Source organism: Heteronotia binoei, chromosome 14 (genome assembly GCF_032191835.1).
Source record: "Heteronotia binoei isolate CCM8104 ecotype False Entrance Well chromosome 14, APGP_CSIRO_Hbin_v1, whole genome shotgun sequence".
NCBI classification, from domain to species: domain Eukaryota; kingdom Metazoa; phylum Chordata; class Lepidosauria; order Squamata; family Gekkonidae; genus Heteronotia; species Heteronotia binoei.
This window is the reverse complement of record NC_083236.1, coordinates 30,078,805-30,356,561: the sequence shown is the minus strand read 5'-3', so window position 1 is coordinate 30,356,561 and position 277,757 is coordinate 30,078,805. Positions and strand designations below refer to the sequence as shown.

The 277,757-nt window shown below is 45.2% G+C and overlaps 6 protein-coding genes across 12 annotated transcripts; 4 read left to right on the top strand and 2 right to left on the bottom strand.

Annotated features, from left to right (window-relative positions):
• Positions 1-11,385: 11,385 nt before the first annotated feature.
• Positions 11,386-64,655, bottom strand: LOC132582555 (cytochrome P450 2J6-like). Of its 4 annotated transcripts, XM_060254176.1 has the most exons (10): positions 64,444-64,655; positions 62,525-62,687; positions 57,219-57,371; positions 56,818-56,978; positions 55,223-55,396; positions 54,134-54,272; positions 43,525-43,712; positions 41,475-41,542; positions 36,071-36,144; positions 11,386-11,792 (listed from the first exon to the last, which is right to left on the bottom strand). In XM_060254176.1, the coding sequence occupies exons 1-10, from the start codon at positions 64,600-64,602 to the stop codon at positions 11,605-11,607; spliced, it is 1,467 nt and encodes a 488-aa protein (XP_060110159.1). In that variant the 5' UTR covers positions 64,603-64,655; the 3' UTR covers positions 11,386-11,604. The 4 variants fall into 4 exon arrangements, with proteins under 4 accessions (XP_060110159.1, XP_060110160.1, XP_060110158.1 ...); XM_060254177.1 differs by lacking the exons at positions 36,071-36,144; positions 41,475-41,542 and adding an exon at positions 13,291-13,432; XM_060254175.1 differs by lacking the exons at positions 36,071-36,144; positions 41,475-41,542; positions 43,525-43,712 and adding exons at positions 13,291-13,432; positions 16,296-16,483.
• A 15,003-nt stretch (positions 64,656-79,658) lies between these two features.
• On the top strand, positions 79,659-93,873 carry MLKL (mixed lineage kinase domain like pseudokinase). Its single transcript, XM_060254033.1, is given in 11 exon segments — positions 79,659-80,164; positions 81,226-81,321; positions 82,353-82,527; positions 88,235-88,323; positions 88,947-89,082; positions 89,251-89,335; positions 91,017-91,168; positions 91,766-91,815; positions 92,774-92,911; positions 93,515-93,576; positions 93,631-93,873. Coding segments are annotated over 10 exon segments (1,467 nt in total). The 5' UTR covers positions 79,659-79,671; the 3' UTR covers positions 93,568-93,576; positions 93,631-93,873.
• A 2,163-nt stretch (positions 93,874-96,036) lies between these two features.
• RFWD3 (ring finger and WD repeat domain 3) lies at positions 96,037-111,847 on the top strand. Its single transcript, XM_060254222.1, has 12 exons — positions 96,037-96,357; positions 97,996-98,222; positions 99,961-100,052; positions 101,089-101,289; positions 103,369-103,460; positions 104,558-104,672; positions 105,903-106,131; positions 106,485-106,635; positions 106,835-107,011; positions 107,684-107,898; positions 109,760-109,977; positions 110,544-111,847. The coding sequence occupies exons 1-12, from the start codon at positions 96,092-96,094 to the stop codon at positions 110,685-110,687; spliced, it is 2,127 nt and encodes a 708-aa protein (XP_060110205.1). The 5' UTR covers positions 96,037-96,091; the 3' UTR covers positions 110,688-111,847.
• Positions 111,848-122,907: 11,060 nt separating this feature from the next.
• GLG1 (golgi glycoprotein 1) lies at positions 122,908-214,333 on the top strand. Of its 2 annotated transcripts, none has more exons than XM_060254537.1 (26): positions 122,908-123,325; positions 157,182-157,214; positions 159,250-159,336; positions 164,518-164,733; positions 165,659-165,862; positions 166,324-166,395; positions 167,148-167,331; positions 172,664-172,878; positions 175,406-175,527; positions 175,912-176,013; positions 176,381-176,534; positions 177,257-177,394; positions 184,132-184,218; positions 185,216-185,278; positions 185,520-185,633; positions 186,213-186,301; positions 186,450-186,567; positions 187,465-187,557; positions 188,684-188,821; positions 190,618-190,741; positions 196,705-196,847; positions 199,030-199,131; positions 200,407-200,514; positions 201,129-201,249; positions 202,110-202,216; positions 210,063-214,333. In XM_060254537.1, the coding sequence occupies exons 1-26, from the start codon at positions 122,954-122,956 to the stop codon at positions 210,228-210,230; spliced, it is 3,474 nt and encodes a 1,157-aa protein (XP_060110520.1). In that variant the 5' UTR covers positions 122,908-122,953; the 3' UTR covers positions 210,231-214,333. The 2 variants fall into 2 exon arrangements, with proteins under 2 accessions (XP_060110520.1, XP_060110521.1); XM_060254538.1 differs by having other exon boundaries at positions 185,216-185,282; positions 185,524-185,633.
• Positions 214,334-219,004: 4,671 nt separating this feature from the next.
• On the top strand, positions 219,005-255,726 carry PDPR (pyruvate dehydrogenase phosphatase regulatory subunit). 2 transcript variants are annotated; one of them, XM_060253622.1, is made up of 18 exons: positions 219,005-219,052; positions 221,606-221,894; positions 228,242-228,375; positions 229,560-229,641; positions 229,733-229,896; positions 230,996-231,117; positions 232,192-232,309; positions 232,916-233,065; positions 234,212-234,404; positions 236,168-236,292; positions 236,644-236,799; positions 240,215-240,348; positions 241,888-242,036; positions 243,271-243,383; positions 245,828-245,922; positions 247,278-247,367; positions 250,867-251,049; positions 252,024-255,726. In XM_060253622.1, exons 2-18 carry the CDS (start codon positions 221,668-221,670, stop codon positions 252,426-252,428), a joined length of 2,640 nt encoding a protein of 879 aa, XP_060109605.1. In that variant the 5' UTR covers positions 219,005-219,052; positions 221,606-221,667; the 3' UTR covers positions 252,429-255,726. The 2 variants fall into 2 exon arrangements, with proteins under 2 accessions (XP_060109605.1, XP_060109604.1); XM_060253621.1 differs by lacking the exon at positions 219,005-219,052 and adding an exon at positions 219,193-219,252.
• Positions 255,727-257,894: 2,168 nt separating this feature from the next.
• Positions 257,895-270,371, bottom strand: LOC132582367 (fibulin-7-like). Of its 2 annotated transcripts, XM_060253910.1 has the most exons (8): positions 270,270-270,371; positions 268,264-268,420; positions 266,042-266,212; positions 265,614-265,739; positions 262,657-262,779; positions 261,317-261,454; positions 259,830-259,968; positions 257,895-258,810 (listed from the first exon to the last, which is right to left on the bottom strand). In XM_060253910.1, exons 1-8 carry the CDS (start codon positions 270,333-270,335, stop codon positions 258,450-258,452), a joined length of 1,281 nt encoding a protein of 426 aa, XP_060109893.1. In that variant the 5' UTR covers positions 270,336-270,371; the 3' UTR covers positions 257,895-258,449. The 2 variants fall into 2 exon arrangements, with proteins under 2 accessions (XP_060109893.1, XP_060109894.1); XM_060253911.1 differs by lacking the exon at positions 265,614-265,739 and having other exon boundaries at positions 258,418-258,810; positions 270,270-270,341.
• Between the last annotated feature and the right edge of the window lie 7,386 nt (positions 270,372-277,757).

Sequence of the window (277,757 nt, the reverse complement as noted above, 5' to 3'; positions counted from 1 at the left end):
AGGAGATTCTGGAGGGCTTTTTGTCTTCCTTTAGGCATAGACTAAAGGTCATAGGGGGAAGTGGGGAGGTAGTTGTGAATTTCTTGTATTATGCAGGGGGTTGTACTACACGACCTTTGGGGCCCCTTCCAGCTTTATTTTTCTGGATATTGAACCCCCATGCTTTCTATGCTTATTTCCTTATCCATTTCTAGGAGGGTTATCTTTGTCCAAATAGTTTATGGATCTTTCAGGTGGCAATGGAGAGTGAGATCTTGAATACCTTCTCATGACTACAGAGTAGCTGTAATCTTCCTACTTATTTAGAAGCAAGACCTGGTGAATTTTGTAGCGGCTACTTCTAAATAAACACATGTAGGATTTATCTGTAATGGTCTGAAGGATTTCTCTTGGGGAATGTCAGGAGACACTTAGGTGAAGCCACAGTCCTCAAGTTATTTGCAAACCCCAAAGGCATCAGAGCTTATCCATTTGCAAGCAGTTCCGGGATTATGCCTGGGAGGATATTTTATTTGCTGTGTTTTTCTGCATGCTGATGAGATGTTGATAATTCAGTGATTGCATCTTAGTTCAGTGCATTACCTCTTGTATGTGTTAATAATGCAAAAATGGCAATTGTGTGTGCCTGCTTGTATCCAAAATTAATGCCTTGTGTGTGATGCAAAATGAAGAGTGCCCTGTCATTTCCTGTGCCTTGCAAAAAAATTGTTTGTAGTGCCTACTGATTTTTCTGGTAAATTATCTCATAGTAAATATTTTTAATTCTAATGTTATAGCACTGCACTGTTGGGTAGCTAAAACTGGGATAAGATGCATTTTCTTTAATTTGGAAGCGTTTATTTTTAGATAAATGATTTTTCTTTTTAAATAAATGATGAAAAATAAATATTAACCTTTTTCCCCAAATGTATTCAAAAGATACATGAAGTTGAACTTTATCCTGGAACTTATTACTTTAAAGCAAGAAAAAACAGATTAGTTTTCTACACTGGTCTATGCAGAATCAGTCTGAGTTCATTTGATTCCTAAACAAATTCCCCAGTCTTACACAATAAGTAAATTTAATCGTTAATATGGTTTCCCAGATTTTCTGATACTGGTCCCTAATTGTAGGTGTGCTAAGACATCCTGGTTATCTTTGGGTTACCACACAATACCCTATAACCTCACAATTGTATACCAGAAAGGTTGAATTTGCGGCCAGTTCCAAAATGTAAGCAGAAATAGTAATTTCTACAATATTTTTTGTAGAGCGGGAGGTTTAGTGAGGGCTGTTAGTAAACACACATGCTCACACACAGAATGTTATCCTTTGCATTCATGGAAAGAAAAGGTAGGCCAGAAGGTATCTTTTATATATAATTCCCCTATGGTGGTGGCAAAACAGAGCACCCTGATTGGTTGGGACTGTGCTGCATCAACTTTTAGTATCAATCAAGAGTACTTGCATGCCATTGGTTGAGTCCGCTCCTCTCTCCCACCCAAGTGGATGTTGCTAGTTGCTTGCTACCCAGCCAAGCTGATTCTGTCAGTAAAAGGCAACCAACCTTGGTTCTGGCAGTTCCTGGCTCTCCTTACTCTCCCATTGGCTGAGCTGCTTGTCGCACTGCTTCACAGAGGAGAGAAAAACGCATCAATTGGCACAAGGAGGAAGAGGGAAAGAGCCAGAGGAAGTCTTTCCTTGAATGGCAGATGGCTCCTCCCTCTCCTCTTCTGGAATGGAAACAGCCAGACCAGATACCGAGAGAGAGAGATAGGGAGGGAAAGCAAGAGAGACTGAAGTCCTGTTTAAGACCAACAACATTATCAGAGAGAGAGTGTTGCTCTAAAAGGCATCACTAAAGACCTCTGAGGGAGAACTCATTGGGCCCAGTCCTTACTAGGGCTGTCAGTTGCAAGTTGGTGGGAAATTCCTGGAGATTTTGTAGTGGAATTTGAGGAGGGCATCAGAGTTAGGGCTTCAGAGTGGTATCTTCCAGACCCAGGCTCTTGCTGTGGAAGCTAATTGGGTGATTTCAGACCAGTCACAAACTTTCAGTCTAATCTACCTCATAGGGTGGTTGTGCAGATCAAAGAGGGGAGAGGAGAATGATGTATACTGCTTTGATTCCCCCCCCCCTATGGAGAAAGACTGCTCTTTTCCTAGGTAGAGACTGCAGGAAAGGGAGAAATGATGAAACACTGAAGTCAGAGGGGGCAGATAAAGGGACAGATATAGGGTTGTCAACTCCAGATTTGAAAATTCCTGGAGATTTAAGAGCTGGAACCTGGAGACGGTGGAGTTTGAGGAGGGGTGGGACCTCAGGTACAATGCCATACACTCCAACCTTCAAACCAGCCATTTCCTTCTGGAGAAACACTGTTGCCAATCTCCAGGTGAGGGCTGGATATCACTCAGATTTACAATTGCTCTCTGGATGGCAGAGGTCAGCTCCCCTTGAGGCGAGGCAGGGGAGTGAATGCCTTTACTTGGGTGGGTGGGAAGACAGCAAGGGGGGGGGCAGCTGCCCAGAGCCTCTTTCTAAAGTCTATTAGCTATTACAGTACATAGTCGAGTCAGCAGAATGAATTACTGTGTAACAGGAGAATGGTGCAGTACATTACACAAGCTCTGGGCATTTCCCCTTTTCAAAAGCACGTTGGCCAAGGGAATTTTTCTTCTAATTTTAGAAACACTTTAAGAGAATGGAAGGAATGAAACTTTTGCAACCTCCATTTAGAGCAGAAGAGCTCTGTCAAAGATAACAGGATTATTAGAAGAAATTTAGAAAAAACATTTTCTTTCTTGGCTGTATAATGCAGTGTTTTTTTTTTTTTCCAAACAATTTTTATTTTGAATATAATGTTTGTAAACAGCGAATAACATTGTTACAGTAATGTCATGGTTTTCATTCTACATACATACCGTTATATAAAATAAAGTTGTACAGCAATAAAGTGATCACGAGAAAAGAATACTCTTGTGGATAACCCGTTGGTTAAGTGAGGAAGAGAGAGTGGTGTCCACCTCTACCTTATCCAGAATTGGGTACCATTTTGCATAGAAATCGTTGGCTGCCTTTATCGGATCTATGGTGTCTATGTTGGCTGTGATTTTTTCCATCGTGATAAAGTCCCAAATTTTGAGGATCCAATTATCTATGGACAGATTGAGCTTAGATTTCCAGTTCAGGGCTATTATGTTTTTAGCTGCAGTTATAAGCGAGATAATAAGGGATAGTTTAGAACTTGTAGCCTTTACTGAGTGCCAATAGTTTAGAATGATGGTCTCAACTTGTCTTGGGATTGTAGTTCCGGAGATTTTTTCTACCTGGGTAATAACCTTTTGCCAAAAAGAGTTGACAATCGGACAGTCCCACCAACAGTGTAGTGATGAGGCTTGCATGCCACAATTACGCCAACAAAGTGGGGAGTAGTTATTGTCAATACTGGCGAAGTGCAAAGGGGTGCGGTACCATCTTGACATAATTTTGTAGTTCTGTTGAAAAGTTGCTATTGATTTGGTCTTGCAGACTTCTGAGTCCCATATGGCTTCCCATTGTGTGTTGGTAAGTGTGAGTTTGCATTCTTTGTGCCATTTTTCGCAGTAGGATGGTAGACTGCTGCAGACCTGCTGTATTAGAATGCGGTAGATTTTAGAGATAAGGCCCTTGGTTTTTAGAGAGGGTTGAGAAATCAGATATTCAAAGTCCGTTTTGGGCCTAGTGGTAGCCAATTTTGAGAAAGAGCTGTTAAGGAAGTGGCAGATTTGTAAGTATTCAAACCAGGGGATCTTAACGGTTGTGGATTCCTCTAACTGAGCTTTCGTTTTTATTCTGTTTTTGCTGAAGAGTTGAAATAGAAAGACCGTTGAAGCAGATTCCCAAGAGCAGAATGAGGGAAACTGGAGAGCTGGGGGGAACCAAGGCTGTTTTAGAAATGAGGAGAGAATAGATAGGTCCGAGGCCAGGTCCTTCCGGACCTGGTCCCAAATTGTGATTAAAGCCTGACTAAAAGTATTGAGAATAGTCCAAGAAGGGCGGTCTTTTTTCTTTAGCCATAGAAATTCATGGTATTTGTAAGGGGATATGTGAGTCTCCTCTATGTAAACCCATGCTGGGCACGGTCTTATGTATAGTATATTGACCATGGACGATACTACAGAGGCTTTATAGTAGAGGTACAGGTCCGGGAAGGCTGCTACTCCTTTGTTTTTGGGTCTTCTGATTGTGGTAAAGCGGGTTCTGGGAGGTTTATTGCCCCATATAAAATTTGTCAGTAGGGCCTGCCACTTCTTGAATAGTGTTGCTGGAATGTTAATGGGGAGGGCTCGAAATAGGTAGAGGTATTTTGGAAAAATAAATGACTTAATTGTGTTAATCCGTTCTATCCACGACAGAGCTAGGGGGTTCCATGATTGTAGAGCTGTTGTTGTTTGTTGGTGTACTGCTGAGTAGTTTAATTTGAGAAGGTCTTTGAGGTCGACCGGGATCTTTACTCCTAAGTAGGACCAGGATGAGTTAACCCATTGGTAAGGGTACAAGGCTTTAATTGATGATTGGGTATCAGAGGAGATATTTATTGGGAAAATGAGGGATTTAGATAGGTTAGTAGATAGCCCTGAGTACCTTCCAAATTCCAGGAGGAAGGGAGACAGTACCGCCAAGGATTCCAAAGGGTTTTTTAGGTAAAGGGCCATGTCGTCTGCAAATAAGCTGATTTTGTAGGTAGCGTTGTTAATGCTGATGCCTTGGATGGAGGAGGATTGCCTTATGTAGTTTGCTAGTGGTTCAATTGCTATAGCGAATAACAGTGGGGAAAGAGGGCACCCTTGGCGGGTCCCCCTAGAGAGGGAGAAGTCTGGGGTTGAAACCCCATTGATATGCAGCAGGGCTTTCGGGGAAGAGTAAAGAGACTCTATAGTTGATAAAAATTTAGGACCGAACCCCATTGTTTTCAACACTAGGAGTAAGTATGTGGGTTCCACACTATCAAAGGCTTTCTCAATGTCCAGAGCCAGAATACACGACTCGTAGGGTTGGAATTTGCCATATTGGATGATGTTAATGGTTTGGCGAATGTTATCTGTGATTTGACGTTTTGGGATAAAGCCTGTCTGGTCTTCATGAATGTATTGGCCAATGAAGGAGTTTAGACGGGCGGTTAGAATAGAAGTTAGAATTTTATAGTCGGTGTTGAGAAGGGAAATTGGGCGGAACGTTTTTGGGTCTAGTAGGTCCCTTTCCTTTTTAGGTATTAAAATTATTTTTGCTAGTTTCCAGCTTTCGGGGATTGTTCCGGAGTCCAGGACGTGGTTGCAGATTTCTGTGTAAGGTTTGAGAATGTTTTGAGAGAATTTCTTGTAGAACTCAGATTGGAAGCCATCCCTCCCTGGGGTCTTGTTGATTTTGGCGTTTTTAATTGCTGTTTGGACTTCCAACGGTGTAATTGGAGAGTCCATGCAGCTTTGATGATTTAGGTCTAGTTTTGGGAGGATTTCGGGTTTATTGAGAAAGTTTTTTATAAGTCCTGGGTCTGGGTTTTTAGAGGTATATAGTTTTTGAAAAAATTCCTGGAAAATTTGTCTAATTTTGGGAGGGGAAGAGTGGGTTTTCCCTGTTGCATCTCTTAATAGGTGGATTTGTCGATCTGCTAATTCCGATCTGAGTTTCCATGAGAGGATCTTTAAGGATCTGGGGTGGCTGAACCAATATTTTTGTTTGGTGAACAGGAGGTTTTTCTTGATAGTGTTGGATTCTAATAATTCCAATTTTTTGCGTTCAAGTAGTAATTTTTTGTAGGCCTTCTTGGCACAAGTACGTTTATGTAGGGCTTCCAACTCTTGGATAGATTTTTGCAGGGTTATTCTAGCCTCTTGTCTTCTCTTATTATAGGCCGCACTTAGTGAAATGCATTTGCCCCGGAGGACTGCCTTGAACGCGTCCCAGATTACTGGTTTTGAAACCCCACAGTCTGCGTTTAGTTCGAAAAAGTTTTTAATTTCCTTCTCAATCTCTTCGCACGCTTTAGAGTCCATTAGGAGGGCCTTATTGAAAGACCAGGATCGTGTGTGAGGTTCTCTTGTGTTTATGTTTATGTGACATTCTACCCAGGCGTGGTCAGATAAGGTTCTAAGGCCAATGTCTGAGTAACTGAGCTGAGGGATCAGTGAGTTTGAGGTCAGGAAATAGTCTATGCGGGTGAAAATGTTGTGATATGGTGAAAAATAAGTGTAGTCTTTTACTCCCTCGTGTTGAAGTTGCCAAATGTCGCATAAGTGATGTTGATTTATTAGGGAGTGAAGGGAAGTGTACGTTTCCTTGGGTGATTTCGTTGGGGGGTGTGATCTATCCCAGGAGTTGTTCATTATACAGTTAAGGTCCCCTCCTATTACTATTTGTCCCTCTTGGAATGAGGACAGTTTGGCAAGAGTTTCCTGCATGAATGTGAACTGGTTGTTGTTTGGGGCATATATGCATGCAAAAGTATACACGGAGCCTTCTAGCAGGCCTTTGATGAATAGGTAGCGCCCCATTTGGTCTACTTCTTGAGCTAATGGAGAGAAGCGTACCTTATTGGAGATGAGAATAGCTACCCCACGGGATTTGGATGTTCCTGTTGCTTGGAATTGGAGGGGGAAGCGTTTGGTCCGGAAGACTGGATGATCCGTATTCTTCAAGTGGGTCTCTTGTAGAAAAAGAATGTCTGGCGAGAGTTTAAGGAGAGCTGACTGAGTTTTCTTTTTTTTTATAATGTTGTTGAGACCACGACAGTTTAAAGAAATTAGCTTAATGTCGCCTGTCATGGTACTGAATGTAGGGGGGTGGGGTGAGTGGAGGGGCGTTGTACATTGCAGTCCAGACATATAGCCTTTTTAGGGAGTGTTGCGGTGCAAAAGAATTTATCAATTAGGTGCGATGCTGGATTAGTGGTATTAGTGCAGGGGATCACCACATGATTTGCTTGGATGCTACGCGGTGTTCCTTGAGGTGGTCTTATGTGTAGCTTTGGCATGGTCCAGTGTGTCACATCAGGAGAGCAGATCTGTGGTAAGATCTTGGGACTGGCTAGGTGGAACGCGTTTCTCATGGAGGGCTTGCGGGTGACAATGTGACCCAGTATAGTGACTGCAAGGGCTCCACTTTTGAATTTCCCTGGTGGGCTGGTGGTGGGGGTCCGACTTGGAGTCTTAAGGGCATGGTTCTTTGGCTGGGAGAGAAGGGTTGAAAGTTTTAGGATAGAGATGCCTTGTTGCCATGCCCATGCCGGTATAGTCGTTATTTTGTTACAGGGAATCTCCATGTGAGATGCTTGGCAATTGTAGGTTTTTACAGGGGACACCCATCTGGGAAGGTGCATTACATTCAAGAGACCTGTAGGTGGCAGTACTGTGCTGTAGTTTAATTACAGGGGCTTGTCTTTTGGATTGCTCGTAACATGAGGCACTTCGGTCCTGTAAAAGGCTCGGTGTGCGGTTCGCCATTGGCTGCAACGGATAGCCTATCAGATTAGGAGCAGAGTTGTAGCGTCTTTTAAAAATAGGCTTTCCTTTGGCTGCTCGGGTAGCACCGGGAAAGAAGAGTAAATAAGGCATGCGAGCTAGTGTGATTTTGGGTATGCAGAGTATGAAGAAAGAAACAAAAAGTAGTGCAAAAACAGAGACAGAACACCCCAAGGCCCCCTCCCCCCCTCCCTCTCCCATCCGACCCCCCCCCCACACCCCTCCCTCCCCCACCCCCCCTCTCCCACCCCATACAAAACCAGTATCCCAATTTTTCCATCATTTTCTGCTGCTGCAGCAGAAGGTTGGTATCAATTACACAGCTAAGTACACTTAACTTAAGGGGGAAAGCATCTCCCCCACAATCCAACCCAGTAATAGTCTCTGTGCTAGACCCCCCCCCACCCTTTATTTCAACTCGGCGTGTTTACACATTTGAGTGGAGGAGTTCCGCTAGAAGCTATAGAGATTAAAGAACAAAAGGCTTAACGTTTCCCTCGTTGACTTGGAGACGATCGTTCTCTCTCGGGCCAGCTGGCCGGGTCTGTCCGTTCGGGAGAGAATCGCGCTGGCGACGAGGCGAAGGCAGGCCTTTCGAGATGAAGGGTGGCAAGGAGCTCCCGTCCGGTAGCCAGGTCGGAGGCGGTCAGGCGTTGGTCCTGGTGCACCACGAGAAGTTGGACTGGAGTAGACCATCTGAAGCGGATTTTGTTTTCAATCAGGCGGGAGACGATCGGGCGCAGTTCTTTGCGGTGTTGCAGCGTCTCTGGGGACAGATCCAGGAGAACAGCGATCCTCTTGTTGTTGAATAGCAGTCCATTTTCAGAGCGGGCTTTGGCTAAAATGCTTTGCCTGGTGCCGGCGTCTGGGAAGGTGGCTATGATGTCTCGAGGGAATTCTGTTGAGCGTTGTTTAGGGGGGCCCAGGCGAAACGCTGATTCAATGTTTGGGGCCACCCCATTCTCTTTGTTGAGAGTTGAAGCCAACCAGTTCATCAGGAAGGTACGTGCACCCTGGTTTTCTTCCGCTTTTTCTTCAATCCCGCGAAATTTGAGGTTCCGTTCCCGCATTTTGTTTTCCAGGGTCATAATTTTTTCTTTGGCCCAGGCTCCATCTTTTGATAAGGCTTTAATGTCATTTTGAGCTAGAGAGGCAATTTCATAAGCTAAGTCCGCTGTCTGTGCCACTTCAGAGATAGTTTCGTTCATTTTTTTGAGTTCCTCATGAATAGGAGAGATAGCTTGAGTGATGCAGGCCAGGAGAGTAGTTTTAAGCGTAGAGATGGTTTCGAGAAAGGTTTTGCTGGAAAGGGCGTCGTTCACCTCGCTCAGAGAGGGGTTTTCCTCCGCCATTTCTTCTGAGGCTTCTCTGGCCTTGGGGGAAGGACGACTTCTTTCCTCTGTCCTGAGGTATTGGGTCAAGTCCTGGGAATTCTTTTTCGCAGTGGACTTACCCTGGTTCCGTTTGACCATCTCTTGGTGGCGGCGAGTGGTCCGGGGACCGGATGGGGGGTGATTTAGTTGGATTGTGGAAGGAGCAGCTCGTTCAGGCGTCCGCCATCTACCTCGACGCCCCGCCCCTCAATGCAGTGTTTTTCACTTGAATGTAGTCCAAAGCAGTATCAACTTCATCTAAATGGAGATGTGGTAGGGGACATGGCATTGTCACTGCAGATGGTGGACTCATAGGGACTAGGCTCCACACTTGATCTCTCTGACCACACAAACCTGAAGTCAGAAGGACAGATAAAGGGATGGCTCCACGTGGGAGTTAGTTACCCTATGCCTGGCTGCTTGCTACTGTTCAGCAGCAGCCCCCCTATGACAGCCACTGTGGCATCGGAGCTAGAGCTTCAAAGTGGGATCTGCCAGACCCAGGTTCTTGCTGTAGTAGCTGATGATGTGATTTTGGACCAGTCACAGACTTCCAGCCTAATCTGCCTCACAGGGTTGTTCAGATCACATGAGGGGAGAGGAGAATGATATAAACTGCTTTGGTCCCACCATGTGAAGAAAGACTGTCATTTTTTTATGTAGAGGCTGCAGGGAGGGGGAAGCCGATGGAAACCTGAAGTCAGAGGGGCAGATAAAGGAAAGTAGATAGGGTTGCTAACTCCAGGTTAGGACATTCCTGGAGATTTAAGGGGTGGGGCCTGGACAGGGTGGGGTTAAGGGGGAATAGACATGTAGAATGCCATTTCCTCCTAGAGAACCACTAGAGATCACTCAGATGTATGGCTGCTCTCTAGATGGCAGAGATTAGCTCCCCTTGAGGTGGAGGGGAATCAATGCCTTTACTTGGGTGGTTAGGCAGCAAGGGTGATGGGTACTTGCCCAGAGCTTCCTTCTAGAGCCCATTGTATTTTTCTTCACAATGGGTCTTACTCCTAATACATAATAAAACACTGTAAAAGAATCCCCCCAAACATTCTTTCATTCTTGCAACAGCTTCTACAGAAGCAATCCTTAGCCTAAATGGTTCTTTTTGCCCCCTCTTTCAAGGCCCTCTGGACTTCATTCCCAGTTCTTAAGATGTCACTGGGTGCCTGGAAAGAACACTCACAAGAACCTTGCTTTAGCCCTGACAACTGAGCCACCACATCAGGTGCTGTTTTTGCATCGTGAGTGAAGGTTGATGCTCTTGGTTTAATATACAGATGTGACTTTTGAGGTCTGTATGCCTTTGGTGGATTTGTACCGCTGTTAGGTATCTTGAAGTCCATTTGACTATGAAGAAGATTCTGTATTAAAATAGGTGAGGAGCTGGCACCCAGTCATTGTATATTGAATTACTGGCTGGAATGATTGACTGGGAGGGGGCCGAGCCAACCTCAGCTTAAGAAGAGTGAAGAAAACTTTTATTTTCTTGAAACAGGGATTGTGCTGCTCCAGAAAAGAGCATCAGCTTAGCCAGGCTTTTATTTGGCTTTGTGGTAGGGTTTGGTGGTCAGGTTAGGGAAGAAAGCTCCTTCTAGTGTGACAAATAAGCATCCTGTTAATGGCCAGTCATTCCGAACTTGTGTCCAGGTTCTGTGGGAAGTGGCTGACCCCTGTCCTCCCCCCACACCTGCCACACTGCCCAGGGACTGGGCCCTGTGACCCTCCTCCCACTGATGTCACAATGCCAGCATCAGCATTCTCCAGGGGGTCAAAGGTGGATAAACAGGCTTGAGCCTGGCAGGCAGCTGGATTCAGAGCAGAGGCTGTAAACTGAGAGGCCTGCCATTGGGCCAGTGGTAAGTCATCAAATGGGGCCAATGCTACATTTTAATGTAGAAATGGGTGGGGAGAAGGATGGTTGGTAGGAGGTGGCAAAGCACAAGGTGTGTAGGAGGCAGTTGAAGACAGTTTCACTGAAGACTGCATTTGACTGCTTGAGTTTTGAATGATTGGCAGACTCCAAATGGGAGATTTTCGCTGTAACTGAATGGATTTTTCTAATTGTTGTTTTAATCCTATTGTTTCAAAGGGTGCAGAAAGAGCAAGATCAGCGAACAGTGCATGGAAGAGGCAGTGAACTGGGTTTTCCCTCTCTGTCCCCTCCACTCCACTTACCCTAGTCCTCCCTCCCTCTCCCCCCCTAACTTTATCTGTTTTTCTTCTTTTGACCACCCCCACTGTGTCTTCTAATCCATTACCTCCACCGTGTCTCCTAACCCATTAACTCCACCATCCCCACTGTGTGTGGTTTCCTCTCTCACACTACTCTTCCTACTTTTCTTTACTTTTCTGTCTTTTTGTTTCATTATGTCTACCTTCCTTTTATTTTTCTTTCTTCACTCCTTTCTTGCCATCTTTTTCTTACCATTCTTTCATTCTTTCTTTGTCTCTTTCTTTTTCTTTCATTCTGTTTTTCTTCCTTCCTGCCACTTACACGTTCATCACACACACACACACACTTTCTAGGGCCCATTGTATTTCTTCCTACAATGGGCTTTACTGCAAGTCATGACAATGAGAAAAGAATACAAAAATGGAAGTATGCAAGTTATTAATATTATGTATATATAACAGTCTGCTTTCATAAAATTAGCAGGATTCTAGTGTAACTTGCAACATACTCAGCTTCAATTGTAATAACTTGCTGCAGAGGCCCTAAATGATCCAAATCCTGCTTAGCAATATTCATGTTTGCCAGCGACATTTCAGTGCCACTTTAAAGGGTGCTGGAGACAAAGTCGCCCCAAAACGAGGTGTCAGATCTGGTGCCTTTGATGCATCTGGCCATACCACCTGGAATTTTCTCAGAATGCTGGTGAAAAAGAGGAACAGTTCCATACGAGCCAGACCCACCCCTAGGCAGCCTCTGGGACCTGAAAAGAAAGAGAAGAAAGGAAACCAGTGGTAATAAAAGCAAGTGAAGTATCAACATCCATATAATTGGGCCAGTAACACCTTTGATTACATCCATTTCATGGAATGATATACTATTAATAGTTTTTTTAATAAAAGGGGAGGGAAGCAAGCACAATAGCCACTTACTAACCAACTTTCCATGAATGTAGCAAAAGCAATCGAAACATATTTTGCATTGATCATTAGGGCAGTCAAGCAGATAATAAGCACAGTCTTTCATAAAGATCTATATCAGTATGACCAGCTACACCAGGAGTCCCCAACCTTTTTCTACCTGTGGACACCTTTGGCTGGTGGGCCCAGCTACAACTTGGCTATTGTGGGAGGCGAACCTAACTGCATAATGTTTGCCACAAAAGGTGGAGCCAATCACAAAATGCCATGGAGTGAGGGTGTGCATAATTCCAATAATAACTGTAGCATTTCAGGTAGAAGCTCTGCTTAACAAGAGACCTTTTAGAAGTATTGGTTAAACATATTTTCTGTCATACACAGAGCTTGCCTTCAGTCATGGAGTGTAAAGAGCCTTGTACTGTGGTGGGAGCTGCTGCCAAAGCAACATTTAAAAAATGTTAAATCTCCGGTGACCAATCAGAATCCTTGCTGAGCAAAAGATTCATGTGGCCCCTCCCTAGGGGTGGAATTCTAGCAAGAGCTCCTTTGCATATTAGGCCACACACCCCTGATGTAGCCAATCCTCCAAGAGCTTACAAAAAAGAACCTTGTAAGTTCTTGGAGGATTGGCTACATCTGGGGTGTGTGGCCTAATATGCAAAGGAGCTCTTGCTAGAATTCCACCCCTACCCCTCCCACTTTCTAAAACACTTGGTGGGCATCAGCAAAGATGCTGACAGGCACTGTAGTGCCCATGGGTACTGCATTTAGGTTCCCTATACCACATTCTAGATAGGTGATTCCCAACATGGTAAACATGGTGCCACTGGTCCATTTCCCTGTGCCAGTGGGGTAGCACTCACTCACTGTTTTCAAAATCCCAAATGTGCCCACAGGCTCAGTCAGATTCAAGGCGCCTGCTCTAAATAATATTGGCAGGAAGCATTTCCAACCTTCACTTAAGAACACCAATGACATTTTCTTGTGATGCAGAATCATAGTCACTCTACCAAGGAACAGTTAAAATATAATTATAGGATTGTGGTCCCCTAGAGATTACAAGCCATAGGTGGGACAGGTAGCCATTATTAAAACTCATGGTGAAAGAATCAATTTGATTAATCTTGGACATGACACTACTTGGGACCTATGCACAGGTTCAGATTTTTCTCCTTGCTTGACGGGTACTGATGGCAGATACATTTTCATAGAGAACATAACACAAGTCAGGTTGAGTTGAGTTGAAGCCTCCCAAGAAGTAAGTGTTGAGGTCAGGTTATTACATTTCTCTGTGGCAGCTGTGGACTTTCTGTCTATTAAGTGGTGACAGAAAGAACTTACCTGCCGAGAATGCTAGAAAGGCTTCAGACTTCACAAACTCTTCCTTCTCAGTCAGGTAGTTGGAGGGGTTGAACTCATGAGGGTGCTTCCACTGAGACTCATCACGGTGTACGGAAATGAGGTTGGTTATAACTTGGGTGTTCTGCAAGAACCAAGCAAAACCAAGTCACACCAAAAGAAGAGGAGAAGAAGACTGTAGATTTATAACCCACCCTTCTCTCTAAATCAGAGACTCAGAGCAGCTTACAATCTCCTATATCTTCTCCCCGCCCCTCAACAGACACCCTGTGAGGTGGGTGGGGCTGAGAGGGTTCTCATAGCAGCTGCCCTTTCAAGGACAGCTCCTACAGGAGCTATGGCTGACCCAAGGCCATTCCAGCTGGTGCAAGTCGACAGATAAGAATCCAGTTCTCCCAGATAAGAGTCTGCACACTTAACCACTACACCAAACTGGCTCACAAAAAGGACGCAAGAAATTCAAGTGCTTATTGGGGAAGCACCTGTGGCACAGAACAGCAAACTCAGGAGAGGAAGAGTCAGCTTTTATACCTAGCTTTTCTCTCCCTTAAGGATCCTCAAAGTGGCTTACAATCTTCCCTTCCTCTCCCCATCACAGGCACCTTATGGGGCAGGTAGAGCTGAGAGTTCTGAGAGAACAGCGACTGGTCCAAGGTCACCCAGCAGGCTTCATGTGGAGGAGGAGTGGGGAATCAAACCAGGTGCTCCAGATGAGAGTCTGCCGCTCTTTAACCACGACATCACAATGGCTCTCAAGGCATCGATACTCACAAGGCACCAAAACCATATTATAGTATTTCAATAATCATGAACCATGATCATTTTAGTCCCTATTTTCAACATAGGAATTGATTTCATACCAATCTGCATGCCATATGTTGACAAGGCAAACTGGTCCTAATGTATAATGGGCTTTCTATTAAACAGCCCCTTCCAAATCACTAGAATACATTTTCCCCTACAATCTGGCCTGAGGGGCCATCAGCAACTGAAGGCTATAGGACAGTTGTAGAGAACTGACTGGGGGCTAATTCTGGGCTCCAACGTTTCCCTCCCCCCCAGAAAAATACAGCCATGAGGCTGCAATCAGGAAGAGAGGAAGATGAAGAAGAAGAAGAAGAAGAAGAAGAAGAAGAAGAAGAAGAAGAAGAAGAAGAAGAAGAAGAAGAAGAAGAAGAAGATATTGGATTTATATCCTGCCCTCCACTCCGAAGAGTCTCAGAGCGGCTCACAATCTCCTTTACCTTCCTCCCCCACAACAGACACCCTATGAGGTGGGTGGGGCTGGAGAGGGCTCTCACAGCAGCTGCCCTTTCAAGGACAACCTCTGCCAGAGCTATGGCTGACCCAAGGCCATTCCAGCAGGTGCAAGTGGAGGAGTGGGGAATCAAACCCGGTTCTCCCAGATAAGAGTCCACACACTTAACCACTACACCAAGCCAACCTCTTGTTTTTTTAAAGTCAGCCACCAGGTGGGGGCTGGGGACACCATGGAATTACGGCTCCCCTCCAGACTACAGAGATCAGTTCCCCTGGAAAAAATGGATGCTGGTGCCTGGAGGATGGACTATATGGGACATTTCAGAGAGACAGCATAGCCAGCAGGAAAAACACGTTCTTTATTCTAATTTTTCCTCCAGTCTGGTGTAGCGGTTAAGTGCGCAGACTCTTGGTCTGGGAGAACTGGGTTTGATTCCCCACTCCTACACTTGCACCTGCTGGAATGGCCTTGGGCTACCCATAGCTATCGCAGGAGTTGTCCTTGAAAGGGCAGCTGCTGTGAGAGCCCTCTCAGCCCCACCTACCTCACAGGGTGTCTGTTGTGGGGGGAGAAGATATAGGAGATTATAAGCCGCTCTGAGTCTTTGATTCAGAGAGAATGGCGGGGTATAAACCTGCGGTCTTCTTCCTTCTTGCTAAAAAAAAAAAAAAAGATTGAGGGATAGTTACATGGACCTCTGCATAACGTGTTCCTTGCTCATGAAGCCTAAGCTGGGGGAAACTTGGAGAACCTTCAAGGCAAGAAGTGGGGAAAAGGCAAGTGTTATGAAGGGAAGGGTTGAGCCAAGTTAGATTTGATGCTGGTAGAAAAGAAAGGAGAGGTCTCTTTTGGCCACCCAATCAGGCAGGCCGTGCTAGTGGTCCTAGGAGAGGTGCTACAGTAAGGAGGCAGATTAGTGAATGAAAAAGCTGTGTGCAACCAGTCCATGGCTCTGATGCAGATACAATACTGAAGGAAGAAGAAGCAGCTTGCAAAAAGTTCACAGCAGGCTCACTTGTCATTGCACCAATCCTGGATGCATGAAACCATATCCAAAGACTGGCTACTCTTGTTGTATTACTCTGCAACCTCCTTTGATGTCAACCAAACTACATTCCCCCCTTAAGCTTCCTTTAAACCAGTGGCTCTCAACCTTTTTGGCACCAGGGACTGGTTTCCTGGAAGACAATTTTTCCATGGACCAATGGGAGGGGGTTTCTGGGACTTTTGTCACTCTAGGCTGCCCCACCCCCCCGTGGAGGTCTTTCAAATTGAGTGGGAGACTGGGGCTGTTTCTGCTACCTCTGCTAGGTGGCCAGGCAGCAGAAGGCCAATCTGCCTCCCCCTCCCATTTAAACACCCCCGCTGATCAGCAGGGGCCTATAAATGAGGGGTAAACTAAGGTCACAGCAGCGCAGCCCCTTTTGCTGGTCCAGGTCCTGGCCCGGGCAGGTGAATGGGGTGGCAGGGAGCAAGGCTGCTCTGCCTTGCTCCAAGGCTGCCTCCCTGCCTCGGAGTGAGGCCACACTGCCTCTTTCATCCACCCAGGTCCTGGGTGGGCGGGGGCAGCGTGGCATCTCTGTTTTGCTTTGCAGCCTGGTTGCTAGCAGACCATGGACTGGTACCAGTCCACAGCCCAGTGGTTGGGGACCCCTGCTTTAAAGTATTGATTCACATATTTAGACATAACGCATCATGGTTCATGTCTAACTCCTTCAAGTCTTACCTTGGGGATTGTATAACCTGAAAGTTGCATATCCTTGATTGGGGCATGAGGAACTCCCAGGGGTACCACATTTGCAAAGCGCTGGATTTCATGAATGACGGCATTTGTGTAAGGAAGCCTGTCCCGATCTTCGTACTTGATGCATGGATTATTTCCGAGAACAGTATCGAGTTCTGCTTGACATTTCTCTAAGCAGCAAAGATTGAACATTATGTTAGTGGTGACTTCAAGCGGCATTATGTATATTATCACCTTCACTTTAATTCTTTTCTTCTTCCACCCATTTATGACTGTTTAAATTTGTCTAAGAAGAATAATTTGAGTACACACAATAGTTTCTAAGAGTACATTGAAGTTCTTTCCACCCCTTTATCACCACTGAGAAAATCTTTCCAATCCAACATTGGTAGCTGGACAGTTATCCTGATTTATCCATTATGGAATTAGGTTGAGTCTGGGGTCCCCACACTGTGTAACATGTAACAGATGTGTGTTGTTGGCTCTTCTCAGTTTCCACTCATAACTTGTCTGATTTGGAGACCAGCAGCAGCAGCCATGTCTTCATCACTCTTATTTGGCACTGGGCTTTATTGCACCAAGTCATCAGCCATTCTTATCTAGGAAGAGGGGAAGAGTTGATGAGGTTGTCTCTGATCCAGCAATAAACAGATCAGCCACTATCATAATCAGGCCTTCCTCTTTGAAACTTGATCCTTTATCCTCTGACTTTCGTGAAAAAAAATACAGAAAAGGTTTCTTTTTTAAAAAAAAATCAGATGCATGGCTGAATCTGAATTTTGAATCTGGGTTTATAAATTCCAGATGCACATTCAAGTTTTGGATTATATTTCACATCTAGGTAGAGGGGAAAATAACATATTCAAGAACATTTTCATGCACAATCATATGCCAACTACCAGTAGGTCCCAGAAACCAGATTACGGTACCTTCTGGATTTCCTCCAAATATGCATCAACATAGTCGCGGTGCTCTCCAGGAACCAGTGTGGCCCTGTGCTCTTCCAGCTCTTTTGAAAAGAAGGCAGAGACCTTATCTACATTCTTGAATAGCCCCTGATGGGGTAGAGGAAGCCCCCTCACCAATGGCACTGCATTGTAAAGCTGTTAGAAAGCAAAAGAGCCAATCATAGGATTATAGAGTTTAAAACGGTTTCACAGCTCAACTCCCTGTTCAGTTCAAAAAACCCCAAAGACAGGTTGCTGCCCAACCAACTACTTGGGCTCCTCTCTGCAGAGATCTTCACTATCTTCATAGGCAAGTGGAGAATTCATTGCTAAAGTGTCCTTTGTTGGAATTATGTGTCTGTTCTGTATGTCCTTTGCAATGTTCTAAAGTTCCAGTCATTATAGGGTTAACATTGTGCCTGATTCCCTATTGTCTGCATGACCTAGGAAGAAGATACTGACTGCTGTCAATCAAGATCTAGAAGTGGGAAAACTGGTTTATTTGTTTGGTCAGTTAGTCAGGTGACTTCCTTTGTTCAGGCAGAGAGATCAAGGAGAAGGAGGAAGTATCCTCCATTAAGCATGTGTTCTTCAATGTGTTAGGATGTACTTCTTAAGAAGAAGAAGAAGATGATATTGGATTTATATCCCACCCTCCACTCCGAAGAGTCTCAGAGCGGCTCACAATCTCCTTTACCTTCCTCCTCCACAACAAACACCCTGTGAGGTGGGTGGGGCTGGAGAGGGCTCTCACAGCAGCTGCCCTTTCAAGGACAACTTCTGCCAGAGCTATGGTTGACCCAAGGCCATTCCAGCAGGTGCAAGTGGAGGAGTGGGGAATCAAACCCGGTTCTCCCAGATAAGAGTCCACACACTTAACCACTACACCAAACTGGCTCTCCTAGTTAGAATTTGTTGTTTTCACCTCCCAGTACCCTTTCCCTGTAGTAATAAATATGTTTTTTGCTTTTGAGTTAAATGCCTCTCAATGATTATTTGATCCAGTGATCCATCAAACTGTTTGAAATAAAGAAATAGAATTCCTGACACCCTTATCATTAGGAAGCTTCTCCTAATATTCAACTCAAATCTGCTTACTAGGAAATGAAGTCTATTAGATCCATCTGGCCCTCTGAAGCACCAAAAATGAGTCAATCATCCTCCTCCATGCAACTGCCCTTCAGATATCTATAGAGTGCTAGGATGTCCCTACTCAACATTCTCTTCCTCAAGTTAAGCAAGGTACTTCCTCAAGTTAAGCAAGTTTCAACATAAGGATTGGTTTCCATAACCCTTATCAGTATCTCCTGAAGTCGGGCAGCTGCTGGGGCCCAGGACTTCCACCAGGGCTCATGGCTGCTGACTTTGCACTCAGGCATCTCCTAGCACCTTCACTCATGGCCTCCCCTTGCCTGCTTGTGAGTACTTTTTTGCCCTGCCTGCATCTGCTGACTCACTCTGCTGTGGAAGGGCATGTGGTTGCTGCACACAGCAGCAGCATTTCAGGTGGTCATAGCAATGACACTCACAGCTGCATCCATCACAGTTGGGAAAGGGGCATGCAAGTGGTGTCGGCAACTGAGACTGTAGGTGGTGGGAAAACTTGTGAGTGGGCAGGGGAAGAAGACATACGTAGATGGGGGCACATAAGTAGGTGGCCATAGCAATGACACTCACAGCTGCATCCATCACTGTTGGGAAAGGGGCATGCAAGTGGTGTTGGCAACTGAGACTTGTGAGTGGGCAGGGGAAGAAGGCATAAGTAGATGGCACATAAGTAGGTGGGCCAGAAGAGGGCCTGGTAAATTCTGTGGGGGGGGGGAGGATCTGGGATCTCTGCCCAGGACCATCCAAAACTTTGAAACTGCCCTTGCCCCTGTTCCTTGCTTCCTTCTGAACCCACTTGGGTCACTCTGAAAGCTGTTGTATGCTGTCTCTCTGATTCAGATAATAAATCCTAATCTGAGAAGAATCTGGCCCTCTCTCCATGCCCCCTGCAGTCAAAAGGTGAGACAATTCTTGCAGTATCATTTCTCTGTCTTTCTTCAGTCCTCACTTTCCTCTGTCCTCTAGTACATTTTGGAAACTGTAATTCCCAGACTACTTAATGTTCAGTTTCAGGCGTTCTGGGAAATACCCACAGAATGTACTGGGAGATGGAGGAAGTGGAAGAACAAAGAAAAAGGAAGAGGGATTTGAGAACACTCACTTATCCCTAGCTAAAGCTTGAATTTGGCTTAAGTAGGGTTCTTGGATTTTGACCTTGGCTTAACTAAGGTTCCTGGATTTTTCCCTGGGGGCTCCACATATAGGACCTGACCATTTGCTGGGAAGATGGATTATGCTACAACACCCCCTCTGGCCCCAAACTAGCATCTGCAGACAATGAGGGCCCCCAAGTGTCCTGAGCAATGATATCAATAATGAATCATGTATGCTCAGTTCACAAAAATGCATAGGCTACAATGGGGTGAAATGGAACTTTAACCTCTTCCCAGGACTGCTTCTGTTACAGAGCCGTGAAAGAGAAGTCAGGTGAGACATCCAGACTAAATGAATCCAGGGCATTCAGCACATGGTGCTCTATCTGCCCTCCAGTGTTCAATCACAACATTAATCATGGCAGCAGAGAAGGATTAATTGGCTGGAACTCAGAAGCATAAACAGGCAGTGTGTGACACCTGCTGGCCAGAAATATCTAATTATATTTTCTGTAATACCATAATGGCTGCACCTGCACTTCACATGCAGAACCCTGGTACCACACTGAGCAAGTCTTCCCTCTGTCCCAGTTTTTCCATCCAGGGAATATGAAGCAGAGTGGCAGAAGGGGAGAGAGATTTTCAGCAGAAAGTTATGGAAGGTTGGCACAACCTCTGCTGAGCTGCAGCTCTAAGCAAATGTATTGTGCAATTGGAAAAAATAAATAAAAGGAATAATGGATGAGATGAAACATTCAGTTCTATCCTCAGCTACCTGTGCCCAGAATCCGGCAGCCATTTTCACATTCTCATGCACTAGGTCTAAGATATTTCTCAGGGAGTTATCGTCGTATTCAAAACGCTTCCCAAAAAGAAGCGTGGAGACAATGTTGGTCACGGCATTGTCGATGAAGCAGAAGGGATCAAAAGGCTCTTCTGTGGTGTGAAACAAAAGAAGAAAGGAAAGTGATTGAATTTCCTCAGGCAGTTTCTCTATAAGCCATGACTTATGAACACCAGAATCCTTTTGGAAGGCTATGCTTTCTTCTATCATTCCTGAGCTTGGGGTTATTTTTGGATTCTGTAAGGATGCCTGGCTGGGACTTAGCCAAACCTGCTTCATCCTTGGCTGAAAATTTGGAGGATCCCACCCATCAGCAGCCTCTCAGCTGTGTTACTCACTCATCCTTTCTTCAAAGCTTTGCTTCAAATAAGTTGCCTCAGCCAGGATCCTTTCCTCCACCGATTTCTTGCCCAGCCCAAAATTCCTGAGAACTCTCAGTGAAAATCTTCGCTGCTCCTTCCATGCTGGCCCATAGGGCACGGAAATCACACCTGCAGAAATACACAATATAGGAAAGGTCAAAGTCTCTTAAAATCCTTGATCTGCATCTTCAGTGGTCTGCAGCTTCCTAGGTCAAGTTCTCAGGAGAAGCCAGACAAATCTTCCCTGCCGTGGTGTTCTTCAGTCTGCCCCTTCCCAAGTTTTGAAACCTGCAAAAATCAGAGCAAGAAGTGAGTCCAGCAGCACCTTAGAAAGCAAAAAGAGTTTGGGGTATAACCTTTCAAGAGTCAAAACTCCTATGTTAGCTACCTACTGGATTTGAAGCTAGCTCTTCTACTGCAAACCAGCACTGCTGTCCTCTGACACTGTTTAGAAATCAGTGATGGTCTCCTTTATTTTGCAGAATTAATTCAGTGTATTGTTTCCCGCTATTTGTCCATTGTGCAATTTATCTGTTTCTCAGACTTGCCACATATTGCCAGTTCACTTTTCATTACAGTTGCATCATCACAAAAGGACAGAAACTTTTTTTAAAAGTGAAAACTAAGATAATCAGGAAGTTGAATTCTATTATGAAATCCTTTGGAGTTAGGTGTGGGACAGAAAGAACTCACAAAGACTGGTCCATTTTATCTCCTCTACAAGTTAGATGAAAAACTTATAAAGCTGTAGTTGTAGAAGCAGGACATTTCTGTGATTGTACATTGTTCTAGATATGTATATGTGTTATCTCCTTAAGAATGGGATAACTCTTTGTCTTAACCTGGGAGCTTCTCTTTGACAACTCTTCCTCCTGTAACCTTTGTTCTCTCCCTCCTCCTGGCTCTACAAGGAACCAAATACATCTATAGGTATCTCCTGTAGAAGATACACCCTCTTACTTGCACATATGTGATGCCAAAACAGCCAGCCATTTGTGATTAGAAATAGTATTATTTAGAACAAAGCTGGAATCCAATAGCTCTTTTTGGATATATCTACTTGGATATATATCTCTACTTGGCTATATATCCACAATATTCCAATGTACTTCTCTTTTAGAATAGTGTATCAAAATAATGTTTTTTTGTATTGACAAACTTAAATAATGTTCCCTCTAAGCTGCAGAGTCTTGTGAGCAAAAATTCTACTTTGTGAGCTACTGGCGTTGTGAGCTACTGCATATTGTGCTCTGGGATCATCCTTCCTGAGCTAAGACAAAAATATGTGAGATGGAAGCTAAAAATCTGTGAGTTAGCTCACTAACTCAGCTTAGAGGGAACACTGGATACTGGTTGTTTATCTCATTACATATACCATCTTCCACTATATTCTAATGTATTCTTTTTTTTTTTTTGTACTGGTAAACTGAAATGATGTTTATAATGTATGCTACATGTTAAAAAGCAAAGTAAGTGGACAGGAACACCTCTGAGAAAAACATGTTCTCAGTTTAACTCAGCCTCAAATATATAGAGCAATTAACAGACTCTGCATTTATTGCCTGTAATACTCTCACCATCACTCTTCAGTTCTGACATGTTTGTTGACTTTGCTGTTTTCCAACACAACAAATGGTATCTAAACCAAACTGGTTGTTCTTTCAATTTGTTAACTGCATTATTTTGCCATAGATTCTAACTTGGTACTATTTTGCATGCTTAACCACTGTCCACCAGCTATATGTAGCTCTGCTCACTGTACCCCATACCACTGTCTGACGAAGTGCGCATGCATACGAACGCTTACATTCTGAATAAAATTTTGTTGATCTTAAAGGTGTTACTGGAATCTAACTTTGTTCTTTTGCTTCAGACTGCTGCAGCTGCCCACCTGGATCTATCTAGTATTCTTTAGATTAGGTTTCTGTCTCCTGCCAACTGCAAAATTGATACGAACTGAATCTAATTTCAGTAAGTGTAAGTTTTACCTTTTTGAAATATACTTCTTGGGAGTTTATTTATGACATTCACTGCCATGCTTCTATGACTGAGCAACTTTGCTGTATTAACAAATGCATATCCCCAGTAATAGTGTGTTGAGTCAGATCCAGCTCAATGTTGTTTAATCTGACTGGCACTGGTTCTCCAGAGTGCCAGGAGAGAGCAGTCTTTCTCCAGTTCCCCAAATCTTTGACTAGGAGATGCCAGGGAACACAGATCTTATTGCAGGCAAAACAGGAGCTCTATAAGGGACATTTAGTCATGCCCCTTATCTGTGAGGTAGACCAGAGGTGTAAAACATAAGGCCTGGGAGCAGGGACAGCCCTGCCACAATTAGGTGATTGCCTAGGGCGCCAGCCTTCTGGGGGCACCAAATTGGATGGCCTCGTGTGTCTTGGTAGCATTATCAGCAGGGGAGGGATGGGCAGATGAACTGAACCTTAGTATTCTACCATTCCAATGGTTCACAATCAACAGGGCGATCCGAAAAGTTTCTAAAGATCAACGCTTGATATTAATTCAGCAAAAAATTCATTTCCGTATTTACTGGACACCTGTTCGACTACACAAATTTAACCTCTTGACTTCACCAGCATGTTGGCGATGTCAGGGAGGTGAAGCGGGACTAAGCCACATGATTTGGTCATGCCCGGTGCTGCTTGATTTCTGGGGCGATATACTCAGGTGGATAAACCGCGTATTGGGAAGTCAGCACAGATTCACAGCCATGCAAGTTCTTTTAAACTACTTCCCGTCAGCATGGGTGTTGTCTCGCCCACAGCGATATTGGGGATTTCGGGCACTGATGACGCAAAGAGGATAATCATGCAGATGTGGAGAACGGATTTTTCAGGAACCGTAGTGCAATGGTTAGAGGACATGCTGCGATTGGCGGTGGATGAAAGGCTGGTCTACCGACGAATGATGCAACAACAACAATTCGAGGACATTTGGGCACCGTTTTTGGCGGCTGTCAATAATTTACAGGGTCCGGGATGTGAATTTGAACATAGTTCCCTCTAGGCTGTGGGGGCCAAGGTGGTCCAGAGAGCTATATCAAGTATTAGGCATACAATAGGCAGTGATAGATAAGTATGGGCAACAAGGGTGACGGGTCACAGGGTGCTGGATGAGTGGATAATTGTGAACTACGTAATTTTTGTTTGTTTAATTGTTAAATACTTATTATTACTATGGATCTGTTACATATACTAAACTCAATAAATGATGAATATATATATCAGCAGGGGAGGGGTTGCCAGAAGTTAGCCTTATTTAGGGTGCCAGTCTAGGGCCGGCCCTACCTGGCCCGTCCAGGGCTCTTATCGTGCCCACAAGTGACCGATGGGAATGGAATGGAAGGAACAGGAGGTTGCTCAAGGGGCGTGGGTGGAGCCACTCTGATTGTGGCTTCAGCACAGCAGAACCACCTCATCTGCAATGGTCAAGTAGGACTCTTTTGCTTCAGTGGCAGCCTCACTGCTAAGTTGGGAGCCACCACAGTTATATTCATGCTGGCTTGGGATTTCAGGGAAAGGTCATATGCCTCTCCAGGGATGCTGTCCGATGGCTGTGGGGGTTGGCATTTGCACATGGGGGGTGTAGCCAATCCTCTGCTGGGGCCTGCTGTCCCCTGGTCCATGGAGCAGTGTTTCTGGCAGTTTCTTCCACACATCAGGGGCCTAGTCTTGGCACTGAGCACATGACTTGGCAACCAGGCATCCATCCCCCATGGACCACCTGGCAGCCTTCAGCCATAGGCTGCTGCCTTGGGGGGGCGGGACAGAAGAATACCAAGTTCCATGATACACCAGCCTCGAAACCACTCCAGAGAAATTAAAGAAAACTTTAAATTATTTTAAATAACAATCTATTTACCACATACAATCAGAAATTAGGAAACCAACAGATGAGGCAAACCTATTTCAACAAATGAATCAAAAGTCACCCAAATACAAATAGTTAAATGTTTTCAACAACCAACAAAGATGCTGAAGCAAAGTCCTCATAATATGCAGCTAAGCACTCAGTTTTTCAGTGTGCAGCTAGCTATGCACAGAAATTCCTTAGTGAAAATATTTCTGCTGCACCAGAAAGTTGTCCTGATTTTTGAAGTAGCAAGCTGGAAGAAGCGAAACGGGGACAATTGAGTACCATCCCGTCGCACTAGGGAATTTCTGTGCATAGCTGTGCCCTGAAAAATTGAAAAATTGTTGAAATAGGGTTCTTGCTTCATCTGTTGGTTTCCTAATTTCTGATTGTATGTTGTAGTAGATTCTTATAAGTTTTCTTTGATTTTCACTGGAGTGGAGTGTTTTAGAAGCTGGTGTATCATGGAACCTGGTTTTCTCCTGTTCTCCTTGCCTTGTTGGCGGCAGGGGGGAGGGGGAGGGGCAGGGCAGTGCTGGTGAACTCTAAGTATCCTGATTGCTGGGGGGCCTTGGGCCTCTCCACATGCACAGCCTTGTGCATGCAGTGCCCACTCCCCCATGAGATGATTCAGTGGCCTTTGGCCAAGATGGCCTGTTGGCACATCTTGCCGACAATCTCCGGCTTGAATGCCCAGCATTGTCCCACCATGGATCACCTAGCAGCCTTGGTTGGAGGCTGCCACTGCTGCACAGGCATCCCCAGCTTATCAAGCTTTGCTTGGCCTGGGTCCTGCCATAAAACATGGCCTTGGGCCCCCTGCTTCCATAAACAGGAGGGTTAGTTCTACTTGTCTTCCCAGTTCCCTTCCATGGTAGCTCAAGGGACAGAGGGGCGCTCACAACACCCAGCTGCTTCATGTGTTTATCCTGGGGCCCAGACTCAAAGCATTGGCGGTGGGAGCAAGCTGGGGAAGTGGTCTGCCCCCTTCCAGGCAATGCAGGAGCATCTACTAGTGCTGTACTGCTAGCACTCCTGTCCACCATGTGGATTTACCTCCATACCCTCCCAACCCATGGGACTTTGCAATGAGGACACACCAACTTGGAACTTACCAGCTACGCCAAATGATTCCATATGGGGTAGCCATCTGAGGCACCTTCAAACCTAGACTAATTGGGATGTTTGGAATTGCTAGAGTCACAGTGGGGACCAGCTCAAAGATCCAGATAAAACCTGAGGGAAAAGGTCCAGGTAGCAGTCCAGGGCAAAGCTTGTGGAAATGGTCACATGGAGAAGGTCAGGGGAAACCAAGCCGCCAAAGTTTAGGGTACACAGCAGAGCAAGAATGCTTGACCCTATTATCACTGAGCAGACTTTTAGGGAAACCAAGTAAGAGCCAACCCAGGAACAAACAAAGATTAGAGAGAAAACATTTCAAGAGAGGTGGAGAAATTGGGCGAGTGCTGTGGACAGCTACCTGATTGAGTGGAAGCAGAACAAAAGAGCATCCCCTCATGTGGAAAGACTTCCAAATAAGGCAAAAGAGGGCAATAAGGGGGAGGGAGCAGGTTCAAGAGGTGGTCTCAGTGGTCTAACAAGGAATTAACCAAAGATAAACAGAGATAAAACATTTGCACTTTATGCATTAAAGCAGAGGCCATTGTGACTTGTTAGAAAGGAATGCAGCAAGCCAGTGGTAAATAAGAAGAACTCTGATTAAACTGTAATACCATGGATAAATTATTCATCTCAGGATGGAATAAAAATATAAAGAATGGGCATGAGCTAAGTCTCAGTTTGCTGTCCAAGTGAACCATTACCATGTATATAATGGGTGGAGGCGTGGGGAAGCTTGCTACCAGGGCTTCTTTTGTAGAAAAAGCCCAGTAGGAACTCATTTGCCTATTAGGCCACACCCCCTGATGCCACCATTGTTTCTCATAGGACTTTTTTGTAGAACAGCCCAGCAGGAATTCATTTGCATATTAGGCCACACCCCATGACACCAAGCCAGCCAGAACTGCATTCCTGTGCATTCCTGCTAAAAAAAAAGCCCTGTTTGCTGCTACTATTAAATATAGTCTTAAGGTGCCAACACCAGTGCAATTTGGTATTTAAGAGTTTTTGGTGTGCATTTGACCCTGTTTCCTCCTGAGGCTTCCATTCTGCAAAGGGCATTCTCTCCTTGCAAGCTTGCTATTGTGCTGTTGTGTCTATAATACGGTGAGGTGGGGTGTCCTGGCTCCTATCTATGCTTCTGTTAATTCAGTTCCTATTAAACTACACATAGCCCCACCACTAGGTTAAGAGAACTCCAAGACTACCTGGTCATGCACCCAAAGATGAAGGAAGGGGAGACAGAAGGCAACAAAATGGAGGGTCATGAAAACACCGTGAGTTCTTCACAACTGTATGGCATTCCAAAGTATCATGTTCTGTTAAGGTGAAAAAAAAATCAACATTAAGTATTGTGGTAAAAGCATCTGATCATCTGGAAAGTTTCTGAAGCTTTTGACTTGTGCCACTGAAGCAGAATAGCAAAATATAGTCCTTGTCTTCAGTGTAGTGGGCAACAGAAATGCTCTCACAAAAAAAGAAAGAAAGAAACAGGTAAATAACCCAAAAGGAAATTGTAACTTGGAAGTGATCTTATACCTTTTCCTTTAGTGATGACCTCTATGATAGGGCTGAGTGGCCTTCCAGCAAATTCGATTCCTTTCGTCACAAGGACCTCTTTCACCAGTGGAAACCCATTAACAAACACAAAAGGAGTTCCTCCCATCTGCAGGCTGAAGATGGGGCCATATTTTTGTGCTAACTGGAATAAAAAAAAAAAGTTAGCAGAATCCCTGGGACAAAAGTTTATGCTCATGTGTTGTTTTATCAATATACACTTGTAGAATTGAGCACAGTTATTTGAAAAAAGGTGGTCATATTTGCACCTTTTAAAAAACTAAATATTGATTTGGAAAGCAGGATGCTAATCATCTCTTATTATTCTGTATAGCAATTTCTGATTTGAAAGCCAGCATGACTACTCATAACCCATCTGAGATAAAAGCCTGTGAAGGTACATGGGGATTGGGGTTTTGTGGTTTCCTTGTTGCTGGGATGGCTACAGGTAAAGCACAGCAATGACGGGGCTTCCACATGGCAGATTTCCCTGCCCCAGTTTCCTGGAAGTGGCCACTCCCTCACCCATGGTCTACCAGGACTTCTATAATATTTTAATTGGCACCAAAATATTGTTACATCAATGCAATGTGATGTCCGTTTAACAGGAGCAGTCTCTTAGCACAGGTATTTATTAGCCTAAATGTCTGTTCCTCTCGACTTAGTGTATGAATAGCCTTCTTTGTGAAGCTGTTTCTGAGATGTTAGTAAACCAGACTATTTGTTATGTGGACACCTAAATGTCACTGTCTTTTATGCCTGAATCAGACGACATTACAATTGATACATCATTTCAACAATATGTATAGCAGGTTTGAGAAAGGCTGGAGAAAAGCCAGGGAAACCTCCAGAAGTGCACAAATGCGGCATGATGTTGTGAGGAAGCTGGAAAAATCCCTATTCTGCTTCAGTGGCACAAGTCAAAACTTCAGAGACTTTCCAGATGATCAGATGCTTTTACCACAATGCTTAATGTTGATTTTTTTTAACCTTCTCAAAAGCATTGAACTCACAGCAGATAACCACTGTGGAAGTAGTGGTGGAGATCGACAGCAATAGAATCCTAGGTACTACTTCAAAGCAAATATATATGCAATACTGGACCAGGTGGTTAAAAACTCTCTTTATAACATTTTGAGGTCCCCCAACTAAATCAAGAAAGCTACCATTCAGTCTAAGGTTGCCAAGTCAGTGTTGGAAATAATACCTGGAGACTTTGGGGTTGGATCCCGGAGAGGGTGGGGTTTGGGGAGGAGAGGGGCCTCAACAGGATACAATGCCATAGAGCCCAGCCTTCAAAGCAGCCGTTTTCTCCAGGGGAACTGATCTTTGCCAACTGGACATCAGTTGTAAAAGTGGGAGATCTCCAGGACTCACCTGGACCCTGGCAAATTTCAGTCTTATGCAGAAAGATCCCAGATACACCTTCCCGTATTCTGGGGACTGGGCAGTTCCGGAACGACTGTAAAGAATCTTTCAGGATCTCACCTGATCTGCTGACTCTTCCTCTGTGAACAGTTTGAAGGTTGTGGGAAGGGGGGGCGGGACGTTGGCCTACCTTATCAAAGTCCTTCAGAGGGTTACTCATGTCAAACTGTAGCAAGTTTCCAATCAGAGGCAGAGGTCTTGGTCCCGGAGGGAGTTGGTTGGAACGGGTGGTCTTCCAGAAAAGATACACAATGAAAGAAAGCAGCAGAAGAATGCTGAACACTTCTTCCATGGTGAGAGAGAGGTAGCAGACAACATCAACAACGACACGCTGAACTTTTATGACGGCCGTGTAATGAATGCTTTGAGCGCAGGGCTTCCTTGTGCATGTAAGAAGGTAAACTTTAACAGGAAAGAGTTGTTTGTGCAAGCCAACTTCCCTTCACCGTACGTGACTCAGGGTTTTTTACCCCTCCACTCACGGCCTTTCAGCCTAAGCGCAGGGGCACGTCCTCTCCCGTTGCCTGGCTCAGCCAGTTGAGAAAGGGATGTGTGCACATCTCATCTCTCTCTCTCTCTCTCTCTCTCTCTCTCTCTCTCTCTGTGCAAGTTCCATTCCCCAAGCTCTCCTCCCTCCCCCCTTCAAGCTACAGTGTACACTGTAAAAACCCCATCCAAGCACACTCCGTTTCTCTGGCAATTCATTTTGCACAAGGCTACCAGCGACCCACACTTCCATTCACATGCAAATACAGTCAGCCAGCCCGTCTCCCTAGGAAACACGATCCCAGACGCCTGCCTTCCAGTAACCCATTCTCCGCCAGGCTCTGAGCCATGCTTATAGAGAAATCTCTCCCTACTGTTTCAGTGAACAAATGTTCAATCGGTGGGTATTGGGATTTTCTATTGGCCAGATCTATAGACTGAGGATTTTCCCCGGATCTACATGTTTTTTGAGGGGGGGATTAAAAATGATGTCCCCTTATGAGCCCATTCTATCTCATTGGCCTATAGAATAGAATGGACTCCATACCCAATTTGGCACACACACACACACCCGCTTCAGGGGCGCCCAGGGCAAGCGCCCCCTCTGCTCCTCCCTAGATCCAGCCCTGTCCCGGGAGGGAGTTGCTCTTTGTTCGGAGTCTTGCCTTGGGCACAGACAGGAGGAGTAGCCATGGCACTAATAAGAGGTAGATTCGAGAGAGCTATTTATTTATTTATTTATTTATTTATTTTATTCGATTTATATCCCGCCCTACCCCACCGAGGTGGGCTCAGGGCGGCTTACAACATAAAAACCAACAGAATCCATTTAAATACATTCATGATAGATTAATAATTATAATTATACAATAAAATATATAAAATACATATAAAATACATAAAAACACATAAAACTTACTACAATATGTACTATGCTAACCTTCCTTAAATCAATTCTTCAATATTCCAGTATTAAATAATCTGGTGTTATAGACTGGAGTGTTCAGGCATTCTGATAGCAATTAATTATATGCCAGCCGGAAGAGGACTATTTTGCAGGCCCTGCGGAACTGTTCAAGGCTCCGCAGGGCCCTCACCTCTTCCAGGAGCTGATTCCACCAACAGGGAGCTGCAGTCGAGAAGGCCCTGTCTCTGGTCACTTTCAGACGGGCCTCCTTTGGCCCAGGGATTGTAAGGAGGTTTTGGAACCCCGATCTCAGCACTTTCTGGGGAACATGTGGGGAGAGACGGTCCCTAAGGTAGGCAGGTCCCAGGCCATAAAGGGCTTTAAAGGTCATAACCAGCACCTTGTACCGAACTCGATATGTTATCGGCAGCCAGTGCAGTCCCCGAAGCCCCGGCTGAATGTGCTCCCATCTAGGGAGCCCTAACAACAGCCGGGCAGCGGCATTCTGCACTAGCTGCAACTTCCGGGTTCGGCACAGGGGCAGCCCCATGTAGAGGGCATTGCAGTAGTCTAACCTCGAGGTGACCGTTGCATGGATCACTGTTGCCAGGTCGTCGTCCTCCAGGAAAGGAGCCAACTGCCTTGCCCGCCTAAGATGAAAAAATGCGGACTTGGCAGTGGCCGCTATCTGGGCCTCCATAGTTAAGGTAGGCTCCAATAGCACCCCCAGGCTCCTAACCCTGTGCGCCGCTGACAGAGGCACACCATCAAGGGCCGGTAAGGGAATCTCCCTCCCCGGACCACGGCGACCCAGGCAGAGGACCTCTGTCTTCGATGGATTTAACTTCAGCCCGCTCAGCCTGAGCCATCTAGATACAGCCTGCAATGCCAGGTCCAGGTTTTCTGGGACACAGGCAGGCCGGCCGTCCATAAGTAGATAGAGCTGGGTGTCATCTGCATACTGGTGACAACCCAGCCCATATCTCCGGGCAATCTGGGCAAGAGGGCGCATGTAGATGTTAAACAACATCGGGGAGAGAACTGCCCCCTGAGGGACTCCGCAGTCCAGCGGGTACCTCTGGGACAGTTCACCCCCAATCTCCACTCTTTGTCCCCGACCCGTGAGGAAAGAGGTAAGCCATTGTAAAGCCAACCCCTGAATCCCCACATCGGTGAGACGGCAAGTCAGCACCCGATGGTCGACCGTATCGAACGCTGCCGATAGGTCTAACAACATCAGTACTGCCGAGCCGCCTCGGTCCAGATGCCGCTGGAGATCATCCACTAGGGCAACCAGCACTGTCTCCGTCCCATGACCCGGGCGGAAGCCCGACTGATGGGCATCAAGGACGGAAGCATCCTCCAGGAAGCTCTGTAATTGCAACGCCACTGCCCTTTCAATAAGTTTACCCAAAAAGGGTAAATTCGAGACCGGCCGATAGTGTGCCAATTCGGCCGGATCCAGTGTTGTTTTTTTTTAAAGGGGGCGGACCACTGCCTCCTTAAGAGGTGTTGGAAATTGCCCTTCCATGAGGGATCTATTTATGATATCCCGTATAGGATACCTGAGCTCCCTCTGGCAGGATTTAATAAGCCAGGAGGGGCACGGGTCCGAATTGCAAGTTGTGGGGCGTGCAGATAAGAGGATCCTGTCAACTAGCTAGACAGAATGTTTCTTTCTTTTTAAATCTCAGTTCCTTTTTTCAAATGAGTCAGTAAAAGTTTTTCTCTTTAAAGCTAATACACGTGTGTGACTGCATGTCCTTTCTCAGCTGTATTTAAATACCCACATGCAGCGCCTGCAAATGGGCCCTATGAAGAGGGTGAGTGGTGCCTTTAAGACAGGGGTGGGGAACCTTTTTTGTGCCATGGGCCATGTGGATATTTACAACATCATTCCTGAGCCATACAAAATTATCCACTTTAAAAACAATGTTCTGCTGAGGAAGACTAATTCAGGCTAGCAAAATTAATGTAAATAATGGTTTTTCTATTTGAAGTCGTGTGGGGAGAGCCTAATTTGGCAAGCACACACACCCGACCCGCTGCCCTAGGCAAATGCCTAAGTCCAGGGCTTAAGGAAGGAAGAGAGAAAGGGAAAGAAAGAAAAATGGGGGAAGAAAGAGAAATAAAGGAAAATAAAGAAATGGGATAAGAAAAGGAAATAAAGGAAAATAAAGAAATGGGGGAAGAAATGGAAATAAAGGGAAATAAAGAAAGTGTTTCCCATTTTTTTCTCATTTATTTGATACATTCGTATCAGTGGTACTCACTCCAAAGTATACAGAGAAGCACATTTCCATTAACCATCAACCAAAACAAAGCGAGACTGTTTGCCCTGTGCACCACTCCACCAGACATACATATACAAGAGACAGGGTTGCCAAGTCCCCCCCACCACCAATTTTGTGGGGAGGGGGGGGACTGGTAGATGTTGGTTTGACCATAGAGTTTTTGCTCAAATACCAGAATGTCTGCATCTTGCTGGAGACAGGATGACATCACATCTGGTCTGTGCCAGTAAGTACCCCCATGGGCAGGCTGAAGGTACATGGGGAAGGGCCTCAAAACCTAGGATCCCCCCCACCACCAGGGGTTTGGGAACTCTATACCTATTAATATTAAATATACAAGTATATCTATACCCCAAAGCTATATATTCAGTTAGCAGAAATGAGGGCTGCCAGCTCCATATGAGCCCTGGAGATCTTCCAGAATTATAACTGATCTCCAGACTACAGAGATCAAACCGATGAGAGGGTGGGGCCAACTGCCAGGTGTACCTGAGAGAGAGAGAGAGAGAGAAAATGCTTTTAACCCTTTCCCTCTCAGATCCTTTTATACACAGAGTTCCACTATTCAACAACTTTCATGTGGGGGTTCAATTGAGTTCTGAATGCCATGCCATGGCATATGATCTTATATTTTAATAGCCACCCCTGGTCCCTATCTGCAAATATCTAAATTCAAAAATCATGACCACATGAAAGCTAAACAGAGCTTTCTGTACACTTGGGTGACTCACCAGGGGTGCAAAAAAATCTGAAAAGTTTTTTAACTACATGGGGGTTTAAATCCCCCTCCATTTAAAAAAAAGTGTTCTCTGTGCAAGCACAAAGAAACATCATTCAACATCATTCCCAAGCCATACTTCCCTTCACTCCCCTTCAGCAGCTGAAGGAGTCCAGGAGCCATGCTGGGTCCAGCAGCAGTGCAGCCTTTGGCTCCACACTGGGGGTTTCCCTCAAGGGAAAATTGGAGTCATGGAGGCAAATTTATTTTTCAGCCGCTGTTGATGAAGCACCACAAGATATTGGGACTTCTAAAAGCTGACATGAAGGTAAATTGACAGCAGCGTTCCACAAGCAATTGAATAAATACTAAAGAAAGCCGTGGAAAAAGAAATACAGTGAATTGTAGAAATGATTAATGGCACTGCAAGACTACTGGACTTTTCATTATAGAAGATGGTCCCAGGAAGAAGGATTGTTTAATCTGAAACAATATTGGACTGGTTCTCCTGTGGTCGGACTTTGATAAGGAAATCGCATTTAATTTGGACATCTACAGCCCAATCCAGACATAAGTGGCGGCCAGCCACGACGTAGCTGCGCCGCTAGTAGACTTCCTGAGGACTTCAGCATGTTGGGGCGTGGGGAGGGGAGAGGTGTAGCTTGCCGTGAGGGAGATGGTCGCCATGGTAACGTCACTGGCGTAGGCACAAGGGAGGCAGAGGCAGCCAGAAGGGAGGGCCAGCCCACCCACCCACCCCCATTGGCCACTCCTGGCACATGTGCCACGGCTCATGACAGTCAGGGATGGGGAGAGGTGGCCCCAGGGAGGCTGATAGCCATCTCCAACCCGCCCCCAAACAGAGAACAGACTATCACAGGCAAAGGAGAGAGGTCCCACCAACACGGGGAGGGAACAGGAGTGAGGCTGGGCATGTATGCACGAGAAGTCTGGCTTGGTGGCGAGCCGGGGGTGGGGGCGAGATAGGGTCGCATGGCACCACGGAGAAGCTGTCAATCCCCACACCCTCCCAGTGTCAGAGACTCTGCCAATGGCAGGCAGACAAGCAGGAAGTACCAAGTGCAGGAGTTCGCTGTCATAGACAGCGGCTGGAATGTGGGTCTGGGAGTGAGCAGCCCAGCAGCAGACACCCCCCAACCCCCTGTGTTGCCCTGATGCCTCCTGCCATGTGCACGGAACACTTCCCCCAGGGGCCGCAGAACTCAGAGTGCGAGTGCATCAGCCGCAGAAATCTGAGTCCACTTCATCAGCCCCCCCTTAGTGCCCTGCGCACAACAGCCCTGTGGGGTTGGGTAGGCTGTCAGCCCGGGCAGGCTGAGGGGTGGCACTCCCCTCCCCTGTCCAGCCATGCGGGGGGCAGCGTGGCGGCTCATAGACTGTTCCCCCCAAAAACCAAGTCTGCCCACCCTCCCAGGCATTCTCTCGGAGAGGCCACTGACAGGGGCGGGGGGTGCCCAGGGTACGTGCAGCAGATGCCAAGCAGGAGAGCCAACAGAGGGCACAGCTCAGACTTTATTTTTCTGGAACACAGTCTCCCTGGCGTGCGCTGGACAGTCTCGCCATGGGGGGGGGGCTCCATTCCGTGCGGCTGGCAGAAACAGCTGAGGGAGTGGGGGGCGGCAGTGGAGCGACACGCGGAAGCCTCTGTGTTGGAGTCCCACCTGCAAAACGGAGAGAGAGATCAAGAGCACCTGCAGGGGCGGCAGCTGGAAGAGCAGGCTGCGTTTCAGCCGGGCACTCTCTTAAAGGGACAGTTTCTGACCCACCTCCCCGCAGTGGGGCAGCTGCCACACACGCACACCCCGTGCCCTGCCAGGGGTTGGGAACGCGGCAGAGGGCAGACCAAGGGAAGGGAGCAGGTGGCAGCACAGGGGAGCGGGGTTAGCAAATGCCTCCTGCCGGAGCCCACTGCCTGGTTCACATGCAAGAGACGCTCGCACACCAAGTGGTCGAGAGCGAGGGGGGGAGGCTGGGGAGGGACAGTGGAACTTACCCAGCCATGGCCGACAGTCCTTGCATGCAGAGCCTCCAGGAGCACGGAACCTGTGGGGACCTGGAAACGAGCAGTTAGCCCCAGGAGAGAGAGAGCAGTTAGCTCCCCCTCGCAAGTCAAAGATACTGTCAAAGCAACCGAGCGGTGCAAAACCGTCACCAATGTGCCTGCCTGTCCCTCACTCTAAGTCTGTATCGCTGGGAGCTTGCCGGCAGAGCTTCCCGCCATGTGCTCCTCTCCCTAACAACTGAGTTGTGTGAGGCCAGAGTGGAAGTATTTCTAGGAGGGGGAAGACCGCGATTGGGTGCTGGGGAGGGGGCTCATCAGCCCGAGGTGCAAGGGGATTGGCAAGGCAATCACACCACTCCCTAAGGGGTTTGCGAGCTTCCACAGTGGTGGAGGTGACCTTTGTTTTTTGCTTCAACAAGCACCTATGGGGCATGCCGCCGTTTTTGCAGGCATAAAGTTGCGCCTCTCGGGGGGGGGGGGTATGTCATGGGCTAAACTGCTCAGAAAGCTGCCTAAGCCTGGCCGCGCCCCCAACTCCACCCCCTCCTCCGCCTGAATGCCGTGGTCCGCCTCACTTCTGCCCATGCTTGGACACAGCCCTCATACCCAGCTGCCCTCAGTTGGAGCGGTGCTCGAGTGGCCCCCCCACCCACATAACTCCCCTCCTCTGTGGCGGTGCTGGTCATACGTCAGTACAAACCCTTCTTGCGCCCACATAGCAGCTCATCTGCTCCCAAAAGACTTTCTGCCCCCCTCTCTGGATTGTGCTGCTAGTCACAGACAGACAGTAGTTGCATCGTGTGTAGTGGATGGTTTTCTCACTGTATTATTTTATTGTAACTACATAGAATGGTGAAATAGTAGTTGTTTGGATTTGTCAGTAAGCACGTTTAATAGAATATTATTTTGTGCTTTATACACGGAGAGGTGATACAGTTGTTTTCCTAGCTGTTGATGAAATAGCAAGAGAAAAGTTGGTGGATGTCAGTCAGAGAATTTACCTGCTGAGAAAGCCAGGAAGGCTTCAGGCTTCTCAAATTCTCCCTTCTCATTCAGAAAGTTGGTGGGGGTTAAGCTGGTGGTCTTTCCACTGAGTCTCATTGTAATGGACAGAACTGAGACTAGTTACAAACCCAAAACAACCATGTCCATGGAAAGATCCAGCAAGTATTTCTCTTGACTGCTTTTGCCACACTCGCTTGACAGTCATGCCACATCTCAAAACATAAAACAATGATTTCAGCAACTAATAATCCCCACTTTTAGTAAATAGTGTAAGCCCCTATCTAGCATGGGCAACAAGATCAGTAAATAAGCATGTTCAGGGCTATTTTTGTAGGAAAAGCTCAGCAGGAACTCATTTACATATTAGGCCACATCCCTTGCATCACCATTGTTTTTTCTACCAAAAAAGCTTAACAGGGACACATTTGCATATTAGGCCACACCCCACTGACACCAAGCCAGCCAGAACTGCGTTCCTGTGCGTTCCTGCTCAAAAAAAAGCCCTGAGCATGTTAAAGACTGGGGGCACAAGACAATCACTTCTGGAGGGAAAGCCTGCCAAGCTACTGTACTTCTAGTTCAGTCCATTTGATTCTTCAAGGAAACCTACAAATGGAAATGCAAATAAGGCTAAGAGGCAGAAACATACTATCACCTTTCAGTGTCCTCCCCCTTAAGAACCATGGTTTGGATTCAACTGCTTTTTCCACAAATGAAAAAAGGGGCATTGGTTCCCTTTGATCTCCAAAAGAAATGAAGAGAAGAGACTGTGCTAGGGATCTCATGGGACCAACCTGGATAAAAGACTTGCATCATGGGGGCTGTGGAAAGTTGGGGAATTAGGTGATGTTGAATCAAAAAGCCAGCTTGATCCAACCCAATATCTGGAAGTCTATGAGAAAGGGTCCCAAGTTATCTTCTACTCTCCAGAAAGGTTATTTTTGTGCATCATTTCTAAAAAAAAAAAAGCATTGGAAAAGAATCCCCTCAAACATTTTTTTCAATTGTGTAAGATGTTCTGTTTTCTTTGTTCAAGGCCCTTTGGACTTCATTCCCAGTTCTCAAGAGATCACTGGATGCCTGGGAAAAAACCACTCAGAATAATTTTCCTTACATTCTGAACTCTGACAACTGAGCCACCATATCAATTTCTGCCTTTGATTTTCACAATAAAGTAAAAGAAGCTGGATGCTCTTGGTTTAATATACAGATGTAACTTTTGAGCTCTTTAAGCCTGTGGTGGATTTGTAAGGTTGGAATGGCAGGTATCTTGAAGTCCACTTGACTGAAGAAGATTCTGTATTGAAATCAGTGAGGAGCCAGCACCCTGTCATTGTATGTTAAATTATTGACTGTAATTTTGACTGGGAGGGGGTGAGCCAACCTCAGAGTAAAAAGAAGGATGAAGAAACTTTTATTTTCTTGAGACAGGGATTGTGCTGCTCCAGAAAAGAACATTAGTTCAGCCAGGCTTTTATTTGGCTTTGTGGTAGGATTTGGTGGTCAGCTTAGGGAAGAAAGCTCCCTGTAGTGTGACAAAAAAGCTTCCTTAAAAAAGCTACACTAAATAATGTGTTTTGCAACTGGATTTTTGCTATTCTTACACAGTAAAAATTCAGTTGCAAAACATATTATTTAGTGTAGTGTGAATGCACCCCTAGTTAGGAATGACTGTTAATGGCCAGTCATTCCTAACGTGTCCAGATTCTGTGGAAAGTGGCTGACCCCTGTCCCCCCCACACATCTGCCATGCTGTCCAGAGACTGGTTCTTGTGGCCCTCCATCCACCGATGTCACAATGCCAGCATCAGCATTCTTCAGGGGGACAGAGATGTATAAGCAAGCTTGAGCCTGGCAGGCAGCTGGATTCAGAACAGAGGCTGTAAACTGAGAGACCTGCTGTTGGGCCAATGGTTAGTCATCAAATGGGTCCAATGATGAATTTTCAAGTGGAAGTGGGTGGGGAGAAGAAGGGTTTGATAGGAGGCTGAAGGTGGCAAAGCACAAGGAGGCAGCTGAAGACAGTTTCATTGAAGACTGCATTTGACTGCTTTGGTTTTGAATGATGAGCAAACTCCAGATGGGAGTTTTTCATGGTGAATCTGAATTGGTTTCTCTAATTTTTCTTTTTTCTGTTGTTTCAAAGACTCCAGAAAGAGCAGGATTGGCGAACGGGGCACTGAGAGGTGGTGAACTGTGGTTTCCCACTCTGTTCCCTCTGCTCCACTTACCCTATTCCACTAACTCTCTAACTCCACTTACTTTATCTCTGTTTCCCCTCTTTTGACTGCCCCCACTGTGTCTCCTAACCCATGAATTCTACCATCCCCACTCTGTGTAGTTTCCTTTCTCCCACTACCCATAAGCAAGTCTACTCATAAGCAACCCTCACATCCTTTCCCTCCTCCATCCCCTACTCACCCACCCCCACTAACATATCCACCTCCATTCATTTTCCCAACCTATCCCCTGCTGTACCTGCTTCCCTCCCCTCCACTAGCCCCGCTGTTCCCTATTCCTAGAGGGAATGGAGCAGGGAGTGGTTGGGGGTGGTGAAGGAAAGGGAAAGAGGGGCATGTTACCACAAAAATGAGAGCTGCACTTGAATGTATAAGTTTTTCGACAACAAGCCGCGGTATTTGTGGTGGGCTCCTTGAGAGTGTTTGGGACCCTGTGTCCACCAAGAAAGGAAACTCTGCTTAGCCAGGAAATTCAGTATTCCTTCTCAGAATTCTGCTGCACCCAACTTCTGTTGGGTTAAATATTTTTTTGAAAGGCATTTGACTTGGCAACACAGAAGCTTTATGTGGTATCTCTAATCCTCCACATTTCCCAGTTATTATATACTCTTCTTATATAACACTAAGAACAGAATTCAAAAATGGAAGCATGCAAGTTATTAAAACTGCATACATGCAACAGTCTGCTTTCATAAAATTAATTAACAGCGTTCTAGTAGAACCTGCAACATACTCAGCTTCGAGGGTAGTAACTCACTGCAGAGGCCCTAAATGATCCAAATCCTGCTTAGCAATGTTCATGTTTGCCAGCGACATTTCAGTGCCACTTTGAAGGGTGCCGGGGACAAAGTGATCCCAAAGCAAGGTGACAGATCTGGTGCCTTTGATTCATCTGGCCAGACCACCTGGAATTTTCTCAGAAGGCTGGTGAAAAAGAGGAACAGTTCCATACGAGCCAGGCTCACCCCTAGGCAGCCCCTGGGACCTAAAAATAAAGAGAAGAACCCAGTGGTAATAAAAGCTGGTGTAGTATCAACATCCATGTCATGGTGCCAGTAACCTTTTTAGATTACATCCGTTTCATAGATAACAGGCTACCAATAGCATTTTTATAAAGGGGTGGGGTGGGGTGGGAAGCAAACACAATAGCCACTTGCAACCCAACTTTACCCAACTTTCCATGGATGAATTTGCCGAAAGCAGTCAAAACTTCATCTAGATTTATCATTAGGGCAGTCAAGCAGATAATAAGCATAGTCCTTCATTAAGATCTGTTTTAATACGACCAACAACACCAGGGGCCTCCAACCTTTTTCAGCCTGTGACGACCTTTGGGTGGTGGGCACAACTACAAAACAGCTACTGCAGGAGGCAAAGCCATTCACAAAACGTTTGCCACAAAAGGTGGAGCCAGCCACAAAATGTCATGGAGTGAGGTCTTGCATAACTCTAAAATAACTTTGCAACATTTTAGGTAGAAGCTCCTTAACAGAAAAAATCAGAGTTTAAACATATTCTCTTTCATACACAGAACTTGCCTTCAGTCATGGAGCAAAGAGCCTTGTACTGTGGTGGGAGCTGCTGCCAAAGCAACTTTTGAAAAATCTGCACAGCCAATCAATGGCTAAACAGTGGTCCTATTGGCAAAAGTCCCACCTGGCCCCTCCCACTTTCTAAAACACTTGGTGGGCAGCATCAGGAAAAATGCTGACAGGCGCCATAAAGCCCACAGGTATTGCATTGGGACCCCTGTACTATATTCTAGATCTGTGATTCCCAATGTGGTAAACATGGTGCCACTGATAAATTTTCTTGTGCCTGTGCAGGAGCCCCCACTCACTGTTTTCAAAATCCCAAATGTGCCCACAGGATCAGTCAGATTGGAGCTCCCTGCTCTAGATAATATTGGCAGGAAGCTTTTGCAATCTTCACTTCACTTAAGAACGCCAGTGACATTTTCTTGTGATCCAGAATCACAGCCATTATACCAAGGAACTATTAAAAAGATAATTATAGGATTGTTTCCCCTAAAAGTTATATGCCGTAAGCAGGGCAAGTGTTGATGAACAATGGAAAACTGTGTAGCACAATAATACTATGTCAATAAGGAACAATTATGGCAAAAATTTATGTCCATAAACGATATCAGTGCACAGTCCGAGCACTATTCCAAAATTATCCTGAAGTGTGGATCATTGAAGAATAACTAAGAAATGGATGCTGCAGCCAAATCAAGAAGCTCAGGACTGGTTTTGGTAAAGACACCTTCTTCAACTTTTAGGCTTCACCTGCAGCCATTACAATCATGAATATCGGTTGGCTATGGAAGCTCCAGTCATTCAAGTAGACATAGTGCAAACACTTTGTAGCTAGAATTGCTTCTCCCACACAATTCCAGCAATTCCAGCTACCAAGTGTTTGCACTATGTCTACTTGAATGAATATAGACTGGAGCTTCCATAGCCAACAGACATTCATGATTGTAATGGCTGCAGGTAGAGCCTAAAAGTTGAAGAAGGTGCCTTTACTGAAACCGGTCCTGAGCTTCTTGATTTGGCTTCAGCGTCTATTCCTTTGTTATTCTTCAATGATCCACTTCAGGATAATTTTGGAATAGCACTTGGACTGTGCACTGATATTATTTATGAACATTATTTGTTTAATCTTATGGACAGTGCCTATTTGTCAGTTGCATTTATTTTTTTTATTAAAAAATATACTAGAGGTTGGATGCAGAAATTGTTGTCATAATTGTTCCTTATTGACACAGTATTATTGTGCTACACGGTTTCCCACTGTTTACCAACAATTTCAGACTGTGGTTCTTAATTGGTTTTGCATAAGCAGGGTAAGCAGCATGGTGAAAGGATCAATTTGATGAATCTGGAACGTGACATTACTTGGGACTTAGGCACAAGTTCAGATTTTTTTCTGCTTCTTGGGTAATGATGTAGGATACATTTTTGTAGAAAACATAACACAAGTCAGGTCGAGTTGAAGCCCCCCCCCTCAAGAAGCAGATTATTACATTTCTCTGTGGCAACTGTGGACTTTCTGTCTATTAAGTGGTGACAGAAGGAACTTACCTGCCGAGAATGCTAGAAAGGCTTCAGACTTCACAAACTCTCCCTTCTCATTCAGAAAGTTGGAGGGGTTGAACTCATGAGGGTATCTCCACTGAGACTCATCACAGTGTACAGAAATGAGGTTGGTTATAACTTGGGTGTCCTGCAAAAACCAAACAAAACCAAGTCACACCAAAAGGACACAAGAAGTACAAGCACTTATTGGGGAAGCAGCTGTGGCACAGAACAGCATACTCAGGAGAAACAGGGTAGCCTTTTATACCCAGCTTTTCTCTCTCATAAGGAGTCTCATAGTGGCTTATAGTAGCCTTCCCTTCCTTTAACTTACAACAAGCACCTTATGAGGTAGATATAACTGAGAGTTCTGAGAGGTTTGTGACTGGCCCAAGATCACCCAGCTGGCTTCATGTGGAGGAGTGGGGGATCAAACTTAGTTCTCCATATTAGAATCTGCCACTCTTAATCACTACACCGTGCTGGCTCTTGAGACACCGCCCTGAGCCGCCCTGAGCCACTTGTGGGAAGGGCGGGATATAAATTCTAAATAAATAAATAAATAAATAAATAAATAAAACACCAGTACTCACAAGGCACCAAGACCACATTACAATATTTCAACGATCAGTTTCTACAACCATGATCATTTTAGTCCTTGTTTCTGATATAAGACCATTAAAGAGCCCCTTCCAAATCAGTTTGGCTTGCCACTGTGTTTGACCCAGGCCTGTAGCCACAGGGGCCTGTGGGGGCACTGCCCCCTGACTTCCAAGCTGGGCTCCCTGACTTCCAGGGGAGCCTCCTGAGTGCAGTCTACTTTTTTCACTTTCTTTTTACCATGGCTGACCTGGCAAAGCATTATCAGTGGCAACCAGAGACAGTTGAGCAGGGCTCAGGAAGGCAGAGGAAGCCATGTGGAATGAGCTGGGAAGGGGGGGAACAGATGGAGCTCCTGGCTGCAAAGTGCCAGGATGGGAGAGAGGGAGGTGGAAAGAAACCGCCCCCCGCTAGCGCAAAGTATAGTCCTTTCTTCACTCCAAAGTTTTAGGGTTGACTGCCTCAATTTGGCCACATTCAGAGCCTCCAGCTTCTGCCCCTAACCCAAAAAGCCTCTGAGAAGCAGCAAGCCCTACAATGGATGGAAATGGGTGCCCCCTCACTTTTTAAAAAGCCCCCTGACTTGTAAAATCCTGGCTACGGCCTTGGTTTGCACGTAATTGCAAAGGACTGGGAGGGGCAATCAGCCACTGAAGAGTTATAGAACAAGAGGAGAGAACTGACTTTTGCTGAACAAGAAGCAGTCCAACTGGGGGCCAATTCTGGGCTCCAACACTTCCCCCCAAACAAAATGCAGCCATAGGAGGAGAAAAGGAGCAGGAAATGGAGCGGGATGTGCTTAACCCTAGAGTCTATTTTCCCTCTCCCTCTTGAAAATGATTCTCTCATTTGGGAGGGAGGGGCAGGGAGGTATGGGCCATGGTTCTCTTCTACCATCCAGGTGGGGGGGAGAAGTTTGGAAGGGGCATTTCGGAGAGACAGTGCAGCTAGCAGGGGGGAAAAACACTTTATCCATACTCGTTTTTCCTTTTATTGTTTTTTAAAAAGTCTTGTGGACAGTCACATGCACCTCTGTGTAATGTTGTTGCTTGCTCACGATGCCTAAGCTTAGGGAAACTTGGAGAACCCTCAAGGCAAAAAGTGGGGAAAGGGGAAATGTAATGAATGGAGGGGTTGGAACCAAGTAGATTTGATACTAGTAGGAAAAGAAGGAGGGGTCTCTTTTGGCCATCCAGTCAGGCTGTGCTGGTGGTCATAAGAGAGGAACTGTAGTAAGGACGGAGATTGGGTTTCAGTGAATGAAAAAGCTGCTTCCATCCAATCCATGGTGTCAGTGCAGCACTGAAGGAAGAAAGAGAGGCATGCAAAACATTCACAGTGGACTCACTTGTCAACACACCAATCCTAGATTCATGAAACCACATTCATGCACTGGCTGCACTTGCTTTATTACTCTGCAGTCTCCCTTGATGTCAATCGAACTACATTTCCCCCTTAACCTTCCTTATGGTTCACATATATAGACACACCAACACATCATGACTGATGTCAAACTCCTTCAAGTCTTACCTTGGGGATTGTATAACCCGAAAGCTCCACATCCTTGATTGGGGCATGAGGAACTCCCAGGGGTACCACATTTGCAAAGCGCTGAATTTCATGAATGACGGCATTTGTATAAGGAAGCCTGTCCCGATCTTCATACTTGATGCATGGATTTTTTCCGAGAACAGCATCAAGTTCTGCTTGACATTTCTCTAAGAAGCAATAGATTGAACATTATGTTAACGGTGACTTCAGTCGGTATTATGCATAACATCATCTTCATCACTTTAATCCTTTTCTTCTTCCACCCCACGTTCGTATTTGTCTAAGAGGAATTTGAGTACATGCAATAATTTCTAAAGCTACATTATGTTGTTTCACCCCTTTATCACCACTGTAACTCTCTTCCCAATCTAGCATTGGTAAACTGGGATACATAGGTTAAGTCTGGGGTCCCCACACTCTGCCAAAACCTAAGTGAACAAAAAAACTGTGGCACAATACAAAGTCTTATAACTATCTCGGCTTGGCTTCGCGAACGAAGATTTAAGAAGGGTGCAATAGTCCACGTCTGCTGCAGGCTCGCTGGTGGCTGACAAGACCAATGCGGGACAGGCAGGTCCGGCCACAGTGGCTGCAGGGAAAAGTCTGATTTAAGGTTGGTGCTGTAGCAGTGCGATTCTTCCTCAATCTCCTTTTGTCCTCAAGACCAGCTATGCGTGCGTTCTCAAAAGAAGAGACAGCCTGGTGGATGGTGTGCCTCCATGCTTTGCGATCTGAGGCTAGGTCAGACCACTGGTGATGGTTGATGCAACAGGTGCCAAGGGATTTCTTCAAGGAGTCCTTGTACCTCTTCTTTGGTGCCCCTCTATTTCGATGGCCGGTGGAGAGTTCGCCATACAGGGCAATCTTGGGAAGGCGGTGGTTTTCCATCCTAGAAATATGCCCTGCCCAGCGCAGCTGCGTCTTCAACAGCAGTGCCTCGATGCTGGTAACCTCCGCCCGCTTGAGAACTTCAGTGTTGGTCACAAAGTCACTCCAGTGGATGTTGAGGATGGTGCGAAGGCAGCGCTGATGAAAGCGCTCAAGGAGTCGCAGGTGATGACGGTATAAAACCCACGATTCGGAGCCGTAGATGAGGGTTGTCATCACAACCGCTTTGTAAACATTGATCTTTGTGCCTTTTTTCAGATGCTTGTTGCTCCACACTCTTTTGTGCAGTCGGCCAAAGGCACGGTTTGCCTTTGCCAGCCTGTTGTCAATCTCCTTGTCGATCTTGGCATCTGAGGAGATGATGCACCCCAGGTAGCTGAACTGCTGGACTGTCTTCAGAACTGATTCACCCACAGTGATGCAGGGAGGGTGATAATCTTCCTGGGGTGCAGGCTGGTGGAGAACTTCTGTCTTCTTCAGACTAACTTCTAGGCCGAATAGCTTGGCAGCCTCTGCAAAGCAGGACGTCATATGCTGCAGAGCTGATACCGAGTGGGAGAAGAGTGCAGCATCATCAGCAAACAGTAGCTCTCGGATGAGTTTTTCCATTGTCTTGGAGTGGGCCTTTAGTCGCCTCAGGTTGAACAGGCTGCCATCGGTGCGATAGCGGATGTAGACACCATCGTCATCATCTAGATCTACTGCGGCTCTTTGAAGCATCATGCTAAAGAAGATCGTAAAGAGAGTTGGCGCGAGAATGCAGCCTTGCTTTACACCTGTGCCTATTGGGAAGGTCTCCGAGAGGTCGTTGCAGTGTCTGACTTGGCCTCGCTGGTCTTCGTGTAGCTGGATGATCATGCTGAGGAACCTTGGGGGACATCCTAAACGTTCCAAGATTTGCCACAGGCCTTTCCTGCTAACAGTATCGAAAGCTTTGGTAAGGTCGACAAAAGTCACATACAGAGCCTTGTTCTGTTCCCTGCATTTCTCTTGGAGCTGCCTGAGAACAAATACCATATCGGAGGTGCTCCTGTTAGCTCTGAAGCCGCACTGGCTCTCTGGGAGGAGTTCTTCTGCAATGGCGGGCACCAGTCTGTTCAGGAGTATTCTGGCAAGGATTTTGCCTGCGATGGAGAGCAGGGTTATCCCCCGGTAGTTGGAGCAGTCTGACTTTTCCCCCTTTGTTCTTGTATAGGGTGATGATGATTGCATCGCGAAAGTCCTGTGGTAATTTGCCTTGTTCCCAGCAGGTGACAAGTACTTTGTGAAGTGAGCTATGTAGTACTGTGCCCCCATGCTTCCAGATCTCTGGTGGAATTCCATCAACTCCTGCTGCCTTGCCACTTTTCAGTTGCTTGATGGCTTTAACAGTCTCTTCTAGAGTGGGGATCTCATCCAACTCTGTTTTCACTGGTTGAAGTGGGGTGAGGTGAATTGCTGAATCTTGAACTACACGGTTGGCACTGAAGAGAACCTGAAAATACTCCGACCACCGGTTCAATATGGATGACTTGTCTGTGAGGAGCACTTGGCCGTCTGCACTACGCAAGGGACTCTGAGTCTGATATGATGGACCATATACTGCCTTCAGGGCTTCGTAGAACCCTCTTAAATCACCAGTGTCTGCACACAGCTGGGTTCTCTCAGCAAGCTTGGTCTACCACTCGTTCTGAATGTCTCGAAGCTTGCGCTGGAGGTTGCTACATGCAGCACGAAAGGTTGCTTTTTTCCCAGGACAGGAGGGCTGAGCAAGATGTGCTTGGTAGGCAGATCTCTTTTTCGCCAGTAAATCTTGGATCTCTTGATTGTTCTCATCAAACCAGTCCTTGTTCTTCCTTGTGGAGAACCCGAGGACTTCTTCAGAGATCTGCAGGACGGTAGTTTTTAGGTGTTCCCAGAGTGCTTCTGGAGAAGGGTCTGTGGGGCAACTGGGGTCCTCAATTCTTGACTGGAGTTTTGCCTGGAAGGCAGCTTTAACTTCGGCTGACTGGAGACTGCCAACCTGAAACTTCCTCCGAGGGATACCTCCTCTCCTGGGTGTGGGTTTAAAGTGAAGACAGAGATTGCAGCGTACAAGACGATGATCCGTATGACATTCTGCGCTGGGCATTACTCGGGTGTGTAAGACATCTCAAAGGTCTCTTTGGCGCACCAGAATGTAGTCGATAAGGTGCCAGTGCTTGGACCGTGGGTGCATCCAGGTTCTTCTGCTGGAAGATAGTGTTGGTGATGGTGAGCTGGTGCTCCATGCAGAATTCTAGCAGGAGGCGCCTGTTGTCATTGCAGTTGCCAATGCCGTGTTTGCCAAGTACTCCTTTCCAGGCTTCCGAGTCTTTACCTACTCTGGCATTGACGTCGCCAAGGATGATCACCTTGTCCTCTGTAGGGGTCTTCCGTATGAGGTTGTGTAGATCAGCATAGAACTTGTTCTTTTCTGCAGGATCTGCTTGAAGGGTTGGGGCATACACACTGAAGAGTGTTGCATGCTGCTTGTTTTGAAGTGGGAGGCGCATGGACATGATGCGATCTGAGTGACCTGTTGGCAGGTTTTCGAGTTTGGAGGCAATGGAGTTCCTGACCATGAAGCCAACGCCAGAAAGGCGGCTCTTGTCACGGCTGGGGCCGGGTCAGGCAAAGTCCAGAGGCAGTCCGAGGTCTGTAGCCAGTAAGCAGGAGGGTCTGAGGCGCCAAATCCAAATCAGTGTACAAGTATCGCAGGTCCGAGGTCCAGAAGCCGAAGTCAGGGAGTCCAGAAGTCAAAAGCCAAAGTCAGGGAGTCAGGAACCAAAGTCAAGCCGGAGTGGATGCTAGGATGTCAGGGAGATGACTAGTTGCTTCCACAAAGCCTCCTCCCAAAGCCCACAGCTATATAGCCCTCTGCTGGCTGTTGCCCGTTTGGGCTAATTGCTGGCTCAGGGAGGCAGCCAGGATCCTGTCATAACTCAAGCATCCTTGTTCTTAGGAGGGCCAGAATCCTCTCAGAACTCAGGGCTCAGGGAGCGTCTTGCTTGTGAGCGTGCCGCCCTCCTCCGATCCCTGAGGTCCTGCTGGAGGCGGTCACGCACACGAGCCACCCGAGAGGGCGAGGCAGGGGGGCTGGGATCTTCTCCAGCAGGAGGCAGGGGCACTGGTGCAGGTGGCAGGGGCACAGTTTCCTCGTCAGACTCAACTTCCTCTGCAGGGTCCCCAGCACCCATGACACTATCCCCCCCCCAGGGCCCCCCTCCGTCGAGGGACCTGGAAGGTCGGGGTGGTCGTTGTGGAACCGGTGCACCAAGTCCGGGGCATGAAGATTGTTCTCGGGCTCCCAAGACCGGTCTTCTGGGCCATATCCCTCCCAGTCCACCAGGTATTGGAGGCCTCCACGATGGTACCGGGAGTCCAGGATCTGGCGCACCTCATATTCTTCCTCGTCATCCACCAACACCGGTGGTGGCGGCGGTGGGCAAGGAGGCCGAGCTGGGTCAGGGGGTGCAGCTGGAACAAGGAGGGAGCGATGGAACACAGGGTGAATGCGGAGGTGGGGTGGCAACTGGAGCCTGAAGGCGACGGGGTTTATTTGGTCCGTGACGGGGTAGGGTCCAATGAACCGCGCATCCAGCTTGTGAGACCGACCAGGCCGGCGCAGGTAGCGAGTTGAGAGCCACACCTGATCCCCTGGCTGGATTGGGGGGCCTTCCTGCCTCTTCCGGTCCGCAGCCAGTTTATAGGCTTCCTTGGCCCGCTGTAGCTGCTCCCGGAGCAAGTCTTGGCTGGCGCGGAGTTCTTGCAGGTAGGCCTCGACGGCGGGGACATTCGTGGGTGGCAGGATCGCCGGGAAGAACCGAGGGTGGTACCCGTAGGTTGCAGCAAACGGGGTCATTTGGGTGGACGAGTGGACCGCGTTGTTGTATGCAAACTCCGCTAGAGGCAACAGACTGGTCCAGTCGTCCTGCTGGTAGCAGGTGTAACAGCGGAGATATTGCTCTAGCGTGGCATTGGTGCGCTCTGTCTGACCATCAGTCTGTGGGTGGTAGGCTGAGGACAGGTGCACTCGAGTACCCAGGCTGGAATGGAGGGCTTGCCAGAACCGAGAGGAGAACTGGGGGCCCCGGTCTGAGATCAGGTGGGCTGGGAGTCCGTGCAGACGAAAGATGTGTTGCAGGTAGAGCTGGGCTGTCTCCTGAGCTGTGGGAAGTTTCGGACACGGAATGAAGTGGGCCATCTTGGTAAATAGGTCGACGACCACCAAGATGCAAGTCTGACCTTTGGATCGTGGGAGTTCTGTAATGAAGTCCATCGAGATGGTGTCCCAGGGTCCTGAGGGTGCGGGCAAGGGCTGTAACAACCCCGAGGGTTTGGCCGGGACGTCTTTGGCCCGCCGACAGACATCACAGGAGCTGACATAGCGGGCAACATCGGAGCGCACTCATGGCCACCAGAATTCTCGCGTCAGCAAGTGGGTGGTCTTATGCTGTCCAAAGTGCCCGGCGGGTAACGAGTCATGAGTCAGGCGTAGCACTTCTGCCCGCAAGGGCCCGGGCGGCACATAGAGGCGTTCGCGGTGTAGCAAGAGACCGCCTCGAGTCGTGAACTCGCCTGCTGAGTCGTCTTGGAGTGCCTGGAGGTGTTGCTGGACCCAGGGATCGTTGGCCTGGCTAGCACGAATGTCCTCCACGAGTGTGGGTGAAGTGGAGGTGGCTGCAAATACTGAGGGCGGCAGGATGGGAGCAGCGGGCGCGGCCTCAGTTGAAGCAGGGGCGTATTCCGGTTTCCGGGACAGCGCGTCTGCTTTCCGGTTCTGGGTATGGGGGATGTAGGAGATCCGGAAGTCAAAGCGAGAGAAGAATAGGGACCACCGGATCTGGCGCTGGTTGAGACGGCGGGTGGTCTGGAGGTGCTCTAGGTTCCGGTGGTCAGTGAGCACTCGAACAGGGTGGCGAGCCCCTTCGAGGTAGTGCCTCCAAACCTCAAAAGCCGCCTTGATCGCGAGCAACTCCCTCTCCCAGATGGTATAGTTCCTTTCCGCAGCCGTGAGCTGGCGCGAGTAATAGGCGCAGGGCTGGAGTGGCTGAGACGGCTCCTCGCGCTGGGACAGCACTGCTCCCAGGGCCACGTTGGAGGCATCAGCTTCCACCGTAAAGGGAAGCTGGGGGTCAGGGTATCTCAGGAGTGGCCAGGTGGCAAAACGGGTCTTCAGGGTGGAGAAGGCGTTATCGGCCTCTGGGGACCAGCAGAAGGGTTCTTTGGGGCGGAGTAGTTGAGTCAGGGGTGTTGTCAGGGAGGCATAGGCCGGGATGAATTGCCGATAGTAGTTGGCAAAACCAAGGAATCGCTGCAGGTCTTTGCGATTCTGAGGAGCCTGCCAGGTCAGGACCGCTTCTACTTTTTTCGGGTCCATGAGGATCCCTTGCGGGGACACAATGTGACCGAGGAACTCGACAGAGCGCAGGTCGAAGTCGCACTTCTCCAGCTTGGCGTAGAGGCCATGGGTTCGTAGGCGCTGCAGGACCTGGCGGACGTGCTCAGCGTGCTGGGCAGGATTGCGGGAGTAAATTAGGATGTCATCTAGATATATGATTGCGAAGTGGTCGAGCAGGTCCCGGAATATGTCGTTCATGAACCTCTGGAAGACAGCGGGGGCGTTGGTCAATCCGAAGGGCATCACCAGGTGCTCGTACTGCCCGTACCGGGTCCCAAATGCGGTCTTCCATTCGTCTCCAGGTCGTATGCGCACCAAATTGTACGCTCCACGGAGGTCCAGCTTGGTATAGATTTGGGCCCCCTTTAAGCGATCCAAGAGTTCAGGGATCAGTGGTAGAGGGTACCGGTCGCGGATGGTGATCTTGTTCAGGGCCCGGTAATCATTGCACAGCCGGAGCTCCCCACTTTTCTTCTTCACGAAGAGGACTGGAGCAGACAGGGGAGAGGTTGAGGGTCGGATGAAGCCGCGTTTCAGGTTCTTATCTAGGAAGTCTCGCAGAGCGGCCAACTCAGGCTCCGACATTGGGTACAGACGCCCCACCGGGAGTGGTGCCCCAGGTACCAAGTCAATGGCACAGTCATAGGGCCGGTGAGGGGGAAGCTGATCCGCTCCCATCTCTTCGAAGACATCGGCGAAATCCGCATACTTCTGAGGGAGCTGAGGACCACCACTCGGGATGCCAGCTGCCAGAGTGGTGGGAGGAGTCAGATGGGGGCATGGGTCTTGGAAACGTAGTTCCTGCTGGGCCCAGTCCACGATGGGGTTGTGCAGCTTCAGCCAGGAAAGGCCCAGAATCAGTGGGAAGCGAGGCATGCGGGCGACATTAAACTGCAGCTGTTCTTGGTGCTGCTTGACGTGGAAGGTGATGGGACAGGTCTCCTGGGTGACAGGCCCAGAACGGAGGAGGCGCCCGTCAATAGCCTCCACCAGCGACGGAGTCTCTTTTGTCTGCACCGGGATCTGGTGCTGTTTTACAAAGGCGGCATCTATAAAACAGTGGGCTGCTCCCGAGTCCAGCATGGCATACACGAACAGCCAGCGTTCGTCAGGCAGACGGAGTTTGACTGGTAGCAGGAACGGGCCCGGGGTATCAGCCCGCTGTTCGGAGGACCCAGCTAGTCGCCCCAGGCTGGGGGGTCCACTTACGCCTGGGGCTGCCCTTTTGGCGGCGGTGGCGGTGAAGGCCCGGGTATCTGATGCTTAGCAGGGCAGCCAGAGGCATAGTGGCCTGCCGTGCCGCAGTAGAGGCACAGATTCTGTGTGCGGCGTCTGGCCTTTTCCTCTGGGGTCAGGCAGGGTCGAGCAGCTCCAAGCCGCATAGGCTCGTCCTCGGTGCTGGTACGAGCTGAGGATGGGCGAGGAGCCAAGTGGCACGGCGCAGGGAGCTGGCGCCCTCTGGTCTTGGCTTGGCGGCGACTTTCCAGGCGGCCATCGATGCGGAGGCAGAGGGTGATAAGTTGTTGAAGCGTGGGTGGTGGCTCCACCCTGGCCAGTTCATCCAGGACCTCCTCTGCCAACCCCTCGGTAAACTGGTCCATCTGGGCAGCCTCATTCCACGCCAAGTCTTGGGCCAGGAGCTTGAATTCGGTGGCATACTGAGCCACCGAGGATTTGCCTTGTTTCAGTGCCCTGATCTTCCGGTTGGCTGTGGCTGCTTGGACTGGGCTAGAGAAAGCAGCAGAAAGGTGGGCCTCAAACCCTTGGTAATTAGTTAGTAGGGGAGAGGATGCGACCAGCAAGGGTGTGGCCCATTTGGCCGCCTGCCCCTTTAACAGACTGATGATGAAACACACCTTTGTCTTGTCATTGAGGAAGTCCCGTGCTCTCAGTTCAAAGTACAGCCGACACTGTGCTAGGAAGGCAGGAAATTCTTCCACGGCACCCCCAAATCTGTCAGGTGGGGAAACTGGGCACTTGGCTGGAGCACTGGCCGCAGGTTGTTGCTGCAAGTGCACTACTGCCTGTGTTAGCTGCTGTACCTGGGCTTGGAGCGCAGCCAGTAGTTCTGTGGTTTCACTTGCTTCAGCATCCATCCTGTGGAGTGGGTGTTTGTCTGGTGGAAGCAATCTGTCACGGCTGGGGCCGGGTCAGGCAAAGTCCAGAGGCAGTCCGAGGTCTGTAGCCAGTAAGCAGGAGGGTCTGAGGCGCCAAATCCAAATCAGTGTACAAGTATCGCAGGTCCGAGGTCCAGAAGCCGAGGTCAGGGAGTCCAGAAGTCAAAAGCCAAAGTCAGGGAGTCAGGAACCAAAGTCAAGCCGGAGTGGATGCTAGGATGTCAGGGAGATGACTAGTTGCTTCCACAAAGCCTCCTCCCAAAGCCCACAGCTATATAGCCCTCTGCTGGCTGTTGCCCGTTTGGGCTAATTGCTGGCTCAGGGAGGCAGCCAGGATCCTGTCATAACTCAAGCATCCTTGCTCTTAGGAGGGCCAGAATCCTCTCAGAACTCAGGGCTCAGGGAGCGTCTTGCTTGTGAGCGTGCCGCCCTCCTCCGATCCCTGAGGTCCTGCCGGAGGCGGTCACGCACACGAACCACCCGAGAGGGCGAGGCAGGGGGGCTGGGATCTTCTCCAGCAGGAGGCAGGGGCACTGGTGCAGGTGGCAGGGGCACAGTTTCCTCGTCAGACTCAACTTCCTCTGCAGGGTCCCCAGCACCCATGACAGCTCTCAGCCTTTGACTTACCTGACCAGTAGAGGGTATAGCCAGCACCGTGTTCTTGAAGACTACCTTCCTCAGAGAAACGGACCTCACTGAGAGCTGCTATGTCGATATTCAACCTGAGAAGTTCGTGGGCAACTAGAGCAGAGCGTCGTTCAGGGCAACCACTGTCTACTGTGTCAAGCATGGTTCTGATGTTCCAACACGCAAGCTTTAGTCTTTGCACACTTTGTGAGGCAGGTGCATGCCTTTTCTTTGTTGTTATTTTTTGACCGCAAGTAAGGATGCCCGTTGACCGCGGCTAGCCAACTGGGGTGGAGGAGACGAGCTTTGTTTAGGCCACCTTTTCTAGGCCCCTCTCCGTGTGGAGCAAGCAGTGCTGTCCCTAGATAAGGCTGCTTGGTCGTTCAGGGTGCTGCCGAAAAATGCTTTTGTCTCCGGTTTAGCATCAGACGACCAATACCCTGAACCGCCTACATGCAGGATCGGGACTGCGGCTTCCAGTGGCACCTTCCACCTGCCGTTTCGCCCCTTGCCCATCGCTGCAGGACTTGATGCGTTGTGGGTTGTGTATGTGGATATGCCCTTCAGGCCTGCGCAGAGGAATTTTTTAGGTGAAGCCCAGTGTGCGCGGTACTGGCTCCACCCTTTCACCTGGGGGTCATCTGCCATGGCCCAGTAAGCCGGGACGCTGGCAGTGAATCCTCCAGGTGGTAGGTGTTACATTAACGAGCTCTATCTGCCCGGGTTTGATGTTAGAGTTTTCCTTCTCTTAGGCTGGCAAGGATGGTGAGCCCAGCCTGCCCATCCGGTTATACCGCTGGACAATTCGGTCGCACCATGACGTAGCAAACTCTGTGAAAAACGGGGGGGACCAGCGAGAAGGTGTTGCTACGGATGCAGTAATGCAGGAGAGGCCATTGCAGTGACCATCTGCCAGGCATAGCCAGACAGTGACCACGCGGCATTCACTACACCGGGAGAGGAGAGGCTATGTATTGCGCATACACTTTCCCTGGGGGGGGGGTAGGATACCCAGAGGGAGCCCACCCCCCCTCCCCCATACCTGCTGTAGAAATTGCAGAAACGACAGTTGGGAAAATTATTGGACTGGTGTTCCGGTTAAGAAATAATAATTCTCTTTTGGAAATTGTTGTCTGAGTATTGGTGAAAAAGCTGCCTATAAATGGAAGAGCTACAGAGAAGTCCCTGGCTGATGAAGGTGTGCAGCATCGAAACCGGTCCCCACAGATTATGGGCTCACCATTTGGCTTCGTGTGAAAAAGAAAAAGAGTCAGAAGACTAATGCTTGGAGACTAAACATAGAGACTTTTTGATATTCACTTAGGAGCGATGTTCTTGATGCATTAATTTCTTGTTTATGTAATTATAATTATAAGACTTTGTATTGTGCCACACAGTTTGTCTATTTTGCTAAGTCCTCAACTGTGTTTCTTCTTTACTCACATTAAAACCGAAGTGAAAGCATTCAACAGGATGTTGACAATGATGTGTAACCTCAATCCATTTATGATTTTAGACAAATTATTCACACTACTCTCGTTAGGCGTTTACCAACCTTGGACCTCTGGGAAAACCATCATGTAGAGCAAAGCCCACAGAAGTGTTGATGAGGTTGTCTCTGATCCAGCAATAAACAGATCAGACAGCACAATAATCAGGCCTTCCTCTTCAAAACTTGATCCTTTATTTTCTGACTTTCATGAAAAAAAGTACAGAAGATGGTGGGGTTAGAATCAGATGCATGGCTTAAATGGAGTCTAAAGGCTGGTTCATAAAGATATGTTAGTATAGCAAGACAGCAGGCAGCCCAATCTGTCTATGCGGTAAAGTAACTGCATGAGCAATAAAGACATGTAGATGGATCCAAATTGGACATGAGCTATGTCAGTTCTTTAATATTGTTATAGTATGGTAGCAGCTTGAATAGCCCCAGCTTGGCTCATACCAGAACTTGGAAGCTAAGCAGGGTCAGCCACAGTCAATACTTGGATGGGAGACCACACAGAAAGACTGGGATTGCTATGCAAGGAAAGGCAACACCAAAGCACCTCTGCTCAGCTCTTGCCTGGAACACCCTTGGTATGGGGTTCACAATGACCAATTTCGCACTCAGCTTACCCTGCTGTCACGTTCCTCTTCTCCGCGCAGCATCCTTCAGATTTCCCACTATCTGCTCCGGAGCTGGCAGGAAACATCGCGGTTTTTGCGCAGCAAACGGAAACTGCTAAAAACCAGTTTCCATTTGCCCCACAAAAACCATGATGTTTCCTGCAGCTCCGGACTCAACACACAGCATGTTCCTCTAAATAGCTGGACACATTCCGATCTGACCATATTCTGGCATCTCATAATATACTGGAATTTCCTAGTGGGAGGAACAACAAGGGAAGAGAGATAGTGGCTCATCAGATTGGTGCTTGACAGGGATGTCATGGGCTGTCATGCCTTGAGGCCAGTGAAAGGAAAGAGGCCCACTGAAAAGGGAAGATTAGGGAAGATTAGGTGAGGATGCTGCAGATTCTATAGGGGGCACCACCGCTGTACCCCCCCGCTGGCTACGGCCCTGCTTGGCGGTGGGGAGTAACATATTCAAGAACATTTTCATGCACAACCACATGCCAGCTAGGGCCCAGAAATGAGATACCTTCTGTATTTCTTCCAAATATGCATCAACGTAGTCACGGTGCTCTCCAGGAACAAGTGTTTCCTTGTGCTCTTCCAGCTCTTTTAAAAAGAAGGCAATGACTTTATCTGCATTCCTTAATAACCTCCGATGGGGTAGAGGAAGCCCCCTCACCAATGGCACTGCATTGTAAAGCTGTCAGCAAACAAAAGAGCCAATATTAACTGATAAAGCAATTTATGCAACAACGTCTTCGTGTGCTTGGGGGGAAATCCAGTAACCAAGAGTAAGGAAGGTTTTTTTAAAGACCAACTCCCTGCTCGGTGAAAACCACCCAAAGGTACAGGATTCTGGACAGATAGCTGTCCAGCCAACTGCTTGGGCTCCTCTCCACAGAGATTTCCACTGTCCTCCTGGGCAAGCAGAGGATAATTTGCTAAACTGTCCTTATCATTAGGAAGCTTCTCCTAATGTTCAGATCAAGTTTACTTTCCAGCATATGAGGCCTATTAGATCTAATCTAGTTCACTGAAGCAACAGAAAACGAGTCAGTCATCCTCTACCATGCAGCTTCCCTTCAATATCTGTAGAGAGCTACCATGACTCCTTACTCAACACTTGTCAGCTTCACCTGTCCTCCAGTACATTTTAAAAATATGATTTTCAGAAAATGGTAAATTGCAGGCATTCTGGGAAATACAGAATACACTGGGAGAGGGAAGGAGTGGAAGAACAAAGAAAGATGAAGAGGGATTGGAAAACACTTATCCTAAGCTAAAGCTTGAATTTGCCTTAATGGGAGTTCCTGGATTTTGACCTTGGTTTAGGTAGGCTAGGCTTCCAAGATTATTCCCAGGGGGCTCACATATAGGACCTGGCCATATGTTGGGAAGATGGATTATGTTGCAACTGCCCTTCTGGCCCCAAACTAGCATCTGCAGACAAGGAGAGCCCGCAACTATATTTGTTTGTTTTTAAAAATGTATTTATTTATGTTAATTTCTAGCCCGCCCTATTCCGCGAGTGGGCTCAGGCTGGATCACAACAGACTTAAACAATAATAATAAGCAATAACCATTAGAAGTAAATAAACAATTAAACAATTAAAACAATAAAATTACTCCATTTCAGGTGGAAGACAACCAATAAGGCCATAGTCCAAATAGAGCTGGAACCAATGATGTCCCAATAGGCGCGATAGATCATGGAATGCTGCGACAGGGAGAACAGACTCGATGTACTATTGGTGTCTGCTGCCTCACTGAAAGGCCTGGTGGAACAGCTCCATTTTACAGGCCCTACAAAATCAGGCAGGGCCCTATCTCTAGCAGAAGCATGTTCTACCAGGCCAGAACTAGGGCAGAAAAAGCCCTGGCTCTAGTTGAGGCAAGACGGATGTCCTTCGGGCCGGGGACAGCCAGTAGATTATGATTAGCTGAACGTAAAGTCCTTCAGGACAAATACTGAACAATGATATCAATAGTGAATCATGTACTCTCAGTTCACAAAAATGCGCATGCTACAGTGGGCTGAAATGGAACTTTAACTTCTTCCCAGGGCTGCTCCTGTTACAGAATAATGGATGATATGAAACATATAGTTCTGTCCTCAGCTACCTGTGCCCAGAAACCAGCAGACAATTTCATATTCTCATGCACCAGGTCTAAGGTATTTCTCAGGGAGTTATCGTCGTATCCAAAACGCTTCCCAAAAAGAAGCGTGGAGATAATGTTGGTCACAGCGTTGTCGATGAAACAGAAGGGATCAAAAGGCTCCTCTGTGGCATGAAACAAGACAAGAAAAGGAAGTGATTGAATTTTCTTATGCAATTTCTCTATAAGCCATGTTTTATGAACATCAGAGTCCTTCTATCTTTTATTCCTTAACTGAAGGTATTTTTGGATTGTGTCAGGACATTGGGCTGTGACCTAGCCAAACCTTCTTCTTCCTTTGCTGAAAATTTGGAGTTGGGCGAGGGGATCCCAACCTTCAGCACCCTCTCAGCTGTGTTACTCACTCATTCTTTCCTCAAAGCTTTGCATCAAGTAAGCAGACTCATCCAGGATCCTTTCCTCCACCGACTTCTTGCCCAGCCCAAAATTCCTGAGAACTCTCAGTGAAAATCTTCGCTGCTCCTTCCATGCTGGCCCATAGGGCACAGCAACTACACCTGGAGTAATACACAATAGAAAAGGTCAAAGACTTGATCTGGACCTTCAGGTCAAGTTATCAGGGGAAGCCTGGTGTCCTTGGTGTCCTTCAGTCTGTCCCTTTTGTCACATAGAATAGCATTCTTTAGAATAGGTTTCTCTCTCTCTTGTCAACTGCGAAATGGATGTGAATGCAATGTACCTTCAATTTTATCTTTTTGCAATACACTTCTTGGGAGTTTATTTATGACACGCAATCCTATGCTTCTACGACTGGGCAACTCTGCTATATTAACAAATACACATCCCCAGTAATAATGTGTCGAGTCAGACTCAGCTCAATGTTGTTTAATCTGACTGGCAATAGTCTTTCTCCAATCCCTCAAATCTTTGACCAGGAGATGCCAGGGACTCAACACAGACCCTACTGGATGCAAAAGACAAGTTCCAACATTCAGCCATGCCCCTTATCTATGGGATAGACTGTGCTCTGAATCACATACATGACTACACCCAGGGGTGGTTTCGTAGAAAAATAGGTGGTGGAACTCATCCAGGGATTGTTATGCAGCTGCACTTACTATTCAATGGACAAGGTAGGTGGGAAGGAGGAAGTGGAACCCTCAGAAAGGTTCAGGAGCTGTGCTCCTGTGAGCTCCTGCTGTATCCAAGGCCTGACTGTACCACTAGGAAGGGAAGAGTCATCATTAGCAATGTTATAGATGAGCATTATCCAATAGGGAGTTGCTGTGGCTCACTGGAAGATCCCTTGCTTTTGCATGGATAACATCCCAGGTCCAATCTCCAGCATCTTCAGTTAAAAGTACCAGGTAGGAGGTGATGTGAAACATAGGATCACAGAGCTGAAAGGGACATCAAGGATCACCAGTCCAACCCTCCCCTACAGTGAAGGAAATTCACAACTATCTTCTGCCGATTTCCCCAGTGACCCCTTGCTCTATGCCCAGAGGAAGGGAAAAAAACCTCCAGGATCCCTGTGCCAATCTGTCCTGGAGGAAAATTCTTTCCTGACCCTAAGGTGGCCATAGGCTTTTACCCTGGGTATGTAAGAAAAGGCTATGAGAGCACTGGCTCATCTCTTCCTGGCCTCCCTTTAGGCTTCCCAATCCCCCACCCCGAGCAGGGGACCCCCTGATTTGGAGCCTCCTCCCCCGCTCACCAAAAATCCAGAAGCGGGGGGAAAATGGCGGCCCTTGCCTTCCCACCCAGCCCCGATCACAGCAGCTTTTCCTCGCCCCTTCCCTTCCCTTCCCATCCAGCCCCATCGCAGCAGCTTCTCCTCGCCCCTTCCCTTCCCACCCAGCCCCGATCGCAGCAGCTTCTCCTCGCCACTTCCCTTCCCCTCCCACCCAGCACCATCGCAGCAGCTTCTCCTCGCCCCTTCCCTTCCCCTCCCACCCAGTCTCATCGCAGCAGCTTCTCTTTGCCCCTTCCCTTCCCCTTAGGCTTCCTAATCCCCAGGTCCCAGCGGGGGATTCCTGGGTTTTACAGGCTTTCCCCAGCCAGCTGGCCAGCTAGATCTTGGGCAGGACCTGCAAACAGGTACAGTTTTAAAATGTGTGTGTGCCTTTAAATTGGAGCAGGAAGTACTTCATGGGGAAGGGTTAGCAACAGCAGACCTCCTGAGAGTGCAGCCCCTCTTTTGCTTTCCTTTCGGACAAGTGAGTGTGTGTGTAAAAGAGCAGCATACTTTCCAGACCTGGTTGTGGAGGCACCAGAGACTCCTGCTTTGTTCTACTGCTTCAGACCAACACGGCTGCCCACTTGCACCAGAGACAGTTAGTGTGTGAGTGAGAGAGAGAAAACGGGGGGAGGGGAGGGAACTCTATTATTCCCTATGGAGACTTATTCTCATAGGAAATAATGGAAAATTGATCCACGGGTATCTGGGGCTCGGGGGGGGGGCTGCTTTTTGAGGTTGAGGCACCAGATTTGCAGCATAGCATCCAGTACCTCTCCCCAAAATACCCCCCAAGTTTCAAACAGATTGGACCAGGCAGTCCAATTCTATGAGTCCCTAAGGTGCCCCTATCCTTCATTATTTCCTATGGAGGGTCCCTTTAAATGTGATGGCCAGAACTCCCTTGAAGTTCAATTATGCTTGTCACACCCTTGCTCCTGGCTCCGCCCCAATGTCTCCTGGCTCCACCCCCAAAGTCCCCAGATGTTTCTTGAATTGGACTTGGCAACCCTACCTCCCTCTCATGAGGTCATAAGTCCTCATAGGACTTGGTTTCCAGACCTCTCACTATCTTTTCCCTTCCCTGGACACATTCCAGCTTGTGAACCTCCTACTCAAACTACAGTACCCAAAACTGAACACAATACTCTAAGTGAGGCCTAACCAGACCAGAGTAAAGGGATACCATCACTTTGCATGATCTGGACACTATACTTCTGTTGATACAGCCCAAACTTGTATTTGCTTTTTTAGCTACCACATCACACTGCTGACTCATGTTCTGTGCATGGTCCACTACGACCCCTAGATCCTTTGCACATACACACTACTGCCAAGACAGCCAAGACAGCCTGTATCTTGACTCTGTCTGCTACTATATTTGCTTCCATCCCCAATTTAAAATAATAGGCAAATATAATGAACATCCCCTCTATACCTCCATCCAAGTCATTTGGCATGATATTGAACAACACAGGTTCCAGGGCAGGTCCCTGAGGCACTCCACTTGTTGCTCCTCTCTAAGAGGATGAGGAACCATTCACAAACACATTTTGGGTGCCATCTGCCAAACCCAAACCACATTTGGGTGCCATCTGCCAAACCCAAACCACATCTTGCCAACTTGTCAACAAGAATATCATGTGGAACCTTATCGAAAGCCTTACAGAAATCAAGATAAATGATGTCCCCAGCATTGTCCTGACCTGCACTAGAAAGCCCTGCACTTGAGACCCTGAAGAGCCACTGCCCACCAGGTTAGAAAGTATTGATGCTGATGGGCCAAGATTCTGATCCAGTAAAAGGACTTTCATGTGTGTCCTTTAACTATGTATGTCTGGAAAAACATACTAGATATGTGCCCATATGAATAACGGCTATTGTTCAAATAGGACAAAATTCACCCTGAGGGAGCCAAGCATTTTCTCTTCTGCCTCTTTTTTTTTCTCTTCTACCTCTCACTTCTGTTCAAACAGATATGCAGGTTTAGGTTATCATTCCCACTGCAGAGGGTATCATACACCCACAAACTTTTATACAGGTTTGTTTAAACGATGATGCTGGAAGACTGCAAAGATAAAGAATATTGAAACAGGTTTCATTCAAACTGGATGCAAAAATACACTTATACAGTCAAAATAATAGCCAGCATGGTCTTAGCGCTAGCCAGTTTGGTGTGTGGTTAAGTGCGTGGACTCTGATCTGGGAGAACCGAGTTTGATTCCCCACTCCTTCACTTGCAGCTGCTGGAATGGCCTTGGGTCAGCCATAGCTCTGGCAGAGGTTGTCCTTGAAAGGGCAGCTGCTGTGAGAACCCTCTCAGCCCCACCCACCTCACAGGGTGTCTGTTGTGCCGGGAGAAGATATGGAAGATTGTAAGCCGCTCTGAGTCTCTGATTCAGAGAGAAGGGCGGGGCATAAATCTGCAATTTTTCTTCTTCTTCTAAGCCCTGATGTGGATTGGTCAGGCTTTACAGATCTCATAAATATCAGAAGTCCTGGTTAGTACTTGGATGGGAGACCACCAAGGAATATTGGTTGCTGTGAAGAGGCAGGCAATGGCAAACCACCTCTGAGCATCTCTTGCCGTGAAATCCCTGTGGGGTCACTATAAATTGGCTGCAACTTGAAGGTATTTTCCACCACCATTTAGCACTAAACATTAGAAGTACCCATACACATTCAAGTAATGTGTAACCTCTGAAAAGAGGGTGGGGCTTATAGAGAACAGAGAGGAAAGCAGAATGTTACAGTAGCTATGCTGAATGATTCTGTAGCCATCTGAGAAGCAGACACCCTTCAAGCCTACACTAATTGGGATGTTTGAAGTTCTAGGAGAGGTGTTGAAGTCACAGTGGGGACCAGCACAAAGATCCAGATAAAAACCTGAGGAGAAAGGTCCAGGTAGTGTTCCAGGGCAAAGCTTGTGGAAATGGTCACATGGAGAAGGTCAGGGGAAACCAAGCTGCCAAAGCTCAGGGTACACAGCAGAGCAGGAATGCTTGAAACTATTATCACTAAGCAGACTTTTAGGGAAACTAAACAAGTGCCAACCCAGAAACAAACAAAGATTAGAGAGAAAACATTTCAAGAGAGGTGGGGAATTTGGGCGAGTGCTGTGGACAGCTACCTGATTGGGTGGAAGCAGGACAAAAGAGCGTCCCCTCATGTGGAAAGACTTCCAAAAAGGGGGAAAGAGGGCAAGGGTGTTTTTTTTTAGGGGGAGCAAGTTTTGAGAGGCAGTCTCACTCAGTTGCATAACACGGAATTAAGCAAAGGTAAACAGAGATAAAATGTCTGCATTTTGTGCATTAAAGCCGAGGCCATTGTTAGAAAGGAATGCAGCAAGACAACAGTGTGTAAAAGAACTCTGATGGGACTGTAATACCATGGATAAATTATTCATGCCAGGTTGGAATAGAAATATAAGGATGAGTTGAGTTGAATTTCAGGGTGTGATTGAGCCTGTTTCCTCTTGAGGCTTCCATTCTGCAAAGGACCTTCTCTTTAAACTTGTGGCATGCTTTGCAAGCTGGCTGTTGTGCTGTCATGTCTATAGTCAGGCGAGATGCCCTGGCTCGTATCTATTCTTCCGTTAACTCAACTCCAGTTATAAATAGCCCCACCACTAGGCTAGCAGAACTCCAAGACAAGCTGGTCATACATGAAGATGAAAGGAGGTGGAGGCACAAGGCAACCAAATGGAGGTTTAAGGGTTATGAAAACACCGCAAGTTTTTCACAATTATATGGCTCTCCAAAGTTCAGTGGTCTGTTAAATCAGCATTAAGCACTGTGATAATAAAAGCATCCAATCATCTGGAAAGTCCCCTAAATTTTGACTTGCGCCACTGAAGCAGAATAGCAAAGGATGGCCCTCGTTCTCAGCGCAGTGGGCAACAGAAATGCTCTCATAAAGAAGAAACAGATAAATAATCTAAAAGGAAACCGTAACTTGGAAGTGATCTTATACCTTTTCCTTTTGTGATGATATCTATGACAGGGTTGCTTGGCCTTCCAGCAAATTCCATTCCTTTCGTCACAAGCACCTCTTTCACCAGTGGAAACCCATTAACAAACACAAAAGGCGTTCCTCCCATTTGCAGGCTGAAGATGGGGCCATATTTTTGTGCTAACTGAAATTTAAAAAAATAGAATCCAAGAGCTTATGCTCAAGTGTTATTTTATCAATACACATTAGTAGGCTTGAGCACAGTTATTTGAAGAAAAAAAGGTAAAGGGAGTCCCCTGTGCAAGCACCATGTCATTACTGACCCATGGGGTGACATCACATCACGATGTTTTCTTGGCAGACTTTTAATTGGGTGGCTTTCCATTGCTTTCCCCAGTCATTTTATTTTTATTTATTTTATTTATTTGTAATTTATATCCCGCCCTTCCCACCAGGTGGCACAGGGCGGCTTACAACACATAAAATCTAACATAAGAGTATAAAATTAAGCATAAGAGTATAAACATTTCACAATTTACATAGTTAAAATCTAAACATTTCTCACGGTTATATACTTAAAACATTAAAAACATACAGCGATCTTACAAACTACACTCATCTACACTCCCCCCCCCCAGCAAGCTGGGTACTCATTTTACTAACCTCAGAAGGATGGAAGGCTGAGTCAACTCTGAGCCGGCTACCTGAAAACAGCTTCCACTAGGATCGAACTCAGGTCGTGAGCAGAGCTTGGACTGCAGTACTGCAACTTACTACTCTACACCACAGTAATATTTACACCTTTTAAAAAACAAAATATTGATTTGGAAAAGAGGATGCTAATAATCTCTTACTATTCTGTAAAGCAATTTCTGTTTTGAAAACCAAGATAACTACTCATAACCTGTCTGAGATAAGTACTTGAAGAAGGTAGCCAGAGATGGGGTTGGGTGGTTTCCATGTTGCTAGGACAGAATATGGTTACATTGATGTGACGTCCCTTTAACAGAAGCCGTCTCTCAGCACAGGTGTAAGGTATTTATTAGCCTAGTGCTATCTTGGCAGTCAGCCATCTTTTCCTGTCAACTTAGTCTTTAGCTTTCTTTGTGGAGGCATTTCTGAGATGTTAATAAACCAGACTGTTTGTTGTATGAACACCCAAATATGGCTGTCTTCTATGCCTCCGGAGGGGCACAAATGCTACATGATGCTGTGAGGAAGCTCCAAAGCAGTGAACTCAGAGCAGATAACCTAGGTGGAAGAATAGAAGTCACAGTGGTGATCTACATGGGCAGCAATAGATTCCTAGGTACTACCCTGAACCAAATTCATATGTGATACTGTAACAGGTGGTAAAAACTCTCTTTATAACATTTTGAGGTTCCCCATCCAAATCAAGAGAGCAGCAATTCAGTCTTATGCAGAAAGATGCCAGATACACCTCCCTGTATTCTGCGGCAGTCCACTGGAACAACTAAAAAATCTTCCAGGATCTCACCTGATCTGCTGACTCTTCCTCTGTGTCCAGTTTGAACAGTGCCTGATTAAACCCTGTGGAGGCCCCTAGGCAATCGAAAACTTGGAGCCCCCCCCCTCGCAAATTATCTCAAGAGTCTGAGCGCCTGCCCCACTGCCCATGGTCCCCACTGCAGCCTGCAGGCACCATCTTATAAGCCCCTTTTACTAAGCTGCAGGGGAGAGGCAGGGAGAGGCAAACTTGGCAACAGCCAACAGCAGCTGCACCTGGCAAGCTGGGCAAAGTGCAGCTCAGCTGCTGACTGCGCATGCAGGCTGGGAGGGCTGCAAGCAGGGAGAAAACTGGGGGGGAAGCTGGTACAGGACCACTAAAGGCATGGGGGCCCATAGACCAGTGCCTACTTGGCCTAGTTGTTAATCTGGCTCTGAGCCTGAAGGTTGTGGAAAGGATGGGGGAGACCTACCTTATCAAAGTCCTTCAGAGGGTTACTCATGTCAAACTGCAGCAAGTTTCCAATCAGTGGCAGGGGTTTTGGTCCTGGAGGGAATTGTTTGGAACGGGTGGTCTTCCAGAAGAGGTACAAAATGAAAGAAAGCAGCAGAAGAATGCTGACCACTTCCATGGTGACAGAGAGGAAGCAGCCAACATCAGCAACGACACACTGAACTTTTATGATGACTGTGCAATGAATGCTTTGAGCGTTGGGCTTCCTTGTTCATGTGAGAAAGTAAACTTTGAACAAGAAAGAGTAGATTATGCAACTACAGCTTTGAATCGTTTTATGTATCAGGCAACCACTGCCAAGAAGTGCAAGAGGATCTCGAAATTCAGTTTAGGGATTGGTAATTTCTTTTTTACACTATGTTCTAATTGTGATACAGCACCAATGTTATTGTTTTATTGTCTTAACATTCTGTGTTTTTAAGATTACAGTTTGGCTTGTTAGCTGCCCTAATCCTATTTGCGGGGAGGTGAGATATGAATGGAATAAAAACATTTTTAAAAAATGTTTCTAAGCAGGTTGCAAATTCTTGGTTAAATCTTGAGTTTCCCAATATTTCTCATTTATTTGATACATTTATATCAGTGGTACTCGTTCCAGAGTACTCACTCACAGAGAAACACATTCCCATTAAGCATTCACCAAAACAGATGCAAGACTACTGTCTGCCCTGTGGGTCTCTCCACCGGACATACATATACAAGCCAGGTCCCCCCTAGCAACCAGAGGGAGGGAGACTGGTAGAAGTTGGTTTGACCATACTGTTTTTGCTCAAATACCAAAGTGTCCACATGTTGCCATGACAGGATGTCACTTCTAGTCCATGCCAGTAAGTACCCCCACCAGCTAGCTGAAGGGCACGGGGAAGAGCCCCAACAAAGAAATCTTCTTTCTCTTATTATATGGACATTTATGGTTGCAAAACATTTGGAGGGTGGTGTATGTGCAGGGCTTTTTTTGAGCAGGAACACAGTTCTGGCTGGCTTGGTATCAGAGGGTGTGGCCTAATATGCAAATGAGTTCCTGCTGGGCTTTTTCTATAACAAGCAGTGTGAAACAATGGTGACACCAGGGTGTGGCCTAATATGCAAATGAGTTTCTGCTGGGCTTTTTCTACAAAAAAAAGCCATGTATATATGGCTCTGCCTTTCTCTCTCAGCATGAGATACTGGAAGGTCATCCCAGAGGAGGGTCACCTGGCCCTAAAGAAAGGGAATAAAAAAATTAAAAAGAGGCAGTACAGTATGGCAGTTGAAAGTGGCAGTCTCTAATCTGAAGAATCAAGTTTAATTCCCCCCTCCTCCACATGAGGAGAAAGGAAAGGAAAGGTCTCCTGTGCAAGCACCAGTAGTTTCTGACTCTGGGGTGATGTTGCTTTCACAACGTTTTCACGGCAGACTTTTTTACGGGGTAGTTTGCCATTGCCTTCCCCAGTCATCGACGCTTTCCCCCCAGCAAGCTGGGTACTCATTTTATCAACCTTGGAAGGATGGAAGGCTGAGTCAACCTCGAGTCGGCTATCTGAAAACCCAGCTTCCACCGGCGATCGAACTCAGGTCATGAACAGAGTTTAGGACTGCAGTACTGCAGCTATAACATTCTGTGCCAAGGGGCTCTTTCTATGAGGAGAAAAGCAGAGTATAAAATTCAAATCTTCTGCTATGAATTCACTGTGGCCAGCTTGTTCTTTTTACAGGTGCCTTCTGTGTGATGGTTAGGACTGCTAAACTTGTGTATCGAGTGGGCTCACTGATGAAGTCTGAAGGCTACCTGAATGAGACCTGTACCTGGGATTTCTTGTGCGAACTATACATTGTGCGAATGAGTGAGTTGAACATTGTGTGGACTGACCGTTTAAAGAAATGAACTGTTGGAATTCCATTCCTGGAATTTGTTGAGATGATGTTCTGTGAAGGTTGCACTTTATTGTGATCCTTCATGATTATGAATTTTGTGAATGTGGATTAATACAGTTTGTAGCATAGACTTGATATGTGCATAGGCAACATAGGTATACTGCAACTTTCTGTAGGATTTTTGTATATATGAAACCCTGTATATATGAAAATTTCTGTATAATTTTCTGTAGGATTTTTGAATATATGAATGCAGCACTATTACAGTTATTTCCTTTTGGAATTACTAGATCTCCAGACTACAGAGATCAGTTCCCTTGAAGAAAACCACTGCTTCGGAGGGTGGATTCTATGGCATTGTACCCTGCTGAGCCCCTTCCACTCCCCAGCCTCTGCCCTTTCCCAGGCTTCACTCCCAAATCTCCAAGAATTTCCAAATTCAGAGTTGGTAACCCAGATAATGGCAGTTTTAGTTTTGCTCTCCTCCCAGCAGCTGCTGGGGTATTAAGATGAGAGTCAGAGGCTGCATACAGGGTCAATTCCAAGTTTTGGGGGCCCTGGGCAGAGTGCTCAGCCCCTCCATGACCACTACGCAGCCCCCCTTTGTGCCCAACACTCCCCCACTAGCCTGTGCATCTTTCCTCCTCCTGCTCTCAAGCTTTCCTACCAGCTGCAATCACAGCTGCCCACACTGCCTTCCTGGCTTTTCCCTGAACGTAAGGGGGAAGGGGTGCTATTAGGAGTGCTGCTGCCAAGTCCACCAAAGATCCAATAAGGATTACAGCTGGTAATAATAATAATAACAATGCCTTTGTATCCCGGCCTCCCCACTGAAGCAGGCTCAGGGCGGCTCACAACACAGGCACTTCAACAATTCAAACAATACATATTATAAGTACATACATATTATAACTCAACCATTTATAAAATTAAAATTAAAGTGAAAGGTGACTGGAACGAGATTTATAGCCAGGATTCTCATGTGGACTTTGGATTGCTTGCGGACTGTGAATTGAACTGGTGTAATATAAATCAATTTCTGAGGTTTTTGCTATATGTCGCGCTTGTGTGAATGCAATGCAATTTTTCTAATTCTACATGATTGTGTCATTTTACATATTGTGAAAATTTCTGGACAGTGATGCTGAATATGTATTTTTAAATGTTGACTGGTATATAAATGATTGGCATAATATATTTCATATTTAGTACTGAATAGATTTCATAATTATTTGCGGCGCTATTACAGCAAAAAAAAAAAAAAATCCCCCCTATATTGCTATGGCCACCAAAGAAGGAGATACTCTTACACCATTTACATGCCCACTTCCAGCAGTGCCAAGCAGCGCATGCAGCAGGGAACACAGCTGAGAAAGCACTCATCAGCAGGCAGTGGAAGAGTGTGAGTGCAAGCATCCAAAAAGATGCATGAGTAGAGAGTCAGCAGCAGTGGGCACTGCCAGAAGCCAAGAACTCTGGCAGTTGCTTCACCTCAGAAGATGCTGACGCTAGCCCCGGTTGCAGAAAAGGGTAGGTTGAAAAAAGAGAGAGAGAGAGAGATGACAGGCTTTTTACTTTCATTCCTAGCATGAGGCTGAAGTTCAGGGAAGCTTTTACTTTACCTTTCCTCCACTCCCTGCAGTGGCTGTTTCATGGCATGAGTGTTGCATTGAAGAACAGGTCCCTACACTGCAAACAATCAGCCTGTTTATAAAAGTGATATGCAATTTACGTTAGTAATTGCAACAACAACAATAACAACAAAAATGCAGATCTGTCACCTTCTTGCTTGGTACAGTTTTTTTTTTTTAAATGTTGCTGCCCAGCTTGAGACCCCTTCTTTTCTTCCTGAAAATCCAGACAAGCAGCTCCTTGAGCAAGAAATGTCATATGATCTATTTCAGTAAAGAATGAGAACACAGAGCAAAAAGTAGCTTATTGTTTGCCAGGCTTATGCAAAGTTACACAAAGTCATTTCACACATATCTATGAACTCACGCAAGATGAGTCAATGTACTGGTTACGTTAAGTTTAACATAAAGAGGTTTTAAAAAGTGAGAACTTTCTGACCTGGTGCATCATTAAAAACAAGCTTAGCCTCAAATTCCAACACAAATGCAGAGATAAAAGAAGAAGAAACTATTATCTTTCTGCCTGTGCACTGTGCAAAGGTATCTGTCCCTTTGTATGAATTTGTTTGCAGAACCAGGCAGAAAACCTTACTCTTGTGCGGGGTCCCTAGACTCCCTAACCTTTTTGAGCCTGTGTGACTCTTTAGAATTCTGACACAAGGTGGTGGATGCAATCAAAAATGGCCACCATAGCAGGAGGAGCCAGCCACAAAATTCCCACAACAAGAGGTGGAGCCAACCACAAAATGGCCACCGTGGAAGGCAGAACCAACCATACACGAAGGGGTCCAGGGTAAAAGAGGAGTAATTTAAAAAATATATATACTGGGGAAAAAGAGTGAGAGAGAATAAAACCAACACTGTGTTGCTGAAACAATGCTGTTTTACTCTACACAGCCAATCTGATAATCCAACGGCCAATCAGAAACCTTGCTGGTCAAAAATTCTCTACAAATTTAAGATCTGCTCTCTAAAAATAAAACCATTTAAAAACCTTTTAAAATATCTTTTTATACTTCACTAGAAATATCCATTTACATGACAATATTATCACAGAGGTCCATTCTCACATTCCAATATTACAAGAAAGGTCCTATGAGCACCCGGATATAGGCTCATTTCGTCAATGGACTTCCTCAGGAGTAATCCTTCCTATGTTTCTTCCAGGGTTACCAGCCTCTTGTAACAATCCAAAGTTAATGCTCTTCTGCAAAATCTTGTATCTCAAGTTTTCTCATCCTGGAATAAACCAAGGTAATAACAACAAGACATACCACAAAGCTGAATGGAAATAGATAATTCTTAATTTGATATATAGTTGGAAAAAACTTACCACTCAATAACACTTAAGTGCATATATTTATACTAGGAGCTTAAGCCAGTCCAAACTTATTCTTTTAACCAGATGTACAAGCCTTCTGGAGTTTGCTGGCCAATATTAGCTTGTGCATCTGGTTAAAAGAATTATTACCTTGGTTTAATCCAGGATGAGAAAACCACCCTGAGCCACTTGTGGGAAGGGCGGGATACAAATCATAAATAAATAAATAAAAATAAAACTTGAGATGGAAGATGTTGCAGAAGAGCACTAACATTGGATTGTTACAAGAAGCTGGTAACCCTGGAAGAAACATAGGAAGGATTACTCCTGAGGAAGTCCATTGACGAAATGAGCCTTTATCCGGATGCTCATAGGACCTTTGTTGTAATATTGGAATGTGAGAATGGACCTCTGTGATAATATTGTTATGTGAATGGATATTTCTAGTGAAATATAAAAAGATATTTTAAACAGATTTTAAATGGTTTTATTAAACATTGTTCGCCGGTACATCACAGTATTTGTTTCTTTCATTGCCTGTCTTATCAACTGTGATCCCTTTTTGTTGATTAGATTACTCTAAAAATTCTTGGCAGGCCCCAGGAAAGGTGTTGGCAGGTGCCATGTTGGGGACCCTCTGCTGTAGACATGGTTGCCAGGTCTCTCTTGGTGACAAGCTGGGGATGGAGGGGGGAGGTAGGGTTGCCAGATCCAGGTTGGGAAACTCCTGGAGATTTGGGGGTGGAGCCTGAGGAGGACTGGCACCTTAGTGGGGTACAGTGCCATTGAGTCCACCCTCCAAAGGAGCCATTTTCTCCAGCAGCACTGATCTCAGTAGTCTGCAGATGAGCCAAAATTCCAGGGGATCCCCAGTTCTCACCTGTAGAGATGAACCCTAAGCTCCTGAAGGGAGAAAAGTAGGCCCATGTAAATTGGAACTCACCAGCATCCAGACTAGAAGTGCCCAAATATACATGCATCTGAACTGCTGCAGAAGTGTCCTCTCTCTTGTGGACACACTTATCTCCAAGGGCTTTTTCTTCTTTCTTTTTTGTTAGTTCTGCCACATGGTCCTCTGGGGGCGGGGCTTTCCCCCGCCAGCCAGCTGACTGGGGGCGGGAAGGAGCCTGGGAAAGCAGAAGAACCCCCACTGGGACCTGGGGATTGGCAAGCCTAGCTTGACCTATCATTACAGCAGTATATCAAGATATTGATCTTTAGTGCCTTAAAAACAAAACAGGTAAGATATCACTATGTCAATATAAGCATAGGCAACAAAGAAGGGTGTATGTGCTGTGGCATCGCCAATGACAAAAGCACCCTCCCTTGAAAATCCTGATTATTTAAGGCAATGCAGAATAAATGGACTCTACAACTGTGAAAACACAGAGGGAGAACAGACATGCAGAACCATGCCCAATCCAGTTCCAGTGCTTTTGGATCGACTCTCAAGAAAATCAGGAGTACACTGAGCATGCAGGAAAGCCCTGAGTTCTGAGAGAGCCATTAAATTGCAGAGGGAGCGGACTGCGTACAGCACAGAGCGGCTACTGCATACTATAGCATAGGGTGCAGGTGCCAATTTGAATGCTTGCTCTTTAAAAACAAATCTTTTCTATAAGTGAAAAAATGTTACAAATCTAATTGGGGGCTGGGGGGAGTTCTGGCCTGGCTGTCTTGGCAGAGCTCAGAAGTTAAGCAGGGCCAGTACTTGGATAGGAGACCACCAAGGAAGAATTGGGTAGCTGTTTAGAGGAAGGCAATGACAAATCACCTCAGCTCATCTCTTGCCTTGAAAACTCCATGAGGAGGAACTGTACGAGGCCACTGTCAGTTGTGCATACAATGGCATTTCTGAAGGACTACATTTCCTAACAGCCTGAAACGGACATAACCCCAAAATAAAGTTTGAGTTGAGTGGTACCTTTAAGACCAACAAAGTTTTATTGAAGGTATGAATGAGCTTTTGTGGTCTTAAAGGTGTCACTGGGTTCAAATTTTGTTCTGCTGCTTGATAGGAGCACTGATATGGGCATATGCTAAGTTCGAGCATGAGTAGCAAACATAATCAGAAGTACAACATTTCAGGAACTATTCATGGGCAGGAAGAATGACTTTCACAATACAGTGTTGCCCTAAGTGGTTGTGAGGGTCTCCTGAGTTTGTTGGGGGAACATAAGAGAAGCCATGTTGTATCAGGCCAATGGCCCATCCAGTCCAACACTCTGTGTCATACAGTGGCCAATACACACACACACTGTGGCTAATAGCCACTGATGGACCTCTGCTCCATATTTTTATCTAAACCCCTCTTGAAGCTGGCTATGCTTGCAGCCGCCACCACCTCCTGTGGCAGTGAATTCCACATGTTAATCACCCTTTGGGTGAAGAAGTACTTCCTTCTATCCGTTTTAACCTGACTGTTCAGCAATTTCATTGAATGCCCATGAGTTCTTGTATTGTGAGAAAGGGAGAAAAGGACTTTTTTCTCTACTTTCGCCATCTCATGCACAATCTTGTAAACCTCTATCATGTCACCCTGCAGTCGACTTTTCTCCAAGCTAAAGAGCCCCAAGCTAGGAGCACCTAGGAGACCCAAATAAGCGAGAGGGAGCAACAAGCAGGATCTCCACCTATGTTTATGAGGATTTTTCCCTCAGTAGAATTCTCAAATGAATCCGGCCTTAATTAATAACATGGTTTTTTATTAATGAAAGTTAAAAAAATAAAAATCAAAAACTTATCAATTGAAGAGCACTCTAAACACACATACAAGTTTAGAAAAATAAAGGTAGTAGCTGATAGAGACAAAAGGGAACTTATTCTATGGGACTATATTTACCTATCTGAGGGTGCGGTCACACGTACCATTAAAAGCGTGTGTGTAGCGCTCAAATCTGAACTGCTGAATATTGATTCGATGCAGGGCAGTTCAGACGAGCATCCAAGAATGCGATTCATTCTGTTGTGCGCGATCAGACATCCAATAGTATCACGCTCATTTCTTGGAGCATGCGTAATCAGATGGGAGGGGAGGGGGGGGTCCATTGAACATGCGCCCAACTGTTTGGAGCTGGGAAATCAAAACTTTCTTCAGAGGCAGGGGGGAAGGGCGAAAGTTTCCAGAATTAACGTTGCTGATCCAAACCACGGAACTGCCAGGAATTATTTTCTTAGAAATTGGAAGTGACAATGATATCTTGAAATCCTCCACATTGGAAAAAAAAAGATTTTTTTTCCTGTTCTGAATAGTGGGATAACGTTTTCCCCTCCTCCGATCCTGTGTTGATTGGAGAAGCAGAAGCATCACTTCAGATTCCCGGATGCTGGGGCTTTTTTTTTTTTTAAAGGTGAGAGGCAGTATCGCGCGTGAGCTGTCCAAACATCAAAAAGCCGATCTTGTGCCGCTGTTTTGAAAAAGGGCCGGACTTTATGTGCTGTCAAATTAACCCAGCACTGATCAGCAGCAAGTCGGAATGACCCCGGATGACGCTCGATTGCCAGATGTGCATGTCTGAACGAACACATTTAATCCGTCAGCCAGACGGAGCTGTGTCGTCACTAATGGTACGTGTGACTGCACCCCAAATAACATAGATCCAAGTAGAAGCAGGGCTTTATTTTTGAGCAGGAACACACAGGAACACAGCTCCAGCTGGCTTGATGTCAGGGGGTGTGGCCTAATATGCAAATAAACTTCTGCTGGGCTTTTTCTACAAAAAAGCTCTATACAAAACAATGGTGACATCAGGGAGTGTGGTCTAATATGCAAATGAGTTCCTGTTGGGCCTCTTCTGCAATAAAAGCCCTGAATAGAAGGATGAGCAAAATGAACCAGTTTTCCACTCAACTGTACCCAACCTTGTGGCTGGGGGTGTAAGTCAGTGGACATCCAAACAAACACCTAGAGGTTGGCAGCCTGAAGAGGCGAGAGGGAAGTGAGAAAGGGAGGCAAAAGTAGAAGATACATGAAGGAGAACTATAGCCAGCCAGGGCTGCTGATCCACCATAGGCCCTTGCACCAAGATACCACTTGTCCCTTCCCAAAAAAATCCAAATATTGTAACAAAACAAATCCCTTGGCTTGCTGTTACCATGAATGAATCCATAGATGAGAGAAAAGTAATAAAAGAATTGGCAGGTCTGACCATTTGTGGCAGGCATAATTCATCAGAGAATAATGCCAGTGCTGGAACTGGGAGTTATAACTTCTGTTCCACATGTGTAACCACTAAAGCACAGTAATGTTCCACTGCCTTGCAGCATATAAAGGATGGAGGAGGGGGAAAGCATCCTGTTACTCCTTCCCACTTCTGTTCATAATGTCAACAAAATTTTGCTACTATGATACTATTAAGTACATTTTAAGTTGCCAGGCAAGATAGGGATGAGAAGAAGTTGAGAGGAGGGAAGCAGAACACAGAAAAGTTAGGTGGAGGGAGAGGAGGAGGAGGAGGAACTGATTTATAGTCTGCCCTTCACTCGGAGTCTATTGAGAGAACAGCTCTGAGAGAACTCTGACTGACCCAAAGTCTCCCAGCTAGCTGCATGTGGAAAAGTGGGGAATCAAACCTGATTCTCCTGATTACAGTCAGCCACTCTTAACCACTACACCAAGCCGGCTTTCAGTTTGAATGAGAAGAGTGTGGAAAAGAGGGAGAGAAAGGAAAACGACTGAGAAAGATTGTTTTATCTTGCTGCAGTGCATTAGATACTGCTTTGCAAGTTCTGGTTGGGCAGGCAAAACTCTGATGCTGGGTGCAAAGAAAGGATGAGAGAAAGGATAGATAACTAGAGACAATGACTCTGCAGTCTCGCGATTACTGTAGCAGCCACCAGCTGTGCCAGCTTGTCTTGCCTCAATGCTGGATTGGTTAACGGGCTTAGCACGATCTGTTAGGCAAGCTTGCTTCAGTCTTGCAGAAAAGCAAATCTCGCAGATAGTACCTTTTACTGTGCTCAGACTTCCATGTGCCCCTAGCAGCTGCAGCCAGAACTGCACTAAAAGTAAAATAAATGAAAAAGCATTTGGCTAGATGCAGCATGAAGCTCTCCAGCTGACTTGGGCACTGGAATGTTGTCCCCCTCCGTTCCGTCCCCCAGCAGCTATGCAGCCAGAAACAAGCCTGTGAGCTCTTGGAGGATGCCAGCAGGGACTGAAGAAGTTGGAGGAAAGAACTTCTGGGAGTCCTGCTACCAGGGGTCGTTTTGTAGAAAAATAGGTGGTGGAGTTCATCCAGGGATTGTTATGCAGCTGCACCTACTATTCAATGCACAAGGAGGTGGAACTCTCAGAAGGAGCAGATGGAACTCTCAGAAAGGTTCAGGAGCTGCGTTTCTGTGAGCTCCCACTGAATCTGAGGCCTGCCTGCTACCATCCTGAAGCTGAAGTTACAGACCTTGTTTATTGACCTGAGCAAGGCTGTCAATAATTGGATGCTTTGCAGGTCAATAATTGGATGCTTTGCAGGTTGCTATAGGGTCACCATAAGTCGGAAGCAACTTGATGGCACATAGTACACACAGGATGGATTCACACTGGCAGCTTGTGGCTGCAGCCTCCCAGCTCAGGAAAAAGCTAGCATAGTTTGAGGTGCCCCGGGGCGCTCAGACAGCACATGCCCGGCTGCATTTGCATAGGTAATGTGATATCACAGACAAGTAGATGGGGATATCAGGTCTGCTGATTCAATGCACCATTTGGCAGAATCCATACAAGTGAATAAGCAGCACATGTATTCCATACAAGTGAATAAGCAGCAGTGTACTTAACATGTTTTGTTGTTTGCAATTTCCTCAAAGTTGTTACTATGATTTTTACCACTGGGTGGCAGTAAAGGATCATCAGTCCCTTCTTGCATTTGGTATGAACTGATTAATGGCTGTTCCAGGGATAGGAGATAGGAGAAGCTTCTTTTATTAGGCCAACACCCCATTTAGCTCAGGATTATAGACTCTTGTTTGAAAGAGTCACCTTTAATTAATTAATCCTTTAATTAGAGATGTTGGACTGATTCTGGGGTCTTCTGCATCTAAAGCAAGTGCTCTACCATTCAGTTGTGCCCCTCCCCATTCTACTGCTGACGCACATATTAGGGTTCCCAATCTCCAGGTGGGGCCTGGAGATCCCCCAAAGTTAAAAATCATCTCCAGGCTACAGAGATCAGTCCCCTGGAGACTGCAGCTGTTTTGGGAGGTGGACTGAAAGGCATTCCAAAAATGCCAACAGGCTCAACTCATAGGGATGTCATTCCCCCCTCCCAGTAGGGTAGGGAATATGCTGCAGCCAGCTGCTCTTTCTCTACGCCATGCCATGGCAGAAGAAACATAAAAGTAAAAAAAAAAAATGGCTCTTGTAGCTGTGGCATGATGTCACTTCTGGAGAAAACACAGAAGCAATGTTTCCTGTGGTTCCTAGAGAGGTATTATGTCACTTCCCGGTTTCCACCAGCTCTGGCAGCGAGGGTGGGGTTAAAGAAAACTCACAGGAGCTGTGAGCATGATGATGTCACTTCTGAGCTTCCAACAATGCCTAGAGCTATGGGCTATCACTTCAGTGTTTTCCCTGGAAATAAAATCATCACACTTGGGATGCTGCCCTCCATGCCCCCACCTTCAAGCCTCCCACCAGGGAGCCAAGAAACCTTTAGTCAGGCACCAAGGCACCAGTGGGAACCCTTTTGTGGATCACTTTTTAAAGATTTTTTAAAAAAGGTAAAGGTAGTCTCCTGTGCAAGCACTGAGTCATTACTGGTCCATGGGGTGACATCACATCAAGACGTTTTCTTGGCAGACTTTTTATGGGGTGGTTTTCCATTGCCTTCCCCAGTCATCTACATTTTATCCTCAGAAAGCTGGGTACTCATTTAACCAACCTTGGAAGGATGGAAGACTGAGTCAACCTTGAGCTAGCTACCTGAACCCAGCTTCCACCAGATCAAACTCAGGTCGTGAGCAGAGCTTGGACTGCAGTAATGCAGCTTACCACTCTGCACCACAGGGCTGCTTTTTAAAGGATTACACAAGAGTGATAGAGTGCCTTCTAGAACTTTGGCAAGTTCAGTGTGCAGATTCACTGCATTGTTTTGGACAGTTCTTCACAGTATTGTAGTGCCAGAGAAACCAAAGGAATGCAGTACATTTGGGTGTGTCAAATGCAGTACATTTGGGTGTGTCAAATGCAGTACAGAGGGTGTTTGACTTAGACAACCTCAGAGAGATGCACAGGGAGTGTGAAAAAAGAAAGTAAGAAAGGGAAGCTACTATGGTGGAGAAAGCCTGCTCTGACTTGCAGGAGACTCTTCGTCATCCTTGGCAAGAAGGAGGGGCTAATCACAGAGAAAAGAGAAGTTGAGGGAGTTTCTTGAAACTATAAAACCAAACGGACACTCAGCACAAAGGAGAAAGCACAGCGCAGGCCAGGTAGGTTTGAATTGGGCCTAAGGGGAATCCTGCCACTGGAGGTTTTCTGGGTATCTCTTTACAGAAGCAGAGTAAGCTCTGGGTATCTCTTTACAGAAGCAGAAGCATCAATAGCTAGCACCTCCTTTCCCATAGATCTTTTCCCTTCTGCCATCCCTCTAACACGTGCTGGGCTTTAAAAAAAGAGGAAGACAGCATACATGCCAAGAGAAAGAGGGGGAGGGGGTTAGGGAGATCAGGACTTCCTTGCTGTTGCCTACTAGCCTAAAGACGGCTAGCAGGAAGAAAGCTTAAAAAAAAACACTACAGAATTCTGCCCAAATCCCAGAGCATTGCACTGATGTCTTGCTAGCCATGTGATATCACTTCTGGCCAGGTATGTACTGGAAGTGTTATCACACCACCACAGCGCCGCTATTCCCCTGTCCCTACCCTTCTTCACTGGAAGTGACATCATGCCTCTCTAGGAATCACTAGAAACTCTATGGTGAAAATCATTGGGTCAAACCCATAAGATCCCGATGACTTGCTGCCAGTCAAAGTAGACAATACTGACACTGATAGATCAATAGTCTGACTCAGTACCAGGCAGCTTCATGTGTACTTTGTGCAGTTCTGGAGGTCTCATTTCAAGAAGGATTTAGTCAGAATGGAGCAGGTCAGCAAGGATGATCAGGAAACCAAGCCCTATGAGGAAAGGTTGAGGGACCTGGGAATGTTCAGTCTAGAGAAGAGGAGGTTGTGGGGGGACCTGATTGCTCTCTTGAAGTATTTGAGGGAGTGTCACTTAGAGGAGGGCACAGAGCTGTTCCTGTTGGCAGCAGAGGAGGGGACTAACAATAATAGGTTTAAATTAAGGGTGGGAAGGAACCAGCTGGATATTAGAAAAAACATTTTTACTGTAAGAGTTGTTCAAGAGTGGGATCAGCTACCTAGGGAAGTGGTGAGCTCCCCCTCACTGATAGTCTTTAAGAAGTGGCTCATCTGGGATGCTCCAGGCTGATCCTTCATTGAGCAAGGGGTTAGACTAGAATGGCCAGTATGGCCCCTTCTGATTCTATGATTTAGGATCTAGCAGAAACCTGTTTGAAACCCACTTACCTCTAGCAAAGACCTTTGTGAACTGTAACTTTATGTGGGTGCTGAATGGCTGACAGGAACCATTCACCTTTCACAGAAGTACAGAAAAGTTTATTGGTTGTGGCTTTAACTTTGTAGTGTAGACTACAGTGTAGTGTAGTAGTGAAAATGTCAAAGTAGGACTTTTAAGGCCTGGGTTGAAGCCCCTGCTCTTTCATGAAACTGAGTAAGACTGTTTTCACACATAGCTCACCTCGCAGTCACAATCCTGTTCCCTCCGCAGCGTCTGGTCGGATTTCCCACCATCTGCGCCGAAGTTATAGGAAGTGCCGCAGCTTTTGCGTAGCAAACGTAAACCGCTAAAACCCAGTTTACGTTTGCTATGCAAAAGTCGCGGCACTTCCTGTAACTCCAGCGCAGATGGTGGGCAATTCGACAGACGCTGCGGAGGGAACAGGATTGTGACTGTGCGAAAACGGTCTAAGTGACCTTGGGCCAATCATGCTCTTTCAGTATAACCTGCAGAGGGGCTGTGGTTCAAGGACAGAGCATCTGCGTGGCATGAAGAAGGTCTCACGTTCAACTCCTGATACCTCTAGTTAAAAAAGACTAGGCAGTAGGTGATGTGATCTGTTGAGGCTGGGTGAGTGGGCGTCAACGTGGCAGATGTGGTTCAATGTGGCCAAGTGCAAAGTAATGCACATTGGGGCCAAGAATCCCAGCTACAAATACAAGTTGATGGGGTGTGAACTGGCAGAGACTGACCAAGAGAGAGATCTTGGGGTCTTGGTAGATAACTCACTGAAAATGTCAAGACAGTGTGCATTTGCAATAAAAAAGGCCAACGCCATGCTGGGAATTATTAGGAAGGGAATTGAAAACAAATCAGCCAGTATCATAATGCCCCTGTATAAATCGATGGTGCGGTCTCATTTGGAGTACTGTGTGCAGTTCTGGTCGCCGCACCTCAAAAAGGATATTATAGCATTGGAGAAAGTCCAGAAAAGGGCAACTAGAATGATTAAAGGGCTGGAACAATTTCCCTATGAAGAAAGGTTGAAACGCTTGGGGCTCTTTAGCTTGGAGAAACGTCAGCTGCGGGGTGACATGATAGAGGTTTACAAGATAATGCATGGGATGTAGAAAGTAGAGAAAGAAGTACTTTTCTCCCTTTCTCACAATACAAGAACTCATGGTCATTCGATGAAATTGCTGAGCAGACAGGTTAAAATGGATAAAAGGAAGTACTTCTTCACCCAAAGGGTGATTAACATGTGGAATTCACTGCCACAGGAGGTGGTGGCGACCACAAGCATGGCCACCTTCAAGAGGGGTTTAGATAAAAATATGGAGCAGAGGTCCATCAGTGGCTATTAGCCACAGTGATTGTGTATGTATGTGTGTGTGTGTATATATATATATATTTATATATTTATATACACACACATATATATATTTATATATATTTATGTGTGTGTGTATGTGTGTGTGTGTGTATATATATATATATAAATTTTTTGCCACTGTATGACACAGAGTGTTGGACTGGATGGGCCATTGGCCTGATCTAACATGGCTTCTCTTAAGTTCTTATGTGAAAGACTTCAATCTGAGACCCTGGAGAGCTGCTGCCAGTCTAAGTAGGCAATACTGACCAAAGTGCTGATTCAGTATAAGGCAGATTCGTGTGACTCAGCTGTGAGGATAACACAAAGAAAGGAGAACCATGTACGCTGCCCTGGACTTAGAGGAAGGTTAGGATAAAAATGTGATTCACAGACAGACATACCCAATGTGCTGGTTGGATTTGAGTCCAGTGGCACCTGCTGATGGTTTTAGAAACTCTGCAGGCCTGATCTGGAAACCCTAGACCCTATTAATGATCTTCTTTGCTCACAATGTCTTGTACTCCTTTACAGCCATGGACACTGTGATGAATATTCTGGGTGTAGCACAAGCCATTTATGCTCAGTGCGAGCGGGTGAAGTGCTGTAAGTGCCAAAGCCAACGCCTTGTGGACCGAGTCCAGATTCTGATGAGGCCCATCAAGACTTTGCAGGCTCAGCCTTCCAAAACAGTCTCCCCGCAGCTGGAAGAGGTGCTGCAGAAACTGCTGAGAACCTTGAAGAAGGCCATGAGGCTGCTGGAGAAATACAGCCACCAGAACTGGGTGCAGAAATTCCTGAAAGCGAGTGAAGCATTGGAAGAGTTTTCAAATGTGAACGAGCAACTCAGCGATGCTGCAGAAGGGCTGTCACTGCTGCTGCAAGTGGAGCAGACCTTCAAGGACAGTTTTCAGAAAGGCGTCCTGTACCAGGAGAATAACAAGGACTTTGAGGCTGACAGGGTGTTGTTGGAAGAGATGCTCAGAAGTACTCAGGCCTTTTATGATAAGCTGGGTGGGAAAGGGAGTGGAGGGTAGGCATAGGGTTGTCAGTCCCCAAGTGGAAGTGGGGGATCCCCTGATTTTGCTGGCTCCAGCCACAACCCAGTGTGACATCCCTGATGCGATGACATCATGCGGGACTGACACCATCATGCTGGAGGTGCCATGCTACAATGCTCTGTTAGCTTTACCCAAAATTTCAGAGTGATACCATTTCTTTGTGATGTCATTACATCAAGAAACATCATCCACTGTTGCTTTGCCCCCCCCCCACTCCCAAAAGCTCCCTCCCACCCCTGTGGGTGAGAGACCTGAGGGAACAAAACCTAGCAACCCTAGGTAGGCAACAGGCTGGCCAATGAAAAATGAGTGTGGCATCGAGGTTAGAGTGCCAGACAAGGACTGGGGGAGAGCCAGCTTCAAATACCCTTCCCACCATGACGCTAGCTGGGTGATCTTGAGCCAGTCTCTTCTTCTAACCTAACCTACCTTATAGGGTTGTTGTGAGGAAAACACAGAGGAGAAGAACAAGATAAAAATGAGCCAGTCCAGTTGCAGAAATTTGTCAGTGCATTTTATAGACAGAAAGAGTTGGGTTGTCAGGTCTTGGTTCGGAAATACCAGGAGATTGTGGGGGTGGACCCTGGGAAGGGCAGGGTTTGGGGACGGAAGGGACCTCAGCAGGGTGTCATGTCATGCCATACAGCCCACCCTCTAAAGCAGCCATTTTCTCCGGGGGAACTGATCTGTGTCATCTGGAGACCAATTGTAATAGCAGGAGATCTCCAAGTAAAACCTGGAGGTTGGCAATCTTAGGAACAAGCTGTGTTTAAAAAAAAAAAGCCATGTATTTGAGTCTCAAAAGTGTCTCTTTATTAAATCTTTAAAAGTCCCACACATTTCAGGCTTTTCTCACACAGAAGGTGGTTTTCATTTCAAGATGGCAACCCTTTGATGATCATGTTGTGGTAGACAGCCTTGATTGTATACATAAGGTGACAGGCACTCTTTAACATACTGCCTTTTCTCCTCATTCCTTACCTACAGGCAGCAAGGAAACCAGGGATGGTGTGGGAAACATCCAGTGTGAAGTAAAACAAATTCAGGGCAAACTGGATGAAGTTTTGCAAAAGTTGGATGCAAGTAAGGCGCTTTCTCTTGTTTGTAGCCTCAAAGGATGTTTTCACTTTTTCCAGTTCCTGCCCTTCGGGTGCTTGTTTTGAGGTCTGTTTAAACAATCATCAAGAGAGCCATCAGGTCACAACCTTATAAGGGTGACCCTATCATGGGGCTTTCAAGGCAGGAGATGAGCAGAAGTGATTTGCCATTGCCTTCTTCTGTGCAGCCACTCTTAAGTCTCTCCCTTGATGGTCTCCCATCCAAATACTGACTATGGCCAACCTTTCTTAGTTTCCAAGCTCTAAGGAGATTACACTAGTTTGTGCTATCTAGACTGCTGGGGTCTGTTTGGGGTCTATAATCCAGACAGTTTTGGAGAGCAGATCTTGCTCCATTGCTCCATTTTGGGGTAGGGGTGAGTAAAGTCTGCTGTTTCCCACACCTACAGTTCTGTGATTCTATGCAGTTCTTAGTTTCTAAAGAAACTGAGAGGTACTGGAGATGGAGTCTGCCTGGACCCTGGGTGGTCTTCTCCAGCCTTAACTTTCAGTATGCTCAGTTTGTTAGTGGGGGAAGTGCAAATGCTTAGACAGCCTTTTAAATGTTAGCGTGATTTTGCTTATTCCAAATAATTGGAAATAGGTTTGACAGTCTGAGCCAACAGCCCAAATTGAGCCCTAATTCCATTTGAAAGGGGAATAGACGTTAGTTATCTGGTTTCCTGCTTAACTTCCGGGAACTTATTTAGAGAACCAAATGTCCTTGGAAACTGGTGTGTGGACATACACTCAGATACGTGATATGGCTGAGATGTGTACTCCATAGCACTCTCTGCAAAATTGGAACAGACTGTCAGATTAATGTTTTCTCACTGGTGCTTCTAGAAGATATTGTCATCCGTGTGGCCACTTCATTCATTCATTTATTCATTCAGTATTGATTGATTGCAATTATATCCCGCCCTCCCCAAATGGGCTCAGGGCAGCGAACAACAGTCAGGGCGGCTAACAATTTACTTATATGTTCTAATGTCCTTCCTTTTCCTCCCTTTTCAGGGCCAAGAACTTCCACAGATGTGGAAACTATCGAAATAGAGAAAAGGCTCCTCACTAAGTGGACCCTTTTGAAGGAGTCTGAAAGCCACATGCTTTACAAAGGAGAGTATCACAAGTTCCCTGTGGCCATCAAGGTCTTCAAAAACCCTATGATCAGCACACAGTGAGTGGTTCTGTGAAGGGGGTGAAGAACTGATTTGTCTCATGCCCTACTACTAGAAAGAAAGGGGGAGCCATCTTCTTACTAGGTAACCCACTCAACCAGGAGAAAGTAGCACCTCATTCCAATCTCCCACATCCTTTTCTTTCCAATAGCTTCAAAGATCTAGGGGAAGAGTACTGCAAAAATATTTATTTCTAAGCTATTCATTCTGCCAGGGGCAGGTTTTGATTTCTCTGATCTTCTTGTCACCTGAAGGAACAAACATTTTCACTGCCCCCTCATGTCACCTCATTGCAGAGCTGGCCATGAGTGACATGACAGAACGGTCTCCAGTTACAAAAGTCCCAAGTGTTAAAGTCCTCTGAAATGTAGGCAGACCTCTAAATAATCACCTGGTATGTGGACTTTTCCACAAGTGCACTGACAACATCAGTCTGGCAACCTGGTGCAGTGTTCTGCATCGTTGCCAAGTAGGGCTGCCAGCCTCAAGCTGTTACAATAAAGAAAGCTGTATGTTTGCAATTACATGTTTCCTCTCTTACAGAGTATTGTCGTACTAGCAAGATATCTAGGGGACTTCACATCAATAAACCTCCTGCCATGTTTACATCTAGTGAAAAATTTAAAACAAAATGGGTGGCTATATTAAACAAATTTTCAATTGATTTGATGCTATTACTGATAGAGTGGTCCAAATTAGAAGTGATTAAACTTAAGGAAGATATTTCTAATATGGAGGACAGCTTTAAAGCTAGCTACTCTGAAGATGTTCTCAAAAAGAAATTTGATTCCATTAATGCCACAGTGCATGATTTTGAAATTAAGACCATGGATATTAAAATAAAAAAATTGAATAGGGATTTAAAAGACTATGCTGCGGGAAATATTTACAGCTGGTGGTCCAGTATTCCTGCAACTAATAAAAAGAAAGTTTCATGGGTCCACCCTGTATGCTCTTTTTCAGTTGTTGATACATCAGAGGCAGATGAATCAGGCTCGTCCTCTGGGGAGGAGCAAGGCCCGTCTAGAAATTACCAGAGATCTGGCAGAGATAGGGGTAATTTTAGAGGCCGCTACAAGGACCAATTGAGTGATCAAACTAGAGATCGTTATTTTTTACACCAAGGTCCAGGGCGAAACCAGTGGAAGACGTAGTTATTAACTTATCGTCCCTTCCTCTCACTAGAATGGAGGGACGTGTTCTTAATTTTGGGCTAGGTTTCATACCTACACCCAAGTATAACTCCTTCAAGACCCATATAGATATTTTCAAATTGATTCGACAAATTAAATTTAAAAAAAAAATTGGGACCTTGTCATCAGATCAGGAAGGCTGGCGTTTTAAACCCACCTCTAGTTTTGTTCCAAATATCAGTGACCCTATGGTCCTTGGTTTTAAAAAAAGGTGTATTTAGAGACATCATGAAATTGAAAAAGACAAATAAACGTCCTTGGCAAAATATGACTTTTGAGGAACGCTCTGCTCTTAAAGAGCTCGCTGTGGACAATAGCATTGTCATCAAGCCTGCCATTAAAGGAGGCACAATAGTTATACAATATTTAAAAGATTATGAGACTGAAATTAGACATCAATTAGCAGAAACTGACACCTATGAACGTGTTCAGTAGGATCCTACTGATCACATTACTAGAATTATACCGTATTTGCCGGCGTACAAGACGACTTTTTTGCCCAGAAAAACATGCCTCCAAGTGGGGGAGTTGTCTTATACGCCGGGTGCAGCAGCAGCCAGGTCTAGGATCCGTGGTGAGACGCCATCAGATGAACAGCCGTAGCGAGGCAGGGACAGGTGTTGCCGGGCTTCTTCAGCGCAGCCCCTTTCCCAGCAAACGGGGGAATGGGGTCAGGCAGGGCGGAGACTGAGGGAGGGAGGGAGCGAAGAAGGGGAATCCGAAGGTCTGAAGAACGGCTCTAACTCGGAGACGTGGAAACCCGCCCACGCGTTAGAGCAGATCCCGGGCTGCGAGGCGGGAAGCCGCCGACCTGTACCTCTCCGTGGCGGTCAAGACGGGGGTGCTCGGGCTGGCTGAACGCCTGGTGCATGGAGGGAAGAGGTCGGGAAAGCAACCCGGTGCCTCTGTGGAACAGACCCTTGCGCCTTTGTTACAGCGAGAGAAGAGCAAAAGAAAGCAGCCATTGACTTTGCGTGAGGCGCTGTCGCTAGGAAGGCAGCTCGGCGAGGTGGCTTCCGCTGGAGCTCTTCTCCAGCGGAAGCCGCCTCGCCGAGCTGCCTCCCTAGCGACAGCGCCTCACGCAAAGCCAATGGCTGCTTTCTTTTGCCCGCGCGGCCAGGCGGGGGAGCTGCTGCTCTCGTCGCCCTGTTTGGATCCTGCCGGCAAGGAATTCAAAAAGATACTCTATATTTTGAATGGAAATGTTGGGGGGTCGTCTTATACACCCAGTCGACTTATACGCCGGCAAATACGGTAAATGTCATCAATGCCATGATTTATCTCTAAATAGTGATTAGTTAACGGAGCTTCAAGATTTTTCATTCTCACCCGTGTTCTAATGGAGTGGGTAGTTTTATCCAAGTAAATCCGATTACATCTGCACAAAATTGCGTATACCACATTAGAAGAGTTACAATTACTGAAATGTGGTAATTTATATTGTATATCACAACTGATCACATTACTAGAATTATAGATGTGACCCTTACGGAGACAGAAGTTTTTTGTTGGCTAGACACTAAAACTAAGGCTTTTTTACTAAACAAAAATCCTCGAGTTCCGGTGCTATATTCTTTACCTAAGATCCATTAGCCCGGATTTCCTCCCCCGGGCAGACCTATAGTATCAGGATCTAATTCACTGCTGGAATCACCTTCCAAATTTATTTATTTCTTTTTGCAACCTTTTGTATTAAATATACCTTCACATATAAATGTCAGTGGAGATTTTATCACCAAGGTGGAAGGGAAAATTGTGCCAGCGAATACTGTTCTTTGTACGCTGGATATTACTTCCCTGTATACCAACATTCCCTTAGAAGAGGCTCAGATGGTAATAGAGCCTGTGCTTAATAATAGGGCATGTCATGATCCTCCCACTTCCTTTTTGTTACAATTGGTAGACATTGTATTTGAAAAAAATTATTTTCGTTTTCAAAAGAATTTTTATTATTAAATTAGGGGCGTTTCCATGGGAAGTAGCATGGCTCCCAGTGTGGCCAATTTGTTTGTGGTAAAGCTGGAGAAAGAATTTATCAGCCATCCCCAAGTTAACTTATTTTTTGCTGACATTTTGATTTACTACCATTATATTGATGATCTTTTTTTTTTTATTTTGAGAGACAGGACAAATTTTGAACCGTTTGTGGAGTGGCTTAATAATATTCATCCAACTATTACATTTTCTGTCAAAGCACATTCTAAGTGCGTGTCTTTTTTAAACCTTACGTTCTACCGAGATTTCGAGGATAAAATAGCCATAAAACCTTTTTCTAAAGACACAGACAGGGGGTCGTATTTGCATTTTTCTTCTTTTCACCCGTATCATTTGAAAGCAAATTTGCCGTTTTCACAGTTTTTAAAATTAAAAAGAAATTCAGCATCTGAAACAGAGTATAGACAGCATAGAAATCTCATGAGTGAGAGCTTTTTGCAAAGAGGGTTTCCTGCTGAGGTCATTGCTAAGGCGTCCTGTAGAGTGCAGGGGGTTCAGAGATCTACTTTATTACAATGAAAAAACAAACCACAATATCAGCGTATTTCTTGTGCTATTGATTATACTCCTCATGCATTTGCAATTAAAAGAATAATAATTAAACATTGGCATCTCCTATCGGAAGTGCCGGGCTGTGAGGAACTGCCGTTTGTGGGCTTCTGTAGAATGCAATCCTTTAAAGATGTTCCTATTCATTCTGACTTGACAAAGCCTTTAGCGCCATCTGGTGGCCCTTTGGGACATTATCGATGCGGGAACTGCACTATGTGCCCGATGGCAATCCAGACAAAAAAATTTTCACCACCTAATACTGATATACAATATAAATTACCACATTTCAGTAATTGTAACTCTTCTCATGTGGTATATGCAATTTTGTGCAGATGTAATCGGATTTACTTGGGTAACACTACCCGCCGCATTAGAACATGGGTGGCGGAACACTGTTCTCGGGGGAGAATGAAAAATCTTGAAGTTCCATTAACTAGTCACTGTTCAGAGATGAATCATAGCATTGATGACATGAGATTCATTGTACTGTTTAAATATTCTGGCCATATTGATGATGCTGTCAAGAAGTGTTTGCAGCAGGAGGAAACTTTTTGGAGCTCCCAGTTAAAATCACTGGCCCCGAAAGGGTTAAATAATTGCATAGATTTCTCGTGTTATTTATAATAATCTGCTTGCAATTTTCGTAGTAAGTGTTTGCGTAGTTTTCCTGGTTTTGGTTAAAAACAGGTGTGTTGAAAACCTTGGGGTGCCGTACTTTTAAATATTGTGTGAGGTTTGATGTGCATTGCGGTAATATGCCTTAGGAATGATACTGCGTGCTTGTATTAGCTTCAGTCTTTGCTAATAGTGGTAAGTTGTTTGTATTAATTGCTAATATGAATTTTGTATTTTTAAGGAAATGCTATCTAAGATGCATATGCTTGCTTTATGTAGCCATTGTGAAATAGATCAATTTGGATATCCCTCTTTGATAAAGACAGTTGAAATGGTGCGACAAGCATCCTGCTGGCTCCAGGCTCCGTCAGAGAATCTTCGGATATATTCCCTTTGGGGAAGAAAAATCTGCACAGGCACTTTGACTTACAAGCACTTTGTAGCACTAAGCACTTTAAGCAATTTGTTCTAATAAAGTGTGTGCTTAGATGCGTTTTGTAAATGATTCGCATGTACTTACCTGTTATATTAATTCTTGAATTGGATAATGATAATCAGTGCTTTGAAGGTTTATATTTAAGCATTTGTAAATGAATTAACAATTGTATTCGTTATTTTGTCACGGTTTCTCATTGGGTTTTCAACCTCAAGGTGTTGGCTGGAGATCTCCTGGGATTACAACTGATCTCCAGGTGACAGAGATTACTTCCCCTGGAGAAAATGGCTGCCTTGGAGCATGGATTCTATGGCATTATACCCTGCTGAATTTCCTCCCCTCCCCAAACCCCACCCTCCTTAGGCTCCATCCCTCAAATACCAACACATGTATTTCCCAACACAGAGCTGGGAACCCTATTGCCAAGTCATTTCCATACAAGCAGCCCTGATGAGTAATATGAGAATAATTTCTTTAGGCAATACATCCTTCATTGCCTCAGGGGGCAAAATGAAGTTACAATAATTCCAGGGCACAGATGTAGAGGAGGACAGGCCTCAGGCGGTTTAGCCTACAGCTTGGATCCTAAATCTTGCTTCCTCTGAGGCAACGGTGGTCCTCGGCTATCCAACTCTTTCCTCTGGCACAAGGTGCTATAGTGCTGGTCTTGTGTGAAGAGATACAATTTCCTAGTGCTGGAGGAACGTGTTTCACAGAGGAGGACCATCTCTGCTGCAGAAAAGGCATACAGTGCAAGCAGAACCAAGGCTTAGGATCCAGGTCTACCTCCTCATGCATCTCAGCCTTGATCTGAATCAGCTACTATCCCCACATGATTTGGGCTGGGCAGGGTGGGAAGATGTAGCAGAAAGGGCTTCAGCCCCCGCTAGAGATGAATCACTCTGTTGCTCCCTACAGGAAAGTGAGAGATCTCTTCAGAAAGGAGATCAAAGCCATGAAGAGATTTGAGTCCCCTCACATTCTTCGTATGTATGGCATCTGCATAGATGAGAGCGGTAAGGCCTTTTGCTTTTTGGGTGTACATGTAGGGTTGCCAAGTCCAATTCAAGAAATATCTGGGGACTTTGGGGGTGGAACCATAAACAAAGTTGTGACAAGCGAACTCCAAATGGAATTCTGGCCATCACATTTAAAGGAACCACACACCTTTTAAATGTCTTCCCTACATTAGAAATAATGAAGGATAGGGGCACCTTCTTTGGGGGCTCATAGAATTGAACCCTCTAGTCCAATCTTTCTGAAACTTGGGAGAGCATTTTGAGGAGAGTCATCAGATGCTATGCTGAAAGACACAGATATACCATCCCAAGAGGAAGCCTTTCCAAGTGGAGTCTGAAGCCTTTCCAAGGGGAGTCTGAAGCCTCCAGAGGTGGAAAGGCACATGGTGGCGGAACTTTCCCCACCAGCCAGCTGACTGGGAACGGGAAGAAGCCTGGGAAAGCAGGAGAACCCCTGCTGGGACCTGGGGATTGGCAAGCCTATGTACATGTGATTTGGGGAGAGTGTGGGTATGTGTGCAAAAGCCGAAACCTGTCAGCTTCCGAATTCTGACTTGAAAGCAAGTGTAGAAAGGAAAACCAGAGACTGTAGCTATTCATTGAGTGTCTTTCTCCACCAGGTCCAAGCCCTGAATTCTCCATTGTCACTGAATATTGTGAGAAAGGGACCCTGCGGGATGTGTTGAAGAAAGAACCAGATTTATCCTGGAAGATTCGCATTCAGATGGCACTTCACGCTGCTATTGGCTTATACAGGTACCGTACTACAGACCACCTAGATGCAAGGGAGAGTCAATAAATGGTTTTGAGAGCAATCTTGGTAGTGGAGAAGCCATACAAGAAAATCAGTCTCAATCTTAATGTGGAAAAGGGTCTTGCACGCAAGTGAAATAAAATGCCTCTGTTGTCTTTTATTGATTGTAGGTTGCATCAGACTGGGGACAAGTCTCAGCTGCATGGCTCCATCAGCAGCAACAAGTTCCTAGTTGCTGAAGGCTACAATGTTAAGGTGAGATCTTTGAACGTACTAGCCCCAGGGAAGGTTTAGAAGGCTCACAAAGAAGAGACCAAGATGGAGACTGCAGGATTACGAAACCTCTGTTTGCCTTGGGACTGTGCAGGGCAAGGAGAGGGGCCTTACACTTCACTCTGTTTTACTCTTTCAAGTTTGGTTCCCGAGTCTGTTGCTAGCTTTTAAAGGTGTGTGTGTGTGGGGGGGGGAGCAGGTTTCTAAAGGATATGTCTTTTCACCTTTGAATGCTAATAGAGAGTAAAGAAGCCAGCTTTGAATAGTGAAACCACGTGGCATTTGAAAGGTTTGAAGGTTTAAGTCCCCTTCCTCTTCCCTGCACAGTCCTAAGGCAAATTGAGGCTGCACACGCCGTATGACTGGACTGAGATCCTGTTTTGGTGCTTTCACTGCAAACTAAACTAGTTTAATAAGGATCATTCTCCTTTCCACGAGATCCTGGAAACTGTAATTATGTGATGGCAAAGAGATCTCTATCAGAAAATTATCAGCACCTGCTTCTGGATTCTTTTTTTTTGGGGGGGGAAACATGCCAGGTAAAACTGATATAAATTTGTAATGCAGATATGCTTGATGAGTTAGTTGCTTCCTAGAAAATGGCTTCATGGCATTAATCAAATGTGGACATGTGATTTTAGCATTTTGTTATAATACACTTTGAATACATAGAGAACCATTTTAAATTTATGAAAGAATGTCCTTCAGTGACTGGTCCAATGATTATTTATTTACTTTATTTACGCCTTGCCTTTCTCTCTTATGGGAGAAGTGGACTACAAAGCGGACTACATTCTGCTTTATTCTTACAATCCTGCGAAGTACATTAGGCTGAGAATGTGTGGCTGGCCCAACATCACCAAGCAAGCTTCAGTAGCGCAGCCAGCAGGTATTTGAACTTGGGCCTCCCAAATCCTAGTCTGACGTTCTACCCGCTACACCACAATGGTTTTCTATGACACTCTCAATGATACTACTTTCCTTTGTGTGCTTCTTTTTGTGGGACAAACACAGTCAACATGCTCACATTGAGTTCATGGGGTTATAGAAATTTCCCTATGTACGTCTAAGAATAATATGCTTACCTGATTTTTGTCTTGGGGCACATTTTTGCTGTTTCCTATAATCTGTTTCTTGCATTAAACTGGAAAAATGGGGCATCCCAAATTCTCTAAATGGGGAAGTAGACTTTTCACTTGGAGACACTAACCGTTTTCGCACACAGCTTACCTCGCAGTCACAATCCTGTTCCCTCCGCAGCATCTTTTGGATTTCCCACCATCTGCGCTTGAGTTACAGGAAGTACCGCGGCTTTTGCGTAGCAAATGTAAACTGGGTTTTAGCAGTTTACTTTTGCTATGCAAAAACTGCGGCACTTCCTGTAACTTCGGCGCAGATGGTGGGAAATCCGACCAGATGCTGCAGAGGGAACAGGATTGTGACTGCGAGGTGAGCTGTGTGTGAAAATGGTAAATGTCCGTGGACATAAAGGCTCTTGCCAGGCAGAGCATTCCCTGCAGCTCATACTTGACTGTTTTGCAGTGCAGTCTGAGGCATTAACTGAGAAAGGCTTACATGGTCAGGATACTTAAACCCAAGCTGCATGTTGACACTGTGACTCTTAACAATGTGTTTGTGTGTGTTCCTCCTTCACCAACTCCAGCTGTCAGGATTTGAACTGTCTCAAACGGAGTCGTCTCTCCAACGGAAACACAAGGAGAAAAAACAGAAAGAAGTGTCTCCTTCGGCCTACATCTCCCCTCAGGGCCTCACATCAGTGAACCATATATATGACTTGCCAAGTGAAATCTACAGGTAAAATTCCTATAGGGCTGCAGCCCAAGCACCACTTGACCACTTGACCACTTCCAGTCTTGTAGCTCTCAGCTACAAAAATATTCTTTGATTATTCAAGTACGCGGGACAAATGGCTTCCACCAATCCATGTCATTGTTGTGTTCAGAGTTCCCTTGTCCCCAGTCTGCTTTCATGGCAGTTTGGATGTAGTTAGAGTCATAAACTTTAATGTCTCATTCACAGCTCTCAATAAGCCAAACATTACCCAAGGAAAATATTTGGGTCAGCAATAGCCACACATCTCCCATAGGAAATCTTTGCCCTTTTGCTCTACAAAATCTCAGCTTCATGAGCCCCAAGGATTCCTGCTCTCTGAACTAGCCATCTCCCTGAGAAATGTTGATTCTGTGTGTAGGTTTTGCTGCAATGTGGCATATAACTTAAAATTGGTAATTAACATATTGTTACAGTTTGCTTGATATAAGCCTTCCTGTGGATGAAGAAGTGTGCATACACATGCAAATTTATACCCAGAATTAAACTTTGTTGGGTCTTAATGGTGCCACTGGACTCTAACTTTTTTCTTATGTGACATCCCTATTTACTTTATTTCAGCTTTGGCATTGTGCTTTGGGAGATTGCAACTGGCAAGACCCCTTTTAAAGGTAAGACAAAGGTGGGCTGGATTAGATTATTCGGTTCATGGGCATCAGCAGCATATGCTACAGATCCAGGAGAGCAATCAGGACGAAATTCTCTTTGCTCAGTCCTGATATGTTTAGTTCTAAAATTGGGGAACACTAATCTCTGAAGCTACTGCAAAGTGTATTGAGCAGAATACGCAAACTGTACCCTTAACTGTAACATCATATATCACATACACACTGTGAACAAAAAGCAAATACCGTGTCTGAGTTAGGGGGTAAGATTCAAACACATGAGATATATCCTGAAGAATGCTTTTCCTCTCTGTTGGCCTATGAGCATTGAAAATCTGTTTGTTTTAGAGCCTAGAAAGCCACAATCCATGTACATTTCATGATTAGCAGAGAGTGGAGACAGACATTAACTTTGTCATCGTGGGCACTGTGGGTCCTTTACCCACAATGTGATCTTGGTTTTTGCATCTTGCTTTATGTACATTTGTATCATCAATGTCCAATGGTGGCTTAGCTATTAGTCTTGCTCTCAAATCAAGTTTCAGGCAAGCTGTGGATTTTTAAAGCAGCATAAATACCTTTGCGTGTTTGTGTATTCATAATCTATTGGGCAAGAAGCACAGGATCACACGAAACTGTCTTACAACTGAATCAAACCCTTGGTCCAGCAAAGTCAGCATTGTCCACTCAGACTGGCAGCAGCTCTCCAGGGTCTCAGGTGGAGATCTTTCACATCACCTACTGCTTGGTCCTTTTTAACTGATGATGCTAGGGATTGAACCTGGAACTTTCTGCATTTCAAACACCTGCTACATTTCAAGCATTCCAGTGAGCCACAGCAATTGGGTCCACTTTCCTAATTAAGTAATTAACAAAACTAGTAATGTTGCTGTATATTTGTGCTTGTGTGTGACTTTGTGAAATGTTATCATGCACATCCATCTCCCTGTTTCTTGTGCTTTAGGTTGCACTTCACAGGAGATCTATCAGGTTTGTAAGGAAGGCTACCAAGAACCCTTGGGAGAAGACTGTCCTGCTGGCCTGCGGGAGGTCATCTACCAATGCCGGAACTACCAGCCTTCTAAGCGCCCATCAGCTGAAGGTAGGACCCCCATATCATCATCAGATAGCCTTTATTGGCATGTAGGACCCCCATATCTAAAGGACCATCTCCTCCCACATGTCCCTGTGTGCTGACTTTGGATGCCTCAGACTGCCATCTACTGGCTGTTCCCTGCTTAAACTGGATAATCTGGCATCAAGCAGAGCCCATGTTTTTTCCATCTTTGAACCAAGCCAGACATTACAGCAGCCACTTGTCAACAGTCAGCCACATTGCGTGGCCACCATGTTTTCCTCTTAGTTCTCATCCTATGGAACAAGTTCTCTCAGGGTGTGAGGTGGAAGCCCTGTTTCAGGAAGACATTGCAAGGCTATTTTATTTTCTTGGGCTTTTAAAGGAATGTAGACATAGGCATTTTGCATGTAGGGAAGGAGGGTCATTGGAGGTTTTACTGTGTGTCATATATCTTAAATTCCTACTGAATTTAAGATATACAAGACAAAGTATGAAGGCTCAGGTAGGCATCATGCTTGCTCGCTTGGAGGACCCAGTTGCAAAAATAGAAATGAGTCAAAGCTCTGGTTGCACTATTTGAAATGTTCTGTTCTGAAATATAGTCTTGCATTTTTGTGTGTCTTCAAGCAATTGTGGACTCTCTCTTGAGCATCTCTTCTGTTACAACTATGACCTCATGAAAAGACAACCTGAGACGTTCCTGCATCTCTTCTGTTACAACTATGACCTCACGAAAAGACAACCTGAGACGTTCCTGCAGAAAATGAGAACTTGTTCCATGCAAGAGCTATGGGACCACATTGCTGACTCCCTGCAGAGCTGATTCATGATATGACTGGTATGGACATGGCCAGGAATATTTTCTCTTTCACTCTGGACTACAAGGCAGAAACATTCTCTGGACAGCCTGGCACAGTGCCTCAACCTCTGATATGTAAAATGGCAATAAATGATTTAGGAAACAGGTAGGATCTGGATAATTTTTAACAACTAGGCTGGGAAGTCTTCACATCACTATGTGTTGCATTACAAAAAATGGAGTCAGATGTAAAGAGAATTTTTTAAAAACTAGGAAAGGAAAAACAGGTAGACAATTTTTGGGAAGACTGATATATTTGACATATGTATATACCAAAAAAGACTTGTATTATGCTATATTAAATATCTGCTGAAGAAGTGATTCATTATGAGAGCCAGTGTAGTATAGTGAATACAGTGGCAGACTAGAATCTGGGAGACCCAAGTCTGAATCCCCATTCTGCTATGAAAACTTGCTGTGTGACCCTTGCCGGTCTAACTTACCTCACAGGGTTATGATGAGGATAACATGGAGGGGATACTGATGTTGCAGGCCAATTTTGGACACTACTGGAGACAAATGCAGGGTACAAATACATCAATAAATATTCATTTATATTGAAAATTCATATTATATGATATACTTTCTTTTGGTTAGTTGTAAAATTTGATATAATTTTTAAGGTGCCACAGGACTTCTCTTTTATTGCAGTAGACTAACATGACTTTGGAATCCTACCTGGAACTGGTTTTATTGCATTGTTTTCTAATTTTTGTAGCCCAGCTTTTTGCATTTTTTTTAGGGTTGCTAGGTCTTGGTTGGGAAATTCCTAGAGATTTAGGGGTGGAGCCCAGGGAGGGTGGAAGCTCAGCAGAAATGTGATGCCAATAGTCCAGCCTTCAAAGCTGCCTTTTCTCCGGGGGAACTGATCTCTGTAGTCTAGAGGTCAATTGTAAGTCTGGGAGAACTCCAGGAGCCTTGGAGGATGGCAACCCCATTTCTTAATAGTGTTTCAGCATACTGTTCTTATTGTATTGCTATTAATTTTGTAAACTGCCTTGAGTCTTAAGCAGGAAACCTGGACTGTACGTTAAGTAAATGCATCAATAAATTTATACGTGGGTACAACAGAATAAAAAGGTTAGGAGCTTAAATTACTTTTGCACAGGGAGGCCCAGCAGTCCATAAGACTGATGTGTTAAAGGGCTACTCAGAACACAAATGCAAACAAAGAACCAGCAGTCCAACTGGAGTAGCTGGGAAACAAGGATGAGATTTAGAAAGGTCGAAGGTTTCTGCTAACCTTTATTGCAATGGAGTCTGATATAATTAGGGATGTGATCTCCATTGGACAGTAGGTCCATATTTGTAAAAGAACCAGGCCTGTTCTAAAACACATTGGAAGCTACGCCCCCTTATGCTATCGGTGACTGTTTTTCATTGCCCGCAAAAGATATTTCACACCCCAAAAGGGCCACTGGTTGTAGCAAGAGGTAATTTTAAAACGCGGCCTTCCCTGCCCCCAAGTCCAATCTGTCCCATTTTTGTTTTTGAAAAAATCTTTACTAAAAAACGAAGCTTGTAAAGAGCTGCGTAATTAAAAGGAAGGTGGGAGAATTAATCGTTAGAATAAAAACAAATCCACACAAACCCATTTTTAGGTCGTCGTATCTATACTAATCTATAATAAAGAGCCCCTTGGAACAGTGGTAAAACTGCAGTACTGCAGTTCTAAACTCTGCTCACGACCTGAGTTCAATCCCCGGCGGAAGCTGGGTTTTCAGGTAGCCGGCTTGAGGTTGACTCTGCCTTCCATCCTTCCAAAGTCAGTAAAATGAGTACCCAGCTTGCTGGGGAGAAAGTGTAGATGACTGGGGAAGGCAATGGCAAATCACCCCGTAAAAAGTCTGCCGTGCAAACGTTGTGAAAGCAACGTCCCCAGAGTCGAAAACGACTGGTGCTTGCACAGGGGACTACCTTTACCTTTTTTTAAAATATATATATATATATATATATATACCATCAACAAATCGTCATGCTTAAAAAAAATGATCCTGACTGCATGCGTTTGTGTCATTCACATACAAAAACCCCCAATCTACAACAACCGATAAAACCAGTGTTTCCAAACCCAACCCAGAGGTCACAAAGTTTGCGTACGCTCCAGCCCGACAGTCTCAGTGCTCCTAAATCCTCGCCTCTGATCAACGCCTTCCCCAACACTAGAAACTGACAGGCGCGTTGCCTAATGGGAGTGTCGCTCTGACCAATAGGAAGCTCCTGGAGTGTCTCTTTGACCAATAGGGGGCGAAGAGGAAGAACGGCCAATGGGAGGCGCGGGGATGGCGGCGGGAGATTGAGAGGCCGTTGGGCCGGGTCGCCTGGGTTTCGCTGGCACCTTGGCTATGGCTCAGGAGGCAATGGAGGTGGATCTCCATACGGGTCCCGCGCAGGAGGAGGAGGTGGTGGCGGCAGCAGCAATGGCGGCAGCGACTGCTGTTGCTGAGGAGAGGCCATCGGCTTCCCGCATCCCTTGGAGCGCCCTCTTCGGCGAGCGGGAGCCGCGGAGGCCGCCTCCTTCCCAGCCCCAGTCGCAACCTCTGCCCCGAGCCAGGAGCAGGCGGCCTCGGCAGCCGACAGCGCGCGGAACCCAACGGGCAGCCCGAAGCAGGTAAGCCGCCCACCGGAGATCCGGGGTGATTAATCCGGGGTAACTGCCCAGTTTTCCTCCCCCCCGCTGTTGAGGCTCTGGGACGGGGCTTGGGAGGTCAAACGTGGCCCTGTCAGAAAGAAGAAGGGGGCGTCGACTCTGGAGGTAAGTTCCCAGGACTTTAGACAGCCACGTTTAGGAGAGGGAAAACAACAGCTATTGAACCATGGTAAATATGATATTTTGAGCATAGGATCAGGGCATGGGTTCACATCTTTCTCTTTGACATGGAGATCTGCGGGAATCTTTGGACAGTAATGTATTCTGGGCATGGCTTGGCTTGTCTAGTCACAGAGCTGTTGTGATGGTAAACTGGAAGAAGAGAGAGCCATACCTTGCTGTCCTGAGTGCTTTGGAAGGAAGAATAAGAGAAAAATGAGTCAGTTAAACAGAAAGGTAATGGTAGGTAGACAAATTCACTTTCAACTTAACGTGAGGATAAAATGGTGCAGTGGAGGCCCACGTGATCTGAATGTATTTTCTGTCAGTCAGTTGCCTGTCATTTGATATAGCAAAATGTGGACTTGTTCTCTGTCAGCACTTTCTTCTTCTCCCTTCTCTCAAATCTGCTGTCTTGCAAAAATAAAAATTAACTTTCATAGTCGGATTCCTTCTGGCAAAATGCAGCAGCTTATGCAAGACTTCCCTGGACTGTGAGAGGAAACAAACTCTTTCCCTCCATGCAGTTGCTCCTGTAAAACAATTTGTGTCCGTGCTGTGGCAAGCATGTCTGTATATGACTGCAAAAAAGGCCTTGTATAGAGGCCCTTGCCCTGACTTGGATAGCCCAGGTTAGCCTGATCTCATCAGATTTCAGAAGCTAAGTAGGGTCAGCCTTATTCAGTATTTGGATGGGACACCACCAAGGTATACTAGGGTCACGACATGGAGGCAAGCAATAGCAAACCATCTCTGAATGTCTCTTGCCTTGAAAACCCCACCGGGAGTTGCACCATGAGTCAGCTATTACTTGACAGCAAGAAAAGAAAAGAAAAAGGATGTGTATGATTATGTATGGACATATGCTGGCAACTTCAATACTGAACTATTTCTTGTGCAGGGGTTGTATATGAGACAGCATAAATGGGGCATAAAAAGAAGCATAAGCGTCGTCTTCTTAATCTCCTCTGACTTAACCTTTATCTAGTCATGCTATTTCAGACAAGATAATTGGTTTTTTATCATAGATACATTGAATGAACTCTCCTGTTACCTCATTTTGTGGACATTTGGAGAGGGAGAACTGAAGAAATGATTGATGTTGTGTTATCCTAAAATAATCTGTTCTGTAGGAATTTTTAAGAGTGAGCAGTAGAAGTAGTGTTGCATCCTGGGTTGCAAACAATATGTCATGACCGAATTGATGGCTGTTTAAGGACTTATCCAGCATCACTGTACTACAGAGTCCTTGGCTTAACTTATAACAAAACGTGCGAATTGGTAGCCATGGTGGCATTCTGACTTGTTTTAGAGTGCAATTAAAGATGCTTTGCGCAGATGCTTGAGTGTGGCTTGGAAAATGGTGACTGATGTTCTACTCCCCAGTCTGCCTGAACTAATAATAATCCACACTTCTTGGCTTTGTTCCTTGGCTTTAAGGTCCACAGCAGCATTGCATGCTTACTTCCTCAGCAGGATTGAAGCAGCAACAGCCACATCGAATCTCTCAGCAGGCCATGGTGGGCACAGCTCATATGAGACTGTGACTCTTAGTGACTCTGACAGTGACAGTAGCAGCTTGACTGAAGTGGAAGAGGAGGAGGAGGAGGACGGTGAGGAACCTGTAGGAGCCCCTGAAGAGGCACCAGCACCATCTGACTTGGGAGGTTTGTGTTGGTTCTACATCTTAATGAAAACCTAAGACATTGTTCATCTCTGCCTAGAGTACTCTGTTGATCTGTATGCCATGTTCCTAAGCCTCTTGCAAAGTGCTCAAGACAAATATGCCCACGCTTATCTTGTTTGTTTCCTCAGAAGGATCCAGGTATGTCTCAGAGGGAGGTGTCTTTCCCAAGTAGTAAACAGTTTGTTTTATGGCAGAACAGGGATTATTAAGAGCCAGCATGGGTTTCTCATAAACAAGTCATGTCAGACTAACCTTATCTCCTTTTTTGAGACCGTTATTACCTTGCTGGATCAGGGGAATGCTGTAGACATAGTTTATCTTGATTACAGTAAGGCTTTTGATAAGGTTCCACATACTATTGTTGACAAGTTGATAAAATGTGGTTAAGTTCCTCTTATATGGATCTGTAACTGTCTGACAGATAGCATCCAAAGAGTGCTGACTAATGGTTCCTCATCCTCTTGGAGACGAGTGACAAGTGGAGTGCCTCAGGGATCTGTCCTAGGACCTGTTTTGTTCAACATCTTTATAAATTATTTATTTGTATGAAGGAATAGAAGGAATGCTTATTAAATTTGCAGATGATACTAAATTAGGAGGGGTTGCAAATACAGTAGAAGACAGAAACAGGATACAGGATGACCTTGATAGGCTGCAAAACTGGGCTAAAATCAATAAAATGAATTTTAACGGGGATAAATGTAAAATTCTGCATTTAGGTTGGAAAAATCCAATGCATGGTTATAGGATGGGGGAGACTTGTCTTAGCAGTAGTATGTGCGAAAAGGATCTAGGGGTCTTAGTGGATCATATGCCGAACATGAGTCAACAGTGTGATGCGGTGGTTAAAAAGGCAAATGCAATTTTGGACTGTATCAACAGAAGTATAGTATCCAGATCACATGATGTGGTGGTATCGCTTTACTCTGCTTTGGTAAGACCTCACCTGGAGTATTGTGTTCAGTTTTGGGCACCACATTTTAAGAAGGATATAGACAAGCTGGAACTGGCCAGAGGAGGGAGTTGAAGATGGTGAAGGGTTTGGAGACCAAGCCCTATGAGGAAAGGTTGAAGGAGCTAGGGATGTTTAGCCTGGAGAGGAGGTGACTGAGAGGTGATATGATCACCATCCTCAAGTACTTGAAGGGCTGTCATCTAGAGGATGGTGTGGAATTGTTTTCTGTGGCCCCAGAAGGTAGGACCAGAACTAATGGGTTGAAATTAAAAAAGTTTTTGGCTAAACATTGGGAAGAACTTCCTGATAGTTAGAGCAGTTATACAAAGTCCTGTTCAGTGCCATAGTCCTTGTGAGGACAAGGATTTCTGTTTAATACAGGATGAGCTACAGAAAGCCCATGCAGGGACATGAAGGGGGCTTCTTAAGCTCTAAGTACTGAAAACTGAATTACTTCAGTAATGTCATTGTTAATGCCTAGTACTTCTTTGCTGTTTATGTTGTTGCCTATTGGACACCCTGTGAGTATATCCACCTTTCTTGATAAAGAGCCTGGTCCCTGGGTATCTTTTGTGTGTGTCTTCTCCTCTTCCCATGATAGCAGTGGCTTTGTACTTTATTTTGAGATTCCCCCCCAGTTGGTTATACAGTTGACTTATACATGACTGCCTTTAGTGTGACAGTAAATACTTGTGTACCACTAATTGTGGTTTCATCCCATTCCTGACTATGCAGATTTATTCCTTTTATTTCTCTCCTGCAGTCTCTGATGCACCACAAATGGATCCTCCTGTAGGCGACTCCAGTGAGCCAGAGCATCTGGAACCTAGAGAAGCTGCTGTCCAGCAGAAGAAGGTGGGAGGGAGTAGCTGAGATGTATGTGCTGCTGATTCCAACATAAGAACATAAGAGAAGCCATGTTGGATCAGGCCAACGGCCCATCAAGTCCAACACTCTGTGTCACACAGTGGCAAAAAATTTTATATACACACATACACTGTGGCTAATAGCCACTGATGGACCTGTGCTCCATATATTTATCTAAACCCTTCTTGAAGGTGGCTATACTTGTGGCCGCCACCACCTCCTGTGGCAGTGAATTCCACATGTTAATCACCCTTTGGGTGAAGAAGTACTTCCTTTTATCCGTTTTAACCTTTCTGCTCAGCAATTTCATCGAATGCCCACGAGTTCTTGTATTGTGAGAAAGGGAGAAAAGTACTTCTTTCTCTACTTTTTCCATCCCATGCATTATCTTGTAAACCTCTATCATGTCACCCCGCAGTCGATGTTTCTCCAAGCTGAAGAGTCCCAAGCGTTTCAACCTTTCTTCATAGGGAAAGTGCTCCAGCCCTTTAATCATTCTAGTTGCCCTTCTCTGGACTTTCTCCAATGCTATAATATCCTTTTTGAGGTGCGGCGACCAGAACTGCACACAGTACTCCAAATGAGACCGCACCATTGATTTATACAGGGGCATTATGATACTGGCTGATTTGTTTTCAATTCCCTTCCTAATAATTCCCAGCATGGCTTTGGCCTTTTTTATTGCAGACGCACACTGTCTTGACATCTTCAGTGAGTTATCTACCACAACCCCAAGATCTCTCTCTTGGTCAGTCTCTGCCAGTTCACACCCCATCAACTTGTATTTGTAGCTGGGATTTTTGGCCCCAATGTGCATTACTTTGCACTTGGCCACATTGAACCGCATCTGCCACGTTGACGCCCACTCACCCAGCCTCAACAGATCTCTTTGGAGTTCCTCACAATCCTCTCTGGTTCTCACCACCCTGAACAATTTAGTGTCATCCGCAAACTTTTTAGTGTCATCCGCAAACACTCAGAACAACCTTCACCTGAGTTGTAATTTCATGCTGTCCTGTTTCAGAAAAGTCCTCTAAAAGGAGCCAATCCTGCAGCACCTGTGACCCCCTCAGAGGAAGAGGAGAATGGTGATACCTGCACTATTTGCTTCGAAGAGTGGACTAATGCAGGGGGGCACCGTCTCTCTGCCCTGCGGTGTGGGCATCTCTTTGGCTACAGCTGCATTGAGAAGTGGCTGAAGGGACAGGCAGGCAAATGCCCTCAGGTAAATGGTTTTGTCAGGGACTGACTCCTGAAAACTGTGCCTCCTAATTAGCGATCTAGCTGAGGAGGGCAGGGAAGAGGGGGGTAGTGTACAATTTTAAATACTTAACAAACTCAACAACTTCTTCCTTGGATGAATCTCACCATCAGGAAAGGCTGAGAATTCATGTCCTTGGCACTGACATCTTAAAAAAAACAATACTGTGATGGATGCCAGGCTTCCAAGGAAGGAAATGCTGCAGGTTGTTCCTTTTCAAGTGGAAACATTGCCATACTACATATCTTACAGCAATTGAAAATGAATACCCTTATTGATAGCACTCAACAGTTGGTAGGAGGAAAGGGTCTCTCCTGGAGTGGGATCTAGACCTGATTTACAGAAGCTTGTCTGTTTCCTCTTTTTTACTTCAAAATGGCACTGGGAAGCTGGAAGGAAGAGAGTGTTCTATTGGGGTCTCTTTCAGGCATTGTGGAAGATTTGCCTGGCAGTTGTTTCTTCTCCCTCTCATTTAAATTCTCACTGCCCTCTTCTGAATTCCAACCCAATTCTGTTGATGCCCTTTCCCCCCACCTTGTGGCACTGAGACAAAAGGCAGTACTTCAAATGGGACTGAGTGTAATGGTACTTCTCAAGTCTGAGTTGTCCAGGCTGCAGCGAAGTGGTAGTTTCATCAAGTAGCTCCACTATGTCATCAGAATATTTGTGCGGAGAATATATTATGTTTGCTGGGTAGGCTAATGGCAGAGTTTGCCAGTGAGAGAATGCTGGTGTTGAATTATAGGGATGTGATGTGCTGAGACAGAGACTCAACTGTTCTGAAGTGGTTAGGAGTTTTGCCTGGGATGAGTAAGGGTAACAATTCTGTAGCTACAAAGACTTTAGGTTTAGGTAGTAATAATGTTTGATCACTTTCAGTTCTTGAAGCCTAAGGATACAGATGAATTGCTTGTAGGGGTGCAACCTCCCACATTAGTGCTTGATCCTTGCCCATCTTGGCTTGTTGCTGCTTGCTGAGGGAGATGGGTAGAAGGGTAGCAGGTTGAGTCCAAAGAGTGGCCAGTGCCTTCTTAAGGCAGGTAATTGTTCTGACTTCTTTGAAAGAACAGCCTCTCCTTAAAACAATGCCCCTGGACCCAAAAGGTTTGATAACTGCCACATCAGCTTTGCAGCTTGAGGGTACTGTTAAATCCAAGTCTAAAGATGGAGGCTCAGGTCTCCTTAGTGGCACAGAGTAGCTTTGCTCACCTTCAGTTGGTGCATCAGCTGTGAACTTGCCTTGAGAAGCATGATTTGACATGAGTGCCCATGCTCTGGTTGCATCAGATGGTGCCAAATGCAACAGCAAAATTGCAGATCGGCACAGAAAGTGGGAAGCTGATTCTGCTAGCTTTAAAGGGACTGCATTGGCTTGTTTGCTTCTGAACACAATTCCACTGGCTGGTTATTACCTTTGAAACCCAAAATGGCCTGGGACCAACACTTTGGAGAGACTACACACTTCCTGTCAATAAAGATTATCATCAGAAGCCCTGCTCTGTTTATTCCCACTTTCTGTGCTAGATGGGTGTTTATCAGAGATGGCACCTCGTCTTTGCTTGCATCTCACTTTAATGTCTAACTTGGCTAATTTTAGTGCTATGTGAAGACATTTTTTAAATTAAAGCAGGCTTTGGGGTTAACCACCTTCTCCAATTCATTCCTGGTTGAAAAGGATCATTTTACATGCTGGTCATTTGTAATAGTATTTTTTAAACAGTTTTTGTGGTCAGTTGTTAATGTTGTGGACAGGTGCTGAGAATGCATGGGTTATAATTTTTAAGTCTCCCTGATGGTTCAGGAGTACCACTAGAAGGCAGTGGATATTGGTATGCAAGAGGCAGCTGTATATGTTTTCCCTCTCCCTCCCCATCCATCAGCTTCTCTAAAAGCACCTCCTTGAAAAGTAGGATACCAGTAGCTTTGCCTTATTGTCAGGCATGGAAGAAACAGCAGCAAGCAGCAGGTGGCCTTGGCTCTGTGAGTGTTACCAGCTGAGCGGCACAGCAGCATCAGTTCTGCCTCTTATTCCTTTCTTTTTAGTGTAATAAGAAAGCCAAGCGGTCAGACATTGTGGTCCTTTATGCCCGCACTCTGAAAGCATTGGACACTAGTGAACAGGAGCACATGAAAAGGTAAGTATAATCTGCTTCCTTTCTATGCAGTTGGGAAAACTCTGTCAGTGTGGACTTGGCCAGCTGTTGTGGAGACCTTTAGTCTGCTTCGTTTCCAGCCATGTTTGGTATGGAGATGGAAGCTTCTATTGCAGCTGCTTCCAGTGTAAGTTTGGGTTCAAGAGCATGCTTTATGTTCAGCAAATCCAGGGTCTGAATGACTTGACTTGCCTGCTTCTATTGATGCCTTTTCAAAGAATTTTGTGTGTATGCTGGTATGTATTTAAAACCAAATAATATCCTAGGAAAGACCCTACTGAATTAGACCAATAGCCAGCACCCAGTTCCCCAGTGACTAACCAGATGCCTCATCAGGGGCACAAGGACAACCTCCCTGTTATGTGGAGATATTACTTCCTTTTGAACCTGCAGACTTCACTTAGCCATCATTGATAAGGCCATCTTCTAGATATTTCTGAATGACTTTCTGAAAGCATCTAAGCCAGTTGATGTCACTAAATTTTATGGCAGTAAGTTATACAGAGTAATTATGTGTCACATGGAATATTACTCTTAACTTATCCATTCTTAATGTATTAAAATAGCACATTAACTTAAATTGGTGTGCGTAAATTTTAGTTCCTGGGGAAAGGGAGAAAAAATGCTATCTTTCTCTAGGTTGTACCCAGACTGAATTTTCCACTAATAGAAGAGGGGAGATTTCTCCCACTTTCAGGTTCCTGCTGTAGACCCCCTGATTTGCCTTTTATACAATTCCTAAGCGTCCCCTGTCCTCCAGGAGCAGCGTTTTGGGAAGATCAATGGGCTGCAGTGGAAGTGGAAAGGCAGGAAAATTCTATTAGGAACATTTAATCTGGGTCCAGTCCTCAGGGTTTTTTACAGCTTGAGCATGATTTTATGAATCTCCATTATGTCCCCACTTTGTTGGCTCTTGAGCTTCTTACAAATTTCCAGTAAAAAAATAGGCATTTTCTGCCTTTCCAGGAAGCACAGGATGTTGGGCAGTGGGCTGTAAGCTTGGCTGATGAACTCCTTCCACGTAGCAGAGTCCCAGCTGCTAAGGATAAAGTCTGCTGTACTTTTCTTTTCTTCTGCAGCTCTCTAGAAAAGGAGCAAATGCTACGAAGGAAAGCAGAGCTGGAATCTGCTCAGAGCCGACTCCAGCTGCATGTCTTGACGGAAGAGTGTACCAAACTTCGGCAGCAAGTCCAGGTAGGTTTAGCCACACCCCGCTAATGCAGGGTCTTTTAATTTGCTATCCATCTCCTTCTTATGATTTCTTTCCAAAGGAAACAAATATATGAGAGCATTTCCCACTTTGTCAGTGAAAGGATGAAGAATAGAAGAGCTGCTCTGTTTGGCTCCTTTATCACAGCAGAGTTTGAGCTTCAGTTGAAGATTCTTAGTAGATTTGGGGTGCCAAAAACATTACAGCTCCCGCTTGGAATCTGAACCCAGTGAATTGTGCAATAGGCAGTTCTCTACTGTGGATGATTTTGCTCAGAGCTGGATAGTTCATTATCTCCATGTCAGCTTTGCTTTATATTTATGCATATATGTCAGTGTTTTACAGAGAACTGGATTTGGATATAGGAGAGCTAGGGTCAGGTTTTTTGATTGGTTGTGAGCTCTGACTGTCTGAACTCTGGTCCCTCCATATTCCCTTGAATGTTTGCACAGGCGGTTGTCAAGTTGCAAAAGGTTTTGGTTGCAAGCACATTTTCAGGCTTGGGCTGCAATAATTTGTATATTGTTTTCAAAGTAAGCTCTGCTGAACAAAGCAAGGCTTGCTTCCAAGTAAAGTCTTAAAGTCCTGTGGCTCTAGTCTCGTCTGATCACAAGGAGTGGCCAAGTTAGGTGGCACGTGGTCTCATGCCTGTAGGGTTTGCTCTTCTGGATTTTTTGGTATTCCTCCACCAAAAGTGCTGCCTTTGTATGCATTTTATCCCAAATTACTTTAGAGCTTTCTTATTAACTCTATGGAATGCACAGCCTGTTCCTGTTATGAAGGGAAGATTAAGAAAGATTCCTTACTCAGACAGCTTTTGCGATTGTTTTCAGGGGAAAATTGGTACTTTAATACATATTTTGTTGGATTGTCCTATTTATAGTACCCTTAGAAATAGGTCTTCTAATACAGCACCTAGATCATTTTTCGTTATCTCTCCACAAGCTAGTTCTACTCCTTTTATCTGACATTTTCAAACCTTACCATTGCTGTTGCAAGATTTTTCCACTGGTTTAGTGTTGTATCCAGATAGGTTTTTGACTGTTCAAGATTTTTCGCGAAGGAGCTTTAATCAGATGAAAGGAAAGATCAAGCAAACTGCACCTGTTTCAGCAGAAACTTGGGCATTACACTTCCTGCTGTCAAGGCTTTGTAATCTGGACTCAGTCCTCCACTGTAGTCCATTCTGCCTTACTCTGAGCTTCTCTCCACAGGAATTGAAGACCTTGATGGCTCAACATCAAACCAGTTCCTCTCAGCAGCCCACCAACTCTCGCTCTGGCATCTCAGGATGCCCTTCCTCTAGCCAAGGCCAGCACAAGTACCATTTTGAGAAAGCCTTTATGGTATCCCAAGCTGGCAGCTGCCGGGTCATGGCATACTGTGACGTGCTGAGCTGCCTGGTGATGTCACAGCCCTCTCCTCAGAGCACCCTCATTCCTGGTGAGCTGCCAACTTGGGGGCTAGTCCTTGAGATTAGTAGATGAATATGAAGCTGCCTTATACTGAATCAGACCCTCGGTCCATCAAAGTCAGTATTGTCTACTCAGACTGGCAGCGCCTCTCCAGGGTCTCAAGCTGAAGTTTTTCACGCCTACTTGCCTGGACCCTTTTTAGTTGGAGATGCTGGGGATTGAACCTGGGACCTTCTGCTTACCAAGCAGATGCTGCACCACTGAGCCACCATCCCTCCCCTAAAGATGGAAAAGGAGGTCCTTTTTTTGCTCCTTCACATTCATATTGCAAAAGCCCATGTCAAAGTGCCATCTCCTGACTAGCTTTGTTTGGTGTCTCAGGTTACGGGATTAAGATGATGAGTGCCGTCAACTTGAACAGCACCCAGTATGTCCCCATCCATAGCAAGCAGATCCGAGGCCTGGCCTTCAGCAACCGTTCAGATGGCTTGCTTGTATCTGCTGCCCTGGACAACACCCTGAAGCTTACAAGGTGAATGCTGAGGCAGCAGGGTGGCTTTCCTTCTCCCCTTTCCTCTGATGAGTGGATTGGAGGCACTTCCTCTCATTTTTCAAAGGAACTCATGATCTATCCTTACTTTCTGATACAGATGCCTTCAAGGTCACATGGGTAGTTTTCAGGCAACATGTGCTGAAGTGTGGTGATGCCAACTTGTTTTTCCTTCATTCAGCTTGACAACAAACACTGTTGTGCAGACTTACAATGCAGGCCGGCCTGTCTGGAGCTGTTGCTGGTGCCTGGATAATACTAACTACATCTACGCTGGACTTGTCAATGGCTCTGTATTGGTATATGACCTACGTGACACCACCTCTCATGTCCAGGAGCTAACGACAGAGAAATCCAGGTATAACTTCAATTTTATAAGAGTAGGTTGTTCTCCAAGTTCAGAAGTTGAGCATTAAATATGGAGAACATGGGAGATTTTTAATACCTTTTAAAAAAAAAGGTATGGTTCTGAAAACGGAATGAATAATTTTCACGGTTTTGCATAGCAGATTTTTAATGTAATTTTTGGGGCATGGAATTTGTGGGGCTCTGGGGTCAAAGACAGAGAAGAGAACCAGGTTGAATTTGGGAAACTCCAGGACTCATCCAGCAAGCTATTCTGCCGGCAGAAGGTTAGTCTGTATCAACTGTACTAGGTACAGTGTGCAACATTAGTTTCTTTGTGGGACTCCAGCCCTTCTTGCATTATGCTACAATTTTCCAATACTGTAGTTATGCCTAGTCTGGTACCATGTGGATAGTTGACTACATCAGACTTAACGGGCAATCAAAGTTGTCTTTACCATGGAATCCTAAGCAGAGCTACATCCTTTTAAATTGATTGAGCCAACAGGCTTATATGGAAAGATGTAACTCTGCTTAGGATTTCACTATTAAATCAGCCAGAGGACCTGCCTTTATGTAGAGTTGTCCTCAATCTCTTCATTGAAATGGGAAGGGGTTTTGGACCCAGCGTAAGGCAAGCAGGATCAATCTGACCATAGCTGTTCTTGCTTCTCCTCTTTTCCAGGTGCCCAGTGGTGTCTTTGTCATACCTTCCTCGAATGGCTTCTGCTGCACTGCCCCATGGTGGACTGGTATCTGGGACACTTGAAGGAGCCTGTTTTTGGGAGCAGAAGACCATCGACTCCTACCGGCCGCATCACCTCCCCTTGGAGTCTGGGGGCTGTACTGACCTTCAGACAGAGGCCAGCACACGGCACTGCCTTGCAACTTTCAGACCCAGTAAGCTGTCACGTGTGGGTATGGCTGTAATTGACCCTTGCAGTAGTGCCTAGGCTTGGGTGCCTAGGCCCATCCCTGGTCCAAGGAAGGCCAGACTGGGCTCTACACGGGCCAGGGCCTTCTCAGTGGCAGCACCAATGCTGTGGAATGCTCTCCCTGAGGCCATAAGAGCCCTGCGGGATCTCTCCCAATTCCGCAAGGCTTGTAAAACTGAACTTTTAAAGCAGGCCTATAACAACTAGGGGAGAAGGCTGCCGCTTTTATGCTGCTGGGCGATTTCACCAGAAGGACCACCAACATAAATTGTATATTTAGTACCAATATTGTATATAGCACCAATACTTTGTTTTAAATTGTAAATTGTTTACGTCTTATTGTTTTATACCTGAAATTGAGATGTTGGTTTTATCATGATTGTTTGCCACCCTGAGTCCAATTGGAATGGGCGGAATATAAATCGAAAGTAAGTAAATAAATAAAAATATTACATGCCGGCTGCTTAGAAATGGTCTCCTCCTCTCCTAGAGCTATTGGATGCAAAGCACAGGATCTGTGCTGTGTCACTTGTTTTTTGATGGAAGTTGTTTTAGGGTTACAGGTCTTCTGTTCTTGGAGATAGCCTTAAGGCTGGAGGATAGCAGGGGTGGTCATCTCAAATTTTCTTTGGTGTTTGAAGTGCAGTGATATAAGAGGTCCAGGTGGGACCTAAGAAAGTTTGACAAGAAAGGTCAGAAGCTTTGTTGTTATGGGGCTTCTTTTGCCAGGCAGGAAAAGAACAAACGATACTACAGATGTTATAGTGAAGCCAGATCACTAGTAACATTCTTTGGCAAGATGTTTGGGTTAGGCAGGGGTTCAAGAAGTTTAAGAGCAGGTTGGTTTTTGCCATCCTGGATTTCTCAAAAGGGGAGTAGAGCACGGGCCTTTTCAGTCGCGGCCCCTGCCCTATGGAATCAGCTCCCTGAGGAGGTGCGGGCCCTGCGGAACCTTGAACAGTTCCGCAGGGCCTGCAAGACCACCCTCTTCAGGCTAGTATATACAGACAGCTGGATAAGGCTGCTTAATTAAGGATTACCGCTATCTAATTAACGATTACCGCTCGGTAAACTGTATACACTGACAGAACTAGCGTCAAATGCCATCATCACTGTCAGACTAAGTGATAAATTTTAATCATATTGACTGGTTTTTAGTGATGTTAAATTTAAGTTTTATATTGTTAATTTAAAGCCTTATTTATTACTGTATATTTTATGAAATGTTGTTAGCCGCCCTGAGCCTGCCTAGGCGGGGAGGGCGGGATACAAATAAAATTTATTATTATTATTATTATAGTGACTTCTGGGCATCCCTGTGATTCCTACTGGCTGCATGTGCAGATATCTTGCTTACCATCATGTGCCTACTACAGTTTTTTTGCTGCTTCATACAAGGATCTGTCAGCTATGTTTCTAACTCCAGCACGGATAGGAGAGCAGGATATCACTGAGCCCTTGAGCTTTTTGGACATCCCTTCTTCTTAAACCCTGGCCAGATATTAGGGTAGTCAGAGAGCAGTTGTTCCCCATAAATCCAGAGGGCTTGAAAGGCAATTACTAGTTCACTATCTTTCTCCTTCACATAACATTATTCTCATTCTCTAGCCCCCACCCCCCGCCAGGGGGAAATCCACTATTTTAGGGTAACATATGATTATGTGCAATTCCAAGGAAAGCTGAAAAGGAGAATGATTCAGGCAATGGTTTTTCAGAGGACTGGCTAGAGCAACAGTGTCTGTACTATTGACTTTTTCCACTGCAAATGTCTTGTGTTGTTTGAGTCTGCTGGGAAGTGCTCATCACTTTCTCTTTGACTCCTACAGATAGAAACCGCAACTGTTTGCAGTGTGTGGTGATGGAGCTGACCTGTACTCAGCTGACAGAAGCAGCCGATGAGATTGTCTGTTCCTGTCGTCCTGTTCAGACTCTTACTGCAGGCCCAACATGCAAACTCTTGACCAAAAATGCAATCTTTCAGAGTCCAGAAGATGATGGCAGCATCCTCGTGTGTGCTGGGGATGAAGCATCAAACTCTGCCATGGTATTGCTTCAGACTTGGGACAGGAGGAGTGGGAAATGCCTCCAGATTAATAGAGGAGAATGCTCAAGGTTGGGATGGGGGTGGGGTAGCTTTGACTGTCCATTTGTCTACCTCCAAGGATGTGTGGCTCTCAGGCGCTCTCCTCCTCTGAATGTTTCCTTGGGGTCACCAGGACCCTTCCTATAGCAAGAAGGGTTCTTCTCCCTTCTCATGTTCTCAGGAGCAGGTACTGGGTGAGGTTGTCTATTTCTAGTGACTCATTAAATGCATGTAGCTTCTGGTCAGACAGTTCCCCAGCTTTGCCCTATTAAACTCATCTTGTTTCATTTGAATCCATCCAAGAGTACTGCTGTAATGTTATGCCACATGGCACAGGATACAGTGACAGAAAGTTTGCTATGCAGGATGGATTCAGTACCTTTGTAGTCTTGTGCTGCCATCCAGTAAGCCTGTTTGTGTGGGATGCTTTTTCCACATCTCACCCTGTAGGAGTTGGAGCCACAGAACCATGTGTTATTCAGAAGGGTGCCTGATGAGTTGTGACCTCTCTTCTCTTTATCTCTCAGCTCTGGGATGCGGGGACCGGTTCCCTGCTGCAGAAGCTTATGGATGACTTACCTGTGTTAGACGTCTGCCCTTACACAGTGAACCGCAATAGCTTTCTGGCTACCTTGACAGAGAAGGCAGTGAAGATCTACAGGTGGCAGTGACAACTCACTGCATTCTTCCTCTAAGCTGTGCCAATGTGTCCTGAGCCAGCTTTGTTGCTAACTGGAGAGCCGCTCCATCTAGAAGATGAGTAGACCTGCCTGCGCTGCTGTACAAGCAGAACCTTCCACCTCAGGGTAATTTTATTTGTACTTCCCTGCCAGTTGCTCAGTGGCTGTTTTGTTCCCATTTACAGCAAGGCAAATTCCTTGTGGCTTATGATGGACCTTGGTGAAGTCTTCCTGTTAGGTAGTGGTGTCGGATGTCTGTTAAGAGGTCTTACTCATGGGAATTCATTACTGGCATTTGCTAAATGTTTCTATCCGGTTTTAATCAGTTCTCTTCCTCATGTGACCGGAAAACTAAAAGCAGCTTGGATGGTTCTCCTAAAGCCACTTGCATTGTTTTCTTTTTTAAATTTCCCCACTGCAACATGAGTGAAGCAAGAAAGAACTCTTTCTTTTGTTCTCGTCATCGGAAGAGGATGGAAACTTGGCTTTAATAGGTTCTACCAGGTATGCCTCTTCTCTTTTATCATGATGGGCTTTGGAAAAGGTGCTAATTAAATCTTCTGAGGACTGACTACTAAGTAACACTTTGAATGGAAAAATGTCATTGTGCCTTACTGAAGAATTTAGCAAGAAGACTCAGGGACTCTTATTTCGCATGAGATTCCTGGAAAGTTCCCAGTAAACACTGAGCAGAAGGAGGGCCTGTCAGATCACTGGAAGGTGCACCACTAAATCCATTTTGGGAGGCTGGTCCAAAGTCTGTTTGCAGAAAACCATGTTACTGAGAGAAGAAACAAACAAGGGTCCTGCAGCTGTTCATTTTCTGCTGTGGATTGAAGTAGGGTCATATTTTTGTTTTAAAGTTTTGTGTTTTGCCTAAGGCAAAATCATGAATATGATGCAAACTGCAAGGTCTATCTAGTCTGAGACCCTTTCTTGGCTTTGCGTTAAGCCAACAGAAGCTGTACCTGTTTTGGCTACCTGAAGTTGAGGAGTCAGTGATTAAAACCACAACATTTTTCCTAGAGTATGAACTCTTTAATCTGTATACACATGTAAAAATGTACATATCTCCTACGAACTGTTCTTATGTAATAGTTTGTTTCTCTATATTTTTTACACAATGGGAAGAATAAATAATGTTATAAATATTTCTCTACATGTTGGTGTTCCATCTAACAGCTGCGTGTTCTTCTAAATGGCAAATTTGTTCCAGTGCTGTGGTGAGTTACATGCCAAGCCAGACTAGCAGCTCGGTGATCAGAAGCCTAAAGTTAGTCTCAGATTCTTGGCATCGAGGAGGGAAGTGAAATGGCTGGGACTTTGACTTAAAAGGCTCTGGCTCGGTCAGGAAATTGTACCTTTGTCATTTTAAAGCCAGGCTGGGATGTTTGCCTGTGATGGGCTGATCTATCCAGGATTAATCCATAACTGAATGTTTGCAGAAATATGACCCATAGAGTGCTTACATGGATAATTAATTCCTATACTTTAAGTTAACAAATGCTTAATCTACATATGAAGACTGTGCTGGGGGCCAGCTGTTATACCATTGCAGTGAATTCCAGCATGAAGTATAAAGAATGTTCTGTTGTACTTGACCTTCCTGTCTAACTCTCCCTACAGCAAAATTTCCAAGCTCAAGGCAATAGCCTTCCCCTCCCTACAGCTGGTAACCAGAAGCAGTTTTTCGTAATAAATAACTTTTGCTAGATGTCCCCACTGTGAATTCATCTCTAGTCCTACCTAAGATAGTAGCCATGGAGTAGTGAAGTATTTTCTTTTGTCTAACATGAATCTGTTTTCCAAATCTGACTTAAAGTTCTAGTATTGTCGGAGATGGAGAAAAAAGTTCTCTTTGACTTTCCATTTTTCCAGCACTGCAGAATTTTTAAAAAGCTGGCCTCAACATTAGTCTGTCTTTGTAGGGCGAGTTTTCCAGGCCCTTGGACACCTCTCTGCACCTGCTTTGCAACTCAAAAAGTTCTCTGTTAAAAAGATACTGACATAATAAAGCTTATGGTATGGTGAGGCTGAGTTGCAACACAATCTTCATGCTTTCCTTCATCTTCTATGTTCTAGCATAATGGGTTGTCGCCTATACCAGAGCAGAGGGGAAGTGGCTCATTGCTCATGTGTTTGTATTGCATACACACTTTAAAATTATAAAAGGGCCTGCCAGAGAGAGATGAGGAAATATGGGTTCTGGCATCCTTACTGTGCCTACTTGTGTGGAGTGACCACATGAATCGTCATCTAGATAATTTGATATGACAGAATCAGATGTTCTCCTTTAATCCTCTGACTTGCAAGATCCAGAGACAGCAACAGTCTACTGAAGTTGGAAATTCCACCATTGCAAGGGGTGAGATTGTGAATTTGGGTTTTTGTATTGGATATTATTAGGGATCAGAATGGATGTGATTTGTTTATGGCCTGTCTTTCTCACTGATACTCAAGGTGGATTGCAGAATACAAAACAATGCAATCATACATCATAAAAAATCCAGACATGTATTGAGTCAGAAGCACTGAGGACCCAGTATCCATTCATGGAATCCAGTTGCTACTTATACAGGATGAAATATACCTTTCCGCTGACTTGGACAATTCTTCTCATGGCTTTCTTCAAAGAATCCCAGGAACTGTGTGGTGTTCTGCTGAGAATTCTCACAGATCTCTCAAACTACTCCAAGAGATTTCTTACACTACTCAGAACTAAAGTAACCTGGGGTCAGAGAATGATAATAATATCAGTTTAAGTATCGGGTATTAAGCTACATCCAGATATCAGGAACAAACAGGATTTTGAGGGTTCACATGTTCCTTTCCTTCTTGCAAGTAGATCTGCAATTAGAAAGTGTTTTGATCTAACTCTCATTTGTGTTATCAATGTTGGTGGTTTGACAAATGAATTAGACTGATTCCTCACTGGCAGTTGCTTCGCCTCTGGACTTTTGCTTGAGCTGGCTCAAGCAATCGATTCCCCACCATTTGCTGTACGGATGCCTTTTGATCTGTGGCTACCTCCCATTTCCCTTGTGGTGACCGGATCTCAAAAAGCAAATAACCCCCCCCCCCCGAAAAAAAAAACACCCAACCACAATTGAATTTTGAACATTTAAACTCCTACTTACTGGAGAAGGCAAACTGTAGTTGGCTAATGCCTTTATATTCTGGTATTGCAACAAATTGGAATTTGATTGAAATGTTCTTAATTCAAGACATTTATGCAGAAGACAGACATGGAAGCTGCTCTTCATAAACCATAGTTTATAGTTCTAGAACGGAGACCTTCCCTTGCTCGAGTCTATATGTTGAAGTCAGGGCAGAATTTGAGCCCAAATTGTGAAAGTATAAATCTAACAATACTTTACTGGTCTATTTTTCTCTTTCCTTTGGTTCTATTTTGGTCTCAGAGGACTCTTTAGATACCAATGTAATATCCTTGAATGGAGTAAATTGCAGTTGCCCCTGAAACTACCTCCCTAAAGCCTTATCAGTTCCTGCTTAAAGCAGAGAGGCTTCTCCATCATCTTTCATAGATTCTCCCTCCACAGCACTGTTATAGGGGGAACCTTAATGGAGATACCCTACCACTTTCTCAATGTTACACCAAGGTTCTATGGGACTGGGTGTGGTGGAGCTACAAGCATGTGCGTGTGGTGTGTGCTAATCACAGGTTTAGCGCTGATTTTGATGATGTGGAACAGCTGTGAATGAGCATGATGTTCTTGGCACCAAGGGGCAGAGAGGCAGGAAAGGCAAAAGGTGAGGCCAGATTAGGATTTGCTACCTTAAATTGGGACACAGTGCACCCAGTCAGGCTCAGTGATGCATGCAAGACTGCAAGGGATTTACTGAAAGAAGTTGAGAAGGGGGCCAAAAGGCCAGCCAGCTGCAAACCTTGTAGGTTTATAAGGTTGTGCAATGTTAAAGAAAATGTCATTCTAACATTCACATTACACAGAAGTTTTCTTACATTAGGTGAGGTCAAAAACAATAGATAACCATATGAAAAGTAAAACAGTTTGGATTCCCTTATAGCACCAGATCACATACATGTACTCCTTTTCCCTCACCCTGCCAAAGACACTCCCCACAAACTACTATTCTGCACAGTGTGTCAACAATGATTGAAAGATGAGGACTTTCCTGACCAGTTGTGTGAAGTTACCTATGTCACCCTTTTTTTATCTGACTAAACACCTACAAAAGCAGTTCTTTTTTGGTTCAGTAAATTTGGTGAGAGGATTGTATAAGGGAGCAAAAAGAAAGAACTTTGTGCTTTGGCACTGGATGTGGCATGTTACCAGCCAGGAGCTGACACCTAGCTGGTGGTCTCATCAACGTGAAGTATGGTGGGCGGGGTGTGTGTGTGTGGATAATGGTAAAGTTCCCTCCTGTTTGACACTTCTCAATCCCCTGCCCAGAGACTTCACACTTGGCTCTTCAATAACCCCCTCCTGTCCTGTAAAAATGCTTCATTGGTCTCGACTTTTTAAAAGGAATATTTGCATAATTTCTCCATGTTCTGGTTGGTCAATGGTGAATGCTGTTCCTTTCTATGGAAGCCCCCGAAATATTGAACTAACAAGCACTGTCTTCTCCATCGGCTCTATTTACTCTATTTACTATTCTGTGGGTTTCTGACCTGTAAACGGAGAGTTAGTGGTGTCAAGAGTGGAAAACCCATTGCTTAACACACTGGGCAAAGGAAATCATTCTGGCCGTGGAAGCAGAAACCCTTGACTTGATTGTAGCAGTCTAAGCAGAGTCACATGTAGTTATTTATCTCCAGGTGGTGGCAGATCTACTGGTTCAGCTGGGTTTTCAGGTGCTGTGGGGGTGCACATAAAGCTGTTGTTTAACTATGCAGATACCCAAAGACCCAAAAATGCATAAGGGCCTGGTGTACCATGTAGGACCTGACCAAAATAGTAAAGTTCAGAACATTACAGCTGAGAAATGGACATTTCAGTTGTACAGTGTGTGAGAATGATAAGGTAGCAAGAGATATGTATTGTGTTTTTAGCCTGGCCAGGGTCTCCCTTGAGGTACATTTTGTATGAATAGTCCAAAAAAGAAAAAGAACATTTATAGAACTTTACAGAGAAACTGCTAGCAGGTTGCAGATAAGGAGAAAGGAGTTTAATTGTTGGGGAAGAATTTGACCTTGTGTTGTCCTTGAACAATAGATTTGGTGGCAAAAATGAGCTGTGCTTGTTTGTCAAAAGAGACTTGGATTCTCAAGAATGCTGCAGCTTACTGGTGTGGTTTGTTACATATTGTTTGGGACGCATTCCTTTATATTTGACTCTTGAACTCGTGAGAACACTTGGAAGAGAGGAAAGGCTAAGGCTGAGTTTGGGTGCTATTAGAGAAGACCTGACTCTTCTTTCCTACAAAGAAGGAAAGGCTGTCCACCTTAGTAACTCTTGGGGTGGATAATTGTGGGTCTGGTCATATAATATGTTGTATGTATTCTTTCAGGTGGATATGTTTGTGTTAGCATGTTGTGCTTCATAAATTAATTGAATATCATGTGGTTTGTCTCTGCCTTGCAAGTGGAAATCTAAAAGAATGCTGAATATATACTATAACAAACTCTTGGAAGGTATCATAGTGGAACATAGTGGAGTAGAGTGCGTGGTCTCAAGCAGTACTTCTTTTGAGCACTCTCTCTGTGTCTGTCTGTTTATTTACTTATTAACTTCATTTATATCCTGCCATGAGATGCATGAGATACTTCATGCATCTGACATGTGGTTCACCAATTCAGAAGAAAGCAGCATCAAAGACCAAGCAAAATAAAACAAAAGAGGAATGGTGTCCTGGGGGGATATTCAGTTACACCACCCCTACTTGTTTTGCATACATTTCTTCAGGGGGGCGGTCTGTAAAATTGTATAACCAAAGCGGTACCCACAGTAACAGAACTTCAGGTAGACGGTATAACTGAATAATTTTTGTTCTCATTACAGCATTGGTCTCTTTTTAAAAGGTGGTTCATGGAAATGCTCTGTGTAGTGTCAAAGACCCTGTGCTTTCTGTTGGCTTGCCATCTCTGCAGTTTTTATTGTGACACTGAAAGTAAGCGGAGAACCATTTGCAAGAGTACAGGTCTGACAGTGAAAAGTGGCAGAGGGACAGTTTTCACGATGAGCCTCCCAATTCAAGAATTAAAACTTCACGGTAAGAGATGGCTGCTTCCCAGGTGGCAGCGCTCACAACAGTGGGCACCATCCAACAAAAGCTGCTCCTGTCTGTGTCTGATTCTGGTGTTCCCAATGATGCTTGGGTGCAACTATTCTTGCTTGCAGTAGGCCCACTTAAGTGGAGCTCTTGCACCAGTTGCAGAAATAGTATATAGGTGAATCCATAATCCTTTGGTGACTTCAGCATATGACTTATTCTTACCTCCTCCTTGTAAGACTCATTACTCTTGCTGGACACCATTCTTAAATAATGCATGACAGTTTCAATCATAGCACCAGTTAGGGTTTCCAGGTCCACTGGTGGTGGTGGTGAAGTAGGGTTACTCCTAGAAACTCCTAGAAATTTGGGGATGGAGCCTGGAGAGGACAGGGATCTCAGTGGGGTACAATGGCATAGAGTCCACCCTCCAAAGCATCCATTTTGTCCAGGGGAACTGATCTCTGTTGTCTGGAGATGGGCTGTAATTCCAGGCTCTTTCTGGAGGCTGGCATCCCTGCAATAGCAGAGATGAGGGAGCTCTTCCAGAAGGAACCCAGAAATCTCCCCAAATAAAACTACAACAAACAACAATAAAACAGGAATCCAGGGGCACTTTCAAGACTAACAAGCTTTATTCCAGCTAGGCTTTCTAGAGCGGGTGTTCACATCATTAGATGCTTTGAAATGTATATCCATCAGGCTGATGCTTTTATAGTGAGAATAGAAAGACCAGGGGAGAAGGTGGAGGTGTTACAGCTAACAGCTAAGTGGCACCATTAAGATCAACAAAGTTGGTTTGTGGAGAGCAGATTTGGGTCATATTTGGACACTAAGGCTGTGATCACGCACACTAAATAATGCACTTTCAATCCACTCTCGATGTACTTTTCAACTAGATTTGGCTGTGTGAACTGGCAAAATCCAGTCGGAAAGTGGATTGAATGTACATTATTTAGTGCGTGTGATTGCAGCCTAATAAGAGTATAACAAAGCCAGCCTTCATCGCTTAGTATACTATACATCTAGATGGGACTTCTATCCAAGAAACGAATGGGTGGTCAGGAATTTCCTTTTCTTTAGTCTTCCTGTAGCTGAGGGAAGTGGCAATCCTTTTGTCAGTTCTCCCTGCTGAGAAATTGGTTACTTGAAATTGAATTCTGCCTTTCTTTAGCCTCCAAGTTAGTAGTTATGGAGCTTCCCTGGCATTGCTGTTGTTTTCCTTCAGGTAAGGCTCTTGCTTGGTTTGTTCATTATCCTGAAGACACTGACACACATAGCTGGTCAGTGGTTTCCCCTGGTGAGGACTGTTCACTGAAGATGCTGGACTAAGGTCACCAAAGCACTGCCACCTATTTTTCAGCTGACATTCTCTCAGGTGCCTCTTTATCCAGGCCCCATCTTCTCAGTCCCCAGGTTTCTTCCCTCTGCCAGCTACTAAACATCTTCACTGACTTTCGGGCTGAGGCTGGCCTTGTATTCTCTCCCGTCAGACCTTTTAATCAATTAAAGTTCCCTGTATCTCAGAACCTCAGTTCATTGCTTCTGACAAGGTTCAGAGGTCACACAGAGCCTTTAAACAGGGGCAAGGGGCACAGAGAAGAAGACTGCAGATTTATACCACGCCCTTCTCTCTGAATCACTCAGCTGCTTACAGTCTCCTATATCTTCTCCCCCCACAACAGACATCATGTGAGGTGGGTGGGGCTGAGAGGGCTCTCACAGCAGCTGCCCTTTCAAAGACAACTCCTGCGATAGCTATGGCTAACCCAAGGTCATTCCAGCAGCTAGAAGTGGAGGAGTGGGGAGACAGTGGGGAGGTGATGCTTCTGAGTCTCCCCAACTGTCCTTGCTCTCCTTCCCTGATTCTGGTTCCATTCTCTTAGAATCCTTCTGTCATTCAGTATGCACTGAAACCAGGGAGCAGTATGTATCTAAATTTGGTATTCTCTTTATTCAGTAACCCCTCCATTTATCCCATCACCTTGAATATACTTCAAAGTGAGATGGAGAAATGGCACAAGGTAGGGGTTAAGGATGAAGAAGTTTCAGAGAGGAAGTAATGTGAAATTTAAAAATCCTGATTTCTGGCCCACTCAGGGCATACATTATAAGAAAAGAGCTGTTCTTTAGTTCTGATCTTGGAACTGATGAAAACCAGTCCCATTAGCTCTTTAAAAACTGTGTGAACAGCAGGAACACACTACTTTTTTTTAAGCTGCTTTGTTCTTCTAGTAACCTGCATTCTTTGTTGCTTTAGTTCTTTTTTTTTGTTCTTTTTGGTACCAAACAGCAAGAGGTTGTTGTGCCTGCTATGGAAAGATCCTGGAACAGCTTTGTCCTGATCCCAAACCATAAAGGTTTATATTTAGCTGACAGGAGAAGTGTTTGGACACATTCCCTCCTGTGTGGCTTTCAGGTTAACTGGAAGAACCGAAGACTATATTGTGGTGGGCTGTGATTCAGGGTGCATTGTTATCCTGGCGCATGAATCCACTAAAAATGCATTTAAGATTCACCAGGAAACCTTTGCCAAGAGTGGCTATTAGCAGCTCCACAACATAAGCTGGACTTTCTGCCAGTCATCCAAAGTGATGCAGAACTTTGAAACCTGCTGTAACTCAGAATACTTTCTGGATTCCCCTATAGTTCTAGAATCTGTTGCGGTCATCTGTCTATGCCTGTATAAACTGAATCAGAATTAACTCATTTTAGATAACAACATAGAAACAAAGGTTTTGAGGGTGATGAAAGGTACTTGAAATCCATCCATTTGTTGTAACCAGTTTTCTTTGGCCTGAAATGGTGATTAAGAATTAATGTATCTGCAATGAAATAAATGAAGACATTTGGATCCATTTCTGATGTTTCTGATTGCAAGTAAATGTTTTGTCCACCAATTTATTTAAGGAAGTGCCCAAAGTTCTAAGCATTTAAAGGAAGGAGGGAATGGAAATACGGGTGTGTGTGATGGGGGTTTGTCATGAGTTTTAATGTCATAATACTGACCTGTACAAACTGTCTTTTCAGTTCAGGTTTGCAATTAGCCCCCTGCTGTAGTGGGAGAGAAGTTAGGTCCTGGAAGTCCCTGCTTCTCATGAGTATAGGGGTATCTATGTAGCCAACATAACATTGCCCTTCCTTTACACAGAGTTGTACTTTGATGTGACTACATGTATGGCTCTCACTCTGCCTAAACATAGAGAAGTACTGGTTCTTCACCATTCTGTACTTTTCCCCTCTTATATGGAGATACATATTTGCTTAGCTAATTTGGTACTGAGATGTGGACACACGTTTTTAATATTTAGGCTTTTCCCTCATCTGTAGGTGCCACTAAGAAATCAAAGCCAGTATACATTTTAGGCAGAGATGTTGCAGCCCAACTCACCATCCCCCCCCTTTTTTTTAGACTCCTGCAAATCCCACTCCTTGATTTACCCTGTAATAAGGTGACGTGAGATGTGAAAATTCCATGTTAGCTTGTCTGGAAACGGATACTGAGAAGTGGATCTCTCTAGTGGTATTACTCTAGTCACCTGTTCATCTGTTTCTGTCCTTACAAGCAACTGGTACTTAGAAGAACTTTGGTTTGACTTTGCATATTAATTATCCAAGATTTTCATTCTCCATTATGCCAGGCATGCCTTTTTCCTGTGGCAATTATCATAACACTTCCTTACTGCAGCAAAAATGATAGCTTAAGCTATCCATCTTCATTGACAGGGTTTAAGATGTTTGATCTCTTAATGTTAAAATGACCCTTTTTGTAAGTGAAGACACAGCAATAATAGCTTGATCTCAAAGCTGGGGCAGGGGTGGGTCTTGGTAAAAAGAGACAACCCAGTGGCAGTTATTGTTGAAGAAATCACGCTTCAAATCTCCACTCTGCCATGAACCTGACAGGTCACTCTTCATATGACCTAATCCAGCCCACATGGTTGTGAGGATAAAATGGAATAATGGAAAACCATGTACACATTCCTGAGCTTTTTGAAGATAGGGCAGGATAAAAATGAGATTTGTTAGACACACACACACCTTTTGTAGAGCTTTGGATCAAGATGTTTCCCCCTCTGGGGATGCTTATCCAAGAACTATCAAGCATGTATTTAGGAGTCCCTAACCTGACTGGCGCAGGGTGGTAAGCTGCAGTACTGCAGCCCAAGCTCTGCTCACAACCTGAGTTCGATCCTGGCAGAAGCTGGGTTCAGGTAGCCAGCTCAAGGTTGACTCAGCCTTCTACTCTTCCAAGGTTGGTAAAATGAGGGCTCAGCTTGCTGGGGGTAAAGTGTAGATGACTGGGGAAGGCAATGGCAAGCCACTTCATAAAAGTCTGCTAAGAAAATGTCCTGATGTGACATCACCTCATGGGTTAGCAATGACTCAGTGCTTGTACAGGGGACTACTACCTTTAACTTTTTACCCTGACTGAATCCGCAGGAACTTTTGGAATCATAAGAAAGGATGTAGTGAGCAGTATTCCCTCTAAGCTGCAGAGTCTTGAGAGCAAAAATTCTTTGTGAGCTGCTGGCATTAAAGTTGTGAGCTACGGCATAAATTAGTGTGCTCCAGGGTCATCCTTCCTGAGTGAAGACAAAAATGTGTGAGCTGGAGGCTAAAAATCTGTGAGCTAGCTCACACTAACTCAGTTTAGGGGGAACACTGGTAGCGAGTATCACTGCAAAATGGTTGCTGTGAGCCCCATGGCAACTGGAAGAAAATGAGGTTAGTTCACCCCATTACCAGTATGAAGGGAACAGTCATGTTTCATGTAGTGGTTAAGTGTGTGGACTCTTATCTGGGAGAACTGGGTTTGATTCCCCACTCTTCCACTTGCAGCTGCTGAAATGACCCTGGGTCAGCCCTAGCTCTCCTAGGAGTTGTCCTTGAAAGGACAGCTGCTATAAGAGTTCTCTCAGCCCCACCTACCTTACAGGGTGTCTGTTGTGCGGGTGGGGGGGGGAGTAAAAGGAGATTGTGACTGCTCTGACACTCTGAGATTCAGAGTATAGAGCGGGATATAAATCCAATACCATCTTCTTGTGTCTTTCTGTAGCATCTGATTCTTTTTCTTGCACACAAACCAACTGACTTACACTCAGCATTTTATTCTGTCCCATGCGACCCTTCAACCAAATGCAGTTTACTAAGGTGACATCTCAGTGTTAAGTTTCAGGTGGGTAGCAGTGTTGGTCTGAAGCAACAGAGCAAAGTTTGAGTCCAGTGGCATCTTTAGGACCAACAAAGTTTCGTTCTGGGTATACGCAGGCACAAAAAAGCTTATACCCAGAATTAATCTTTGTTGGTCTTAAATGTGCCACTGGACTCAAACGTTGTTCTATCTCAATATTAACTTAGGTTCCTATTGAAATCAAGATTTGAAGCTGACTTGCAAATCCAAGGTCAGAGGGGTCTGCATGAATGTACATTGTAGCAAAAAGCAGTCCAGAGGCCACTTAAACACCTAACACTGTGCACTCCAGCTTTCATGAGTCTGACCCCGCTCCACAGAAGCGGTGCTGCCAGGTGTATGCCCTTAACATTTCTTCAAGCTCTTTTAAAAGTCAGTTCTGCCGTTAAGTCTTCAAGGCAATGCCGGATTCCTGCTTTAGTGTGCAGCATTTTGCGCTGGCAGAATTCCATTCATCTGGTCCATTTTCCTTGTGATAGACAAGCTTGAGCTCCCGAAGAGCCTCTAAAAGCTACCAAACCGCACAAGGCCGCACCGCCTCCTGCAAGACCGAGAACCCGGATGCGGCAACGGTTGCCAAGCGACCGAGGAGGTGAGGAAATGGGGACGGGGCGAAGACGAAGAGTTAAGGTCCTGCTGGAATCTCATCCCAGAGGCCACCCGAGGTTGGCTCTAGACCGCGCGCGACTCTCCCAGCCGGTCCTGACGTCACCCGCTTTTGCTTTGGATGTCGCGTGCAGAGCAGCGACCACGGGGGGGCGTGGTTCTTTGGCGACTGCCGGGCGAGGGGGCGGTACGCGCGTGCGCAGTGGGCGGGGTCTAAGGCAAGCGAGGCCGGGCCGGGCCGAGCTGAGGAGTCGCATCCAAGATGGCGCCGTGCGGACGTGTCCGGGCCGGGAGCCGCGGGCCGGGCCCCTTCCTCATTCTGCTGCTCCTGGCGCTCGGGCCGGCCTGGGCGGAGCAGGGAGCGGGCGCCGTCGCCGGCGGAGGCTTCCCGGGGGCTCCCCTCCAGCAGCAGCAGGCAGCGGGGCTCGGGGCCCAGCAACCGCCTCAGCCGGGGCTGGCGGGGGCCGCCCCGGGCGGCGGTGTCGGGCGGCCGCCTCGCGCGGGCGGCTCCTCGGGCGGCGGTTGGAAGCTGGCGGACGAGCCCGCCTGCCGTGAGGATGTGACTCGCGTCTGCCCCAAGCACAGCTGGGCCAACAACCTGGCCGTCCTCGAGTGCCTGCAGGACGTGCGGGAGGTGAGAGCGAGGCCAAGGTGGAGAATGGCAGAGGGGGCGCTCCAAGGAGCAACTTTGGGAAATTCCACGGGCTGGTGGTGCTTGCTGTGGCGGGGCCGAGGCGTCCTGAAAACTCCGTCTCTCCCTCCCCGTAGCAACCCGGAAGCAAGAGTCCGGCACCGGGCTCTGTAGAGGACCGCCTGGGAAGGCCGCAGGGACCCTTGATTGGCGGGGAGGGACTTTGTTTGGGGGCTTCTGTCACCTCGAATGTAGAGTCTCTCCCATGAGTGCGTTGTCTTTGTTGAGGTGCTATTGGAGCAACTCTAGTCTGAACTTCATTCAGAGTTGTCTGGCAACATACAGCTCGTTTGAAAGCTCAAACGGGAACCTAAGTTTAGGCGGCTAGAATGCATGATCAGTAGAGGTAAGTAGAAGTAACTATCTGGATACAGGTACTGGGGGGTAGTGTCAGGGAAAGGTTTGGGCCACTGCCTGATTGCTTTGCTGCCTCCCCCCCCCCCCCCCGTGCACTATGAATCAGGATGTTGAGGCAGATAGCTGATCTAACACAACAAGAGGGTTCTTAGTTTAAGTTTACCATTTGCTCACTTTGAGTAGGCAACTTTCCAGTGGATAGTGCTCTCCTACCCTATTGTTTTTGACTACTGGAGAAATGTTGGGAGGGAGAACATTTTTCAGCAAACTCACAGTGTTGCCTGATCTCTTCACCTGGATGTGATGACATCACATAGCACATTTTCTGTATCTTGCTTTACCTCCTGACCTTCAAGGATTCCCGGGAGCAACTTGAATCCTTATCTCAACTCAGTTGTGAAGCTGTAGAACCGCGATTAAATAAAAATGAATGCCTTCCTATGTATATTTGAATATGTGTTTCAATATCTATTTGGTATCAACTTTAACAAAAACAGACAGTCAGGTTGTTCTCCTCTTCTCAGAAACAAATTAATAAAGTTTCTCCCATGAGTGAATAGGAATTTTACTTACTTCTTCTGTACACTTGACTGTTCAGTTGGAGGAAGGAAAAGGAAAGTGCCCTGTAATGGGCAAAGCTGAACTTCCCTGCATTGCCTAGCTCATACTGAACTGGCCTTGTTGGGAAAAAATAACCTCTTACTGTTGCCAGTTTTTCAGTTACAACTCTTGCAAAATATCCTTGATGTCGTACTGAATGTGGCTAGCTGTGAAGCTGTGGGTAGGCTTGCCATTTGCCTGCTAACAGAAGTCCAAAGACTAACAACACTTATTCCAGCATGAGCTTTTGTGAGTTAGTTCACTTGTTCAGATGCTGGGAAGCAAAACATCTTTCTGTGAAGCAGCGTGTTCATAATTGCTGGAATGAACAACTGTGTGTTTTTAAAATCAGTTCTCATTTGTTGTTAAACCATATGGTGAACAGATATTGAAGCACGCAATCAAGTGCACATCAGAAACACATTCTCAGTTGGTTAAGTTGTGCTCTGAGATGGAGTTGTCACTAGTTCTAAGTTTAAAGGAGGATAGGTGTGTCTTGAGCCTATAATTCAGGCTTGGAAATAGCCACTTGCCTGGTTGCCTGTGGTGAAGAATCTCTTGCACATGAGCAAAGAGGGAAGCTTTTCAGAGTGCTTGTGACCTGCAGATGACTGAACAAATGTATGTGCTTAGATGTATGTGCAGTCAGGCTGCTAATGCTCTTGGACTTACTTGTGTGATGTTATAAGTTAACTTTCAGCTGTAGCACAAAGAATTTCCAGTATTATGACAAATATGCAGGAAAGGTAATTGCTGCGAATGAAAGGAAGAACAGAGCTGACAGGTGGTGCCCTGACAGGCTGATGAATGTATGTTCCAGTAAGAGTTAGCTGATCCCAGGATGACTTGTGGTTGATGTAACCTGCATGTAGTTTGATAAGATTCTTATTGCAATTACATACAAATCCAGGGTTCGTAGCAAGTTCATCTCAGCTACATGTTTAAAAACAAACAAAAATGTTGTTTTTGAACGGAAAAATATGTATAACTTGAGGGGAATCTTATCTGGGTGAGTCTGCAATGCAGTGGGTAGGCTTGGCATTTGCCTGCCTCTAGCAGGTAAACTCCAGCCCCAATTCCCACCCTTGAGAAACTGAGGAGTGAGAAAAAATGGTGGCCTCTAGAGCAGGGGGGTCAAACTCATTTGTTATGAGGGCTGGATCTGACATAAATGAGGCCCTGTCAGCCTGGGCCATGTGTGTCATAAAATGTAATGCCTGGTAGGAGAGCTGCAAACTTAAAAAGGACACAGACAAATACAATTAAAGATTTTTTTAAAAACTTATAATAAAATATGCTTAAAAGATTAGCACTCTTGCAATATTTTATTTATTTAAAAGTTTCTGATAACTGACTGCTCTGAATTATTGCATCAGAATCTGGAGACAATGTCTGTGCTGTAGCAATCTTGAATATGCTGTTCAGGTGTTATTCTTGTGCATGTGTGTAAGCTGCAAACCTACTTTTGATTTATTGACATTCAGAAATCTCATGGTCAGTGCTCTGAGTCTAAGGCCAAGGGGAAAACATGAAATGGCTGGGCATTGTGAGCTTTTGCACATAAGTTGCTTTATGTGCTGGTTAGCCAATAGAGGAAAATAGTGACTTTGCTCTGTAACTTAATTGAGCAAGCCTGGCAAAGCAAGCTGTGACACAGAAGGAAGCAAGAGAGGGAGAAGAAAGCAGATGACAGTGAGTTGCTCCCAGGCCTGATAGGAGCCCTCCAGGGGCCTGATCTAGCCCTCGGGCCGATGTTTGACACCCCTGCTCTAGAGTGACTCTAGGAATTTTTCCATGTCTTTATCAACTTCACTCTTGGAGATTATGAGAAAATCCCTAGAAAGTTACCTGGAAGTTACATAACTTCCTCCCCAGACGCTGCTCTCAAAATCTCCCTGCATTTGCTGAGGCAGTACTTGCAACCACAGTTGTAGGATACAGCTTCCATATGCTTTCATTCTCTCAGAAGCAAACCAAGTTTATTCTACTCATCTGAAGTTCCTGTTTTTTGTGTTTGTCTGTTCTTACTATGTGGGGCAGTGTGTGAACCTGGAACAGAGAGAATAAGCCTCAGTATATTGTACTAAAAACTGCTGTTTTGAGCAGTATGGTTGAGCACTGTCCCTGCCCAATACTGCTGGTGCTTGCTCAAATATCTTCGACCATTACCTCAAGAGCTGTTGCTCAGGAAGTAATCATTAGGATTACAGGTGTGGCAGATGTGTGCCTGTGTGCCTTCTCCCAGGGCAAGGATACTAGTTAACACCCCAGATGAGAAACTTATGTTTATGCATGCTTTATGGCTAGTGAGACGCTATTTGTCAGGAGCTGTTGACTTGGTTGTGGTGAGCTTTCACTAACTCAGGTTCTCATCATCCCTGTAGATGACTTTAAGTGAAAGCAGCACTTTCTCTGTAAGGAAAGAGATCACGAATTCCCAAGCAAGATGCTTATAACCAGTCACTGATTTAGAGGCTTAGCCGGGAATCTTAATGTAGGCAGTTGAAAGGTAGATTGGGTTGCATCATGGAGGTGAGGCAGAGTGCCTGTTATCTAATTTTAATGAACATCCTGACTTCTAGTGATTATGTCTCAGCGCATCTTACAGAGACTTGCCTGTCTTACTGATTGATACTGTGTTATTTCATCTCTGTTCTTTTTTCTGCTTGTACTTAACAGCGTTTGGGAACCTAGTGAGTCAGAGAAGGACACTGGGAGTCCAGTCTTCAAATCTCTACTCTGCTATGAAGTTCCCTAGGCCAGTCGCTATTTTAGCCTAGCCTTCCTTGCAGGGTTGCTAGATATTTATTTATATTCCGCCCGCCAGCCTAGCAGGCTAAGGGCAGATCACAGTAATAACTAGGCTATTTGGCAAGCATAACAATTCATAAATAATTCAGATACATTACATAATTAAAAACTGTTACACAATTATTGTGCGCTTATTTATTTCCCACACTTCTCCCCAGTGGGGACCCAGAGGAACTTATAATGTCCTTCCCCACTTTTATCCTTACAAACAGAGCTGTGCAATAGGTTAGTCTGAGAAAGGGCCAGGGTTACTGGGCGAATTTCCATGGCAAAATGGGGATTTGATTCTGTCTCTCCCAGATCCTACTGTAACAACTACATCCTGCTGCTACAAGGATAACATGAATGAGGTGAGAACCGTTTGTGCTGACTTGAGCTATTTGAAGGAAGCCAAGGATAAAAATTCATGGATGGGGATATAGAGAGAATCTGCCCATTTCCTTTGGGATGGTAGTGTTGAATAGTATGATAGTACTGGCTGTGAAATTTTTGTACTATTTTTTGAAAAAAATGGTGGAAATTAATACATAACTGAAACACCTATTATAATTTGAAGTGAGATGTTTTATATGCTTTAAATCAGGGGTCCTCAAACTTTTAAAATAGGGGGCCAGTTCACTGTCCCTTAGACTGTTGGAGGGCCGGACTGCTGTTACTGTACAAGGCCGCGGGCCGTCAGTTCTCCGTCTTCTGCATCTCTCTCCCTTCCCCACACCACACACCCCGGCCTGGGAACTCACCTCACCTCGGTATCACCTCACACTCTATCTCCACCGCCTCAGCCCTGTGCCAGAAGTGTGCGTTGCTAATGCGAGTTTAGGTCGAACGTCACTTCCGGTCTGATTTTGCCATAACCCGGCAGGCCGCATAAACGTCCTCAGTGGGCCGCATCTGGCCCGCGGGCCGTAGTTTGAGGACCCCTGCTTTAAATTAACAGTTCCTCGATCTGAACCTGCGTGTGGGTGGGTTTTACTATTTTGAGCAAATGCAGCATTAAGTGCAGGTGGGTTTTACTACCTTGAGCAAATGCAGCATTAAGTTTCTAGTTTGTGCATTGCCACTGCTTGAGGCCCTGGAGAGCCACTGCCAATCTGAGTGGACAATACTGACCTTGATGGACTAAGAGTCTGATTCGGTATAAAGCAGCTTCATGTGACCATGCGTTGTTTGATAGAGCAAGGTAACTAATCAAGGAAGTGCAGTTCATAGGCTCAGCAAATTTTCTTTCTTTTTGATTGAAGGTCCTGGCACAAGGTGCACAAAGACTGAAGACAGGGAAGCAGAGCGTTTAAGTCCAAGGGCAATTTCTGCCCCATCATTAGGACAGATTGTGCCTTGTGTTCCATCCACACAATGTTCTATCCACACAGTTCTTTGTGTGTTGATCTGCCTTGCAGTTATGGTCCCAGCAACCAACTTGCTTTGCACACAGTGAAGCGAGTCAGGATTTATTTTCAGTGTGGGTGAAGGCCATGAAAGATGTTGCACATCGCTGTGAATTGTGGTCTTAACTTTCACTTAATGTATAACTATAGATAACACTTGAGGTGCTTTGTGAAGTGTGCAGCAAGCCATTTTAGTGCAGGCCATATCTGAAGCACTGGGATGTATTCTTATCCTGCTGTTTGCTAGTTGCCATTATTTAACTATAGAGTACTTGAGTGGTTGAGGAATGAATAGAGATTTAGTGCAGTCTGCAAGCTAGGGGGGTGTTTAAACTGTCCAAAAATATCTGTGACAGAGTACTCTGCAACTGAGGAGGAGGGAAGGAAGAAGAAAACCTGTGTTAAAGGGAGCATTCTGTATGTCAGTTGGAATTTTATGGTAGTTTTATAAGATTAATGTGATGGTACTTGGCACAGAAATTATAAACAGATTTTTGTGCCATTCCTGTGTGGTGCATTTTGCCATGTCAGTTTAACTCATACTGGTTGTACCTGACCTGGTTTTAACTTGAAATTAATTACAGGTACTTGGTGTAGTACTGAAAGCTTCCTGGTGGTTCCAGCACTCTAATTAAAATGTTTAAAATCTCCCTGCTCCTTCTGGATACCTCTTCTTGCCCCCCCCCTCCATTTCATATCCATAGTTTCCTGTCTGTCCTTTGACTTTCACATGACTTTAGGAGGTGCTTTAGAAATCTTTTGGCTGAATAAGATCAGGAAGGGACATGCCAGAAGGGGAAGCTGTTTTCACTGCTTCTTTGGAGTAGTTCAGTTGCAGACCTAGAGATGGTAAGACTTGAGGGGGATGAAGTAGCAAAAACTTGAAAAATTCATTGTGTGGGTTCTTGAGGTTTGATATAGAACAATTAAGAGAACTTACAAAATATTTTACAAGATACAATGTTGAAGCATTTTTACTGCTGTCCTTTAGCTGTCCAGAATGCTTTCAGAACAAATACTCAATATGAATGTACTTTAAGAAAGAATGAACAGCCTTGTAGTGCTGTCCTAATCAGAGTTTCACCTTTCCAAACTCCTTGTGTTGGATCCAACCACCAGTTACAGTAGTGATAAAGATGTGAGGGTTCTTTTGACCACCAAGAAAGGCTGTACTGGGAATCATGGGACATGCATGTACAAAAGTTATGTGAGGAGGATGCTGCAATAAGAAGGAAAATAGAGCTGAGAGAGTGAAAAACTGGATACAAACCATTGACTTCAGTGGACTTAGAAGAGTATAGGTCTTTACAACTGCACTCTTAGTTATAGTTCATCTCACCTTTTCCAGTACTGGGACCAGTCATCCCTGTATTGGAAAAGGTGAGATGCTGAGATACAGTGCGAAAAATCTCTATAATGTAATCAGCAGGTCATAGCTGCATATTTGATTAATTAGCTAAAATACTTTTAAACTGTGTATCAGATAATTGTCACACACAAGCAAGGATTCTGGCCCTACATGCTCCTCCAGTGAAAAATACCTCACCCTTTGGATTACGCTTGAGGTTTATGAACTAGACTATCCCTTTTTTAAACTAGGAAAGCTTCCCCCCTACAGCTTCAAAACTTCTAGAGATTTTACTTATGTGCAGTTTCTAGTATCTTCATTGTTTCTGCAAGTAGAAGTTTTATACCAGTGAGAATGTTTTGTGAGGGGAGTAGGTAAAGCAGGAACTGGGTTAATATTTTCATCAGTTAGAAATCCAGCAGTGGAAATAACAAATGTGTGCAAACTTCCAAGTGAGTTTTAATTGGTAGTGCAATAGTATCATGAAAACCTCCTGGTTTTTCTGGAACCTGGGGGACCCTAATTTTGGATCTTGTATTGGGTGACCATAGCAACCCTGTGGCTTGCAAGAAACTTTTGAGCAGTTGAGATCCTTGGGAATCATTGCTGCAAGTCTGACAGATGCTACAGTCAGCTTTGTTGTTTGTATTCACTATGGAATACAAAACAACAAAGTCTTCTCCTTTCTGTCCCAGAGTTTGGAGAATCAGTTGTTTCAGCGAGGGAGCGTTGGGTCAGGATTGTATGGGTTCTGTTTTGCAGTCCCAAGTGCAGCTCTTTCTTTGCATCTGACTTGGGGCTGAAATAGCTCAGATAGCTTTACTGATCCTGATTTATGCAAAAGAATGTGTCTGTCTTGGAGTCCTATCTGTATTGATGGTTAAAACATTTTTAGCATACATAGGATTCTGCTCTGGCAACTCTGTTACTACCTTAGATACTGCTGCCTTCTACCCTTGAGTAGAACGGTTGCTTTATTTTTTTGCTGTAAATAAGAAGTGTAGCTATTCAGAAGGGCACGTAAAATTTATTGGCACACACAAAAAGAACGTCACCATTCTTCCTGCATATCAGCAATGTGTCACAGAGCAACTTGAGTGGTCAATGTAGCATTATTTCTTTTGTCCAGAAGGAGTTGTTAACTTACCATAGGTGATTGGCTAACTGCAGTCTGCAATAGCAAGTGAAAAGTACATCGGGATAGCTGAAATACATTTCATTTTCAGATGTACACTAAACTAATGGACGATAAAAGTATGGCTCTGAAATTTGCAGAGGAAGGCCTTGCATTGTGTAGGACCTGATGAAAGTAATGGACTCTTGTAGTGGTTCACAGCAGGGTTTGGCTCTTGTATATTTTATGTCACCGTTTGCATGAAGCAAGTTCATGCAGAGTGAAGTTTTCAGCAGACCTTAGGTTTAGTGAGCATGCGGAAGTCTTTTGAACTCATTTGTATGATAAGAGCTAAGGGATCCTGGTGCTTGTGAGAAGAAAAACTGTGCATCTAGCAGCAGTATTGTGAAAAACAATACCACATAAGAGCTTACCTGGGCTAGACCATGGATCCATCTGGTGCAAGACTGTTTTCAACAGTAACATATAGCTGCTGAGAAGCCCAGAAACAGGGAATGAAAGTACTGTAAATTATTTTATTTCCAGCTTCTGTTTATCCCTAGCTTCTGATATTCAGAGGTATATGCTACCTTTCCACTATGGAGGTTTGGTTATGTTCATCTTAGAGATGTCACTCTGCCGTGAATCTAGGTGGTATCAGTTGTGTCTTACAATAATGAAATGAAACTGCTTTTATATATGTTTGCTAAACATCTTGGGATATATTGAAGGATGGTAAGGAGTCTTATTCACAAGTCTGCTATAATAGTAATGCATTATTTATGTGACTTGCTTGAGAATCTTTTTGGAGATGCTTTTGGAACCATTTATTTGCTGACCTTTCTAAATAGCTTTTTACACATTCTCAGAATGGTGCAGAATTATTAAAACCTTAACAGTTAAAAATATTAAAATTGGAGTGCTGCCATGGTAAAAATCATAAAACAATTTACATGCACTTCAGCAGCCATTAAACTCAAATTTCCAAGGAGCCTCTGTGCTAAGAAAAATATCAACCAAAGGCCAAGATGTTTGCTCTTCTTCAGATAACAGAGGAAGAGCATAGCATAATCTTGGTGGGGCGAGGACTATGTCAAGGAACTGTAGAGCAGCAATGAAGAAGGCCTTGCTTTGTGTGGAGGTGATTGATCTCTCTCCAAAGACGGTTGGTTATTTATTTATTTGCATCATTTATAGTCTGTTTTTCTCACTGTGACGCAAAGTGGATTACATGGTAAAGGTCAATGCAGTGAATAGGATGGGCCATATAATAAGCAATGTAAATAAAACTGGGATTGCAGAAATTGGAAACAAATGGAAATCAGAAGAAATCATTAATATTAAACATGACATGTTAGACAAGTAGTAAATGATAATAAGTAGAAATAAAATACACTGAAAACAAGCTAATGCAAGGGTGTCAAATGTCTGGCCTGCAGACCTGTCTTGCCCCCAAAGGGCTCCAATCAGGCCCACCAGCAACTGGCTGTCATCTGCTTCCTTCTTTCTCGCCTACTGCCTTCAGCCGCCATTTTTTATTTCTCCTTTGTGATGAGGCAGCCATGCCGCCTCTTGCTCTTTCCCTCTTCCCTTCCTTTTCCCAAAGGGAGGAGGTGGGAGTAGGAGCCTCAGCCAGTAAAGGAGCTTGGCTATGTAGTTCTGCTGTGTGATTTATAAACTTTATAAAGTTTATATCTCTGCTACCTGGCTTTACATTTTATGACACACTGACAAGGTCTCATTTATGTTAGATCCGGCTCACATAACACATGAGTTCAACACCCAGATTAATGGGTAGAGCTACAGATAACACAAACCATATACAGTAAAGTCACAGATTCATCCCCTTTCTTAAAATATCTCTTGAACCGTTCTGTAAAAATAAAGTACTATCATATTAATTAATTAAGTTCTGCTTATATCCCACCCTCCCTGCTGAAGCAGGTATGGTACATGATACAACAATTCTCCCGAACAATTTTATTTTACATAATACCAGAACCATTGGACCTTTCTGATCTCTCCAGGCATGGCATTGTGCAAGGTGGGGGCTGCTATGGTGAATGCACATACAAGGACAGTTGTTGATCTTGTTCTTGTGCAGGGTGGCACCTGGCTCAGATGAATTAAATTGTTATGCTGGAGCATGGGAAAGGTGGTCTTGCGGATATGTGGGTCCAGGGCCATGTAGGGGTTTATAGATCCAAGGCTGTGTAGGGCTTTATAGGGGATGGCAGTATCTTTTAATTAAATCTGGTAGCTGGCAGGCAGTGACTGAAGAATAGGTGTAATCTGCATGCTGTGGTTACCTACTGAAAACAACTGAGCTGTAGTGTTCTGCATCAACTGAAGTCTTTGAGTTGACTTTGAAGCGAGACCTATGTTGAGTTTATGACAGTAGTCTAGTCTTGATGTTGCTGTGGCATTGATCCAGAGGGCTAGATTTGTCGAGTTGAGGTAGGTGGGCCATTTTGTGGCCTAAGCTAAGTTTGAAAAAGAAGTGTATATGTTTTGTTGCTGCATTAACCTTCTTCTCTAGTGGTAGTGTTGGATCCAGTGTAACTTTCTGCTTTTTAAATGGCTTGTGTTTAATACTGTGGTTTTTAATTGTAAGCTGCCTTGGTCAGGACTCTGAACAGATGACATAGAAATATTATAAATCAATAACCCCGTGACACTTAACTGAGTCAGCAAGGGTCAGCCGAACCCCAATGATAGTGGAAAGCGTAATGTCCATCAAGACCTCAAGAATCCCAATCAGCTTTACCTCAATCTTGTCACACTTTCATTTCAGTTTGTTCACTCAGCCATTTAACCACAGTAGGCAGTCAGTGGCTCAGGAGCTCTATTGCAGGGGTCCACAACCTTTTTGAGCTGGCAAGTACCTTTGGAATTGTGACACACAGGTGTATCGAAATCTTTTCTCTGTAAATATATATATGTTATAGGATTGGAATATAAATAAAACCATTTAAAAAAAAGGAATTGTGACATAGGGTGGTGGGTGCAACATAAGTGCCTGACTGAAAAAGATGTTTAGTCCACATAACTAGAGACCAAATTTTGGCTCATCCTCACTGGCTGCCCCTCAATTCTTCATCTATTTGCATGATTCTAGAAGCATCTGTACAGTGTACTCTTTAATGGATATCTTGCCATTTAGGTACATCAAATGTAGCGCACCCATACTTAGTAGCCTTTAGTTAGGCCAGTTTAATCTGTTTTAACAGGGCAGGTGTGTCATGGGGCAGGGTGGCTAAAGCACGTCAGACGGTGGTGGGGAGATCAGGCCAGATGATTTAATGTCAGCATACCCATTTTTAGATTCTCGTGGTTTCCAGATAACTGATCTGCCTTCGTGCATGAATCATTCTTCTCTGTCATAACATTCAGGCCAAATTTCATGATCTCAAAATGCACAGCTTCTTGAGCCGAACTATTAAAAGTCTAACTGACTTTGGTTTGGTCTTTGTGTGTGTGTGTGTGTGTGTGTAATTCTTGCAGCCCACTGTTGTGTTAGATTTGCAAAGCAAGAGCGTCTTTGAATGAGTAAGGCAGGGGTCCCCAACCCTTTTTTAAACCTGTGAGCAATTTTGGAATTTTGAAAGGGGGTGGTGAGTGCTAAATCCAAAATGGCTTCCACAGGACAATACCGCCTTCCTTCTGTTGCAAAAGAATCACAGAAACGGAATGAAAAGCAACAAGGGAAAGGCTGAGAAGGGAGAAAGTGATAAAAAGAAGGGGAAAGAAAAAAAGGAAGCCTGAAGGGAACCGCAGGCCCTGTTTACCAGTCCTCCTGATCCTCAAGTAGCTGCAGCTGTGGAAAGGCCTTTCATTTGAATGAGGGCAGTCAATAGTATTCCTACCCACTTTCTGAAAAGCCCAGCGGGAACCATGGAACTTACAGGCACTATACTGGGGAACTCTGCTTATGTGACCATATTTATGTACTCTTGCTGAATAATATAAGCAATACTTTGCTGGATCAGACCAAGGTCCATCTAGTGCCATAGTGTTTGGAAGCACAGCAGTTGTCAGGTGCTAGCTGATAAAATGAAAACCAGCCAGCGGTAGATTGGTAGGCTCCATAGTTTATCTTTTGCCTGTCAGTTAGTTGTAAGTCTCTACTGGTGGGACCTTTGAGCATATTTTCTGCAACAGTTAACAAATATACCTTTAACAGTGTGCTTGCTGTAGTGTTTTCATAAACTTTTTCCTGCTTTCCTTGCATTTTGACACCTACTTTCTTTTAGTTTTGTGTTTAGTCTGGTATTTGTCACAGTGCGCTCTTAGCTTAACTTACTCTTAGCAAAGCTCCATTGGTGTTGTTTGGACAACTTTCATTTTTTTGGAAGGACTTCTTTTAAAATGTGGAAAGTTGTGAACTGGAAGTGAATACTTGCTGTGTTTATTTGTTTTACATACACACTGAGAAAAATGCCCTCAGGTAAAAACACAAGAGCTGTCCTGCCAGCTCAGAACACTGGTCCATCTAGTCCAGCATCTTGTTCCCTGCACTTGTAGAATAGATGGACTGCAGAATGGTCACAGAAGCCTAAGTCTTCCATTTGCTGTTTTCATTCAAACACCCGCAATTACACTGAATGAATCCACTGATCTGTCAAACTCAGGATTGCCTGCTCTCTAAGTTCTAAGACAGAGAAAGGTCTTTTGCAGTGTTTGCCACTTGAGTTCTTTTAATTGGAGATCACAGTGATTGAACCTAGAACCTTCTCATACAAAGCAAGTGCTCCTCCACTGAGCCATAATTCAGCTCCATAAGGGGAAGTCTTTTGAGCTGATGGGAGCCGTTTCCACTGTGCTTGGTAGTTTGTTAAAAATATCAGCATCTTCTTTCTGCATTAAAGAATGTCTCAGTAATACAAATGATTGGCAGAAGCAAATGAATGTTCTTAAAACACTTATTTACATAAACAAGGGAAATTCTCTTGGTACTTGGGGGGGGGGCACAGTAGGAGGACTTCTAGTGTCTTAGCCCCATTGGTGGACCTCCTGATGGCACTTGGTTTTTTTGACCACTGTGTGACACAGTGTTGGACTGGATGGGCCATTGGCCTGATCCAACATGGCTTCTCTTATGTTCTCTGAATGACCTGCATTTTATAAATGTGCATGTTGTTAAAAAGTGGGTTTCTTTTGCACTTTTAGATTTTTGTGTGTGTGTACTAATGTTTGGACAGTTCTACTAATTAAGTTTATCGATTACTTGAACCATCTCATGAGTACATGTAAATGGAACAGTTAAATTGGGCTGCGTTACAGATCTCTCAGGAATATTCTGAGTAGAGTCTGCTGGTTTCTGCTTGCTGGATTGTGGCCAGAGAAGCTCCATTGACAGTTGTTTTTCTTTGTGGTCTGTGCAGAGTCCTTTTCCGTGATTTCTGGGCCTGCACAGAAGCAATGTTCAAAATCCTAGAGAAAGCCTAAAAAAGAAGTTCTTTGCCTTTAGGAGCCAGTCCAGAAATTTAGGAGCAAGACTGATCCCCCCCCCTCCCCCCGTCTTCAGAGTTTTGTATTTCTATGCTAATGTTTTCGAATACTAGGTGTCAGAAAGAAATTTTAGGTGCTATGGCAAGTTGGCCTCTTGGATTTGTTAGCCTAGTTCTAGTCAATAAATTGATGTTTATATCCGCTCCATAAAAGTGTAAAATTTTGATTTTCTGCACATTTCTTTGGGACATGAATTGTGTGTTTGAGAGAAACCCTTTGCTAAGTTCTTTCCTGAGTGCTGCATTCCTAAGACTCATAGAACATTTTCTTTGTTTTCACTTTTATAAGCTTTTTAGCTCCCCCACTTTTTGTGTTTAGGTGAATTTTCACTTCATTTTTAAAGTATATATTGCATTCAGGAGGAAGATTCAACAGAGTGCTTACATGACTGGCTGATGCCTTGTTACAATTACTGTCTTCCTTGGCTTTTGTAAAATGCTATTCTGAAGTGGCTCTAATGCTTAGACGCTTGCTTCCTTCAGCAATTGTAGCAGGGCAGGCATGATAACTTACTGTCTTTATGAAATTCAAGTGAGCAGATGGTACCAGGAGATAGCTGCCAGGATGTCGCTAGAGTAGTTTCAGTCATTAAGCAGTTAGTACAGCTGTTTAACTCATTAGTTAGGGCTCATTTATGGGGAGTCTGTACCTGTTTACGGCATGTTTATTGGAATCTTATGTATTTCCAACAGAGCCTGAACAGGTACGTAAAATTATGCTTCTGTAGCTGGAACTGAATTGTGAACTGAAACGAAGATGGATTGATAGATGTGTTTTAAGGCTTTGATTCTGAAGAAAGGGAAATGGGGTAGAGAGGTTTTTTCTTCCCCACACCTTTGATGCAACCCTGTGGGTTAAGGTAGATAATCACCTCTGCATTTTTGTAACCGTAGTGGAAATTGCTGTGGTGATGAGTCATCCATGCACTGCTTTAATTGCAGTTTCTTGGATGCCTTGGCAGTTCTGTTCCTTTTTTGCCAAGCTAGTTGGAACAGTTAAAATGTCTGTGCACATTCAGGTTCAGAATGACTCTCCTGGGGGGGGGGGGGGGGGGAGTTGCACTGCATTCATTGTATCTTCCAAGCTTAGTTGCAGTTGTGCAGGCCATTGATTCTAGGGAGTCATCTGTCAGTTCTCTGGCTTGGCAGACGGGGCTAGGAGCGAATATTCATTGACACTTAGAATACTGGGTGAAAGAGTGATATTACATGCTATCTTTGTGTTAATGGTACTCAGCACAACACTTGTCTGCATGCAGAGGTGTACTATGGGACTGAGTGCTTGAACTTGAGGAAAAGGAAGAACTCCTTGAGTTCAGCATAATCATAGTCTTCTACCAGCCTGTTACCATTTTTTCAGTCCGTATTCTGCTGAAACCTAATTCTACTCATTTTGATTACATGCTAAGGAGGCAGTCGTTTCACTGGACCGGTATCTTCAAGCTCTTATGGGGTCATTGAGGTTGAACAAACTGAAATTTAATCCAGACAACATGAGAGGTGGTTCAATAGACATGGGTGGTGGAATTTATGCTGTGCTGTTCTCTTGAAGACACATACTGGGGGGATGCTAAAGCAGTAGTGTTGGCTTGCAAAATATCTTTTATCCAATTGAGCTGGTATGCGAACAGTGACGGTTTCTGAAGAAGCCATTACTGGTTACAAACTTACAGTCACACGTGCCCTGGTAACTTCCAGATTTGGTGACTGTAGCACCCCAGAGTCGGAAACGACTGGTGCTTGCACAGGGGTCCTTTCCTTTTACCTCTGCTGTGATTGTCCTGTGGATTTTTGCCTTCATTCTCCTTTGCCACCTGTGTTTTGTGCAAAAAACCCAGTGTGTTTTTTAGTATAGCAGTGGGTATTTTATGTTATTGATGATTCTCATTACTCCATTAGATGTTTTATGGAAAAAATATTTATTCACTTTCAGGCTATTTATTAACCTGCTTCTTTCCCTGTTGGTGACCCAAAGCCAGTGTACAGGCATGCCTGAGTGAAATTTAATTAAACAATTCAAACAAAATTCAGACAAAATGAATAATGCAAAACCTAGATGGGTCTTGGATCCAGTGCACTGATTCATTCAGGGCCCATAGACTGTGTGCTTAGCCATGGACTGTGAGGCAAGCATCCAAAGACCTGTGTAGCTTGTCCCAGAAGCCTCACATTTTCAACCAATCCCAGGTTTTACAACTTCCAGCCAATCCCAGAATTTATAGCATCAAGCAGGAAGGGAGGGAAAAGCTCAGTCTTGATGTTACACATCTGGTTGCCTCATTCCCTTGATTTCCCATGACAGCCGCTAAATGTCTAGTCACGCATGGTTCCTTGAATCAATTGCATTTTGGTTGATATCTTGCACATGCAGTTTGAGGCATGAGAGTTCTTGTTCTTCATGGCCCCATACCTAGTGAGAGAGTTGATGGTAAATCCTTGGCGATGGTGGAAAGTACTGTCAAGTCCTGGCTGGCTTATGGTGACCCTGTAGAGTTTTCAAGGCAAGAGATGTTCAGAGGTGGGTTGCCATTGCCTGCCCCTTCATCACAATCCTCGTATTCCAACTACTAGTCAGAGCCAACCCTGCTTAGCTTCTGAGATCTTACAAGATATGGCTAGCCTGGGCTATCCAGGTCAGGGTGGTAAATCTTACGATCTGCTAGTAAGAATTAATTTTCTTTCTCATTTCCTGAACCTCCTGTGCTTGGTTTTGGCAAAATTGAGTTCACTGTGGCAGTTTTTCCCAGCATGCCTGCTTTGCATTTGATCTTGGCAGGGTACGATGGTGTGTGCAGGGTCATCCCGACCATATTGGTGAACTCAAAGCTGTCTCTTGGGGTACCAGGCTTTAAGGTGCCAAATTAGGTAAAAGCAAATTTAACTTTTATTTTTACATTGTTTGTTTGAATGCCAAGAGATGAATGAACTTGTTTTTGAAATTATTCTCTGTATTGAATGGGGTTGGAATGGGAAAGTGAAGTCTTAGATTGCCCACAACAGCCTTAGACTGGCCTTGGGTGTTTGTCTGCTCTTGTAGTGGAAGCATATGATGGTGGGGTGTGTGAATTCTTTATGATTTTAATAAACTATATGAACTAGGATTTTATTTAAAAAAAATCTGTACTGCTTCTCCAGGAAATCCGCAGTGCTGCAGAGGGTGAGAGGTAGAAAATACAATCTAGGGGATACTTTACCTGTGTTTTCATTTTGTTTTCTTCTTTCTCCCTGGGTTATACAGGTCCAGGACATTTTTTTTGTAGAAGAAGCCTAGGAGAAACTCACTTGCATATTAGGCCACATCCCCTGATGTCACCATTGTTTTACAAAGAGCTTTTTTTGTAGAAAAAGCCCAGCAGGAACTCATTTGCATATTAGGCCACACCCTCTGATGCCAAGCCAGCCAGAACTGTGTTCCTGTGCATTCCTGCTAAAAAAAAAAAAGTCCTGTACAGGTCATGTCTTTAGAAGAAGACTCTGAAGGGTAGCAGCATGAAACAACCTTAGGAAATGTTTACCTTGCTGCAATTTAGGGTTCAGCTATGCCAAAGATTTTATTTTTATCTATGTCCATTGAAGAATGATCTGAAATTCATCTGTAATACCAGTATGGGCTTCTACCAACTGCCAGCCATTTATGAATTTCAGCTGTGTTAGCAGAGTCAATCTTCTTTCTGTGTTTTTCCCATACATTTAGCAATATGGTTTAAAGCATTTTTGGAAGCTAATTACTACTTTCATTTTAATTCTCTTGAGCCTGTAATTTGTTTAGTCAGTGTAGACAGACTTGTCTCCTGGAAGTATTTAGAGTTCCAGTACCTTACCTACTAATTGTTCCCTACTAGGGGATGCAAATGAAAGGAGGTACAGAATGTGCAGTATCTTGCAAGCTTCAGAGTCCAGTTCAGATACCTTGGCAGAGCCTGTGCATTCTGTTCTCCCTGTTGGTGGCGCATCAGGCTGCAGCTGTGTCTTTGGGTTTTCTAATAATTACTTTAGATCACAGTATGAGGCAAAACTTGCCATCTGCCCCTTGAGCTGGTTGCCTACATGTAGATACTGATACCCGTGACCCCAGTGTGTGTGTATGCAAAAGCAGGCACTGTACTCTGGCCTATTTCTCTTCCCTAATACAAAACATTATTGAAGAGGCTTTAAGGGGGGCTCTGCAAGCAACTTCAAAGTCACCCTGAACAGGGGCACTTCCCAAACGGACTTGATTGCCCTAGTGCAGTGGTATTTGGTTGGTGGCTCACATTTGCAGTTACCATCAAGCAAAAGAGCCACGTGACTGTTCTTATGGTTTGTCCAATAACCTGCCTATTGTAATAGAAACTATAACCATTAATATTAAATGTATGACAGTAACCTTTTAGATGACCAGAATACCTTTGATTGTGTAGAGTTCTCTGTCTCTGCCAGTGTTGAGCCTTAGCTGTCCCATGTGGACCTGGCATGAAGGAAAGGGCTTCCCACTCTCACTTCAGCATGAGGCACAACTGCTTGAACAAGCGAGTAAGATGGCCAGGGTGACCAAAGAAGAGCAAGCTGGCCATGGAGGGAGGGGGTAAAACAACCACCACCTCACCGTGGCCTTGATTACTGTTTTCATTGGTGGCTGCCATGGTGGCTATAGTTCTCTGTGGGCAGCTTGCTGTCCTCATAGCAGCCACCTGGGTCCTGAGATTAGATAACATAGGCTGCAGAGAGGGGTGGGGCGTTGGAGAGAATGGGCTATTTACTTCTATCCCTTGCATAAGGTCTGCAGGTCAGGGAGGCTCAGAGCTTACCCATTCTCCATCCCCTTGCCAGGCAATGAGCTTACTCATTTTCCTGGGAGATAGGGCAGTTGCCACATTGGAGAAACAGTTCCCAGAAGAGCCACAGGTAGCAAGTCAAAGAGTCATATATGGCTCCCAAGCCACTGAGTATTAGAACATTTATGATAGAGCAGCTGCTGCAACCATTATAGAGATGTGATGGCCAGCAGAAATGGATGACGAGAAGAGGCAGTCAGGTGGTTCCCCCTTCCCCAGTTGACAGTGGAAAAACATGAACATAGCTGAAATATTTTGTCTTGGTGAAACACTTCTTAAGGCAGATTTTAAAAATATTGTAAGAACATAAGAGAAGCCATGTTGGATAAGGCCAGTGGCCCATCCAGTCCAACACTCTGTGTCAAACAGTGGCCAAAAACCCCAGGCGCCATCAGGAGGTCCATCAGTGGGTCCAGGACACTAGAAGCCCTCTCACTATGCCCCCCCCAAGCACTAAGAATACAGAGCATCACTACCCCAAACAGAGAGTTCCAACAATATGCTGTGGCTAATAGCCACTTAGGGACCTCTGCTCCATATGTGTTAGCTCTCTCTCATCAAAATGTACTGCAAATATTTGACTACGCATTATTTATTACATTACAAAGATGCTGACAGATATAGCTTATATATGTATGTTTGTGTATTAGAGTTGTAATGTTTCTGCTTCTCAGTGATTGGTCTGTGGAAGAAAGTTAATTACAATTTTGAAATTGTCCAGTTTAACTGGAACACCATTCATGAAAGTGCTAATTTATGGAACAATACATTTATAGAAATGAAACACTTTTGACAGGAAAAAAGTATTAATGGAAAATGATTTGGAAAATTTTCCACAGTACATCAGTTATAATGCATCCTGTGTTCATTTGTCAATGTTCATTTTAAATCTGCTAAGAAACTATACATTGCACATGTTACATTTTTCTCAAGAGTTCCCGTTGTTACTCAGAACACATTTACCACAACTTCAAAATTTCCAGAAACTGTACATCTCAAGACAATTGTGCTTTATCTGTTGCTTGATGGGCACATCTGGGGTGCTGCTGAAAGAGGACAAGTTAAATTCAAGTGTCTGCTGCTTTCTGTCATCTTCACTTTGTGATACAAATAGAATATGGTGGAAGTGGAGCAATGCAGGGAGGGACCATGGAAAAATGAACTAACTTAATTTGACTTGGCTGTTGGGTTGCCAACAGCAGCCAGTGTAGTTATCCACCCTTAGAATTTCCTAAGGAGAAGGGTTCAGGCCCTTGCCCATTTCCTGGCCTCCTGACCTTCTTGCCTGCCATAGCTTTTGAGCTGCTGTCTCCCTGTTGAAGAGCGGTAGGATCTTAGACTTCTTTTTGTTTTGTTCTGCTGCATCTCATTCTCTTCTGCTTCACAAAGTACGGTAGTGGCATCTCTGGGGTGTCCAGGATGGGGCAGCAAAGCCATTGCCTCTCTTGCAGCTTATCCCTAGCAGATTATGCCTGGGTGACCTGCAGTGTTTGTTCACTTCATTTAGTAATGTGAGCATCTAGACTTTTTTGCTCTAGCACAGGGGTGTCAAACATGCAGCCTGTGGGCCAAATCAGGCCCCCAGAGGGCTCCTATCAGGCCCCCAAGTAACTGGCTGTCATCTGTTTCTTTCTCCCTCTATTCTGCTTCCTTCTGCATCACATCTTGCTTTGCGAGGCTTGCTCAGTCACACAGGAGCTACGGAGCAAAACCTCCATTTTCTCCCCCCTTGGGGAGGAAGAGGGGGAGAGCTTGCTTTGCCAGGCTCTCTCAGTCGCACAGCAGAGCTACTGAGCCAAGCCTCTCTTCTTTCTATTGACTGAGGCTTCTCCCTTCCTGGTCCCCTAGGGAAGGAAGGAAAGAGCCAGAGCTTCCTTTGCCCAATTCCCTGGATCCCATGGGAGAAATACCAAGAAAGCACCTTTAAAACCAACAAGTGCTAATGTTTTATGCATGTTTTAAGTTTTTTTTTTTTTTAAAGAAAATCTTTAATTGTTTTTGTCCTTTAGGAAGCTTATATCTTTGCTACTTAATCTTAAATAGGTGCACACACAGCCTGGCCCAACAAGGTCTCATTTATGTCAAATCTAGTCATAACAAATTCAACACCCCTGCTCTAGCAGATATGGAGTTCTGGTTAGGGTAGGCTCAGTTTTAGATCATTAGTCTGTCTTGCTGGTGTCACTGGGTGAAAATGCAACCTGGAAGTCATGAGAATTTTCTGGAACTCATGCAGATTTCAGTTGAGGTGTGGCTTTATTTTCTGTCTGTTTAGATCCTGGGCCAAGACACATTTTAACCAGAACAGAGAATCTTTCCTCTACAACAGATTGGGTACACAGAAGCTCTGGTGGGTGAGCTCTTGATGAACATATGACTTGTCTAATAAAAAAAAAATATCTAGTTTTGTATTGACAACAACTATATATCAGGCACATTTTACAGTATTTATTTATGTACTATATTTTATAGTCCACTATTCTCCCTGAGATTCAAGGCAATTTACACAGCGTAAGTGAAAACAGGCAATGTGAGGTGACATCTAATAAGCAATTGTAGACAATTTAACATATGGAATGAAGCTAACAATACAGAAAAAATGGTATTACATAAGTAGGAAATAATGCAGTCTACTGTTACCTACCTCCTCCTCCAAAGTCTGGGTTGACCTACATGGGTGAAAATGAAATCTTTCTGATTTAACGATTTATGTTAGTTATTTTATTTTAACTTTTCCACTAAAGGGGCCTGTTGGATTCCAGATGAGATGATGTAAACAAAAATGCTAGCATAAAATTAGGAGTTAAAATAGCATCAATAAGAATAAGTATCTTAGAACTGTGGTATCACCATTTTATCACCACTCCCCACTCAACTTTTCTTTCTGTACTCTGATCTGGTCTATTGATTTGTTCATGAATATAGTTTACAAAGCAGCTCCATGCAGTAGAGGGAAGAGAACAAGTTCATGGTGTTCCTCTAAAGAGCATCATTCTGTGACTCTAGCCAAGCTGCTTGGCTCATTAATCCTGTATTACTGGGAGTTTTCTTCACTTGAGAGGTATGACTTGCTGTCTAAATTGCATTTTGTTTAACGTCAACTCTACAGGAGACACAAGGCTGCATCATCAGTTGCCCTACTCTTCTTTGGAAGGAGACCACTGGCCTAAATCATGTGTGCCAATCCAGTAATGAATTGGCCACTGCAAACAGTCTGTGGACTCCTATGCTCCAGTGCCCTTTCTCACTTCTTAGCTTTGACAAACCGTAGTGCTAGGATTATCTGAACTGGGCAAACAATAGGGTTGGGTGCAGACAGCTTTACCACTCAATGTCGCCCATTTCTTTTGCTTTACTATGTCCTGTTCCACATGACTTTTTCATGTGCTTGCCTTGTGATCCCAGCATAGTCTTTTTTTTTTGGGTGGTCAGAGGGGACTTTATTTGTTTTCACCAACAGAAAGCTGGTTGGATCCAAACCATAGTATGTTTAAAACCTACCTAAATTCAAACTCCGTTTCGGAGGCATATGATCTGGATTGTTTAAGTTAGGTAGTCAAGGAGGAAACTGAATAATGAGGAAAGGAGTATGAAGTCTGTTTGACAGTGAAAATATGGTTTGGTTGATGCAGACTAGATCACACTCTGAAATTATCTTGGGGACACTGATATTATTTTTTTTTTAGTCTCTGTCCCTTTTTTCTTAAGCATGATGGCAGAGATGAGCTGAATCCCCAGTCTGCTTGCCATAAAGTTTGTTGGACACTTCAGCAAGTTAACCACAACTGCCTTTTTGCTAGGATCTATGTGTAAATCCACTGTGGCCTGTTCTCGTTATAAGTATAGGATAACCTTTATGCAATTCAGAGCTGCTACGAAGTGTTCCAGTCTCTAGTCTAGATCGTTGTTTCCCCAAAGTACTGATTCCTGGGGCACAGGTTTTTGCCCTCTCCCTCCTTCTGGATGAAAAAGGTTTCACTCTGTATTCTCCCTCTGAGTCGGAGGCCACCTTGGGTGCTTTCCACCATCTTGTCAGGGAGGCAGTTCTGGAAATAGTGGGCAGATTCCCCCCCCCCTCCCCAACTATGGGATAAAGAATCCAGGTAATACTACTTTCTCTTTGCTTATGAGATTAAGTTTCAGGGATGGGACTTTGTTTCTTGGGCAGTGGTGGTGATGCAGCAGGGATTTCTTGCAGGTTTTAGCTATAGTGTGTATCTATTGTGTTGGAAAGATCTCACTGACTAGTAGCGGAAAGAGGGTGGGATCCAAGTTTCATGGCCTCTGGAGGTTACAAAGTGGTGTTGAGCAACCTGTTACATTTACCTTATACACTTTTCTCTCCTCCATGGGGATACAAAGTGGCTTATAGTATTTTTGTACCTTATCCATTACATTCACACAACCATGCTGGATGTCTAGTCCAGGGTCACCCAACAAGCTGTCATGGCAGAGTGGAGATTCAAACCCGGTCTCCTAGATCCTAGTCTGGCACCCTAATCACTACAAAGTTAACAGAATTGCTTCTGTCTTTGGAAGAATGGACCTCAGTCAAACCATTTAAGTGAGTGTTGGAGTATTTTGTCCTAAATAGACATTTCCTGCCATGCAGCAGTTCTTGGAAGAATGGAAAAGGGTGTTACCACCTTTGGAAGTCTCTATGTAGGATCTCTCAAGTAACTTTTGTGCCAAGGAATGTTCATTACCACAGTCCTTTGGTAGATTTTCTGCCCAGCAGTTAGATTTGAATCTTTCTTTTCAGTGATATTGCTCTAAGGAATAGCAAGGGATTGATTGCATTTCCAGTGCTGATCAAACTGAGCTGTTAAGGCAGGCCAGCATGGAGTCATCATGCTGTCATGTGGGAGAATTAGTCCAATGAAATGCCAGAGGAGAGGCCAGTGATTTGTTTGCAACCTTAAAAAATGTTTTTCCTGCTAGTTGCTTTATGTTGTAGCTTTGCTACTGCGGCTCTTGGAATCAGCATCTGCTGTAGTATGCAGGCATATTACGTGAATGCTTGTTTGATTGCTGAAAGGAAAAACCCAGATATACAAGAATGGATAGTGAGGCTTAAGGGTACAGGGTTGGATTGGCTGATTCGTAAACAGAAAAAGAAATCTACTTAGCAAAGTTCTTCAACATTTTGTGCAACATCTTCCACAGACTCAGAGAGTCAGCTTTCATCTTGTTTCTACTTGGAAAGCTTTTGGGGGATTGTCCTGTGATGCTTCTGACTTTTTATTGTGTCCCTTATACTGTCACAGGACACAGTAGTCCTTTGTGAAGACCTACTCACGAGCAGAACAGAGAAGCACAATGGCTTTATTTAATGGCCTCAGGAAGAGCAACAATCTTGTCCCTCTCTCATATTGTACCTTGGGGAGCTGTTTTCTGAATGGAGAGGTTGCTAGGATCATTTCCTGAAAATATGGGATTGGTTGCACAGTATCTTTTATAAGCAGCAGTTCTGGAATACAGTAAATTTGACTTAGTACCAGTGGTTGCTGTGGTCTTTTTCTTGTGTTTCTGTTTGTGCAAATGCTGTAGTTCAGATGGAAGCTTTGTGTTGGATCAGCGTTTGTGAGGTTATACTACAGACGTGTGTGTCCTAATTCTGCGATCCTAGTCCTATTGCATTGTTCACTGGATGACTTTTGTATTGTTTTAAATATTCTGTAACCTGCTTGGGATCTCAGCAAGAAAGCTGGGATATAAAATAAAACCAAGGGGGTCAGACTGTGATTTCTTTGTTTATATTAGTACTAAATATTATATAAACAAGGCAATCACATAACTTTTATTAAACACACCACCTATTAAAACACAACATGTAACACAACAGGAAACTCAGCCCATTCACAAACAAAAACATTTCAGTGGAAAACCTGCCGAAAATGCAAGAATGCAGGATCAGATGGCTTCTGTCTTCCTCCCCAAGGCTTCATATCACACAGTAAATAGAAAGTACAACCAATAGCCCTCCAGTTGACCACTAAGGGACTGAATTTGAACAGTTGATTATAAAACAAAAAGAGCATTTACTATGATGGCTATATAAGATTTTCTCATGCTAGAAGCAGAAGATGAACAAGTGAAAAACATATATGATTAAGTGAATGGAAAACTTTGAAGGACAGATATCTGTACAACAATGGCAACGACTATGGGGAAAAGATACCAAATTTCCTTTCAGTCAAATTAGGAGAAAACTGGTACAAAAATGTTTTTAGATATCTATCTCCAAAGGACATTGAGAAAACAGATAAAAACTACAAAGGGAAACACTAGAAATGTCAAGAAATAGATGGAACCTTTCACATGTGGTGGATTTGTTGGGTGGCACAAGGAGGGTAGGGTTAGAGGGAGGCAAGTCAAGACAGTAGTGGAGACAGAATGCTGGAAGAATGAAGCTGTGTGTGGAGCCCACTCAGGACATCGGATGGGGAGCCTCAAAAATACACATGGTGTACAGTTTGAGTAATCAGCACATATGAATAACTGTCAACCTCCATTGCTTATGAGTGCCAGATAACAAAGCTTGTCGTGTACTTGAAAACAAACACACATGAATCTGAGAACAGAGTGTAGTATTAGGCACAAAGTTTTGCATACAGCCTCGAAAGGAGTACATGATGTGTTGTGCTGTATTCTGGATACTTGTATTTTCAGAACATTGAAGTTGCTGTTTGACCCACTGTGATCAATTTAGGGTTACTCTTGGACTCAGGCCTACTCTTTGAGAGGCAGGTTGGAACTGTGATAAAAAATGTTCCCTCCTTTTGAAGGCTGTTCTCCTTTTTGGACTGGTCTGATCTTGCTTATCCACGCTTGACTGCGGTAGTGTGCTCTGTCTGAGGGTTGCTTTTGAACACAAACTGTAGCTTCTACTGTTGGAGTATGCAGTTGTCCTTCAATTGTGTTGTACTGGGTGCTGCAACTGTATTAAGCTGGTGTATCAGTGCACTACTTCTGAACATAGTTCAGAGGATTGATGTTAACATGTTAAAGTTCTGCAAATACTTGGCCTTTAGTGGTCAACTGGAGGGCTATTGGTTGTACTTTTTATTTATTGTGTAATATGAAGCCTTGGGGAGGAAGATAGAAGCCATCTGATCCTGTATTCTTGCATTTTCGGCAGGTTTTCCACTGAAATGTTTTTGTTTGTGAATGGGCTGAGTTGCTGTTGTGTTACATGTTGTGCTTTAATAGGTGGTGTGTTTAATAAAAAATATGTTTTTGTTGATTTGGTGGTTGACATAATAGTATATGACTTCTAAAATGAGTTCTTTATATTGAAAGAGTTCAAATTTCATTTTAAGATAAATGATCTTTTTAAATACTGCCATTTAGAACACCCCATTTTAGGGGTATAAGTATTTTATTTTTAAAAAATAATATATGACAAACAGAAACAACAGCACAATACAGTAACATAAACATAACAATACAAAACCAAAAACAATAAATAGAAAGAAAAATCCCACATGAACAAACGTTTTGGGGGAAGAGAACTTTGATCTAATTCTAAGTTCATCTATCAATTTCATCAAACCTTCTTTTCCATCACCCCTCTCCTTTATTGCTACTATTTCTATTCTCAACCAATCATATACGGACTGCCAAACTTCTTTACATTGATTTAACTTTGTTGCAAGCAATTTGGCTGAAAGTCCATTTCAGCTATTTCCAACAGTTTTTGCACAAATTCTTCTTTCTTAGGTATTTGTGGTGTCTTCCAGTACCTAGCATATATAATTCTTGCAGACGTAGTTGCATGAACCAAAAATCCAACTTGTCTTAGAAGTAGAGGTTTGACATATACTCAAAAGATAAAGTTCGGGTAGGTGGTTTATATTTATTTTAAGTATTTTCTGTAGCCAAGTGAGTATTTGAGTCCAATAACTGCTCGCCTTTTCACATTGCCACTGCATATGCTAGAACCAATTGTTTTCTGACACTTCCAACATCTATTTGAGGTATTCTGATATATCTTGCAAAGCTTCTCAGGAGTAGTGTATCACCTATAAATCATCTTATATATGTTTTCTTTAAGAGTAGAGGATCTAGTCATTTTTATATTCATTTTCCATAGCTTCTCCCAATCTGCTAATGCAATTGTGTGGCCTATAGTCTGCATCCATTTTACCATACTTTCTTTATCAATTTCTTCTTGCATTCTCAGTTCTAAAAGTAGATTATATATTTTTGCAATCAATTTCTCTTCAGTACCAATCCAAATTAGATCTAAATCGTTAATTTTTCTTTCAAATCCCAATATCTTATCCTGACTTGACTGAATTTGTGTCTTGGTCCACCAGTTCAACTGCAAGTCTGGATCAATCTTCAAATTCGCATGGCTATCCAATGTATGATAAGTAGGTATTTCATCCCAATTTAACAAGTTAAGGTGTATCAATGCTTCCAATGGGGATAACCACCTTGGCACCTTATTGAAAAATTGCGGTTTTATTCATTGCAATGTTTTGTATAATGTTTTCCTAATTTCATGTCTGGTAAATAAGCTATTTTTGGAGGGGGGTTGATACCACATATAAAAGTGTCATCCTTGCAGGAGGTCTGCACCTTCTACAGCCAATGTCTTTTTATTAGCTAATGTGTCCCAGTCTTTAAGCCACACCAATGAACAGGCTGTATGGTATAACTGCCAGTCTGGGAGGCCGAAACCCCCTCTCTGCTTGACGTCCTGTAGAACTTTCAATTGAATTCTGGGTCTCTTGTTCTGCCAAATAAATTTAGATATTAAAGTGTTCAACTGCCGAAAAAAGGTTTCTGGAAGGATTATAGGAATCATTTGGAACAGGAACAACAACCTTGGGAGAACATTCATTTTAATAGTCGCAATTCTTCCTAGAAGCGACAAAGATACCTCTTCACCTCTCTAGGTCCTTTTTGATCTCCTTTAGGAGTTTATCATAATTATCGATTTTCAATTTTCTGATTCCTGCCGTTGTATTAATACCTAAATATTTCACCTTTTTCTCGTATCCAAGGCCTGATTTAATTTCCAATTTTTTAATCTGTTCTTTTGTCATGTAAAACACACCATTTTAGATGACCCCTTCTAAATTCTTCTTTTTAAAAACTATACATCGAAATTCCTCATATAATTCCTTAGGGCTGCAAGCATTATTTGTTAAATCTGTAAAGTTAGAACCTGGCTTTAACTTGCGACTGTCTTATCAGGGGAGTCATGAATCTTGATCAGATGAGTCACAAGAATGATTGCTTGGTATTCCTGATATAGTTGTACAGCACTTGATTCAGTGCACTTAAGATGGTGATAAAACCAATAAATGGCTGGTCTATGTAATTAAATCAAGATGGAGAATGAATGCATAGGAGTGTATTGTATAGCTGGTACGCTATTTCTGACTCATTCAAGACACAAAGGGTGCATACTTCAGCAGTGAAAAATGTTATCGCTCCTATTGCAATATTTCTTCCTTACTGGGAGCAAAGAGGGAAGCAGATCTTGATTTACTGTTAATATTTGTATTCTTATGTCTGTGTCTTCCATTTAAATGAGAATCCTTTAGGCTTGAAACATGTTGGCTATTGCATATTTTGGTATGAGTGCCAGATGTTCCAGCACACCATGAGGATTCCCAGACTTTTATTCTTTGTACCCTCATCTTAAAATTCTTTGACATGTAACTTCTCTTTGGAATCTTGTAATTGTCAAACTCAATAATCCAGAATGAAGCCACATTCAAGCAAAGGGATAGGTTAATCAAAACTGTTCTCCGGTTATCTGAAAACTGGGCAGTAAGCATTAAATATTCCTAGTTATGGTCCAGTTCTATGTTTGGCATGTTCTACTAGCAATTTTAATGTGTCTCCCCCCTCCCCACACACCATCCCAGGAAAACGGTTTATTTATATGGTTATGTATAGTCCAGATTTCTCGCTAAGACTTGAGGCAGTTTACATTGTGTATGTCTTACATACGTGTCCTCTGCAAAGCGTATTGTAATTCCACTGGAAAAAACACCATTTGTTTGCTGGCTCTTTCCTTTGCTCAGAGGAACTGGGGTACAACCAATGTCTGTCTACATTCCCCAAAAGTAAAAAATGCCAGGTGATAGATTTATTTATTTTATTTTATATTACAAAGTCCCCACATGTTTCGCTGTGCAGGCTTCATCAGGGGAATCAGAGCATTCACCTAGTGCAGGAACTGTAGACATCTATCATCTGGCATTTTTTACTTTTTGTTCTGTTAGTACATTGCTGGGTGCAGACCATTTTTTTCTTTACCTACATTCCCACCAGCATTGATCAGAGATCACTAGTAAGTAAAGGTCTTTAAAAGCATGGCCTGAAATATCTCCCCCCGCCCCCCCCCCCCCCGGTCTTTGCAACATCTTTTTAAAAAATTTCATGACATCCAGCCTGAGGAAGAGTTTCAGAGAACTTGAAAGCTTGCACACTGTTTTGTGTCATTCTGCTTGGTCCCAGGGATGTGGTTTTCCTGGGAAAATTTGAATCAGAAAACATTCTGGAGAACCTTTCAATTCAAATTTAAATAAATAATGTAAGCATTTAAATAACTTCAGCAAAATAAGACAAATACAAGCCTGGATCACATATGAGCACAGGGGCGTGTCCCTGTTTCATATCCCACATTTAGCCCCATCTAATGTGATTGTTTGGCAGCAGAACAGCCCTGAGAAGTGTAGATTTACATTCGTAGGGCAGAAAAAATTCCATGGAAAATTTTCTGCTTTGCGTCATTGTGTTTGATCCTAATAAAATGGATTATGTTTTGTTTTTGGATTCTGAATAATGAGCCAGTTTTGAGTGTCGATACCAGCAGCATTCACAACAAACTTTGTTTGCTTGTGTTTATATAGAATTCAGTGGTGTGAAAGGAATTTCATTAGCCCCAGAAGCATACATCAGCCAGCTGTCAGACTAACTTACCTACATGGGCAGAACTGGAAAAATACCCAGCTCTGGTCTCCCACAATGCAATTCTATGCAGGGTTGTACCCTTCTAAACCCATTTATATAGAATGGTGTAAATCTGTTTTGGATTACATCACCAGATGTGCAAGCTTTTGGTGCTGGTAAATATTTTGTCTTTCCCACTTAACAAGAACAAGAAACTAAATAGAAATATCAGTACCATGGTCAAAAGATTAGACTCCATGAACACTGTTTCTGACATTACCTAAGTACATTTATATTGATGTAAAAAAATAGCTTGGCAATATAAGAAGATGGAGTGGGTTTTATACCCCGCTGTTCACTACCAAAAAGGGGTCTTGGAGCAGCTTACAGTCACTTCCTTTCTTCTCCCCACAACAGATACCCTGTGAGGTAGGTGGGGCTGAGAGAGTACTGAGATAGCTGTGACTGGCCTGAGGTGGGGGGGAATCAAACCCGGTTCTCCATATTGGAGCCTGCCACTCTTAACCACTACACTACACTGGCTCTCACACTAGATGGGAAGATGCAGGATTGTAGTTGTATTGCTTCCTTGCTTTGGAGAAGAGTCAAAATATTCAGCAGGAATGTCATGACTTAAAAGTAGCATTCATTTTGATTGCATGTCTTTTAAAAGTGCCATGCTTAAATATGCCTGTGGAGAACTGCTTTGAAAGAAGTTAGTTGTTAAAAATACCACATCCTGTTTGTTGAGATGTGTCATTCATTGCAAGGCTATAAAAAGCACGTCTTTCTGGCCTTCCGGTGTTAACTTTAGAAAACTAAAACAAAATGGGCATGTAGTCTTTTGCCACAGCCATAGCTAGTGCAGGAAAACCCAAGCAGGGGTAGCTTTTTGTCCACCTCTTTGCTGTTGACAAAAGAATGTAGATAGAGACTGTTTCCTTACTGGGTGGGGGTGGGAGGTAAACAGTGACACAATGGTGTCATGCTCTGAAGTATAAAACCTGGAGCATCACACTGTTTTCTTCAGGCTATGTAACTCCCCCATCCTACCCTGGCGGTCTGTTTACAAGGATCACTGTGTTCTGAGATAAGGTGCCTGGTTCTTGCCCACTTAACAAACTCAGGAATTGCATGGGTGTTTTGCAAGACGTATCACATGTTTATGATTGGTGTGGGGAGGGAGAGCAGTCAGTCAGCCTGGAGAAGGTTGGAATTTAGCTACAAAGGGTGGGGAGCATGAGCTATATCAGGGGTGTCAAACATGTGGCCCAGGGGCCAAATCAGGCCCCCAAGCAACTGACTCTTGCTTGCTTCCTTCTGCATCACAGCTTGCTTTGCAAGGCTTGCTCAATAGCACAGGAGCTACAGAGCAAAACCTCTATTTTCTCAGTTGATTGAGGCTCCTCCATCCTCCCCCTCCTGGTCCCCTGGGGAAAGGAAGGAAAGAGCCAGAGCTTCCTTTGCCCAGTTCTCTGGATCCCATGGGAGGGATACAAAGTAAGCACCTTTAAGTCCAATGAGTGTTAATGTTTTAAGCATGTTTTATTTTAAGTTTTTTTTTAAAAAAATCTTTAATTGTGTGTCCTTTATAAAGTTTCTCTCTGCTACCTAATCTTAAATAGGTACGCACATGGCCCTGCCTAACAAGGGCCGACCCAACAAGGTCTCATTTGTGTCAGATTTGGCCCTCATAACAAATTAGCTTGACACCCCTGAGCTCGAAGAACATGGGAAAAAGGGTCTCCTGGACATGTGTTGCTGTTCCAATTGGGTACTGCGGAATCTGTCTCATGGAGTATTTATTGACTTCATTTGTGCCCTGTGTTTCTCCCCAGTGGGGGCCCAAAGCAGGTTATAGTGTTCTCCCCTCCATTTTGTTTTTGCAACAGTCCTAGTGTTACTGGTCCAAGTTCACCCAATGAGCTACCATGCCAGAGCGGGGATTCAAATCTGGGTCCTCCAGATGCTAGTCTGACATTCTGACCCCTCTGGCCCACTGGTGGTATATTTATGATGCAGGTGTGTCCCATTGACTTGCTTACTTTAAACACAGGTCCAATGTGTTCTTTGATCAGATGCTTTAAAGCAGGAACCTGAGGAGGGGCAGGGAGATGAGCAGTCTGTCGAAACAGCATGGTGGATCTGAATCAAGGATACAGCTCTAGACTTGAGTGAGAGGAGGCCCAAGATCACCACCTGGCTCTATGTGACTGGGGGGAGGGGAGGAAAAAAGTAGGTGCATGGTGAAAAGCTTTGTAGAGCACCTCATTGCTCAAGGTGGAATTTGAAAAACGCTTTAGATTAGAAGATTCCCCTGAAGAAGCTTAACAGCAAAACATATATGGACAAAGCTCTAATAAATATTTTCACTTTGTACCTGTTTTTTTCTTTTTTCCTGTCTACTGGTGTGGCCATCTGTTTCTCTACCTGATTGAGAGCTAGACCAAGTTCTGTTGTTGCCAGCTGAGGCGGGGACGTAGGACCCAGTGATGATGGGTAATTGTCATGTAAAGGTCATGCTTTTCAAGAGTTTTGTAGGTGGAAAAAGAGATCCTACTCCAAAAGAGCTTTTAAGTCAAAATCTAATAGGGGGAAGGTGTGCAGAGATTTAAGCAAATGCAGCTACACATACCTAAGCTTGGTTCAGATATATTTAATTCTACCCCCACATCCCTCACCCACCTCAGTCTGTTTTGAAAAACCTATTCTAAGGAAACTTTTTAAAAAGTTTTTACAATGAGGATCTTATTTATTTATTACTTTAAATTTCTATCCCGCCCTCTCTGCAAGCGGACTTAGGGCTGCTGACAACATTCACATTCACAAGTTAAAACCAGTAAAAAACCAATAAAACATAATTACAATTTAAGATTTTAAAAACATTTCATGGTGCTTTATCACTACAATATAGGCGAGTTCTTCTTTTCTGACGGTGATCACCTAATACTTTATATGATGTCGGGTGGCAGTTCTCTTCCAGCTAGATATCAAAGGCCTGTTGGAACAGTTCGGTCTTACAGGCCCTGTGGAATGTGGAAAGATCCCGTAGGGCCCTTATGGCCTCCAAGAGAGCATTCCACAATTCTGGTACTGCCACTGAGAAGGCCCTAGCTCGTGTTGAATGCAACCTAACCTCCTTTTGGTCTAGGGATTGACAATAGATTTTTTTGTCCCTGAACACAGTGCTCTTTGGGGAACATGTGGAGAAAGGCAGTCCCGCAGATAGACAGGCCCCTGACCATAAATGGCTTTCACTGAGTAAACTGCTAAGTAAATTCACCATCTGAATAGCACCAACATATTAACATACTAATATTAACTTATTGTTTTTAGAATTTTAATAGTTTTTAATTATCTGTTGGTTTATATTGTTAGTTATAACTCAATGTATTTTAACTCAATGAATTTTGTTGTTAGCTGCCCTGAGCCTGCTCCGGCGGGGAGGGCGGGATATAAATAAAATGTGAATGAATGAATGAAGTGAATGAATAAAGGGCTTTAAAGGTCAATACCAACACCTTGAAACAGACTCGGAACACAATAGGTAGCGACTGCAGCTCTTTTAGCAGTGCCGAATGTACTCCCATTGGGGGAGCCCCATTTACAACCATGCCTCAGCGTTCTGCAGTAGCTTTAGTTTCCGAGTCAGTGTCAAGGGTAGCCCTATGTAGAGAGCATTACAGTGATCTATTCTTGAGGTGACCGTAGCATGGCTCACCCTTGCTAAGTCGTCATGCTCCAGGAAAGGGGCCAACTGCTGCACCCGCCGAAGATGAAAAAAGGAGGATCTAGTAGTGGCTGTTACCTGGGTCTCCGTTGTAAGAGAGGATTCAAGGAGCACACCCAAGCTCTTGACCTTAGGGGCCGGTATTAGTACACCCCGTCAAGAGCTGGCAGACGGATCTCCCCCCCCCCCCCCCCGAACCACCCCGGCTCAGGTAGAGAACCTCCGTCTTCGTCGGATTCAGCTTCAGCCGACTCAGCCTGAGCCAAGATGCTACGGCTTGAAGAGCCAGGTCTAGATTTTCAGGGGTACAGTTGGACTAGCCACCCATCAATAGATAGAGCTGGGTGTCATCTACATATTGGTGACATCTCAGCCCATACCTTCTGACAATCTGGGCAAGGGGGTGCATATAGATGTTAAATAACATCAGGGACAGAACCGCACCCTGTGGCACACCACATATAAGTGGGTGCCTCTGGGATGATTCCTCCCCTATCACCACCCTTTGTCCCCGATCTTGGAGAAAGGAGGCCAACCACTGTAAGGCGGACCCCTGAATCCCCACGTCGGCAAGGCGGCTAGTCAGTAGCTGATGGTCAACCGTATCAAATGCGTATCTTATTGCAACATAATCCACAGCACTAGCCCAAGTGGATTTTCTTTTGTTGTTGTGTGTGGATTTTCTTAGATTCTGCAGCAGATACCTCAGCTTTCTTCCCTCAGTGCAGATAGCTGTGTGGCTTTTCCATCTATATGGGACCCCCAACCTGTGATATTTCCTTTTCAAAGCAAAGAATCAGGAATAATTCCATTTCCTCCAGCCTATTATACTGTTCTACTCTTGTTGTGGCACATGGAAGGGAGAAAATGTTGTATGTCCTTCAATCTAAAGAGGCCTAGAAAGTCCTTGAGTCCCTGTGAATGAAATTCTGTCAGCCTTTGTATGCTTTGTAGGCCTCTAGAATGTCTATATGTGTGTCTTTTGAAACATTTTCTTCAGAAAAATTCCAGAAATCACAGTCAGGGCTTGGTCCCTTTGTAACTCTGATTAAATAGATCTGTGTTTAATATGTAGGCTAGTAACCTCTGTAGGCATATTGGCAAAACTGGTAATAGTTTTCATTGTTCTGAAACAAGGGCCTTTCTTGCAGAAGGAAGGCAGTGCATCCTGACCTGTCTGAATTAATGGAAACCTTTTTATTTTTTTCCTTAGACGGACAATGAAATTTCATCAGACTGCAACCACGTAAGTGTTTTATCATTTTGATCCTTGCTTCTTACAGAGCTCTGAACTTCTGCTTACTTTAAACAAGGAGCCAAACGTATTCTTACCAAATGCTCTTGACAAATGCTCTGCTTTCTAACCTTCCTGTCTCTGAAAATAAAACAGTTGTTTCTTTTTAGCTTCCTGAAGCTATGTATGCAGGCATTTTGTAATTTCTGTTAATGCCTGGCTGACCCAAGAATTCCTCGGCAGCCATTATGATAGGAACACCTGTGCCATTTCCAGGAAAATCAATATATACATTGTGTACATATACACACTAACACAGAGAGCAAGAGAGCAGGTCACACAACAGGGTGCACATTAGATGTCCCTGGGTATGTTATCTACCCACAATCTCACCCCTACCAGAGTATAGTGCTGGACAGAAAACACACTGAAACACTATGTAACTGTGCTTTTATGGAGATGGAGAGAAGAGTTGAAGCATGCTTCTGAATAACTGCTGGACACTGATCTGCAAACTTGCCATAAGACGGAATCTGAATGTTCAGTTTTTTCTACTTGTGTTTTTGAGAGGAATTTTCTTACTTAGTCTGGCAGATGAGCATCAGGCACCTGCATGGCACACTTTGGAGCTTGGCATGCTCTGTTAGTAGACGTGTGGTATGTTTACCTGCCTGTTGACTACTTTGAAAGAGGTGTTCTTTGGCACTTTGCAATAAAATTAATTTCAAATATGGGAAGCCATAAGATGAGCACATGGCATTGCCAGGATGATGCCCCTCCTCATCAGCAGAGGAGCATGGATGTTAAGAAGCTGGTTAAGCGGTTGGACAAAATTTAGTCACCGTGTGACTGAATTAGGACAGGGATGGCCAATTTTGCTTAATCTAAGAGCTACATAGAGTATACATATCTGAGAGCCGCAAGACATGAACATCATATGTTTGAGAGGAAGGAAGGAAAATAGATGGGTGGAGGGAGAGGTAGAAAAAAAGCAACTTTAAATGCATTCTCCAAGCCACCAGCTGGTCTGGCTTGGATAAGTGATTTTAAAGAGAGAAATTCCTTCTCCAAGCCAGCCAATGGGGAGGTGGGGGCTTCCAGAGCCACACAGTATGTGTGAAAGAGCCACGTGTTTGGCCACCCCTGAATTAGGAGCTCTTCAAGGTGCTGAAACTTATCCTTGTTAATCATATTTTTTTATTCTTCACAACGAAGAACATTGGTTTCTCTTTTCACTTCCTGTTTAATTTCAGAGAAGGCTGTGATTTGCACACAAGCCAATCTAGTGCCCCAGACTGCAAATTTGGCATCACATTTTATCAGAGTAGGTGAAGGAATCCTGGACTTCCAGTCTTTTCTTAAATATTAGGTGTTAATCTTATGTTTAACTTGGCATACATTATTCAATGCAAACAATAGACTCTGACAGAATGTTGCTACATCATTCTTGTAAGTTGAGTTTGCCCTGACCTGGACTGCCCAGGCTAGCATGATCTCATGAGATTTTGGAAGCTAAGCAAGGTCTGTCATTTTTAATGCTTTGATGGGAAACCACCAAGGAAGTCCAAGGCTGGTATACAGAGGCAGGCAATGGCAGACCACCTCTGTTTGTTTCTTGCCTTGAAACCCTTATAAGGTTGCCATAAATTGTCTAGGACTTGATGACACTTTTCATCACCTAGTTGAGTTGACCATCAAGTATATAGACTGCAGAATGTTTAGCTCTGCCCCATTGGAGCGCCAAGCCCAGGTAGGAGAGAGAAGAAGAGAGGCCCTATATATCAGATGAAACAGAAGACGAGCGACAGCCAAAGAGGCTGGACCTTTAATCAATGAGAAGGTTGGGTCAACTGCCAAGTATACCTGAGGGAGAGAATTCCCTTAACCCTTCACCTCTTAGGTTCTCTTGCATGCAGTGTTATAATATCCAACAAGCCACTCTGCAAAAAGATTGTTAGGACATTTTGTGCTTTAAGCTGAAAGCCTGTTTGGTGCATGAAAGGCTTTCGCTGGTATCTAATCTAGTTTATTCTTCCTTTCTCTCTAGCTTTTGTGGAATTACAAATTGAACTTGACTACAGACCCAAAATTTGAATCTGTGGCCAGAGAAGTCTGCAAGACTACTATATCAGAGGTAAGGCTGAAGGAGGTTTTGGGGAGAAGGGTACTCTTATTTCCACCAAAGTAAGCATTAAGCTCTTGCAGTGATGGAGGCAGTGAATGGGGCTTAAACTCTCCACATACCAGTTAACAACAACTGAAGTCTCTACGATTTCTCTTCTCAGGGTTTATCCTTTTCATTCATGGAATGTGTACTATGTTGATAGCCTGCTAACTACAGCCTCTACTATACATCTTGTTCTTGCTGCTGTAAGAACTACATAGTCTCGAAAGCGTAATGATCTTCAATGACTTAAGATGTTGAAATTGTGACATCATCTAAAACTAACTGGCATTCATTATGTCACCATTCACAATAAGACATGATGGTCAAGGAACTGGTGAGGAAGTCCTCAGAGCTGCAATTATGACTGCTGGAGTAGTTTCTGCAGCTAGTTTAAGCAACCATGGGAGCCATAGACCTCAAATGGAAGTGTAAAGAATCATAAAATAGATCTTCATTGGATTAACCTTTGGCAGTGAAAGGGAAAACAACATGCTGTTAGACAACAAAGAAGTGCAAAGTTGCTAGAAAGTATAATTATCTACCATAATCTGAGAAAACTGGGTGATGGTACCACAATTCCAATTTAGAATGTGCAAAAGATTTTAGTTCTAATCTAATTGATTACTGATGTTGATACATTCTCAGTTTGTTGTGGGATTTTGGAAAATCCTAGAATTGACAGCATCCGATGAAAACTTATGCTGCTCAATTGTGCCTAATGTGTTGTCATTAACAGTATGTATGACAGATTTATTTGGGCCATTAATATAGCATAATATGTTGCTACATTCTAGTTTAAAAATGGGGAAGGGTGTATTTACTTGAAGTGCCTCAACCTTTGATGAATCACAATTATACAAACAATTACTGAAAGTGTTTGCCTTTAGATCAATTAGCACCCTAAGATGAGTCTTCCAGTAAAGTGCTTATTCTAAATCCGGCTCCTCTGAGGCTGTTGGGAACATTTTTATTCCAGCAGCACTGTCTATTCAGTTCCTTTTCTCCTGCATCTCCTGCATCAAGGCAGTATCTGTATTAATACTGTGGCGTACAGGTCAACTTAGCTTTGTCTTTTTATCATCTGGGGAGAGTGAGCTATCTTGTGAGGCTGTGTGGGTTGTAAGCTTTGGAGATTGGACAGGGTCCATGGCTTAGTGATAGAGCATCTGCTCAGCGGAGCCCCAGATTCAGTTCCTAGCATCTCTAGTGAAAAGGAGTGGGGAGCAGGTGATGGAAAAGACCTTGGCCTGAGACTATAGAGGGCTGTTGAGACAATACTGGCCTGGATATACTGATGGCCCAATGCAAGGCAGGAACATGGACTTCATATGTTGACAAGAACAGATGTTGGGGATAGGAATGTGAAAAGGGGCTTTTCTTTCAGATCAAGGGCTGGGATTGACAAAGCCTCATGGGGGTTTTCTAGTAGTTTAAGGATCAGGGGCTAACATTCTGCAAGTGTTGATATTAGGTGAATGTGCTAGGGTTATGGAGCTGTTCAGTTGACCATCTGTCTGACCATCATTTGTAGTCAAAAATACCCTTTTGTAAGACCACCTTATAATTGCATCCTGATGTCATCTGACAGCAATGATAAAAGTAAGAGCACCTTGTTTTCCACTCCTGTAGGAGTGATGGGGTCAAATGCCCCACATTCAGCTCTCTCCAGATAACTTGTTCTGCTCTCTATCTTCTGCTGATGTTCCATTCTAGTGGTGTCCCATGAATAGCAACACTTTAGAATTTGGGAGGAAACTGAAAATGTGCACATGGAATGTGTTCTTGGGTATAGACAGAACATCTGTTAAGCAAGGAAGCAAAGTATCCCCAGCAAACTTCCAGTGATCCTTGGAAGCTAAAATAGAACTTGAAAGAGTAAATTTTAATGGGTTTGCCATGTGTTTAAGCTCCTCAGGGGATTGATGCCATACATCTGGTGCTTTAGCTCAGGCCAGTCAGAATAGAAGGGATATGCAACCTGGCCATAACTTTCTGTGGCGGTATATGCTAGTGTGCCAGCATGACTTTTTGGCAGCTTGCCAAGATGCACCATGAATCTGGGTGTCCCCAGAACTGTGGTGTGTGACTTAATTATTGCCTGGCTAATTAAACTTGTCTGAGGAATGTCTGTGGCCCTGTATTACATTTATTGTAAATCTGCTTTAATCCCACTTTTTATCCTCAAGTGTTGCATTGTTATTAAGTCATACATTCAGAGATTGATTTCAGTAGCAAGTGGTTTGAGAATACAGAAACCAAGGAAACTGGCACACTCTGGCTTAAAGGAAGCTTCCGAGACTTGCTGATATGCTTTGATGTAGTTTCAGGTCTAGACCCCTGGGTCCTGATCCATTCTGAGATGACTCCAGGAACACTTTTTTGTCCCCACTGTACACTTTTAAAGCTTGTGAATATATCAGATTGGGTGTTCTTTGGCAATTTTGAGATATGTTTAAAAAGATGATGGTGATTGTAAGAGACTTGAAACTGATTATTAATTTACCTGCAGTGGGAATTGAAATAGAAGCCAAATAAAATGGATGGAAGGATCTGCAAATTGGTAGTTGGTTGAGATTAATGTGGAAAACATTAATGTCAGACTTAGTAATTTAGTAGGTTGTGAAGGAAGAGAAACCGACAGTTTATTTGATAAATGGATTCTATGTTAACTTTTTTAAAGTCCCAAATATAAGCAGCTTAAATATATCTGCTTTCAGTGAAATATGCAGTTGCATATGTTGTAAAATTGATCTGAATATTTTGGGAATCTCAAGAATGTGGTTAATACGCAGACAGCCATATAAGACTCAAAGGATGATGACCACACCATCTCATACTAGGTTCTCCTCCCCCCAAAAAAGTCTGTTTCAGTCAATGTGAGAGGAATATCAGTATTAGTCTGTTGTAGCAAAATGAAACAGAAGTTCAGTGACACCTTAAAGACAGAAATCCACCTTAAAGACAAACATCCCCCCCAAACATGCATTAGGGATTAGTTCTTCAGATGCATCTGATTCATGAAGGCTTAATGCAGGCTTTTAAGATGACTCTGGACTTCAGTTAAGTCTTTTAAAAGTTGTGTATGATGGTTGTAGATTCATATTTTTGCTGTTGATCTGGAATAATGGATATGGCATCTTGGGGAACCATCGATTGTTACGTTCTTCTTTGTGGGTTCTGAGTATTGCCCGAGGCTCTTGCACCTGTGCAGAAATTCTGCTTGGAAGCTTATACTAGATCTAGTTTCTAGATCTAGTTTCTAGATCTAGTTTCTAGATCTAGTTTCTAGGCTCCTTAGAGACATAGTTTCAGTTGCAAATGCCCAAGATGGAGGAGGTGCATTCTACTGCATTTCTGTTAAGAACATAAGAACATAAGAGAAGCCATGTTGGATCAGGCCAACGGCCCATCAAGTCCAACACTCTGTGTCACACAGTGGCAAAAAATTTTATATACACACATGCACTGTGGCTAATAGCCACTGATGGACCTGTGCTCCATATTTTTATCTAAACCCTTCTTGAAGGTGGCTATACTTGTGGCCGCCACCACCTCCTGTGGCAGTGAATTCCACATGTTAATCACCCTTTGGGTGAAGAAGTACTTCCTTTTATCCGTTTTAACCTGTTTGGAAACATTATCTTCAGAAGTACCTTCAGTGGGCTGTTTTTCTCCTAGAACACATGTGCACACAGAGATACTTTGTCTGCCCTTCTTTCTGAGTAATATGGCTTTTCTGGGAAAATATTCTGATTCAGATTAAAATGAATCATTTAAATGCTTAAATAATGTTAGCAAAAGAAAGCAATCATAACATATGCGAGTCTGGACCATGTATAAACACTGGGGTTTGTCCCCCCTTCATTTCCCACATTTAGCCTGAACTTGATTAATTTGCAGCACAACAGCCCCACCAATAATCAGTAAATATATGTGGGACAGAAAATTTTCTATGGAAAATTGTAATACTGGAAATTTTTCCTTTTTGGAAAGGATACTGCCCCATATTGCTGCCCCTCTCAAGTTTTCATTTTTTTTTGTCCTCCCTAGTGTCCCAGCATTTATGGCACAGAGGACAGCTTTTAAAAATTGTTGCCAATGTGGTGGGAAATTACCACCTATAGACCATAACTGGTATTTGCTGTGCCTTAGAAAGCAGTACATATTGGAGACCTGCATGCGCTCCCTGAAGCTTATTAAACAGGCAAGGCACAACTGATCTTCACAGCTCCATGCCACTGTCTGGGGGGGGGGGGGGGGGAGCCCCTTCAGCCTTTGTAGTGATGGCCAATGAATTGACCTTGAGTGTGCAGAAGTTCTGTCTGCTGCTGTCAAATCCTCCTCCTAATGTTGGAGCTGTCCTTAGCAATTTCTTCTATTGGGCATCCACAATCCATGCCTCATGAGTGTCCTAATTATCTTAGACTTTGCCTGACAGGCTCAGGGGAGCCCCTCTCTGGGAAGATGGCTACTGCTATGGTAACTACCCGTCTTGACTATGGTCCCCTCTTGTATGTCAGAAATTTGACCTCAGAAGCCTATCCACATAGTCTAACAAGCAGATTGCTCTATATTCTCTGGTTACTCTACTTCGTACATTTCCTTTCGCACAGGCTTGCAGTAGTATTGAACTATATCTGACAACTTGTTCAGAATGTAGGTTTTTGGGGTGAGGGGACTCGTCAACAACACTGTGGTCTTTTTTAGCTGCCTGAAGAGCAGTAGTTTTAAGTTTGATTGCTTTCAAGACCTTGAATGATGTAAGCCGTGGCTGCTTTTGAGACTTGCATTCATGTGGTCTCACTTTGGTGGTTGGCGTTGCACACAGTCTTATGCCTAGAGGCTTCTGCAGTCTCACAAGCCCACCTTGGATAATGAACCTCCTAGTGTAGAACTTGCTATTCCAGTTGGTCATCTCTTCCTCTCCAAGTGCGATCAGCACTGAGTGACTCAACCACATTTTTTCATTGCCCATCCATTAGCTTTTCCAGCCCTTTCTAATCTTAAATTGAGTAGGTTTGGGTTTTTTTTTTCCTAATTAGAAAAAGATCCTGAGTGCCAGGAGGTGGGAGAGACCAGTGTGTCACATGTCTCCACAAATGCCAGGTGACTGACAGTCCCACTTCTAACATACATCTCTTTGTACAGATCAAAGAGTGTGCCGATGAGATTGATGGGAAAGGCTACCTGGTGTCTTGCTTGGTAGATCACAGAGGAAACATCACCGAATACCAGTGTCACCAGTACATCACCAAAATGACAGCAATAATTTTCAGCGACTACCGCCTGATCTGTGGTTTTATGGATGACTGCAGGAATGATATTAACAACCTGAAGTGTGGTAGCATTAGACCTGCAGAAAAGGTAAGCTGTCACAAAATGCGGTAAGCTTCTGGTCCCTTGAATGGATGGCTTTACTGAAGTCAAATAGGGATCCTCCGGGAAAAGGCCAGTCAGAGGAGAAGATGGTAGTCACAGTCTGTGGCCCTTATTTCAGATTCATACATTATATTCCTGAGATTTATTACTGCTGCATGATTGAGTAGTGTTTCAGGATGAAGATGGAGGTTAGTCAGCAAGGGCATCTCAATAGGGTAGCATCAGTCTTATGGGTCTAGGGGGTGTCCTAAAATGTAGGCTTATCACAAAGCAGAGATTTCTTAATAGAGATTCAGCAGTGTGTTTTCAGCAGCAAAATCAAATGCTTTACCTGTTCCTGTTGGGTTGTAGTTGCCTTAAAATTTGCTCTGGATTTTCTTTTTGTAGTCCTGCTCCCCACCCACCCTTCTCAGTTCCACAGCCACTTAGTTCTGGTGCTCTTCTAAGCCAGCGTTGTTTGTGACCCTTGATGTTTATTTAGAGAATGTATATCTTGCTTTATATCTTACTTCTCCAAGTGGCTAACAAGCATCATTTAAAAATCACAATAAAATAGATTACACGATAAATAGCAAGATGCATCTCTGAGGGGAGATAGCTTGGTAAGAGAGTGGGCCTCAGCAGCTGGGTCTCACTCAGCTCTTTATTGGCAGCTGGTCTTTCCCTTGGTCAGCTGTTGTCAGGATGCCATTAAGCCTCTTGAAGACAGATACATTGATGTGTCCATTTCTCCGTATGTGCATGTGAACGCACCCAGCATCAAATCTGAATGAGTTTTTAGCATATTCCTTAAACTGGTACCTGGGTGCTTTCAACTTTTTCAGTCCATCTCCCAGAATGATGGATAGCAAGAACTGAATTCAAGGTAATTAATTTTCTACCCGCGGATAACATCCTTCTCTGCATTTAGGATGCCCATTCTCAAGGCGAAGTGGTGGCCTGCTTGGAGAAAGGCCTGGTGAAAGAGGCAGAGGAGAACGACCCCCGAATGACGGTTTCGGATCAGTGCAAGAAAGCAATTCTCCGTGTGGCTGAGCTCTCTTCCGACGACTTCCACTTGGATCGGCACCTTTATTTTGCGTGCCGGGATGATCGGGAACGGTTCTGTGAAAATGTGAGTTGTTTCTCAACCTCCACTACTCCCAGGCAGCAGGGCCCAGTACACCCTCCTTTCTTGAGCAAAACCAACAGAGCCCTCTTGACAGAACAAGTATCAGTCAAATTGAGATGACAAGCATAATTTCTCAAACACACAATGCAAATGATTTGATCTAAAGTACTGTACAAACTGTCTTGTGATTTCCATTTTGAAATACACATCGAGTCAATGTTAAATTACTTTTATTGGGACTGCAGTTCCAACCCTGTTTTTTTTATTAACAGATAATGTGTTTAAGCTAGGGAGACCTGCATTCAGATCTAGGCCATGGAATTCACTGGGTGAACTCAGGACAAATTGTGGGTTTGCTGTGTGGATAAAGCATGCAGTGTAGACTGCTGTGGACTCCTCGGAACACATACATGGTAAATGACATAATGGTCAGTGTGTAACCATACTGTTGTTCTGTTCCTCAGACTCAGGCCGGAGAAGGCAGGGTATACAAGTGCCTCTTTAACCACAAGTTTGAAGATGCTATGAGTGAAAAGGTAGGCGCCATTCATATGGCCAAATGTTGGATTTCTGTGTTTGCTACAGTTGTGATTTATAGCTGCTTTGGGTCCATTGAAGGGAGAAGATGTGATCAAAATGACCAAACATCAGTTTCTGCTAACCTTATTTGCTCAAGTTTTTGCTCACATTTGATTTTGGGCAGCTTTATTCATGTGTTGGTGTCTTCTGGCTGCTGTTACTGTTTTGACAGCTGTAACAATGTTTTAAAGTAATAGCCATTTTGGGGAGCTGATTCTTGGGGGATGAGTTATAAATATTTTAAATAAAGGCATTCTGTGGAAGACAGTGTTCTACAGAAAGCAGAAACAAAGCATCCTGATTCTGGGTGGTGAGAGAAGAGCAGGAATGAGTGGACTTTTGGGCTGGTGTCATAAATAAAGAGCAAGTTGAAATGACATTGCCAAGGCCTAGGACTGCTTTGAGAAGGGTACAGTGATCCTGTTTTCAACCCTTCTCTCCCCCCCCCCCCGCAATTGCCATGGATTTCCAGAAGCAGTGTAATGTTTCCATGGACAAATTGATGTCCTGAGTTTCATACTCCAGTAGCAATGTGTTCCATTTCCATCAATAGCTTGTCTTCAAAAATTCAAGCCCCATGGCTGCTGTTCCATTCTTTTGCCCCAAGCAGTCAGAGCTGATGTCTAGGTGACATCAAGAGGGAGTTGTATGTGTGTCCCTCACTGGGAAATAGCCCTCTCACTGACCCCTCCTTGCTTCTTCTCTCCAGTGCCGTGATGCATTGACAACCCGGCAAAAACTGATTGCACAGGACTACAAAGTTAGTTATTCTCTAGCAAAGTCTTGTAAAAGTGACCTCAAGAAGTATCGATGCAATGTAGAGAATCTCCCACGTTCCCGAGAGGCCCGGCTCTCCTACCTGCTTATGTGTTTAGAGTCTGCAGTGCACAGAGGTAAGGCCCCCCTCCCCCCCTTTATCTGAATATATCTGATAAAGTCCTCGTGGAACACAGAATTTAGCAGGATAATGCCTTCAGTTTTATTTGACTTTTATGAGAAAAAGCCAACATGGGAAAAGATGTTTTTAGAGGATGTTATCCCAGCTCACATGTTTCTCGAGACCAGATAACCAAGGCAAAAATGGATTTGTTTGAGAGCCACATATTTATGATGCTACCTATGCCTTGCTCTTGGCAGTCTGCAGTTGTTTCATATCTTCCCTGGGGGTGGGGGTGGAGGACATACTGGTAGTCTGAATAAAATGACTTTTGGACATCACCATTTGTTTTGTCATCCCTAAGTGTCTGTCAATGCATGCTGAACAATTCCTGTCCCTTGCAAATTCATCTGTTGTGTTCCTCTTCTTCAGACAACAACTCTTTCCTCCCCACTTGCAGGCCCCTGATACCTCAAGCTTTCACTGCTGCGTCTTTGCTTCTGTTGGGTTGGTTGTGGCATGCTAGGTAGACTAAAAACTGCATGTGCTGAGGCGATTCTGCCCTGTGTCAGGAAGTCGTGAATATTTCATCTTGAAATTTCATAATAAAATCTTGGTCTCATTCTCTCTGAGATAGCTAGCATGTGTCTGGGCTGAACTACTTCATGATTGCTTCTGCTCAGCAAAATTAATGAGACTGCTGCTAGTTTTCTGTATACAGGGAATATTTTTATGTGGCGCAGTATCTTATTGAGTGAGCTCCCACATGCTGTCTGTAGCACTGCAACCCAAGTGCAGGTTTTTACCTTCTCTCTGAGAACTTTCAGAATGAAGATGATGATATTGGATTTATATACCACCCTTCATTCTGAATCTCAGAGTCTCAGAGTGGTTTACAATCTCCTTTATCTTTCTCCCCCACAACAAACATTCTGTGAGGTAGGTTGGTCTGAGAGAGCTCTCACAGAAGTTGCCCTTTCAAGGACAGCTCTGCAAGAGCTATGGCTGACCCAAGGTCATTCCAGCAGCTGCAGAAGGAGGAGTGGGGAATCACACCCAGTTCTCTCAAATAAAAGTCTACACACTCAACCACTACAGCAAACTGGCTGCAGATAAAGTATGTAAATAAATAAAACCTAGATCTTAGCTGAGACTGGGGGAAGGGAACTCTTCCCTTCTTTTTTTGTCTTCCAACTCTTCTCATGTTTATTTTTGCTTCTTGTAGTGAGAACCCCCCTCCCCAATTCCTTTCTGCAGATGTTTCCAGTAAGTGCAGGCTTCTGATGGGAGTCCAGCCACCCGCTGAAATGTCTATTATTCTTTAAGCTGGACTTGTGGCTACAACCTGGACCTTTCAGGAAATGGTGGAGTGCTCTCCTTCCTTCACTCCACTGGCCAATTCAATTGCCACTACTGTAGCCTTGCTATTTTCCCATCACCATGAATGCTCCCTGGAGCTGACTGGAGAAGTGCCATGGGGTAGCAGTGAAGGACAGAGAAAAGGAAGGGGATGTGAAAGATGATAAAGGAAAGAATAGAAATGTGAGAGGGAGTGAATGGGGCAAAGGAGGACAAAGAAGAGGAAAGGGACAATGAATTAGTATGGAAGGGGTCAGGAATTGGGCTGTGGGCTAGCAAGTAGGTGCTGGGGTGGGGGGACCATAGCACCCCTGGGCACCATGTTGTGATTCACAGTAACCTGTTATATGCCTTGAGGGCATCAGCTGTTCTTATTGTGCATTGTATTTTTGATGTATACTTATTGTATACTGGAAAATCACAAAAATATCCATTGAAAGAGCATATCTAGCCCAATTTTCATACTTCAATGTGTTTTTTTAAAAGTATGCTGATGGGCATGTGAGGTGGTTCACTGGTACAGTCACTGTTTGCTGCAGAGGCCTGTTTCATTTTTGGATCGATCTTGGAATGACATATGGCATACGGTCATGTAAACAATTTTCATTCGAAAGCAGTTCTGCTGCAGGAGTCTCATTTTGCCAGTGGTGGTCATGGCAGTGACCTTATTGTCTGCAAAATGTCATTTGGTTAGTATTTGCAGAAGGTAATAGAATTACCCTTCCATTTTATACACTGTGCTTGGAGTACTGCTTCACATGGGCATTACTGCTTGTAAGCTATAGATCTGTCCTTGGACCTGTTTTGTTCAACATCTTTATAATGATTTGGATGAAGGAATAGAGTGGATGCTTATTAAATTTGCAGATGATACTAAATTGGGGGGGGGGGTTGCAAATACAGTAGAAGACAGAGACAGGATACAGGGTGGAAAACTGGACTAAAACAAATAAAATGAATTTTAATGGGGATAAATGTCAAGTTCTGCATTTAGGTAGGAAAACCAAATGTGTCACTATAGGATGGGGAGACATGTCTTTGCAGTAGTATGTGCAAAAAGGATCTTGGATCTTAGTACACTGAACATGAGTCAACAGTGTGATGTGGTGGCTAAAAAGGCAAATGCGATTTGGGGCTGTATCAACAGAAGTATAGTATCCTGATCATGTAAAGTGATGGCATTGCATTACTTTGCTCTGGATAGACCTCACCTAAAGTGTTGTGTTCTGTTTTGGATTTAAGACGGATATAGACAAGCTGGAACATATCCAGAGGAGGGCAATGATGATGGTGAGGAGTCTGGAGACCAAGTCCTATGATGAAGGGTTGAAGGAACTGGGTATATTTAGGCTGGAGAGGAGATGACTGAGGTGATATGGTCACCATCTTTAAGTACTTGAAGGGCTGTCATATAGAGGATGGTGTGGAGTTGTTTTCTGTTGCTCCAGAAGGTAGGACCAGAACCAATGGATTGAAATTAAATCAAAAGAGTTTCTGGCCAAACATTAGGAAGAACTTCCTGACAGTGTAGGTCCTCAGTGGAACAATATTCCACGGGAGGTGATGGGCTCTCCTTCCTTGGAGGTTTTTAAACAGAGGCTAGATGGCCATCTGACAGCAACACTGATTCTGTGCATTTGGCAGATCATGAGAAGGAGGGCAGGAAAGGTTGCATCTGTGCTTAATTCTCGTGGCCCTTTCTTACACACCCAGGGAAATGCAGATTGCCATTTTGGAGTCAGCAATTTTTCTTCAGGCCAGTTTGGCAAGGATTCTGAAGGTTTTAGCCATCTTCCGCGCATGGAGCAGGAGTCACTGAGGATGTATGCATGGTGGGAGGAGAGGTATTTATGAATTCCCTGCATTGTGCAGGGGGTTGGACTAGATGACCCTGGAGATCCCTTCCAACTCTATGATTCTAAGCTGTTTTTTTCTACTTCTAAGGTGTGCTCTTGTTTTCTTCAAGGGAAGAGCTAATGGTAGCTAATCTATTGCTTCCCAGATTCCAGTTTTGTAGAATGTAGTACTCTTGGCTAAGATGAAAAACAGATCTCTCCCTGGGAGAAGGGCTTGTCCATCAGTTTTCTATAAATAGCCTTTGGTTGGCAGGTGTGACCCCCCCCCCTCCTCCCGTTAAATAAGTTGGGTGACCTTGAGGGAAAATGCAGCCAGCTTTTTAGAGGGGGAGCAAAGCTTCTTCTCTGTCTACTTGATGGAAGCTCATCATGTTCCATCTGGCACCCTGTGATCTCAACAGCCCCCCTTTCAGGTTGTGTTTCTCTTCTCTCTCTCTCTCTCTCTCTCTCTCTCTCTCTCTCTCTCTCTCTCTCTCTCTCTCTCTCTCTCTCTCTCTCTCTCTCTCTCTCTCTTTCTTCCCTAGCAGTGCCCTCAAGGCATTGTTAAACTGATAGGCAACCAGTGATCCAGATAGATCTTTGCCTTAACTGTGGATATGTCTGCTAAACTACTGCCGGAGGCAGTGTCTCTAAGTCCAAGTCACTGCTGTTGTACCATTGCAAAGAAGAATTGGTCTAGAATTCCCTGGCAGTTTTGTAGACATCACAGGGTTCTTGGCAGTGGGGTGGGGTGGGGGTGCCCTCACTGTCACTGTAGGTTAGGAAACATTTGTGCTGATTTGCAGACTGTCTGTTTCAACACTGCATAATGCCAGTTAAACTTCTCTTCCTGTACAAATCAGAGCAGCCAAGTTGTGCCATGAAAATACATGATGCACGTTAAAGAAAAGGTGCCTTTTTGCCTGATGATGCTCATGCACCCCTAATCCTGGGCTAGGGACAAGAAACTGTATGCCATGGAAGTCCCATGCCTGAAGTCCACTTTAGGTTTTTTTTTCTGCCCCTCTGTACTTCTTTGCTCACTTCAGGCATGGAACTTTCTTGACCAGCACTTAAGGAAAACATTCAGAACTGATGTTTGCAGAAAGCATAATGAGCACCAATGCATTGTGGAGGCATCCATCTTAGCCTGGCATACATTATAGCATGTGAGTGAAAGTGTGTGAAATAGTGGAAGGCAGCCCTGTGCTAAGAAGAAAGGGGCTTAAAAAATGGCAGCGGTATAGGTGTCAGTGTTATCTACCCTTGTTATTCGCTCCCCAGGTCTGAAATAAATCTTTGGATAAAATAAACCCACAAATATTGCAAAAGGATTAAATTGTTTAATGTGGGGATGTGCACAGAATTTGTGTGATATGCCATGCAAGTCACTCTTAAGCTCAAAATAGCAGTACATGGAATATATGCCTAGAGACATAAAATGTCCAGGTTAAAGGGTTTTGTTGTTGTTGTGGGGGAAAAGGAAGTTTTTAGGGAAATTATAATACATATTTTCCTAACAAACTTGCTAATTTTGCTGCTTTAGCAACAATAAAAAAGAAATAATTTACGAGTTGGTATTTGCAGTTGTACTCAGCTTGCTGTGGGGGAAGTGTAGATGACTGGGAAAAGCAATGGCAAACCATCCTGTAAAAAGTCTGCTGTGAAAACGTCGTGATGCGACGTCACCCCAAAGTCGGAAATGACTGGTGCTTGTGCAGGAGACTACCTTGACCTTTATATGCAATTGTACTATTTGGTGTATTTACAGAACTTGAATGTATATGTGCCTTTATTTACTATAAGCAGAATTGCCAAAATATGCAGTACTTGAGAGAGCTCCAAACTGCTGCACTCTGTGCTGTCTTATCACATGTATCTTTATTTTTGCTATCTGAGGTCCAAACTAAATATTACATTTGCACCAGGCATCGTGCCTGTTTGAGTTTGCTCAGGGAACTCCATAGCGAAACATCACAGGGCCCAATTTTGATTGACCACAGTGTAGGGGGAAGGAGGGAACTGAAGCCTCCCCCCATTTTCTCAACCCAAGACAGCACTGAATACTGTACACCCCCCTCCTAGCAAACAGCACCCCTCTGGCTATTTGGGGTCAGATGCCTTATAACCGGCACCTCTTGTGACTTGGCACAGGTCGGCAAGTGAGTAGCGAATGCCAGGGGGAAATGCTGGATTACCGGCGCATGTTGATGGAGGATTTCTCACTGAGTCCAGAGATCATCCTAGGCTGCCGCAGTGAGATTGAGCACCACTGCTCAGGGCTGCATCGGAAGGGCCGCACTCTGCACTGCCTGATGAAAGTCGTGCGAGGAGAGAAGGGGAATGTGGGAGCCAACTGCCAGCAGTCGGTAAGGTGGTGGTAGTGGGGAGCCTTCTCTTGTCATTCTTCAACCCCCGCAGTTAAGGATGAGTTCAGTTTCCTTCAAGCTGGAGCCCAGCTTTTTCATGTCCAGAGCAGAATGAAGATAGTCTGGAACCTGCAGGAGATTTCAAGGTTTATAGAAATGTTAGTCTGCACTGACTAGTGTCCTTGGCCTTTGCTATATCCAATGATGTGCTGCTTGTACAAGGCAGCATTGAGGCTTTGTGGAGGGCTTCTCTAAGTGTCTCTTTAGCCATAACAGCTAAATGGAACCTTTATGTTTAACGGCAGTAGGGTGGATCCAGCCATCCTCCAAGGAACGTTCTTCCAATGAAAAGTGAGAGGAAGACTTCTTAGACTGGGGGACGTTTTTATGCTTTGCTCTCTGGATCGGCAGAAGAGGGGTAGGATTTGCCCCTAGTGTGCCTGCACATAATTTTTGCAGGGCATAAACTCTGGAGGGCCAGCATCTTCATAACCCTGTTTGTGAGCTACCAGAGACTGCTGGTTGCAGCTGATGGACTTTGGTCTGATCTTAAGACAATGAGTAGAGAAAGGTGATCTGCATTTGATTTAATATTACTGGTCACAAATCATCTGCTGTTCCCTCAGATGATCTGGGCTCTGTGCTGGTGTCCTCTGTGTTTGCATACCACCCAAATGCTATTGCTGTTTTAGGGAGAACCACCAAAATAATCAACTTAGTATTTACAAGAAAAAGGGGTGACTTCTGCTAGCAGGTGTGGATTGTAAAGAAGCTCTTTGCACTATTAAAGTTAAGATTTGTGTGCTATGCTGGTGGACCTGGCTCGTTCAGTGCTGCAAGCAGGACATTCTGACCTCTCTTAAGCCTTTTGACCTCCTAAAGGGAACTAGAAAAACTTGTTCTGGAATGACTTATGACATGCAGCTGGAAGGACAAAACTAGCATTCTAGGCAGAGGGACAGAGCTAGGCTGACGGTTCCTTTTGAATTCTGAAGGTTTTTAATAAATATACACACGAGAAGTACCCCACTGGTGGGAGACAGTATCTTTGCAAGGGTTCATAAATTAAGCAGAAGCAACAGCCCCAAGAAAAGTCTGGGAGGTGTCCAGTTTTTCTCATAACCAGGCAAAACCAGCAATGTAACTTAAGCTTTTAAATCTGAAGTGGGCGTGGTTGCCAGGTGATAACCTGCACAAGCAAGCCACCAGTGGTAAGATCTGTGGTTCCTCCAGGGCCAAAACTGGACTAATGAGCAAAACAAAAATTTCCTCTTCCTAAAAGTGAACCGGGTATCCTTGGCAAGCAAGGTTGGGAAGAGGCAGTAGAACCAATAGGGTATTGTTTGTCTACATTGCCTTATCCAGTCCTTACCAGGTGGTGACCAACCCTTTGGGCCTTCTTCCCTTGCTCTACTGTTTACTTCGCAAAGTTGACCTTGCGTAACATCACCAACTCTATTCTAGTCAGTCTTCAAAGCTGTCTGTGACTCTTAGAAAGCTACTGTACCATATCATTAACAGTTGCTTTCCTCCTGTCCAGTTCCACATGCATCTACTTCCATTTCATATGAAAGTACTAGGGAGTGTGTCCTCAGATGTGTACCAATTTGAAGGATATCAACAAACTGGTCCAGTTCATGTTGGGGCCTATTGAGGGGAAGATACCTCTGGTTCTTGAAGCCCCTGAATAGCAAGATTGCATGTGAATTGTGCTTGGGTCCATAACAGGTTTTGTGTTTGAGAAGCTTCTGTTGCAGAGGTAGTGCCTCTGCTTTATAGAGACTGGAACAGCTACTTCCTGCTGTCTTAGTTGTCCTGCACTTCAGTCTTCCCTGCCCCCCCCCTGGAAGGGAAGGACACTGCAATTCTCTCAGTAACACAATTACATGAGCTCTGCTATCTGGCCCTTTGGGTGCCTGAGAGGTGAGATTGCAGGGTAGTTGGATCCTGCTATATGATAGAAGCTTGCCTGGTGCTCTGTCCAATTTTGCAGTTTCCAAGTACCAGTGAAGTGACAGTACTGCTAATAAAAAATTTCTTATGAAGGGGGAATGAACCTATATTTGGAAGCAGTCAACCTCTGAAACCTAGTGTTAGGCAAAATTAGGGCAAGACCTTGGCCTTTAGTTCCATTTGTTAGGCCTCCAGGGCAGCTGGCTGGCCACAGTCTAAGACAGGATGCTGGACTACATGGATCCAGCAGGGCTGCTTTTCTGTAATGTTCTTATTAGTTGACTTGGCAGTTGTTTGCTATTAACTGGGTTTGGGCTTGAAAGTGAAATCAATTTATCATAGGCTTATAATTCCTGTCAAAATGTTGCCCGTTTTCGTAAAAGTGACTAACCTACATGGGAGGTTATGGAAAGCATTCACCTTCTGTGGAGGCACTCACTGCAGTTAAATATGGGCACAGAGTTAGACTTGCAGTTCCGCCAGTGACAGCATCCAAGATCTCCCTTAAAGTGCTCTGCCACTTTTATTAATATTAATATAATAAAAAAAAAATCTGTCTCCTTTCCTCCTCCAGCTTCAAACACTGATCCAGGAGGCTGACCCTGGTGCTGACTACCGCATTGACAGAGCTTTGAACGAGGCCTGTGAATCAGTGATACAAACTGCCTGCAAACACATCCGTGCGGGAGACCCCATGTAAGTGATGGAGCTGGCCATGTAGTGCTGTGTCTCTTGCTGTGGCTCATTAAGTTGCATCTCTCTGGCCAGAAACGAGGGGTGGGGATGGAAGGGATGGGCTCAGCACGTTGGAGGATTTGGTTTGGATTTGTTTTTGATCTAGTTTTTGTAATGCATTTGTACCTTTGGTCTTTTAAGTGAAAGGAAAGCCTGGACCAGAGGGAAGTGCTTTCTCTATGTGACAGTCATGCAGGCGTTGCAACATTCCATTGTTCCTTTTATTTTAATGGACGGTTTTCTCTCCTCCAATTAGTGAGGCAAGTTGGTGCAATGAGGGTGTTGGAGGTTTCACAGGTTCTGAATGCTGCCTTGCTCAGTTTGACTGCCCTGCATCTCCTTTAGGATTCTCTCTTGCCTGATGGAGCATCTGTACACAGAGAAGATGGTGGAGGACTGTGAGCATAGGCTCCTGGAGCTCCAGTACTTTATCTCACGGGACTGGAAGTGAGTGCTGGGCATGGGCGGGGGTGTGTGTGTTGCTCTTGCAGGCATTGTAATGACCCAGCTGACCGTATGGATATATAGTTGGGCCAAAGGGGACCTGAATCCTTGAGTGAGTCTACAGGCTCCTGCTCTTAACTGGGGCTTTTATTTAGACTTGAATAATGCCAGAATATTTCATTGGAAAGTGGCAATTGAAATGTATGTGACTGCTCTTCTTATGTTTTTTCACTTCTGGTTGCCATGCATGTTTCAGGTTGAAATAGTATATTTCAGGGAAGAAATGATATCCGATAGTGGGACAAGGGCATCTCAATACCAGATGGTGATTTGAAGGATATCTCATTTTCTCTTTTTAAAAAATATATAGATTGGATCCTGTCCTCTACCGCAAGTGCCAGGGAGATGCGTCTCGACTTTGTCACACACATGGCTGGAATGAAACGAGTGAGATAATTCCTCCCGGGGCCATCTTCTCTTGCCTGTACAGACATGCCTACCGCACTGAGGAGCAAGGGAGAAGGGTAGGGACACCAGCCAGCTGTTTTGACAGCTGTTGTTCATCAGAGAATGAAGTGACTGGTGATGGGTTTATCTATGGAGGGTAGACCTTGCCTACTTCTGAAGTTGTAGAGGAACTGAGCTGGTGACCATGGACTGAGATGAGAGCTGTTCCTTTTTTCTACAGGCTGCTTTATGCTCCATGTAACTACAGGCACTCAATTGTGATTAAATCAGTCTTCTTGGCAAAAGCTTTGCAAATGCGCTGTGGTGGTCAAAGTGTCAGGCTGGGAAGTGGGAGGCCCAGGTTCAGGTCTCCACACTCTCAGCCTAACGTACTTCACAGGATTGTTGTGACAATAAAATGGAGGAGAGGAAACCAGTGTATATCATTTTGTGTCTCCCAGATCCTAGTCTGACATTCTACGGGGCACATTGTTGGTGTATTTCTGTTGCAGGCATGTCCCATTTACCTTTTACTTTAAACAAGATGCCAAACATCTTCTTTGATTAAATGTTGTGAAGCAGGAATCTGAGGGGGGGCAGAGAGAGGAGCAGTGGGTCAAAACTGCTTGCTGGGTCAGAATCAAGGATACAGCTCCAGACTTGAGTGGGTGGAGGCCAAGAATAGCATAAAGGAATTGCTGTCCGCTGCTGTGTGAGTGTGCGTGGGAGATTGTCCCTCCCAGATCTGAGCAGTTGGGATCCTTCATCTGGAACAAATCTGTACCCTTGTTTTTGGCAGCTGTCCCGTGAATGTAGAGCAGAAGTACAGCGGATTCTGCATCAGCGTGCCTTGGATGTGAAACTGGACCCAGCTCTTCAGGACAAGTGCATGATTGATCTGGGGAAGTGGTGCAGTGAGAAAACAGAGACAGGACAGGTATCTCAGACATTTGTTTTTTGAATTCCTTTTCTGGGAGAAGAACAGGGAAGCCCCAGTTGCCTGCAAATAATACTCCCCTCCCCATTGGATTCTGAGGTGCTTTGGGGCAGGCTTGGAATATGAGAAAATATTCCATGGTTATGAGTTTGCTCACATGAAATGTTCAGAAGCTTGAGCATGGCTACCTTTCTCTGGGTAAGTATCGGTGAAAAAAAATGCCAGAGAGCAATTTGGAAGCTCTTGGGCTTCATAAACCCTGTGTGTTTCTCATGAGGAAGGATGTTTTTTTTTGTTTTATATTGTTAAATAAGCTTTTGGTTAAGCTTATTTTAAAGACTAGGGCAAAGAATTTCTTCTCCTCCTCCCCCCTTTATTAAAATGAGGAACGTCCTTTGAATTGGAGGACTTTTCAGTTTCCCAGATAACTTGGTTTCTGATCTCCAGATCCCCCATCCTTCAACAGAAGAACTTCAAAAGGATACTCCAGTGTCAAACAGTTGAATTTGGATATATTTACAAGTTTCTCACTACTCTCTTCCCCTCCCCCCCCCGAAACGTTCTTAAATTAAGGTTTTTGTTTTCATACAAAAAAAAGTTAACATAGCAATGAGACCCATAGAGCCACCTGCTCCCTCTTCCCTAATGTGTCCTGTTAGCAGAGAAAGAAAGAGAGGGGCGGGGGGGGGGGGGGGAGTAGTGCAGGAGTGTGGGTTAGGAAGGTAATGAGAGGAAAGGGGGACAAGAAAGAAAATGCAACAAAGAACGTTGTAAGGAAGACACACATAGGTCAGGGGAAAAATGGTTGAAATCATCATGAGAATGTTGGTGAGTCCATCCTGTTTTGCCTGAGACTCTAGTTACCCCCAGCAGGCCCAGCCAATATTAAATAGTGGTAGAATTTTAAGTCTTTTAGTCCTGTGTAGATAGGGGGATAGTCAGTAAGTTATGCCAGCAGACACAACGATTTCTTGGAGGGGTCTCTTCCCTGTTGGTTTTTGTTGTCAGTGTTCAGGTTTATACTTTCTGCCGGACATTTCTGGAGTCAGTTAAGACAGAGGTTCTTCACTTCCACAAATGTTCCTTGGAATGCTCCTAGTTCATCAAACTTATAAAGTTCCATCAAACCATAGAGCAGACAAAAAGTTTGCAAATGGTTGTACTGAATATTAATTTCTGCAGTAAGTCACCCAGGATCAGGAAGAATAAAAGGAAATGAGTTCAAATAATAAGGAATTTAAAAAGGCCTCTGCTTCAGCTGGGGCTTGAAACCCTCTTCATCCTGTATGTCTTACACAAAATATTGTTGGGCATTTCATAAAGGTTTCAGCAGCTTTTTCCTGGGCCAGAGCCCTCCAACGTATAAAGCCTTTACAATGGTTGATGATTTCTTTAGGAGAACCATTGGAGAGGGAAATCGTAATGTGATCTGAGCCTTCTAGCTCATCTTAAAAGGCCTTCCTTGGTGGCAGAGTTTAATAGATGAGAGATTATTGCCCTTGGATGAGTTGTTGCATCCTGGATCTGACCAAGGACCTATAAGCCCTCTCTATAACAAGATCATAATCTTCTGGCAAGGACAGGCTGTCTCTTTAAGTAGATTGAACAAAGGCCACCATGTCTGTCCCTTCTAGGCATTCTCTGACTCCCACTAGATGAAGATTATTACATGGTTTCTACTTTCTAGGTCTGCTTTGGATTTTAAAGCTGTTACCTCAGTTTGTTGAAATTTTGTTGGATGGAAGCAGACGTAGAAGCAGAAGAGTCTTCTAGGTCCGAGATCCTGCTCTCTGCATTTGATAGGTGTTCAGCTGCCTGCTTCTGAAGAGATTTAAGTTCAGTCAGCTCAGATATGACAGAGGGCAGTTCCTCTTGTATTACTTTAATATCTTTGGTGTCGTTGAGGGTTTCTCTTAAGACAGCCACAATCAGTGGATCTTCTGTGGCCACAGTACGGAGAGCAGCCTCATTGTGAAGTTCAGCCGCATTAGCCATTTTGGATTTTGCCTGTGCAGCCTTCTTGCTGTGACTTCTACCTCTTGTCACGATTCAAGGACTGTCTTCAAATGTGTGCAAGAGGAAAATATACACAATGGTGCTGTGTTGAACCAAAGCCAGTGGAGATAAGGGTTGGATATCAGTGGATTGGGCCTGTAGAGTCCTGAAGTTCACTCAGACATGCTATGTACAGCTTGAAGACTGTGCCCCACTCCATCCCCATGAGACTCAATTAGGATAGTGAGATAAGAATCTCATCTTAACAAAACCAGAGACCCCCCACCCATTATAAAAGCTAAAGGTAGTGCCCTGTGCAAGCACCAGTTGTTTCCAATGTTAAGTAACTTAGCATTAGCAATGGTCTCTGTACTTTTGCTGATTGTATTTTAATTTTATATTGTTACATTGCACTCTTTGCTTCCCGCATTTCATTGCTGTTGAGCTTTGTTCTTTTGGTTTTAAAAACTAATGTGTAGTGAGGATCCACTCATCGCATCTGGAGAAGGGGGGTCCTGTCCATGAAAGCTGATACTGATTTTAAAATAGTCATGTAGCTCTTTGAAGACTTGCTTTCATATTTCCTTAGTGACAGCACAGAAGCCTTCCTAGTTTAACCTTGAGTATGTGTAGAAGCTGCTGCCAAAAAACTCCCTTTCCTGCCACCCCTGGACATGAAATGGTCCCTCACTGCAGTCCTTCCAGCTGTTTGGTGTGAAAAGAAATTCTGGTACTTCTCTCTTTGTGGTTGATGGTCTTAACTCTTCTCCTCATTTATTGAAAAGACCTGCTTACTAGTCAGTCCAGACTGTCAGATTTCATTCCCACTGAAAAACACATGTTTGGCTGCCCAGTTAGAAGGAGGTTAAAAGTTCCTTGGAAGAAGCCTGGAATGAATTGTTAGTTAAAATGGATGTTCTTAGTGTTCCTGAGTTGGTGGGTGGGCGGGCTAGTCTGGATAGTGGTCTTCCTGTTTTTTCTACGTTGGGGAGAAGCCACATGGCTGAGGTTGTGATTTAAGAACAAAGGACTGTCTGTAAGTGAGTGTTTGAGCCCAGCTTGAATTTACATGAGATGCTTGGCATTGTAAGAAATGCTGGTGTTTTTCTACTTAGCATTTTTGTTTTCTGCTTGCTACTTTTTGTTGATCTTTCTCAGGCCTCAGATTCAGCGGGAGCTCACAGGAGTGAACCTCCTGAACCTTTCTGAGAGTTCTATCTCCTTCCCACCTTGTCCATTGAATAGTAGGTGCAGCTGCATAACAATCCCTGGATGAGCTCCACCACCTATTTTTCGACAAAGCGACCCCTGATCTTTATGATTTCCCCCCTTTTAAATATCACCTGCTTCTTAAATATAGTCTGTGGCTTTATTTTCTGCCTGCTTGTGCCATGTTTTGGTTGTTTACCAGGCTGTTTTTCTGTTACTTTTGTTGTTTCCATGTTGCAAATAAAAAACTTGCTACTGGCTTGTTCAGAGCTGAGGCTTGTTCCTTTTGTGACCCTGCTGTCCTTCCAGAGGGGCTCAAATATATCTGGATAGTTATTTTTTTTTTCCCTTGTAACCTCTTTGCAGTTCCATGTAGGTTCTGCACTGGCCCAGAAGGCAACTCAGAAAGGTTGTAGAGCTGTGCCTTGAAACTGGCACTTGGATCTCCTCAGGATATGGGAAAATCCCTCTGGGCAAGTGCGGAACGGAGGAGCATGTGCCTTCTTGTTAAATTCTCTTGTGGTTGCCACACAGTGAGCAGCCCCATGGCATTTCTGGGGATTCATCTTCTTTGGTTAATGTTACTCTGCTTCAGCCTATTATATACAGCCTGCTGACCTCTTCCCCTGTCTCATCTAACTTCAGCAGGCCTGTGGAAAAGCAACCTAGTTTTAACAGAGGACTGTTAGCCAATAGTCACAGTCTCTGCTTCCCATGCTTGGGGGGGGAAAGTAATAAAGTAAATCCTTGTCTTAAGTTCACCAAACATCACAGAGGAGCCACACCTCTATATTTAGGGCTGTACCATGAAAACTATCTTTGTTGCTTATAAAGGTGATTTAGCTGACCAGTGCTGAGTCAACATAGCCTTACTGTCCTCTGTTGTTGGAGCTGGGACTTAATTTACTGCTTTCCTGCCTCCGCTTCTAACTGCTCTTGGGATTGCAGGATAGCTACAGACTGCCTCCATCTCAGCTGTGCTTTAAACCAAGCAATCAATACGAAGGTTTGAGTGACCTGCATGTAGCAATGGCCAAACTGGGCAGGGAATTAAGATGTAGCACACTGAAGCCAGGAGTCACTGGAAAATGTGCAGGTTTCATTTCCCTCAATTCAGGTGCTTGAGGTTCCTCTAACCAAAGGATCTTGAATAGAACAGCAAAAATACCACCTGGAGCTTTCAATAGCATCCCATCAGCTGACTTAAGCAAAACACTGAGCTTATATCAGACAGGTGTATTGTAGTTACTGACTCACCTGGGCCAGTAGACACAGACTGTCTTACATCTCTCAGCTTGGCAACAGCTCCCTAAGGGCCTCTATATTTGGAAACAGAAACTGAAACCAAAGAACACTTTTCCACAAAGGAAAGAGTTGTTCCTATCCCTCCCCCATGGTAACTGTTTTGTGATCGGCCAGGTTGGCCATTGTAGTAATTTTGTGGTGGGACCAGCTACCTTTTCTTAGAATTCCAAAAGTGTTCCCAAGCACAACAAGGTTGGAACCCTGCTCTCCCAGGAAGGTCACTTCCATAATCACGGGTATACGGGACTACCACAGAGACTGTGAAAAGAGAGAGACTGAAAAGACAAAGAGGTTTGCTTAACTGCTTTCCTGCCTCCACTTCTAACTGCTCTTGGGATGAATGGGCATCTGTGTATTCACACAATTGGCCATTCCCACTGCTGGCATCTTTTAGGCTATTAGCCCTTAATGGCAGTATGAAGAAAGCAGTGTTCCCTCTAAGCTGAGTTAGTGTGAGCTAGCTCACAGCTTTTTAGCCTCTCATTTTTGTCTCAGTTCAGGAGAAATGGCCCCAGAGTGAACTAATTTATGCAGTAGCTCACAATTCTAATGCCAGTAGCTCACAAAGTAGAATTTTTGCTCACAAGACTCCACAGCTTAGAAGGGAGTATTGGAAGGAACTGAGTGAAAAAGGGGCTTCCTACTCTCTTGAGACATGTGCAGAGGAATATAATCCTACCCAAAAGCTCTGGAGCTGCCTTCTGCAGAATCCATGTGTGTGAATGCATGATCAGTTGCAAGTAAACAACCCACATACTATCTCATCAAGTCAGTTTGTTTGTGTTAGGCTAAAAGATAGGATGTGGCCAAAGGTGCACAACAAAACTTGAGGGAGTTATGCGGCGAGAGGCACAGTTTCAAATATTCTTGCACTGCTTTCTAGCCACTGTTGAAGAAGACTTGAGCAAATCCCTTTGGCAAATTAAGCTTCAGATTTCAAGACTTCAAGAAATTAACCTCCAGCAAATTATGCTGTGGGTTAATTAAAGGAAACAGCAGAATGGTAAAAGGAGACCTAATGCGGCAATCTGGTTCTGTCAGGTTGAAGCTTCAAGTCATTCTTTGTCCTTTTTTTGAAGATTTAAGTGACTGATAAATAACTGGGATACAGAAATAAGTGTAGCAATACGGTGCAACACAAAGTGGTTGCAAGTGATTCTGTCAGTCCATAGGGAAAATCTCAAAAGTTAAAGGAAAATGGCAGCCTCCAGTTGAAAATATAACACCCCCCCCCCCGATGATCAAATGGGTCTTCAGCAATGTTCCCTCTAAGCTGCAGAGTCTTGTGAGCAAAAATTCTACTTTATGAGCTACTGGCATTAAAGTTGTGAGCTGCTGCATAAATTAGTGCATTCTGGGGTCATCCTTCCTGAGCTAAGACAAAAATGTGTGATCTGTGAGCTAGCTCACACTAACTCAGCTTAGAGGGAACACTGGTCTTCAGTACCAAAAAGACATTGCGTTGGTGTTAGAGAAACTTTGGTCAACTACAGGTTTTTCTGTTTTCAGTTGAAGGTTGCCATTTTCTGTTTTTCCCAGAAAACCAAAGGTGAGACTTGACACCAGCTCTACCTATAATCTGTTCAACATGGCCTTCCTTTTTACACTGGGTAGACAGCTTCAGGATCTGAAATCTCTCCCCCCACCACCACTTTATTTAAACATTCAGCCTCCGATGAAGAGTTATATAACACATTAAAAAAACCCAACTTTCACCTTAAGCTCTTTTGATTTCTCCTATTAAGGTACTGTGTAATGTTACTGCGATGTTTGTTTCTTGCGTGGGGGAAAAACGAATTAAAAGTATACATTTTGTATTTTGACTTAAAAACAGAGAGTTCTTTTTGGCTTTGAAATGTTGCTGTGCATTCTGCAACTTGAGCTTGCTTTGTAAAGCAGGAAGCCACTTTATCTGCATTTGAACCAAGTCGTTTTTGCAGTGATCAGTTAATTTGCTCCTACCTACAGCAAGCACAGTGACTCTCAAGCTGGGGGTTGTGTTGGGTCAGGGTGATGAAAGCTGCTAGAATCCACAGCAGAAATGCAATAGGGACAGGTGGCTTCTGCAGCCTTGCTTCCTGAGAAGACAAACCACCACAGAGGCCATGGTGTGTTCAGAGAGCAATAAGGAGATTTGGCTGAGGGATTCTCAAGAGCGACTCGAGATAAACTTTTTTTCCCTGACATTGCTAAGCAGTGGCTTAAGATAATTTTTGTGTCCTGTTTAGGAACTTGAGTGCCTCCAGGATCATATGGATGACTTGGTGGCTGATTGCAAAGACATAGTTGGAAACCTTACAGAACTGGAATCTGAGGTAAATGAGTTTTGGCTTGAATTTCAAAGAAAAGCTCGAATGTTGAGGCTGTTGCACTTGATCTCTGTGATTGATTGCCCAACAGTACTAATGTGAATGAAAAACTACTTTCTGGACTTCAATGGACTGTCCAGAAAGTAGTTAGTGCATTTTCACGTATATATTGGGAATGAGGTACAGTCAGGTAAATAAATATCCACTCCTTATTCTTTGCTGAAAGTATATGCCTGTTCCTTTTGTTGTCCAGTTGTAAAATCAAGCAACGCCAAACTGAAAATATAGGATAATAATGTTCAGTGACACAGCAGTGGCAAAAGAAAGAAGGATCCAGAAGCCACAGATTAAAACCCACCAAAGGATTTAAGAAGCTTCAGATCTTCCCTGGTGTTCAAAAGAAATCATGGTGGATGGCTAGGCAGATAGGTTTTGGGGTAGGGAGTTAATAGATGGGAAGGGAAGGCAGTGTGGTATAGCCCGTTCTCATCAGATCTTGGAAGCTAAGCAGGATCGGTACTTGGAAGGGGGGCTACCAAGAAGACTCTGCAGAGGAAGCCAATGGCAAAACACCCCTGCTTCTCATTCGCAGTGAAAACTCCTTGCTGGGGTTGCCATAAGCCAGCAGCAACTTGTTGGTGCTTTACACATACATTTAACATATGAGATGTCATAGCACAGAAGGCTGTAATGCTGGTAGCTATTCCCTTTACAGTCAATGGCTTTGTTCAGATCTCCTTTGCTTGAGGCAGACGTTTTGGGCTACAAGATTTAAGGGATATTTGCTGAAATCAGCGGTTGCTTCCAAGAACTCATATTCTGATATGGGAATGGCTATCCTTACAGGTGGAGGCTTCTAGTCCTGTCTCTAGGGGTCTTAGTCGTTCGTTGCATTGTACGTTTTGCACTGCGTTGCATACTGTGCAAGGCCTCGTGAAACGTTGGCATTGCTGTGCCGAAAGTGTAACCTCGGGGACTAAACACATACTCCTTCCTCTGGCAGGATATCCAGATCGAAGCTTTGCTGATGCGAGCATGTGAGCCAATCATCCAGACCTTCTGCCATGTAAGTGAATCCCATGTTGCTTTGTGCTGCACTTTGAAAATAAAAAAGAAGTCGCATCCCAGTATTATTACGGGACAGCCACACAGCTACTGGTGAGGAAGTGGGCATTGTGTGTATGCTGTGGTACTGTGGTGGCATCAGTGGCTTGGAATGTGGTGGCGGGAATTCAGCTTTCAGTTTTGAAAAGGCAAGATTTTTGTCTACTCTTTCTTTCTCTCCCGCCGCCCAATCACGTATTCAGGAAGTGGCAGACAACCAGATTGATTCGGGGGACCTCATGGAGTGCCTCATTCAAAACAAACATCAGAAGGAGATGAATGAGAAGTGTGCAGTGGGTGTCACACACTTCCAGCTGGTGAGTGTGTTGGTCTCTCAGTACTTCTTAGCAGGGGTGGAATTCTAGCAGGAGTTCCTTTGCATATTAGGCCACACACCCCTGATATAGCCATTCCTCCCAAGAGCTTACAGAAAAGGGCCTTGTAAGCTCTTGGAGGATTGGCTACATCAAGGGTGTGTGGGCTAATATGCAAAGGAGCTCCTGATAGAATTCCATCCCCGCTTCTTAGCTTGACCTCTACTGAGAGTTGGTGCCAGTTGAGGGCAGTTCCTGAGAACTAACCTTCCAACGGCTGCTTCCAATATTACTGTGGCTGGTTTGCTCCTAGTAAACTTCTTAATTTTCAATTTGCTTCCTGGAATTATTTGCAACCACTTCTTTCTGGACACTGATCTCTCCAGTTTGCACAGCAGGTAGTTAATGCCTGTGTATGAGTATTTTTTAACGTCTTTGGCACCATCCTGGAACTCTGAAAGGACTGGGTTAGGTCGAGGTGGAGAAACCCCTGAGGCTAGTTAATTGGCCATTGTTGTGCTCTGTGAGTGACTTCTGATCTTGAAAAGAGCTCTGTTAACTTTTTCTGTCTGTCTTCTACAGCTTCAGATGAAGGATTTCAGGTTCTCTTACAAGTTTAAAATGGCCTGCAAGGAGGATGTGCTGAAGCTGTGTGCCAACATCAAGAAAAAGTATGTGGAGAATTGGCTTTGGGGGTAGAGGGTGGGTATTAACTAAAAAAAAACCCCAACCCCTACTGTGTGTTAAATCTAGCTGAAACCAAGATTTTTGGGTTTTGGATCAGACAGAAGTGGTAACGCTTTCCCTGCTCGCTTTCAGGGTGGATGTGGTCATCTGCCTGAGCACTACTGTGCGCAATGACACCCTGCAGGATGGGAAGGAGCATCGGGTCTCCCTGAAGTGCCGCAAGCAGCTTCGTGTTGAAGAACTGGAAATGGTAAACAGCTGTCTGTTGGGGAGGGGCTGTGGTAGAGCATCTGCTTTGCTTGCAGACCATCTCAGGTTCAGTCCTCAGCATCTTCAATTAAAGGGATCGAGTAGGAGGTGATGGCTAAGCAGATTCTGGAAGCTAAGCAAACTTTGCCCTGGTTAGTATTTGGATGACAGACCATCAAGGAACTAGAGAGTTGCTCTGCAGAAAATGACAATGGCCAACCACCTCTTTGTCTCTTGCCCTGAAAACCCCACAGGGCCATCATAAGTCAGCTGCAACTTCGCGGCTCTTTCCACATACACTAAAGGTGATGTGAAAGACCTGAGCCCAAGACCCTGGGGAGCTACTGCCAGTCTTGAGCAGGCAGTTCTGACCTTGATGGACCAATAGCCTTACTCTGTACAAGGCGGCTTCATGTGTTCATATGTTGGTAACAGGACTGCAAAAGGACTTTACTTCCAGATCAAGAGCTGGAATTGACAAAAACCCTTTCTTAGTGTATCTAACTTGTGTGCCCATCAGAATGCCTGGAGCTAGTTTGTTCCTGCCTAATTGACACCCCTTCCTCCTGTGTTCTGAATCCGGCTTATGGCAGGTTTCTGTTCGTACATTGACTTTTACCAAGCCAAGGCCATGTCCAGTGGCTAGAATCCGAGGATCTTCATCAGCCAGCTTGTCTGGAGCCGCCTTAGTTGACCTGAATTACATTTTTCATGGTTAAGTGGGTGATGAATGCACAGACAAAGGAGATGTGGTTTGATCTATAGCTAGTCTTCATTTTCTAAGCCAGAGTGGTACATGAACTTGCTCTAATGCACTTTTAAAATGAATTGGCATGCTTTGGTTGCCCTTCTCTCCATTCCCTTTTGGGTCTGAAATGTTGTGATTTTTGTCTTGCAGACTGAAGATATCCGTCTAGAACCAGACCTTTATGAAAGTTGCAGAAATGACATCAAGAGCTACTGTCAGAATGTTCCCTATGGCAATGCCCAGGTAACTGACTGGCCTTGGATTTTTTTTTCTTGCTGTTTTACTCCTGATTTTTTTGAAAAAGATCCTCATAATGGCCCCTGCTAACTGTCTTTTGGAAACACCATTTCTCTTGCCTTAATACAAAAATAACCTTCGCATTTCCAGCAAATACAAATTATCATTATGATGCACATGTGTTCAGATTTTTTTTATGGGCAAAACTGGCATAACTGATCAGATTTTAAGAAGAGGGGAATATGTATATATGCACACATATGTACATGCACATATGCACACATATACCCAACGTAAGGAAATCAGGAAGAGCAGGAAAGGATCCTCCAGGTTGAACAGGTGTATATTAGTAGTCAGATCTAACAAGTCCAAAAATTGAATTCTGCTTTTTTTGCCTAAATGTCTGTATAATTTGTCATCTTCTGTGAACAGTCTACTTCTTAGGAGCCAATTTGCATGCATACTCCTCCTTAAAGGAAGTTTGCCCGACTTGTGCTACCAGGTGTTCAGCAAATAACTGCAGCTTGCTTAGAGGCAGTCAGCACTGTGTGAGAATGTAGCCTAAGGTTAAAGGTGTTCAAAGGAGCAAGACAAATTCACTGTGAAATTAATTTACTTGGCCAATGCTGATTTTAAAATTCCCAGGACTTTACAGGGCCATTTTTACCACATTGTCAGAAATTTGAATTAACATAAAATTAGAGAGACATACTGACTAGTGAAGGCAGCAATGGCTTAGATTTAATATCCTGTTTGTTTTTGCCCCTAATATCCCTTAGCATTTTGCTGTTGAATCCTTTTTTTAGGCAACATATTTTCAATCTTATATGTATCTTACTCATCCCCTTGATCCTTTTAATTTTCACCCTTTCTCAGTTTAGCATCCTGCTCAAATTACATTACCCATAATGCACTTTGTACAGACGGTACAAACAGTTCCATTATTGTTCCTGTCCTAGACATGATGCAGTTTAATATAATTGAGAAATGCCTTTTCCCTTTTGTTCCACTGTATTCTGTTATTTTTTTTTTTGATACGTGGCTCACCCTCTTCCTCAATCCTCCTCCGCAGTCCCATTCCCCAATGACCAGTTATCCCATTGGTTTTCTTAGCAGTGCTGTTTAATTGCAGATTATTGAGTGTCTGAAGGAAAACAAGAAGCAGCTCAGCACCCGCTGCCACCTGAAAGTCTTCAGGCTCCAGGAGACAGAGATGATGGATCCAGAACTAGACTACACTCTCATGCGAGTTTGCAAGCAGATGATCAAGGTGAGGGCAGCTGGTTGACGGGAGAAGCTGGGGCAAGCTTCCTTCTGGATTGGGGCTATAACATAAAACTTTTGATGGAACTCCTTCTGCCCCTTCAGAGGTGCATATATTGGTGAGGCCAACTCTTGGATTTTGCTGAAAAGATCTGTGGATGTATACAACGGAATCCTGCAGGCTGCTGGTAACAAAAGGAAAACAAAAACCATGTGGGATTCTTGGCCGTAGCGGCTTCCACACTCCATTCCTCTGAGGCAGAAACAAAACAGCCTTGTATGAACAGCCACAGACTGCTTTGGAGTGGGATGAATAATTAAAGCTGATAATATTGAAGATATATTTGACAATGTTAGGTTCACAGTCACCTCCCTGAGGCCGGATATTTTTAGAGCAGGGGTGTCAATCTCATTTGTTATGAGAGCCGGATCTGACATAAATGAGACCTTTTCAGGCTGGGCCTTGTGTGTCATAAAATGTAATGCCAGGTAGCAGAGATATAAAGTATAAAAGACACAGACAAACACAATTAAAGATTTAAAAAAACAACAAAATAAAATGTTTTAAATATTAGCACTTGTCAGTCTTAAAGCTGCTTTCTTTATATCTCTCCCATGGGATCCAAGGAACTAGGCAAAGGAAGCTCTGGCTCTTTCCTTCCCTCCCAAGGGGACCAGGAGGGGGAGGAGCCTAAGCCAATAGAAGGAAGAGAGGCTTGGCTCAGTAGCTCTGCTGTGTGATTGAGAGAGCCTAGCAAGCAAGCTCTCCCTCCCCTCTCTTCCTCCCCAAGGGGGAAGCCTCAACTAATGGAGAAAATGGAGACTTTGGTCTGTAGCTCCTGTGCAATTGAGCAAGCCTGGCAAAGCAAGCTGTGATGCAGAAGGAAGCAAGAGAGAGGGAGAAGGAAGCAGATGACAGTCAGTTGCTCAGGGCCCTGATAGGAGCCCTCTGGGGGCCTGATTCGGCTGCCGGGTCGCATGTTTGACACGCCTGATTTAGAGGTTTCTCTCTTCTCTCCCCCCTTTACCACCCCCAACTGGTTGGGTATCTGGAAGGGATATGGTTGTCAGGTCTCTCCCAGTCACTGGAGGGGGTTGGGTTGCCAGATCAAGATTAGGAAATTCCTGGAGATTGGAGGATGGAACCTGAGGAGGACAGGGACCTCAATGGGACATGATGCCCATAGAGTTCACCCTTCAAAACATCTATTTCCTCCAGGGGAACTGATCTCTGGACATGAGCTGCAATTCCAAGGGATCCCCAGGTCCCCCCTGGATGCTGACATTCCTACGAGGAGAAATGGTTCAGGGGAAGCTTCAAATCTGGGATAAGGACCAGACTTTTGCCTGCTGAAGTTCAGTGTTTGACCTCTAGAAGGTGACATTGCAGGTCAGATGTGCTGCAGAGGCATTATCCAGAGCTTCTGCCACAGGAAATGCTTGATGAATGGTCAAGATACTTAGCAGTCTCTATGATTATAGTGGCTCTGCATCCCAGTTTCCTCTTCTGTCTTTAAATTGGAGCCTCCATGAAATTTCTGTGCATTGTGTTGTTGCTGCAGTAGTGCATTGTGTTGTTGCTGCCTCTCTCGGCATTAATGTGGTAGCTTTAAGAACTCATCCTATACTGAACACCCTTGTGGCGTACTTAAAAATAAGCTAGATCGATGTGCAGTTAGTGATAAGCAGACAAAGGTGCATGATTGGAAGAGAAGGCCATGGTCATGGGCAGAAGTTGCCTTGCCCTTACCAAAGTCCAGTTTTGTCCTGCCAGCTGACTGCTTCTGCCATTTCTTCTGCCAGAGATTCTGCCCAGAAGCAGATGCAAAGAACATGCTGCAGTGTTTGAAGCAAAACAAGAACAGCGAGCTGATGGATCCCAAATGCAAGCAAATGATCACCAAGCGCCAGATCACACAGAACACAGGTAAAAACAGGATTACTGCTTGAGACTTGGGTGGGGCAGGGTGATGATTGCTGCCCAGGCTGGACTGGTTGTGCTCAAGGCTCTGTTCTTCATTACCCACTCACAACTAGAAGTATTGTACTTTATTTAAAGATATGTGGAAACTGGAATAAATACAGGGCTTCTTCCTACCTCATCTGTTACGAAACTGGCCCTTCACCATCCCACTAAGAAACTTGCTTGTAGCCAATTACACAAGTGATTCTTTTCCAGTCTGCAGAAGAGGAATGATTGTGTGTATGTGTGTGAATTTCAGTGTTCTCTCTGTGAGTTGCTGATCCAGTGATTTAGACAGCATGCTCAGTTTCCGAATGATGGTGAGGCTCCCATGCTGTTTGGTTCTGAATGGGAAATTGGCGAGCTTTGGCATGCCAAATGGGGACTCCCTGGTATGCTTTCTGTGTCTTTTGTATACATTCTACATGTCCAAGTCCACTGTAGAAAGAATAGTGCTTTCTGCCCTATCCATGCCTGTATCCCTGCGCATTCCCTGGAGAGTTAACTGAAGTTGTTTGACTAGCTTCTAGGGACATCTGACTTACAAAACCATCTCTCTCTGCTTTTTTTTTTTTTTTTTACTGGGATCTCGGAGAAGCCCTGGTCCTGAAAGGGTGTTTCAGCAGGGATGGCTTTTGCAAGTGGTCACCAGTTCTGGATCAAGGCTTTGGTTGCCTGGCAACCACATATTCTGAGATGGTCCTGATTTTTATTGCTGGTAGTTCCATTGAAATCATTGTGGGAAACAGAACTACTGTTAAGCCAAAACCTCAGCAACTAAAATAGCTGTAATAAATTATTTCTAGTTGTGGGGTTTTTTTGTTGGCTGCTGTTGCTTGTCAGAATAAAATATGAAAGTTTCCTCAAAGCGGAGTATTTTTTTTTTTAAGAGGGAGCAACGTGGGTGACGTCTACAAGGAATTTTTGTATTTATTAATTTTACTTCATTTTATACCTGGCCTATCTATCCATTAGGGACTGGAAGTGGCTTACATTGTTCTCCTCTCTTCCAGTTCCTCCGTATAATAGCCCTGTGAAGTAGGCTAGGCTGAGATCATATGACCGACCCAGGATTACCCAGCCAGATTCCATGGCACAGAGCTAGGATTTGAACTGAGTCTCTTAGGTTCTGCTCTGACACTAACCGTTTTAATGAGTGACATAGGCTTGCTTTTGTTTGTTGCTCGAGAGTAACTGTGCTGCTACCTTAACTTTTTCTTTGCTCTCATATTAACACACACCTTGCCTTGATCCTTATTTTTCAGTCTCTCGATCATTTATCTTTGAAAGCTAAAGTAAATGTGACAGTGGCCAAAGGTCCATCTGTTTTAGAAGCAGTTGTAGTTTTTAAAAAATCATTGCAAGACACCAATCTGGATTATGCATATGGCATGGTGGCCCCGGCAGCTCATCTCCCCCCAACAACACGATTTTGGAGGATGTTTCCTGCACCTGTTCATCTGCCCTCTGCTTTTGAGATTTCAGCAGGCATTGAATGTACACACACTGTTCCTAAAATTTTAATCGCTATTACATTTTATAGTGCATTAATATTTATTAGATTTGTATTCCACTTTCCGTCACTAACTTGGGGCTCAGAGTGGTTAACATCATACTATAATCAATAATACGGTCAGGAAATAAATGAAACATTTTGAGATTGAACAGTTAAAACATTAAAACAAAGCACTATTATTATTAATAATATTTTTCACAGATAAATCACACCTTGTTACATTTTTAAAAAGAAAAGAATAACATAGTCCAAGAGAGATTTATAAAAGGGAACACAGGCTGTGGCAATTAGATTAATATTAGTGCAAGTGACCTGTTGTAAGCCGCCCTGAGCCACCTTGGTGGGAAGGGCGGGATATAAATCATAAATAAATTAAAAAAAATTAATAAAAGGGAACACAGGCTGTGGCAAATCAAATGCAAGACTGTGATCAGGCAGGCAAAAGGGACCATGAGGAGCATATTGCAAAAAAAATGAAGACCAACAATAAAAATTTCTTCAAATATATTAGAAGCAGGAAACCAGCCAGGGAGGGAGTGGGGCCCTTGGATGACCAAGGGGTCAAAGGATTACTGAAGCAGGATAGGGAAATGGCTGAGAAGCTGAATGCAATTTTTTGCCTCTGTCTTCACTGTGGAAGATGAGAAGTGTTTGCCCACTCCAGAATCACTAATATTGGAAGGGGTGTTGAAAGACCTGAGTCAGATTGAGGTGACAAGATGAGGTCCTACAACTGATAGATGAATTAAAAACTAATAAGTCATCAGTTCCAGATGGCATACATCCAAGAGTTCTGAAAGAACTCAAAGTTGAACTTGTGGATCTTCTGACAAAAATATGTAATCTTTCATTGAAATCTGCCTCTGTTCCTGAGGACTGGAAGGTAGCAGATGTCACTCTCATCTTTAAAAAGGGTTCCAAAGAAGATCTGGGAAATTACAGGCCAGTCAGTCTGACTTCAATACCAGGAAAGTTGGTAGAAACCATTATCAAGGACAGAATGAGTAGGCACATTAACACAAGTTATTGAGGAAGACTCAGCATGGGTTCTGTAAGGGAAAATCTTGCCTCACTAACCTGTTACAGTTCTTTGAGGGGGTGAACAAACATGTGGACAAAGGAGACCCAATAGATGTTGTTTACCTTGACTTCCAGAAAGCTTTTGATAAAGTTCCTCATCAAAGGCTCCTTAGTAAGCTCGGGAGTCATGGAGTAAAAGGACAAGTCCTCTTGTGAATCAAAAACTGGCTAATTAATAGGAAACAGAGAATGAGTATAAATGGGCAATCTTTGCAGTGGAAGACAGTAAGCAGTGGGGTGCCGCAGGGCTCAGTACTGGGTCCCATGCTCTTTAACTTGTTCATAAATGATTTGGAGTTGAGAGTAAGCAGTGAAGTGGCTAAGTTTGCAGATGACACTAAATTGTTCAGGGTGGTAAGAACCAGAGAGGATTGTGAAGCACTCCAAAGGGATCTGTTGAGGCTGGGTGAGTGGGCGTCAACGTGGCAGATGAGGTTCAATGTGGCCAAGTGCAAAGTAATGCACATTGGGGCCAAAAATCCCAACTACAAATACAAGTTGATGGGGTGTGAACTGGCAGAGACTGACCAAGAGAGAGATCTTGGGGTCGTGGTAGATAGCTCTCTGAAAATGTCAAGACAGTGTGCGATTGCAATAAAAAAAGGCCAACACCATGCTGGGAATTATTAGGAAAGGAACTGATAACAAATCAGCCAGAATCATAATGCCCCTGTATAAATCGATGGTGCGGTCTCATTTGGAATACTGTGTACAATTCTGGTCACCACAGCTCAAAAAGGATATAGCATTGGAAAAAGTCCAGAAAAGGGGAACTAGAGTGATTAAAGGTTTGGAACGCTTTTCCCTATGAAGAAAGGTTAAAACGCTCGGGGCTCTTTAGCTTGGAGAAACGTTGACTGTGGGGTAACATGATAGAGGTTTACAAGATTATGCATGGGATGGAGAAAGTAGAGAAAGAAGTCTTTTTCTCCCTTTCTCACAATACAAGAATTCGTGAGCATTCAATGAAATTGCGGAGCAGTAGAGTTAGAACGGATAAAAGAAAGTACTTCTTCACCCAAAGTGTGATTAACACGTGGAATTCACTGTCACAGGATGTGGTGGCTACAAGCATAGCCAGCTTCAAGAGGGGTTTGGATAAAAATATGGAGCAGAGGTCCATCAGTGGCTATTAGCCACAGCATATTATTGGAACTGTCTGGGGCAGTGATGCTCTGTATTCTTGGTGCTTTGGGGGGCACAAAGTGGAAGGGCTTCTAGCCCCACTTGTGAACCTCCTCTTTTTTTTGGCCACTGGGTGACACAGAGTGTTGGACTGGATGGGCCATTGGCCTGATCCAACATGGCTTCTCTTATGTTCTTAACATGGATGTGTATGACAAACAGCGTGGATAAAAATTAGTGATCTTTTAAATAATAAAAATCAGATTTTATTTAAAAGGCTTTTTGTATTTAAATTGAATTGTTTAAAATAGAATGTTTTTTTAATAAAAATCTAACAAAAGTTTTCCATTTAAGATATTTATTTAATTCCATTCATATCCTGCCCTCCCCACCGAAGCGTGCTCAGGGCGGCTTACATGATCATGCATATGCATGAGTATAAACATATAAGGACATAAAAACCATAAAACAGTTAAAAACATAGAAAAATTGACATTTTGGTGCTATGATTTTAGGTTTCAGATTAATGTTCTCTGTGAAGCAGATCTTAGATGGTCCTCTCTGCTGCTGCTATAAAGCAGATTGCAAGAGGTGGTTTATATGTTACCTGGAAACTGTAGTGGCCGGCAATCTAGTTTGGAAATGCCTGGTGAAAGACTGCCGTTTTACAGGACCCGCGGAACTGTAAGAGCTCTCGCAGGGCCTTAACTTCTTCCGGCAACTCATTCCACCAGTGTGGGGCCACTACAGAGAACGCTCTGCCTCTAGTTGTCATGAGCCTGGCCTCCTTAAGGCCAGGGATTGAGAGCAGATTTTGTAACCCAGACCAAAGTGCTCTCCGGGGAACATGTGGGGAAAGGCGGTCCCTAACGTATGCAGGCCCCTGGCCATAAAGGTAAGAACCAGCACCTTGAAACGAACCCGGTATGCGATAGGCAACCAGTGCAGCACTTTCAGCACAGGTTGAATGTGCTCCCGTACTAGATACAATATAGTCCAAAGGTTATTCATAATGAAACATGGATTAGTTTTTCATTATGTAGCAGGAGGCTGTATATTCATAAATGTTTTAATTTTTTTTGTAAATGAATTCCATTAATCCATTCACAATGTCATGCTTTCCCAGAGATTATTTTGCGCAGTTTCTCTATCTAGCAGATATTATCACAGATGCTTGGTTTTGAAGTTCTCAAAACTGTGAATTTCTGTCTGCAGAGATAACATGCCTCTTCTTCACAGCAAAAATGTTATAAAATAAACATACAGAGTTGAGAGAAATACCTTAATCCCATTGTTGCTCATCAAATCTATGTACACAGGACCAACCCCTTACCTCTTGAGCACTAAATTTCAAGAAGTTTAATAAATAGAAGAGTCTTTGGAGTGTGGAATAGATCCACGTAAGGAGCTAAGTGTGAAGATGAAGTGCCAAGGAGCAAAAAATGGAAATGAAACTTTTTGAGCAGAATACACCACAAGTCTTGGGGGGCATTGTGTATGTAGCTAAGGTTTATCATATTATTCTCTCCCAAGAAAACCTATCATGGCAGCGGGCTACCCAGTTTGGAAACATTTTAATGAACTTCCTCTACTTATGGGTAATGCAGGTATATGTGCAAAATGCTAAAATTTAAGATTATACCAGCAAGTACAAGTCTTTTTGTAGAAAACCATGATTTCAATCTAGTATTGCTGACTACTGATATAAATTAAATCTACCTGATTAAAAAATGTAAACATTTAAATAATAATACAAACTATGTTGAGCCTTTTAGGCTTCTTGCTTTACATAAAAACTACTTAGTTATCAGTATCATAATTTCATTTCAATGCGGGTAGCCAGAATTTAAAAACAGTTTTCAGCATTCAGCAGAACACAGTTTCTGAATCTCCCATGTGTGTCCACAGTCTTAAGTGCTTTTTTATAATGACAAAGGCTATAAACTTTTAAAGCCAACAAAAACACAGACAACTGAATTCCATTGCTGCTATCATTTCTTCTTCTCTACATTTCTGTGGAATTGTGACATAATATCCAAACACTTCAGTTTCCAGAGGGGTTCAGGGTATTCACCACTTTGCTATGTAAGAAACAGCAGAGAATTTCAGCCGTGGCTTGCTTAGTGAAGCCTGTGTAGTTTTGCTGGCTGCTGCCTTCTTAGAGGTCTGTCCCAAATGTTGACTTGGCTCCTTTCCTCCTTGATAGATTACCGCCTGAACCCGGTGCTGAGGAAGGCCTGCAAAGCAGACATCCCAAAATTTTGTCAGAGCATTCTAAACAAAGCCAAGGAAGAATCGGAGCTGGAAGGGCAGGTCATATCCTGCTTGAAGCTGAAATATGCAGACCAGGTAACTAAGGAGCATAGTTGTCAGGGTTCTGAGCTGACATGAACATTGTTCTGATCTGTCGAATGTGCATTTGCTCTCTGGCCTGCTGAACAGCTGAGCGTTTCAAATGCCGTAAAACTGGCTCCTAACTTGAATCCTGCTCTGCCTTAGAATAGTGACTTAGAGCCTAGCTACTGTCTACACTTGCCCAATGAAAACCAGCCATGATCCAACTGTTTGGAATTCTGAAGGTTTCCGCAGGCAGAGAAGAGCGCTAGAGGGTGTCTTCTTTTGGGATCCGTCTTATTATTGTCTTTTTCTTTGTTTATTTATGCTTACGTGGCAGCTCAGTGATCCCTTCTTGCTTCTCTCTCACACCCCTGAACCCTTTGGAGAAAATTTGCTGCTAAAGACCATGTGCCATAAACACTGGTGAGAGGCAGCCAATAGCAAGCAGCCTGATCTCCTCGTCTCTCCTTTTGTCTGGGGAAGCTTTCAGAATTCTCGGCACCCACAGCCTGACCTATGCATGACCACTTTCAGTACGATTGTCACCTCATTGGTTTCTGGTTTAAATCTAAAGTATTGTTGTTAATTCTTCATGCAGTCCTGGGCCAAGGGCATCTAAAGAAGTGCCTCGTTCCATACTGAACCTAACTTCAGTTGAGATTCTCTTTGGAGGTCCTCCTCTGCATTCCCTCTTCACTTACATGGTGGTGGGCAGCTATGTGGGACAGAGTCCTCTTTGCAGCAGAATCAGAGCTGTGGAACTCCCGTTTCAAGTCTGCTCGCCTCCCTCACTGTTTTTATGCATCCAGCTAAGGCAGTTCTCTAGTGGAGAGCTTTTGAGGTGCCCTGACTGGGTTGTGTTTAACATGCAGTTGTCCTGCTGCTGAGAGATTTTTAAAAGTGTTTTATTTAATAGTTTATTACAATCCAAGATCAGACATATTATTATATTATTTTTCTCTGTGGAATGCTTTTTATTTCACTGTGATTTTAGTTGCATTTTGGCTTTTAATTGTGCTTTAAAGACTTGGGAGGCTTGTATTACAAATGCTTCGATAGTCATTAATGTATCCAGGCCCTTTGTAATGATTTTGATTGCTTTGGCCTGTGGGCTTCTTGCATCTCAGGCTTACCTTTGGGCTGTCTGGTGCTGCTTCACACATGACTTCCTGATAAGCCACATTTTGCTATGCTTGAACCTGGTCTGTTGGAAAAGGTACCATGCGTGAAGCAGTCTCTTCCCCCGTTTTACTTAAGTACTTTTTGAAGTACTTGAATTGTTGAAATACATACTTGACAAGGAAGAATGGGTATGCTGGATAATGCTGAATAGCTCCGTGAACATTGTACTTTTTATAAAGTACTCTTTGTAAATCTGTGATACTTGCTCCATGGCTTACAGGGGGCCACATGCACAATTACCATTAATCAATCCTTGTTTCCATCCTTGGCATGAGGCTTGCAGCTTACCCGTTTTTCTGGTGGCAGCTGTTTCAAGGTGAGAACCAGCTGCCAACCACATACCCTATCAGGGAAGAGTCTTGTCCACTTTCCTGAAACATGAAGCAGGTACCACACTGTGGAACAGTGCTCAGAATAGCCACAGATGACTCCTGAGCTACTGAGTATCACTGTTTTAAAGAGTAGTATCAGACTTGTCTGTTACTGGGTTGCCCGGAGCTGAAAAACCTTGGGTGTCTTAGCCCATCTCTGAATACCATGGGAAACAACTCAATGTTTCAATACAGTAGGTGCTTGGTGTAGCATGAAGGTACCTTGACTGCTGCATAAACATTTAAAGCCTAAAGAGAGAGGCATGTGTTCCTATGTATGTTTGGGAGCATGGAGCAGCCAGCTCTTAGGTCTGATATATTAACTGGTGGCAAGCAAGGCATCAATAGAGTACTACACAAAGACCTGTATAGTATGGGGTTTATTGATTTGGGAAGTGGGGCAGCTCAGACTGAGAGGCTGGCCAGCGTTTGGTATGCCATAGCTCACAGGCCTGGAAGAGGGAGGTATATTCAACTTCCTTTAGTATTGCATCATCAAAGGGAGGAGGAGCAGACCTTGGTGCTTCACTCACTAGGAGAGGACCAAAGGTTCAGGGGCCAAGATGCTCCACCACCTGAATGGCCAGTAAGGCTCCGGGAGTCACGTGGGTCAAACCCTCTCTGTCATTCTCTTCCAACAGCGTCTCTCTCCTGACTGTGAAGACCAGATTCGAGTAATCATTGAAGAATCAGCTCTTGATTACCGGTTAGATCCTCAGCTGCAGATGCACTGCTCAGATGAGGTGGGAGCTTCCAAATGTCATCTTTTCTTAACTTCATATAATAATAGTAAGCCCTTGGTAGTGCAGTGTGAGCTTTGGCGCACTAATGTAAAATACCCTTAGGACTGTCATCTTTTTGTGGCCATTGCTGCAACTTGCCAGAGATAGATATGTTCCAAAAGTTAGCTCTGAATGGAACAAAGCATTATGGAGTCACAACTTACACAAACTGTTCCTGCTGTGAATTTCTGTCTCTTCAAGTGAAGCAAAACAGGGTTTTCTGATATTTAAGAATCTGTTGGAAAGAAAAGCTCACTTAGAAGAACTTGGGAAGCCTCAGTATCATTGTTCTGCAGAGTAAATACTGGTGCAGTCAGACTTTATCCTAGGGTTAGCTATTGCTTGGAGTCCTATTCCTCCTCTTCTCCTTTCCACATACTGCTCTAAGCGTGTAGTATTTAGGGAGTAACACTAATGTGGGAGGCATCTGTGGAGCAAATCACTCTCAGTCCTGACCTGCAGGTGTTCTTTCCTCACCAATATGAATTCCAAACTGAGAGAAGCTTCTAACTTTGATTCCAGGAACTATCCATAATAGAAGGTGCTCCATGTAAGACTGAACTCAGTACATTGGTCTCTCAAAGACAGCATTGTCCACTCTGATTGGCAGCTATGTTCAGGGTTCTAAGTAGAAGGCTTCCGTCACCTGCTAATTGGTACTTTTAAATGGAGAGGCCAGGGATGGGACCCGGGGCTTTCTGTGTGCCCAGCAGATGCTCTAACACTGAGCCATGGAACCCTTCCCATGTGTTGTGTTGGTGTCTTGTGCGCTGATAACCAGTGTTTCCTCCAAGCTGAGTTAGCGTGAGCTAGCTCACAGATGTTTGTCTTCGCTCAGGAAGGATGCCCCCAGAGCACAATAATATACACAGTAGCTCACAACTTTAATGCCAGCAGCTCACAACTTTAGTGCCAGCAGCTCACAAAGTAGAATTTTTGCTCACAAGACTCTGCAGCTTAGAGAGAACATTGCTGATAACCCTACAAGTATTAGTTCAATAACATACAGATAAAATGTAGTGAGCAAGAGTATCTGTCTCCCCTCCCCTCAGTGAAACGTGGGATGGTATTTCTCCTTGTTCTCTAGCACTGCCTGGACTCCTCTTATCACTGGGAAATAGAAATGCATAATTTTAACGGATATGTTGGCAAACATGCTGCTTGCTCATGCTGCTAAACTTGGACTCTCATTCTAATCTATTTTTCCATGTGTGTATGCGTTTTCCCCCCTCAAAGATTTCCACTTTATGTGCAGAAGAAGCAGCAGCCCAAGAGCAGACAGGGCAAGTGGAAGAGTGTCTGAAAGTGAACCTGTTAAAAATTAAAGTGGAATCGTGCAAAAAGGTAACAAATCGGCGTCCCTCTTGGAGCTTGCAAAATGGGGGGAGAATGCAGCCCCTGGTTTTCCCGAACCCTTTCTGTGCAGCCCTACTCTTCAGTCTCTTTGCACTGGAACTAGAGTCTTCCTCAGTTCTTCCTGGGATTTCTAATGGTGTCTGTGTTTTGTTCCTTGCCTTGCTGCCATTGCTCCTTACCCCCCTCGTGGACAGAGAGGAGTGTCCCCAACCCTGCACTGCTTCTGCTTTCAATTCCGATTATGACCTAGCAGCCATCAGAATGTCTTCATTACCTTAGGCTCAAATTTAGTCCTTTGCAGATTGAATGCTTTCAGCTGCAGAAGCTTCCTAACAGGGCTGGGTTGCTTCCTCTATTACACTTGTCCTCCTTGGTCTACATTGGCCTTGTGACTCCCCTCATGCCATAGCATAAGGCTCCTGTTGTAACCTGAATGACTGCATGATTATTTGTGGCTCTGTTGGTGTAGGATATGACAATTTTTAATTTTCCCTGCAAGATGCGTTACGTTTTGAGTATTGTCCAGTCACGTTATTTGGTCCAAAGTCCATGGAGGGGGTGGGTGAAGTTGAGATTCTCAGTTGTGATCTTCTGCCCTCCAGGAGGTGCTCAACATGCTGAAAGAGAGTAAAGCAGACATCTTTGTGGACCCCGTCCTTCATACGGCTTGTGCCCTCGACATCAAACACCACTGTGCAGCCATTCCACCAGGACGAGGCCGACGTAAGTCTAGGCAGCTGCTGAGGAAGCAAAGAAGTGTGTTTGTGTGTGCATGCAGCAGAAGTGCTGTTGGTACTGTGATCTTGCATGTTCTGAGCAGAGTTTATGTACAGATAGAAAATGCAACAGAAAAATAAACAATTTCACAAGTACCAGTAGACATCAGTCTGTTGAAACACAATAATAATAAATGCAAACAATAAATAGAATTGGTGGTCATAATTAAAAAACAAGTAGTGAGAAATAGCTATAACACATTCTTCAATAATAATCAAACAAGAGACTCCTCTATACTCCTTCAAATACTAGTGTCCAAAAGACCTCCAAAAGTTCAAAGTGAAAACAGAGGATGTCCCGGAGAAATTTCTACAGCCAGTACGTCCTTCCCAGGTATACAAGATGTTTCAAAAATAATTCTTCATCAGTAACATGGTTGAAAAGAGGAACATGAACTGTGCCTAGAGTAGTGTGGAAATTGAGTCCCACTTTTCAGCCGTATTACTGATGAAGAATTATTTTGTATGTTTGACATCCCTGCCGTAGAGAGCTGTATTCCAGGACAGTCTGTTTACTATAGAGTTTGGGGCTTTAAAAAAACCTGATGGGTCTTTGGAGGGAAATCAAACTTGTTGCAGAATCCCTTTAAATTGACTATTGCCACACTACATCTCAGTGTTTGATTTTTGGGTATCAATACATTCTGGAATTCAAGTGCTGCATTTGGAAAAGGGCCAGTTGCAAGACATTGTGGGTTTCCTTTTTTGGCAGTGTCCACATTTGCACTGGGTGGAACTGGAGGTTTTTCCCCACAGTGCTATAAAGGGAGGGTGACTTTTGTAATGCAACTTTCTCTGGTTCTGCAGAAATGTCCTGCCTAATGGAGGCCTTGGAGGACAAGCGTGTACGGTTACAGCCAGAGTGCAAGAAGAGGCTTAATGATCGAATTGAAATGTGGAGCTATGCTGCAAAGGTGAGAAAGAGGCTGGGGCTGAGCGAAGATTCATGGAATATGATTGGTGGGAAGATTTGGGATGGAGCAGTTCAGGTTAGTGTTAAGGATCTAGTGTGACATGTGTTCGGTGGTGCTACAGGCCCTTAATTGACAAGATTCCCCTGTTAGCTTATTGATAGCCCAGAATATATAGGTCCAGAAGGTGTAGGATGTTGAGATTAGTTGCCAGGGGTGTGGGGTGAGGGTGTACAGTTATGTTATTTATGTCACGGAGACTTTATAGAATCCTGGAGAGGGGATTTTTTTTTTTTAGGTCAGATTTCCAAACAGTTTCTCTTGTGGGAACCAGTTTAATTATTATAATAGTAAACTTGATACCATGTGCACCAGTGGGACTGTGGAAGAGTCATCCATGAGAAGCGTACCAGGCGGAAACTCTGCGCAGGCAGAAAAGCATTAATGGGTAAATTGGGGGGGGGGGGTCATCCATCAAAGGTTGACCATGCTCATTGCCTTCCTGAAGGCATGGAATGTTGAAGGAAGTTGGTCAAAAAGAAAAAGAAATGAAAACAGGAGTGGGGAGGATTGGTGGGTTAACGTGTTGGTAGTAGTCAGTGTTGGACTAGGATCTGGGAGACTTGGGTTCAAACCCTCACTCTGCCATGACAGCTTGCTGGATGACCTTGGGCCAGCCTAACCTACTTCACAGGATGGTTGTAAGAATAAAATGGAAGAGGAGAGACGCTCTAAGCTCCTTAGAGGAAGTGCAATCAAATAACTTGATTGTATGGTATCCATGGAGTGAGGTTAAAGTCGGGAGCTACATGTCTTAAAGGGATTTATTTTCTCAGTCCATAATTCAGCCCCTCAAGCTCATAAACTGTTAAGGGTTCTGATCTCTTTGAAACTAAGAGTCCTGCTGGTGGTTAGCTGAGATCAGATTTTACTACCTGTTACTTTGATGGCCTCTAGCCCCTCAGCTGCTTGAAAATCTGATTCATCTTCTTCGTGGTCTCTGTGCATTCACACATATGGGTATTCCTCCGGAATGGCCCTGACCTCGGAGAGTTCAAAGCAATCTTGATCGTAGATCTGGCGTGCCTCCCCCTCGTCCCGGGGCGGAGCCACCGTTTGCGCATGCGTGGACGAGGGGGGAGGCGTCTAGCCACTCAGTTTCTTCCTTACCGCTGACCCGATCGCACCTACCTCGTTGATCTCCAACTTCCTCATTGCAATCTCCAGCGAACCTACTTCTTTCTTCAAATCTCCAACTTCAGTCTTTCATCTTCACCTGGTATCGTATAAAAAAAAACAAAAAAAACTCCCTCACTATCTTTCGGACTTTCTCCCTCACCCCCCCCCCTCCCCGCGAGCGGATGGAAGGAAGGGACAAGATCACTTTCAAACGCTGCACGCACTGCTCCGCCAAGATCCCATCGTCTGACGGGCACTCCCTCTGCCTTTTCTGCCTTGGGGAGACCCACCACACGGATTCCTGCGTCCACTGTAGCCAGTTCGGCAAACAGGCCCGCAAGAATCGCGCCGCGAGACTCCGGAGCCATCTAATGGAAGCCTCCCTCCGACCGCATGGCGCGCAACACCAGCTTCCGCCATCTTCCCCACTCCACGTGGGAACGGCGCAGCCGGCAGCTTCCGTGGCTCAAGGTCCCTGCAAGCCTAAGTCCGGTAAACACACCACAAAGTCGGACGGCACCAAAAAGCGTCACCGCTCCGAGTCCGCCCACGTGGATCCGACGAGCACCGCCAGCATAAAGAAACCCAAGTCTGTGCATCGACCCTCCGACCAATCTGGGCAACCCACGAGCTCGAACCCGACCACGAGCTCGACCGCAGTAAGATCGACATCGAACCCGACCACGAGCTCCGCCTCGGCTCCCAAGACACCAACAGTGAAATTGACACCGACACCGAACATCACACCATTGGAGATTGTGCGCATCTCCTCCAAGTCGCCGTCAATCACGAACTCTCCACCCGACCAAATACTCGAGGCCCACTCCCCTGCAAGGAGTCACCAACCACTCGACCCCCGCGCCTTCATAGACCTCTCTAAGCCGCTGGAAGCCCAATCCCTGATCAGGGAACCTTCGACTCCGAGAGTCCTTTTACCCCGGCAACCCACACCAAGAGCTCACAGCCGCCAACGCTCACGCAGTCGCCGACGCTCCCGCAGCCACCGTAGGCAACGTTCCCGCAGCCGCCGTAGGGACAGCCGTCAACGTTCCCGCAGCCGCCGCAGTCACCGTTCCCACAGCCGCCGTAGAGAGAGATACTCCTACTACTCCCCGTCGAGGTCTAGATCTCGCTCTCCCCGGACCCGACGAGGGCACCGACGATCCCTCTCTCACGACCGCTACCGCTCGGATTCGAGAGGACGCTACTACCACAGCTACCACGACTCCCCTCGATACCGAGACCACGCGGACAGACGCGATCGAACCCGACACTACGAAGCATCCCCGCGCGCGCACCACCTCGACTACGACAGGCTCGTTCAGCCCCATGACGAACGCAGTCGCCTCGACCTCGAACCGAAACAGCCCTCACCATCGGGCTCCATACACACTGCGCCCAACAAACAGCTACCACCTGTAGAAACCCAACCAGACCTGCAGCACGGAACCGACGACGACTCCGAAGCCGAACTCTCCGAATCCGACCGCTCCTCGGGATCGGACCTACAATCTCCGGCTTCCGACATAGCTAAGCCAGCGGACCTGTCTCCATCAGAGGGTCCGAAATCCTACCTTGACTTAGTCTCCAATATGGCGAACTCGCTGAATCTGAAACTCAACACAGACGCACCCAGGGTCTCTGATGTCGTTTTTGACCTCGTACATGCAGATCTCCCATCAAGCTCCTCTCTTCCTATGCTTCCCGTCCTCCTCGAAACACTCAAGGAAGCCTGGGACAAGCCGGCATCGGTACCTCCAACCTCCAAAAGAGTCGAAGCCCTTTACAAGATCCACGCACCTGACGCAAAGTTCTTGTTCACCCACCCGGCTCCCAACTCCATAATAGTTCACTCCTCCTCGAAGTCAAAGCAGACGAGACACCCAGTGCCCCCGGAAAGAGAGGGCAAGAAGCTCGATACTATAGGGCGAAAGATATACTCGCTCACTACAGCTGCAACAAAGATACAAAACTACACGGCTTGCTTTTCAGCATATGCATACAATCTAACCACCTACCTCAACACCCTGATACCCTCCTTACCCGAGGAATCACAAAAACCAGCCACTAACGCCCTACAGGAATTAGCAAGACTGAGCAAGCAGCAGATCAACACAGCTCGCCATGCTGCACAGTGCTCCTCCAAAGCCTTGGCCTCAGCTATAGCCTTACGCAGACATGCGTGGCTTAGGTCCTCGTCACTCCAACCGGATATTAAATATAAGATTGAGGACCTACCCTTCGACGGCCTTGGCCTGTTTAACGCGGCCACAGACGACATCCTCACATCAGTCGATGACGGCAGGAAACGGGCGAAACGCTTGGGGGTCTCCCAACACCAACCCCAGTTCAACAGGCAGAGGAACTGGAAGTCCACCTACCATAAGGGTACCAAGTCTCCCAGACAGCAAACCTCATGGAGACGAAAAACCCCCCAGTCCAAACTGTCATCCCAATACAGACCACGCACTCAAACTTCCAAAAAGACCGCAGCTACCTCAAAACCGTCTCTTTGACCACCCTGCCACGAGACGTCCAGTTTCCCTCCTTCAGCCAAATCCCCACTCATACACCCGTCTACAACAGTTCTACCCTGCCTGGAGAGACATAACATCGGACGCTTGGGTCCTCGCCATCATACAGAGAGGATACCTAATAGAATTCACATCCACCCCGAAACATCACAGATTTCTTACCACCCCCTCGTCCGCACCTCTACAGACAGAAATCGCGTCCCTGCTAAACAAGAACGCGATAGAACCAGTTCCACCTCAATACCATCGCACCGGGTTTTATTCCCGCTACTTCCTGGTGCCGAAAAGAGATGGAGGTCTTCGCCCGATCCTCGACCTTCGCAAACTAAACCTCCACATCACCTACAAGAAATTCCGTATGATCACACTCCAGGCAATCCTTCCGCTTATTCCAGAACGCTCCTGGATGGCATCCATAGATCTACAGGATGCCTACTTCCACATCACAATCAACCACCATCACAGAAGATTTCTCAGATTCGCCGTAGGGGAGCAGCACTTCCAGTTCCGCTCTCTCCCATTCGGCCTATCGACGGCCCCGAGAGTCTTCACCAAATGCATGGCAGTGGTTGCCGCATCACTACGCCAACGAAGCATATCAATATACCCATATATAGACGACTGGCTGATCGTCGCCCACTCAAGGGAACAACTCCAACTGGACGTCTCCACTACCCTCTCCCTCTTGGCCACACTCGGTCTCCAGGTCAACTTATCAAAATCCAAACTAATCCCTACTCAAAGAATTCAGTTCATAGGAGCAGACATCTCCACAGTCTCCCAAACAGCTTCTCTACCGCACGACAGAGTACTCAGCATACAGTCTCTGGCCAACACCATCATTGCCCGGCGCTCCCAGACAGCTCTCACGTTTCAGAGGATGCTAGGCCTAATGGCAGCAACCACCGCAGTCCTATGCTTCGCGAAACTTCACATGCGACCCCTGCAGATGTGGTTCGTCAGGACCTTTCATCCTCACACACAGCACCAGTCCACACTCCTGACCCTCCCATCGCACATCGCAACATCCCTCAAATGGTGGACTATGGAACATCATCTCCGCACGGGCATGCCGTTCAAACAAGCCCCTCCATCAGTGATCGTCACCACGGACGCCTCCAGGTGGGGATGGGGAGCCCACTTAGGAACCCTCACAGTCCAAGGCCAATGGTCGGACTACGAGCGATCCCTTCACATCAACTGCCTAGAGCTCCTTGCAGTACACAAAGCGCTGAGATCCTTTCTCCCATCACTACGGAATCAGCACGTCCAGGTCACCTCCGACAACATCGCCACGGTCTTCTACATCAACAGGCAGGGAGGAACCGCCTCCATCAGACTCTGCAAGAGGGCCTTGGCATTGTGGCATTGGAGCATCACCCAGGGCATCTTCCTCACGGCCGTTCACCTACCAGGGACCGAGAATACCCAGGCAGATGCCCTGAGCCGCCACTCGACCAACAACCACGAGTGGTCTATCAGCACTCAATACATCCGACAAATCTTCAGAACCTTCGGAACCCCGAGCATAGATGTATTTGCTTCACCATCAAATGCCCAGTGCACCCACTTCTACATGAGAGGTCCACCATCCCAGCTCTCCAGAGGGGATGCATTCCTCCAAACCTGGAAGGGAAAACTACATTACCTGTTTCCCCCCATCCCACTCATCACAAGGGTCCTGCAGAAAATCCAAACAGACCGCACGAACTGCATCCTCATAACCCCATGGTGGCCACGCCAACCCTGGTTCACCACCCTCCTGTTCCTGTCCAACAGGACATTCCTAATCCTCCCACAAACACAGGACCTCCTCTCCCAACAGGACGGCAAGGTCCTAAACCACAACCCGGCATCCCTCAAATTGACGGCCTGGAGAATCAGTTTTTAGAATTTTCCCCGGACGTCCGCCAAGTCCTAGTGAACTGTAGAAAACCATCCACTAGGAAAGCCTATCTACTAAAATGGAAGCGCTTCACTCACTACGCCTCTCAACACAACTTTGACCCTAACTGCGCTACCATCTCTCAGGTACTAACTTACACCTTAGCACTTTCAAGAACAGGCCTCTCATACTCCTCCCTGAAGGTACACCTCGCAGCTATCTCTGCCTTCCACCCCCACATCGGGGGAACAACAGTCTTCTCTCATCATGCCACGAAGGCATTCCTCAAGGGCATCATTCGTCTACACCCTCCAGTCAGACAACTCCTCCCAACCTGGAGCCTCTCTCTAGTGCTCAGCCAGCTCATGAAACCACCCTTTGAGCCCATGGCATCTATTCCACTGCACCTGCTATCGTGGAAAACAGCACTACTCACGGCTCTCACCACAGGCAAGAGGGCTAGCGACATCTGTGCCCTGAGGGCGGACCCACCTTACACAATCTTTCACAGTAACAGGGTGGTCCTTCGCCCCGACCTGACCTTCCTACCAAAGGTCGTTTCTCCATTCCACCTAGGGAAACAGTCAACCATACCAGCCTTTTTCCAGCACCCCTCGGACGCAGGCCAGAGGGCTCTCCACAACTTGGACGCGCGCAGAGCGCTAGCTTTCTACATAGACAGAACTCGAGAATTCCGTAAGGATCCGAGACTCTTTGTCACCTACGCCACCCATAATAAGGGCAGCAAAATATCTACTCAGAGGCTCTCTAAGTGGCTCGTTGCCACCATAGAACTCTGCTACCAACTGGCGAAACAACCAGTCCCGCAACACATACGAGCTCATTCTACCAGAGCCGTCGCCACCTCGTCAGCTTTCACGAAGGGCATCCCTATAGAGGACATCTGCGATGCCGCGGTCTGGTCCTCCACATCTACCTTCGCCTCGCACTACGCTCTTGACGTTCGTGCCCGGCGTGATGCCTCCTTCGGACAGGCTGTACTTCGCTCCATCTTCGACTGACCACCGTAAGTACCACTCTCATTACATTCTGGTCTAACCTTGCATACTTTTTACAGATCCAGCACCCGCCTCCGAAGGGATAGCTCGCTAATCACCCATATGTGTGAATGCACAGAGACCACGAAGAAGATGGACAGGTTTCTTACCTGTAACTGATGATCTTCGAGTGGTCATCTGTGCAATCACACAGACCCACCCAGCCTTCCCCGCTGCTGGACACTCATCTAGCACGTCTTCCACCTGTCCGGTGGCGGGAAGAAACTGAGTGGCTAGACGCCTCCCCCCTCGTCCACGCATGCGCAAACGGTGGCTCCGCCCCGGGACGAGGGGGAGGCACGCCAGATCTACGATCAAGATTGCTTTGAACTCTCCGAGGTCAGGGCCATTCCGGAGGAATACCCATATGTGTGATTGCACAGATGACCACTCGAAGATCATCAGTTACAGGTAAGAAACCTGTCCTTCTTTACCTGCCAAAAGATCCATCATATGCTGGCCTGGATCTTTAAAATCATGACCTGAAAAATAATTTTTGTGTGCGTTTTGTAGCAGTCTGGCATATTGAAGCATTCTGGGGAACCTGAAAGCTTGCACACTTGTGAGTCATTAGGCCTAATAAAAGGTGTTACATTGATAGTGCTCTTGGCTTTTTGAATTTTAATGTTGGACTGACGAGGCTTCAAACAACTTGGGATCAGAAGCCCTTCCATTAGCCCTTATGACTCACTCCTTTTCTCCTCTCCCACTCCCCAATACTATTTTAAGCTGCAAATGGGATAGAGCCCTTGACAGCTTCCAGTATCCCAGGAGATAAATTAGAGTATTGTGAATCGTGACATTCACATCCCAGCTCTCTCCTATGGTATAAGAGGAAGGTGAGGTGAAAAATACCTTCTAAGGCTCAAAGAGCAGCTTTCTGAACAGTAGCTGTGGACAGGGGTAGGTAAGCAGGCAAAGACTTACCTGACCGTGCAGCTCATTGCTGTTTTGGAGAGGGCAGCAGAGCAGACCTTCCATTACTTAAAACTTGCCCCTCTTTCCCATTCAGTTTCTCGCAGACTTCCAATTGGTGATATTGTCAAAAGGGATTCATTTCTGTATATTTTTAGTCCAGATTTTGGCCATCAAGGCCATGTGTAGCTGTTATTTTCTGGCTTTGTTTTGCCTAGCTTGAAATGGAGCTGCTCTTTTGCACGGATTTAGCTTCTCTTCTCTCGCCCCACCCCCAGGTTGCCCCAGCGGAAGGCTTTTCCGACCTTGCCCTGCAAGTGTTTGCCTCTCCCTCGAAAAACTACATCCTGTCCGTCATCAGTATGGGCATCTGCATCCTCTTCCTGGTCGGTCTGATGTGTGGGCGCATCACGAAACGAGTGACACGAGAGCTGAAGGACAGGTAGAGTCTGCCTTGCTAGCAAAAGGGAGGAAGGAAGGCAGGCCTGCCCGGTTTGTACAGCCCTCCTTTGTATAGTCTCCCTACCCACCTCACCCCTCTTCGGAGAGTACAAGTGAATTAGAACAAGCGGCACGTGTCAGCTGAGTTTTCCCATCTCGTCCATGGCATCTCCAACCTCGGAACGAGTTGGCACGTGCAGCCGTGACAGCCCAGCCAGCAGCTTCGTTACCCATCATTAGCGACTGTTGTTTGCCTGCCTGTAGACAAGTCTTTCTTTTCTCTCTCTCTCTCTCTCTCACTGTTGAAACTGCCCTTGCACTCCAAACCAGACTGGCGCAACCTGCAGCTTAAGAGGTTTTTAAAGTAATTTTTAAAAATCTGTTACAGGCATAGCGTTTAGCAGTGGGTCTTGGTGGGGGAAATCATTTGTGCTCCGTGGCTGGGCAGGAGGACTGAAGGGAGAAGGGGCATCACCCACCACTCACAGCTGGCCTTGCTTTGGACATCTGGTTCACTTGGAGATCAAGCACCTCCAGTGCAGAATCAAAAAGTTGCCTCCAGAGGTCTGTCATCTCTACTGATCTTCTGCTTTTGTTCCTGTGTTCTGTTGCGTTTGTTTTGCTTTTTTATGGCTCCCCCAATCCTGCAGTTTTTGCCAAAAGGCAATGCCTTTCATCTTTTCCCCATCTTTGGGCTAAATTAAAAAAAATATATATATATACATATATATATTGACCAGAGTTAAAGCAACTCCAGTAGTCTTGAAGATACCCCTTGTGAAACTGCATCACACCCTAAAACAAGCTGTTGGATAAGCCTTGGGGGTAATGTGTGCAGTTGGGTAAGCAAGTGGACATTCCCAGGAGGAAAACTGAAATATTTGACACTCTGGGGAGTGTCAAATAGGATGGGCCGCAGCTAGGGAACACTTTGCACCCCCCGTCCTCCCGGCATGGCTGTTTGCAGGACATTGTTGTCACTTATGGATCCCTCCCAGGGTTCAGGAACAGCATTAACAACTGGAGACTGAGGTTTTCCTGCTCTCCAGAGTGCAGCCAAAGGGATCCACAGTGTCATGAGAAGTAGTAAAGAGTATTAAGTGAGATCAACAGAGGGAGGGGGGACACACAGGTCTGGGGAGGAGAGAGAGAGGGCTGTTCTCTCACTCAGCTGAAAAGAAGAGGCGTAGTCACTTGAAGCGATGCTTCCAGTAGCTTTCAGCCCCCTCCATAGGTGGTAGGTGTCATCTGTAGTCTGTTAATTGGGGAGGAGCATGAAGACGAAGCATGGCGGCAGTTGCACAGACCTTTAGGGTATGTACAGTAGGGGTATCTGTTAACCTGCTAGATACAGTAGCCTGTGTATATGGTGGAGTGTTAAATTGTGGGCTTGGGCTCTCTGCCACAGGCAAGCAGTTGTGCGCAGGATCTGTGGGTCCCCCTCCCCCTCCCCCAATGTAGCTAGGGAAACGTAGTTCTCCACTAATTCTACAAAAGCAGAGGGGCCTAACTTTGCCGCATCACGGTGTGGATAGACTTGTCATGCGTAACCAATACTGTGAATTTTTTTTCTTCTTCCCCTTGAAACGCTGTGTGGTGGGGGAGAGGGGAGGGTACAGCGTATTTAAACATTTTTGCAAAGCTTTTTTTCATCCTGCTGGAGAGAGAACAATGCAAGGTCTACTCTATGGAAAAAAAGCTTGTGCGGGTTTTCTGATGACCACTCACTGTTTCAGGCCTCCAGATTCGAGGGGATATGATTGGGGAAGCAGGCTCGCTGGACCTGCCCCTTCGTGTAAATGCTGAAGGCTTCTGTGTACCACAGCCACTGGATGAATTTTCACCTCCACCACCCCTCTCCTACTTCTGGAGTCATTGATCCTCTGAGAGGTGGGACTGAAAAAATGGGGTACGTGCCATGGCTCCCCAGTTAGTGCTTTCCAAAGTCTCTAGTCTCCCAAGGGGGAAAAAAGTCACCTTTAATGTTTTGTTGATCTGTCAGCTAACTGGATTGAGAATCTTCTCCTGAGATACCGGCCTTGAGTTTTGGGGACTCTAATTGTAGCAACAATCATGGTTGCACCTCTTACCATCCAGAATTGGGGATGGGTGTGTGTGGAAGGGCAGCAGCTGCTCCTAAGCTGACCTGAAAAGCCTGAACGAGGAAGGGAGTGTAGAAGATAAATGGCAGGGTTGTTGGAGCCATTGCAAGCGTGGTGGGAGCTAAAGAATAGATGTGGGCAGAACTCAATTCCCTCCAAGATGATAAGGGGGGGGAGGACCTTTCACTGGCCTTGATGCTTGGTGCTCTTGGAATTGTGCTTCTAAGGGTGAGTAGGACCCATATTCACCAGCCGAGTGTTCTAAAGTGTAACGCACAAGAAAGTTTCTCTTCAGGCTGCTATGGTTGCCTCCCCCAACCCACTACCCTCAGTCCTGATTAGAGTGTTCGATCCGTAGAAAAGATCAGATGTTGCTTAGAAGAAGTGGTGTTTATTTCCTGAGCCATCTTGCTTCATTTCAGCTTTGAGCATACAGTAATGCTTCTGAAACGCAAAAGGCCAAGAGGAGGCGGGTCAGTGGTTGTGTGAACAGTGCCTGAGAAGAGGTAGACCCCTCAAGCCATTATAGGAAGTCAGTACACTCCATGTGCCTATTTTACAAAGATGTGAAAGAGGCTCTTACAGTTAATGTACAGCAGGCCTCAGGCACCTAATTCCTGAAGTCTCAGCTCCCATGCAGTTTTGGACTCTGTTCTTATTCCTCAAACATTCCTTGTCAGCGCAGAAGGCAGAGGGGCTGACCCTTCTGAGAGCTAAGTATTCCCCTTTGCCCTGAGGCTTATTATTTCTAAAAAATGCATGACATCACAGGCTTAGCATTTGGTTTCACCAAGAGGATGCAGGATGGAGAAGTGCTGGCATTTGAGAAAGGTGGAAAGGGGCTGCATTCTGTTCTGTTTAGCCAAGGCCCATATGAGAAATGGTCTGCATGCTCTCTTCTTTTAAAAAAAAAATCCTTTTAAGGTTTTCCATCTATACACTGGCCTTTGTGGTATTATATCAATTGCTACAGTTGTCGTGCTGACCCTTCTCCTTTCAGAGGAAAGGAATGAACCCTGTGGATGGGGAAAATCCTTGGAACAGAGGGGACCAGGCACTGATTGGCAGAGGCATGAGAAATGGGATGTATGTGCAGAGTTTCTGTATAGAGGCTGCCTTTCCTTAAAAACACACACAGCGGCACTTAGAAGTGGGTTGCCTTGGGTGTTTTCTTTATCTCACACACAAAAAAAGAGATATATGCAACAGCTGACTGGGTAGACACAAAGTTGAGACATGTTGCTTCTCTTTTATACAAATGGGGCCAAGTAGACGTCTGTGTATAAAGAATTCTTCTAGAGTATGTCTAGCACCAGACATAAAGGGAGGGGTTTGAAATTATCTTTAGGTAGAATACTACCGGCCCCATTTAGACTGGTCTCTGCTCTGCCACTCATGTTTCTCCTGCTAGACTGTCCGGACTAATCACAACTGGCAGGAAAATCAACAGCTCCTGTGTCAGTTGTGGGTGTGAATTCCACATGCTTGATACTCGCCGTTGGCAAATGCATATATCTGGAGAGGACCGACCTGCAGCTGGTACAGTCTGCTGTGCACACATCACAGGCAGGGTGCATTTCCCCTCCCGTTACAATTTTTTTGGAACTCATAATTGTGGTGGCTGCTGATGGGAAATGATTATGGCCTACACTGACATTCTTGTGTTTGAGGAAAGAGGCCTGTAGGTGCACAGATCAATCTCAGGATGGTATCTAGGGGTTCTGTTCAATGCCCCTCCTTCAGCATGCAAAACAAGCCCTATGGGAAGAGTCAGTGGTTGATCACACAGGAAATGTTGGCTGACTTCTTTAAAAAATGTAACACTAACAAGATTTTTTTTTTTGTAAATTGTTTCCCCTTTCTATGTATAATACTCTTGGCCGTTCTTGTTTTTACATGTCCATGCTGTGTAATTTTTGAATTGTTAACTGAGAATCTGAACATAATGTGCATTTTTTCTGTACAGATGAAATGGGAGAATTTAATAAAAAAAGAGGCTGCAGGTTTTTACTTGTTTGCTTGTCTCTCCATCACCTGAGAATCTTCCTCCACTGCACTCTGCAAAGGTCCATTTGAATCTGCCTGAAGTTGAACCTGTAGTTCGGGGATGTTTGTGCTGGGCATTTGTATGGTTATCCTCTTGTGCAGACTTTTTTTTTTTTTAATGGACCGTATTCTGCTGGGAACTGTTACCATCCATGACACTTGAACATACTGCATTGCTGGGGGTGGGAAGTGCTGTAGCTGGCTTGGGGTAGCCTGCTTTTCTTCATTCACTTCATTTTTCATTTGCCTTTCTCGCTGAGACTGAAGACAGATTCCAAAGTTAAGGCTAATGCCGTAAAATCAGATGACACACTTACATACAAATGAAATAAACAGTATTAATACATTCAGTAACATGAATATTCCAAAAGTTACAGGATTTAGTAAACTGCACTCCACAATTTAGAGGAAATGGGGCCATAATATACATCCAGGAAACAATGCCAAATAAAGGTGAAGCAAAACCCCCCACAACTGCTTACATTTTTTCCCCCAACACTTATTAACTCTGGGGAAGATTTGTTGTTGTTTTGCCATCAGCTCACAGCTTGACTTGTTAACCCATGGTGTTTTTAAGGCAACAGTTAGAGATGGTTTGCCTGTTGCTTGCTTCTATGTAGTCTCCCTTGGTAGTCTCCCATCCAAATACTAGCCAGGGCTGACCCTGCTTAGCTTGAGATCTGACCAGACTAGCCTGGGCTACCTAGATTAGAAGATGACGATATTGGATTTATATCCCACCTTTCATTCAAGAGTCTCAAAGCATCTTACAATCTCCTTTACCTTCCTCCCCCACAACAGACACCCTGTGAGGTGGGTGGGGCTGAGAGGGCTCTCACAGAAGCTGCCCTTTCAAGGACAACTCAGAGCTATGGCTGACCCAAGACCATCCCTGCAGGTGGAGGAGTGGGGGAAACCCAGGAAGGCTGGAGAAAATGCTGTTCTCCAAAAGTCCATTTGACTAGATCCCTGGCCCAGGTGTTGAAAAACAAATTGACTCAACTTGAAAAGGGGCAGCCTAAAAGAACAACTTGCTGCCAAACTAATGGACAGCCTGCCTGTGACATTGTGGCCCTCCCCCCACCCTCATTGTGTTTGGAAAACAGGCTTTCTAAAACAAGACCAGTAATGGTCTCTGGAAGACGCGTTACCTAGCACAACTGTTCTTTCCCGGCAACACTGGGTGTGTGACATATGTGAAGCCCAGTATGCTTGAATAGAGATGTAGGGACTGTGTGTGTGCCCCTTCCACTGGGTGGGTGTGCACGCACACAGGCATTCCTCAGTAGACCAGCCATTATGGAAAGAGTGCCTGTCACAAGGTTGAGGGGGTTTGGTGCTATGCACCCTCAAACCTGTGGGGGGGGGGAAGGGAGAACAGAGGACAATCTAAATCACTACTATCAATGAGGGAACTTATGGTCCTGTAGGGTTAAATGGTTTGCCAGTCTATAGGACACAATCAAATTATATATAAAAAGTTTTATTTACAACAATTAGGGTTAAAACAGACAAAACAAAGAATTTGGCAGTGTACAAATTGTAAGGAACACAGGCAAAACAAAGACTCCTGGCGGTCAGCCAGAGCAGCTGAATTTACTCTCAAGCAATATAGTTATCTTGAGGCTTCTTGCATCCCAAGCCTTCAGCTTATTACAGCAGAAAAACAAGCATTTGCGTTAACCCCACTCCTGAAGGAACTCAACCTGTAGGCTTGCCTGGGTCCTTTAGCAGAGCGCCCAGCCCATTAATTTTGCTTTGTTTCTATTTAATTTTGAAGTTGCACCTGTTGTGCTGGGGAGATAAGAAACAGGCTGGACACTCTGCTAAAGCAATATACTTTCAATACAGACGATGTCAGCTTGCTCACCCTGAGTCTCTGCACACATGAATGCTTCCTTGGTCAGGCACTCTTCCACCTGGTCAGTAGTAGCTTTGTCCAGGGCTTGTTTTGTAGAAAAAGCCCAACAGGAACTCATTTGTATATTAAGCCATACCCCCTCACCATTGTTTCACACAGGACTTTTGTAGGAAAAGCCCAGTAGGAAGTATTTGCATACTTGGCCACACCCCCTGATGCCAAGCCAACCAGAACTGCGTTCCTGTGTATCCCTGCTCAAAAAAAGTCCTGGCTTCGTCTCTGTGTGTGAAGATGCTCTGTCTCTATTCCTTGTGGCCTCTGATCTACTAATTTCCTGCTCTTGCCATTTGCAGGTTTAATCAGGCAACCAAACATGAATGAGATTTAATTAAGACCATCAAATATTCACCTTTTAGATCACTGTCAAGTCAGTTTCAGATGACTTGCTGTTGTATCACTGACAGCACAGCTGTTTGTGATGTACTTAAGTTGTTAACAAGATAACCAGCTTCTGCCACGGTACATTGACTGAACACTGATTCTTACATCACTTACAATGTGAATATGGTCAGGACAAACACGTAAACATTGTACATAACAGGTAGATTTCTTAACAGTGCCCTGAAGATCAAAGGTTCAGTCACTAGACAAATGTGTTGCAGATTTGAGATAACAGCCAGTACTGAGTCTACTGATGACTCGACCTACGTCTTGCATGAAGCAAACTTGTGGCCTCTGAACAGTATGGTGTTCAATTTTTATTTCCGTAGGAGTTCCATCCATAACATCTGTGGAGCCCAAATAAACACGTACATCCTTAATTGGTGCAAGATAACATTTCTCAGCCACTTTTCTTGGCACTGCTATCTGTTTTGACATGGTGTTGATTTGACTGTGGGGGTAGAGGTCATTACCTACACGAGTAATGGTGCAGCAAGGTAAAGGCAGTAATTAAAACAAACCCAGAGGCACTTCTCACAATTTTGACGTACTGTGCTACATAAACTTCAACTAAAAATCGAATACTTTTATGTTGTAATGTGTTCATACCCAAATATATGCAGATTGAACTAAACCTATACATTTAAATCATGAGAGTGTGCGTGCTGTCGTCCTATGCATGCATTCCTCTAAATCAGGGGTGTCGAACTCGTTATGAGGGCAGGATCTGACATAAATGAGATTTTGTTGGGCTGAGCCATGTGTGTACCTATTTAAGATTAATTAGAAGAGACGGGTCATTTTGTAGAAAAATAAGATGGTGGAGCTCATCCAGGGATCGTTATGCAGCTGCACCTACTATTCAATGGACAAGGTAGGTAGGTGGGGAGGAGGAGGGGAAACCTTCAGAAAGGTTCAGGAGCTGTCCTCCTGTGAGCTCCTGCTGAATTCAAGGCCTGAGCAGAGATATAAATTTTATAAAGAACACAGACAAACACAAATACATTTTTTTAAAAAATTAAAACATGCTTAAAACGTTAGCATTGGTCTTAAAGGTGCTTTCTTTGTATACCTTCCATGGGATCCAGGGAACTGGGCAAAGGAAGCTCTGGCTCTGTCCTTCCTTAACCAAGGGACCAGGAGGGGGATGAGCCTTAGCCAACAGGGGGAAGAGAGGCTTGGCTTAGTAGCTCTGCTGTGCAATTAAGAGAGCCTGGCAAAGCAAGCTATTCCTCCCCAAGGGAGGAGCCTCAGCCAATGGAGCAAATAGAGGTTGCTCTGTAGCTCCTGTGCAATTGAGCAAGTCTTGAAAAGCAAGCTGTTATACAGAAGGAAGCAGGTGACAGCAAATTGCTCGGAGGCCTGATAGGAGCCCTCCCGGGGCCTGATTTGGCCCCCGAACTGCATGTTTGACACCCCTGCTCTAAATAATACAGAATACACGACGATGTCCTTTTGGAATAAGCACGCATAGGACTACGCTGTTAATAGCACTTTCTACATCGCTATTTTCAGACAGAATTCTTACGACGCAACTTCCGAGTTCGACAGGGTAGCAAAACGGTCGAAGAGGATTTTAATTTTTGTGCTGCTCTTAACTGTTGCGGCGGCCCCCAAATAATGCAGGGCAAATTGCTGTCGAATATAGGGCTACCTGTCCCCTCACCATGCCAGTCCGCCTCCCAGCGTTTCCACTACAGGAAAAATGCTCTCCGCCCACCTCCTGGTGCTCTTGCAGCTGAAGGCATCCGCCCCTCCAAGCTGCTTCAGGCAGCTCTACGAAGCTTCGATCCAACCCTTTCAAGGTATGGGCTTGCAGGGAAGTGCAGATCCAGCGAAGCAGGAGCGGGGAAGACGATCTCTAACAAGACCTCCTACTTGTCGCTCTCTGGAGGCTAAAACTGCTTTTTAGGAAAATATGCAACTCTTTCCCTAGCAGCTGCCAAGTATTTGCCACGCAATTAGCAAAATAAGCATCGATGCAGCGCCCTCACGCCCCACTTAGGAAAGAAACCTGTGCTCGCGCCAACCAGAACCCAACTTTTTCGCCTTTTCTGTCAACCCCCTTGCTCCGTTTTGGATGTGACGGCTAGCGAGTACGCGTGCGCAAAAATCCTTGGTGCTGATTGGCTACGGTGCTGCGCGTGCGCAGGTTCTGTGGGCTCTATTTGAGCCACGAGTTGACATACGGTGCGTGTCGCGCCGTTGTCGCGCGTCCTTTGTCGTAAAGCGCGGGCGGGAAAACCAGGAAGAGAAGGAAGAAGGAGGGGGTAGGGGGCTACGGGGCACCAGCATAGGTGAGGCGCCCGCCCACAGTCTCCTCTTAAGCTGTGCCCGGCCCGCAACAACAGCCCCTACCTGCGGGGGCGGGGCCAAGGTATGCAAATGAGAACGGGGAGGCGGGGCCAGGAAATGAACACCAGCTGTCGGGGTTTAGGCGAGAGCACCTCTTAGGGCGGGGCCAGGAATGCAAATGAGAATGGTGAAGGTGGGGCAATGACATAAGTAGCAGCATGGAAGGTGGACTGGTGCTAATATGACCTCCCGCTAAGGCGAAGGGCTTCCCGCTTGCAGTTGGTAAGACAGCCTTTCCCAGTCATTGTCCTCCATTGCAGTTAATGCTGACTTGCCTTATCAGGCTGTTGTTATTTTTCACTTAAGATAATGGGTGTGTCGTGTGAGGCGCTCCACATTTTACTCATGCCTTTTACTCATGCCACAGTTTACTCATGCCTTCCTTGTAGAGTTTGCCTTCCAGACTCCCTGTCTGCTGCATTTGTTTTCTACTAATTTTCTAAAGAGCTTGGGGTGGTATAGAAGGCTGCTAACCTCTAGGTGGGGCCTGGAGTTAAACAGGTAGCTTGTGAAGACTGTAAAGGTCAATTTCCCTGGAGGAACATTAGCTGTGGAGGATGGAATGTATGGCATTGTATCACTTCTGCTCTCCAAACTTTAGACTCCCCAGACTGCCCTAAGTTGGTACATGTGGCTCTTTCTGTTTTATTTTCTCAACATTTTTATAGGCTGGGAGAGAATTGACTGGCCCAAGGTCACCCAGTGAGCTTCATAACAGAATGGGGTTTCTCTGCTTCTTCAGTTTTATCCTCAAAACATCCCTGTGAGGAAGGATATACTGAGACACTATGACTGACTCAAGGTCACCCAGTGCACCTGGTAGTTATTTTCTTCTTCATGTTATCCCTGTGTGGCAGGTTGGCTGAGAGAGAATGACAGGCTCAAGGGTATGCAGTGATCTTTAAAGGAGAGTGGCATTCATTGTTTGTGATGTCCTGGGTTCAGTCTCTCACGCTAGTTTTGGGAAACTCCTGTGTTGAATCCATAGTATGTTAATGGAAATGGGGAAAGGACCCTCTGGGTGCCTCCACACGTGCTAAACAATGCAGTTTCAGTCCAGCAACCATTTGCAAATGGATTTTGCCATTTTACACAGCAAAATTCCATTTCAAAGTGTGTGAAAGTGGATTGAAAGTTCATTATTTAGTGAAAGTGTCTACTCAGTATAAGGGATTTCTGTATATACTTAGAATATTTGCATATTTGTTTTTCTCCTGTGTGTTGCAAAAGCCAAGGTAGGTCCTTTATATGAAAAGTAGTATTGGAGAATTCTTATGAATACCTTCCAGTCTGTTTAGACCTGGTTGTGGGACTGAAACAGCCTTGGTTGCTCTGGATGACTTTCCTGGGGGATTGATAGAGGCAGTGTGACTGTGTTGATTCTCCTGAACCTCTCATTGGGTTTTTGATATTATCAGTCATGGTATCCTTCTGGACCACCTATTTGGGCTGGGATTGGGAGGCACCATATTGCAATGGTTCTAGTCCCTGGAGAGTAGGTTTCAGAAGGTGGTGCTGGGAGTCTGCTGTTCAGCTCCTTGGCCTTAGGCCTGTGGGGTCCTGCAAGATACCATCATGTTATCTATGCTGTTTAACCACTGATTGAGATCATCTGGAGATTTGGGTTCCGTTGTCATTAATACACAAATAATGCTCAACTCTGACCCCAAGGAAGCTGTAGAAACCCTGAACCAGTGCATGTAGGTAGTTTTGGAGTGGTGGCTGGCTAATGTACTGAAACTTAATCCCAGCAAGATGGAACTGCTACAGTTGGGCAGAAGGTATGACCTGGGATTTAAGTTCTGGCTGGGGTTTCAATTCTCTTTAAGAAACAGGTCTGTGGTATGGGTGTATTCTTGGACCCAGGCTTACTGCTGGATGAGCAGGTGGCAGCTGTGGCCAGTAATGCCTTTGATCAGCTTCAGCTTGCATGGAATGTTGCAGCCTGGAAATTGACTGGTTGGGTGATAAGGACCTTATTGCTGCAGTCTTGGCCTATCTACAATGGCTTCCAGTTTGTTTCTGGGTGCAATTCAAGCTGCTAAACTTGACCTTTAAGCGCTGTATGCTTTGGGATCAACATGCCTGAAGGACTGCCTACTCCCTTTTGAACTCCTGTATGAACACATTAGGGTCATCTTCAAAGGCTCTGCTTTGGGTGCCCCCCCTCTGAGGTTAGGCATCTGGGAGAAGGCCTTCTGGGTCATAGCACCAGAGCTCTGGTCTCTTGCCCAGGGATGTTGATTTGTTGCTTTCTGGCGCCATCTTCTGCTAGCAGGTGAAAACATTTTTGTTTCATTTGGCAATGCCTCAGTGATCTCCTTCTTGACCAAGGTTTTAATTGCTGTTTTTACATCTTTGCACGTATTTTAACTCTAATTTGTTTTAGTGGTGTGTGTTGGGGGGGTTGATTTTAAGTTTTTAAATGTGATTATTATTATGTATGTTTTAAATTGTGAGTTGCCTTGGTGGCCCTCATGAAAGCAGAAAGGCAGGATAGAAATTTTATAAATAAATCAAAATATATTTCCAATGATTGATGGTATGTGATGAGGAGGCCTCTTTTGTTTTCCAGCAAAAACAACAGTGGGAAATTATCTGCGGGGCACTGGGGATTGGTGACTGACTGGCATTGCGATGTTCCTTCGACTGTTGGCTGATGTTCGGTGGCAAAGAGGCAGCCCAGGATGGAGGATTGTACCCGGTTCCCGACGCAGCAGTACAAGTGGAGCAGAACCTCACCTAGTGCCTCTTCCGAGTCATGCACAGGTGGTCATCTGTGGGGGTGGAATCATGGGCACGTCAGTGGCATATCACCTCTCCAAACTAGGATGGAAGGACATTGTTTTGCTGGAGCAGGGCAGGTAAAAACAAACCTTTTCTTTCTTTGCCAAACCCAAAATAAGGTTTCTGTCACAGTAGGTGGAGCTGTGTAACTTTGATAACACTTTTTTGTTGTAGAAGATGTAGTTAGTGATCAGATTGGGGATTGAAGTGGGTGTATACCACAGCTGTTGGCAAGCTGACAGTTTAGAGCCTTAACAGAGAGCTGATTGCATATTTATTTATTTACATTAATTTTCCATTTTTCTTCCATTGTGGAACTCAAGGTGATACACCTTCAGCAAGGTTGCAGAGTAACCTTCTGTGCAACTATCCTGTTCAGGACATAAGCGAGCCCCACATATTTAAATACTTCCCGTTTTATTGTTTCCCATGCACAGCACATTAAAACAAGCCTAGGATATTTTACCCTGATGTTGAACTGTTCTGCAGGCAGCAATTCTTCAATCCCTTCTCCATTTTCCATTGTGATAACCTTAGCAATAACTTTCAGCTGGAATTCCCTTCTAGTATTCATACCATTTCATCTCTAAATGGTCAAAATGTTTGTTGTCTCTTGTACTTTTTCAGTTAACTTCTTTCTCCTTTTGAGCTGGACTTTCATTTCGGAAGCTTCTGTCCCTAGCTTTCATCATCTGTCTTGACTTATACCGTAAGATTGAGGGTTTAAACTTTGTCTGCTTAACATTTGTTTAAACAGTCTCTAGTTGTAAAAAGTTTAATAAATATTAATAGTGGTGGTTGTTACTGATAACCTCTTGGAGATAGTGTCATGTAGTACTTACAGTAGAGGCCCCCAATCTTTTTGATCCTGCGGCTACCTACGGAATTCTGCTACAGCAAGGTGGGCGTGGCTATTTTTCCAGTGGTTTAGTGATGCGTCCAGATGATGCTACTGAACATAGGCCTTTGATTGCTCAAGACTTTTAGTCAAGGGGCTTTAATCAGATTAAAGGATATAGACAAGCTGGAACGGGTCCAAAGGAGGGCGACGAAGATGGTGAAGAGTCTGAAGACCAAGTCCTATGAGGAAAGGTTGAAGGAGCTGGGGATGTTTAGCCTGGAGAGGAGGCGGCTGAGAGGTGATATGATCACCATCTAGAGGATGGTGTGGAATTGTTTTCTGTGGCCTCGGAAGGTAGGACCAGAACCAGTGGGTTGAAATTAAATCAGAAGAGTTCCCAGCTCAACATTAGGAAGAACTTCCTGACCGTTACAGCGATTCCTCAGTGGAGCAGGCTTCCTCGGGAGGTGGTGGGTTCTCTTTCCTTGGAGGTTTTTAAACAGAAGCTAGATGGCCATCTGACAGCAATGAAGATCCTGTGAATTTAGGGGGGAGGGGTTTGTGAGTTTCCTGCATTGTGCAGGGGGTTGGACTAGATGACCCTGGAGGTACCTTCCAACTCTATGATTCTAAAGTTATTAAGAAGCATTTGCCATTAAATCCACCCTGACCTGGATAGCCCAGGTTAGCCTGATCTCATCAGTTCTTGGAAGTTAAGCAGGGCTGACCTGGCTAGTATTTGGATGGGCAACCTCCAAGGAATACCAGGGCATGATGCAGTAGTCGGCAGTGGCAAATCACCTCTGAAACATCTCTTGCCTTAAAGACAAGTCTAGCTTGCCACCTAGTTGTGCATAACACTAAAGGAGCTAGAACAGGGGTGTCAAACATGCAGCCCTGGGGCCCAAATCAGGCCCCCAGAGGGCTTCTGTCAGACCCCCAAGGAACTGGCTTTCATCTGCTTCCTTCTCCGTCTCTCGCTTCCTTCTGCACGACAGCTTGCTTTGCCAGGCTTGCTCAGTCACACAGCAGAGTTACTGAGCCAAGCCTCTCTTCCTTCTATTGTTGAGGATCCTCCCCCTCCTGGTCCCCAAGGGAAGGAAGGAAAGAATCAGAGTTTCCTTTGCCCAGTTCCCTGGATCTCAAGGGAGAGATACAAAGAAAGCACCATTAAGACCAACAATACTAATGTTTTAAGCATGTTTTATTTTTTTTAAAAAATCTTTAATTGCATTTGTCTGTGTCCTTTATAAAATTTATATATCTGCCACCTGGCACTACATTTTATGACACACATGACCTGTCCTGACGAAGTTTCATTTATGTCAGATCCGGTCTCATAACAAATGAATTTGACACCCCTGAGCTAGAGCTTCTGGCTGCCCAGACAGTCTTAGGATCTCATGGCTGTGCGACACACACTACCATAGGTTTATTTATTCATTATTTCACTGAAGTCGGGGGATGGAAATAAGCTTAGGGCACTACTTTTATCTTCTGCATGGTCCTTGATTTAACATTGTCCACATGTTTTACAAGTGTTTGGTTTTTTTATGCGTTTATCTTATTAGCACCTAAGATTGCAGTTCTGTGCCAAGTTGGAGCTGTAGATGTCAGTGTGCCAAAACCATGCTTAATGCTGAGTGAGTTCAGGCTGCAAGTAAGGTAACTGCCATGTTTATATTTGGCCACAAAGAGGGAGAATTTATAAAGGAAGTGAACTGGGCAAGCAGTCCTAGTTGTTGGTCAGAAGCTTGCAGTTAAAAAAAATCAGCTGCTGAAATCCAGCCCCCTTCCCCAATCATAGCATTTTTGCCCTTGTTGTCTTCTTATGGTTGCTGGGACATAATGCTACCATGGCAGTAGCTTGCCCAACTGCAGAATTCTGCCCCCCAGTTTCTGTGGGACTCTTAAAGGTACAGCAGCTGTGACTGGGGTTGATTAACATGTGAAACTTTTTAATGACTCAAAATTGGGGGCACTTTTTGCTTAAAACCAGAGAGGACTATTTTTACTCCATGTAAGAGTAAAGATCACCTGCCCTCAGGGCAGGTCTTCACCCTGTGAAGGAAGGCAGTGATGGAAGGGAACAACTTCATAGTTCCATAGCATTTCTATGGAAATGTGTAGAAGGAAGGTCAGCAGAAGGTTCTGTGTTTCAAGTAAACGAAATCCAGTCCTTCTTTGGGTAGCTCCTGATGGTCATTTGAGTTGGGGTCCTTTCCCCATCCCTCTGATATTCTTTCACTTGCCAGAGTTCAAGAAGGAACAGCGTTGTCCTTGGTGAAAGAGGTGAAAGAGTTCTTGTGGATCACATTCACTGCTCCAAACAGAAGTTCTAAATCAGTTAGTAAGCCACTTTTCACCTGGCTGAACTGCTCCTTCAGTCAGTGTATATAGTATACTCTGAGGTGCCTGGGACTCTTGAGGTGCGGGGCAAGTAACTCCTTGGCACTATGTGAGCAAACCAAGAGGGAGAGGAGTAGGTGAGTAGCCAACTAGCTAAAGAGAGATTCTATCCGACGTCATAATATGGGTGGATCTACATAGAGTAAACAGAGCAAAGCAGAACTGGAGACCAGAACTGTTCCTGTGCAAGTGTAGCTCAATGACAAAGCATCTTTTTTTTAAATGCAGGTCCCAGCTTCAATCCTTGGCATCTCCAGTTACAAGAATCAGGTAGCAGGTGATGGGAAACACCTCCACTTGGGAGCCTGGAGGGCTCCCGCCAGACGGAGGGATAGACCAGTGGTCTGACTCAGTATGGCAGCTTCATTTAGGGCTTAGTATTAGAGCCCCTGCTTTTCTTGCAGGAGGTGCCAGATCAGTCCCTGGCATTGCCAGTTAAAAGGATCAATAAATAAGGTAAAAATGGGAGTACAGCATAAAAATCAAGTGGGAAACCAAAACTGCTATTCAGACCACTACACAAAATAGTTCATGCCATAAGATGGGATCAATAGGTCTTCCTATTAATCCCATCTTATGGCATGAACTATTGTCTGTCTGAAATATTGTTGAGATTGGGTCCCACTTAGAAGCATCTTTCTCTGGCTTTTGAAAACTCCTTCATTATATGATCACCGATCCACTCCTTAAGGAACTTAAGAAATAACATCCTGACTGAAGAGGAAATTATTGCAGCAGGAGTGAGACTTGTGTATTTAGGGATTAGTACTTTGGGACTCTTCTAATATATGAATGATTTCTTTGTCACACCTTTCTACGTCGGGCATATGTGAATATTGTATGTTGCATATTGGTTTTGGACTACAAACCATATGATACGAGTTTGGACATGAGATGGACATAAACTGTTCTGCTTTAATACATCTTTAGTGCATTGAGTGATTTTGTGTAGTGGTCTGAACAATGGTTTAGTTAAAAGGATCAGGAAGGAGGTAATGAGAAAGCCCTTTATCTGAGATCCTGGACAGCTGCTGCTAGAGTAGATAGGACTGCTTTTTAGTAGACCAGGGATCTGTAAGGAAGCCCCTAAGAAAAGGACACGAATCAGCACTAAACTCCTAGTCATTTTGGTTGTTTTCAGGTTGCCTGGAAGGCTTCTTAAAAGCAGAAAAACATGATATATATTGTTTAAAAATAATAAAATAATGGCTGCTGGATTTCCCCTCTTCCTCCACTTTTCCATCTGCCTTGGAGCATATAAAGGCGTGCTCAATGCTGGAGATCATTCTTGAACAAGAGCGTTTCCTGTTTAGCAAAGAACAACTTTGCAGCATGCCTTAATTGATGCTTGGGGACATCGTACTGTGGTCTGTACAAGCCTTCAGGACTGTAAAGGATGCAGATCCAGCTGGTTGCTTTCTCATTTCTTAGGTGTCTGTGGATCAATGTTGCCTGCAAGCGGAGTGCAAGGACAAGTGCTTGCCCTTCAGTTTGCAATTGCTGCTGTGATATTCCTCGGAGGTGGAAAATCCTCCATGTGTCTGAGCCTCTCTGTCTCCTTAAGGCTTCCAGGAAGGAGGGGAGAGCGGGCTTCTTGTCAGCAGGTGGCTAAAAATATTCCTTGCCACAACAAGAGCTTAGCAGAGGTTGTGGGTGTTTGGCATCTGTGTTGCTTCACAAATCCTGTGTCGGGTACAACTAACAGCCACCTGCACACATTACACATGTTAAATTTCTTCTGACTTAAGCTCCAGAGGGGTAGTCTTTTTAGCCTGTTGCAGGAAATGTACGTGGGTGTTCAGTGGCACCCTAAATACTTTAAAAACTTTTCTCAGCATGCATCATCCTTGAAATTGCCTCTGCTGGAGTGAGCTCTGACTTACAAAAACTTATCCTGGAATTATTTTTGTTAGTTTTTAAAGGTGCCACTTCAGGACTGCTGTTTAATTCCCCCCCCTCCCCAAGCTTTGGTTTTTACCATATGTGAGGAACAGACCCAAGGAGGGGCAAAAAGCACAGTTCCTGATGGTGGGAATGCAGATCTGAGTTGTTGCTGTTTGTTTGTGTAGCTCATAGATCAAAGTATTTGCGAAGAATTTTGAAATGAAGTCACTGCTCTGAGGGTTGCCATCCAAGTAAAGAAGAAACGCAGGAAAGCAGCGGATGGGTGGAGGGAGAGGCTGGATAATGAACCACCGATAAACCATGTTGCCTTAATGAATGTAAATGTTAATAAATTGGTTCCGATTGACCTTTTTCAGATGATGTGTTATCTTTTCTAGCCCTTGGCACTTAATGCAAATCTAAGTCCCAGATCCTGTCTCCAGGAAATAGAAGACAGGAAAGTAGTGATCCAGAGTACTGGTGTGTCTGACCCATCCACTCCTGGCCTCTAGTGTGCCTTGGCTTGCTCTGCTCTCTGGTCCTTGATAAGGCCCAGTGGGTGGGCCATGCTGTCTGCATGTGAAGGGCGCACAGGGTTATCCTGGGGGAACAGGAATTTCCTTTCTTTGGAATGTCTTTCTTGTTCTCCCCACTGGATGTTGCTATGGGCATGGAAAGGTGCACATTCTATGCACCAAAGGAAGTCCTAGGGTGGGCAGGAAACTGCAATACAGAAATGCAATGGAATGCCTTGTCCAACTCTTGGAAGCCTTTCTTCACACTGCTGTTTCTTGGGCCCTGATATTATGAAATGTTTCTCTACATATTTAAGAGCTAGGAGTCCTCTTTTAAAAAAATGGAAGCAAACAACTTAGATGTTCAAGACTCTGCACCATTTAATTCACCCCTCTCTTATATAGCACTTGGAATATGTGCAGGTTCTCACAGGGGTCTGTTTGTACGGCCTGGACTCTACCTAGCTGAACAGTGTAGTTCCAAATGAATAGACTAAAGACTGAATTCCACTGGAGCTCTTGGCCATAAGTTTCTTCTTGTGTTGTGGGTCTGGCATCTGCCTTACTAGACAGCAAATGAGACAGTCAGTAATAGCGTTTTAACCGTATCTTTGCCAGAGTCAAGTTGGTGTTTGTCTTCCTGGTTTTCTCATTAAAACAGGAACAGTGGCTTTGGTTAAAGAGATAAGTATGTTGCAAATGAAAAGGGCTAAGCAAATTGTTAGGACTTTTATTTAGAGCTTCTGCAGAGTTCTTTCTGGGTTCTCCTTTTCAGACTGGCTGCTGGCTCAACCAGATTCTGTGCAGGGATTGTGAGCACCGCGCGGCACCTGCCCATTGAGCTGAAGATGGCCGACTACTCAAACAAGCTCTACCAACAGCTCGAGCAAGAGACAGGGATAAAAACTGGTAAATGAGGAGAGTTTTTCTTGAAATGCATAGGTGGTTTCTCCTGAGATCTCAGTAAGGTGGCTAATTAATGTCGGGGGGGCGGGGAGGGGAGTGTGATCTCCAGTGTCCTTCACGGTTTGTCACACCTCCCTTAGGACCACCAAACCCAAAATGTGCTATGTAAAATAAGAGAAATTGTAGAAATACCTCCAGTTTACACAGGGTGCAGAATCTAGCTTTTCTTGACACAGTTTGGATTCCCTGAGTGCCAAATTTTAATTTTTCTGAAAGCACAGTCTAGCCTTGTAACTTGAACAAACTGGGCTAGTAGGATATTTTCAGTTTTCAATCTCACTGAGCGTTTTCTGCATATTTCTAAGTCTATTGCCTCAGGTGTAAGGAATATAAGCTTGTTTAGCCCCCCATGCCTGACCCAGTCAAGAGTCACAGGGTGCTGCCCTGCCCTGGACGGCCCAGTCTTATCAGCTCTTGGAAGTTAAGCGAGGTTGGCTTTGGCAAGTACTTGATGGGAGACCTCCTTGGAATAGCAGTAGTTGAGAGGACAGAGGCAAGCTTTATTCAGCCACCTCTCTGAATATCCTCCAGGCACCCAGTGGGGGTCAGTCATCAGAAGTCGCCATGACCTCCAGGTGCGCACACACAAATACAAAAAAAAGTAACAGGATGGTGAATTCTGTTCCCTTTGTCTCCACTTGCGTTTGTGATTGCAGTGCCATGCTTGATGATGGTCAGTTATTTCACTGCCCTCAAGAGGGTCTACAGGGCAAGATCCATCAAGGGAAGGGAAATGGGTCAAGTTGATTTTTTTGCACATTTCCAATGACCAATGTGAAGAGGTAGTTTTACTTCTTGCAAGCTCTTAAAGTTTTTTTTTTACTGTTTACTGCTCTTCCCCAAAGGAGCTTAGGGTAGCATACAGAGTCTTTTCCCTACTCCATTCTTCTCATAATCTCATGAGGTAGGTAAGACTGAGAGGGTGGTGCCATAGCCCTGAGTCACTCCAGTGAGCTTTACAACCGAGCAGAGGTTTGAGTCTGTGCTTTCCTGGGCCTCCATGCACTTGAACCTTCTGGTTCTCTTCTTCTCTCTAGAAGTACCAAACCACAATTTAAAGCCACTGGAAGTAAAACATTTTCCTAAAAAATGCAGGACTCTCATCTGTTGATCGTTTCTTCTTCTAGGCTATGTGAAGACCGGCTCTGTCTCACTGGCTCAGACGCAGGACCGGCTGATCTCTCTCAAGCGCATTGCCTCACGGCTCAAGTATGTGCAGGGGAGGGAGGCAGAGTGCTCCTCATGCCTCAGGCATTCCGAAGCAGCCAGTGACCAGCCTTCTCTCTCTGTTCTGTGGTAGGGTCATGGGGATCCCCTGTGAGGTCATTCCACCAAGGAAAGTGGCGCAGCTCCACCCCCTCATCAACATCCATGACCTGGTGGGGGCCATGCATGTTCCAGAGGATGCTGTTGTATCGTCTGCCGATGTGAGCCTGGCTTTGGCACACGCTGCTTCTGTGAATGGTATGGCTTTTCATACAGCAGTAGGGGTGCACAACCCCCTAAAATTGACTTTTTCAGATTGGATCTGAAAAATATCAATGTTTTCAGATATTCCTGAATCCCAATATCAAAGCAATTAAAATATTTGCATTACACTCCCAGGGAAGTAAGGCTTTCAGTATTGGTTAGCTGTAAAGTTGAGAAGCTGATGCAACTAACACGAATTTGAGCAGACTTCGGAGGATGGTGAAAGACAGGGCAGCCTGGTCTGACTTGGTCCATGGGGTGGCAAAGAGTCAGACTCGACTGTGCGACTGAACAACAACAAAAGTTGAGATGATTTAGGTATCTGTGTTTGCATTGCTCTTCCAGCAGATTCTTTTAGCAAACTTGTAATGGCTTGTGGGACGATTCCTCTGGGCATTCTCTGTTTTAAAACAGTCCTTCGCACTATACAGTACAATTAATATTTGCAACAGTCAACATTATTGGGAAAGTCACTTGGCGGATGACATCATGATGTCAGCTTGGAATGTACACCAATACTCCCTATCTCTTAGCAGTCGAGGCATAACTAATCAGTGATCCTTGACCATATAAGGAAGCCTTGTACTGAGTCAGACTGCTGGTTTGTCTGGCTCAGCATTCATATGTTCAGCTTGGCAGCAGCTTTCCAGGAACTTTGCCCCTGGCCCCACCTATCTGAGGTCTGGTTAACTGGAGATGCCAGGAATTGCCATCAAGCTTTCTGCCATGGGCTTCGTCACTGTGCTGCAGCCTCTCCCCAGGTGTGAACTCTTGCTGAAGAATTGACAATTTGAACCAAGGCCCACAAAGTTTAGTATTTTCACGAATTTCAGTAGGTGCCTGGTGGCCGAACTGTGCACCGTGTTCTACTTCCCTTCATACCTGCTCTGAATTGTCTCCTCGTGAGCAGATTGCTAGTAGGACACTGTAATCAGTCATCTAAGCTCCTAGCTTGTCAGGGAGTACTGTGCCTTCATTCAGACCTGTTAATTTGTGCTCCAGCACCAGGGTTTCTCTGCAAGCAGCATTTGTTTGGAAGGGGCGATGTGACCCGCATGCCCTTCTGATTTCTTCCTCCACTTTCTCTACGCAGGTGCCCAGATCCATGAGCGGACAAGTGTCATCCACATTGTCAGCCAGAAGGGCTGTGTGGCTGGAGTTGAGACTGACAGAGGATCAATTGAGTGTCAGTATTTTGTTAACTGTGCTGGACAGGTGAGGGGCTAATTGTATTGGTGAGGCCACTGTTGCCAAAGGGTTTGCTGGATCACTGATAGTTGTTTATTATCTTGGTTTTCCCTGAGACGTTTCTCCTTCAAAAATTCTAGGGAACCTTACAACTATAAAAAAAAGTTTTGGGGTTCTTCAGCCTTATCAAGGAAGAGAACAGTGTGTGGGGAGAGAGTAACCTTTCTTCCCCGGTCATTTTCTCTCTGGAGCATAAACCACCCTTGAGTTGCACTTACTGCCACTGGGGGAAGAAAATAAGAGCTCCTGGATGTTTTCTCCGACAGGAGTAAAAGCAGTAAATACTGCCTTTAAAAAAAAGAAAGTCAAGAAAATGGCAGAAGGGAGGAAAGAGTTAATTTCCTACTCCCTGCTCTGTTCTCATTTTGGATAAATTGACCCTAGAGTCTTTGTTTGCAAATGAGACACTGGAGGTGTAGGTAAGCGCTCAGATACTCACATACAGGGGAGTCTCTTCTGTTGCTATACAGGGAATATCTTGGGATTGGTTTAAGTTTAGAGAAAGAGAAACTTTTTGTTGCAGTCCAGCCCAGGGGGTTGCTTTGGGGTCATATGCCTGGCCAGGGTGAGTGTAGGATCAGAGCAAACTGCATGCTGTGCAAAGTGGCAGGGAAGGGAAGGCACTTGACTTACTCTACAGTGCTGCTGCTGCTGCTTCTGCTTCCTGCTAGTCTCCACTGCCTGGACTGTATTTTAGGTTGTACTTAAGATTCAGTGCCAGAGCAGCAGACCCCTGTAGGATATGTATTAAATGTGCCTTTTTTTGTTGCTGTAATTTCATTTTTCTTTGCTGATATGAAGAAAAAGAGCCACAGGGCACTAAATAGTCTCAGTTCGCTGCTGTCTAGGGACTCCTTAGCAGCTCTCGTCTGCCTTTCTGGGAGCATATCTGGTTCATTGTCATAGGATTCTAAGCCCCAGTCAGGGGCACTTCTGAGGCTTGCTGAGGCAGTTCTTGAGATGTTGCAATGAGCTACTCTTGGGGCAGGGGAGGGAAACCTGCTGCCCATGTTGATGCTGACTTGCCTACCTTGTTTTCAGTGGGCTTATGAGCTGGGTCTTTCCAACGAGGAGCCGGTCAGCATCCCGCTGCATGCCTGCGAGCACTTCTACGTCCTGACACGTCCCTTGAAGTCGCCCTTGGAAAGCAATATGCCAAGTAAGGTCCCTTCTTTTTTCTGCTTGGGGAGCTCCTCTTAGCTTCCTTGCAGGCACTCTGAGCATATCTTTGATGCAGTATAAAGGACACTTTGGCCTTGGGATTCTGTTTCAGTGGAATGCAGTTCTCCACAAGTAGGATTGCCTTGTCTCTGGAGCTTTGTTGGACACTGCTGCCCTTCCCTAGACAACACACTGTTTTCTGTCTCTGGACAATTGATCCTCCAGGTTTTGCCCCGCACTTGATCAGACTCATGCAGGTTTGAATGTGGAGGTTCTCAAGCAGTTTCTGTAAGCAGCGGACTAGTGGGTGGCTGCAGGACGAGCAGCAGAGTATAAGAAGCATCAGGGCCAGCTGATGGCCCATTCGGATTCCCAAGTGCTCTGAGCAGAAGCATCCCTTGCAAAGGGCCCTGCCTCTGTGTCCAATGAAAGGGAATTACATTGTGCAAGCAGATGCCACTGTGCCGAATACACAGCCGAGCCTGTTGTATCAAAGCAGTCAAGAGCCAGCTGGGCTCATGGCCCCATTTCTTTTAGAGCTCTTTCTTTCTAAACCTCTCCTGCATGTGTTCTGACAGCTGTGCCTTTCCCCTTTTCTCCATAGTTACTGTGGACCCCGATGGGAGGATTTACATTCGCAGTTGGCAAGGGGGCATCCTTTCGGGGGGCTTTGAGAAGAACCCAAAGCCTATCTTCACGGAGGGCCGGAACCAGCTTGAGATTCAGAATTTACAAGAGGACTGGGACCATTTTGGTAATGTTCTCTGCCCTTTCCACATCCATGTCCCACCCATGTTTAGCACTGTGGCATCTCACATCGCCCCAGCATTGCAGTGCCATATAGAATAACCAGAGGTATGAGCACTCCAGGGATGTGGTTCAGGACATGGAGGTTTTAAAAGCCAGGTAGACAAAAAGGGGCAAACATATGTTTTGGCATTCATGCGTTCTCTATTTACTTATACCCAGAATTTTTTCTCAGCGGAGACTCCAGCAGACTTATATAATTCTCCTTGTTGTTGTTGTTGTTACAGCATTTTTTTTTTGTTACATCATTCCATTTCATTCCACTGGAGAGTCAGCTTGGTGTAGCGGTTAAGTGTGCGGACTCTTATCTGGGAGAACTGGGTTTGATTCCCCACTCCTCCACTTGCACCTGCTGGAATGGCCTTGGATCAGCCATAGCTCTCATAGGAGTTGTCCTTGACAGGGCAGTTTCTGTGAGAGCTCTCTCAGCCCCACTCACCTCACAGGGTGTCTGTTGTGGGGGTGGAAGATAAAGGAGAAGATGAAGATATTGGATTTATATCCCGCCCTCCACTCCAAAGAGTCTCAGAGCGGCTCACAATCTCCTTTACCTTCCTCCCCCACAACAGACACCCTGTGAGGTGGGTGGGGCTGGAGAGGGCTCTTACAGCAGCTGCCCTTTCAAGGACAACCTCTGCCAGGGCTATGGCTGACCCAAGGCCATGCTAGCAGGTGCAAGTGGAGGAGTGGGGAATCAAACCCGGTTCTCCCAGATAAGAGTCCACACACTTAACCACTACACCAAACGGGCTCTCCGGAGATTGTAAGCCACTCTGAGACTGATTCAGAGAGAAGGGCAGGGTATAAATCTGCAGTTGTCTTCTTTCCTTCATTTTATCCTCACAACAACACTGTGAGGAAGGTTAGGCTGAGAGAGTCTGACTAGCCCAAGGTCACACAGCGTGAGCTTCCTTGTTACAGTGGGGATTTGAATCCGGGCCTCCCAAATCCTAGTCTATCAGTCCTTAACCATTACACCATGCGGACTCTTTGTTATCTGTCCCAATAAACAGGCTAAAAACTTCTAGAAAAGGTGTTTTTCTTTTCAGGATTTTGGATGCTTTGTCTTGACTTGTCTTATCTTGGAAAACAGAGCCCTTGCTGAGTGCCCTTCTTCGGAGGATGCCAGGATTGGAAAACCTGGAGATCGTCCAGCTGGTGAATTGCCCTGAATCCTTCACTCCAGACATGCGATGCATCATGGGAGAGTGTCCGAATGTGCAGGGCTACTTTGTCCTGGCTGGGATGAACTCCGCTGGCACGTCTTTCGGTGGGGGGGCAGGCAAGTAAGTGGCTCACCTGCAACACTCTGCATGGAGGGAGAGGGAAGGATAATGGGACTCTTAACATCCATGGTGTCTTGGGGTGGACCTGTATACTTCACCATGCCTGATCACCACTTGTCCGAAACAAAAGGGGGCTGGGCAGTGCAATTTCCAGTAGAGAAGTAGCAGACAGGAGAAAGGGGCTGAATCTTTCCCATGGCTTTTTCAGCCCCTCCCTCTCCTAACACCCACTGTGGACTGGGGTGGTAGGGAGTTGGCTCTCATCACGAAAGAGCGTGGCAGCTGGGAAATTTGCTCTTATTTTGTGAAAGGAATCTTTGCAAAAATATATATAGGGATAGGACCAGGAAGAAGTACTGTAGCCCCTTCCTCCATCCCACCCTGCTGTTTCTCCATTGGAAGCAGCACCTCCCCTGACTCACCTTTCCTCCATGGAGCAGCAGCAGGGCGGTGGAGGAAGGCACATGGTGGGGTCTGAATTTTCCACTCTGGATGATTTTGGTCCATTCTGCCTTCCGTATCACTTTCCAGATGAGCAGGATGGGTAGCGGCAGCATGCTCTACTTTGTCTTTTCTCTCGTCTTTTCTCAGTCATACCAACAGTTGGCTAGAAGGTCATATTTTTGCGGCCTTGGATGTTTGACAATATAGGCAGGACTGGCCTTCGCCCTGCAGTCAGGGCTTTGCAGGCATGCTGTGATGCCATAGGAGAGGAAGAGCCGTGCGGAATTGAGCTTCCTGTTAATTTCAGCTTTTATTTTGAGGAAACAGCAGCTTTTTAGCCACCAGGGCTCTGGAAATATGTTGAAAGTGTCTGCTGGAATCCTGGAGGAGTTAGAGGCAGGGCTTCAGTGTTCAGAATGCAACCAGTGAAAGTAAGAATGCATGATGCAAAACAGAAATTTGCAGAATGGTGAGCAAAAGTGTTGAATAATGCAATTTGACCTAACAGAGATGTCTTGGAATTCAGCTTTTCTTGATGCAGATTTTTTTTTTAAGAGCCTATGCACAATCCCATCTGCTGTTTTGGCTAACTTGCTTCAAAGCCTATTCAGTCTTTGCTTGGTGAGGATAATGGATTTCTGTTGTGGGGTTGGCAACAAACCATGGAGCCTGAAAGTCACACCCTTTGAAGTCCACTGAAGCCAGTGGACTTGGGAAGAAGAAGAAGAAGATATTGGATTTATATCCCGCCCTCCACTCCGAAGAGTCTCAGAGCGGCTCACAATCTCCTTTACCTTCCTCCCCCACAACAGACACCCTGTGAGGTGGGTGGGACTGGAGAGGGCTCTCACAGCAGCTGCCCTTTCAAGGACAACCTCTGCCAGAGCTATGGCTGACCCAAGGCCATTCCAGCAGGTGCAAGTGGAGGAGTGGGGAATCAAACCCGGTTCTCCCAGATAAGAGTCCACACACTTAACCACTACACCAAACTGGCTCTGCCTGGTGCAGTCCCCGAAGGGTGTGGGGACAGGGTGTGCTTGTCCCAAAAGGGCATGGCAGCTGGGACGTTTGCTCTTATTTTGCAGAAGGAATCTTTGCAGACAACTGTTTTTGGCATGTTGAGCCATTGTGTAATAAATGGGCTGCACTGTGACGGTCTCTAGGAGCCTTTGTTGTCTCTAGGAGTAACAAAAAATATTTTTGACATACCTTTCTGAGTCATGCTTCACTTATGTTGTCGGGCTGTGAACTGTCCTGCAAGCTTGGCCCCTTCTGCACCATCTAATATCCCAATGCCTTTTGCCTTCCTCTCTGGACAGGTACCTTGCTGAATGGATGGTGAATGGCTACCCTTCTGACAACGTCTGGCCCCTGGACCTGAAACGCTTTGGTACCTTGCAGAGCAGCCGCACCTTTCTTCGCCACCGTGTCATGGAAGTAATGCGTAAGTTGCCTCCTTGTCTTGTACTTTCAGTGGTCTGCAGGGCCCCAATTTTATTCTTTCAGTGTATCATGTGGTGGAGGAACTGGGAAAGTCTCATGTTATCCTGGGTGTGTCCAAGCTTTGAAAGTTGAGGCTTCTCAGTTGACAAGATTGGGTATAGAAAAATTACAAGACTAGTTGACTTCTTCATGGGTAGCAGCTGGTTGCTGTATCCTCTGTAGGACTGGCCTGTCCCAGAAGAGAGCATTTGGGCAGTGATGGGATACAGTTGATGGAGGAGCACATTAGGACTCCAAGGGAAGGAAGTAAGACAAATGTCATCTTGAGTCTGTGGTTCTGTCACCCTTTTAGCCCTGATCTATGACCTGAAAGTTCCACGCTGGGATTTCCAGACTGGCAGGCAGCTTCGTACATCACCCCTCTATGACCGGCTGGATGCACAAGGAGCTCGGTGGATGGAGAAGCATGGGTTTGAGAGGGCCAAGTACTTTGTGCCACCTGGGAAAGGTGAGAGCAGTCCTGTTTTCATAGGCTCTGTGCAGTCCCACTGATGGGGTTCTGCACCAGCGCATAGAACAAATCTGGAAAGTTCTGAAGCTCTAGCAGGAGGATGGGGAGCTGAAGTCTCTGACCTGAGAAATAGTGCTATCCCTCAGTGTGCTTTCAGGGGAAAGGCAAGCAAATTCCTGCTCCTTTATCTTCTCCCTGCCACACAGTAAGCAGCTCTTCCTTTCTGTCTTTAGTTTTTTCTCTGCTTTAGTTTTAAGAATTATTCCTACTTAGTCCTCATTTTTCATCCCTTTTCTCATCTTGCCCCCTTCTCTCTCCTTGGTTTTACATGAGATTCACAGCAGCAGTTGAAAGTTAACGGCCTCTGACAGCCCCAACCTTTGCCTTTTTTTGTGCTGCGAGGAAAGCCATAAAACAGAGCCATGTTCTTGTGGGACTGAGACAGTGTCTTGGAAGAACCACATTTCCAGATGTAGGGCTCTACTTTGAGAGCTGTCCTTGTTTCCCCTAAAGTTGGCTCAGTTTGATCCTATAGATCCAGCATATTAACATGGTACATTTTACATTGATCCATGTCCCTATTTATGGCTACCAAATAGTTCACATTAGTGACCTTATGGGCGATGGTATAAGGTCCTTCCTGGGCTAGTTCCAGTTTATTCTTTCTCCTGGGTTTAAGCACTAATACATGAGCCCCAGGCTTAAACTCTTTGTCCCTGGCCTTGGAATCATACCACATCTCCTGGTGTTGCTGTGCTCTACTCCTGTTGTCTGAAGCTTCCTCTCTCATCTCTCGCAGACAGTTTTGGAACTCCTGCTGGTAAGTGATGACATCAGCATTCTGGACACTTTCTCACCCCAACCATGCCTCTCTTAGGGTGTCAAGTGGACCACTGGCTTGTGGGTGATACACATTCATGGTCACATGTTTGTTGCCACAGGTTTTCAAAAGTTCTTGCAAACAGGAGTCTTGTCTCTGTTCAGCTAGGAACTCTGCTGCAGGCACACTGTGTAACAATGTCTCTGTCTCTTCACTGTCAGAGGCTGCGTAGTCTGGTGTCCATTCAGTTAGTGCTTGCTGCTTAGCTGCTAGGCTTCTAGTAATTGCATTTACTGTGGCTTCCCCTAGGCTTTTTGTCTGGGATGGCGGGTCATTCCCTAATAAAATTGGAATGTCAATGTCCTTTAAGACTCCCAATTTCCATTTGCCATGGAAGTTTTTGTATGTTATAGGGACCCAACCATCTCAAAAGCAGGTCCATGTATGCCTTTCAGGGTATATGTCTGCCCAGGCAAGTACTGATTTTTTTTTGCACTAAATTTGGCCTTATTAAAGAAACTTGTGCACTAGTGTCTCTGTAAGCCTCCACTTGTGTGTCAGTCACAGTCACAGCCTCCATGTATTCCCGACACAAATCCTCCTGCACCATCCATATCTGCAAAACACCTGCTGGTTTGTCTTGCTGTGTGTTTTCTGTGGGTGTAGGGACTTCAGCTTCTGCACTGGCACTTCACAACTTTGACAGTGTTTGGTGTTGATGGGATCTTTCCTCTCTCTAACTTGGGACAGTAATAAGGATGCATTATGGTTAATAGACTGTGGCTTGTAAATGATGGCCTGTGACTGTAAATAAATATTCATTCATTCAACTTGGGACAAAACTTCTTCACATGTCCCCCCTCAAGACAGTGGTAACACGTTACTGTCCCTTTTCTAATTTGCGGAGGACTGGCCTGCCTGGTAGGATTGTTGTTGTCAGGCACAGATCTTTCTGAGGGAGCCCACACTCTGGGTTTCTTTACAGGTGCCACCCACATAGACTTTCCCAAGTCTCCCCCTATTTCATCTAGGATGGTGGCTGCCATCCACTCTTCCAGTCTTACGTTTCTTGTCCCTCATGACCCATTTAAACTGTGGGGGAATCAGGTTATAAAACTGTACCAGTCCAATATTGTGTTTCACCTCCTCAAATGTGGTGACTTTGCTCCCTTCAGTCTGCCTATTGAAGGCTCTGACACCCCAGATTTTCTTTTGATTTCTCTAAAGGTTTTCCTGCTGTGTTCTGCAGTAAACCCATACCTGACCCTGACTCTTTCTTTAAACAGGTCATAATTTGAGTAGATCTCACTTAACCCGTCACAGATCTGAGGGTGTAAATACAGCATCCTGTCCCCGTCAGCAATGTTAATCATGGCATGTCCTCTCAAAACCAAAGAGGAATGCTTCTACCCTTTATTGTATTTGGGGAACTTCTTTTGCTCAACAGGAGGTCTATCTCTGTGAGGACTGGGGAACTCCGCCCTCACTTGGATTTCTAATTTTAAGTTAATACAACTCTTTCCTGTCCTTTGTCTTTCTCTTTCCTCCTGTTCTGCCTGCATTTTGGCTATTTGTAACTGGTGTTCCCTTTCTGTCTTTTCTCTTTCTAATCTTTCTGCCCTTTCAGCCACCTATTTTTTGTTTCTTTTTCTTTCTCTGCTTCTATTTTGCCAACTCTAATCTTTTAGCTTTTTCAGCTTCAATTCTAGCCACCTCTATTTGTAATTTCATTCTTTCTAATTCCTAACTGGGGTCCTCCACAGCAGCAGCTTCCTCTGGCTGGTCATCTCCCTTAGCTTTTCCCACCTTCTGAAGTGGTCCCATTTCTGACAAGAAAATTTTTATAAAAATAGTTCTGAAGTACAAAAATATATATTTCTCATTTTATTTTATGAGAGGAATTACCTTTTTGTGGGTATTTTCAAATCATGGCACTGCCACCAATAAATGTGAGAGCCATGGTCAGGGGGCAAAAAGGGGACCATTTTGAATCCTGTCACACCTTTACCCAGTACCTCAGGAGAACCAAAATTAACCTTGTCAGAAATAAATGATGGCACAGATAGTGTTATAAAGTTCAAAACAAATAATAGGTTTTATTATATACAGAAAGGCTGGGAAGAGAGGAAATAATATCAGGTTGGTATATTAAAATTGTTGGCAGGCAAAAACACTTGAAGCCGACTTGGAGAAGGCATTTCTCTTTTTAAATCACCTCTCTTAAGCATTTATGCATTTAAAGTTAGTTACTTTCTACCTCTCCCTCCCTCCATCTATTTGCCTTCCTTCCTTCCTGCTCTCAAAACATCTGACATTTATTCTATGTGGCTCTTACATTATGCAAGTTTGGCCATCCCTGTCCTAGCCTGAAGCGCCGTACCAGCTGGGCAAGGGGGCGCATGTCGATGTTAAAACAGCATCGGGGAACATCCTGGTAGTTGCTGTCTGTACTCAACTGCACCAGCCCAGAATCCATATATGTGACCGCATGGATGACTACTCGAAGGATATTTGTCACAACTATGCCACTTTTTTTGTTTTGTTCCTATGTTGTCCTAAATGACTAAGTTAACAGCATTTTCTCTTCTTTAGATTTGCTCGCTCTGGATCAGAGCAAGACATTCTACAAGCCAGACTGGTTTGACATTGTGGGGGCAGAAGTCAAGTGCTGCAAGGAGGCAGTGTGCGTCATTGATATGTCCTCATTCACCAAGTTTGAAATCAGCGTAAGTGCAGGTGGGGGTGGGGGTTGTGCGTGCGTGTGCATGGTCAGTGCTGTTGCTCTGGCACTGGCCACTTCAGCTTCCTGTGTGTCAAAAGTCGATAGCCTGATTAGAACATCCAGGTTGCCTTTGCAAAAACAGCCTGAGGCAATAGGCTGTGGTTAAAAAGAGAGACTGGGAAAAATACAAAACCACCAGTAAAGATGCTCCTGTTTAGCAGTAGAGAAAAAAACTTGAAAAATAAGATGGTCTTTGCTTGTGGGTGGATAGTGCTGACACCATGGGCGATGGTTACACAAGATGTGCTCCTCCATGGCTCTGTCTCCAGGTTGTAACACAACCATTGTGGTGTAGTGGTTAAAGCATCACAGGAGGACTGGGGAGACCTGGGTTCAAATCCCTACTCAGCCATGAAGTTCACCAAGTTGTGGTGGAAATAAAATAGCTTTCTTGGCTTTAAATTTTATTCTGTGAGCCATCAGTCCTCTGGAGAGGCATTGTAGAAATTTCCTAAAATGCGTAAATTAGGAAGAATTATACATGCCAGCCTGAACTCCTTAGGTTTAGCAGATGGAATTTGAGAGCTTGGCTGTTGGGAAGCATTTTTTTTTCTACTCTGAAGCTTCTTGGTTTGTGCAGCTCATGCTGGTGTCTCCAAGCAGCGGAGATCCTTGGAATAAGTGCTTGCAACGGCAGATGCCCAAATTGTCACAACCTGGTTTAAAAGTTTCATCACCACAAAGACCCGGGGGTGGGTTGTTCTGCTGTTGCAGCAGAGGCCTAGTTGTGGAGATGGACGTGGATGGCCTACACACACTTCAGCACCATAGGGACTGGAAACTTGAAGTGACTCTAAAACAAGCTGCACGGGATTTGTGGGAAAGCATCTGAAGAAAAGTCAAAAGAATAGATTCAATAGATTTCAGATATTGGCATACAAATTTAGAAGCACGCTCCTTCTTGAGGCCTGATTGATTCAGTGGTAAGGGGGGGTGTTGTGTGATCCCATCTTGAAGAAATTCGCTTTCAGAAGTGCCGTCCTTCAAGTAACCCCTGTGCTGAAGCGGCAGAACAGCTATTTCCCTCCCTTCCACTAAGCTGTAGCTCAGAGAAAACAAGCCAGGCAGCTAGTTGCCCTGAGATGGAGGCTGGGCCTGTGGGGCTTGGTTCCCTGACATAATCTGAATAATTAGGGGAGGGGCTGTGGCTGAATGGAAGAGCCTCTGCTTTGCATGCAGAAGGTCCCAGGTTCAATCCCCAGCAACTCCAGTTAACAGGGAGCTGGAATTGGATGATGTTGAAGGACCTTTTCCTGAGACCCTGAAGTGCCACTGCCAGTCTGAGCAGACAACACTAACCTTGAAGGTTTGATTGCAGCCTTGTTTGTGAATCAGAAACCAGCTTTCTCTGCCCCCCCACTCCCCCGAAAAGACTCATATAAAGTCCTATTAGTAGTGCAGGCTGCTTGCTGTGTCAAGAGTTGAGTTGTTCCAGATGATGGTGCCTGCTGATGTGTCCAACACCCCCTTCCCATTGGTGTAGTCTACAGGGGACCAGGCCCTGGAGGTTCTGCAATATCTCTTCTCCAATGATCTGGATGTACCTGTTGGACACATTGTGCACACAGGGATGCTCAATCACAATGGAGGGTACGAGAATGACTGCAGCATCGTTCGCCTGAACAAACGCAGGTAGGGCTGTGCTTTCATCACTGTGGTTGTGCATTGAGGGGGTGGGAAACGTCTTCACCATCATAAAGTTTTGGTTATGCTTAAAAATAATTCAGACGAGTTTCCTGCGGAAACCCATAGGTGACACCTAACATGCTAGTTCACAGTGGATGTGTCACTTGTTTGGCTGTCACTTTGGAGGAGATAGTGGGTGGCTCACCAAAAATTTAGTGCTGCAACTTACTTGGAGCCTCAGAAAAGAGCTGGTGCAGACGTGTTTGTTGTAGCAGAATAAAACAAAAGACTAACGTCGCCTTGAACATTAATTTTTATTTCACGATGAGCTTTTGTGGTTTATAGCCCATTTTGTCAGGTATGTAATGAAAATCATACTGGGGAGTTTGGAGGGCAGGTAGGGGAAGGAGTTGAGGCTTGTGGGGGTGGGGTGGAATTACCAGGAGCCTAAAGCACTGGAAGCCCTGGGGAGAGTGGGGCACAGCAGCTGAATCAATCAAAAGGTCTTTTCAGCCTATTCCAGAGACCAGCTTGTAACTGCTAACTGGCTCTGCAGGCATGCAACCTTCAGTGTCTTAGAGACACCAATTGTCAATCAGTCTGGCATCTCATGAGGTTCTGAACAATGCTACTTTATACTGTGAATCTCAGCAGGTAACCCAACCGATTAATAGATAGCCATTGGAATGCATAAACCTATCTACCAAATGAGCCAAACCACAGTCCCTGTTAGCTGTTTCTTGCTGGGACCAGTCTCTTTAACAGCCTGGGAGGAACTTTTAATCTTGTTCTTCTCCACCCCCACTTTCCTTTTTTGCTTCTATTGCCTGCCCATGTTCTTGCATTCTTTCCTCTCCTCCTCTCCCAATCACTTTTCAGCTTCTCCTTCCTCTCCCCTCTTCTGTTTCTTCTCTCTCTCCCTACTCCTCTCAACAATGTTCACTTGCTCCGCCTTCTGTAATATCAGAGTAGGCACTGCACATTCTGTGGAGGGTAGCTTTCCATGCAGTGCCCTGCTTGCCAGCATACTTCCCCCGCCCCCCCCCCCTTTTCCCATGGCCTTTCTCTTGTATGTTCCAGCTGAGCTTTTCCCCCTTTACCACTTCAGAGTTCAGTGCCTGGAGTCCAAGATGGGCTCCATTAATCTGGAAACAGCTCTAGCAGCTCCCCAGGGCAGATCGTGCTCTCGGGGTTGCTTCTTCCTTGTACTTAATGGCTTCCTATTTAATTCATGTCCCAGCTTTTTCATGATCTCCCCCACTGACCAGCAAATACATTGCTGGGCCTGGCTGAAGAAACACATGCCTGAGGACAGCAACCTCCTCTTGGAAGATGTAACCTGGAAGTACACAGGTAAGTCCAAGGAGGAACATTATGACTTGGAACTGTGCGTAGGGAAGGAATCATTTGCTGTTTGCTTTGTGCAAGAGATGCCATGAGGAAGAAGCAAATGGGCACCCAAAAACTCAGCGGGGGCATCATTGGCATGCAACAGAAACTGTGCTGGGGTAAATCAACCCTTTCCTCTTTTCCCTCTGCAAGCCGCCTTTGTCTTCAAAGGAACAGATTTGCATCAGGAAAATGGCATCAGGGGAAAGAGTTAAACGACTGTCTGCCCCTGACCTCTGGTGCTTGTCCAGAGCAGTCTCCCAGAGCTGCCAATGAGTAAAACAAACCAGGAAACCCCTGGAGTCGATAATTGCAGATCTCCCGCATCACATCTCATTTGGACTAAGAGAGCAGCCTGCCTGGGACTCCTTTTTGCCTAGCAGCAGGCAGGCCACCTCCTCCCGTCTCGGGCAGCCCAGCCAGGCTGAGAGTGAGCAAGTGAGAATTGAATTTTCCAGCTTCAGGGATGTGAGAAGGTTCAGGGTCTCAGGACCTCTTCGCACACAGTATTTTTTAACTGTACAAACACAGATATTGGACATGTGGCTCCCTTGTTAGTGTACATTTGGTGGCAAATGCAAGGCTGTCACCATGCAATGCGCCCAGGGGCCCTTGGCTTTCATGACAAAGCAGAGTGTTACTTATAGAGCGAGTGATTCCGGTCTGCTTCCAAGATGGAAGTCTTGCTTTCAGTATCTAAGGGCAGAACAACATGTTTCCTTTGACATAAGGGAGCTACTGAAAGTGGCAGTCCTGTGTGAACTCCGCCCCCTTCCTGCCTGTGATGTATTTGTAAGGATGGCATCAAAGGGGGGGGGTGTATTCCTCATCTCCCCTTTCCCCTCAGCAGCCATTCTTCTGGTGTATTGTTGGAGATGGTTCAGTATGTCTCAACAGGATGACTGGAAGAGGGGAGAACACCTTGTGGCAGGGGGGTTGCGTCAGGTCCAACACATTGTTTGTTTATTTATATTTTAGGTTTATGAATTTATTTATTTATTTATATTTCGATTTATATCCCGCCCTTCCCACCGAGGTGGCTCAGGGCGGCTTACAACATATAAAATTTACATAGATTTGGCTTAAAAACAGTTAAATGACAACAGTTAAAACAATAATTTAGTAAAACGTAAAACATAAAAAAGCAGCGGTCTATCAAATGCATTCTAGCTCCATCCAAAGATTCTCAGTGTCAGTTAGTTGTTGTAGGCCAGCCGGAAGAGGACTGTCTTGCAGGCCCTGCGGAACTGCCCTAGGTCCCGCAGGGCCCTTACCTCTTCCGGCAGCTGGTTCCACCAGTAAGGCGCTGTTACCGAGAAGGCCCGATTCTTGGTGGATTTCAGACGGGCCTCCTTTGGCCCGGGGATTACTAGCAGATTTTGCGAGCCCGATCTTAGTACTCTCTGGGGAACGTGTGAATCACCCATCCCTGAATACATTGGGCGATGTACGACGAATTAAAAGCATCAGCATTGTACCATTGAAAAGTTATTAAACCAGTTATTAAAATAATCCTCCTTACATTATGAATAATCTCAGATGGCATTCTTAATTTAAACTTCAACCTGCTCTGGACCGTGCTGCCGTCTCGCGGGCAGAATGAGTAGGAGGCCAAAGCGAAAAGATGGAAGAAAGCAAGGGGGGAGCCAGCCATGATGGAAATTATTGCTGTCCTCTACCAAAAGCGTGGTAGAACATCTCTGCCTTGCAGACCCCACAGAGTTGCATTCAGTCTTGCAGGGCCCTGGTGGTATTTGGCCGAGAGTTCCATCAGGTTGGAGCCAGGGCTGAAAAAGCCTTGGATCTGGTCAAGGGCAGCTGGGTATCTTCGGGGCCAGGGATCACCAGGAGGTTGTTTTCAGGGGAGCGCAATACCCTCTTGGGGACGTACCAGAACTTCCTCTCTTCAGCAAGCCGAGGTTCACCTTTGGACAAAAATCTGCCTTACTTTACACTGTGAATCTCAGCAGATAACCCAACCCAACCTTGGACAGGCCAAGTACAAATCCTTAGGGACTCCTGGCAACCTCAGAAAGGTTTTCACCATACTTTCCCCGTGTTTTACTCCAGGATTTCATGATGCCTCTTGGCATCCCTTTCCTGTTTTGTGGGTCTTCCCTTGCCTCCAAGGATTCCGTATCGGTGGTTCTTAGCCAGTTGCCTCTACCGGTTGCAGCACTCTGAAGCGAGGCAAGGGGAGAAAGAAAAACTTGTTTGTTTTACTGTCTCCCTTTCTCCAGGAGACGCCTTTGTGGGTCCTCCTTTTTCATTTTGCAGGGTGCTATCCAGGTGTTCCTAAGCAGAGGTTTACACCTAAGCTCAGTGGCTTCAGGGGACTTGGAAGCATGTGACTCTGCTTCAGACCACACTCAATAAGTGATAACGTCTTGTGTTCTTTCTCTCCCCAGCTCTGAATCTGATTGGCCCACGTGCCGTAGATGTCCTCTCAGAACTCTCCTATGCACCAATGACTCCGGAGCATTTCCCCTCCCTCTTTTGCAAAGTATGTTATCTTTTTGGTACATTTATTAAAATGAGCCAGTGGGGGAGAAGGAGCCAGCAGTTTGGTTGGCTTTTCTGACCGGAGGCAAGAGAGCCATACCTAATGTTTCCATAATAACTTTGGTCACGATCGTGTACTGTATTGAAATCATGTTTCTTTAACACAGTGGTTTTCATGTCGGGGTTCCTTAGAAGGTGACTGGGGGAGGGGGGGTCTTCGCAAGGATCACATCACCGGCATTCATTGCCTGTGGTAGGCTGCTGAGTTCTCAAGCAGATGTGGGAGGAGAAAACATTACGGGGTTGAAAGAGACAGAGGTGAGATTTGAAATGGAGCGTCCCTTGTTCAGTGCTCGCCCTCTGTGCTGTGCTAGCTTAGTAGCACAGTGTGGCATCTTGTTTTGCCTTTCCAAATGTGAAACTTCTTTCCAACACAAACAGTAGCATCCCTTCCCTAAAGCTGGTTGGCAGACCTTCCTGGCATGCTCATCAGTCAGTTAAGTACCCCTGCTGGCTGGAGTTATCTAACGTAAACTGCCTGAGCCACAAGGGATGCCTGTGTGTGGAGCAGGAAATATGAGCGGTTTGGAATCTCTCGAGGCCTTCTTGTGGGCATATAAAACCAGAGAGTTTATTTCTTTTCTCCGGGATGTACCCTTAGCATGCCTCCCCATTCCGAAATACACTACCCTTCTATCTGCAAACAGAAGAACTGTTGTGTTCGTCCCCTGGGCACAGAAGGCTCCCTTGGGCAAAGCAGGCATTCCAGACCAGCCTGGCTTCTAGTGATTCCTCTCTCTGGTGCCACAGCAATTCAAACAAGGGGGAGCCTTTGGAGAAAAATCCTCCTTGACTCATTTGCTGTGGTTGTTGCTAGCCCACTAGGCATTGGGGACCTTAGCTTTCCTGGCAGTTGCTGGGCCCAACTTAAGGTGGCCCTTTGCAGCAGGAGCAAGAGTCTTGTGACACTTTTAAAGACTGGCAGTCGTCTTGTGGCGCAAGCTTGCATGAACCTGAATGTTCTTTTGTCTCACAACACATCTAACCAAAGGGTATGTGGCCTGTATGCACTTGGGTTAATCCTTAAGGTTCTACAAGGCAGAAGCTGAGCTGGAAGGGAACTGTGGACTCATGAGAGAGGAGAGCTTGAGGGACTCTTCTCATCCTTACTGGGATATCTGCCACAGCTGTTCTCTTGCAGAAATGCTGTTCAGAGTTAGTTGAGTATAACCTCTTGCAAGACCTGAATTGATGCCTATTAACATGCTGTTGATCCTCTTCTCCTTCTCTTGCATCTCATTCTGGATTGTACAAGCAGCTCTGCCAGCCTGAATGCTTTCTGTTTCTATCCCGCAGGAGATGAGTGTGGGTTACGCCAATGGCATTCGCGTCATGAGCATGACGCACACTGGAGAGCCGGGATTCATGCTCTACATCCCCATTGAGGTGAGAGGCATTTGTAGTCTTTGACTGCTTTGCAGGGCTTTTGGATAGTCATTTTAAAAGACTCTTTGCTTTTCCAGAAAGGTGTTATAGCATGGTCCAACAGGGTGGATCCAACAGCATTTTGCTTCAGTGTTACCCAATTACTCTTTGTATTATAACCGTAACGATAAGTGGTTTTTGCCCATGTTGGTCCTTTGATCCCAAGCATAAATTTTTTGGTGATCAAAGGAGGCCCATGTTGTCTTTTCGGCAGAAAAACTGGCTGGATCTAACCCAAAATCTTTGCACTAGGGACTTCAGTGAGGGCCACAAAGTAGCAACAATGATATCTGCACATTATTTTTTTCAGGTGGATAGAAGCTGTCCAGGTGTGTGGCTTTGGTGGCATATTGCAAGCTGGCAATTGGCTAGTCAAATAGGTGTGTCAGAATTGCACCTGATTGGATCAGGTCAAGAGCTCACCTGTCCTAGAAAGTCTAGATTAGAGGTGGACAATATTTTTTTTTAGCTGGTATTGTTTTGGTTTGATACTATTGGATCAGGGAAAAAAATGGGATTTGAGGTTTTTTTTAGAATTTTTAGTAATCCCAAATTTTGTGGGGCTCGATAGACCCAAGAAGAAAAACAACATTTTTCTTTTAAAGAAGCCAGCCTGATCCTGACCAGCACAAAGCTGAGATAATGGAGGTCAGTCTGCTTCCTGTGGACACAGCTGATTCTGGCTGGGCTGGCTTCTTCTGCAGTCTGGTTTAAACCAGGCTGAAGGAGAAGCCAGCCCTAGGAGCTGCTGTGCAGAGCACATGGCTCTGCATGGTCGAGGAGATAGCGGCTGGACTTGCATCTCCTGCAGTATGAGGATACCTGGCTGTATGAGAAGCCAGCTCCAAGCTGGTGGGAACAGCCTGCCCCCCCACCGGCACAGTTCATTTTTGGGCTGTCTTCTGCAGTCCCTTTGAACTTTAAAGGGACTGCAGTAGATACCAGCTTCACAAACTGCCAAGAGGCAGGAGCAATCTGCTCCCAGCTCTCCCCAGTCATCCCCAAACATACAGGGTTTTTTCAGGATTTCCCTCCCCACCCCGTTTTCTGAAGAAAACCTTGGATACATTTGAGCAGTGTTCCCTCTAAGCTGAGTTAGTGTGAGCTAGCTCACAAATTTTTAGCCTCCAGCTCACACATTTTTGTCTTAGCTCAGGAAGGATGACTCCAGAGTACAATAATTTATGCAGCAGCTCACAACATTAATTACAGTAGCTCACAACTTTCATGCCAGTAGCTCACAAAGCAGAATTTTTGCTCACAAGACTCTGCAGCTTAGAGGGAACATTGCATTTGAGATGTCAAAATTTATCACTAAAATACCTGTAATGTATTTTTCTGGGGTAGATTTTCAGCTTGGGTAGCTATGAATGCACACCCCTAGTCTGGATGCTTTTATGGAGCTGGTAGGCAGACCCTTTATTTCTTCCCACCCCAGCAGGCAGAGATGCACAATTTCTAATTCATTTGGTTTGTCGAATTATGGTTAATATTCATCGACATTGCTTCTTCTCCATGAGCTTGTCTTAGCTTTGTAACTTAGGTGGAGGGCATATCTGTTCCCTCCTTCCTTGTAGGTGCATGCTAATTCTGAAAGAACTTTGGAAAGCTGCCCCTGTAAATGATTGTGGGCTAGGCGGGCACAGAAATGGAACAGCAGAGTGGTGTGGCTAATGCTTCCTCTAAGCTGTGGAGTCTTGTGAGCTAAAATTATAATTCATGAGCTACTGGCATTACAGTTGTGAGCAACTGCATAAATTAATTTGCTCTGGGACCATCCTTTCTGAGTGAAGACAAAAATGTATGAGCAAGAGGCTAAAAAACTGAGCTAGCTCACACTAACTCAGCTTATAGGGAATGTTGGATGTGGCATGGTATTATGAGTTGGATGTGGCATGGTATTATGAGCCGTCTTCCCAAAGCCACTACTGGCACATAATAGATCCAGCTGTAGCTAAAGGTGCTGATGGAAAAATACCATTATTCAAAGCTACTACCTAGAATATCAGGAACTGAACAGTTTAAGTAGAATTGCAGATTTAATACCCTGCCCTTCTCGCTGAATCAAAGACTCAGAGCGGCTTACAATCTCCTATATATCTCCTCCTCCAACAGACACTATGTGAGGTGGGTGGGGCTGAGAGGGCTCTCACAGCAGCTGCCCTTTTAAGGACAACCTCTGACAGAGCTATGGCTGACCAAAGGCCATTCCAGCAGCTGCAAGTGGAGGAGTGGGGAATCAAACCCAGTTCTCCCAGATAAGAGTCTGCACACTTAACCACTACACCAAACTGGCAATTAATGAATGGGAGGATTGTTAGTGCAGTGTGGTTCTGGTTTTATATCTTTTCACTGTATACACCATTCAAATGGGTGAGACAAGGGGAGGAAGGGCCTTTAGGAGGATCTGTAAAGCAGGAGAGTCTGTGGCAAATTTTTAATATTCATGATTACCTTTGGGGGCGGATGTTACAGTTGGCAGGTGGCATTGTGTGTTGTGTCTGTTTCGGTACACTGAGAGAGGAGTTGCAAACCACTTTTAGCCCCCTTGAATGAGAACAGTGGAGGAGTAGAAATATTTTAATAAATGTGCTTCTTTTGCGTAATCTTGGTTTTGCTTTTACGATTCCCGATCTTCTGTCCAACCTTAAGCGAGAAGTTTCTTGGGAAGGCTTCCAGGTTGCTAGAAGCTGGCACTCATACTTGTACAGGTTGTATATTTACCCAGTAGTTCCTTGAGATCTGGGGGCACAGCTTTCAAAAACAGTTTTTCTTAGTGATTTCCAGAAGCATTCTTGCCCTGAGTATAGGTGAGGAAATTAAAAAAACTGGGGTCCTTCCTGCAAAATCCATGGCCTTGACATTGACTGATCCAATAGCTTTGAGGGTGTTTCAGAACTTTCCTATTTTGATTGATTTTACAGGAAGTCTCTGATTAGAGTTAATTAGGATGTATTACCACATCATTAACTGTTTCTTCTGGGCTCCTAAATTTAAGCTGGTGCAAAACTTGGCAGGTTCTTCATGGTCTTCCTCATCCTTGAATTGGTGTACTTAAAGCCAGTTGAATTTTTCTCATAACCCGTGGGATTGATTGTCCGCATGCTGGTTAGCTTAGCGAGTGTTGCAAAAGAGTGGGGGGGGGGAGGCAAGATTCAAGTCTCAGGAGCAACCTTAAAGAGCAACAAGATTTCCAGGGTTATAAACCTTCAAGAGTCAAAGCTCCCTTCATCAGATACAAGTAGGAAATGTTGCAAGGGAGGGTCATCAGGATGTCTGCTATATGCACAGTTGTTTGCTTAGAGTTTTGTTAGTGACTACTGGAAGCAGTTGGGGTAATAGAGGGTTTTGACTCCAGTGTTTGGTGACCGTCCAGGACTTCTGCAGTTTTCATGCTGTGGGCTGCTTCTGAACAGGGAATGTAAAGTGCTGCTGTTTCCTTTCCTTTCCACCCCTGCAGTACGCTTTGCACGTGTACAACGAAGTTATGAGTGTGGGGCAGAAGTACGGGATCCGGAACTCCGGCTATTATGCCCTCCGCAGCTTACGCATCGAGAAGTTTTTTGCCTTTTGGGGCCAAGACCTGGATGCTTTCACCACTCCCTTGGAATGCGGGCGCGAGTTCCGGGTGAAACTTGAGAAGGTGCAAAAAGGGGTCTGGGAACTGCTTGAGCAGTGTGTGGGGGAGGTGATGGGGGGGGTGGGAGTAGAGAAGCGCAGTGGCTTCGGAGAGGAGGCTCACTCCCAGACTTGAGCTGCTGGCATCCTCCACCACCGTCTTGGAGGCCTCCCTGCAGAATGAACACTGCATTAGACTCAGAGCAGGGAGACGTGGATTGGAGTTCCACCCTCTTCCCTGGGTGGCCTCAGGCAAGCTTTTGGTGGAATGAAAAATGTTGCTGCTTATTTGAAAACATTCCATTTCCACAATCTGTCAGCCCAGAACTTATTCTCAAAAGTAAACCCTTGAGTAAACAAAAAATTGTTATTAACTTTTATTATTAACTTTTATTTATTTACTATTTATTTATTATTATTCACTATTATTGTTCACTATTATTTACTGTTATTATTCACTGTGACAAATACCTTTAAAAGAGGAGTCTCTGGGACAGACAAGGACAATTTAAACAGCATCCAATTTATAAAGTCTCTTATGCTTGTAAAGTAAGCCTACACTGCAGAGTAGGCTTACTTTACAAGCGTAAGAGACTGTAAAGCCGTCAAACACCACTGGGTTGAATGAATCCAGTGTGGAGTAGTAGTCAGTGTTGGAATAGGGCCTGGGAGACCCAAGTTTCAATCCCCACTGGGAGGAGAGGCTCCCCTCTTGACCACTAAAAAGGCTGTGCTGGGGATCATGGGACCTGCATGTAGAAAAGATGTACGGGGCTGGAGAACTGGAGGATATTAAATGGAGCAAGCTGGCTGGATCCAACCCCTTGGTTGTCAGGATGGTTACCAGGACCTATCAGAACTTAAACTTTTTTTCTTTCTGGCGGGCTCCGCAAATAATGAGGAGCTTCTGCAGATGGCCTGGCCCTTCCTCCCCTGAGCCAGCAGGGCTGTCCTCGTCTGTATGTTCCTTCCCTTGCTGACCCCTCTCTGTTTCTGCAGGGCACCGACTTCATTGGGCGGGAGGCACTGATGCACCAGAAGCAAGAAGGGGTCTACAAGCGCTTCACCATGTTCATCCTCGAAGACCACAATACAGACTTGGACCTGTGGCCCTGGTGGTGTGAGCCTATCTTCCGGAATGGACACTATGCGGGCCAGACCACCAGCAGCGCCTACAGTTACACCCTCGAGCGGCACGTCTGCCTGGGTTTTGTGCGGAACGTTGACCCGGAAACTGGTGAGGAGCAGCTGGTGACGCCTGACTTTGTCAACCGGGGGGAATACGAGATCGAGATTGCCGGACACCGCTTTCAGGCCAAGGCGAAGCTCTACCCTTTCAGCTCCCTTTTCACGCCCCGCCGACGCAAGGACGAAATGGAGTTCAGCGGTTACCAGGGAAAGTGAGACCTCTGCTGAATGCAGGAGGGGTTGCCGACCCTTCCACCGCTGCTGGTTGGACTTGGTTTAGCCTCCTAGGTCTGTTACATTTTTGTACGTTTTAAACCCTCCTCTTTTCCTTTCATCATTTTAATCTCCGCAGCTTTCTGCTGCTCCCCGGATATCTTCCTACCTTCGCCACAGCCGCTGAGCTGCTCCAAGCTAATGGGCAGGTGGACCGGCTTCTGCTTACGGGATGTGGACAGTCACATACTCAAACAGGGGCCTTGAGCACTCCGGCTTTCTTCTGGAGCTCTCTCTTTGGTTACAGCACTTAACAGCCAGCTGCAGAGCCGCCTTGCAGAAACACTCGGCGGTACGCCCTGCCCCCTGATCCTAGTTGTTCACGGTTTTCCATCTTCTGCTTTTTCCTGTCGAAGCTGTGAAGAAATTAAGAGCATTTCTTCACATTGGGAGAGAGTGCCGTCTTTTGGGGCAGGTTCATATCTGCTATCCTCCAGGCAAGATTGGAACAGGAGGTGGGGGAAGAAATGATTTACGGAACATTTGGGTTCTTTGAAGTGGAGCTGTCTGGAGGTGGTGGAATGGCATGCTTTTTCTTCCTCCCCCCCCCCCTTTTATTGCCAGAAATGCATCTCCTCTTGCACAGGGTGTCTGCAGTCCTCAGTGTCTGTTTGATTACATAGTTGCAGTGGGTGATGGTGTATTTGCTGTACCCAGAATCTTTCGGGGCAGCCACCTCTTCTCTGATGTTTCTTAGCTTTGCCTGTATTCGGTCTCAGGTTGGTTATGCAGTATATTGGCTCTTGGAGGGGGATGGCTTTGAGAGCTGCACCTCTTGGCAATTTGGAGGGTGGTATTGAAGGCCTGCCATTGTGACTGAAGGTGGGGTGCTGGAAGTGGCCTGCTGCTTAGAATGACCCCTGCTCCATGGGTCCTGCCCTTCCTGTCTGTCTGTATCTTTCACCTCCTGCTGTATCCTCTGGACGGATGGCTGCCTTTGTTCGTCTACATTTCTCAACTCTTTTTCCTCTTCTCTTCCTATCCCAGCACTGGCCCCAACTTCAGCTACCAGTGGAAGGCTCAAATGCTCCGTACAGCCACACAATACAGTCCACACGAGATGTTCTCCTTCCTGGGAAAGCTCAATGCTGGGGATGGTTTTAATGTAGGGCATGTTTCCAATGAAAGATTCCCCTTCCCCTGCCTGTCATTAATTGGTGCTACATTGGAAAAGAGCACATTTACATCGACTCCAAGATCAACAAGTTGTTTACTGCAAACAGCTTGTTTCTATTTGCAAACCCTTCAGTTTATTCCCACCTCTTCCCATCAGATGCATGACACCATTCTGTTGGGAGGGGATCATTTCAAAGGGCCCCTACATAGCTTTGCACCCTTCTGCTTTTTTTTTTTTGTTGCTCTGCAGTTCCTCTTTAAAAAAAACAAACATGTCTGGACAGCTCGCTGTTACACATTATCCAGATAATATTGCTTTACTGTTGTTGGCCTTTTGAAGAGAAGGTGATCAAGACATCCCAATGTCCCTGCATAGCAAAGAGATGGAAGGGATGTGACTGCAAGTTACCTTGGAGTTTTTTGAAAGTGGGGCTGGGGGCAGAACTAAGTCACAGCACTCATGGCCACTGGAGCCATCCCTTGCCCTGTCAGTTGAAACCATATTGAGTCTTTGGCAGAAGAAGCCCTGCTTCTTGAGTCAGGCCCAGAGGCTGCATTTCGAGGCAGGCCAGGAATATATAGCCCCAGACTGTAAAGCGGCCTATGAAACTCTCTGCCTTTCACCCAATCAGATGCATTGGATGGAACTGCAGCATGCCGGGTTAAAAGCACCTTCTTGGTTTCCCCTCGTCTAGTTTTGATGCTTCCTATGTTTATCCGAGCCGAATCTGGCCAGATGATATTTTCCCCAGAGAGATGAAGGCAGCTTGTATACAGTGAAAGCAGTGGTTCCTCTTTGGCCCTTGTTCTAATTAGTGCTGGAAGGTGTTGTGGCTTTTTTTAAAATTGAATTTTAAATAACGTTTTGGACCAAAGACAATAGGGTGGAGCATATTCATGTATGGATGGAGAAGTGAATCCCCTCTCAGCGCCTTTGTGGTTCTCTTAGACAAGTTTTTTTAATCTCTCACCTAACACAAGGACTAATTCTGAGTCCAGTTGCATTTGCACCAAAGAACCAAGCTTTACAGGAGAAATTTCAGTAGGTCACAAAGCTGAGGGGCTGGATTCTGGCTCCGTACTGTACAGCAGAGTCTGCTGGCTACCCAGCAGTTACCCACGGGTTGTCATTCTCTTCCCAAACATCCTAGCTCAGCAACCACAGCCTTGTGAAGTCCTGGTCTCAGCTGTACATGCTGTCATACTCTGGGTTGGATCCAGTGATCCCTCCCGAGAAGATGCTTCTGGTTGTGAATCTTTCTCATGTTACCTCCCACCCCTTGCAGTCCCATCTGACCAGGGGAAAGTTCATTTCTGGGATCATGGTATCCGTAGTGTGCAAAAAGGAAACAGGCTAAATCACCCTTCCTGCCTCTTCCCCTTGCATTTCCCCTGCGGACTGTTTTAGAATATTCCATAGCTGCCAATGTACATCCTTTTCCTCCTCCCCTCCCAGAAAGTCCTCCATGAGTCACTCCTTTTTTTTTTTAAAGTCTCACATGCACTTTAAACATGTTGGCTCATTTTGGTATTGAATGCCAGCTCTCCAGGATCACCTGTTCCTTCCAAGAATCAACTCCAAAACTGGTGGAGGATTTTTTTATTATTATCATTGTCCTCATTAGTAAATTAACAGCTCTTGCCAGCATCTCTTCTATGGGACAGGCAGTGGAGATCCAAAGCAGAGCGAAACCACCTCCTTACCTTTGGAGTGCCTTATGCTCACGGATGCTGGGAGACTGGGCCCCGGCTCAGCTCCATCCCATGTACTTGATTTCTCCACCTCCTCCAACGGGTGCTTTTTAAGCCTTCCTGAGTTCCAGGAGGCAGACGGCACAAATGGCAGTTGCCATCATCTGTGCCTTTTGCAGAACGTGCTCCTGCTTGGACTGTGGAAAGAGGCGGCCATCGGAGGTGCTGGACCAGCTTTTCTGAGTGAAGCCAGCCCTGAGAACTGCCATTCCAGAGTGCACAAAGGGGCCACCGGCTTCCCATCCGGTCAATGCTTTTAGCCCTACTAGGAAGCCATCATGTCCCATCATGCAGCACTTCAGCAGCTCTCTTCTGTTCCATGTTGGTTTCCAATGCTACCTAGTGTGTTTATCAATAAAGAGCTGTTTAACTACTCTTGGGGTGGTGTTGGTGGGCGTGTGTGGGAAAGACTGGCTGAGGTCTGAACCTGGCTTAGGGTACTGCTCAGGCTGGCCCTGGATGTTGCGTGATCCAGAATGTGAGCCAAGCCTCTGCTGACATCTGCAAAACAACTTGAGGCCTCAACTTGGTTGCCTGGGGTTGTGATTAGTCCTGCTTAGAGGTTTCCATGTAGCATTGCGGCTGATCCACTGATCTCAGAGTCAGAAGGAAAGAAGTAACCTGGGAGGCTGTAGCAAAAGACGGCTGAAGTGCGTGCATCAGGTGGTCTGATCTGGGTTTGATTTTGGTCTATCCTTACAGTGCCTCACTCCTTAGTTTGTTAATCATTCATTTTTGACCCTGGTCATTTAAAAAAAAATTTGCCACGTTCTTGTCCCTGCAGCAGGCAGGCCTGTCCCTGTTCAGTGTTGGATGTTTTGCTCACTGTGGGCTGATGGGTAAAAGGCACATAGCAGCAATTCTCTCAACAGATCTTCTTGCTAGGAAGTTTGGAATGACTGTGTGTCTGGCTTATTTAGGCTAGAGGCATTGTGGAGTGGGGGTGTGAGTGGAATTACAACAGTCAAGGCTTGGGGCAGGGGGATCCCCTGGTAATGGACTTCAAATTCCCGGGACCCCCACCGTCTTGTTCTTCAAGGTCCACTGATTCCTCCGAACAAGAATCCAGCTGCACCTGCTGCTTCCTCTATGGCCAGGAAGAAGGAATCCCATTGCTGTTGGCAACCCTGGAGCTCCCATCAGTCCTGGGTTTTAGGCAGTACTTCCTCTAAGCTGTGGAGTCTGGTGAACAAAAATTATACTTTGTGAACTATTGGTATTAAAATTGTGAGCTACTGCATAAATCAGTTCGCTCTGGGGCCATCCTTCCTGAGCTAAGGCAAAAATGTGTGAGCCGGAGGCTAAAAAACTGAACTAGCTCATACTAACTCACCTTAGAAGGATCACAGGTTGTAGGGCATGTCTGGGAGGTGAGGATGGTGCCGTTCCCACCCTCTGCTTCTATGCCGCTACCCTCTTCATAGGTTGGCGTTCTGTGTAGCTGCTTAGTTAATTTGGTTCGGTGAAGCCTTGTGACCCCATGGCAGAGAACCCCTCTCTTTCTCTGGGGTGGAATGTGTAGAAATTGCCTTCCTTTGGAAACTGGATGACAGGATCCTTCCCCCTCACTTAGCTTGCCAGGGCTATGCGTCCTGTTCTTTTGCCTTTTAATAATTTTTCAAAAGCACTAATAAATGTTTCTCAGGCTATAATTTCGCATACAGTTTACTAGCCAAAAACGTACCCATGCAAGATGCTAGTCAAAAAGTTGCTTTAAAAACCCAGGTATCCTTACAACAAAGATTATTGTTTTTAATTATTTGGTACATTTTCCATTTTCTACATCTTGTATCATGCTAAATTTTGTATCATTGCAACAGCCCGCTGGTATGAAATGGGAGCCTTGAGCATGTCCCCTTTCTGGTGCCCAAAACAAGTTCTTCCTGTACTTGAATCCTGTTTCTCTGCCTAGAAAAGAACCAGAATAATCCAGCTCTTGAAAGTTTTATCGCTGTGGGAAGGAGGAAAGAGAAATGCATCTGTTCCAAAAGTGAAACAAGTGCTTGTGCTACATACATTCCATGAGTGTATCATAGCTTGAGACTAGCTACAGACTTCCTGAGCTGTCTTCCAGTATTCTTCAGGCTGCCTACTTGAAGTGTTAGAAAAAGACGACTGCAGATTTATACCCCACCCTTCTCTCTGAATCAGAGACTCAGAGCGGCTTACAATCTCTCTCATCTTCCCCCACAACAGACACTCTGTGAGGTGAGTGGGGCCAAGAGAGCTCTCACAGCAGCTGCCCTTTCAAGGACAACTCTCACAAGAGTTATGGCTGACCCAAGGCCATTCCAGCAGGTGTTAAGTGGAGGAGGGGGGAATCAAACCTGGTTCTCCCAGATAAAAGTCCACGTACTTAACCACTACACCAAACTGGCTCTTTAGTTTGTGGATTCATTGCTGGCATTCACACATCTTTCTCCTTAGTTTTCTCACATCACAAAGATTTGGTATTTATTTCTTGAGGCCATTTTTAAGCCAGCAAAGGGCGGAGGGGTAGGTGGGAATTAACCAGGAATGAACTCTCTGCTGCTGTCCAGGGCTGTTTGATTTATTTATTATAATAAAATATTTCTACCCCCGCTTTTCCTCTTAGCTCAAGATTTAAACTGGAGGCGTGCTTTACTCTGTTAAAAAGGAATACAGGTGTTTTTCTTCATCAGCTCCCTGAACTATTGGCAGGCGTCGTCCTCAAAACTGTAAGGAAGCCTGTTAATACTGCTTCCTGCAGTCCACCCTCTTTTCTGGTCTGCCAAGGTTCAGAGGTTGGAGCAAACTTTTTAGGCAAGAGCAGTGCTTCCGGGGTTGCTAGCTGTAATGCCAGCTGCTACATCTGTGTGTCCTTCCCTTAAGATGGTGGGCATCCACTGGGGAAGGAAGGATTGGTACTGCATGGCTTTCCCACTGCAAAAGACATTGAGATGTGGGTCAACCAACATGGGTTTCTTCATTTTGCAAAGAATGACTCAACCTCTCTTTCGGTAGGGTCTTGGGGCTCTCTGGCCTAGAGCCACATTCTTGGGAGTTCTGCCAATTCTGCTGTCAATGTGTTGGGGTTTTCCCCCCAGTCCCTGCAGTATTCTGCAGGGCTGGGGCTCAGAATTCATACTGTGAAACAAAGACTGTGACCTTGAAGATGTGTTTCCCCAGGGAGATCTTTCGGGCAAATTCGCTCATTTCCAGCTCTGCCTCCAACATAGTTGGTCCCACGGCTGGTCTGGTGAGCACCAGCTCCCCGGTCTGGCGGTCCGCACGCTGCACGGCCAACATCCCTTGGCTGTTGCCCCCCAAGATGGCAAAGCGCAGGCTGTCTCCGACAAAGCGGCTGGTAGACATCTTGAAGAGGACCCTGGGCACCGTGCGGTTGGACTGAAGAGGCAAGTAGTGGAACGAGATGGAGTTGGCGGCTCTCTGGCAGGCTTTGCTGTCCATGGGGCAAGGGCTTCGCTCACACTGCCTGCAAGAAGACAGAAAGGAAGCAGCCCATCAGGGATGGTCTGAAGGGGCCATAGCTCAGTGGAGGGCATCTGCTTGGCATGCAGAGGGTCCCTGGCTCCATCTCTGGCATCTCCAATGGAAAGAATCAGGTAGGAGATGAAGACCTTGGGCGTTTTCACACTGACCTTACTCCGGAGCGACGTCCCTCTTCACTGCGCAGCGTCTGCGCGGATTTTGCACCAATTGCTCCGCAGAACCCGGAAGAGCCGCAAAGTCCCGCGGCTTTTGCGTCGCAAATGTAAACTGGTTTTTGGCGGTTTACATTTGCGATGCAAAAGCCGCGGGACTTTGCGGCTCTTCTGGGTTCTGCGGAGCAATTGGTGCGAAATTCGTGCAGGCGCTGCACGGTGAAGAGGGACGTCGCTCTGGAGTAAGGTCAGTGCAAAACACCCCTTTTCTTAAGACCTTGGAGACCTATTGCCATTCTGAATAGACCTTGATGGACCAATGGTCTGATTGGCTATAAGGCAGCTTCATGTGTGCTCAATGTGAAGTATTTGACCACCCCACGTGGCAGCACTTTGCAACTTATGCCCCAGCAGCCTCTGTGCTGTTGCCAGAAAATGGTGGGTTACAGCACACCGATCATGTCAACCAAAGGAAACTGCCTTATTATACTTAGGCAGATGATCAGTCTATCAGTGCTGGTAGGTGGCTGGCAACAGGTCAGGGAGAAAGAGAATCTCCCCAAACCCTGCTATCAGCACTTTCAAAGAGTAATTAAGAACAAAAGATCAATGGTCCATCTAGTCCAGCATCCTGTCTCACATAGTGGCCAACCAGTTCCTCTGGTTGGCCACTATAGTAGTTGGATGTCACTCAACCAAGTGAGCTGGGTTCAAAGAGTTGCCTGGGCAGGCTGGATATTTTGAATTGGCCAGGGAGCCTTGGAAGTAGCCCTGTCCAGTTCTACAGGATTCTGGGCATGAGCTGCTTTCATGGGACATCTCCAAAGGGAAGGCTGATGTTTACACTTACGCAACAGAAGTTTTGACATAGCTGGTGTTGAGTTGGGGCTTGGGGCACTCGGGCCGCACGCACTGGAAACCTCCGTAAACATTGATGCACATCTGTCCCCGGCTGCAGTTGTGTTGGTTCTCCGTGCATTCATCCACATCTTGTGAAGAAAACAGGGAGAATCTCTATTGTGATGTGGGATTCCAAGTCTGACAGGGTGTCTCCCCACCCCAATCCCTTCCCTGAAGATAGGCATTATGCACTACCTTCCCCTGGCAGACTGGCATACAGTAAACAGCTATTGTGGGATTGACTCTGCCACTCTCTGTTGACCAGCTGTCAAGGAAATGAGTATATTTCCTAATAACGGGCACCAAGCTTGGAAATCAGGGCCCCATCAAGTGCAGTATTCACGTTTCAATGGTCCTGAGCACTTATGGACTGCGTTGATGTTGAGCAATCCATTTCCCATGATGTGTCTTATGCATTCCAGTTATCATTAGTTCTCTCACCGATGCCCTGATTTCCCCTCCATTGTAACAGCTTGCTTAATGCATATGGGGCAGCTTGTTGTTGCTTCCAGGGCATGCAGGAGACGGAGAATCTTTCCTGTGCTGCCTTTAATGGCTTAAGAGAAACTGCTGTGTGGCTCCTTCCTCCACTGCTAGGTGGTGGCAGAAGCCATCTAGGAGGACTTCACACCACACCTCCAAGGGCCACCGGTACCCTTTTGGGGGGGGCAGGAACCACAGGATGGACTCTTCCCCCATGATGACTTCAGACTGCACACATTATGGCACATGGTGGTTAGAAGCCAAGCTTCAGTTGCTCCTAAAATTGTAAGGTAATGTTGGGATGGGTCCTAATTTGCAATCGCCCTGCATGCCACCCTAGCCTCACTGTTTCAAAACAAACTCATTCCAGTGCTGCTTGCGGGAAAACGTTTGGGTTTAAATCCTGAAGGTTGTTGTTTTCTTCGAAACACTACACATAATGCCAATAAGATGTTCTCATCTTATGGTGGGCTCCAAGACTGTGTGCTCTTAAACCAGGGGCAACGTTTGTGGCTGCCCTGGGCCCTGTGCTGGGGGGGGGGTCCTGCCCATTCAAAGCCCCCATTCCTTGGTAAGAGTGGAAACAAACAAAAAGAGCAGACTCCCACTGCCACCACAGGCACCCTTTCTGTCTGAGACTCAGACCACCTACTTGTAGCAACAGCCACTCATAAACATCCTGTCCAGGGCTTGGCCAGCTGTCTCAGCAACAGCCCTTCATGGCTTGGGCTTCCAGTGACAGCTCTCACTCACCTCACAGGGCACAAAGGCCACCCCTTGCTTGGCCATAGTGAGGGGGGGAAAGGCTGGTGATGATTCCGTTCCCTGTTCTCTACCTTGGCCCAGGGCCCCCAGGGTCTTTGTGACTGCTGCTGCCCTCAAGAACACACAATTTGCTCATAAGCAGTGAGTCCTCACCCTGCCCAACGCTTTCCCACCACTGCCAATACTCACCAACACAGGTGCTCTTGTCAGCCTGGAGCCGGTAGCCCGCAGGGCAAGTGCATCGGTAAGAGCCGGGCAAGTTCACACATTCATGGAGGCAGATACGGGTGGGGCGTCTGGACTGGAAGAGCTGACACTCATCCACATCTGGGGGGGGAGGAACAAGGAAGGTGCTGAGTGATCATTGGATGTGGGAGCAGGGAGGGAGTGCCAGGGCCTGGAGGACTGGTGCAGTGGGGGCACATGTCTCTGTGGTTAGAGCAACACCTTGTCCTCTCAGCTCCTGTCCATAATACAAGCCGCTCCCCAGCAAATGTATTCCACCAGGATGTTTTGGGTAGAAAAAGCCTAGCAGGAACTCATTTGCATATTAGGCCACACCTCCTCATGCCAAGCCAGCCAGAACTGCATTCCTGCTTAAAAAAAAGCCCTGTGAGTCACATAAATTATGTAAGTTATGCACCAGTTTATGACTGGCAAATCTCCTTACAAGCTTAAAACCACAGTTTTTATGTTGGACATAAACTAGTGTAATATCAAATCAACCACTAGGACAGGGGTTCAAACTCATTTGTTATGAGGGCCAAATCCAACATAAATGAGACTGTTGGGCTGGGCCATGTGTGTCATAAAATGTAATGCCAGATAGTGGAGGTATAAATTTTTATAAAGGACTTAAACACAATTGAAGATTAAAAAAAAAAAACCTTAAAATAAGATATGCTTAAGAGATTTTGTTTATTTAACAGTTTCTGATAATTGACACTTCTTGTTCTGAATTGCATCAAAATCTGGAGACAATGTGCTGTAGCAATCTTGAGCATGTTGTTCAGGTGTGTGTCTGTAAGAAATCTCATGGTCAGTGCTTTGAGCCTAAGACCCAGAGGGAAACATGATATGGCTGAGCATTGCAAGCTTTTGTACATAAGTTACAAAAGCCGCCCTGAGCCCGCCTGGCGGGGAGGGCGGGATATAAAAATAAAATATTATTATTATTATTATTATAAGTTGCTTCATGTGCTGGTCAGCCAATGGAGAAAATAGAGACTTTGCTCTGTAGCTCTTGTGCGATTGAGTAAGCCTGGCAAAGCAAGCTGTGATGTAGAAGGAAGCGAGAGAGAGAGAAGGAAGCAGATGACAGTGAGCTGCTTGCGGGCTTGACAGGAGCTCTCTGGGGGCCTGATTCGGCCCTTAGACCACATATTTGACATCCCTGCATAGAGGGAGCTAAACACATGGGAAACAGGAATTTAAAAGCAAGGAAAATGAGACTGCAGAAAAGCCCCAAGGCACCAGAATGACACCCAGACTTCTCCTTATTCTCCTATCCCACACTTCTTCCCACTTACCTTGGCAAATGCCCCCTGCTTGCATTTGGAAGCCTGTGTCACAGCTGCACTGGCGTGAGCCCAGAGCATTATCAGCACAACGGGGCTGACGGCTGAAGGATGAGTTACTCAGTGTTACCCAATCTGCAGACAAGAAGCAGCCTTAAATTAATCAAATATGTGGTGAAATTACCCTTCACCCCCCAGGTACTACCTGTAAATAGGGTCTTCCTTTTGGTTATTTATTATTTAGTGGATTTTTATTCTGCCCTACCCTGTGAACAGGCTCAGGGCAGATTGCAACAAAATCAGAACAATTAAAATCAATAACAGTTAAACCAGTGGTTCCCAACCTTTTTGGCATCAGGGACTGGTTTTGTGGAAGCCAATTTTTCCACGGATTGGTGGGGGCGCTGGGGTTTTTGCCGCCCAGGCTGCCCCCCCACCTGTGCCCCATCCCTACCCCCATGGGGGTGCTCAAATGGGTGGGAGACTGGGGCTGCTCCAGGTGGCAGAAGTGCCCAATCTGCCTCCCCCACCCATTTAAAGACCCCCACTGATCAGCTGATAAATGATGCATAGGAAGGTTGCCACGGCGCCGCCCCTTCCGCTGGCCTGGGACCCGAGCAGATGAAAGAGGCAGTATGGCCTCACTTCGAGGCTGTCTCCCATGCAAAGAGGCAGCTTCCAAGTGAGGTCGCACTGCCTTTTTTGTCCACCTGGGTCCCAGAAGAGTGAAAGGGGCGGTGCGGTGCAGCGGCCCTGCCTCGCGGCCTGGTTACTAACAGGCCACGAAACGGTACTGGTTCATGGCCCAGGGGTTGGGGACCCCCGAGTTAAAACAATTAGGTTAGGATCAGGCTCTGGGGAAAAAGAACCATGGCTAAGACTTGGACATGAATTAAAGAACTCCAGGGGACTCAAATCCAGGTAGGGAGCCTACCCACTTCATGGCTTGATTCCCTTTTCTAAGTTTCTCAGGAGTTTTAAATTGGAAACCTATCCCTTATGACCATTTTTAATTGGGGAGTTAGTTACTTATTGACTTTAATTCTTTAATGAAAACAAAATGCTGATCAGGGTCAATTCTGTTTACATGAAATGCACATCTAGGTGCCTAGTTATCAGAGTCCTCTTTTAAAAAAAAAAGCGGGGAGTAAACAAATCCTTTCAGGTTATTTTTTAAAGTGTGGTGGGCTTTTTAAAGGAGCTGGAACTACCCCAGAATGAATTGGAAGAAAAATATGTCAAACAGATTGTCTCCTTGGAGAAGCTGGAGTAAGCAATGGTGGCGTAGTTAGAGCATTTCTGATTCTTGTTTGACCTCCAGTGGTAACTGTAGAGATGTACATGCAGCTAATGTGGGAACGGAGATGGGGGGGTGGGGGGAAGGAAAATTGTCCCAGTGTGCTCTAGTTACCATCTGAAGTTTCCCTCATTGGGTACAACAGGAGAAAACAGCAAGAGTCCAGTAGCGCCTTAAAAACTAACAACATTTGTAGCAGGATATGAGCTTTCATGACGCACTAAATGCTCATCCCCTGCCACAAATTTTGCAAGTCTTGAAAGTGCTATTGGATTGTTGCTCGTTTCTACTGCTACAGTCTAACACAGCTATCTATCTGCGTATAGCAGGGTATCTGTGGCCTCTTCCGAAGAAGAGTGAGAGGTTTTAGGCATGAAGATCTTGCACTGCTTTTTAAAACTCCCCAACTCTTATAAACTTTGCCCCCCGCCCCCAGCCAATGCTTCCGGAGAACAGAAGCTATTAGACATGGATATGAACTGAGCCGCAAATTACAATTTGTGCATGAATTGGGCAATTTGTGGTTTGTTCTGAACTGGTTCTGACCTTGGTGCTTCATTTGGTTCATTTCTGCAGTTCATTTTCCCAGAATGCTCGGCACTAATCCAATAAATTACTAGGCAATGCTGGGTGTGGGCTTCTGGGAGCCTTAGAAACACCCACAGCAGTTGTCCATAGCTTGACTGGCAGCTCTGAGAGCCAATCATGATGAGAGAAGAAGCTGAGCTTTCGGGGGGGGGGGGGAAGGGCTATAATTCAGACATTCCCAATCCAATTTTCACCAAACCTGGAGAGTGGGTGGAGGAGAGCCTACTGAAGACTCTCAGTGAGTTTTACACCTCCCAAACCAAACAAACCAATGAATCACAAATCTGGTCAGAAATCAAATGTATCATGAAATGAAATAAACCACCATTTCCCCCAGTTCTTGCCCATCCCTAGTTGCTGAACCTCAAGCAGAGTTGAGTTCTTGGAATAGGACTATCCTGTCTCCGCTTTCCACTGTAATCTCCCCTGCCCCGAAACACTCCCCCTTTCCTTGGTGACTCTTACTAACAGCACTCAGTGGGGAGAGCCAGGAGACATCACCCCCAGTGGCACAAAAGGGCTGACAAATGCAAGCTATTGTGTCCAAGATCAATTGAGAGGACTTACTCAGTGAGTAGCATAGAGGCAGATGTGAGTGCCCCATCTGTTAGTCCAGGAAGAAATACCCCTGTGACCTAAATTCAGTTGCAACTGATGTAGCACACCCAAAAGTCTTATTTTGGTCCACCCTTTTGTGATTTTTTTTAGTTTCTAGAAAGATGAGAGTTACCAATTTTCACTGAATTTAGTGCAGGGCAGGAGGGAGAAGAAATAAAGTACTTAACTACATCTTATACTCCCCAAATGAGAGTAGCCCCATCAGTTCTAGGCTCTGTTGTCTTTGAAGGTTTTTTTACCAGACACAGTAAGAGGAGGCTGAAGTCAGAGACTCCCACAAGGGAAGCAACAACTCTGGCTGCCTTTGTCTATTTGGAGTTTGGTTCTTTTTCTCTCATTCCCTTCAAAGTTAATTCCCCACTCCCTGTCCCGCTTCATAGGGAAAGTTAGCTACTAAGGAGCTCAGTATGAGATGACCTCTTTCCCCACCACCCCAAAAAGTCAATCACAGGTGCCCGAGACTTACAGGAATAAACTGGAGTTTGGCAGGTGGCACCTGACCAAGCACTGGGACACAAGCAGCTGTAGCGGTGTGTGCTCCCCACACAGGTTCCACCATTGGCACAGGGGTTGCTGGTGCAGTCATTGATGCCTGTGTTGGGAAGGGACGTGGAGAATCTCATCAGATACAAGAGCCAATCATTTTTTTGTTTCAGAATTTGTCCCCTTAAGGAGAAGTACTCTGCACTGCAATTTTGGATAGTAACCATCCTCTATAAAACATCCTTCTATTCTTTTTGGGTTAACCAGGAAGCTTGAGGTTCCCCTTTCAAGCATCCTTGCTGGGTTCTTCTCCCAGGCCTGCCTTCCATTCAAGTAGAAATGAAGTGGATCACTGACACCTAGCACACCACGAACCTCAGAACATCCCCCAAACAGGCTGTCTACACATACTTTTGCATAAAGGTTGTTGTCCACTCCATGTGCCATTATCCAGGCATGTCCGTGTCTCAGATCCCACCAGGAGGAAGCCAGAGTCACACAGGAAGTGCGCATCATGACCCACAAATGTTTTCTTGCCCAGCCGCCTGCCATTTAGGGGTGCTGGCAGTAGAGTACAGCTTTCTGTGGTGGAAGAGGAGCAGAAAGGATGGGTGAGCAAGACAAGAAGGCCTTCTTTTGGATCCTGGTACCTACCAATTGGAAATGGCTACTACGTATAGAATATATATGTAAAAAACATAGGCTGGGGGGGGGGTTTGTTATGGGCTGCCCAGGCTATCATGGCCTGTGTCATTAGGCTGAGAATCTTGGGTGGAGAGAGCAGAAAGAAATTTCTTAGATCTTCCTGGCATGTTTAAAGGGCCTGGTCTCTTTGGAGAAGAATCAGCCACCTTGATCAAAAGAACTGGCCTTATGGATGCCTTATCCAGTTTTAGTTTAGTTTATTTGATTTATATCCTGCCCTCCCCACCGAATCCGGGACATTCTATATGCAAGTATTTTGTACGAGAAAATGTTCTCTTGCCTTGCCTCCATATTTAATTTGGAATGGACCTCATTCAGTCAGATTTTACAGAGAATACATCCGTGATTGTCAACATCCCATTCCACTGTTTTCATCTTTTGTCACATTTTTCAAGAATTGATCTGTGACAGTTTTTAAAGACATAAAATTCAGCTGTCATCCTGGCTACCTCATCTCGATTGTCAAAATGTTGAGGTTTTTTTCTTAAAAATTATGTTGTGTCTTTTTTAAAAAAATGCATTTCATAATGTCATGGTTTTGATGGTTTTAAAATAAATAATGAGCAATCACTTTGGCTGCAAAAGGAAAAGCAGTAAATCACAACTATCACTATCAGCCGGGAGGAGAAAAATAGATCATTAAGGATTGGCCACCTGAAGTGAATAGGAAGCAACTAACTAAGCCAGTCAAGGACATGGCTATAAAACAGATTAAAATGTAAAGGGATAGTTACAGAAAGGAACAGATAATATGCTCATAAATACAGATAATATGCCAGATTTCTATATCGAATGTAGTGCTGTATGAAGGCCTATGAAAAACCATGGTTTTAATTCTGCCTGCGGTGGACTGCAGTTGATTTAAGCAGCATGCAACTGTTCTACTCTCCTAGCTTGGAAACGATGTTGGAAAGCTGGTTCTAGTTTTACCACCGGGCCAAACATTAGTGAACACTTCCATTGTTTTCAAGCAATGTCTCAAATGCTGCTCACTGAGGATTTTTGGGGGGGAGAGGGGGGATGTTGCTTTGTACTTCCAACGGAGATGCTCTTTCAAGGCCACACTTTTGCAAAGGTTTGTGAGAAGAAGTCCAACTTGTCCTAGCCATAAAGGCCCTCTTCTGCTGCTAGGACTAGTTGGAATTCTGTAATTAAGAGACCTCCAGGATTTCAGGGGGACCAACAGGATGCTGGGATGTTTCCATAGAACTGTAACACAGTTCACTTTCACTACATTGGATTGGTCATATTAATGATAAAAGCCCTACTGGATTAGGCCAACTGGCTATCTACTTCAGCATGCTACCCGTGGCCAGTCCAATAGGTCTAGGAACATTGCAAGGCAATAGTATTTTCACGTTATTTCCCCCAAGCAACTTGACTTTCTGGTAGACTTTCGGATCATGAGTCAGCTATCACAGCTGTAACTAGTTCTTTAAAAAACTGTTTCTCTCCTTATCAGACCTAGCAGAATCCTATGTGCAGCAAGGTACAGTGCGGTGTAATAGCAGCATTAATCTTTGGGGAGAACGTGGACTCTGATCCTGACATCCACGGTGTCACACGGGGTTAATCACACTTGCTTAGCCGAACCTACCTTACAGGAGCAAGATTTGATTCCAGTTGCACCTTAAAGACCAACCAGATTTCCAGGGTAGAAGCTCCCATCACCAGCTAAGGCACTACTGGACTTGAATCTAATTTTCTACTGCAGACCAACATGATTGCCCATCTAAAACTACCTTACAGGGTTGTTGTGAGTATAAAAAAAGGAGAAAGGCCTATGCATGCCAGCCTGAGCTGCTTCAGGTGCAAAAGTAGATGGCAGATAATTTGCAACCCTCACAGCACAACCCAATTTGCTCTGTTCCTGGTCCATCCCTTCCAACTAGCCAGGTACCCCTCTGGCTGCCAGCCCTTCTACCTACCATTGCGCTTGGCCACTTGCTTCTGGATGTTGCCCTGAAGAATGGTCAATTGCTTCTTAAGGTTGCGCATGTTCTGCAGCTGGGCAGCCTCGTGGGAGGACAGCAGCTTCTGCATCTGCCTGATGGTGTTGGCCACTTGCTGCTTGCTCAAGCAGCCCTAGAGGAAAAGAAATCCAGGGCGGAGGAGGAAAGGAAACTAGGGGACAGCCCAGAGCCATGCAGATGACTCACTAAGACTGAAGAGACGCTGTAAGTAGGGGAACTCGAATGCATGCCAGTTTAGTTCATGTCCTGCTCACCATTCATAAACAGCCAATTTTTTTGACAAATCGTTTATCTGTTTGTGGACCTGTTCCGGCCACTTTGGCAGGATGCTTTGCCATATTCCTTCCTAACAGTGCAGGATGATGCATTTTCACACAGCTTAATTGAGTTCTACTCCTGTCCTTGCTGCTCTGCTCAGCAAGAAGTTGTTTAAAGAGACAGTTAAATCAGTTACAGGTCATATAAATCAACAGTAAATAAAAGCTGTGTTTAAAGAAACAAAAAATCCTCCTGTTTGGCATTCATCTGAATAGACCTTAGCAATATTACTGCCTGCTGGTCTGTGGATTAGATTAGCTTTTCTGCGTTTATATAATTTCCCTCCTCCTCAAATCACACACCTTTGTGGCAATTCAGCTCATTAGGTGTGAGCTGAACAGATGGGGAGATTGGCTTATGGCTGGCTGTTGCAGTTAAATATGGGAAGCACGACTCTCAAACATGCCCATGGTGAAATCTGAATTCTCTCAAAAGAAGATTTAAGTCTGGACAGTAGATACAGTTTGGGATTCTGTTGTCTTCATTTTCCTCTAGGCTCTCCCTCCCATTGTGTCAGTTGATAACATACCAGTAGGATTGCCAGATCTGGGTTGAGAAATACCTAGAGATTTGGAGACTTCAATGGGATATAGTGCCACAGAGTCCACCTTCCAAAGCAGCCATTTTCTCCAGGTAAACTGATCTCTAAAGATCAGTTGTAATCCCAGGAGATCCCCAGCCACTACCTACATATCATCATTAACTACATGGAACATCAGTGTGATAATTCATGTATTATATTCCTTGGAATATATATTTGTCACTAATATCAACAAATCCTTGATCAAACAGGTTTCCTGTTGGACTGCCCACTATCCTGATAGTTAAAGTTAGGACATAAGAACATAAGAGAAGCCATGTTGGATCAGGCCAATGGCCCATCCAGTCCAACACTCTGTGTCACACAGTGGCCAAAAAACCCAAGTGCCATCAAGAGGTCCACCAGCGGGGCTAGAAGCCCTTTCACTGTGCCCCCCCCCCCAAGCAGAAGAATACAAAGCATCAGTGCCCCAGACAGAGAGTTCCAACAATAAGCTGTGGCTAATAGCCACTGATGGACCTCTGCTCCATATGCTTATCCACACCTCTCTTGAAGCTGTTTATGCTTGTAGTCGTCACCACCTCCTGTGGCAGTGAAGTCCACATGTTAATCATCCTTTGGGTGAAGAAGGACTGCCTCCAGGTGATACCTGGAGATCTCCTGTGTTTACAACTGATCTCCAGGCATCAGAGATCAGTTCACCTGGAGAAAAAAGCCACTCTGGAAGGTAGGCTGTATGGTATTATAGTCCACTGAAGTCCCTCTCCTCCCCAAAGCCTGTCCTCCTCCGGTTCCACCTCCCAAATTTCCAAGTATTTCCCAAGCCAGAACTGGCAATCTAGTTAAAAGGCCAGATGGGTGCAACCTTATTCCTCTGCTAATGGCAGTATGAACCAATATGGTGGGAGCCCTGATTCCCACCCCCCTTTTCTGCTCCCTGGTCTGTGAAGAGAAAAGGCTGAGAAATGCGGCAACCTCTCCTTAATTACCCTGGTGTCTTCCTCACTCCCACCAGTCTCCACCCCCATTTCCCCAGGCCTCAGCCCCTGACTTAAAGACTCCATTCTGGCTCCTCCCTCCTGCATTTCAGGGTCCGTCTTACCTGAGTGCTGCTCCAGGGCAGGTGTAGGATGCCCAGGGTCACCAGGGCCAGCACTTTGGGGAGCATTTTGTGCTCTGGCAGGAAGATAGGAAACAGTTTCTCTGCACAGCTTTCCTCAGGCAGCTTTGTTCAGGAAAGAAAGAAAAGTGAGAGGCAATTGCAGCAAGAGAGCAGGGTGGGGAATTACTATCTCCAGTTCTCCTGGGGAAAATGTCTGCTTTGGATGGTGGACTCCTTGACATTACACTTCGCTTTCCCCAGCCTCTACTGCCAAATGTGCAGGGATTTCCCAACCTAGCATTGGCAACCCCAGGCACAGGGGGATAAGCCAACTCAAACCATCAGTAGCCCTAAATCTTCCCTTTCTAAATGTGGCATCCCTCTTCTCACATGGTGCTTCTATACCTGAGGTTGTAACATTTTCATTAATAAGAACTACTTCTGTGCAATTTATTGATTACACACACACCCCGTTTCCAGAACCTCCAAGGCAGCTGACAAAATGTAGACATACACAAATAATATTTAGTTAAACATGTGAATTAAAATACGTCAAGATAAAGCTGCGACAAAATCACTTCCAGCTGCCAGAGGCTTACATAAGATGCTTCTGTTAAAATCTCCTGAGCTAATCCCCCCTCCGCCCCGGCATATTCTCAAATTTTGTTCTGTCCTAGAAACAGAACATGAACTAGGAAAAGCTCCAGAAATGAACCTATCTGCTAAGTAGCATGGGAGGGAGGGAGGGGTATCCTATGAAATAAAACAAACCTGAGAGCAGATCTTTTGTGATCTTCTCCTGAGTCTTTTAAGGGCTTCCCAAGCTTCTCTGTAGCAGCCAGAGAGCTCACAAGTGACCTGTTGGAAATCTGTGCTCCCCACACGACGGTCGCGTTGCCAACTGATCAAGAAATGAAGTGTTACATTTTGTTCCCGCACCTTAGCAGCGGCTTGATGTGATGAGATCAGTGGGTGAATTTTCTCTTGTGCGGAGATAGGCACATGATCATCTGCTTTTGTCAAAAGCTCCAGCTGATGTTACAAAGGCAGATTTGACAGTCCTGCTGCAAGCCTGAATCAGTGTTTTAGAACCTGTTCAGCAGCAAGGGAGTTTGAGGTGAGTGCTGAGAGTTCCCCCTGCCCCCTCCCCTTACAATTTCCACCTTTACTTGGAGGTAGAAAATAACTTTTCTGGCTGAAGTCCAGAAAAGGACCAGAGAAAGCCTTCTTCTGTGGAATTAAACCAGAGTCCCAGAGTGACACCTTAAAAACTAATGTTTATGTCGGAGCCGACTTTGGTTTCTGGTGTCCCCCAATTCCAAGTAGGATGTCAGCCTTCAGGTGGACTTGGGGGATCCCCAGAATTACAGCTCATCTTCAGACTACAGAGATCAGTTTCTCGGGAAAGGGTGAACTCGATGGCCTTGTACCCCACTGAGGTCCCTGCCCTCCCCAGACTCCACCCACAGATCTCTAGGAATGTCCCAGCCTGGATCTAGCCACCGTACCCCCCCCCCCCTTTCCCTGCTGGCGGCCAGGGGGGACCTGGCAACCCTAATTCCAAGGGTGCTGCTTTGGAAAGATTGCAGAGAGCATTTCCATTTCTATCAGGCTGGTGTTTGAGATGGGGCGGTTGGGAGCCTCTGGAGATCCCACCAGCTTCCCTGGAGACTTGCCCCTCCCCTTCCCTCCTTGCTTTGAATCTCAGTCCGGCAGGAGCTGGGAGTGGGACCAGTGTTCCCTCTAAGCTGGGTTAGTGTGAGCCAGCTCACAGATTTTTAGGCTCCAGCTCACACATTTTTGTTTTAGCTCAGGAGAAAGGGCCCCAGAGCACACTAATTTATGCAGCAGCTCACAACTTTAATGCCAGTAGCTCACAAAGTAGAATTTTTGCTCACAAGTCTCCGCAGCTTAGAGGGAACATTGAGTGGGACCCTTGGAAGTAAGCGGGGAGGGGGGGGGTGGAATGCTGCCTTGGCGTCCCTTTCCCTCTGGGCTCTTGGAGATCCCGCCGCGCAACCCTGAAGAGAATCCGTGTGCACCCACCTGGCTGGCGAGGGGCTTCTCTGGCTTACCGCGAAGGGCAGAAGGCAGCGTGGCCCCGGCTGGCTGGCTGGCTGGCTGACCGGCCTCTCTCTGGTCTGCCTGCCCGGGGGAAAGGGCAGGCCTGCGAGGCAGTCTCCGTCTCCTTGGCTGGCGGCCCCCTCCCCTCCCCCGCCCGACTGGCTTGCCGGGGATTTTTTATCCTTCCAGAATGTGACTGTTTGTTGTTTTTCCCCCTGGCCGAGGCGGAGCGAGAGCGGCGCGGCCGGTGGCAGGAAACGTTTGCCTCCTTGGCACACCAGCAGCGCGGATGGAGGGCACGCCGCAGCAGGCCCTTCGCCTGGCCTGGGTTTGTGCGCCAGCTCAGCTGTATGCAAAAAGCGCTTGCAGCAGGGCCTGCCGCCGCCACGTGCCCGGCAGATGCCAGGAGCAAGAGATGCCTCTCTGCAGGACAGCGGAAGGGACTGCGCTTCTCCGGGACCTCCTCGGCAATCTCTCTCTCTCATCACGAATTCCTCAAGCTTCTTTATGCCAAGTCGAATTCTTTGGTCTGCTCAAATGTTGAGTGCAGGGGCACCTTTAAAGGCCCCTGCAACGTTTAGGTAAGATATGAGCTTTTGTGCAGGCACACTTCCTCAGATACATAGAAATGGAAGTTAACAGTTCGCATATATATATACATAGGCAGATGCCTTTACATAGGTGAACAGCAAATCAGCATGCAACCTGTTGAAGATGTTTTGACACAAGCAGAGACTAAATAGCAATAACAAGCTATGGTTATAGGTCTGTCAAGCAGGGGTGGAATTCTAGCAGGAGCTCCCTTGCATATTAGGCCACACACCCCTGATGTAGCTAATCCTCCAAGAGCTTACAAAAAAGAGACTTCTAAGCTCTTGGAGGATTGGCGACATCGAGGTGTGCGTGTGTGGCCTAATATGCAAATGAGCTCCTGCTAGAATTCCACCACCTGCTGTCAAGGTCAGTATTGTCCGCTCCGAGTGGCTGCAGCTCTCCAAGTTCTGAGGCAGGAATCTGTTTCCTGATCTTTGTAACTGGAGATGCTCAAGGTAGAACTGGGGACATTGTGCATGTGATCCGGAGTCAGACCATTGGTGTATCGACTCCAGTATTGTCTGCCCTGATCTGAAGAGGCTCTCTAGGAACTTGGGCTACAGCCTTTCACATCAACCCCTATCTGATCCTTTTAAATGGAGATTCTGGAGATCGAACCGGGAACCTTCCACCTGCCAAGCAGATTCTCTGCCACTAGCCACACACCCTCCTGAGAGGACAGCACCTACCTTTCCAGTTAGCACTAAAGCATCATACCAGGAGTGGAGGACCCCACTATGCAAAGATGCCCATAGCCATTTCACACAATTGATAGAGGCAAACCCCACTTTACCATGGCACAAATTCTAAAAGCTGCAGCCCCGGACGTGTGCTTATTAAAATCCCTGCATAACAAAACAGGGGAAAGGAGGTGGTTTCATAGATTTCAGATGTACACGTAAAGGGACTTTAAAAAAGCTGCAAGTACAAGCCCCTTAAATGTACATCTGAAATACATGAAACCAACTCCTTTCCCCAGTTTTGTCACGTAGGGATTGGAATAAGAAGTTCCAAATCAAAACTGAAACCTGTAACCTGCCCCTCTGAGCAACCATAGCCATCAGTAAGTTTTGCCAATGGGGAAAAACAGTCCCCTGGGTCTGTTTCCAGTTAGGAAAGCTTGGTCGGGTGGGGTGTGTGTAAGCCCCCTCTTCATTAATACTCAGGGTTGTCAGCCCTGGGTTGGGAAATACCTGAAGATTTGGGGAGTGGAGACAGAGGGGGATGGGGTTTGGGGAGGGGAGGGACTTCAGTGGAGTATAGAGCCATAGAATCCACCTTCCAAAGCAGCCATTATCTCCAGGTGAACTGATCTCTGTTGCCTGAAGATCAGTAAAAATTCCTGGAGAGCTTCAGGCTGCACCTGGAGGTTGGCAATCCCATGCATGCTGCCATGCCCATCCAAACCAGCCTTTCCCTTTGCCTGGGAATTCAATTCTCAGCAAGGCGTATCTGTTGACAATCCATGAGTCCATCACACTGACTTAATAATGTATGGATTGCATCCCCCCTCCCCGCATGGGAATCTCCAAACAGGGATTAGGAGTAGAAAGATCACATCAGACATATGATTAGGAGCCTGTGGAAATGTGTTCCTCGGGAATATCCCAAGCTCCCAGAAAGGAAAAGTGTTGCAGGATTGGAGCTTGGCAGGGACCCAGCTCAGCACAGTTCTGTGGAATGTGGGGCAGTGCACTGAAAGCTTCTCCTCCCTTCCCTTCCGCCTCTCTGGTTGGGGAGAAACCACAGCTAGAATGCTGAACTATGTCCTTGGGAACACCCGGCCAGAAATATCCTGTGAAATTATAAGGAGCTAGAGAAGTACAGAATAATAGGCACCTTCCAAGACAGGAGGGGAAGATATAAATCTCCTTAAGAGATGGTTAGGTTTTTTCCCTCTGGGATCTTTCGCACACAAGGATGGGTCTACGCAGAGATGGAATAGTGTAAGGCTGAGGGACTGAACTATCAGTGAGAAAGCCCCTGGTTCACAATTCCGTTCTCAGCTTCAGACCCTTTCCCCATTATATAGGAACACAGAGCGCTTTTTTTGGGGGGGGTAGAAAAAGCCCAGCAGGAACTCATTGGCATATTAGACCACATCCCCTGATGTCACCATTGTTTCACAGGGCTTTTTTAAATAGAAAAAGCCCAGCAGGAACTCATTGGCATATTAGGCCACACCCCCTGGCACCAAGGCAGCCAGAACTGCATTCTGTGTGTTTCTGCTCAAAAAAAGCCCGGTATGAATATGAAGATAGTATTCCTGGTCTCCCTTACAGGACTAATATAAGTATTACTGTGTGTAATTCACACGCTGAAGAATATACAAAATGGCTTTGGGGGTCCCCCACACTGTGGAATGTGACAGAGTCCTCCTGTTTGGGGGACAACAGAAGGACTTTACATCACACACGTGACTGGAATTCAGTGCCTCGTAGACACCCACCACTCCTTTTCTGTTTGAGACCAAAGCAGGCAGACTGAAGCAGTTCAAGCCTCTTCCCATTGCTCTTTTCACATCCACAGAGGATCCTGTGAAGCTGCTAGTGGCTCCATGGTAGAAATCACAATACATGCAATACTCCCTCTAAGCTATGGAGTCTTGTGAGCAAAAATTCTACTTTGTGAGCTATTGGCATTAAATTTGTGAGCTACTGCATAAATTAGTTTGCTCTGGCTTTATTCTTCCTGAGTGAAGACAAAAATGTGTGAGCCAGAGGCTAAAAAACTGTGAGCTAGCTCACACTATCTCAGCTTAGAGGGAACACTGCTTACATGGCTACACCTGAGTTTCACAAGGGAGCCAACACCCATCCCAGGGTGCAAAAGCCACACCAGGGTGTGAGTGTGTGAGAGAGTGTGATAGTTGTTTCTCCCTGCATGCTGTGGTTGCAAACAGAAAAGAGCCTCTGTGCTTCTGAGGGGCACACACTCCCATTGCATGGGTGCTGCACAGTCCTTCTGTTGTTCCCCAGCAAACAGGAGAACTTTGTAATGTGCAGCTGGACCCTGACTGTTATGCAGGATGGGGGTTCCCAGAGCTGACTTGCATATTCTGCATTGTGTGAATCGCACCCATCTTGTAAGGAAGGCCAGAATTACCATAAGGACTTTGTAAGGTGTAAAGGCGAGCCTCAGCTGTGAGTTGCAGGTTCTCCCCTATTCCTGCAAATGCAAATGCAGTGCCAGATTTGGATGATGACATCCATGGTGAAGGACCTTCAGCCTCCACTCTTGTGCCATTTCCCTAATCTGAAAGGGATGGGGGAAGGGGAACTATTTGGGCCCCTTGGGGATAGATTGCTCCTCTTTCATAGACTAGGAAGTAGTGATGTCTTGACTTCTCTGGTACTTTGCTAGACATCTCTAGGCTGATTTATCTGCAGAGCTGGGATTGGATTTAGTTGTTTGCTTAGTCACAGCACTGCACAATGTGAATAAAAGGGGCCTGAGTGAGTTCAGAAGAGTGGGGAGTAGAGGTTAGTGCCCATGTTGTCACTCAATCCAAGGAGCATCAGTTCTTTTTTTTCATGCCTTTGGCTGGATTTGATATCGTAAGGGTTGATTGCTGAACCAAACATATTTGCATGCACTGCTTCACCTTTTAAAAAGAAATTGGCCCTCCAGCTCAAGGTGTGGCAAGATGGACTCGACTGGCAGGTGACCAGTTTTCAGCTTGAATAGCCCTGGACTATGTCAAGAGCCCAAAAGTACTGAAATGTATGTGTGTAGGAATTGTACCTGCTGGTTTTGCCCCAAGCTTCATTTATCTGTTTAAAATATTTATACCTCACTTTATTGCCTCAGCCTCAAGGCAGCCGATGCATCAAAAGTTGCCTGGACAGAAAAACATTATAAGCCTCCTGCAGCAACCCACAAATGAAAGACAAAATCAAATATAATACACAATTCAAAGATGCACACATTAAAAGGCAGCCAAATCCACCCAAACACTTTACTCTCTGTCAGATGTCCTCATGCATATGAGGTCTTCTTTGGGCAAGTCATGTAGAGTGCAGAATACATGCTCAGATCCTGTGTGCATAGGGCTGGATGCATGGAGAACCCCATGCAGATGGGACCTCAAACAAGTGGATTTAAAGGAGGGACCAGCAAATAGGATCTCATCTTCCCCACCATGTGCACATTTCTACACACTGCACAAGGTATGCAAGTTCAGAAGCCAAGTTCACACGAGGAACCCTCGAGGAAGCCGAGTTCACATGTTCTGGACTGCCCATTAAGTGCTGCATCTGTTTTTATCCTGGCTCTTGAATGGTGGCAGCAGCGCAATACCACAAGCCTAGTCTTGGGAGATGCCTGAGGGATCAGCCCATCCTAGTCCTGTTCCAGAATTGCTTTGGCAGTGGATGGGCTCACCAGGAGAGGTATCTGTCCTTGATGTTTTTGCCAAGTGGGTATGTGAGGTTTGTACATGAAGTTCATTTGCAAAATAAGTGGCCCATTCACAGTAGGGGCTTCAGCGTTCTTGGCAGAATCTCCCAGCATATCAATTGCATTTTCTGCAGCCAGAGTGTCCATCTCTTTATCTTTCAAGTCTGTCACACTTTAAAGGAGCAGGGGAGAGGGGGAAACAGAACATTGTGGGTTATGACAAGACATAATATTTTAAGAGAGGTGGAAGGAGGATCTGGGGTTTCTTCCTCCCTTGAAAGCACATGCAGGTATATTTTAATGTCTTGGAGCAAGGTTCAGGGGAGAAAGGAAGGTTTCAGCAATTTCAAAGTACTGAGGAACAACTGGTTGTGATATTGATCTTATTGGCTAGTGCCATCACCAACTAGGGTTGCCAAGTCCAATTCAACA

Bases quoted from the DNA above. Each gene is read 5' to 3' on its own strand.
- LOC132582555 (XM_060254176.1), bottom strand. From the start codon at position 64,602: ATGGAAGTGGTCAGCATTCTTCTGCTGCTTTCTTTCATTTTGTACCTC. The intron at 41,543-43,524 runs GTAAGACTTGAA...TGGTTTTTGCAG, and splicing joins CGGGTTATACAATCCCCAAG to GACACCCAAGTTATAACCAA. The intron at 11,793-36,070 runs GTAAATTCTCTG...CTTTCTTTTCAG, and splicing joins CTTCCTGGCTTTCTCAGCAG to GTCCCAGAGGCTGCCTAGGG.
- RFWD3 (XM_060254222.1), top strand. From the start codon at position 96,092: ATGGCTCAGGAGGCAATGGAGGTGGATCTCCATACGGGTCCCGCGCAG. The intron at 107,899-109,759 runs GTAAGCTGTCAC...TGACTCCTACAG, and splicing joins CCTTGCAACTTTCAGACCCA to ATAGAAACCGCAACTGTTTG. The intron at 109,978-110,543 runs GTATTGCTTCAG...TTTATCTCTCAG, and splicing joins AAGCATCAAACTCTGCCATG to CTCTGGGATGCGGGGACCGG.
- GLG1 (XM_060254537.1), top strand. From the start codon at position 122,954: ATGGCGCCGTGCGGACGTGTCCGGGCCGGGAGCCGCGGGCCGGGCCCC. The intron at 164,734-165,658 runs GTAAGCTGTCAC...CTCTGCATTTAG, and splicing joins GCATTAGACCTGCAGAAAAG to GATGCCCATTCTCAAGGCGA. The intron at 200,515-201,128 runs GTAACAAATCGG...TCTGCCCTCCAG, and splicing joins AAGTGGAATCGTGCAAAAAG to GAGGTGCTCAACATGCTGAA.
- PDPR (XM_060253622.1), top strand. From the start codon at position 221,668: ATGTTCCTTCGACTGTTGGCTGATGTTCGGTGGCAAAGAGGCAGCCCA. The intron at 229,642-229,732 runs GTATGTGCAGGG...GTTCTGTGGTAG, and splicing joins CGCATTGCCTCACGGCTCAA to GGTCATGGGGATCCCCTGTG. The intron at 240,349-241,887 runs GTAAGTGCAGGT...CCATTGGTGTAG, and splicing joins TCACCAAGTTTGAAATCAGC to TCTACAGGGGACCAGGCCCT.
- LOC132582367 (XM_060253910.1), bottom strand. From the start codon at position 270,335: ATGCTCCCCAAAGTGCTGGCCCTGGTGACCCTGGGCATCCTACACCTG. The intron at 261,455-262,656 runs GTAAGTGGGAAG...CTCCCCCCCCAG, and splicing joins AGCAGGGGGCATTTGCCAAG to ATGTGGATGAGTGTCAGCTC. The intron at 258,811-259,829 runs GTAAGTGTAAAC...GTCTTCTTGCAG, and splicing joins TATGTCAAAACTTCTGTTGC to GCAGTGTGAGCGAAGCCCTT.